General features: G+C 42.5%; 3 protein-coding genes, 2 long non-coding RNA genes, 1 other non-coding gene and 2 pseudogenes across 15 annotated transcripts; 4 read left to right on the forward strand and 4 right to left on the reverse strand.

Annotated features, from left to right (window-relative positions):
* Positions 1-3,525: 3,525 nt before the first annotated feature.
* Positions 3,526-9,633, forward strand: UBE2L5 (ubiquitin conjugating enzyme E2 L5). Of its 3 annotated transcripts, XM_073013162.1 has the most exons (4): positions 3,526-3,796; positions 5,927-6,021; positions 7,887-7,940; positions 8,479-9,633. In XM_073013162.1, the coding sequence occupies exon 4, from the start codon at positions 9,169-9,171 to the stop codon at positions 9,631-9,633; it is 465 nt and encodes a 154-aa protein (XP_072869263.1). In that variant the 5' UTR covers positions 3,526-3,796; positions 5,927-6,021; positions 7,887-7,940; positions 8,479-9,168. The 3 variants fall into 3 exon arrangements, with proteins under 3 accessions (XP_072869263.1, XP_072869255.1, XP_072869272.1); XM_073013154.1 differs by lacking the exon at positions 5,927-6,021; XM_073013171.1 differs by lacking the exons at positions 3,526-3,796; positions 5,927-6,021 and having other exon boundaries at positions 7,414-7,940.
* Positions 9,634-9,668: 35 nt separating this feature from the next.
* On the reverse strand, positions 9,669-23,427 carry LOC140710752 (uncharacterized). Its single transcript, XR_012091838.1, has 4 exons — positions 22,986-23,427; positions 16,301-16,544; positions 11,270-12,744; positions 9,669-9,802 (listed from the first exon to the last, which is right to left on the reverse strand). It is a non-coding gene; the product is annotated as an uncharacterized lncRNA (long non-coding RNA).
* Positions 23,428-24,430: 1,003 nt separating this feature from the next.
* LOC140710759 (uncharacterized) lies at positions 24,431-64,063 on the forward strand. Its single transcript, XR_012091840.1, has 3 exons — positions 24,431-25,279; positions 52,247-52,379; positions 60,222-64,063. It is a non-coding gene; the product is annotated as an uncharacterized lncRNA (long non-coding RNA).
* HMGB1 (high mobility group box 1) lies at positions 38,879-193,860 on the reverse strand. Of its 7 annotated transcripts, none has more exons than XM_073013183.1 (5): positions 193,754-193,860; positions 42,575-42,738; positions 42,252-42,397; positions 41,573-41,747; positions 38,879-40,557 (listed from the first exon to the last, which is right to left on the reverse strand). In XM_073013183.1, exons 2-5 carry the CDS (start codon positions 42,722-42,724, stop codon positions 40,381-40,383), a joined length of 648 nt encoding a protein of 215 aa, XP_072869284.1. In that variant the 5' UTR covers positions 42,725-42,738; positions 193,754-193,860; the 3' UTR covers positions 38,879-40,380. The 7 variants fall into 7 exon arrangements, with proteins under 7 accessions (XP_072869284.1, XP_072869280.1, XP_072869276.1 ...); XM_073013179.1 differs by lacking the exon at positions 193,754-193,860 and adding an exon at positions 192,615-192,937; XM_073013175.1 differs by lacking the exon at positions 193,754-193,860 and adding an exon at positions 44,850-45,015.
* On the reverse strand, positions 112,454-117,450 carry LOC103214226 (pre-mRNA-splicing factor RBM22 pseudogene; annotated as a pseudogene).
* On the forward strand, positions 129,807-131,696 carry LOC103214227 (tyrosine-protein phosphatase non-receptor type 2 pseudogene; annotated as a pseudogene).
* Positions 193,293-235,198, forward strand: USPL1 (ubiquitin specific peptidase like 1). 2 transcript variants are annotated; one of them, XM_007960058.3, is made up of 9 exons: positions 193,293-193,455; positions 196,472-196,638; positions 197,148-197,276; positions 206,354-206,993; positions 213,124-213,237; positions 217,865-217,994; positions 222,510-222,635; positions 228,730-228,887; positions 232,999-235,198. In XM_007960058.3, the coding sequence occupies exons 2-9, from the start codon at positions 196,540-196,542 to the stop codon at positions 234,882-234,884; spliced, it is 3,282 nt and encodes a 1,093-aa protein (XP_007958249.2). In that variant the 5' UTR covers positions 193,293-193,455; positions 196,472-196,539; the 3' UTR covers positions 234,885-235,198. The 2 variants fall into 2 exon arrangements, with proteins under 2 accessions (XP_007958249.2, XP_007958250.2); XM_007960059.3 differs by lacking the exon at positions 196,472-196,638 and having other exon boundaries at positions 193,294-193,455.
* A 13,733-nt stretch (positions 235,199-248,931) lies between these two features.
* On the reverse strand, positions 248,932-249,005 carry TRNAN-GUU (transfer RNA asparagine (anticodon GUU)). The gene has a single exon. It is a non-coding gene; the product is annotated as a tRNA-Asn (tRNA).
* Positions 249,006-288,358: the final 39,353 nt, after the last annotated feature.

The following is a 288,358-nucleotide window of genomic DNA, read 5'->3' on the forward strand; positions in this document are numbered from 1 at the left end:
AGAAAGTCAGCACAACCCCTGCGACGGAGCAGCTGTGTGATGGCGGCTTCCCCAGTCCCCCTCCCTGGGCCTCGGTTCTTACAGCTGCAAAATGAGGAGGTAGAATGAGATGCTCTTTAATATCCCTTTCATCTTCAACTTTCTACAATTTTTGTAAGCTGGAAAGATTTACACAGAACTTCATCTTGATTTTATTACTTGTAGTTCATCTTCTTGTGACAGAGCCAGCGGCAGCTTGTGCCTGTGAAAGTAAGTGGCGCTCTCTCTCTCTCTCAGATGATTTAAGAGGTGGTGAAAACCCAGAGTACCTCCTTCAGTGTTCTGTCATAGCCAGGCCTGAAGCTCCCCTGCCCCAGAGCCAGACTTGGGATCCAGGTATCATTTATCTACGTCAAAAGGCAAACACATACACTGTCCATTGTTTTCCCAGAACATATTAGCCTGGACTTGCCTCTGGGGTCCCTAGGAGTGATACTAGGCCTGGGATCCAGCAGAGACCAGGAAAGGTCTCTGGCACAGGGTACTGTGGCGGCAGACAGGCCTGGGCAGTAAGTAGTATGTGCAGGGTAGCCCGTGAGTGGCAAGAAGCTCCAAGGTGGGGGACAGCCCTAAGCCAACTGCATGCAGTAGGGAACTGGGCTGTCAGCTGCAGGCACTGCACTAAGCTTTGCTTCATTTTGCTCACCAGATCCTCGTGCTCCTCTTCAGAGCCCAGCAGGAAGACAGTCTCTAACTATCCTCCAGGGCCCCCTCCACAATATAAGGAAAGCCTGACATTAGGCCCCAGTAAGAGCAGGAATTCCTTAGCAGCAGCCTTGGCTCTAGCTTCTGCCTTCTAGGCTGTCATGACAAAAAGACTAGGGATAGTTGGCCATGCTGGAGAAAATGGTCATTCTGTTGTGAATGAAGCAGCTGCCTGGAACCACCGAAGCCCCTCCCCTGTGGTCCTTCCTTTGTAGGAGCTGTTGAGTAGAGCTTGCTTCCTTCTTCGCTTGGTTGGCATCCTGAGGAGCCATAGATCCACTGTCCCCATGCCCAAAGCAAGGCTTGGGTGTTGTGTGGTATAGTAAGCCTTTTGGCGGCTTCAGTTCTTACCCTTAAAAAAATGGAGAAGGGATAACACGAGGGGACCCTCCCAGAGCTCCTACGGGATATTTAATTATCAATATGGCGGCTACACTAGTTTAGAAATAAATGAACTATCAGAGAGCACCCTAAGGTATTATCCCACCACACGGAGTCTTAAACGCCGATTTCTCTGTGCTCTATGGGAACATGTGTAGACATTTGATTTGAGAACCAGGCTTCCCACTGACATCCTTAGCAGGCTGGAATGTCAAATCTTTCTCACTTTTGGGGAGGATTAGGGTGTCTTCTGGGTTCGTGTGAGTGTGTAGATGTTAAGTGGTAGTAAAAATAGCAACTGAAGCAAAAAAAAAACCATCCTTAGTGGGATCTCGAAACCGTTTAAAAAGAAACTATCGGAGGGGCCTAACAGTATCAGGTGTGTTTCATAGTTGCTGGGGAGCAGCAGCAAAGGGACATACATTCACGCTAGACTAAGAACGTCCCATCATCATTACTCCTGGACACCCACATCCTTAGGCTCCAGGTTAGGCCCCTTATAAAATATTGTGTGGGCCAGGAATCTCACGAATTCCCAGAAGAACGGGAATTTGGGAAATTGTTTTTAATCCCGTTGGAGAGTCCAGTAACTCTGCACATGGATACCAGTCTTGTTTGGGCACAGGGAATTTCCCTGAAGAGCCACAGAGAGACTTGGGTTAACCAGAGAGGACAGCTCTTCAAGTACCCACTGTGGAGGAAGTAGAGGATTTCAGAAACTCGGGCTAATTGAACCCGCCTCAGTAACGTCCTGAGGGGTAAAGATCCGCTGTGTCCATGGTGAAATGTGAGTGTGAGAGAACTGTAGGGACATACATATCCACCCGCGGCAAGCCTACCTGCCTATCCTCCAGAGGCGGTGTCCCTTCACTCTGCCCCAAAGCTGAACCCTTTTGTATTAAGCCTCCCAAATACGAAGTTGCCCCATAGCATGAGTTTTGGTGAGGTTTGAGTCCTCATCGGCTGCAAAGAGCTGTGCGGTCATGGCCAAGTCACTTAGCCCATCCAGGTCTCAGTCTCCCCGTGTGTAAAATGGGAGTAAGGAGGGCTCAATTGTTCTAAGGATTAAATGCAACCAAGCTGGCAAAGTTTTAGCTCAGTGCCCACGTTAGCTGTTAATGGTGTGCCGGCTGTACGCCAGGCCTGCCGCTGGAGACGCAAGCATTATGCTCCCTGCACATGACCCACACCCACATCTCCGCCACATGCGCCCTCGCTCAGGCGCGTGTCCCAATACGGATGCGGATAGTGATCATCCTTTCTGGCGGCAGAAGTCCCGCCCCGTTTCCTTCCCCGGGCTTCTGCTGTCCAGGCCACCTTGGCGTTATCAAGGCTACTTGATCTTTACAGCCACCTCCCTCTGCACAGGCATCCAAATAGGAAATTCCGCTCTCAAGGAACCTTCTATCCATCCACCTGCCACCAACACGAACCTGCTGTCTTGTTCTCTGGCCTCTCTTCCTCAGTCCCCTTTTGCGCCCTCATTTTTCTAAAATAAAACGGACCGCTGCCCTTTTTATCTGTACTAAGTTTCAGGAGCAGAATATTCGTTAAACTGAGCAGAGCAGAGCGCGCTGCCCCCGGGACTGGGGCGGGCGCACGGGCCCTTATGTAAGGCCGGGCCTTCCCGGGGAAGAGCGAAGGCTCCGGGAAGGGAAGCACCGGCGGCGCGGCCAGGCCTCGAGGACAGTCCCCGGGGCGGGGAGTGGTGTGAGCCGCGGCGCCGCCAGCAAACTTTCCTCCTCTGAATTCTTGACCGACAGCCTTGGAACCACATTCTGCCCAAATCTGTACACGCCGGAGCCAGGGAGCCGCCCGCCGCCCGGGGAGCGGAGTGGGGAAAGGGGGTGGAGAGGGGAGCGGGGGGCAGGTGGGGGAGGGCGGAGGAGGTGGAAAGTAGAGGAGCGGAGGGGAGGAGGAGGGAGAGGAGCAGGGAGAGGTGGGGCGGGAAGGAGGGGGAAGGGGCAGACGGGGGATGTGGGAGGGGAGAGAAAGTGGAGGTGGGGGCGGGAAGGGGGAGGGGGGAGAGGGGAAAGCGGGGGAAGGGGAAGGTGGGGCGGGCGGAGGTGGGGGCAGAAGGTGGGGAGGAACGGGGAGGGCGAGCGCCGCGGGTGGGCACGCGGCCCCGGGGAGCGGCGGGCGGGCGAAGCAAGTTCCTTAGTTTCTCCCAAGCCCGGGAACTGTTGGACGGGCGGGAGCGCCGGGCTACCTGGAAGGCGTCTCCGGGTTTCGCGAGCGCCACAGAGCTTTCCTGCAGCCGCTAAATAAATAAATAACTACGGACGCTCGCCCCGCCCCGGCCCGCCCGTCCCCGCCCATCCCCGCCCCGGCCAGCCCCGGCCAGCCCCGGCCAGCCCTGCCCAGCTCGGCTCAGCCCGGCTCAGCCCAGCTCCCTGGCCGCGGCGGCGGCGCAGCCAGGGCTGGGCGCTCGGGGAGCTCCGCGCGCGGGGCAGCTTCCCCGTGACCGGCGGCCGCGCAGCTCAGGGAACTCAGCTCCGTGAGGCTTCCGGGAGAGGGGAAAGGCTGTTCTTTGATGCTCTTTGGTTTTACAGTGGAAAACTACAATTAAAAAAACATAGCCATGAAAATAAGTGAGATTAGAACCTGCCGGCTTCACTTCCTGGAGGCTTTTTGTTGTGTCTTGAAACTAGGATCTTTGCGGGTCATCCCTGTAAGTGCCTTTTTAATCCATTCACACGGATGCTTGTGCGTCTCTGCCGCGTTTAACATCGGTCAGCGGGTGACACTGCGTTAATTTGCTCTGGTGGTGATTTCTGCTTTGCTAGGTTAGCACTGCCTCGCTTGATGACACGTAATAAATGCACACACGTTGCAAAACTTAGGACACAGGGAGAGGCACCTGTTTAACTCTGCCATAAAATAGATAAGAAAATCTCTTCTAAAGCGATGCCAATATTGGGAAAATGGTTTATTATTTAGACTGTGGAGATATTAAAAACAACAACAAAACCTAATTAATTATTCATAGCCATTCTACATAAAGTAACATGATAAAATCATTAAATAATAGCAATGACAAAACTCAATTTGTTGTTCTAAACTTACTGTTTTAGAATATTTATCGTGTCATATATAGTAAATCACATATCTAGTTTTTGTGCATGTGTGTCAGAGAGAGATAAACAGACATGGATAACTTCTGCTCTGAAACACAGCAGGTTTAAGGCTTCAGTACAGAGAAGTTCCATGTGGAAAATCTCCAAATACAATTACAATAAAGGAGATACAATACAGAGTGTTATTAAACCGGAGGTTCTTCCCCCAGAGAGTTTACTCTAGTTTCCTTTAAAATAAACTAGGGCCGGGTGTGGTGGCTCAACGCCTGTAATCCCAGCACTTTGGGAGGCTGAGGCAGGGGGATCATTTGGGTCCAGGAGTTCAAGAGCAGCCTGGGCAACATAGCGAAACTCCGTCTCTAAAAAATTACAATATTAGCCGGGCGTGGTGGTGCACACCTGTAGTCCCAGCTATTAGGGAGGCTGAGACGGGAGGATGGCTTGAGCCTGGGAAGTGGAGGTTGCAGTGAGCCAAGATAGCACCACTGCACTCCAGCCAGACCTTGTCTCAAAAAAATAAACTGAAAGGCCAGGGAATCATACATTTAAAATTGGCCAGTGCTCATTAAAGATCACTCAAAAACCAGAATTAGGCATCCTTACGGTGGGAAGGTGGGCAATAAAAAGACGCAATCCCAATTTACAAAAATTTGGCCTTCAGGCCACATCTGATACACTTGCATAAAATCAAAAGATGATGCAATGCATGTTTTCCTAAATTAAACCAGAAATAGTGGTAGGGATATACCTTCATGCCAGCAGATGCACAGACAGGTTCTGATGGAAACCGTTTTCACTAAACCATGTCCCAGTTACTTTATGTAGCTTAACGAGCTGGGATTTGTATGTTCCCAACTAGAGGGTGCATGCTGGAGCTCCATGGGCCTGAACTTGTCTTCCAGACCTGTTTGTTTGGCCTGCAGGGTGTAGTTTAAACTTTTGAATTAGTTATGGATATTGTGAAATTGTTATGTTTCACATGGAAAGCTGGACTTTGGGCTTCTCTGAAACATGAGAAGACCTGGCCACCCTGGGTGGGACTATTGGCAGGAGCCAACAGCGGTGTTAGGTGTGAGGGTGACAGTCTGCACCTCTCCAGCTGTCTTCCCCCACCTCTGCCTTCACTCTGTTAAGGCACTTGTCCACTCTGCACATGTGAATTTTCTAAAAATTAGTCCTGGTTTAGACAAACCACTGCACCCAGTGCTTGGACGTCTTACTAGGATTATTAAAGTCATAGATGACTTTGACACTCTAGGATCTAGAATTATGTAATGTTAAAACCTCAAATCTCAATTTCTGGAGATTTATTTAGGCAGATTCAACCAACCAGAGGCTGAATGTACACTTCCTGAAGGCAGGCACAACATGATGTCCTGGTTTCCTGGATTCTGCATTCCCCTAAGGTGCCGGGAGATGTAGGAGAGTGTGTGGTCTCTGAAATTAAGCTCAGGAATTTGGATCCCCAAAGTTACTTGCCATTCAGTGTAAAGCAAGTTATATACTATCCCTGAGCTTGTTTCTTCAAACACAGATAGTTATAATCAAACTACCTCTGTGGATTATTGCATATTAAATTACTATATGTATGTCTGCTCAAGAGTTTACAGCAAATTTAAAATTAAATAAATAAATAAAATTACTATGTGTGAAAGCATCTTGAACAGTACCTGGCCCACAGTGACCACCCAAAATAGTTGTTTCTCTTGCTCTTGGGATTTCAGTTTCTGGAGTGCAGTCAATCATAGCTCACTGCAGCGTCAACCTCCTGGGCTCAGTGATCTTCCCGGTCCCGCCTCCCAAGTAGCTAGGATTACAGGTATGTGCTACCATGCCCATCTAATTTTTAATTTTTTATTTGTAGATACCAGGTCTCACTATGTTGCCCAGGCTGGTCTTCAACTCCTGGCCTCAAGCAATCCTCCTACCTCAGCCTCCCAAAGGGCTAGGATTACAGGCATGAGGCACAGTGCCCAGTTCTTGGATACCTGCTTTACATTCCAGTTTCTGTTCTCTCCCTCAGGATTTTGATTCAAGAAGTCTCAATGGGGCCTGAGGGTTAACATTTTAATGTTTAATCCTGGGGGAGGAGTTCTCAGACCACACTCTGACAGTGCCCATCCTGGATTGGCCACAGTTGTTCAGTTAGATGAGTCAGAGAACAAAGAAATAGGCCCTGGCTGATTCCCTGGCTGGTCCTGGCCAGCATGCTGATCCTGCAGCTCCATTGGATGCACTGCTTGGCTCCCAATTGTCTACTTATCAGTTCATGGATATTTATTGAGCACCTACTAGAAACATAGTGAGGCAGGCACTTGAAGTGGTTCCTGTTCTCAGGGAGATTGGGAATAGAATACAAAGCCCAGGGCCTGGCATTGGGTTCCAGTCCCTCCCTTTCCTACCACTCACCATTCAATACCATCTCTAATGCCTTCTTCCCAAAGACAGTCGCTCCTCGCCGCCCAGCGCCATGCATTCTCATGCCATATTACTGAGTCTTGGATAACAGTTACTTTTGCATTACATGCAGACACTTAACATAGTACTGTTTAGGTGTTCCTCACATACTTGTGGGACTTAATTTCCTTGGACAAATCTGTATTCTGAAACTTCAGCTTATGTTTATTCACTTATCAAATATTTATGGGCCGGGCAGGGTTTTCATGCCTGTAATCCCAGCACTTTGGGAGGCCAAGGTGGGCAGATCACCTGAGGTCAGGAGTTTGAGACTAGCCTGGCCAACATGGTGAAACCCCGTCTCTGCTAAAAATAACAAAAATTAGCCAGGCGTGCCTGGAATCCCAGCTACTCCAGAGGCCGAGGCAGGAGAATCGCTTGAACCTGGGAGGCAGATGTTGCAGCGAGCCAAGATTGCGCCATTGCACTCCAGCCTGGGTGATAAGAACGAAACTCTGTCAAAAAAAAAAAAAAAAGGGAAGGAAGGAAGGAAGGAAAGAAGGAAAGAAAGAAAAGAAAAGAAAGGAAAGGAAAGAAAGGGCCAGGCACAGTGGCTCACGCCTGTAATCCCAGCACTTTGGGAAGCCAAGGCTGGTGGGTCACCTGAGGTCAGGAGTTTGAGAACAGCGTGGCCAACATGGCGAAACCCCATATCTACTGAAAATACAAAAATTAGCCAGGCGTAGTGGTGGGAGCCTATAATCCCAGCTACTCGGGAGGTTGAGGCAGGAGAATCATTTGAACCTGGGAGGCGGAGGTTGCAGTGAGCTGAGATCACGCCATTGAACTCTAGCTTGGGAGACAAGAGTGAAACTCCTTCTCAAAAAAAAAAAAAAAAAGTATGGATGCGAGTCAGGGCTTACACAAAAGTGAGGGGTCGGGAGGGGGAATGTATGGAACACCTTCTATAAGCCAGACTGGCGCAGAAGCTGGGGATACAGCAATGGACAAAATTACAATCCCTGCCCATATGGAGCTTTTAGTTGGGGAAGACAGGTCATATAAACATACTATTTTGAATTCTTACTTATTCAATCGTTTTCTGTACCCTGACATCTGCTACAATCTTACTTGCTCTCTGAATCCTAACTTATTTTCCTGCCAGATGGACTTCTTTCCTAGTCCTGGTCTACACAGCCTGTGCTTAGGTGGTGATTTTATCTACAACTAGAGAGCTCTCTACATATACTGTTACATTTTGATTCAAAATGTCTGTGTTTCTTCCAGGCTTTGATCAAAATCAACCATTCCTTTCCAAAATTCAGAAGCTTCCACAACAAGGTAACTTTAAAAAATGCAACTTGTATATTCTTTTCTTACAGAATATTGCAGAGAAGGCTTATTGAAGCCAAGTGACTGCTGTCCCATTTTTTGTTGTTCTAATACTACTTTTCTTTTTAAGCTCCTTAGCTCTTATGGCAAATATAAAAATAACTCTGACTATTTTGCATTCATATTCCGTAACTTATTTTGAGCAGTGCCATTAATAATTTATTGTAAAAGATAATCTTACCTTTAAATATGTGATTTTTAAATAAGTTTTGCTGCCTTCATACTGAGGTTTTCATGTCGTTCTGGGTATAATACTTGTTCTACAGAAATTGAAGTCCAATTTTATAATTAAAATGACAGGTTTCAATATATTAAATATTCTACAAAGTGAGTTATATCTGAAAATTCAGGTAAACAAGTATAATTTACATTCGTACTCTAAAGTGATAACTTTTTGTGAAAATGCCCCAAAATATATTATTTCTATCCCTTTGCATAAGTATATTTGTATATTTGACCTCTATTCATTATCTTCTTTGGCTCTCAGTTGATACATTTTATCATTTCCCATGTCTGAATTACTTCCTGTTGAGAACATGAACTGGATTAATAGAAATTCCTCAGGAAAAAAAATTCAAACACCAAGGATCTCACTTTGTGCTGTGAAATGCAAGATGAGCAATCTGATCTGGATATAATATCAGTCTTCAGTCAGGCAGCAGGTGAATATGCAGGTAGAATTATAATGTGTAAGGCCGGGCGCGGTAGCTCACGTCTGTAATCTGAGCACTTTGGGAGACCAACGGCAGGCGGATCACTTGAGGTCAGGAGTTCGAGACTAGCAAGGCCAACATGGTGAAACCTCGCCTCTGCTAAAAATACAAAAAAAAGTTAGCTGGGCATGGTGGCACGTGCCTGTAATCCCAGCCACTTGGGAGGCCCAGGCAAGAGAATGGCTTGAACCCAGGAGGCGGAGGTTGCAGTGAGCCGGGAGGGTGCCACTGCAATCTAGCCCGGGCAACAGAGCGAGACTCTGGATCTAGACAAAAAAAAAAAAAAAGAATTATAATGTGTAGGATTGTGAATGATCACTCTAATCAACCAGTGGGCAAGTTGCTTTGCTCAGCGTAAGTTCAAACTGCCACATCAGAACGTTATTTGAGTGTATACATATGCAACCATTAAAAGTGGCCGTTACCACGATGCATTCTGGGAAAGGAGCAGCACCAAATCCAAGATGGCGGCCAGCAGGAGGCTGATGAAGGAGCTTGAAGAAATCCGCAAATGTGGAATGGAAAACTTCCGTAACATCCAGGTTGATGAAGCTAATTTATTGACTTGGCAAGGGCTTATTGTTCCTGACAACCCTCCGTATAATAAGGGGGCCTTCAGAATCGAAATCAACTTTCCAGCAGAGTACCCATTCAAACCACCGAGGATTACGTTTAAAACAAAGATCTATCACCCGAACATCGACGAAAAGGGGCAGGTCTGTCTGCCAGTAATTAGTGCTGAAAACTGGAAGCCAGCAACCAAAACCGACCAAGTAATCCAGTCCCTCATAGCACTGGTGAATGACCCGCAGCCCGAGCACCCGCTTCGGGCTGACCTAGCTGAAGAATACTCTAAAGACCGTAAAAAATTCTGTAAGAATGCTGAAGAGTTTACAAAGAAATATGGGGAAAAGCGACCTGTGGACTAAAATCTGCCACGACTGGTTCCAGCAAGTGTGAGCAGAGACCCCCGTAGTACATTCAGACACCTCCTCGAAAAGAAGGACTCTGTGGAAATCGACGTGCCACCGCCTGGCGTTCGCTTGCAGCAGTTACTGACTTTCTACAGTTTTCTTAATTAAAAGTGGTCTAGGTAACCTGTAAAGAAAGGATTAAAAATTTAAGATGTTCTAAAAAAAAAAAAAAAGTGGCCATTAATAGACGAAACTATACATTGGACTAGTTGGTGTTTTAAAAGCATAAAATCTGGCTACCCTAACAGGATAAGAGTTCAGACAGCAGGATGTTGACACAGGGTCCTACCAGAACCCAGGGTTTACTTAGAGAACATAAAAGAAAAGAGATTGTATGCTCTATTCCTTGCTTTTTTTTTTTTTTTTTTTTGGTGGATGTAGATAGGAAATGGGATGAGAGTGGCAACAGAAATTCGTATTGGTCGTGGGAAATCCATTTTTGTTTTAATTGATGTTTCCTGTTGAACTGACATTTAGATTGAAATACCTGCGAGCCGGGTTCGGTGGTTCACACCTGTAATCCTATCACTTTGGGAAGCTGAGGTGGGTGGATCACCTGAGGTCAGGAGTTCGAGACCAGCCTGGCCAACGTGGTGAAACCCCATCTCTACTAAAAATAAAATGAATAAATAAATAAATAAAATTAGTCGGGTATGGTGGCAGGCTCCTGTAATCCCAGCTACTCAGGAGGCTGAGGCAGGAGAATCATTTGAACCCTGGAGGCAGAGGCTGCAGTGAGCCCAGATTGCGCCATTGCACTGCAGCCTGGGCAACAAGAGCAAAACTCTGTCCCCCCCCCCCATCCCAAAAAAACTGACTGAAATACCTGGAATGCACACCATAATTGGGGTGTCTTTAGGCTGAAATGGAGACAACAGAAAGTGAGGTGGCTTGGAGGGACTCAGATGGCACTGGTAAAGGAAATGAAACAAATGCAAATTTCACAGACAAAAAAGTAGCTTTGCCACCTCTCATTTTGGCTGGGCTGCTCTGAAGTGCTGCATCTTTTATCGTGTCTAGGCTCTCATCCTTAATGACATTTTCATATTCTCCGTCCCCCATGCCCCACCGCCTCTCCAGTAAGGCCTTTTTGACAAGCTGCACTTCCCTGCTTTAGTAATTGGTGATAAGATTTGTCCTGTAGAACATATACATAGAGGATTGTTCACTCTCCTCCTTTTATGAAATAATTTTTAGAAACTGAGCTGTTAAAGGTTGTGTTTGAATACAGTTTTTTGGAACAAGAACTTTAATTAAAGGATCAAAAAACCCAAGCTCTTGCTTTTGAATAACTGAAGCCAGTGTCTATAATTTCTCATATCTAAAATCTGTAGAAACTAGTTGTGTGATTCCAGGGGTGCATGGGACCCCTTGGGTGTCTGAAGAGAAGGGTGTGGGAGGGAGAGCTGCACCTCTGCAGTCTTGCTCTGCTGGTGTAGTAGGCAGCTGTCCACCCCCACCCCACCCTGCACTTCAGGCTCTAGAGTCAGCAGATTAAGCATTTTCTAAATTATATTTTAAGTATATATTTTAAACTTGTCAAAAAGATAAATCAATCTATAGAAACGATTACCAATCTAGCTTCTCTTACCTTCAACGTGTAAAGAAAGTTTGCCTTCTTGAGTTCTTTTTGTCATGTGCAGTAGGAGTAGCTCGTGTGAGTATCATCAGTGAAGGGAAACCCACACATCTTGGTGAGCAATGAGAAATCACCATGTTAAGATTCCAGGGATTTTCTTCTGTGGTCATGGTCATAGCCAGTGTCTTCATGGAAGACATATTTTCATTTCATTACCATATTTGATGCCCAAGTATTTAATAATCATTTATGACTACTGAACTTCTGAGGATCTTACAATTTAACTGGCTCTAGAAAGTGGCAGAGAAACCTACACATGATTCCATGTCCTAATCCATAAGACATGAGTGATACAAGCTGAGGAGGGAAGGTGAGTCACTCCTCCTGTTAGTCTGGGGGAATGTGTATGAGTCATTTTGTGCTTCTTTTTTTCTTTATTTTATTTTTAGCATTTTTAATAAAGTACCAAACAAAGAGTTGTCTGGTTTTTGTTTTGGAGAGTGAGGGCTACTGGTGAGGGTAAATTTCTGAACTACCCCGGAGAATGTAGTCAGGAACCTCCCAGCAGGATCAGAGAGGAGCCATCAGCTGGAGGGAGAGGGGAAAGGATCAGGAGAGGTAAGGGAACTAGGATTGCTTAACATGCAAGGGGTAAAGTAGAACCAAAGGGAATTTTTGTGCCCCAACAGGAGCAGGGAAATCTGAGAAGATGCCAACCGACTTCTAAGATTATTTTATTGATTCAGAGAAAAATGCAAATTTCAACCACAGCTAAACAATAAAAAGGGAAACTTTTCATTTAGAACCGATAGTTATCATGAGTTGATTAAAAACATGAGCTGGCCTAAAGGTGGTATCCTAAACTTCTGGAGTGTGGCAAGTGATTGTTAAATTGCCTTAACTCTCTACCTAACATTTTTCTACAATGCAAGCATCTAAGAAAAGACTGAAAAAGTGGTAACCCAGATATTTGAAGTCTGCTTTCACCCAAATATGAGAAAATTTTTAAATGTCAGGTGGGCATTGGTGTTGGTCTTGCTCCTCCAGGGCATTCGTCTTGCAGGGACACTGTTGGGGTGCAGGTGGGGTGGGCGTGAGGACACAGACCTGCTCTATGAAATCAATTTCCAAAGCTTGAGCTCACTTCCAGAAACGCTTCTCAAGCATGATGAAAACCAACTATAGATTTATCCTGAGGGAATAATCTTTCTACCAGCTTTTATGTTCACTGTGTTGGCTTGTGGTAGCTAGTGAAAACTAGGTGATTTCCTCCCCTAATCTAGAGGTTGACCATTTAGAAACACAGCAGAAGTAGTTTCCAAAATGAATAAATATCTCTTGCTGTTTGAAAAGTGAACCTTCTAACAGATGAAGAAGCTGCCCAGGCAGGTATTCTGAGTCACTGTGTGATTCTGGACATGCCATTCGACCTTTCTCCAGGCTTCAGTGAAGTTAATGTTTTTCCTCCCTCTGACTCGTGATGGTGCCTTAGGGACAGAAGAAATGAATGTTAGAAAGTCCAGAGCAAATTTGTAAAATGCCACAGGAAAAATCAGGTAAAAAACACTCTTTTGTGAAATGTAGCTGCTGTGTAAAAGACACGTGGCACACAGCCTTCCTGGCTCAGGGGCAAAAATATTCATCTTTCTATAATTCAGAACCAAAAGCGGAACAACACCATGGAAGGTTTTAGGAAGGGAAGCAGAGTGTCCTTTTTACACCAATGAGGTGAGTCATGTTCTTTTCTGATGTCTCTGGGAAAGATGTGATCAACATAAGATGTTTTATCGCCGATGCCTAGGTAAAGCAATCTCAGTATTCATGTCTCAGAAACATGTCTTCAGATTCAGTTTCACCTCTCTGAAAATGAGCTCTCCTATGGGAAGGTTTGGTTACTAGTATAATTACAGGCTTCTGAGGGTGCCCTGGCTGTGTCTTTTGTCCATTCCCAACTGTTGCTCCTTCTTTAAAATATACATATGTTACACTTCTGCCTGATCTCTTGACAGTGCTGACTACAATGCCTTTTCCTACTGGTGGGCCACATGGATCAAATAGTTTCACAACATATGGTTGTCAGAAAGGCCATCTATGAAGCAGCATATATACCAGCACTTAATGTTAGCATCTCTCACCACTTAGTGATTGAATTTAGTCACAAGTCAGGCTGGGATTCTAATTTTTTAATTATGTATTTACTTATTTTACAGACAGGGTCTCTGTTGCACAGGCTGGAGTGTAGTGCAGTGGCACAATCATAGCTCACTGTAACCTTGAGCTCCTGGGTTCAAACGATCCTTCTGCCTCAGCCTCCAGAGCAGCTGGAACTACAGGCACGTACCACCATGCCGGCTAATTTATTTTAAACATTTTTTGTAGAGACAGGGTCTCACTATATTGTCCAGGCTGGTCTCGAACTTCCGGCCTCAAGTGATCATCCTGCCTCAGCTTCCCAAAGCACTAGGATTACAGATGTGAGCCACCGCGCCCACCCCAGGCTGGGATTCTAAAGATAGGCAGGCAAGGGCTTTTGTTAGAAGGAAATTGTCTAAAATTTCAGCAAGCAAACGTGTGTTTTTTCTTGATGAGGACACCATACAACACACATCTCCACTAATGCAAGACACTTTGGAAACGGGCTTTGCCAGAGATATTCCACAAGAGGTGAGATGCTAAGACAGCTAGTTTACTGGCCTCAGCAGTAAGCAAGAGAAATAGGTCAACATTTCAGAATGACATAGAATTCTGAGGAATTCATGAGGTACAGAGACTCATGCCCACGTCACCTGCTAAAGTTCAAAGGATACACCTTTACACGTGGGAAGATGCTATGCAGTGACTATTAGAAAAGGATAGAAAAGTTTAAAAGGGTTTTTTGTTTTCTGTTTTTTTGTTTGGTTGATTTTTCGGACTCACCAAAGTAGCCACTAGACCATCAAGTTTGTGAGACACGACTTCATAAAACACAAATGTCTATAATCCCAGCACTTTGAGAAGCCAAGGTGGATGGATCACTTGAGTTCAAGACCAGCTTGGGCAACATAGTGAGACCCTCATATCTATAAAAAATACAAAAAAGTTTGCTAGCTGTGGAGGCACATGCCTGAGGTGAGAAGATCACTTGAGTCTGGGAGGTTGAGGCTGCAGTGAACCGTGATTATGCCACTATATCCTAGCCTAGATGAGAGAGCAAGACCTCATCTCAAAAGAAAAGAAAAAGGAAGAAAAAAGAAAACACAAATGCTTGCTTGTGTGTTAAGATACTCTTCTATTCCCATGAAAAGCTTGGAGAGGCCAGGCACGGTGGCTCATGCCTGTAATCCCAGCACTTTGGGAGTCTGAGGCGGGTAGATCACGAGGTCAGCAGTTCAAGACCAGCCTGGCCAAGATGGTGAAACCCCGTCTCTACTAAAACTACAATAATTAGCTGGGCGCGGTGGCAGGCACTTGTAGTCCCAGCTATTTGTGAGGCTGAGGCAGGAGAATCACTTGAACTGGGGAGGCGGAGGTTGCAGTGAGCCGAGATCATGCCACTGCCCTGTAGCCTGGGTGACAGAGCAATACTCCATCTCAAAAAAAATAAAAAGAAAAGCTCGGAGAACCGGAAATTTAATTTGTTTACTCTTTCATTAAGTTGTGCAGCAAACTTCATTGAACACCTCCAATGACCAAAACCTGTACTTGGGCCTGGAGATACAACTATAAAGGGGACCCACACCCTGCCTTTGAGGAGCCTCCAACCCTTACCCCATTTTAGGCTCTGCATATGTAGTTTCAGGCTAATTTGCACAACTGGACCACCTATTTGGAACATGAGAATCAGAGACAAGTGGTTTCTTGAACTCATCAATAACCAATTATCACTAAAAATTCTATGCCTAGATATGAGAGTATTCCGTGACCTATTTCAAAAACCTCATTTAAGAATATACTTGGTGGCCAGGTGTAGTGACTCACACCTGTAATCCCAGCACTTTGGGAGGCTGAGGTGGGAGGACCACTTGAGGCCAGGAGTTCAAGACCAGCCTGGACAACATAGCAAAACCCCATCTCTAAAAACACTGAGGAAAAAAAAAAAAAAAAGGAGTTAGTGAGGCCTAGTGGTGCATGTCTATAGTCCCAGCTACTCAGGAGGCTAAGGCAAGAGCATCACTGGAACCCAGGAATTTGAGGCTGCATTGAACTATGATGGCACCACTGCACTCCAGCCTAGGCAAAAGAGAGAGACCTTGTCTTTGGAAAAAAACAAAAACAAAAACCACCACCACCACTACCACCACCGACAACAACAACAACAACAAACTCAGAAAACAAAAGTAAAACAATGGACTTTTTTATCCTAAAGGGAGGTAATATTCCTGAACACCCACATATTTTTGGATATCCACAACAGCAGAGCAGAAAAGGTGAGGTTAAGGAGGGATGCTTTTTGGGGCCCGTTCTTTTCCATCATTTTAGAACCAACTTGTTTTCTCTCTATCTGAGAAGTATTCGAGGCCATCACCCCCAAGAGGCCAAAGAGGCCAGTCCAACTGTAATGGAGTCACACAGACTCACATGGTCAGATAGACTTGGTTTTGTTGTATTTTTGTGGGTTTTTGTTGTTGTTGTTTGTTTGTTTTCTCAGAAGTGAGTCTTACTCTGTCACCCAGGCTAGAGTGCAGTGGCACGATCTCGGCTCACTGCAACCTCCACCTCCCGAGTTCAAGCAACTCTCTTGCCTCAGCCTCCTGAGTAGCTGGGATTGCAGGCATGAGCCACCACGCCCAGCTAATTTTTCTATTTTTAGTAGAGACAGTTTCACCATGTTGGCCAGGCTGGTCTCAATCTCCTGACCTCAAGCGATCTGCCTGCCTCGGCCTCCCAAAGCGCTGAGATTACAGACGTGAGCCACCATACCTGGCCAGACTTAGTTTTCATAGAAGGGTAAAAAGCCTTACAGATAATGTGGCTGGCCAGAGCCTGGATATGGAGGCAAAATTTCAGTTTTGGAATGGCCCATCTGACATGTTCCCTTACTTGTTCGGGCCCCAGGTTACTCACCTGTGAAATGAAGGCATTATGCCGGATGATGTCTGAAGTCCCTTCTCACATTCCATTATTACATGACAGCAGTGGCATTCTTAGCATGTTTTGCGATTTTAATTCGTTGATTAGGTATTTCATCAAGGACCAAAGTTGCTTCAATGCTAAGATTAGGACAATTTTGGTGAGGCTTCAAAGTTAATAATTAATGCAAATAAATGGGCCATTTCACACCTCTACTGGTATGCTCTCCTTTCCAACTCTGCACAGGAGAAGAAATAATAGCAAACAGCAATGAATTAATTCCCAAGCAAAGATTACTTCTGGCAATTAGGAAAGACAGACTCTTTTCTGTTTATATATACCTATGCTGTATATAAATATGTGTTCACATTTATAAATATATATGTACCATTTTTCATTAATACAAATATTCCCAAATAATATTATGATGCTAACACCTATAATATTTGTTGAGCACATACTGTTGAGGACTTCATAGACATTATCAATGATTTCTTATTTTCATTTATTTCTTCTATTTCCAGTCTTAATGCCACAAATGATTTCTCGAACTATGGAGATTTACAAAGTTTACTGTAAACATTTTATCTAGCAGGCACAAATGTTATCAGAGTATAAGGAAATGACAATTCCTAAAAAATACTCTCAATTTATCTGAACTTTTGCTAATGAACTTTCTAGAAATGTATTCATTTGAGCATGTTTATCTGGGGACACAGATTTTGTCTCCACCAAAACTTTCCTCTTTTGGACAGAGAGAAAAAAATCTTGGAGATTATGGAGGACGGGAGACATTGCCATCCCTAGAGAGATCAGAAAAGTAAAAAAATCTCAGCCTCAAGGAAAATTTCCTGGCAATGAGGTTTATATTTGATAAGTTGTGATATTTGAACTACATGCTCTGGAAACAGTTATAAAATAAATTTTCACATCACTGAGACAATTTAGGTGTGGTTCTTTCAATCTGGACCATATCAGAATTCATACTGGAGCTGAAATTTCTTAGAACCAATAATTTCCATCTCCTTTGCTAATGCAGAACTCCCAGAGCAGTGATGAAACACTTAATAGCATAAGGGATGTGTTTCGTATTATGATGATTATAAGGCTACATGTTTTCCCAAAATGTACAAATACAATATGCCATGTTTTCTTTACTCATATGCCTGCATATGGAAAGCAGAAATAAAAATTGTTTACTTCGGTGACAACAAATGCCATTCTCTTGCTTATTTGGCTTTTGATATTCTTCAGCCAAACGTGCAGCCTCTCAAGATACCAGAATCTGGCCGGGCACGGTGGCACACGCCTGTAGTCCCAGCACTTTGGGAAGCCAAGGCGGGCAGATCACCTGAGGTCAGGAGTTCCAGACCAGCCTGGCCGACATGCTGAAACCCCATCTCTTCTGAGAAAACACAAAAATTAGCCAGGCATAGTGGTGGGCACTTGTAATCCCAGCTGCTTGGGAGGCTGAGGCAGGAGAATGACTTGAACCTGGGAAGTAGAGGTTGCAGTGAGCAGAGATTGCACCACTGCACTCCAACCTGGGCAACTGAGTGAGACTTCGTCTCAAAAAAAAAAAAAAACAAAAGGCCGGGCGCGGTGGCTCACGCCTGTAATCCCAGCACTTTGGGAGGCCGAGGCAGGTGGATCACAAGGTCAGGAGATTGAGACCATCCTGGCTAACATGGTGAAACCCCGTCTCGACTAAAAATACAAAAAATTAGCTGGGCATGGTGACGGGCGCCTGTAGTCCCAGCTACTTGGGAGGCTGGGGCAGGAGAATGGTGTGAACCCGGGAGGCGGAACTTGCAGTGAGCTGATATCGTGCCACTGCACTCCAGCCTGGGCAACAGAGCGAGACTCTGTCTTAAAAATTAAAAAAAAAAAAAAAAAAAAGATACCAGGTCTGTATTAAATACAATAAAGAGTTTCTCACTCCCAGCCTCCTTTTTCTCTCTTTTCCTTTTAAAACGACTCCATTGTTAAATAAGAAATGGATAATGTCAGCTTTCCCAATGGCACTAGTAGTATTTGTTGCTGTTTCATAAGTAATTTAGGAAAGCAACTGAAGCATAAAGAAGCTAATTATTTATTACTGTCTTCTCCTCTACTGGATATCACTATAATCTTTAATATTAATGTCTTTCTTACAAGTGTAAGGTTAGAAAATTGAAGTCAGTGAGTTTCATTGATAAATTAAGCAGCTATGAAATGTTATCAGGTGACTAGCTGATCCTGATTTTATCATCAAACTAAAACAGTGCTTTGCTTAATGCATGCATTATCTAAATATTTAATCTAAGTGTGTGTTGATGTATTCTTAATTGTTGTAACACCTTCTTTAGGCGAATCTCTTTTAGGGTCATAAGCAGTTTGAGCTGGTTCTCGTACATCAAGTGCAACCTTGCCAATCAACTGTTCGACAACCAGTGTGGTATGGACAAGACAGACTGAGCCAGGACAGAGCAACAGCCTGAGTGATGGAAGCTGTGCTCAGAGGCCAGCCTAGCCAGAGCTGGCAATTCAGGCAATTCACAGGATAACGCAAAAGCCACAATCTGGGAGCCTAGAATCAGAAGAGAGGTGTCTGATGTGGATATTGTCGGAAAGTATGTGCATCGTACAGCCAGAGTATGTCAGAAGAAACATGGTTCTAGTACGTTGCTCTTCAAACTCTACAGGGTACAGGCAGAGATCATTAAGCAAATATATGTCAGAAAGGACAGGAAGCTCCTTGCCTGGTTCAGCTACCACCTCTCTGTAAAGAGGAGTGCATAAAACCCACACAGATAACCCACCTCTACCCACCCATAGAGCATCCTCACTCTAGGAGCATGGAAATACCTAAAGGTTTTCAAGTCTCTCGATGGCCTTGTGAAAATTAGCCTAAAATCACATGTGCAGAGGCTAAAGATGCGAACCATTTTCTCAAATGAGCACCACATATTTTCAATTGTTCTGGAATTGGTGACACTACCATCATCCTCTTGATTCCTGTGGAATCTTCTTGGACCCTGCCCTTATGGTCCATTTTGCCTGCCCCATGCTGACCCAGCCCCAGTGAGTGTTTTACCTACAATGGCCGGGACACCACAGGACACGCTGCCTAAAGCACCATTTTTTTTTTTTTTATTGTTTGAGACAGGGTGTCACTCTGTTGCCCAGGTCGGAGTGCAGTGTCACGATCTCAGTTCACTGCAGCCTCGACCTCTCAGGCTCAAAGGATTCTCCCACCTAAGTCTCCTGAGTAGCTGGGACTATAGGCACACCACCATGTCTGGCTAATTTTTTTTTTTAATGTTTTGTAGAGATGAGGTTTTGGCATGTTTCTCAGGATGGTCTTGAACTCGTGGGCTCAAGTGATCAACCCTCCTTGGCCTCCCAAAGTTCTGGAACTATGGACATGAGCCACAGCACCCAGCTTTTTTTTTCCGAGACAGGGTCTTGCTCTGTTGCCCGTGCTAGAGTGCAGTGGTATGAACTCAGCTCACTACATCCTTGACCTCCTGGCAATCTTCCCACCTCTGCCTCCTGACTAATACAAAAAAATTAGCCATGTGCAGTGGCATGCACCTGTAGTCCCAGCTGAAGGCTGAGGCACAAGAATCTCTTGAACTTAGGAGGCGGAGCTTGCAGTGAGCCGAGATCACACCACTGCACTCCAGTCTGGGTGACAGAAAGACTCTGTTTCAAAAGTAAATAAATAAATAAATAAAAGAGGAAATTAAATTAAAATAACTTTTGTATGCTCCCTATGTTCTAATGATGTCATTTTTTTGCCCCTTATAAATACATACTTAATAAACAAATAACTTATTCTGCAGTGGAGAAAATAAACCGTACACATATAATTGCCTGATTACTGTTTTATATTTTAGAGTCTGGAGACAAGTGGTTGTTTCTGTTTTGTCCAACTATGGATACATAGCAGAAAGGTTTGCTCTGCTTAACTAGTTAAAGTAGCACCCGATGCCCCGGGTCCATGGCCAGATGCAGAACTCTGGGCAACAAGGGCCAGGGCCTTTTTCTAATCTAGCATTTTATGCCTCCAACAGAAAATGTTGACAGGAAGTTGATAGAGCCTGAGAGTGCTACCTCACTTGTGATTCATCTGATAGATCAGTGTGACCTGAAGCACTAAGTTAACCAACAGGCTCATTAATTTTTAAAAGAGGTGGTTAGTAATAAACCAACAGTGGTGTACAAATCCAATAGCAACCTACACACCTTCAAAAGTTCCCAGAATGAGATCAAAGGACAAGGCAGCAACCGTTTCATTCCAACAATAGCATTTTGATTTAACATCTACTTTGTTGGCAAATGTGCAGGAATTAAATGATGTGTATTCCTATAGTAATTTATATCCTAAATTACACTGAAAAGCCTAGTTGTTGGTGTCCAACAAATTCAATTTCCTTTAGACTGTAGTTATATTAGTTTGAAGAATCAAGTTTTTACTGGATGAACCGATCAAATAAATCGAAAAGTATCAGCATTTTAATAGAATATCCATTACCTAAGACCGGGCATGGTGGCTCACACCTATAATCTCAGCACTTTGGGAGGCCGAGGTGGGCGGAGCATGAGGTCAGGAGTTCGAGACCAGCCTGGCCAATATGGTGAAACCCCGTCTCTACTAAAAGTAGAAAAATTAGCCGGGCAAGGTGGTGCGCATCTGTAATCCCAGCTACTCAGGAAGCTGGGGCAGTGAGAATCACTTGAACCTGGGAGGCAGAGGTTGCAGTAAGTTGAGATCACGCCATTGTACTCCAGCCTAGGCAATAGAGTGAGACTCCATCTCAAAAATAAAAATAAATAAATAAATAATGCATGCCTAATGTATCATAATGGTTCAAAATACCCAAAATCATAGCTGGTTCCCAATGAATTTAATTTACTTGAGCTTGTAGCCATATGATCTTAAGGAATCAAACTTTTTGCTTAATTAGTCAAATCAGCCAAAACTTATAAATTCAGTGAAAACAATAGTTGCTTGGCTAATTTGAGTGGCTAATGCAGCAAAGTGAGTCAAATTATTAGCTCAAAATATATACTGCCTTAATTTGATCTGAACTATAAACATCTGCTTTGCCTTTTTGGTTAGGACAACACCAAAAAGCATTAGTTTCCAAACTTAGCTGAGCATTAAGAATCACCAGGAATGCTTTTAAAACTTCCAAACACAAGCCACACCCAGACCAAGTCCAGCAGAATCCCTTGGGTGAACCCAGGCATCAATCCCCTGGATGATTCCAATGTTCAGAATTCAAGAAATTCCTTGAGATCAGGAATTCAAGACCAGCCTGGGGAACATAGCGAGATCCCATCTCAAAAAAAAAAAAAAAAAAGGCAATAGCTAACAATGTATTAAGCTGTTACCAAATGCCAAGCAAAATGGCAGGCATTTTCCATTGATTATTTTGTTAAATTCTCACACATCAGTGAAACCTTATAAAGTCAGTATGATTGTGCCCATTTGACAAATGGAGAAATTGAGGCACAGGAGGTTGGGTACTTGCCCAAGGATACCCATACTAGCAAGTGGTCAAGTGAGAGTCATCACAAATGCAGTGACTCCAAAGCTTTAACTTGAATTATTTCTTAAAACCAGTGACTTAAAACTCAGTGCTTCTTTAGGTCTTTGTACTTCTTTATCTTATCTCTTGAGGGCATTGGTTTGTTTCACTTTTGTTTCTGGATGCCAACGCCTCTCCAAGTAGCACACAAAAGCAATTTCTCACGCCCCTGGGAGAGAGGTAGGCGTGGCTGTATGGATATGATAGGCAGAGGACTTAATATTCTGCATTAAGATCTCCTTCTCTCTCAAGGGAATTTCTGGCAGACTTAAAGCACTGTAGGCAACAGAAAGGAAACCTGAAACGCAACATCCTCCTGGAAGACACATACATATTTGCTGAAGCGTGTTTCAAATTTAATTGAAAAAGAAGAAGAATATAATTTGTGCTTCTCATTCACTGCAAATCTTGTTATTTCATAAAGTCTTCAGTGTTGACCTGTCAACCTGTATGGGTTGTTTAAAAAGTTGTATTTTTTTTTTTTAAGGCAGAACACTTAAGTATCATGTATTACTGAATACCAGCTGAATTATTTTGTTGTTGTTGTTTCGAGGTAGTCTTGCTCTGTTGCCCAGGCTGGAGTGCAGGGGCCTGATCATGGTTCACTGCAACCTCGACCTCCTGAACTCAAACGATCCTCCCACCTCAGCCTCCTGAGTAGCTGAGACTACAGGCGTGCACCATCATGCCCAGCTATTTTTCAAAAAAATTGTTTGTAGAGATAGAGATCTCACTTTGTTGCCCAGGTTGGTCTCAAACTCCTAGCCTCAAGCAATCCTCCCACCTCAGCCTCCCAAGGTTCTGGGATGATAAGTGTGAGCCATTGCATCTGGCCCAGCAGCTACATTATTAATATTGAAATTATAAACATTACAATTTTTTGCTGTAGAACAAAAATGAAAAGAAGAAAGATGAAAATACAGTACAACGTCACGGTCATTTGCACCAGTTTCCTGTGTACAGCTCTGCTGCTGTACACTCATTTCTTAATCAGGTTTTATCTCTCTTTTTCACATTAAAAGCTGAGAGAGGAGCTAAAACTGCCCGCCCTGAGAAGCTCCCCTAGGACCCTGGCTGACCATCAGGGGAATGGGGCCTACCTCAGCAGTCTAGTTTCTTCATTCAGCCCTCTTGCCTCAGGAGAGCAGTTTGTCTCGCTGAGAGGAAGCAGTGGCCGCTCTATCCATACCCCGTCAGACTGTTTCCATGGGAGACGACCTAGGGTGTGTGCTCAGGGTTTCAGTTTCTTTGGCGTTGAGCGGGTCCAGTACTCCTTTCCACACCAGGCTGAACCCCAAGGAACCCCAAGGAAGAAGATGTGCCTGGGATTGCACATAGACTGGGGCCCATCCCTGTGCCCCCGTGTGTGGCAGGGCAAGGAGATGCATTTTAAATACCTTTCAGGCTATGCTTCCTTTATTTTTATTTTTATTTTTTGGCATACTCTAACTCCAACGTTTCTTCTATAAGTATCACCATTTATTTTACTAAAATCTAGATTTCCCAATCCAGGTGTTAGGAAGGTACTGTGCTGCTTTGGGGCTTTCGGTCTGGCAACATCTATAAACAATGCAATGGTGATGCTAGTCAGTTTCATGGTCTCATGTCTGAATCTTTTTTTTTGTTTAAGACAAGAGTCTCACTCTTTGTCTCAGCCTCCGGAATAGCTGGGATTACAGGCGCCTGCCACCATGCCCAGCTAATTTTTGTATTTTTAGTACAGACCAGGTTTCACCATGTTGGCCAGGCTGGTCTCAAACGCCTGACCTCAGGTGATCTGCCCACCTTGGCCTCCCAAAGTGCTGGATTACAGGCGTGAGCCACTGCGCCTGGCCTTTTTTTTTTTTTTTTTTTTTGAGACATAGTCTGGCTCTGTGCTCCAGGCTGGAGTGCAGTGGGGTGATATCTCGGCTCACTGCAACCACTGCCCCCACCAGTTCATGTGATTCTCCTGCCTCAGCCTCCCGAGTAACTGGGATTACAGGTGTGCACCACCACACGCGGCTAATTTTTGTATTTTTAGTAGAGACAGGGTTTCACCACGTTGGCCAGGCCGGTCTCCAATTCCTGACCTCAGGAGATCCGCCCACCTTGGCCTCTCAAAGTGCTGGGATTACAGGCGTGAGTCACCACACCTGGCCTAGGCTTCCTTCTTTAAAGACCAATTTCCAGTGGGGGGTCTGTAAGTAATCCTCATCTTTTCGCGTTGAGGAGTGTGGCCAGAGGAGGTGAGTCTTGTGTACGTAGCAGAGAGCACAGGAGGGAAAAAATGGTCCGGAGATACCGTAAAAGGACTAAGAAAACCAGAAGGAAAAGGCCAGGCTCCAGCAGCACAGAGGCCATATGGATTCCTGCTTCCCTGTGACTCCGCTGTGTTCAGGCGGTGCAGTCACTTCCTTCACCTCAGTGTCCCTGTTTGTGCAAATGAGGTGATTAGTGGTGCCGACCTACTTCCCAGGCAGTTTTGAAGAGAAGTGGTAAACATTGAAGGGCGCACACTCTCCTTCCCCACCCGCCCTCCCTCCCCACGTGCGCACCCAGAAGGAAATAAAAGCCGTGATTTGCACCGGCAGGTCGGCCCGCCTCGTCGAGGGTTCCGCTGAGCTGCTCACAAGGGCGTGCGGAGGCCCGCGGCCGGCCCTGGCCCCTGTGGTGGCAGCAGCTGGCTGGCTTCCCGGGCGGCTACCTCCAGCTGCAGCTGTCGGTGCTATTTGCAGCTCTCCACATCCTGAGAGCCGGACGCCGAGGACCGCTCCCTGGAGGGCGTGAGTAAAATGCAGCAGCGGAGCGGTGAGGAGGAGATTACCGGAAAAACTGGGAGCGGAGTCAGGCTAGTTCTGGAGCAGGGAGAGGCCTGGGAAGTTGCGAAACGTTGACCTGCAGGGTCCTGAGGAACTGTCGGCCTGGGCTGCCCGCGTGGGTCATTGGACATTAATCAGCCACCCGTCCTCGTCCAGGCCAACCGAAATAGAGTCAGCAGGCTGAATGACGAATACAGTTTGAAAGGGAACGAACTTCGTCCTATTCTCTCCTTGGAAAGGCCTTGCCAGCCTCTGGAACTCACCCCTGTCTCATTACCCTGTTGTGTTATCTCTGTGGGCCTGCGCAGCACCTGAAATGATCTGGCTTAGGTATGTGTGTGCTTGTTCGTTGTTTTGTCTTCTCCGTGAAAATCTAAGCTCCTAGAAACTTTGTGAGGGAGGCATTGGGTCTGCTTTGTTTACCTCTGCATCTCCAGGGCCGAGTACAATGCCCAGCTCGTTTGTAAATGAGTGAAGGAGTCCCCTACTAGCAGGCTGCCTCCTCATCAATCAAGTCGCTGTCGGGTTTCTCACTTTTACCTTTGGTAAAAGATTGTCTTCGACCTACGGGGAGGAATTGGATCTATTTGAGGGTAAGGAAATTCATCCTCCCTGGGTTTATGTATTTTCCAACCCATTGCATAGAGTCTGACAAAATATTAATGGTCTTCTCTGTTTCTTTTGATGATGTCTGCCACTTGTCACTATTTAATGTAATCTCATGTCATTTAAAGAAAGTAAAATTAGGGGCTGGGCGCAGTGGCTCATGCCTGTAATCCCAGCACTTTGGGAGGCTGAGGCGGGCGGATCACCTGAGGTCAGGAGCTCGAGACCAGCCTGGCCAACATGGTGAAACCCCGTCTCTACTAAAAATACAAAAATTAGCCCGGTATGGTGGCGGGCACCTGCAGTCCCAGCTACTCAGGAGGCTGAGGCAGGGAGGCTGAGGCAGGAGAATCGCTTGAACCCGGGAGGCGGAGGTTGCAGTGAGCCGAGACTGCGCCATTGCACTCAGCCTGGGCAACAAGAGTGAAACTCCATCTCAAAAAGAAAAAAAGAAGAAGAAAAAAAAAGAAAGTAAAATTGTAGGGTAACTAGAAAGTTACAGTAGTATAACAAGCATAATCATTTAGAAGATTTTCACCTATAATGTGGTTAAGATAAGTTTGAGACTCAGTTCAATTCAACACATTTGACTTTTGGACAGATCCAATGTAGTCTGTTGTATTTATAAAGAATTCAGACCTTTATAAGGAAGGCTTCATGGCATTAATGAAATTTATGTGTTAATGGAACTGAAGGACTTCACTCTGAAAGCAAGTGTTTTCTAAACCTAAATATTTTAAGAAGAAAATTAGTTGAAAATTTAAAAGCTTATCAAAAGTGACAGTCATTTCATTTCTTTTATTTTTTTACAGATAGGGTCTCACTATGTTGCCCAGGATGGAGTACAGTGGCTATTCACAGGCACAATCATTGTGCACTACATCCTGGAACTAATGGGCTCAAGCAGTCCTCCTGCCTCAGCCTCCCAAGTAGCTAGGACTGCAGACACACACCACCACGCTCAGCAAAAGTGACAGTCATTTCTAATACAGACATCCACACCTGGAAATACTGTGAAAATTATATTCATTGGGCATATTAGTGTCCGTTCTTTCCAAGATCTGAGTTCAGAATGTTTTCTTCTGTAATTGTAATGAAATATCACCATTTCTTGCTAGCATTATACCAAATCCCTCTAGGCCACTGGGCAGTAGGGTATGCCAACCTAGGTTTTCGGAGATGACTTGTATCCCGTTCACTATTAGAACCAACATGTTAGAATTTGTGATTTGTCACAGAGTGGAAAACGAGTTCACTCAAGAAGCACTGATCTGGCCGGGCGCGGTGGCTCAAGCCTGTAATCCCAGCACTTTGGGAGGCCGAGACGGGCGGATCACGAGGTCAGGAGATCGAGACCATCCTGACTAACACGGTGAAACCCCATCTCTACTAAAAAAACACAAAAAACTAGCCGGGCGAGGTGGCGGGCGCCTGTAGTCCCAGCTACTCGGGAGGCTGAGGCAGGAGAATGGCGGGAACCTGGGAGGCGGAGCTTGCAGTGAGCCGAGAGAGCGCCACTGCACTCCAGCCTGGGGGCACAGAGCCGAGACTCCGTCTCAAAAAAAAAAAAAAAAAAAAAAAAAAAAAAAAAAAAAAAAGAAGCACTGATCTATGAGCACCTGCACAGGTGACACAACAGTCAAATGATAGGAGTTCTGGACCTTCTGGAACTGACAATCTTACTAGAAGAATAAATGTCACCACATCACTCGAACAAAGGCACAAACAACAATGCAATTTGAGTTGTGTTTTGACTCCCTCACTGCTACCTTGTTTTTATTTATTTATTTTAATTTTAATTTTCATTTTTTATGCCGGAGATGTTGCGGGGAACGGAGTTTTGCTTTTGTCACCCAGGCTGGAGTGCAATGGCACGATCTCAGCTCACTGAAACCTCTCCCTCCCGGGTTTAAGTGATTCTTCTGCTCCAGCCTCCTGAGTAGCTGGGATTACAGGCATGTGCCATCAAGCCTGGCTAATTTTTTGTATTTTTAGTAGAGATGGGGTTTCACCATGTAAGTCAGGCTGGTCTCAAACTCCTGACCTCAGGTGATCTGCCTGCCTCAGCCTCCCGAAGTGCTGGGATTACAGGTGTGAGCCACCGCACCCGGCCCCTCCTTGCTGTCTTAATAGAAAGTGGAAAATAGAAATCTTATACACAAGGCCTTTGGTTTGAAGACAACGTGCCTAGAGATAGGGAACTGGAATCCAACACCATTGCCTACAGATCTTTGGAGACTAAAAGAGAAAGAATCCAGGAGAGAAAAAAACCAAAAAAGGCTGCTATAGCTATTGGCCTCATTGGACAGGCCTGGGGGATGTGCATAGACCCTAAAGGTGACCAGAGCTGACCAGCTTCCTACCGCACTCTTCTGGGTGGCCCAGGCACCCAGTTGCATTGGCCGTGGCCACTGAGAAAGGATGGAGTCAGTCTGAGCCATGGGCAGTGACAGAGGAGAGGGGATCAGCAGAGCCTACCTGAAAGCAAAGGAGAAATGGTTTGGTTGCCTCATTGCAGAATTTACAGATGAGGGCGACAAACTTGTTACCTGAGGGGTTCCTTCATGCCTTGAGTTTCTCTGAAAGAAAAGACAGCTGAGCATTTGCCCTGGTTTTGTTTTTGTTTTACCATTTTTGCACTTTCAAAGTCATGCCATCAAGTTTTAAGCCAGTAAGAGGACACATACATATGGTAAACAGGACCATATACCGAATGGTACAATATCATAGTTCTTGTAGCAGCCACATTTTGATGAATACAATTTCTTTTAAAATCTCTTTTTTAAAAATTAAGGACCTTCTTTCTACCAGGCAGCAAATGTGTCTTTCCTATGTAAACGTAGCTTGCAAACATAATTTTGAACAGCTTTATCATGACTATATATCTTGCTAATTTATTATCTTTTTTTTTTTCTTTCTTTCTTTCAGAGTCATGGTCTTGCTATATCACCTAAGCTGGAGTGCAGTGGTACAATCATAGCTCACGGCAACCTTGAACTCCTGGGCTGGAGCAAGCCTCCCAACTTGGCCTTCCAAAATGCTGGGATTGATTACAGGTGTGAGCCACCTCACTGGGCCTCTTGCTAGTTTATTGTTTAAAACTCTTCCTTAGGGCCGGGTGCAGTGGCTCATGCCTGTAACCCCAGGCCTTTGGGAGGCTGAGATGGGAGGATCACTTGATCCCAGGAGTTCGAGACCAGCCCCGGCAACATGGAGAGAGCCTGTCTCTACAAAAAATCAGAAATTAGCTGGGTGTGGTGGTACACATCTGTAGTCCCAGCTACTCAAGAGGCTGAGGAGGGAGGATCACTTGAACTCAGAGAATTGAGGCTACAGTGAGCCATGACTGAGTCATTGCACTCCAGCCTGAGTGACAGAGTGAGACTTTGTCTCAAAAAAGAAAAATAAATAAATAAATAATAAAAGCCTTCCTTAGACTTTTTCCCTGGCACTTTCTGAAGTGATGGCAGATGGGTTTTATTCTGGTTTTTATAATAGCTAAAATTGGGTCCCAGAAAGGAATCTAGATTAGATGACAAGAAGATTATTTTTGTCTGATAATTTCCATTACTCACCTAACTGCTGTCTTTCCTGGAATTAAAGAGAGAAGAAACTATGGAGGCCAGATGCAGTGGCTCACGCCAGTAATCTCAGCACTTTGGGAGGCCGAGGTGGGTGGATCGCCTAAGGTCAGAAGTTCAAGACCAGGCTGATCAACATGGTGAAATCCCGTCTCTACTAAGAATACAAAAAAAACTAGCTGGGCGTGGTGGTAGGTGCCTGTAATTCTAGCTACTCAGGAGGCTGAGGCAGGAGAAACGCTTGAACCTGGGAGGCAGAGGTTGAAGTGAGCCGAGATCACACCATTGCACTCCAGCCTGGGCAACAAGAGTGAAACTCCATCTCAAACAAAAAGAAACGAAAACAAAACAAACAAACAAAAAACTATGGAGACCCAGGTTCCAGGGCCCTTGGGTAGAGAATACATTTTAGGAATTCCTTTAGATATCTGACAGTAGAAGCTACTCCTTGTAAGTCTGTTGCTGTGAAATTACAACATAGCTCATTTAGCAGTGGGACAGCCCATCTCTGGGAAAAAATGGTGTGAGGGTAGAATTATGCCTTGGGAGGCCAAGGAGGGAGGATTGCTTGAGGCCAGGAATTCAAGACCAGCCTGGACAACATAGCAAGACTTTGTCTCTACAAAAAATAATTAAAAGAAATTAGTCAGGCATGGTGGTGCATGCCTGTAGTCCTATCTACTTGAGAGGCTGAGGTAGGAGGATTGCTTGAACCCAGGAAGTTTAGACTGTAGTGAGCCATGATTGTGCCACTGCACTCCAGCCTGGGTGACAGAGGAAGACTCTGTCTCATAAAAAAAAAATAAATAACATACAAAAAGAGATATTCATAATAAAATAAAATGCAAGTATTTTGATGATTTCTTAGTAAGATTTTAAGAATTAATAGCCTACTAAGACCTAGAGGTAAGAACAAATTAGATTTGGCCTAAAAATGAAGATGTAGCAAAAAATAATGAAGAAAAAAATGGCATTTCTGTTTTTTTTTCCAGGTCAGTGATTCTTTTTTTTTTTTTCCCAGACAGAATCTTGTTCTTTTGCCCAGGCTGGAGTGCAGTGGCTTGATCTCAGCTCACTGCAGCCTCTGCCTCCTGGGTTCACGCAGTTCTCCTACCTCAGCCTCCCGAGTAGCTGGGATCACAGGCATGCACCACCATGCACTGCTAATTTTTAGTATTTTTATTAGAGACAGGGTTTCACCATGTTGGCCAGGCTGGTCTCAGACACCTGGCCTCAAGTGATCTGCCTGCCTCAGCCTCCCAAAGTGCTGGGATTACAGGCGTGAGCCACCATGCCCAGCCAAAATCAACATTTTGATTTTTCAGTAGAGACGAGAGAGGTGGATGAGCCACCTCACCTGGCCTGAGTCAGTTGATTATTGAGTAGAGTTATTTAAAAACCTTTAGGACCTTAACAATTTTTTTAAAAACTCCCAAGTTTTATTTATTTATTTATTTATTTATTTATTTATTTATTTATTTGTTTATTTATTTTTGAGACAGAGTTTCACCCTTTCGCCCAGGCTGGAGTGTAGTGGTGTAATCTTGGCTCACTGCAACTTCCGCCTGCTGTGTTCAAGCGATTCTCCTGCCTCAGCCTCCCAGGTAGCTGGGACTACAGGTGCCCACCACCACACCCAGCTAATTTTTATAATTTTAGTAGAGATGGGGTTTCACCATGTTGGGCAGGATGGTCTCGATCTCTTGATCTCGTGATCTGCCTGCCTCGGCCTCCCCAAGTGTTGGGATTACAGGTGTGAGCCACCGTGCCTGGCCAAAATCAATATTATTTCTAATGGTACATTGTAATTATCTATAGAAGCTTAATATATATAAATTCAGACATGAAAGTTTGCAATGCTGCCTTCTAAAAGTTAAGTTCTTAAAATAAACATGAGGCCAGGCACGGTGGCTCACACCCATAATCCCAGCACTCTGGGAGGCCGAGGTGGGCGGATCACTTGAGGTCAGGAGGTTGAGACCAGCCTGGCCAAGACGGTGAAACGCCATCTCTACTAAAAGATACAAAAATTAGCCGGGAGTGGTGGTGGGTGCCTGTAATCCCAGCTAATCAGGAGACTGAGACAGGAGAATCGCTTGAACCTAGGTGCAGTGAGTTGAGATTGTGCCAATGCTCTCCAGCCTGGGCAACAGAGCAAGACTCCATCTTAAAAAAAAAAAAAAAACAAAAGACAAAAAAACATGAAATTTACACTGCTTTTCAGTGACCTATGTAGGGTAAAATCCAATACTCATCAATGTATGAAAAAGATTCCTATGGGGTTGTCTAGAGGATAAATTATATATAATTAATTCAGTTTCATGTTGGCCTACTGGCCACTATTAAGTGAAACGTGTATGCCTTGAAAGAATGTTGAGCTACGTCTTGGTTTTAAAACAGTATGTGAAAATGTTGTTATTTAATCTTATTTAAAGAAAAAAAATCTGATACAGTTACTAATTAGTAAGTTTTGGAGATTATGTAGGTTTTTACAAGGTACAGTGACGCAATGAAGTGAAAAACAAAAAAGCTCTAATGCTCTTGCAAAATTTTCAGAGTTTTTTTACCCATTCCAATTGATCTAGGCATTCACTTTTTGCAGTTCTGCAATTACTTGAATATAAAAGCTCTTTCTGTTAATCTCCAACCTGAAAAGTAGTAAGGTAACAGAAGTATAAAGGGGAATGGACATTTCAATCCAATGGTTTTCCAGGTTTTTCAGGCTTTTTATCTGCTTGCTTTTGAAGGTTTACTCCTTTTACAATTCCCCCCACTGTTGTAGGCTCGAACCTTTATAAAATCTTAGAAACCATGACCCTATTTTGTATCCCTTATATGTAAAATTGTCTGAATAGCCTTTTAAAAAGTTGTTACCTTTGGGTGAAAACTTTCCAAAGGTAGCTTGGTAAAATTCACCAAATTTGGCTCATCTTTTGATTCAGTGATTTCACTTTGAGGAATATATTTATATCCTAATGAAATAATTATGGGCAAAGGTGTGAGCATAAAGAAAGGGTAGTCATGTTACCCTTATATGTAACATTAAAAAATTATAAACTAAATGTCTAATAATATGGAATTGATTTAATAATTTATGGTATTTTACATTCAGGCACTAAAAATAATGCCTAGCAGAATACGAATATATGATGACATAGACTTTTTAAATATTTATATTTATTTATTTATTTATTTTGAGATGGAGTTTTGCTCTTGTCGTCCAGACTGGAGTGCAATGGTGCGATCTAGGCTCACTGCAACCTCTGACTCCTGGGTTCAAGCACTTCTCCTGCCTCAGGCTACCGAGTAGCTTACAGGCGCCCACCACCATGCCCAGTTTATTTTTGTATTTTAGTAGAGACAGGGTTTCACCATGTTGGCCAGGCTGGTCTCGAACTCCTGACCTCAGGTGATCCACCCACCTTGGCCTCCCAAAGTGCTGGGATTACAGGTGTGAGCCACCGCGTCCGGCCGACTTTTTTATTTTTTTAAAGACAGAGTCTTGCTCTGTTGCCCAGGCTGAAGTGTAGCGGCACCATCTCAGTTCACTGCAACCTCCACTTCCTGGGTTCAAGCGATTCTTGTGCTTCAGTCACCCTAGTAGCTGGGACTATAGGCACATGCCACCGTACCTGGCTAATCTTTGTATTTATAGTAAAGACAAGGTTTCACCATGTTGGCCAGGCTGGTCTCAAACTCATGGCCTGAAGTGATGCACCTGCCTTGGCCTCCCAAAATACTAGGATTGCAGGTGTGTGCCACTGTGCCCAGCTGACATAGACTTTTGTTCAGGATAGACTGTGAAGTAGAAAAAGTAGCTTACAAATGCAATATTTGTAAATTATTACCATTTTTAAAAACATATATATATGTATGTATATCTGTATGCACACAACACTACAAAAAGACAACTCAATTTAAATATGGGTGAAGAACTTGAATGAGTTCTCCAAAGAATACAAATGGCCAATAAACACATGAAAAGACACTCAGTATCATCAGTCATTAGGGAGACACAAATCAAAACCACAATGAGATTCCACTTCACACCTACTAGGATGGCTATAATTTTAAAAAATAGAAAATAGGAAGTGCCGGCAAGGTTGTAGAGAAATTGAAACCCTCATACATCATTGGTGGGAATGTGAAGTGGTACAGCTATGGAGAACAGTTTGGCAGTTCTTCAAAAAGTTAGACATAAAATTACTATATGATCTGACAATTCCACTCCTAGATATATACCCAAAGAATTGAAAACAAGAACTCAAACAAATACATGTACACGCATGTTCATAGCAGCACTATTACAATAACCACAAGGTAGAAATAGCCTAAGACCTTATCACTGGATGAATGAATAAGGAATTATGGTATATACACACAATAGAATATTATTCAACCTTAAAAAGGAATGAATGGGCCGGGAGTGGTGGCTCAGGCCTAAAATCCCAGCACTTTGGGAGGCTGAGGCGGGCGGATCACCTGAGGTCAGGAGTTCAAGACCAGCCTGGCCAACATGGAGAAACCCCGTCTCTACTAAAAATACAGAAAATTAGCCGGGCATGGTGGTGGGTGCCTGTAATCCGAGCTACTCAGGAGGCTGAAACAGAATTGCTTGAACCTGGGAGGTGGAGGTTGCAGTGAGCCGAGATTGCACCACTGCACTCTAGCTTGGGTGACAAGAGTGAAACTGTCTCCAAAAAACAAAAAACAAAACAACAAAAAAGGAATGAATAGCTAGGTGTGGAGGCTCACACCTGTAATCCCAGCACTTTGGGAGGCTGAAGCAGAAGGATAGCTTGAGGGGAGGAGTTTGAGACCAGCCTCGGCAACATGGAAAGACCTCATCTTTACTAAAAGTTTAAAAATTAGTCACACATGGTGGCATGCACTTGTAGTCCGAGCTACTGGGGAGGCTGAGGTAGGAGGATCATTTGAGCCCAGGAGTTCAAGGCTGCAGTGAACTCTGATTGTGCCACTGTACTCCAACCTGGGTGACACAGTGAGAATCTGTTTACAAAAGAAAAAAAAGATTGAAGTACTGATACATGATAAATGTGAATGAACTGTGAAAATATTACATGAAGTAAAAGAAGCCAGACACAAAATGTCACATATTGTATGACTCCATTTACATGAAATATCTGGAATAGATAAATCCATAGAGACAATGTAGATTGGTGGTTGCCAAGGGCCAGTGGAGAAGAAAACAATGGGTACAGGAATGCCTTTTTAGGTGATGAAATCGTATTGGAACTAGATAGAGGTGATGGTCGCAGAACATTTTGAATGTACTAAATGCCACTGAACTGTTCACTTTAAAAGGTTAATTTTGTTATATGAATCTCACCTCAATTTTTAAAATCTATATATATCTGTATCTATATATATTACATGTTATATAGAAACTGGCCTTAGGGCACATAATATGGTAATAGTCTTGCTGACTGGTAGGATTATAGATTTTTGTTTTCTTATTTATTTTGTTTCAATAATATAAGTTTCATTCATAATAAGGGCAACCCATTTTTCAAAAGTTATAGTCGTGTGTAGCATATTGCATCTTGCTCCTACTTCCAGAAGATCAGGCTACCGTCCTAAGCAGCTTCTATTATTTCATTGATTACCAGCCCTTTAGAATCAGATGGCCTATAACTTTCTATATGACTGGGAGCATTTTTGTTTGGTTTGGTTTGACTCAGTTCAGAAATGTTCTAAGTAAATCAAAGGAGAAAGCCAGAGAAGAACCTCAGTGATGGCAGACTGTACTGGCTATCCCCGCATAGCAAAAATTGTAGCCATAGCAGGAGAACCCAGGCCTGGAAGTGAGGGGCAATGAGGAAGCTTTCCAGCCTCTTTGTTGCTGTCCTTAAGGGAAGGGGAAAGAGCTCACATCTTTTTTGCACCCACTGTGAGCCTGGCGCTGCTGGCGTGTTTTGATACTGCCATTTGTCCTTGAGCAAGCCTCCGAATCCCTGCGGGCCTCTGTCCACTACTCTGTACAAATGCACAGATTAGACTACAGTAGCCCTTAGAGCCCGTTTGCCTCTAATGTGCTAGGACCCTACACTAGTGCTATGCCTTATTCTGTCCCTCCCTGAAAAGAGGCTCTCTGGTCAGCCTCTCTGCTTCTGAGCCTAAGTGTGCCTAGCCCCATTTCCTGTGTCCAAGCCCCAGCCAGGCTGATTCCAGATGGCAGAGCGAGGCCTGGGGAAGTGGGGCTTGGGGTGTAGGGGTGGGGGAGCTGCAATATCTTTGCTCTGAGCAGCCTCCAAGTTTTTACTCTTCATCTCTTCCAGGGATTGCAAGTGGCACCTGAGGCTGTGGCAACTGAGCATCTTGTTTTTCTTTATCTTTAGGAGCACTCTCTCACACTCAACAGATCCTTATTTTATTTTAGGGCTTTGTATTCTCTTACTTGGTTATGCTCAGATCACTTTATAAAATAAGCTCTGATGGAAACCCAATAAACAAAACTAGGGTACAGTCAACACCTGTGAAGAGGAGAAAAAAAACCCAGAAAGCAAAAGCTAACAAAATATGGTAAAGCCTCTATTGAGAGATTCTATGTAATTCTAAGGAACTAAGCTTAATTTCACTTTAAGCATATAAATACAATTTCATTTATAAGCACATTTGGAGTATGTCCTTTGCCATAAAGTATCATCTCCAGCAAGGAACTGGTGAACTTTATTCCATTTAAGGCAAATCCTCAGAATTCATTCTGCCTTTCCAAATACCTGTCTCCCAGTGGCTAGTATCTGGGCCACACATTTCTCCTTTCGCTACACCTTATTGAACGACTTGCTTTTCCAAAACTGTTGGCTGCAGCTTCTGTAAGATTGATATATAATCTCTGCTAGAAAAGACCCTCCCCAGAATAAAACAAACCAAAAAACTACCACATACTTCCATTTAGGAAAGAGTGTATCAAAATGGGAAAGAACCTCCTCATTTTCACACAGTGGGTTACTTATTTGGTTACTGCAGTAACTTGAGAGAAATAGTTTAGCAGTTTAGGCCGGGCACTGTGGCTCATGCCTGTAATCTCAGCAACAGGGCTGAGGAGGGAGGGAGGATAGTTTGAGGCCGGGAGTTTGAGAAATAGTTTAGCAGTTTAAATAAAGCAGTGGCTTGTCCTAAGAGTCTTTCAGTTGACTCTGCCTGTGTTTCTTATTCTGGTCAGGTAGCTCTGGACAAATGACAGTATTTCAGTATTTTAATTTCTCATTTTTAAAAATTGAGTCATAGAGCCAAAGAAAAACCAGTAAAAATATTAATTGCAAAATCATTGTTAAAATGTTTCACAGCATAAATACAGCTTTTGTGGGCGGGGGGCAATTTATCAACATCTTCCAAAATGTTAAATGCAAATGTCTTTTGACTCAGCAGTTCTACTTTTGAGGTATCTGAAGACCCACACATGCCTGAGAGAAATGGACCGATGTTCAGTGCAGTACTGTTAAACAGTGAAAAATAGGAAACAATCTAAATGTCCATCAGTAAGGGAATGAGAAAAAGTATTACGGATCATATACAAGTGAGATCGAAAAAAGAAAAAATATATATTATGGAGCACCATACTGTGGAATGTCACGGGACTGAATTATGTGACATAATTAATCCCTTTTCCACTTTTTAAAATGGTATTTAGTATATTCACAAAATTATGTATTTTTAGTAGACAAGGTCTCACCATGTTGCCCAGGCTAGTGTCAAACTCCTGGCCTCAACTGATCCTCCCACCTTGGCCTCCCAAAGTGCTGGGATTATAAGTGTGAGCCACTGTGCCTGGCTTTCCACTGATTTTCTATTTCTGGATTCCAGCGTGTGCATACCTTTGCCCACCATTGCTCATGCTCACTTACAGGTTTATTCATATTATTGCAGATTTTATTCCTACTTCCTTTTCAGTGGATGCCCAATAAATTCAACTATTTAAACTAGGCACAGTGGTGTGTCCCTGTAATCCCAGCTACTTGAGAAGCTGACGTGGAAGGATTATTTGAGCAGATTCGGAGACCAACCTGGGCAACACAGAAATTCTATGTAATCTCTCATGTCAAAATAAGTAAGTAAAAATTCAACTAATTAGAAGGTCCAAACTAAGTGACATGCCTAAAGACATCTAACATTTCTTCCTGGTAGAGAGTATGTCTTAGACTGAAACCCCCTGGAAGACGAGCATTATATATTCTGGAGTGTGGCATATTATGTTTTTGTCATTCATGTTGTATGGCATTTCCTTCATGATGGATTGTGAAACAAGCAATTCTAGAACACAGCAACATTTTGCCTCATTCATCTGGGAGCAACGTGGCATAGACCCAGGGAATTTCCCAAGTTATGGCAAGTGTTAGCACTGCCTTGGTATTAAAAGAGGACAAGAAAACGAACCACCTTCCATCTTTTGCTGGATAGCCAATGAAATCACTTTCTGGCTTTGATCTAGTTTTAAAAGGCATTTCAAGGGCCATTTGAAAGTGACACAAAGCACAAATATGAAATTCAAATATCACACTCTCTAATAAAAGAGCCTAATCACTTTAGCAAGTTAATTCTAAGACTTAAGCTGTGTACAGTGTGTGCAAATTTGCAGATACCTTACCATCATATTCAAGTATCTTACTGGTACTGAAAGCTATCAGACCCTTTCAGGAGGTGTGTTGTACCAAGCAGACTTAAATGTGAACTTTCATCAAGAACCCTTTCAGGAGGCATACTGTACCAGGCAGAACTAAATGTGAACTTTCATCAAGGGCTATGTGATGTCAAGCAAGGTAGTGCCCATGTATTTCATTCAAAAACCACTGTTGTCTCTCCTGTGATTTTCAACAGTTAAATCCTACAATGTCTGAGCAATGGTTACATTTCCTTTAGTAAGGGAAATACCTGTTGAATGGGCTTGTGTCACATGGGCGCTTTCCCTATCTTTATCATTTAACCATTACTCCTGGGGTACACAGGACACACAAATTTCATTTTTCAGATTTCACTTTAAGAAAATTAATAAATACAGCAAACATTAACAACACTGTGATGGGACGATCATCAGAACTAATGATAACTAATCAGCAATAGCTCTCAACCTTTGCACAGCAAAGTTAGGAAATTTGACTCGTTAATCAATATGCCATATGCCTCTTTAAAATGCAAAAAAAACCCCTAAGATTTATACATCTTAGTTCATTCGTTTTAAAAAGCATCTTCATTTTAAAAGTTGGCCCAATTAATTAGAGATTGTTTAGTCTTTTCTTAATGTCAACAAAGTCTTTAAACCCCACAGCACTGTAACTATCTTGGCATTAAAATAGTTTCTATAACACTTTCTAAAAAAAATCATCTTCAGTTACAAGGTTTTACGCTTAATTATCCAAATTGCCTCCCATTTCCATTTACTTGAGTTTTAGACACCCAACTTCTAGGGGATACTGTTGGAACACCAAACCAAACTACGCTAATCTTCAGATTGAAGAGGGTTTTTGTCCATTTTCTTAAGATCTGTGGTCAAGAATAAACCCTAAAAAACTGTTCCCATTCTCAACATCTTAAAAAAATGGTAGCTGTCATGACATACCTACTAAAGTTACAGTCTCCTTGAGCCAGAATTCATTTTAAACCGATCAGAATTACTACTGTTGACAATGGTTATTTCTATATAGTAGAAACTTCCATTAACAAAAAATCTGATGTTGACACAATTGCAGCCTATCACTAACCCTGCTTTTCACTTGCATGTATCTTTTTAGAAATCTTGTTTAAATCATTCTGAAAGTAAAACTAGTTTTTCCTCATTTACATATAGCACCGAGAGTACTTGCAATGTTTGACAAAACCTTTTATCAGCCCATTAACCTATTTATAAGCATAAAGTGAGTATTTTTAAAGGGAAACTTTGCCATCCCTTATACTTATTTAAAAGGTACTAAGAGATATTATTAGAAACAAGATTTAAAAATATGTAACAAAATCTTAAATTCTTAAGTGAAAGCCATTTAACTAATATTTAAAACCTCTGCAATTATTAGTTTATTAGTATCATCCAGGACTCAGATGTTCAGTATTCCTCCTGAAATTACATAAACAAATGCAAATGGAAAGAATCCAAGTCAAAATTATATAACAAAACAGCACTCCATCACAAAAGCGTGTAAAATTACAAGAACGCTATTTTAAAATACTGGCACTTTAAGAAAACGATAATCTCGAAAACCACAAAATTGCCAAATTGTTCCCTAAACTGCTAAGCAGATAATGACTAATGAGTTTGTTTTGTAAAGAAAAATCATTCAAATAAATTGAATAATTCATACTGAGATGCAAAGTTTAAGTGTCTTCTTTCCTCCTATCTACTTCGATTTATAAAGGGGCAAACCATAATATAGGAAAATATACCCTATTTTGAATGTGGCATCTTCATTTTAAAAGCTGGCCCAATTAATTAAAAATACTTGTAATGGAAAGTCTCGTTTCCTGAGCAGTCCATATTGAGATAAATGGGAAAAGACATCTATAGCCAGCATTTTCATAGTCTTCACTGAGACTAATGTCAACAAAAAATTTAATATGGCCGTCTTGTATTTTAAGCTCACGCTTTTGGGGATACATTCTCAGGTCTTCTTTAATGTGGGAACTGCAAAATATAACTGCCATTACATGGTAATGGGAGTTAAAGAATAGAGTCCTCATGTAAAGGTTAGAACATACTTTTCTATTAGTCCTTCAAGGACAGACTTTCAAAATGTTTGATTCTAATAATCCCATGCTTTGAGTAGACTGATTACTCTTCAGTTTGTAAATGTAAGTGGGCTATGTGAAATTTCTTAACTGATCAAGATTTTCGATGTTCAGTTATGGATGAAAACTATCTCAACTTAACTTTACCCCCATTATGGTATGCAGGGTGTGTAGACAAGCTTTTTATTAGCTAACTATATGAAAGGATAAACACTGTAATAATTCATGTGATTCAAAATGGGCAAAAGCAAAAGACTAGCTTCCCCTCAAGAAGAAAAATTTCAGACCTATGAAAAGGACAACAATACTAATAAAAAAAATTGTATTTACTTAGAAGCATTCAGAATGTCAACAAAACAGCTGCAACTTTTTTTTTTTTTTTTTGCAATTACAGAGTGGTATTCAGTTAACAGAACAACAATTATTTCGTATAAGCTGCATCAGAGACAACTGAAGATGAAAAAACTACCATCCCCATATATAACTAATTTGTGCTGTGCACCAACAAGAACCTGCTTTAAATTTCCATGCCAATTTACAACCCCCATACTGTACCAGGCAAGGTTAGTGGCTATTGAAAATACCACCAGGACAGGGCTATCTAAAGACACATTCGGTAGTGTGTTAACTATACAAAAAAAGACACTGTACAGTTTAAAAACAAATCTTACACAGCCTTACATTTCAATTTTTTTCTTTAAAAGGAGTGAGTTGTGTACAGGGGGGTTAAATGCTTTATAGACAAGAAAAAAAACTGCGCTAGAACCAACTTATTCATCATCATCATCTTCTTCTTCATCTTCATCTTCTTCATCTTCCTCCTCCTCCTCATCCTCTTCATCTTCCTCATCTTCCTCCTCTTCCTTCTTTTTCTTGCTTTTTTCAGCCTTGACAACTCCCTTTTTTGCTGCGTCAGGCTTTCCTTTAGCTCGATATGCAGCAATATCCTTCCAAAGCAAAGGGAGGACAAAACAGTAGGGAAGAAAAAAACATTAAGGGAAGAAATAGAACATGGCAGAAGTTTATGAAAGAAATCAAGATTCTAGTTATACCAAAATATCACGTATCTGTAGATCCACTGCAACTCCAGAAATAAGTAGAACTTCAATAAATGAACATAAAAATATGAGATCATTATAACAATCTATAACTCATGAAATGGCATAGTCTAATATTTGCAAAGTTATGCCTCATTGAGGTGCAATTATGTACCACATCCTAACTCTATTAAAACCAGAATGTAGAGATGATTAAAGGGTAGACACTGCCACCTTCTGAATGCAAAAAAGCACTTTACAGGTTTACACTGTCAGACCCTAATCCTTAGTAGAACATGTTGTCTTAGGGAAAAAAAAAGTTAATTTGTCAATAACCATGCAATTAGGTGGTTACGAAACATCTAGAAATAAACACTTTTCAGAATGACTAAAGAAGCTGAAAATTAAGTATTTAATATTTCAATTTACTTAACTATAAGAGTTATAGATTTCCTTAATCTTATTAATTTATTGGACAGAGCAGCAGACTTGAAATTCAACTTAGTGATGCTGTGGTTTTTTGAATATCTAAAGGAAAGGAACCTAAATGTTTCAGGATATGATTAAGAAAAACATAGCCTATATTACTTTGTCTAGCTTATTTCTGTACTGTATGCCAAGCCATTTGAAAATACTCATTTTTGACCTGAAGTGACTATCAACATTTTCATCAACTTCAAGATACTGGGGAATAACAAAACCAACTTAAATGTACACAGCCTTTGTCTGAGTCTTAATTATACTTAGTCAAAAAAACCAATTTATTTGGTCCTCTGTATTCTCTGAAGGATGAGAAAAGACTTATATCAACAGCATGCTTAATGTAGCTGTTACACTAAAAACTTATTACACCTCAAACTAAGTACAATCATACAACATCTGGCGTACTCGTCATCATTTTGCCAAGCAAACCCACACTTCTTACCTTTTCGTATTTTTCCTTCAGCTTCGCAGCCTTCTTTTCATAAGGCTGCTTGTCATCTGCAGCAGTGTTATTCCACATCTCTCCCAGTTTCTTCGCAACATCACCAATGGACAGGCCAGGATGTTCTCCTTTGATTTTTGGGCGATACTCAGAGCAGAACAGGAAGAAGGCCGAACTAAAAAAAAAAAAAAAAAAAAAAAAAATTAAATTTAGGATTTTAAGTTAACAAACCACAAAAACAAATAGTATCAAGTGTACACTGCATTGCTATTTAAAGCTGCCTGTGAATTTCTGTGATGCACTGGACAGGGTGCAAATACTATAATATGCTAATATCCTTCACAACCAAAGCTTAATTTACAACTATTTAATTTATACTAACTAGAGCCCCAGATGAACATTCTACAATTACACTATTTCAGAGAGATAGTATTTTTTAAGAAATAAAAGGACCAAAGGAAATACACTGGGCAAAGGAGACCAAGTGTCTAATTCAAATGCTCTGGTAACACTCCCACCCAACAGGAATTTTATAGTATTTAAATATAACCAGTATGAACACGTATTAGCTAAGAAACTTTGTACACTTACACTCTAAACTGACAAAGTAGCTTGCTAAATTTCTCTCAGATTCTACTGTAAACCGTGTCTGGGAAGTAAAAACAGGCAAGATACTCACGGAGGCCTCTTGGGTGCATTGGGATCCTTGAACTTCTTTTTTGTCTCCCCTTTGGGAGGGATATAGGTTTTCATTTCTCTTTCGTAACGGGCCTTGTCCGCCTTTGCCATATCTTCAAATTTTCCTTTCTCTTTAGCAGACATGGTCTACAAATAATTATTTGTAAGTTTAAGTTGTAAAATTTAAGTAAATTATTCTCAAAACCAATGTCTTTTGCTATGTAATAACGTGACACTATGAGAGCCCCAACTAGGCTTTTTTTTGCATCCTCAATTGGAAATTGTCTTTTAATTACCTTGTTAGCATGTTTTAAGCCCTCTTACCTTCCACCTCTCTGAGCACTTCTTAGAAAACTCTGAGAAGTTGACTGAAGCATCTGGGTGCTTCTTCTTATGCTCCTCCCGACAAGTTTGCACAAAAAATGCATATGATGACATTTTGCCTCTCGGCTTCTTAGGATCTCCTTTGCCCATGTTTAGTTATTTTTCTAAAAAAAAAATAAATTATTTGATGTTAGCAATACAATTACGACACATAAGAGCTTAAAGTACTTAGGAAGGGAATGAAAACCACGGTACTGGTTATTTAACACAGTAGTGACATTAACCTCCGTGAAATCAGACAAGAATATGGCTGAGAAATTAAATTCCTTGAAGGGGCTATGCCAAGTAAAAACAAAACAAAAACGGTCCTTCAGGGCGATCTTAAGAAGTCTAGACACAAAGATATACCCGTACAGTATTCCCTATCTATCCGCCTGAGTCTGCTCTGAAGGAGTAACTGGTCACTCAAACGATTTTAAAATCTAGAACACCCTTTTAAACCAACCAAACCAAAGGTCAGAAAACATGCTGCCAATTCGTGGATTTGCACTACTAGGTAGGGAACAAACAAGGGCCTAAGCGAGTCGACTCTTCCTAATTATGGACCTTTAAACAAAAAATCACCGTGCACCGAAAGTTTTCAAAAACACCCTCTCTGCATAAAACTTTGCTCCGAAGAGGGAGCTGCAGCCAGCTCCGGTGCTCGGAACCCGGCTGGAGGGTGGCGGTGCCACCGCGAGGCAGCCTCGTTTCCTATCGGTTTGGCCCTGAGATGTATTTCTGTTCTGACTAAACACGTCCGGTCTGAAGTTTCTCCGAGTAAACAAGGATGAGGGACAAAAGCCACTCCTGCTCGTGGCTCGGTGGCCCCCTCCCCCAACTCGGGGAGTATTTTTTGGAGCCGTGAAAGTTGGGGTGCCTCCCGCGCGGGGCGAGCCCCCCGCCCCCAGAACTTCACCGGTGGCCGCGCGGCCGACGCGAGGGGACGCGGCCCGGCTCCCAGGCCCGAGGCCGCCACGTGCACCCGGCAGGCCCGGCAGGCCCCGCAGGCCCGCGCCGCCGCCGCCCCCATTTTGTCAGGCTCCGCGCAGGGAGAAGCCCCGCTCGAAATGGGGGCTGGCTCCGCCCGCGGCCGCCGGGGCCGGCGCGCACGGAATGGCCGCTGCGCGTCTTCCCCGCCTGCGCCGCCGCCGCCGCGAGGGCGAGCGCGAGCGAGAATATGGCTCCTTCCCTTTGTGTGTGTGTGTGTGTGTGAGTGTGTGAGTGTGAGTGCGAGGGTGCGGGCGCGGCGGCGGCGGCGGGCGGGGTGCGCGCCGCGCTCTGGCGCACACACTCGGCCATTACGGCCGGGGGAGGGGCGGGGGGCGCGCGGCCGGGCCCTCCCCTCCGCGCCGCTCCCCTCCCCCCGCCGCGGTGGGGGCCGCCCGAGGGCCCACCCGCCCGCCACTCCCCGTCTCCCTCCGCGCGGGCCGCGCGCCCCGCCGCCCCCGCACGGGGAACGCGGGGCTGTGAAAAGAGAGAGGAAAAAAAAAGTTGCCTCGGAACTGCTGCGCCCAGCTCCCCCGCCCGCCCGCCTTGTTTTCTCTCCAGCCAGCAGCGCCGGGCCCGAGTCAGCCATGTTCCAGCGAGCGCAGCGGCGCCGCTCCCCCCGCCGCCCGGCCGCCGCCGCCGCCGCCGCCGCGCCCGGGCCGAGGCCGGCCGGGCCCGCACTGCCGCCCCCGGGCCCCCGCGCCGCCCTCGCCCGCCGCGGCGCCCCGCCCGCCCCGCCGCCCGCCCGGCCGGCCGCGCTCCCCGCTGGCGCCTGGCTCGCTGCGGCGGCGGCCAATGCAGCCCGGGGAAGCGCCGCCGCTGCCCTCCCGCCGCCGAGCCGCGCTGGCCCCGCCGCCCCGGCCGCGCTCCGCGCACGCCGCCCGCCCGAACGCCCGGCCCGAGGGCCCAAAACACGTTCAAAAATTTTTTAATTAAAAAAATTTTTTTTTTTTTTTTTTTTTTTTTTTTTGCGCCAGTCAGCGCGGACGCCGCCGGGGGTGGAAACTCGCGGGGCGCGGGGCTCCCGGCGCCTCAGGCTGCCTGAGGGCCGGGGCTCCGGCGCGGGGCAGCGTTCCCGGCGCCCGGGCAGAGGCTCGCTCCGTGCGCAGTTCCCCCCACGGTCCCCCCTCATTTGCCTTTGTGTGGATCCTGACCCGCCGGCTCCCGGCCGCGGGGATCCGGCCGCCGCGCGGGCTGGGGAGCTGCCGGAGGCGCTCTCCCCGCCGCGGCGCTGCCCCAGACTCACCCTCAGCGAGGCACAGAGTCGCCCAGTGCCCGTCCGGCTCTCACTTGCCCCGGCGCTGTCTCTATGGAGCTCAATGTACTGCAATGGCTGTGAGAGCGGGAGCCAGACGCAGCCTCCTCACTCTCTCCGCTCTGTAACATTACTCTCCAGCCAGCGCGGCTCCTATTGGCTACCGCCAACTCACGGGGCTCGCTCATTGGCCCGATACCTCCCATTGTCCTGACCAGAGCCCGTTTGCTATTGGCTGTCTCCGGGGACACGTCATCAAGGATTGAAACAGCGCGCAAATCTGAATGTGTGTGTATGCCGGGCAAAGAGGCTGAGGCGGGAGAGGCAGAGGCAGAGGCAGCAGCTGCTACGGGAAAGCAGAGCTCTATGGTGTATGTGTGCATGTGTCTAACCCAAGCCAGCCCCACACCGGAGCGGCCGCCGGAGCGAAAAGGGCCTGACTTTTCCACAAGTGTCTCCAACTCCTCAGGCAAAAGAGACACCCACAGGTCTCCCCCCCCCTCTTGCCCCACATTCACGCCCAAAGCCGTTGAGATAAGAGGCCCCGGGCTTTTAATGGCCCTTAAAAAGTGAGGGGGACACTATGGGGTCATGTCCCCTGAAAACGGGGGTCTCTGCTGGTGCCGAGGGGCGGAAGCCGCCGAGCCTCTAGCCCCTCAAAGGTCTCTGAGTGCGTTACACTTTAGGTCTCTGGAAAGGCAGGGCTTCTGTAAGAAAGTGACATGATCTAACCAGCCGGGTTTAAAATGCCCCTTTTCTGGGCTCATAAGCCGTCACGTCAGGCTCGCTGAGCAGCTGAAATCTTGAGTCACTGAGCAGGCATTCAGTTTCACCCTTTTTCTTGGTTTGATCGAGTTTCACAGCATGTCTGGAACTTTTTATTTAAATACAAAGCACTGTCTTAACTTCCTGGAAATCAAATAATTATTCCATGTAATTAAAGAACAGCCACTTCGTTTTGATATGGGGTACTCTAGCAGGAAATGTTTGGGAGGCCCTGGTAGAATTAGCAAATTCATTGGAGACCACATTCTAAACTGTTTGGCTGTTTTATTTGGCTTGGTGTGGATTACTGTTATAATCAAACGAATCCTTGTGATGCTATCTTTCCCTCCCATCACACCACTTAGTGCATCCATGTAACCGCTCTAGGATTACAGGAGTTGTAGGTATATGGTTACCCGAAGGATTAGATGCAGGCAGAGAGTGCATGTGCCCAAATCCACAGGCTATGGTTTCTGTAACTCACCAAGCTGACTGGTATTAATAGACATACTTACGTCTGTAGAGAAAATGTGCGGGCTGTAGTGGCCAGTTCTGAAGACTCTACAGTTATATCAGTCCTTTATGAAACTACTATCTTTTCCTTTTAGCCTGAGCAGACCACGCCCCTATTCGGTTATAACAGACTTCCCTTTTTTTCACTCTCTAATGGTATTTTGTGCACTTCTAAATCCAACAGCCAATTCCTCCAAATGTAACAGATCAAAGTTGGAATAAATCACTTACGTCGTGTTAATTTGATTTTCTGTATTGCTTATAAGCATCCATAACCTAATTTATTTCCTCAAATGTATTAAACTACTTGAGAGTAAGCTTAGATAACCTTTCCTGTTTTAATGTTGATTTCTTTTTTAAAAGAAAATATACTATTGGTCTCAGGGATTTATAGTCTCGGTGAATGGACAATATATCACACACGCACATGAAAAAGACTATAATATTAAAGAGGATATAAATTGGTATACTGCACACGCAGTGTTTAAAGAGAATATATCTAAAGTTAACTTTTATGGTATTTTCACACATATTTACTATCCTCTGCTTCCCTCTACTAATCACTCAAATTTTATTTCATTTAAATCTAGATATGTATTTCAATACTATCTTATCTTCTCAATGTCTCATATTACAAAATATTCATGAGAATGATTAAGATACTTTCAGTGGCATCCGTGATATTAAAATTTGATGATTAGTTGAATATGGCACTATCAGTATTTTCCAGGATCAGTGTTGGCTTTGTACTGGCACGGCCAGCCACTTTACTGGTTGTCTATACCAGCTTGCTCCTGCCAGGGTATACCAGCTTGCTCCTGCCAGGGTGCATTTATGGCCACAGGACATCTTGAGAGCAATGGGCCCACACAAGGTTTCTATTTTGACAGGATGATATGGTGAGTAATAGGCACTGGAATTGAATAGACTTGGGTACAAATCCCAGCTCTGCTACTTACTAGCTGTATGATCTTGGGCAAGTTTTTAAACCTCCATGCTTCAATTCTCTCAGCTATAAAGGGGAGGGGACCACGGGGTTGTAAAGATTAAACTTTTTTTTCAGGTTTAAAATTACATAGACCCCCTCAATCCCACAATTTAGAAAACCTCAAGTGCAGTTAACCTTGAGTTTTTCTTCATATTTTGATCGTATATGAAGGCAGTGATTGCAAATCTAGTGAAATTTGTTTTTTTGTTGTTGTTATTGTTTGAGACAGAGTTTCCCTCTTGTTGCCCAGGCTGGAGTGCAGTTGCACGATCTCGGCTCACTGCAACCTCCGCCTCCCAGTTCAATTGATTCTCCTGCCTCATCGTCCCGAGTAGCTGGGAATACAGGCACGCGCTAACACGCCTAATTCTTTATTTTTAGTAGAGATGGGGTTTCACCGTGTTAGTCAGGCTGGTCTTGAACTCCTGACCTCAGGTGATCCACCCGCCTTGGCCTCCCAAAGTGCTGGGATTACAGGCGTGAGCCACCGCACCTGGCCTTGCTTTGTTTTTTTTAAATCCTAACCTCAAACAATGTTAATCTTCCCCTAGTCTGGTGATGGTACCTTTATTTATTCCCAAGTTTAACAGAGGCTGTGTCAGAGAGAAGAGTTTAAAAACCATCACTTGCAGGTACTTCATTTCTTATATTTGATTTTCTGTGATATAGGCAGGGAAGGACATAAAAAAGAAAGAAATTTTAAAATAAAACCTACATCTTCTAGCTCTAACCCCACAACCTTGATGTTCACTTATGATATTAGACCCTTTTCTTCTTCCACATGAATCCTTAGTCACAAGTTGACATATTTTACTTTACAGTTATTGGGTTTTTATTGTTATTGCTTTTGTTTTTTTGAGACAGGGTCTCGCTCTGTTGCCCAGGTTGGAGTGCAGTGGCAAGATCTGAGCTCACTGCAACCTCCACCTCCCAGGTTCAAGCAATTCTCATGCCTCAGCCTCCCGAGTAGTTGGGACTACAGCCATGCACCACCATGCCCGGGTAATTTTGTATTTTTGATAGAGACAGGGTTTCACCATGTTGGCCAGGCTGGTCTTGAACTCCTGACCTCAAGTGATCTGTCCGCCTCGGCCTCCCAAAGTGCTGGAATTACAGGTGTGAGCCACGGTATCCAGCCAAGCTATTGGGTGTTTTATTCCAAATTACAAAGTCATCCAGTTGAAAAGCCCTGAACACCCTCTCCCATGCTCAATTTAACCAACTGAATTACAGATTGTCATTAATATACTTTATGCCCTTCCTCCATCCCCTCTAGGATAGGGGTAGTACCTCTTTTCTGTAATCCTGTAATATTCTGTATATTAATTACTGCAATCACAACTGTGGTTCTCCAATGGAATCTGCTTGTCCCACTGCACTGTACACCTTAAAGGCAAGGACTCTATTTTTTTTTTCCCTGAGACAGGGTATTGCTGTATTACCCAGGCTGGAGTGCAGTGTAGTGGCACAATCACGGCTTACAGCAGCCTTGACTTTCTGGGGCTGAAGCCATCCTCCTACCTCAGCTTCCTGGGAAGCTGGGACTACAGGTGAGAGGCACCATGCCTGGCTTATTTATTTATCTATGTATTTATTTATTTATTTTTCGAGGCGGAGTCTCCCTCTCTCACCAGGCTGGAGTGCAGTGGCATGATCTTGGCTCACTGCAACCTCTGCCTCCTGGGTTCAAGTGATTCCCCTGCCTCAGCCTCCCAAACAGCTGTGACTACAGGTGTGCGCCACCACGCCCAGCTAATTTTTGTATTTTTAGTGGAGATGGGGTTTCACCATGTTGGCCAGGATGGTCTTGATCTCTTGACCTTGTGATCCGCCCACTTCGGCCTCCCAATGTGCTGGGATTACAGGCATGAGCCACCATGCCCAGCCCCGGCTAATTTATTTTTATTTTTTGTAGAGACAAGGTCTCTCCATGTTGCCCAGGCTGGTCTCAAACTCGTGGTGGGCTCAAGTGATCTTCCCACCTTGGCCTCCCAAAATGCTGGGATGACAGGCATGAACCACTGTGCCCGGTCCTGGCTATTTTTTTTTTTTGTAGACACAGGGTCTCTCCATGTTACTCAGGCTGGTCTCAAAGTCCTTGGCCTTCTGAAATGTTGGGAATACAGGTGTGAGAAACAGAGCCCAGTCCCTATCTTTGAGTCCCAAGCACCTAGCAGAGTACTTGGTATACAGCAGGCACTAAATAAAACCCATTGCATAAATGAATTAACAGCTGAAGGAGTGCATATTGCAAATTATTGTTTTAACCTTCCTCTTCTATCTTTAGATCTAAAAGCATTTAGGTCTTTCTAAATCAAAAGGCAGGAAAACAGAATAAGTGAATGTTAGGATACTAAGATTGAGGATAGGTGCCAATTACATCTCATTGATGTAACTTAAAAAGGGGGAGGCACAGCTGGAGGGTGACAGGGGATCTCAAATGTAGAGAAACACATATAGTCTAAGCATTTACCAGTTCCCAATTAGGCCAAGATCATTAGGTAGATACAGGGAACTATGGCAAGCCAAATTAGACTATCACAGAAAACTGCAAGATTGTCTGCCCAAAGATTGCTACCAATGGGCTGTTTATTGTTTTGTTTTGTTTTGCTTTATTTTTATTTTGTTTTATTTTATTTTTGAGATGGAGTCTCACTCAGTCGTCCACATTGGAGGGTAGTGGCGCGATCTCGGCTCACTGTAACCTCTGCCTCCTGGGTTCAAGCGATTCTCCTGCCTCAGCCTCCCAAGTAGCTAGGATCACAGGCGCGTGCCACCATGCCCAGCTAATTTTTGTATTTTTGGTACAGACAGGGTTTCATCATGTTGGCAGGCCGGTCTTGAACTCTTGACCTTAGGTGATCCACCCACCCTGGCCTTCCTAAGTGCTGGGATTACAGGTGTGAGCTACCGTGCCTGGACTTATATATATATATTTATTTATTTTTAATTAATTAATTAATTAATTTTTTGAGACAGAGGTTTGCTCTATCGCCCAGGCTGGAGTGCAGTGGTGTGGTCTCAGCTCACTGCAACCTCCACCTCCTGGGTTCAAGCGATTCTTCTGCCTCAGCCTCCCAAATAGCTGGGACTATAGGCATGCACTACGGTTTTTTGTATTTTTAATAGAGATGGGGTTTCACTATACTGGCCAGGCTGGTCTTGAATTCCCGACCTCGTGATCCGCCTGCCTTGGCCTCCCAAAGTGCTGGGATTAAAGGTGTGAGCCACCATGCCCGGACATATTTATTTATTTATTTATTTATTTTGAGACGGAGGCTCACTCTATCATCCAGGCTGGAGTACAGTGGTGCGTCTCAGCTCACTGCAACTTTGGCCTCCCGGGTTCAAGCAATTCTTCTGCCTCAGCCTCCCGAGTAGCTGGGACTACAGGCATGCTCCATGGCTAATTTTTTTATTTTTAGTAGAGATGGGGTTTCACTATATTGGCCAGCTGGTCTTGAACTCCTGACCTCATGATCCGCCTGCCTTGGCCTCCCAAAGTGCTGGGATTACAGGTGTGAACCAGCATGCCTGGTTTATTTGATTTTATTTTTAATTTTATGTTTGTCTCCCATGTTCAACCAAACCAATGGGTTTGTTTGTTTGTTTGTTTGTTTTTGTTTTTGAGACAGAGTTTCACTCTTGTTGCCCAGGATGGAGTGCAGTGGTGCGATCTCGGCTCACTGCAACCTCCAACTCCTGGGTTCAAGTGATTCTCCTGACTCAGCCTCCCAAGTAGCAGGGATTATAGGCATGGACCACCACGCCTGGCTAATTTTATTTTTATTTTTATTTTTATTTTTAGTAGAGACAGGGTTTCACCATGTTAGCCAGGCTGGTCTTGAACTCCTAACATCAGGTGATCCACCTGCCTTGGCCTCCCAAAATGCTTGGATTACAAGAGTGAGCCACCACGCCTGGTCTTTTTTTTTTTTTTTCTGAGATGGAGTTTTGCTCTTGTTGCCCAGGCTGGAGTGCAATGGCCCAATCTTGGCTCACTGCAACCTCTGCCTCCTGGGTTCAAGTGAGTCTCCTGCCTCAACCTCTGGAGTAGCTGGAATTACAGGCGCGCACCACCACACCTGGCTGATTTTTTGTATTTTTAGTAGCGATGGGGTTTCACCATGGCCAGGCTGGTCTTGAACTCCTGACCTCAGGGGATCTGCCCGCCTTGGCCTCCCGGAGCGCTGGGATTACAGATGTGAGCCACCGTGACTGGCCACCAATTGGCTTCTAAAACTTAAAAGGTGATCGGTTTGGTGGCTTATGCCTGTTATCTCACTACTTTGGGAGGCGGAAGCGGGTGGATCACTTGAGGCCAGGAGTTCAAGGCCAGCCTGACCAACAGGGCGAAACCCTGTCTCTACTAATAAAGGCCAAAATGAGTCTGGGTGTGGTGGCGCATACCTGTACTGTAGTCCCAGCTACCTGGGAGACTGAGGCACGAGAATCACTTGAACCCAGGAGGCAGAAGTTTCAGTGAGCAGAGACTACGCCAAAGTGCCACAGAGCGAGACTCTGTCTCAAAACAAACATACAAATAAAAAACTCTGATGTAAAAAAATGCAACATGCAAGGCCAGGCACAGTGGTTCACACTTGTTGTAATCCCAGCACTTTGGGAGGCCAAGGCAGGTGGATCACTTAAGGTCAGGGGTTAGAGACCAGCCTGGCCAACATGTCGAAACCGCGTCTCTATTAAAAATACAAAAATTAGCCAGGCATGGTGGTGCACACCTGTAGTCCCAGCTACTCCGGAGGCTGAGGCATGAGAATCACTTGAACCTGGGAGATGGAGGTTGCAGTGAGCCGAGATGGTGCCACTGCCCTCCAGCCTGGGCTACAGAGCAAGACTCCATCTCAAAACAAAATAAAACAAAACAATACAGAAAACAACAACAACAAAAATGCAGACTGGGAGCCGTAAGTTTTTCATTGGCTGAAGAATATTGACTTCTCCCAGTGCAATGAGTCCTAAAGTCAAGTTATGATTTCTCCTGTCTGCTTTGCAAAACGGGCCAGTTTCGGAAAAGGAGAGGAAACACTAACCCAAAATGTCTGATGAGGTCAACCATACTAAGGATCACATATACTGAAAACTTTTTTTTTTTTTTTTTTAGGGCGGTGAAAATAAAGGAATGAGGCATTCAGGAAAAGAAGAGAGCACAGGTCTGTGAACTCCAGACTAGAAGCAAGCATACTGATATCCAATCCCCTCAATTCACTATGCATGGACCTCTCATAGTCACCAAGGTCTGTGCTCAGTTTCCTCAACATTGCCTTAGGGCTGTCGCTACCTTCATCTAACTTGAAAGGATGTTTCATGACTAAATGGATAGGCAAGAAGAAAGACCAGAGGTGGAAGACAGGGAGGTGGTGCTATACGTATTCATGTATGGAGAAGGAGAACCTCTTCCCTCGCTGTTTAAGTACCTCCTGCCTCAGCCTGAGTTTTCTGGGGGAAATCAGCAGCTGCACTGTGGGCTGCATTGATGGCTGTGGCACAGAAAATTGTACTAAAGCTAATTTATATCAATAATTTCTCTAGAATTGGATTATTTTACTGGTTAGGAAGGGGAAAATATCAGACCTTTCCTTAAGAGGCCTATCTTCTGGTTAGTCAAAGAATGGTACACATGATGAGTGGAAAACGTAATACTAAAAGTTCTTTCAGAAAGTTGATCTAAGTTCAGAAAAGATCCCTATATTAGGTCTTGATCTCAATAATCACATCAAACACCGAATTCAGCTGCCCTATTAAAACTGCCTTATACCTTCAGAATAAATGCTTATCACACACCCACGCAGATGGCTATAATCAAGGAGACAGACAGCAGCAAGCATGGGTGAGCATGTGGAGAAAGAAACTGGAACCCTTATGCACGCTCGTGGGAATGTAAAACGTGCAGGTGTTTTGGAAAACAAGCTGACAGTTCCTCAAAAGGTTAAACATAGATAGATACCAGTTGACCCAGCAATTCCACTCCAAGGTATATACCCAAGAGAAACAAAAACATGTCCACACACACTTGTACATGAATCTTCATAGCAGCATTATTTATAACAGTCAAAAAGTGGAAACAACCCAAATGGCCATCAGCGGATGAATGGATAATCGAATGTGGTATAGCCATATACATACATATATATTTGACATTATGCTAAGTGAAAGAGCCAGACATAAGAAGGCCACATATTGTATGATTCCATTTATATAAACTATCCAGAACAGGAAACATTATAGACAGGAAAGTAGATTAGTGGCTGCCAGGGTTTGGGGAAAAAGAGAGTGCCTGCTAATGGGTATGGAGTTTCTTTTAGGGGTACAAAAATGTTGCAGATTAGATTATAGTAATGGCAGCATGACCTGGTGAATATGCCCAAAACCATTGAATTGTACACTGTAAGTGGGTAAATTGCATGGTGTGTGAATCATACTTTGATAAAGCTATTTTTTTAAAAAGCAATACATGTCTTATGAGTGGTTTTGGTTGACTAAGGAAAGACAGGAACAATGGAGCACTCCCACCTTGCCGACTTGCCTGTTTCTTTCTTGCTGTTTGTAGTGTTTAACACCTTGTGAAAAAGATGGTCCTCTTCGTTAGGTAGAATTTTAATCTATTATTGGAGTTACATATTTTGTGCTTAAAGTGTATTTTTGCTGCAAAATATTATAGTTATTTTAAACAAGCACTTTTATAGGGATACCATGGGAGGATTTTCTGGAGAGCCAGGGGTGACCATGGCTAAGTATGCCCAGCCATGAAGGGTTAGGACCGACAGCGTAAACTGGCTTCTCTCTGGCCTTATCTTCTGACCCACAGATGTGTTTTTGGTCAAAGCGGTGTTTTAAAAAGGTAGACATTGGGCAGATGCGGTGGCTCACACTTGTAATCTCAGCACTTTGGGAGGCTGAGGCAGAAGAGGAGTTCGAGGATGCAGTAAGCAGTGATTCAACCACTGCACTCAAGTCTGGGTGACAGAGCGAGACCTTCTCTCTCTCTCTTTTTTTTTTTTTTTGAGACAGGGTCTTGCCTAGGCTGGAGTGCAGTGGTGTGACCTCAGCTCACTGCAGTCTTCTCCCACCTCTCCCCTCCCCTCACCCCACCCCAAGTAGCTGGGACTACAGGCGCGCACCACCATGCCTGGTTAATTATGTTTTTGTATTTTTTATAGAGATGGGGGTCTCTCCATGTTGCCCAGGCTGGTCTTGAACTCCTGGGCTCAAGTGATCCACCTGCCTCGGCCTCCCAAAGTGCTGGGGTTACAAATGTGAGCCAATGTGCCCGGTTTGAGAACGTCTCTAAAAAAAAAAAAATTCCCCTGGTGTGGTCTTGGCGCTCACCTATAGTTCCACCTACTCACTCAAAAGGCTGAGATAGGAGGATTGTTTGAGCCCAGGAGTTTGAGGCTGCAGTGAGCTATGATCCTGCCATCACACTCCATCCAGCCCGGGCGACAGAGAGAGACCCTGTCTCTAAACAAACAAATAAAACCCAGAAAACAGTAGAAATCTTCACAATAAAAAATCCAGATATTTGGCTTCTTTTGAAAAATGAGTGATCTGATAAGGTTGGGTTCACATTTCCACATGAGGAGGATGGGTGGAATGAAAAGTGGCTGCCTCCCTCAAAGGGGTCAGGATTCCCAACCAGAGTCCCTGCCATTCCCTAAGTGGTTAGCCTGACTTTTCACCCAATCACATCACCTCCCTGGCCCCTGTAGACACTTGAGTTTGCAACTCCTGAGTTGGGGGCCTTAGCATTTCATATGATTGTAAACTGTAATTCTGAAATTTTCTTGATCAGAGATTATTTTTATAGGAAACACTTATTGTCATCATACAAACTGTAAAGTGGGGAACTGAGAAACAGAACTGTTGTGATATCGCAGATGGCATGTACTCTTTTTTTTTTTTTTTTTTTTCCGAGACGCAGGTAGCATGTACTCTCTTTTTCTCTCTCTGTTTTGAGACGCAGGTAGCATGTACTCTCTCTCAATTTTTTTTTTTTTTGAGACGGAGTCTTACTCTTTCGCCCAGGCTGGAGTGCAGCCTAATTGCAACCTCAGCCTCCCAGGCTGAAGCTCAGCCTCCCGAGTAGCTGGGATTACAGGCGTGAGTCACCACACTCAGCTAATTTTTTGTATATTTTAGTAGAGATGGGGTTTCACCATGTTGGCCAGTCTGGTCTCAAACTCCTGACCTCAAGTGTTCTGCCCACCTCAACCTCCCAAAGTGCTGGGATTACAGACCTGAGCCATCGCGCCCGGCCATCTTGTACTCTTGAGATGAGGAAGAGTGGCTGTGCTGCCAAGAGAGGATGCCTTATGACCCAAACAAAAGACTAGACAACAAGCTTTATTTAGCATGTGTCTCCCATGTGCTAAGCACTATACATAGATTATTTTGTTTATGGCTGGTGTGATGGCTCCTGCTTGTAATCTCAGCATTTTGGGAGGCGGAGGTGGGTGGATCACTTGAGTCTAGGAGTTCAAGACCCGCCTGGCCAACATGGCAAAACCCTAGCTCTACTAAAAATACAAAAATATTACCCGAGTGTGGTGGCACATGCCTGTGATCCCACATACTAGGGAGGCTGAGGCACGAGAATCACTTGAACCCAGGAGGCGAAGGTTAGAGAGAGCCAAGATCATACCACTGTGCTCCAGCCTGGGCAAAAGAGCAAGACTCTGTCTCAAAAAAAAAAAATTTTTTTTTTGTTTAATCCTAACAGTAATCCTATGAGGCCAGGATGCTTATCTGTCTTTTACAGACAACACTAAGGGAGGCTCAGAGAGATTCACTGAATTGTCCAAGGTCACACAGCTAGTTAGCAACAATATTGACCCAGTTCTGAGTCCAAAGCTTTGTGTTTTCTCCACTAAAGCCATATGATCTTGCAGTTATTAGCCTAGCTAATAAAATAAAAACGGTATCACATTTCCCCACCTAAATATGCATCATTGCCCCGTGGGAATACTGACATGTGTTTGAAATGCACAGTTCACATTCTTGGCTTTCAAGGTCTTTAAATAGGACCCTTACAGTTTGCATATATAAAATCTGAAAAAAGTTTCATGAAACAATACCTACCATTATTGTGATGGACCCGATTTTTTTTTCTTCACATCTTTAAATTTACTTCCCAACCCATCCATAGGCCCTGTGGTTTGTGAAACATGGAATTAGAGCAACGGTAAAGAAGTTCCATTTCCCATCCAGGGGAACATCAGGCCTAACTGACAAGTGCAGGTGCTGAGGCTGATTGAATAGGACAGAGAGGAGCAGCCAGGGGAGATGCCGAGCACCCAGGGCCTGCAGCCAAGCTCCCCAGCAGACCAAATGAGGCTTGTGCCAACACAGTGGGCCTGTCCCAAGCCCAGAGAAAGGCTCTGAAGACAGAAAAGGGGACTGCCTTGCTCTGCCAGGGAGGCCCAAGATAAAAAGCAGCATTCCAGGCCAGAGAATGCCAGGAAATGCAAAGATGCTTGCAAATTCCTGAAGCCTAGGAGAGAAATCCTGGCAGACCTGACAAGTATCTTCCTCACCTAAGTGAGGTTCCCCTCCTTGGATTTGCCTCTAACGAAAGTCACAGGCTGGAAATGCAGAAGTCCCTCTGCCAGTGAGGAGCTGGACCAGTTGGGACAGACAGCCTTTACCATCCAAGTTACCAGGCCTTTTTGTTTAAAAAACACTGAGTGCCCAAAGTGGCTTGTAAGGGTAAACAGAGGGTGACTGCTAACGCATACCTGAAGGTGTTAAAGAAAAAAAAAAATCAACAACAAAAAATGTATATGCTTTTTCTGAAAGGTTGCTGTTGATCCTTTTTCTAAGGTTTCCTTTTTACTTACAAGAATGGAAATGAGGAAGTAGGAAGGAGATAGCACGCTTCACTATGGTCTAGCGTTTAAGTACTACCAGCAAATTGATAGTCATGTTCAGAAATGAACTCTGCCTTCAACACACTCATGGCATTTGACCACTGATTTTGCTTCTAGGAAATATTTAGAAATAAGTAAAAAGTGACCAGGCATGGTGGCTCACTCCTGTATTCCCAGCACTTTGGGAGGCCAAGGCGGGAGGATCACTTGGGCCCCAGAGTTCAAGGCTGCAGTGAGCTATCATTGTACCTGTGAATAGACACACTCCAGCCTGGGGACAGAGTGAGACCCTGTCTCCAAAAATAATTATTTTTAATTTAAAAAATTATGAATTGGAGCATTATTTATAATGTGGAAACAACCTAGATGTCCAATGTCCAATGAGAGGTTTGGCTAAATGCATTTTAATCCACCTTTATGATGCATTATTATTATTATAATACTACCAAATTCTTAAAACTGAATGCCTTGCAAAATATACACAATATACACAATATACACATTCTAAACTGAATGCCTTGCAAAAATATACACAATATCTTATGAGGAAAACTATTTTCAGAAGGATCCCTAGTTTGAAAAAGAGTATGTATGAATCCAGAAAAGACTGCAAGAATATACTAATATTTCTGATGGAAGATAATCTTTGCTTTCTTTTTCTTTTCTTTTTTGAGACAGGGTCTTGCTCTGTCACCCAGGCTAGAGTGCATTGGCACAGTCATAGCTCACTGCAGCTTCAAACTCCTGGGCTCAAGTGATCTTCCCACCTCAGCCTCCCAAAGTGCTGGGATTACAGGCATGAGCCACATGGTGCCCAGCCCCCAAATCCCAATTTCTTTTTTCTTTTCTTTCTTTTTTTTTTTGAGACAGAGTCTCCCTCTGTCACCTAGGCTGGAGTGCAGTGGCGCGATCTCAGCTCACTGCAACCTCTGCCTCCCGGGTTCAAGCGATTCTCGTGCCACAGCCTCCCAAATAGCTGGGCTAAATCCCAATTTCTAAGAGATGAAATGTGCTACTAGAGGACTCAAAGATTCAGATAATTCTACAAATTCAGCATTACTCTAGAAACTGTTCCCTATGGGGAAATATTCCCTATAAAGATAAATATGCACATTTATCATCGCTCTAAACGTTTACCTCTTGTCACTATTGATGTGTCTTCTCTAATAACTATTCATTCTTTCCCTATAATTTGGACCTTAGTCCAAATCTTTGCTTCTCTTCTGCTCTAAGACCTCAGTGACCAACTCTCCTTAGAGGCGTTTTAAGCACTGTCATTATGTAAATGACCCTTGGTTTCCATTCCAGCCCCAGGCTGTATCCTGGACTTCAGACTCCTATTCCCACCCCTCACCAGTTTTGCAAGCTCTCCCGTTTGCCCTCTAAACCTTACCTCTTTCCGATTTCCCTACCTGCAGAATTCCCACACTGGCTCAAATTCTAGCAGTTGTTTTTGACTCCCCTTTCTTCCTCTCGTCTCACACCAACTTCAATAACATTTAAGTCACAAGACTTTTTGAATTCTTTTTTTCATTTCTTTTGTTCTGGCATTTATTGTTTTGTGGTTAAGAATGGAGGCTTTGGAACCAGACACCTCTAAGGTTAAAATCCTGGTCCTGACTAGCTGTGTCACCTTGGGCAAAGTGAATGAACATCTCTGAGCCTCAGCTGCTTCCATAAAATGGATGATTTCTCCTTTGCAAGAGGGTTGTGAGTTTCAATGAGCTCATATACCTAAAGAGCTCAGCCTACAGTGTAAATCGCTTAGAACACTGTAAATGATCAACAGATGTTGGATGTTATTATAATTTTCCTAATGCATACAACTCCACTGCTTAAAAAACTTTTTATTTAATTACAATGTTTTCTTCCAAATTAACTACAAAATCCTCTTCTGGCCCTCAGGGCCCTCCCTAATCTGGCAGTTTCTCTCTTGCTTTCCCTCCTGCTGCCCTCCTGATTTCTAATCAAACTGGACCTTGTACTTTCCCACCTTCGAGATTCTGGTCACACTGTTTCTCTGGCCTGTAATGTCCTTCCCCCTCCTCTGCTGCTAAAACCCCGTCTCTCCTTTTAAATGTTTACTGTGTGACAATAAAGATGCTTTTGGAAGTTAAAGCATGTGATTTTCTACATATAACCAGAAATCGTAGAAGCTCATAAATTCCTTCAAAATGTATTGCCTTGTGTGGAATATTTACTTTGACACCAAAATGTGTATTCGTTAAATTCAATGAATTCCGTCTGTGTTTCATTTATTTATATATTTGTTTGTTCATGTGTTTATTTTAATTTTAGAGATGTGTAGAATATTCACTTTGACAACAAAATGTGTATTCACTAAATTCAATGAATTCAGTCTAGGTTTTCTTTAAATATATATTTGTTTGTTTATTTTAATTTTAGAGATGGGGTCTCACTATGTTGCCCAGGCTCAAGGGATCCTCCTGCCTTAGGCTCCTGAATAGCTGGAACTACAGGAGAGCCACTGCACTCAGTTCTAGGTTTTACATTTGGATGAAACCTGTTTAGATTAGCCCAGTTTCACGGGAGCAGTGTGGGTGATGTAGATGCCCTGGGTGAAGCTGGTAGAACTCAGGGAAGGAGAGCCAGGCCTCAGTGAGGACCTACTCCCTTCTATGTCAGTCGCTCTCATGCAGTGCTATGGTTCCTCTGGCACCTAGTACCGCCACTTTCCCTCCTTCCCTCGCTCTTTTTTCTGTCTCCTCCCCTCCCCGCCCTTCTCTCTCATGCTTAGCAAACACAGTGCCTAAAGTACCTAGTTCCTGGGATTTATTCGTGCCAAGTGGCTTTGGGGAACAAGTTTTTCTCAAGTCCAAGCATCAAAAGGCACTTATTTCAACACTTCAGGGAAAAGTAGTAACTAAGGAAATCAATAATCTCATCCCAAGCAGAAGAATGGATTTTTGTGAGAATCTATGGTTTCCTGCTCAGCTTTTTAAGGAGGTGTAATATTAGTCTCTTGAATCTTTTTCCTCTTGTGTGTGTGTTTTTTTCTTTAACCTTACCTTAAGAAATAAATGTAAACTTGCAGGTAGAAACTATGTCCTGACCTAAGTATTATATGATAACAAGTTGTTTTCAAGAACTATATGTTTGTTAAAGACAATTAGAAGACTCAAAAAAAAAAAAAAACTTTCATGTAGCTATACATTCTTCAGTGGCTAGAACTGAACTTTGGATCTTTTTCAGAGGGATTTTTTGATGGAGAAAAAAACAAAACAAACAAAAAAAAACACGGATGAGATTAGAAGAGGATCTGCTACAACAACAGAAAAAGAGAATGCCAAGAAGGGGAAGAGTGAAGGCTGGAGAGCGGAAGCCAGTGCCAAAATGTTCCGAAGCTACATCTAAGAAAGGTGGCCTGAGGGAGACTGGAAGCACTAACCGCTAAACTAAGGCTTAGATCTTATCTATGTCCAGAAGGAGTAATAAGAAAGAATGTGTATCTCCAAAAGCTGAAAGATTTGGAGAGGACCCAAGGCGGAGGCCTGGCATTTTTCTAAATTGAGATGCCAATCCCATCATAGTTTAGGACTGTAAGATTCAAGGATGGAGACTGGCTCCCCCAGTGGGGCAAAATCAGTGGATGGGACCCAGCACATCTGCCATCGTGATGAAAACAGTAAACCGCTACTGAGGCTTCACTCTTGAAGTGTGCCTCTGTCAGACCCCAGTTATCCAAGGCTGGTGCTCGGGAAAAAGGACTCAAGTCTCAGAAGGCCAGGAAGCTGCTGTCTTACTCCGCCTGCTATGCCAGCTCCATGTAGGTATTCTTAAGTCTTTTTTTTTTTTTGACATGGAGTCTCGCTCTGTCACCAGTGCAATAGTGCCTCTTGGCTCACCACAACCTCCGCCTCCCAGGTTCAAGCGATTCTCCTGCCTCAGCCTCCTGAGTATCTGGGACTACAGGTGTGTGCCACCACACCCAGCTAATTTTTGTATTTTTAGTAGAGATGGGGTTTCACCATATTGGCCAGGCTGGTCTCGAACTCCTGATCTCAAGTGATCCACCTGCCTCAAGGTATTCTTAGTCTTAAATGTGCTACTGTAGACACATAGTATTGTCACATAGGTTAATATTTTTCTTGGAGAAAGAACTGAGGGAGGACAACTGAAGGTACTCTCTCAGGCAACATTTTCACTTAGGAAAGTTCTAAATTTAGTTTGTATCCATTGCACATCCCTCCTCCTCTGCCTTTCTCTTTTCCCTTCTCTCCATTGTCTGAAAGATTAAGTAAAACAAAAACATACACACAAAAGCAACAGGGAGATGAAGATGGTAAAGACCAAGCTCATGTTTTATTAGAGTTAGCAGACAGTGGTGCTCAGGCCGCAAGTGTCTATGGTGGGGCCAGGAGGGGGCAGAAACTAGGATTTATCGGGCATTAGCCATCTGCTAGGATCATAAATGCTCTACCTCATTATAATTCTCACATCAAGCCTTTGAAGTGGGTGTTATTTTCCTTATTTTACAGGTGAGGAGATTAAGGTTGCCTAAGCTTACCCAGCTAGTGATCCAAACCCGTCTTTCTGGCTCTGAAGCCAAGTCTGACCTGACACCTTCCATGTGTGTCTCTTTCCTATTCCCACCTTTGTCATTAAAACCAACAGTATCAGAAAGACACGCTCCAAAGGTAGCAAATGACAATGGTAGCGACTTCAAGGGTCTTTGTGGGAAATAAAAAAAATAAAATAAAAAATGAAGTCTTTACCAATTTTTGTTGTTGTTGTTTAAATAGAGACAGAGTCTTATTCTGTTGCCCAGGCTGGAGTACAGTGGTGCGATCATAGCTCACTGCAGCCTTGACCTCCCGGGCTCAAGCCATCATTATGCCTCAGCCTCCCGGGTGTCTAGGACTAGAGGTGCACACCACCAACTCCAGCTATTTTTTTTTTTTTTCATAGAGACAGGGCATAGCTATGTTGCCCAGGCTGGTCCTGAACTTCTGGCCTTAAGCAATCCTCCTGCCTCGGCCTCCCAAAGTGCTGGAATTATAGTGTGAGCCACCATGCCTGGCCCTTTACCAATTATTGAGGAGCAATCGTCTTAATGTTAAGATGACAGGTCAGAGAATATAGCCAAGGGGTAGCAGCTCAGCACTCCTCACCCACAGGTGAGCAAGCAAAGCAAACACAAGACCCCACTCCATTCTGCATCCACCAGCACTTGGAAGGCTGGCACGGCCATAAGGTTGCCATGAGAATCACCTTTGTGCTCATCATTAAAACCTTGTCTGGGGGTCCTGTCACTCAGTTGCCTGGGCCAGAAACCTGAGGATCATCATTCACTCCTCTCTTTCCCTCACTCCCCGCAATCAGCAAACCCTCCAGTCCTAGGGATCCTACCTCTTTAACGTGTGTCTCTGATCCCTGTCACTTCCCTTCATTTCTGAGGCCACCTTCTCCTGCTCACTCTACTCCGACCCTGGGCCTTAGTGTTAGGAAACTCTAAGTGACGTTTCTAAGGTAAATTATGACATTATGATCATGATATTCCTCTGCTTAAATAATTCCTGCATGACTCCCTGTTGCCCACAAGAGAACGTGCAAATTTCTTTTTTTTTTTGAGTCAGGGTCTCCCTTTGTCACCCAGGCTGGAGTACAGTGGCATCATGTGGGCTCACTTCAGCCTCTGCCTCCTGGACTCAAGTGATCCTCCCTCCTCAGCCTCCTGAGTAGCTGGGGCCACAGACACGCACCACCACACCCAGCTAATTTTTAAACTTTCTGTAGAGATGGTGTCTCACCACGTTGCTCAGGCTGGTCTCAAACTCTTGGGCTGAAGCAATCCTCTTGCCTCAACCTCTCAAAGTGCTGGGATTACAGGTGTGAGCTACTGCACCAAGCCGAATGTTCAGCTCTTCACAGAGCCTCCTAGGCCACTCATGCTCAGGCCCTGCTTCTCTGTCCTGCCCCCATCCTGAGCCACTGGGAGGTCCTGGGATGGTCTTGCTCCCTCAGGCCTTGATGTCTTTCCAGCAGGATGACCCTACACCTGTCCGACTCGTGCTTTTCTTTCAGCTCTGAGAAGCTGCCCCTGACCATCCCATTCAAAGCCTGGCTCTGGGGGAAGCAGTCCCTTGGTGCCCTCCATCCCAGTCTGAGCTGCCCCTCCTTGGCAATGTCTCCAGGGCCAGGGGCTGCACTACCCAGGCATCTGTGGCTTCTCCTCTGTAAGCCCCTCCAGGGCAGGGTGTGCTTTCTTCCCCATTTTCCCCAGCATCTAACCTCCAGGAGCCACTCAGTTCATAATTAAATGTCTAAAATGATGGCCGGGCACGGTGGCTCATGCCTGTAATCCCAGCACTTTGGGAGGCCGACGCGGGCGGATCACAAGGTCAGGAGATGGAGACCATCCTGGCTAACACAGTGAAAACCCGTCTCTACTAAAAAAAAAAAATACAAAAAATTAGCCAGGCGTGGTGGCGGGCGCCTGTAGTCCCGGCTACTTGGGAGGCTGAGGCAGGAGAATGGCGTGAACTCAGGAGGCGGAGCTTGCAGTGAGCTGAGATCGTGCCACTGTACTCCAGCCTCAGCAACAGAGCGATACTCTGTCTCAAAAAAAAAAAAAAAAAAAAAAAAAAGGTCTAAAATGATAAAGTGGGGAAAGTAATGAAGGAATGAGAGTCTATTAACGGCTTTGCTACCAACTACTCTATACATGCTACTAAAACTCTGTGAAGCAGGATGCTATTTTGCCATCCCTGAAGTAGGATCTTCACCACGTTCCTCACCCTCCATCCCCTACAACCGCTATTCTGTCTCAGGGACTGGGATGGGTATAAGAGCTTATCATATTGTTTTGGTTTTTGGTTTCACCATTGAGAAAAAATGGGCCAGGTGCAGTGGTTCACGCCTGTAATCCCAGCACTTTGGGAGGCCAAAGCAGGAGGACTGCTTGAGCCCAGGAGTTCAAAAGTAGCCTGGGCAACATTGTGAGACCCTGTCTCAAAAAAAGAAAGAGAAAGAGAGAGAGAGAGAAAAAAAGAAGATAAAGACGAAGAAGAGGAGGAGGAGGAGGAAAGAGAAGAGAGGAGAGGAGAGGGGAGGGGAGGGGAAGGGAAGGGAAGGGTGGGGAAGGGAGGGAAGATGACATGGAAGTGGAAATACACAGTGCAATCTTTTATTCTATAGATTACTCTTCTTCTAGGAGACAAAGAGCCAAGGGGATAAACAGCCAAAGGACCTCTCACAGCTGGGTACATATGCAAAAAATGGAAGATAAGTATTAATATAGCAAAGAGTGAAGTATTTCGTGGAAAACATTTTTTTTCTTTTCTTTTTTTTTTTTTTTTTGAGACAGAGTCTCACTCTGTTGCCCAGGCTGGAGTGCCATGGCGCGATCTTGGCTTACCGCAGTCTCCACTTCCTGGGTTCAAGTGGTTCTCCTGCCTCAGCCTCCCAAGTAGCTGGGACTACAGGTATGAGCCACCATGCCCAGTTAATTTTTGTATTTTTATTAGAGAAGGAGTTTCACCATGTTGGTCAGGCTGGTCTCAAACTCCTGACCTCTAGGGATCCACCCATACTGGCCTCCCAAAGTGCTGGGATTACAGGTGTGAACCACTGTGCTCAGCTGGAAAACATTTCAAATGTACTTTTAAGATGAGTAAGATGAGGGACCCTAACTCCCATTTATAACATAGGAAGGCAACTTGGGAGACACTGGGGGCAGCCCCCAAAGGGCACCAGCTCAGCGTGCCGCAGCCATCACAAAGCCACCAAACTGTGCAGTGTCACTGGGAAACACAGAAAACACCACTCTCCTGCCTTGAGTACCTACGACTTTTTTCAGAGCCAGGGGTTCTTTAGAGATGGGCAATGAAAATAATCAAGTGCATGCTGAGACTTATCAATAAACATAGATTTATAAAGAGAAGAAAAAATAGCAGATCTGCAATCACTGACGTCAAAGGAAAAGCGGGAGCATGAGGAAGATTATTCAGTCATGAAAAGCACAGGTAGGGTGAACCTGTAAGAGTAGAAATAGTGGAATTCCTTAAAGTTTGACCAAAGTAACTTAGGGACACTTATGGGGAAAATATTACAGTATCTTACAATAGTATTTTAAATACTCTTTGCTATTCATTAGACTAGTAAGTATTAGTTTAAGAAGATTTATGGAATTTTAGAACACAGTTATAATCAAATCCAGCACCCCTATGTCTTAGATGAAGGAAATTGGGTCTAGAGAAGGTCAGTGCCTTGCCCAGGGCCATACATCACCTTACAGCAGAGCTAAAGCTCGAACTCTTGATTCCTATTAATGCTTTTTCTATTAGATTATTTAATATGAAAACACTATGACTGATGATAGAGGCCCAAGGTAGAGACGTTGGAGACAAGGCCAGATAAATAAGGTATTGTTAAGGAAAACCAGGAGTGTTGCACGGCACTACCCTAAAAGTTTGAGGCTGACATGGTACAGCAACCATGTTCTCTCACAGAATGGCCCTTTGCATCACGGTCAGAGGCAGGCGTCCAGTCTGGTCTGCTGATCTGAACGCACTTCGATTTCTTACTCCCTCGAGCTCAAATCACCCATACGGTCCCACATGGGCAGTGCACTGGCTGGTTCACTTTGCTGCATTCCCTTAAAGGTTGGATGTTCAAGTCAATTCCAGTCATTCTAGGAATGCTGAGGTCAATGGAATTCGACCAACACTTGCCAGCTCTGGGGGAGAGGAGACAGCTGCCAATGGCAGTGGTATGGATGATGGGAGGGCCGTCCATCCTGGAAAATGTACTGCTGCCACAGCCCAGAATCTGGTAGTCTGAATCCTTAGTATCCAGGAAGGCTGGGAGTGGAAAATATCTTAAGTATTCCTTGCCTCTTGGCACCAGGGAAGCAAGAGAAGAATAAAGCAGGGGAACCTGTTGGACAGGACGGTCAAGGCCACTCTTGCTGGAGGCTGCCTGCTGCTAGAAGGAGCTGGATGGTTCTTCCTCCCCAGCAGAGAAGAAAGCAGGACCAGAGAGACTAGAGTGAACGGGATGCCTATTTGCCAAGACCTCCAGGGAAGTGCTGGGAAATGCTCTATCTCTGAGAAAGAGCAAACTTGAGCTTTGTTGCTCTCGGTTGGGGTGACGTTTACAAATGCCTAAACAACATGATCATGGGAAGAAAGGGAAGCTGCTCCACCAGATAGTCTGCTGCAGAGGAGTGCTGCCTGAGGGACTGGACCGCATTCCAAATGTTGGCTGCGGGAGGGGAATAAAAACCTCATTTCACCTTTTTCTTCATGCCGGTCTTATTTCCTCTGGGTCATTTTATTTTTATGAAAGAATTGTAACAGAAGAAAAAAGAATACAAGGAACATGATAGGGAGAGACCTCAGCTGGAGAGCTGAACGACAGAGATCAGCGCAGGTGAGTGTGAGAATGTAGTGAGTGTGGTCTTGTGTTTTGGGGAGAGATCCTGGTATCCTTTTCTCCAACACTCTGTGGATGGAAGTGGCTTTTCCAACTACCTACAACATCTACACAGTAACCACCTATACACTTCAGAGGCCAGTGCCCCTAGCTTGCCAGGCCTGAGCACTGCACCCAGTGAGTTCTGCTTTCAACACTTGGTGCCTTCATCTGCAAGGAGCGCCATGAAATACTTGGCCAAGAGCAGACTAGGAGAGATGGCTTTGTTGAACAGGCTTCTTTGCGTGGTGATCGAATGGGATGCTGTTTCACATATCCTTTCCTCAGGAACGTTCTGGGACTCATTTGCATCTCTGCAGAGGGTTGCAGAAAAAATAAGCACCTGAACTGAATTCTGACTTGATGATGTCTACCAACCTATATATAAACTTTGTGTAATTCAATATCCAAGACATAGAGTATTCTTTTCCTTGTAAGAGGGAAGAAAGCTAAATGACTTTTTTTTCCCCCCTTACCATTTCCTCCCCTTTTTCTTTCAAAAAGCTGCTATATCTATTTTATTTTATGGGCTAAAAAAGGTTGCACCACATTTGGTATTCCACAAAGGGGAAATGGAAAAATTATTAAATAGTGAAGGAAAACAGTATTGCTTGCTTAGAAAATAAGACAGATGAACCCTTAAGAATGGGAAAACACCAGCTACTATGGCAGGCAGAAGACATTTTGCCAAATTTAGAACCCACTTGAAAATCACGGGTTCTAAGTTTAGAACTGAACTAAAAACTTGAGCTCACATTGCATTTGGCATTGGTTTAAAAAAAATTCTAAACTACTAATTAAAGGGAAAAAATTATACTCTTAGTAGTTCTAGAGGCTGGGAATTATTTTCAAACAAATTCTTTATTGGCTCAATGGAGGGGCGTGCACTTAGTCAGAAAAGAAACAATTTTTTTTCTAATTAAAATTTCCTTACAAAACAATGATTTAAAATTGAGGGGAAAAAACATTTGCCAAAGTCTTTAAAGAGTTACAGAATTGTTGTGTAACCTTCTTTGAACCCAACCAAATACACCAGGTGGTCATACAAACTTTATATACTAAATAGTGTATAAAACAGACACCATTAATTATAGCCAAAGAGTAAACTTCAAATAATAAAAATCCAATAAAAATTGAAACTATCACTAAACAAAACAAAAACAAACTCTTACCAGCATTTTTATTTTCTAATTTGGATATTATGATAGTTATTGTAACATCACTAAATGGATCTGAATTGCTGCTATGGCAATAATTACAAAAATTTTAGACTCAAAAGATTCAAAGTAGTAAACAGACATCCACTGGCTTAATGTGATTCCAGGTAGCTGTCAACTTTTTCTTTTCTTTTCTTTCTTTTTGTTTTTTTTTTTGAGACAGGGTCTCTCTCTGTTGCCCAGGCTGGAGTGCAGTGGCCCAAACTCGGCTCACTGCAGCCTTGCCCTCCTGGGCTCAAGTGATCCTCCCATCCTGAGCCTCCTGAGTAACTAGGGCTACAAGCATGTGCAACCTTACCTGGCTAATTTTTCATTTAATTTTTTTTTTTTTCTGATAAAGGGTCTTACTATGTTGCCCAGGCTGGTTTTGAACTCCTGGGCTCAAGAGATCCTCCTGCCTCAGCCTCCCAAAGTACTGGGTTTACAGGTATGAGCCACTGTGCCCAGCCAACTTTTCAATTATGGGAAACTTACAGATATCTTATGCTGTCCTCCACACACCTAACATACATACACACATACAGACATGCATACACATACATATATACATATAATAATAATGGTCTAAGAGGAGGACCTGAAATGAAATAATTTTAGACAAAAGGTTAAACATGGACATTCAGTGCAAATATTCAGCACAGCAAGCATTTAGAAACACAAATGTTGGGAAAAATAATTTTTCCTTTCTGTTGATTGCTTTTGAGTCTAAATACATTTTTGGGTGACTTTAAGGGAGCAGGCTTAGCAACTGGTGGATTTGACAGTCTTTCTTCAGAAACACCATTAACTCAACAGTACAAAACCCTAGAACTTTAATTTCTAGACACTTCTAAAAACTCTCATTGAAGGCTGGTGCAGTAGTACGTGCCTGTAGTCCCAGCTACTCAGTAGGTTGAGGCAGGAGAGTCACTTGAGCGCAGGAATTTGAGACCAGCCTGGGCAATATAGTGAGACCCCCATCTCAAACACATGAACAAACAAAAAAACTCTTATTGAAGGATATAAAATTAATTCCTAAGTTAACTATTTTCTTAACAAGAAGATGCGGTTGTACTGGTGGGAAAAGGATAGAAATTTAAAGTTGTAAAAGCAAAAAATACAGCACGTGTAAGTGGAAAAGGATTTGTTTGGAACATATTTTTAACTTGCTGGTTTTAAACAAGCAGAGTTACACAGTAGCTGTGTATTTGACCTAATAGCATGTGTAGCTCTCACTAGGAGGAGGAACAGAGGTTAACACTGTTAAGATGTGTGCCAAAGTCAGGATACAAATAGATTCCTTGGCCCATTGTGTCACTCACTTCTGAATGCATGTTCTTCGGCACAGTCTTCTATCTTTTAAATGACCAATTCGAATGGAATTTCTTTATTTTATTTATTTTTGTCTGAGATGGAGTCTCGCTCTGTTACCCAGGCTGGAGTGCAGTGGCAAGATCTCAGGTCACCGCAATCTCTGCCTTCTGAGTTCCAGCAATTCTCCTGCCTCAGCCTACTGAGTAGCTGGGATTACAGGCAGGCAACACCATGCCCGGCTAATTTTTGTATTTTTAGTAGAGATGGGGTCTCACCATGTTGGCCAGACCAATCTTGAACTCCTGACCCCAAGGGATCTGCCCGCCCTGGCCTCCCAAAATATTGGGATTACAGGAGTGAACCACTGTGCTGATCTCAAAAAAAAAAACAAAAAAAAAAGCTGGAGAGTTTACTGATGTCCAGATCCTGACTGTCTGCCCCAAAAGCCCCCAGATTGATCCTTCAGTTGTCTTCCAGGCATTTTCAATTCTTTGACCTGTAAATTTTTTTCACAGAAATAATAAGTGTTTAGTGTTGCCAAGAATCAGGTATCCCAAATACTTTGCCATTATGCCTTCATCAAGTCTGAACCCAGGTTTTAATATTTTCCCTTGCCTTATCACTGTAGGTCTTGGCTCTAAAAAGAGTCATAGTTAAGTATTTCAATTAAGAATTTAGGAATTCGGGCTGGGTGTGGTGGCTCATGCCTGTAATCCCAGCACTTTGGAAGGCCGAGGTGGGCAGATCACTTGGGGCCAAGAGTTTGAGACCAGCCTGGCCAACACGGCAAAACCCCGTCTCTAATAGAAATACAAAAATTAGCTGGCGTGGTGGTCCTCGCCTATAATCCCAGCTACTTGGGAGGCTGAGGCACAAGAATCACTTGAGCCTGGGAGGCAGAGGTTGCAGTGAGCTGACATTTCGCCACTGCACTCCAGCCTGGGAAACAGAGTGAGACTCTGTCTGAACAACAACAACAACAAAAATTAAGAATTCCGTGAATAAAAAAAGAATTTAGGAATTTGGGAGGCTGAGGTGGGAGGATTGCTTAAGCCCAAGAATTTGAGGCTGCAATGAGCTACGATCACACCACTGCATTCCAGCTTGGGCGACAGAACAAGACCTTGTCTATTAAAAAAAAAAAAAAAAATTCAGGAAATGATATGCAAACTTGATGTTGGTAGGTAGGCTTTCCTGAAGACAGGTGCGTTTCTCTGTGTGTAGGCAAAGGTACACTGCTGGAATTCAGCAAAAACGTAGCTCTAATTCCCTCTGTCACACATTCCTCTAGATATCTCCACCTGGAACTGAATAGACACCAGAAATAGTCCCAGACATATATGTTCAATTCATTTTCAATAAAGTTGGTAAGACGTTCAGCACAAAAAGGAAAGACTTCTTCCCCCCCTTTTTTTTTTTGAGATGGAGTTTCGCTCTCGTTGCCTAAGCCAGAGCACAATGGCGTGATCTTGGCTCACTGCAACCTCCGCTTCCCAGGTTCAAGCGATTCTCCAGCCTCAACCTCCTGAGTGGCTGGGATTATAGGTGCGCAGCGCCAGGCCCGGCTAATTTTTTGTATTTTTAGTAGAAATGGGGTTTCACCATGTTAGCCAGGCTGGTCTCAAACTCCGAACATCAGGTGATCCACTCGCCTCGGCCTCCCAAAGTGCTTAGATTACAGGCATGAGCCACGGTGCCCAGCCCATAGGAAAGACTGTTTTCAACAAATTTTACTAAAACAACTGGGTAGTCATATGCAAAAAGAAACAAACCCTGAGGCTGGGCGTGGTGGCTCATGCCTCTTAATTCCAACACTTTGGGAGGCTGAGGCAGGCGGATCACTTGAGCCAGGCTGAGCAACATGGCAAAACCCCATCTCTACAAAAAATACAAAAATTAGCTGTGTGTGGTGGTGAGTGCCTGTAGCCCCAGCTATTTAGGAAGCTGAGGAGCTGAGGTGGGAGGATCACCTAAGCCTGGGAGGCAGAGGTTGCAGTGAGCCATGATGATGCCACTGAACTCTAGCTTGGGTGACAAAGCAAGACCCTATCTTCTCAAAAAAAAAAAAAAAAAAAAAAAAAAAAAAAGAAATGAACTTTGACTTTTACATCATGCTATACACAGAAATCAACTCAAAATGAATGCGAGACCTAATCTCAGGACACAAAAAGCAAACTTTCATAAAAGAGAAAATTGATAAACTAAACCTTGTTAAAACTTAAAAATTTGCTCTTAGAAAGATATTGGTGGCCAGGCGTGGTGGCTTATGCCTGTAATCCCAGCACTTTGGGAGGCCGAGGCGGGCAGATCATGAGGTCAGGAGATCAAGACCATCCTGGCTAACATGGTGAAACCCCGTTTCTACTAAACATACAAACAATTAGCTGGGCGTGGTGGTGGGTGCCTCTAGTCCCAGCTACTCGGGAGGCTGAGGCAGGAGAATCACTTGAACCCGGGAGGCAGAGGTTGCAGTGAGCTGAGATTGCGCCATTGCATTCCAGACTGGGCAACGAGCAAGACTCTTTCTGGAAAAAAAAAAAGGAAGATATTGTTAAGTAAATGAAAAGGCCAGGCACAGTGGTTCATGCCTGTAATGCCAGCACTTTGGGAGGCCGAGGTGGGAGGGCTGCTTGAGCTCAGGAGTTTGAGACCGGCCTGGGCAACAGAGTCAGACCTCACCTCAAACAAAAATTTATTAATACATTAAAAAGAAAAAAAGAAAATGAGAAAAGATAAAGCATAGAATGAAAAAATATTTGCAATACATATAATGGACTGGTATCTAGAATGTATAAAGGACTATTACAAATAAATAAGAAAGCAATGCAATTTTTTCAATGGGCAAAAGACAAACAGATGCTTTCTAAAAAGAAGTTACATGAAAAGACACTCAATATTGTTCGTTATCTAGAAAACACAAATTCAAACCACAATGAGATGCCACTACACACCAATGAGAATGGCTCAAGATAAAATGATGACAATACCAAGTGTTAGTGAAGATGTACAACTGCCGACAGGAATGTAAAATGGTACAAGCACTTTGGAAAACTGATAGCTTCTTTAAAAGTTAAACATGGCCAACCGCGCTGGCTCACGCCTGTAATTCTAGCACTTTGGGAGGCTGAGGCAGGCGGATCATCTGAGGTCAGGAGTTCGAGATCAGCCAGGCCAACATGGTGAATCCCCATCTCTACTAAAAATACAAAAATTAGCTGGGCATGATATTGTGGGCCTGTAGTCCCAACTACTCAGGAGCCTGAGGCAGGAGAATTGCTTGAACCTGGGAGGCGGAGGTTGCAGTGAGCCGAGGTCATGCCACTGCACTCCAGCCTGGCCAGGTGACAAAGTGAGACTCCGTCTCAAATTAAAAAAAAAAGAAAAAAAAAAAAGTTAAACATACACCTGCCATTCAACCTTGTCATTCCACCTCTGGGTATTCAGCCAGGAAAAATAAAAATATATGTTCACACAAAGACTTGTACAGCAACATTCATTGTAGGTTTATTTGTAATAGTTAAAAACTAGAAGCAAACCAAATGCTCAACAACTGGCCTAAACCAATTTGTTTATGGCATAAACAAGTTGTGGCATAGTCAAAAGGTGCGACATGAGTCAGTAATAAACAGGAATGAACTACTGATGCTCACAACATGGATGGCTCTCAAAATCTTTATGCTTAGTGAAATAAGTCAGACCTACTCACAAAACTACATATTTTATGTTTTCATTTATAGAAAATGCAAACTGATCTGTAAGTGGCAGAAAACTCAGTTGTTTTCCGGGGCAGGCGTGGAGAAGGATAAGGGAAAAGAGAAAATTTGGGGGATGACAGGAATGTTCTGAACCTTGGTTGTGGTGGGTTCATGGATGTGTGCATTGGACTGGCTGGGTGCAGTGGCTCACACTTGTAATCCTAGCACTTTGGAGGCCAAAGCAGGAGGATCACTTGAGGCCAGGAGTTTGAGACCAGCCTGGGCAAGATAGTAAGACCTCATCTCTACAAAAATAAAAATGAAAAAATTAGCCAGGCAAGGTGCACATGCCTGTGGTCCCAGCTACTTGTGAGGCTGAGGTGGGAGGATCTCTTGAGCCCAGGATTTCAAGGTTGCCTTGAGCTATGATCATACCACAGCGCTCCAGCCTCTGCATCAAAGCAAGACACTCATCTCCTATACAGAACAAAACAAAAACTCTTTGAATTGAGCCAGGCGTGGTTGTGTGCACCTGTAATCCCAGCTGCTTAGGAGGCTGAGGTGGGGGAGGGTTGCTGAGCCCAGGAGTTCAAGACCAGATTGTGCAACATAGTGAAATGTCATTAAAAAAAAAAAAAAAATTGGGAAAATGGCTGTAATAAGCATCTACTAAATGCTAGCCATTGTTAAAAAAAAAAAAAACAACTCAATGGCACACTTTAAATAGGTGCAATTTATTGTATACAACTCAGTAAAGTTGTTATTTTAAAAATCTCCCATTGAATGTTTGTCAGGCCACTCAAACTTCACATTTCTCCAACTGAGCTCCTAATCTTCTGTTTGTCTTCTTGGTTAATATTCTCTTTCTTGGCTAATGGCCTCATCATCTACCTAGTCAGCGAAGCTAGATAGCTTGGCAATCAACTTTACTCTACTTTCATTTGTATCTTTCAACTCGTTCTCAAATTCATCTCTAATCTTGTTTGTTTTAAATTTGGAAGTGTTTTTTATTGTGGTAAAATATACATAACATAAAATTTACTATTTTAACCACTTATGTTTTTGAGATGGAGTTTCGCTCTTGTTGCCCACGCTGGAGTGCAATGGCGTGATCTCGGCTCACTGCAACCTCTGCCTCCTAGGTTTAAGCCATTCTCCTGCCTCAGCCTCCCGTGTTCATCCATGTTGTAGCCTATGTATTTCCTTCACCTTTAAGGTGGAATCATATTCCATGGTATGCAGAGACTACATTTTGTTTCTCCATTTATCTATCGATGGACAATTGGGTCATCTCTAATTCATGATGCCCACTGCTACTACCCCAGTTTAAGGTCTCATCATCTTTTGGCTGGACTATTTCAATGGGCTATTCACTGCCATCCTTACCTCCTTTTCTCATGCACCTTCTCGTTTGCCGCCAGCAGCGTTTTTCTAAAGCAATGATCCTGTCTCTCCACTGTTCAAAGACTTTTGTGTGCAATTTCAAAGTCAAATGGGATTATACTTCTAATGCTGTTCTGCAGTTTGCTTTTTTCCATTCTCCTTTTGAACAACTCTAATTAGTGGAAATTTCTTTCTTATTTTAATCCAATATATATTTCCTGGTCACTCCCTCCCATTGGTCCTAGCTGTGTCCTCCAGAGTGACACTGAATATTTCCCTTTTCTTTCTTTCTTTTTTTTTTTGAGACAGAATCTCACTCTATCGCCCAGGCTAGAGTGCAGTGGCGTGATCTCGGCTCACTGCAAGCTTCGCCTCCTGGGTTCATGCCGTCCTCCCGCCTCAGCCTCCCGAATAGCTGGGACTACAGGCGCGTGCTGTCACACCCGGCTAATTTTTTTTTGTATTTTTAATACAGATGGGGTTTCACCGTGTTAGCCAGGATGGTCTTGATCTCCTGACCTCGTGATCCGCCCACCTTGGCCTCCCAAAGTGCGTGAGCCACCCCGCCCAGCCAATGTTTCCCTTTACTGTGTGGCAGACAACCCTTTAATATATGAAGATAACCATCAGTCTTCTTTTTCCAGGCCTCGAGTCATTCCTCAGATAATGTGGTTCCCAGACCCTAGCTGCTTTTCTCTGATTGTGGTCCAGTTGGTCAGTGTCCTTATCAAAACAGGATGCCTAAAACAGAATATAATCATCTAGACTCTACAACCATCTAGAGTGGGACCATCGTGTCCTTTGCTCTGCTGTTTTACTGCTATAGCCCAGCCTAATATGCCTTTAACTCTTTAAAGTTTTAATGTTGATATATATTAACTTGGAGTCAACTCAAACGTTTAGGGTATTTTAAGAAATACATTTTTATGACACTATTGGGCACCTGAAAATGGAGTGGCCAAAGGAAGGAAAAGGAAAAGAATTGAAGTTAGGAGAGCATTTTTTTTTCCTTAGCAATTTTGCCTATTTATTCAATGTTTCTTGCTCCTGATAGCAGACGTGGATCATCTCCACACCAGTCCTCCCTCCAGGCTTCATATCAGCAATGTACCAAACACCAAGGCCTAGTAAACAACTGCCTTTCCAACAACCTGCCTAGACTCACAGCCTGGCACATGGGCCCCACCCTGCACCAGAAGTTCTACCCCTGATAGCTATGGGACACCTGTGGCGAGTGATTAGAAGAAATGGTGGCAATTGCCATAAAACACACACAACCAGGAAATGCATTTTTGCAAAAGTACATGGCAGTTCAGACACTGCACATCAAATAAAAACCTCACCTAAAAGTGTTAGGGGAATGAACCAGGAAAGCAGTGTCCTAGCTTGCCTTTCTCTAGGCAGCTAAAAATCTAAGCCAACAAAGGGGGAGATTCTTTATTAAAAAGGTGTTGCATCTTTGTCGCTGGCTTTTCAAGAGTAAAATACAGTATCTTCAAAGGGTGAGGAAGAGGATTGCTTTTCCAGGCAAATTTTCTTGAAATGTGGAGTCATTTAAGAGGGTAAGACTCAGTTGAATGTGTTTTGGGACTTTTTTTAATGGTCAACTTCAGGCTGGTGGCTATTTACTCTTCCACACAAACATTCCTTCCATCAGATCAATGCTCACTCCCCGCAACACACACACCACACACACCCCCACCAATATTCCCATCATGCCCGGAGCCTCACAGTAGTGGCTCTTTTCTTCTCTTCTTAGAAATTCAGCGCTTATAGTCCTCTACACACGAAAGCCATCCCCTCCCCAGCCTTCAGTCTTTCTCCCCTTCAATTATAATCTGAGACCTTGATCCTCAGTCATCTCTTCATTTTCCAAAATGATCCCCTATCTCTTTCGGCTGGCTCCTTCCTCTTCACCTTTCACTATAACCAGGGCCCTTCAATGCAGAAGACGTACTTGTCAATACAACTGCACCCACCCTGCCCTCTCTTCACTCACACTGAACACCTCAAATGATTATGCCACACTCATTCCATTTTTGGATCTACCACTGATTCTCTGTCACCTGGGCTGGAGTGCAGTGGGGCGATCTCGGCTCACTGCAACCTCCGCCTCCCCAGTTCAAGTGATTCTCCTGCCTCAGCCTCCAGAGTAGCTGGGATTACAGGTGCCCGCTACTACACCCAGCTAATTTTGTTTTTTTTTTTTTGTATTTTTAGTAGAGATGGGGTTTCACCATGTTGGCCAGGCTGTTTTTTAACTTTCATTTTAGGTTTGGGGATACAGGTTTGTCATTTAGGTAAATTCTGTGTCATGGGGGCTCGGTGTACAGATTATTTTGTCACCCAGATAATAAGCATGGTGCCTGACAAGTAGTTTTTTGATCCTCACCCTCCTCTCAGCCTCCACCCTCAAGTAGGCCGCAGTGTCTATTGGTCCCCTCTTTGTGTCCATGTGTACTCACTGTTTAGCTCCCACTGATAGATGGGAACATGCTGTATCTGACTTTCTGTTTCTGCATTAGTTCCTTTAGGGTAATGACCTCCAACTCTATCCATGTTGCTGCAAAGGATATGATCTCATTCTTTTTTATGGCTGGGTAGTATTCAATGGTGTATATGTACCACATTTTCTTTATCCAGTCTACCACTGATGGGCATTTAGGTTCATTCCATGTCTTATGCTATTGGGAAGAGTGCGGCAATGAACATACACAGGTGTGTGTGTCTTTATGATAGAACGATTTCTATCCCTTTGGGTATATACCCAGTAATGGAATTGCTGGGTGGAATGGTAGTTCTGTTTTAAATTCTTTGAGGAATCGTCAAACTGCTTTCCACAGTGGCTGGACTAATTTATATTCCTACCAGCAGTGTGTAAGCATTCCCTTCTCTCCACAACCTCAACAGCATCTGTTGTTCTTTGACTTTTTAGTAATGGCCATTCTGACTAGTGTGGGATAGTATCTCATTGGGGTTTTGATTTGCATTTCTCTTCCCAGCTACTCGGGAGGCTGAAGCAGGACAATCACTTGAACTCAGAAGGTGGAGGTTGTAGTGAGCCGAGATTGCACCACTGCACTCCAGCCTGGGGAACACAGTGAGACTCCATCTCAAAATATATCTTCCCAAAGTCCACTAAGACTTTTTGTTGGACAAGCTTGATGGTCTTCTCTCGGAATTTATCTTCTCATTGACTTTTCCTTGTCCCCCTGGGATGCAGCAGGCGTGGGAGGGGCTGGAGAGGGATAAGAGCTGTGGTGGGTATCAGGAGAGATGGCTGGGCTTGCTTCCTTTGCAAGGTCTCCATCACTCACTCTATCCCTTTATGCCCCCCACCACCCCACCTCTAGCTATAGAATCAATGATTGTTGCCCCAAATACACAAATCTAGAAAAAGGAATCAGCAAATTATTATTATTATTATTATTATTATTATATTATTGAGATGGAGTCTTGCTTTGTGGCCCAGGCTGGAGTGCAGTGGCGTGATCTTGGCTCACTGCAACATCCGCCTCCTGTGTTCAATAAATTGTCCTGCCTCAGCCTCCCGAGTAGCTGGGACTACAGGCATGAGTCACCATACCTGGCTAATTTCTGTATTTTTAGTAGAGACAGGGTTTCACCATATTGGCCAGGCTGATCTCGAACTCCTGACCTCAAGTGATCCACCCACCTTGGCCTCCTAAAGTGCTGGGATTACAGGTGTGAGCCACTGCGCCCAGTCTTTTTTCTTTTTTTTTTTTTTTTGAGATGGAGTCTTGCTCTGTTGCCCAGGCTGGAGTACACTGGTGTGATCTCAGCTCACTCCAACCTCTGCCTCCTGGGTTCAAGTGATTTTCCTGCCTCAGCCTCCTGAGTAGCTGGGATTACAGGTGTGCACTACCATGACCAGCTAATTTTTGTATTTTTAATAGAGACAAGGTTTTGCCATGTTGGCTAGGCTGGTCTCAAACTCCTGGTCCACCCGCCTCGGCCTCCCAACCTGCTGGGATTACAGGTGTGAGCTAATGTGCCCAGCCTGCAATCAGCAAATTCTTCACCCTGAAGATGGGTTCAGAAATCATCCCAAACCCTTTGGGTTTTCCTACTAACTACAACTGAATGATAGGTGTGCTTAGGTCTGAAATGGGTCTGTTGCATCTCTGATCTCCAGACTGGGTGGCTCTTCACCAGAAAGTCTCTTGATCATTACTTCTCAAAAATTACAGCTCTCACCCTTCCTTCCTTTTGCCCTTCCCGTTTCTCTTTTTTCTTGTTTCAAACTGAGTTTCTCTTTGTATCAGGCAGCCTCATAGTCTGACCCAACACTGGTCTTACCATTGTCATGAACATTTCCCAAACCACATTTAAAAACCACAATACCCTTTTCTCGTTCTCATAGAAGCACAAGTATGAGAAATAAACCTTCATTAATTGTAGATTCCCTCTTCTTTAAAAACCGTATTTGGGATCATAAGACCAAAAAGGAACCTTGAAAAGTCAATCCATTAGTTACATCACATTTAAATAATTATGTGACTTTGTTTGAAGAATTAAGAAAACTGCTGAATTCAATTAAACAAAACTAAACCCTGCCCCAAGCCACTGGGATTTGGTTAAAGTGATTCTGAAGCCTGTCTGTCAATCATCCAGCCACCTGAGTTCCTCGGGCCTGGGGGAATGTGTCTCTCCAAAGTTCCTGTCTTGGAAGCTTAATTGCCAATGTAACGGTATTAAGAGATGGGGCCTTTAAGAGATGATTGGGTCATGAGGGCAGAGTCCTCAGGTATAAATTAATGCCATCAGGTGAAGTGAGTTCCCGAGGGAGTGAATTAGCTCTCACAGGAGTGAGCCCTCTGGAGATGAGGCTGTTATGAAAGCTAGGTTGGCTCACTCTTGTAGTCTCTTTTGCATGTGCTGCTGTCCTCCTGCTTTTCCACCATGTTATGAAGCAGTACGAAAGCCCGCACCAGAAGCTGCTGCCATGTCCTTGGACTACCTGGCCTCCTGAACCATGAGCCAAATAAACTTCTTTAATGTATAAATTACCCAGGCTCAGGTATTCTGTCTTAGCAACAGAAAATGAACTAAGATACCAGGTGATGCAAGTTGAGTATGACATTCTTGTGTGTTTTAAGAGACAGGGTCCCATTCTGTTGCTCAGGCTGGAGTGCAGTGGTGCCATCATGGCTCACCTCAGCCCTGAATTCCTGGGCTCAAGTGATCCTCCCCACTCAGCCTCCCAAATAGCTGGGATTACATGTGTGTGCTGCCTCACCTGGCTAACTTTTTTTTTTTTTTTTTGAGACAGAGTCTCATTCTGTTGCCCAGGCTGGAGTGCAGTGGCATGATCTCAGCTCACTTCAACCTCTGCTTCCTGGGTTCAAGCGATTCTCCTGCCTCAGCCTCCCGAATAGCTGGGATCACAGGTGTGCGGCACCACACCCAGCTAACTTCTGTTTTTTAATTAATTTATTTTTTTTTGAGATGGATTCTTGCTCTGTCGCCCAGGTTGGAGTGCAATGGCATGATCTCAGCTCACTGCAAGCTCCATCTCCTGGGTTCAAGGGATTCTCTTGCCTTAGCCTCCTGAGAAGATGGGATGGGGTTTCGCCATGTTAGCCAGGCTGGTCTAGAACTCCTGGCCTCAAGTGATCTTCCTGCCTTGGCCTCCCAAAGTGCTGGGATTACAGGTGTGAGCCAGTGCACCCCACCCACACCTGGCTAATTTAAAAAAATTTTTTGTAGACATGGGGTCTCGCAGTGTTGCCCAGACTAGTCTTGAGCTCCTCCTGAAGTGATCCTCCCACCTTGGTCTCCCAAAATGTGGGATTACAGATGTGAGCCACTGTGCCTGAGTATGATATTCTAATAGATGAACTGGATACCCTAAAGAGCCACAGGTTAAATGTGAAAGTCACCATCAATATAAAAAGCTAGGAACCTTGGTCAAATTACATACTTTTAAGCTATATATATATGTAAATTTTGATGTGGAGGTATCTATGGATAGCTCCATGCATTTGAATGATTTAGAACAAGAGTTATTAACCTGAGGTTTGGAACCATCCTCAACTGTGTACATTTAGTTTAGTTTAGTTTAGTTTAGAGACAGATTCTTGTTCTGTTGCCTGGGCTGGAGTGCAGTGGCTGGAGTTCACTGTAACCTAAATGTGTACATTTTTACAGTGCAAAGGCTCATTGCTTTTATCAGATCCTTAAGGATCTCCAAAAGGCTTAAGAACCACTGTTTTAGAAGGGAGGCAAGATTAAAATCAAGATATTATTTTATATATTTATGAATGCATTAAATAGAACTAAAAAACTTCCATTTAAGCAATAGCAAGATAAAAGGTTGATTGTTGTAAATAATCGTCACATAATTAGTAACCATATTTCAATACTAATAGACAATATTATTTCAGCATTTCAGGTATGTATCAACAAGTATTTACCTTAATATACATACAAGTACATCAGGGACGGAGGTGTTCAGATACAGATTTTAACCTGGATTGCAAATTACTGGTAAATTTACTTCCACTATTGTTTTAAAAAAAAATCCATCAGGTAATGTAAAGGCAACACCAAATAGAAATCAAGTCACTAGTGAACATAGTTACAGCTATATTCAGTTACAACACCTCATTTTCTCGTATTAGATAAGAAAAATAAATGATTGTACATGCTTTATAGCAGATTGATTAAAAGATATACTGGGGAAACTCCTTTCATAGCCAAATTTTACAGCCAAAAATCAAATTCAGTGCTTGGATTTTTTAAGCCAGGACCCATTCAGAGTATTCTAAGAATAGTTCTCAAATTGCTAAAAAGCATCGGTTCCATAAATCTATTTTGGAAATGAATTTTAAAAATTAGAAAGTTTGAGTCAGCCATACACAAACCAATCAAGTTATTATGTACTCCATTTGGGTTTTTTTACATTTAAAGTATAATTCACTTATTTTTCATTTAACAAATATTTATTGAGCCTCTGCTATGTGTAGGCACTGATCTGGGTGCTAGGATTACAGCAGTGAATAAAACAGACCAAAAATATACAAGCTAACACATATGCTCACTGGAAAACATTCAGATACAGAAGTGCACAGAATAAAAAAAATCAAACTTGTTCTCCTTAAGGCCCATCCCCCATCTCAGTTCCTTCCTTGTAACTAACAGTTATTCTAGACCTTTTTTGTTCATTTACATAGAAAACCTTACACAGGATTTTAAAACCAGTTTTATTGAGATATAATGTACATACTGTGTGGATGTATAGGCACATCATAAAATTCACTTGAATAACATGTACAGTTACTTTTTTACTGTATTTGCAGTGTTGCATTATAATCTAGGTATGCAGATTTTTATTTTATTTTATTTTATTTTATTTTATTATTTTATTTTTGAGACAGGGCCTCACTTTGTTGCCCAGGCTGGGATACAGTGGCGCAATCTTGGCTCACTGCAACCTCCGCCTCCTGGGTTCAAGTAATTCACCTGCCTCAGCCTCCTGAGTAGCCACCATACCCAACTAATTTTTGTATTTTTAATAGAGATGTGGTTTCACTACACTGGCCAGGAGGGTCTCAAACTCCTGGTGTCAAGCAATCTACCCGTCTCCCAAAGTGCTGGGATTACAGGCGTGAGCCATGGCGTTCGGCCTTAGTCTCCACACTCTTAACAGAGTTGATGAGATATAAAGGAGGTGGAGAGGGAGTACAAATAAACAGATAAAAGTTTAGGATAAATGCAAATCAGGTAATGTAGATAACGCGTTTAGCATAGAGGCTGACTCCTTAGTAAGCACACAATAAAAATATATGAATAAATAAATTATAAAATAAATCATTTTATAAAATAATAAATCGTTATTATAGTCTGTACTATATCTTTTATGGAGAAGGTTCCTCTTCCATTAGGAAAGTAACATTTCTGTTGCCAGCCTATGGGTTTGTTTAATTAGCCATCTTCATTCGCGGCTGCTATAATACAATTCTGTGGGGTCACTGATCCTACTCAGCTTTTTTTTGAGAACCTCCTAGGTGCTAAGCATAGGTACTGCACAGGTCAACAAGACTGCCTGAGCTCAAAGAACTTGTAGCTCACGCCTATAATCCCAGCATTTTGGGAGGCCAAGGCGGGCGGATCACAAGGTCGGGAGATCGAGACCATCCTGGCTAACATGGTGAAACCCCGTCTCTACTAAAAATACATAAAATTAGCCAGGCACAGCGGCGGGCACCTGTAGTCCCAGCTACTCCCGAGGCCGAGGCAGGAGAATGGCGTGAACCCGGGAGGCGGAGCTTGCAGTGAGCCGAGATCACGCCACTGCACTCCAGCCTGGGCGACAGAGCAAGACTCCGTCTCAAAAAAAAAAAAAAAAAAAAAAAAGAACTTGTAGCAGGGAAAACAATAATAAAGGTATTGTAGGTATTGTAGGGCTGGGTCATACCGTATTATCTGTAATTCCAGCTACTGGAGAGGGAGGCCATGGAGGGAGGATTGCTTGAGCGCAGGAGTTTAAGGCTGCAGTGTGCTACGATCACAGCTGTGAATAGACACTGCACTCCAGCCTGGGCAACATAGCAAGACCCTGACTCCAAAATAAATACATACATACATACACACACACATACAGAAATGTATTGTATATTTTGGTGCTTTGGGAGCACTCATGGAGAAATCACCATTTTTTTTTTTTTTCAGGGGAGTCAAGAAAGGCTTCCAAGAAGGAAACTTTGAGATACAAGATGCGAGATAGGTAGAGTCATCTTAGATGCCCTTGAAGAAATTCAGGTTTTATCTTGAAGCTAATGAGGAGCTCTGAAGAAGGTGGAATGAGTTGGGTTGGGCCTGGAGGGAAGGACAGTTAGAAGGCTGGATGTGAATCACCCCACCCCAGCCTGTCACAAAGGCTCCACCCAAAACATGTGCTGTTCTTGCTATAGCTGGTTTCTTATCTTTTGACTCATGAAGTTACTTTGTCTTCAAGTTTCTCAATCACAATGTGGTTTCAATCCAAGGTAATCTTTCGTATCTGAAATTTGTTTTTCACACTTAATATTGCTAAGCATCTTTTCAGTGCTCTGATACTTCTTTTTGTTTTGTTTTGTCTTTTCTTCCCCCCCAACAGTTCTCTGGTTGGTTATCTAGATATTTCTTTTCAAAACATCAGAGACCTCTATGATAAAGCTAGACAAAAAAAGACTATTTATCCAAGAGGGGTAATTTAAAAACAAGTATGACAACCAGCAACTCTCCATCACATCAAAGTCATAGCTGCAGTGGAAAGAAAACTTAGATCAGGGGCAGGTTTCAGTTAGGTTGAAATCGAACTTCCTTACACTAGGATTACCCTTACAGATGAAAAACAGATAAAGGCAAGCATGCTCAGACAGGAGGAATGAAGTTGAAGGGTAACTCTGATTAAAACCAAGGAAGGGTAATACCAGATAATACTGGCCAAAGACTGGAGTTGGAGGTGAGAGAGGGAAGGAGAGCTCCAAACCAGCAGAGTTCCTACAAAACAGTTCTTGCTTTCTTCCCCCTACGTTGGTAAATAATACGTTTATCACATGACTGGCAAAAATGAAGTATTAGTGTCAATTCACAGCATTTTCAAAATACCAACTATTTATTTTTCAATTTTTTTTTTTTTTCTTTCTTTTTGAGACAGAGTCTCACTCTGTCGCCCAGGCTGGAGTGCAGTGGCGTGATCTTGGCTCACTGCAACCTCTGCCTCCCGGGTTCAAGAAATTCTCTTGTCTCAGCCTCCCAAGTAGCTGGGACTATAGGTGCCACCACCACACCCAGCTAACATATACATATATATATATATTTGTTGTTGTTGTTTTGTTTTTGTTGTTGTTGTTTGTTTGTTTTTTTGAGACAGAGTCTTGCTCTTGTCACCTAGGCTGGAGTGCAGTGGTGCCATCTCGGCTCACTGCAACCTCTGCCTCCCAGGTTCAAACGATTCTCCTGCCTCAGCCTCCTGAGTAGCTGGGATTACAGGCGCGAGTCACCAGGCCTGGCTAAGTTTTTGTAGTTTTAGTAGAGACAGGGTTTCACCATGTCAGCCAGGATGGTCTTGATCTCCCGACCTCGTGATCAGCCTGCCGCGGCCTCCCAAAGTGCTGGGATTACAGGCGTGAGCCATCGCACCCAACCATTTTTATATTTTTAATAGAGATGGGTTTCACCATATTGGTCAGGCTGGTCTCGAACTCCTGACCTCAGGTGATCCACCCACCTTGGCCTCCCAAAGTGCTGGGATTAGAGGTGTGAGCCTGTTTTTCAACTTTTTATTATGGAAAACTGCAAAAGTAGAGTATAATGAAACCCCCGTATCCGTTATTCAACCTCAACAGTTCTCAACACAGGACCCATCCTGCTTCCATCGCACTCCTATCTCGTGGCTTAGTGTGAAGCAGTGATTTCATCTGCACTGACCTCAGTGCACACAGTCCCCTGAGAGCCAAGCATGCTTTTTGGATCCCCCCTTTGTCTTCATTCACTCCCATCCTCTCAGGGGGCAGTCCGAGGACATCAAGTAGACAGTTTTGTTTGTTTGTTTGTTTTTGTATTTTTAGTAGAGACAGGGTTTTGTCACATTTGCCAGGCTGGTCTTGAACCCCCGGCCTCAGGTGATCCGCCTGCCTCAGCCTCCCAAAGTGCTGAGATTACAGGTGTGAGCCACCGCACCTGGCCTGGAGACAGATTTGAGGAGAGAAGAAAACAGTCCCCACAGAAAGACTACATTGGCTGACCAAGGCAGAGAGCTAGACCCTTTGAATCAGGATCAGATCGGCGGGAGGTGCAGCCAGGCCCCAAGCCCTTTCCAGGCCCTTCCCAGGGGCAGCATCGGGGGACCTGAACAGGTATTAGTGGGGCCTTGCAGGGAGGAATGAGCCAAGTGGGCGGGGCGGTGTGGTGGATGGAAGCATTTGAGATCTGCTGACATTCTTTCTGGCTTCTGGAATGAAGGGCATATTCTCTTCAGTTGTGGAGAGGGTGACAGCCAGAGGAAGCAGGAATCTGGCTGAGGAAAGGTCAGCTGCGTTCCCAGACCCACCCAAGTGTAGCGTGGAGGCTACCCTCTTAACCGATGACCGAGCCAGCATTTATTGAACCCTTCTCTATCACTGACCCCTCTGTACCCCAGCCTGCAGTCCCATCTGCCCTCACACTTCTCCTCCCATCTCACACGAAGACGGGTCCTTCTTGTTTCTGGCCAACGTGTCCACCTCCACCTTCTGTTGGTCATTCTGCCTCTCCGCGGACACTTTCTCTGCAGCACACCCAGCTAGGTGCCACTGATCCATCCGCACTCGGGCTGCCCCTCCCGGCCTTCCCTTCTCTCCAGCTCTCTTGGCCTGGCTGGTCTGGCATTCTCAAAGCCTCACCTGCTTTAGGAAAGTGCCAGTGACACACACCTTCCTGCTGAGTGGGGTGCGCTCCTGCAGGCTCTGGGGCTACCTGGCACTTCTGTCCCCAGGCTGCACAGCTGTGTGGGTATCACCCTCTCCCAGCTGGCAGAGGCTGTCTTATTTCTCCCGCACCCTTGGCTCTTAAGGTGCTCACTCCAAAGGTGCTCAGGAAATGTGTGCCAGAAAATAATGGGGCTACAAAGACGAATAAGACCATCCCCACTCTCAAGGCAACTCAGTCTATAGGGAGGCGATCTCCCCAAAGCAAAGCGACGAGGGTGCTTGCCTCCTTGTTCATATTCAGGGCAAAATCCCAAATTCATCAGAATGGCATTCAAGGCTCTCCTGAGCGTGACTACCACTCCAGCTCAGTCTTCTGTCACTCACTCACAAAAGCGTAGTCTTCCACTACAGCTCAAATGCTTCAGCCCTCCACTAAGCTATCTCCCTGCTGCCTGGAATTCCAACTCCCAATCATATTTGCCACTTCCTGCTCATCCCCAAGACTCAGCTTCAGCGTCACAACCTGTGTGAAGGGCAACCCTGCCCTAACCCTGGGTGGGCATTGCACCTCACACATGTATTCAGAGGTGGCACCTGGACCCCAGTATTATCTTCTCCACTAGACTGGAAGATTCCTAGGAGTAAGAACTATTACTCCATCCACCCCTCTCCAGCGATCGCCACACTCTCTGGCACGAATGTTTCATGAATGACGGAATGAGGGACTAAAGGATCCGGTTTATTTAGCTTCTGTCACTGCAGACAGACAGACCGACTCTTCACAGTCATTCTGTGGTCTGAGGAAGACTAGCACAGCAGAATTACTATTTCAAGAAGCTGCCCCACCTTGTTTTCCTGAGAGCAGAGTAGGCAAATCTCCAGTTCCGGGAGACCACTCTTCTTCCTCTAGTTAACTTCTGAGATTTGGTTACCTACACAGAAGACATCCCCATGCACCCATCAATTATAAGAGCCGGAGCTGGAATCCCAGCTACTCAGGAGGCTGGGGTGGGAGGAACATTTGAGCCTAGGAGTTCAAGACCAGCCTGGACAACATAGAGAGACTCCATCTCTACATAAAATTTTTAGTGCTGGTGTGCACCTGTAGTCCCAGCTATTAAGGAAGGCTGAGTCAGGAGGATCGCTTGAGCCCCGGGATTCAAGGCTGCATTGAGCTATTGACTGCACCACAACATTCCAGCCTGGGCAACAGAGTGAGACTCCCTCTCTAAAAAACAAAAAATAATTAATGAGAGCCAGAAAATTACATGGAGTGGCTGGCCATGGCCTCGAACTGTTACTCCCATATTATACTGGACGAAACATTTAAAACTGAGTATAAATATGTTCCTTATTTTGCCAGGCAGGTTCTAATTCATGGAGTTAGAGTAACATCATTCAAAAAAATAAATTAATCTAAGAAAGTCGTTTTTATACTGTGTCTTACGGAATTGAAAATGACATGCCGGGCATAGTGGCTCACGCCTATAATCTCAGCACTTTGGGAAGCTGAGGCAGGAGGATCCGCTGAGGCCAGGAGTTCAAGACCAGCCTGGCCAAAATGGAGAAACCCCATCTCTAATAAAAATACAAAACTTAGCCGGGCGTGGGGGTGTATGCCTGTAGTCCCAGCTACTGGGGAGGCTGAGGCAGGAGAATTGCTCGAACCTGGGAGGTAGAGGTTGCAGTGAGCCAAGATCACACCACTGCACTCCAGCCTGGGTGATAGAGTAAGACTCCCTCTCAAGAAAAAAAGACAAGAAAATGACAAAAAATGTAGGCCTTTGAAAACATTCCTTGGTCACCTGGTTCATCCTTGTACTCAGTTGAAACAGCGCTCCTAAACCTAGTCTCCACCGATTTGCTTTGAAAATGTTTTCCTAAAGGTATCCTGGTTTTCTCACCGCCTTTCATTTTGACAATCAGGGAGTCTAGTCATAACCTGAATTGTTCTCTCAAATTTCTCTAAACTTCCCCTCCCCTTCATTTTTCAGGGGTCAGACTACGTGAAAATACTTACTCACATTAATCATTCATTAACTGTGCTTCTGGAACTCAACAAGAGCACCACCGTTCTGCCTTGCATAGTTATCTTTCTGTCCCACTTCCTGATCAGAGACACCTTTCATATCTAAAATAGATTGATGAATTAATCCAATATTTTTGTTTTGTTTTGAGACAGGGTCTCGCTCTGTCATCCAGGCTGGAGTGCAGTGGTGCTATCACAGCACACTGCGGCCTCGACCTCCGGGCTCAAGCCATCCTTCTGCCTCAGCCGCTGGAGCAGCTGGAACCACAGGTGCGCCACCATGCCCTGCTAATTACAAAAATGTTTTTTTTTTGTAGAGATGGCGGTCTCACCATTTTGCCCAGGCTAGTCTCTAGTTCTTGGGTTTAAGTCATCCTCCCTCCTCGGCCTCTCAAAATGCTGGAATTATACGCATGAGCCACTGCACCCAGCACCAATATTCTTTATTTTTTTTCTTGAGATGGAATGTCATTCTGTCACCCAGGCTGGAGTGTGGTGGCGCGATCTTGGCTCACTGCAACCTCTGCCTCCTGGGTTCATACGATTATCCTGTCTCAGCCTCCCGAGTAGCTGGGACTACAGGTGTGGACCACCACACCCAGCTGACTTTTGTATTTTTAGTTGAGACGGGGTTTCACAATGTTGGCCAGCTGGTCTTGAACTCCTGACCTCAAATGATTCACCTGCCTCAGCCTCCCCAAGTGCTGGGATTACAGGTGTGAACCACTATGCCTGGCCGTGCCCCAATATTCTTAATTTCCATTCCAAAGCCCAGATGTCAAGACCTATTCATGTTTAACTCTTGACCTTTGCCTGGGGATACGAAGATAATGAGATAATGCAGGAATCTGAGTGCAAAACTTGGATCTTTTTTGAGGAGTTTACTAAATTGACGGGCGAGACAAGATGCAGACACTATAGTGGTGAAATATTGGCAATAGTATTTTCAATTTATATAATGTACTGCTGTATTCAAGGTTCACGCACATTCACTGGATCTAAAATAATCCTGAGGTGTAGATACTATCTTCTTCATTTCCCATAGCAAGAAACTGAAGCTCTGAATTGTTAAGTATCTTAACCAAGATCTCTGGAGGTTACCTAATCCACTCTCAGTTTTAACTCTTACCTATAGGCTAATTAATAGTCTATTTCATATCCCAGACCTCTGTCCAGAGAAAGCTAAATCTTCCTGTAAAATTGACTACTTGTCAATTCCACCTGTGTGTCCCATGGCCCTCCCAAATCCACAGGGTAGAAACCGGAACCCCCTGAAACCTGAACAACCACCTGCATCCCATACTTTTCCTCCACCACCTCCTGCTCAGGCCAAGGCACTGTAATTGACCTCGCAGCCTTAGCCAGGAATCTGCAAGTCCAGTACCAGTGGGTAGACAGGACACATAATATATCCTCAACAAGTATTTGTTGTATGAGTGATTTTTATGAGTGAATGAGTGAGTGGGGGTGGGCATCTTTGACTCTCCCTCACCCTTAACCAGAAGATTAATTGGTCATAAAATCCTGCTGTTTCTACATCATAAATCTCTCTCAAATCCTTTCCCCGTTTTTAATCCCCACCTTGCCTCCCTTGCTGGATTGTGTCAAAGCTAAAATGAGATTAATACACATAAAAGTGTTTTGCAAAGAATAAACCTCTGGGAAAAAAAGAAAGGATAAATCCCTCTGGAATCTGTTACTAAACTTACCAGCCCCAGTTTGCCTATTCCTTTCAAGCTATGATTTTTTTTTTTCGTCCTTCTGACCTTGTTGTTTTCTCTGCCACGGCTTCCAGAGGCTCATCACTCAGTTTGTACGAAAATACCACAGGTCTCTATGCTCTGGCTTAGCGGCACGGTTCCATTTCCTTTTATGTTGCTTGCTTCTGGTTATTTCTCAGAGTAAGATCTAACTCGCGAGGAGGCTATGAAGTTCCTCATGAAAAGAAGCTGTTACATATTGGCTTTTGCAGCCTCCACAGCATCTTGCACAATCTTGGGCATATAGTAAGTGCTTAATAAACGCTTACTAATTGAGAGATCAATTCTCCTCCAGCCCTCCTCAATCAGCCCAGTATCCTGAGTTTCTCTCCAAATTCTATTCCTTATTCTTCAAAATGTATTGTGTATCAGGAACATCTCTTCCTAAGATGTTTGAGAAGAGAGTCTAGATTAGCCAACAGATAGTTTTTTACAAGTTGCTCATTCTTTTAAATGTACTAAGTGAACTAGAGTGGAGGAGCCAGACCCTATTACTCATCACACTGAAGTAATACGGTTTTACACATATACAGTGCTTATAAACACACACCTAAAACCAAGTATAATGGTAATTAAAGATTCCTGAAACGCTGCCAGTAATAATCATAGAACTAAAGAAAAACAGGGCGTCAGTGTTTTCCTTAGTTATCCACTACAGCCCATCAGTCACCAAATGATACGGTTTGGATATTGGTTCTCTCCAAATCTCATGTTGAAATGTCATCCCCAATGCTGGAGGCGGGGCCTGGTGGGAGGTGTTTGGGCCATGGGGGTGGATCCCTCATGCATGGTTTGGTGCCCTCCCTGAGGTAACGAGTGAGAGCTGGTTGTTTAAAGGAGCCTGGCACCTCCTCATCTCTCTCTTGCTCTATCCATCTTGCCATGTGACATGCCTGCTCCCCCTTCACCTTCTTCCATGGGTGGAAGCTTCCTGAGACTGAGCAGATGCTGGTGCCATGCTTTTTATACAGCCGGTGGAACTGTAAGCCAAATAAACCTCTTTTCTTTATAAATTACCCAGCCTCAGGCATTCCTTTACAGCAATGAAAACAGACTAATACACCAAGTCTTCTTGCTTCTCTCTGTGAAATGTCTATTGAACGTAGTTTTTCCTTTTGACATTTTGGCACCATCTTAGGCTGGGCCTTGCATGTCCCATCTACCTCCCTTGTCCTGGTTTCTTATCTGGGCTCTTGGCCTTTGGTTTCTCCTTACTCTAGTGCAGTTTACCTGCAGGCCCCAAACATTAATTTCATCAAGCTGTCCCACTGCCCCAAACCCACACCTCTAGAGGTTCCCTGCTATTCAGAGGACAAGGCATAATCTACTTAGCTACATCTTCAAGGACTTTTCAACCTCAGCCTACCCTCCTCCCGGTCTAACCTCTCTGACTCTTCTCTGAGGGTGACTGTGACCTACCCTTTAAGAGCTAAAGTTGTCACCTGAGATGCACTTGATTAACGCACACCATGGACATAATTGGGGCCAGGCATGGTGACTCAGGCCTGTAATCCTAGCACTTTGGGAAGCTGAAGCAGGAGGATCACCTGAGCTCAGGAGTTCGAGACCAGACTAGGCAACATAGTGAGTGCCTGTCTCTTACAAAAAAAAAAAAAAAAAAAAAAGATGTAATTCGCACGAGTAAATCAAGAGGATGCCTGCTCTGTAAATGAGTGACTGAGGAGCACGAGGTAACCCGACACTCCAATCAAAATCTGGGAGTAATGTCAGGGAAATAGGATTTGAAAGTGATTGTAATTTAGGGAGCAGAGGCAAACACTGAACATGCTTAGGGGAGCAGTGTGACTAGAAGGGTCAGAAAAAGGAGCCCAAGGAGTGAAAAGCAGGCAACACCTATCTGTTAAGTCAATGAGAATGTCTACCCACATCTCCTGAAGAATGAACGTGACAGTTCAGGCCCTGATGTGTGAACACTGAAATCACCTAACAACGCCCTTCACTAGTTTGATTCCACAGCAATCCTGAAGCAGTTTGTTGTCCATGGCATGGGCCCTGATCAGACAGACAAGCTGTCAGTTGCAGATCCCCCTGCAGACCAAATGCATTGGCCTTCAGCTGCATGCATATGTGTGGATAATCAGTTTTGATGAGCTTGGCTAAAGTAAGGGCACTGCTGAGAAATGGAGCCGCTTCCACTCAGTAATGATAATTAACAAATAAATCACATGTCTGAGCCTGAGGAACCGCTCCAGGACCACGGTAAACTGACCAAGGTAAATGTGCTGGACGGGGCTTCTGTGTGGACAGTCCATGCACCTTTTGAGCCAGTCCCCTGCATCCCTCAATACTGAGTGTACCTTTATAAAACCACATGACTAGGGCCGGGCACGGTGGCTCACGCCTGTAATCCCAGCACTTTGGGAGGCCAAGGCAAGTGAATCATTTGAGGTCAGGAATTCAAGATCAGCCTGGCCAACACAGTGAAACCCCGTCTCTAATACAAATACAAAAATTAGCCAGGCGTGGTGGTGGGCACCTGTAGTCCCAGCTACTCAGGAGGCTGAGGCAGGAGAATTGCTTGAACCTGGGAGGCAGAGGTTGTAGTCAGCTGAGATCACACCACTGCACTGCACTCCAGCCTGGGCATCAGAGTGAGACTGCATTTCAAAAACAAAAAGAAAAAACAAAAACCTAAAAAACCCCACATGAGTAAACAACACGATTTTAACCTGGATTCCGTTTTTCCTCTGGCCACCCCAGCTCTTGGCTCTTTAGTCACTTTTCACGTGGTCTGTAGAAGATGTCTTCCGTTTTTCCCTCCCGGTTTTACTCTCATCTGCCTGGAGTTCTCCGCTTCAGGAAACCACCCACATGAATGCTCTCATTGTATGCTACGCATGTGCTCACTGTTACAGCAAAACATCTGCCCAGGTGTGTGTGAGTTTACGTCTTCTCCATGGCAGGATCTGTATCTTCATATCTGTATTCCTGGGGCCTAGCATAAGGTAGTGGGAGCATGAATACAACAGCGCTGAATTTATTCCAGAGCACTGAGATTCCAAAAATCTGCCCCTCTGAGGGCAGACGTCTCTGCTGAGCCTCAGGCCTGTATGTCCAAGTTTCTACAGGTCATCTCTACTTGGATGTAATACAGATAACTCAACCTTAATTTGGCCAGTGCCGAATTTTCTTGACCCACTCTCTTGATAATCCACTCTCACGATAACCCATTAATCCATGTATGGATTAACCCATTCATTGAGGCTTCTCAGGACCCAGTCACCTCCCAAAGGCCCCACTTTTCAATAGTGTTACACTGGGGATCAAGTTTCAACATGAGTTTTGGAGGTGACAAACATTCAAACCACAGCAATACTATACATCTAACGAGTCACCAGGTTTCTTTTTTTTCTTTGTAGAAATGGGGTCTATGGGGTCTCTCTCTGTTGCCTAGGCTGGTCTCAAATTCCTGGCCTCAAGTGATCCTCTCGCTTCAGGCTCCCAAAGTGCTGGGATTATAGGTGTGAGCCACTGCATCTGGCCTTCCCAAATTTCATCCATCCACTGTCCCTTCATGTGGTCCACCTCTCACCTAAGGCCCTTGATAGCTCTCATCTGGACTGTTAAGGAAGTCATCTAACTGGTTCTTATCTAGAAAATGGGAGTAATTGTAGGATTTTTGTAGTGATTGAATGAGGATGCACATTACCTCATGATAATAATAGCAATGGCTAGCATTGATGGAGTTATAAATCCCTAGTACTGAGCTGTACTGAGCTGTACTAGGGGTTTAGAGCTCAATTAATGCTAGCCACGATTATTATCCCTCAGGGTCTAGTTCAATCGGTTTTTTTTTTTTTTTTTTTTTTTTTTTTTAAGAGATAGGGTCTCACTACGTTATCCAGGTTGGACTCAAACTCCTGGGCTCAAGTGATCCTCCCACCTCAGCCTCCCAAATAGTTAGGACCACAGGCATGTGCCACTGTACCTGGCAATTTTTCAAAACTCTATGTGACCTTTCTAATCAATCTTTTTACATTGATAATCACCTTTTTATAAATGACCGCAGCACTGATTGTAGTATTCGTTTTAAATTGTACATTCTGGTCATATTTGTATATCTATTTCTTACTTTTTATTTAGTTTTTTTGAGAGATGGTCTGGCTATGTTGCTCAGGCTAGAGTACAGTGGCTATTCACCCGTACCATCATAGCTCACTACAGCCTCAAACTCCTGGGCTCAACCCATCCTCCCGCCTCAGACTCCCACGTAGCTGGACTACAGGTGTATGTCACAATGCCTGTCATCTTTTAACTGTTAAACTTTGGAGTACTGGGATGCGTCTTACACTTTGTGGTAGGCAGAACTCTAAGATGCTCCTCAATGACCTCCCCTAAGCCCCACCTTTAGAGAATCCTTTCTCCCTTGAACACAGGCAGAATAAGTGAGTATGACGAGCGTTGACTCCCATGATTAGGGGGCGTTAGATGGCACAGCTGAAGCTAATCCTAGGGGAGATTACCCAGGTGGGCCTGACCCTCATCATATTAAATCATTAAAAGCAGAGAGCTGGAGGCAGACGGGGAATCCAAGATTCAAAGCATAAGAAGACTGGGACTCGCCCTTGCTGGCTTGAAGGTGTTGGGGCTCACAGGAAAAGGACCTGAAAGCAGCTTTTAGAACCAGACAGCAGTGCCCTACTACTGATCAGCAAGAAAGTGACACCTCAGTTATAGAGCCACAAGGAAGTGGATTCTGCCACAAGGAAGTGGATTCTGCCACAAGGAAGTGGATTCTGCCAACAGAAGCTGAATGAGCTTGGAAGTGGATGTGAGCTCAATTTGGCCAACACCTTGATTTGGGCTTGTGATCCCTTGATTAGAGAACCTGACTATGCCAAACTGAACTTCTGACCTACAGAACTGCATGCTATTTGAAGCTAATGCTACGGGAGATTACCCAGGTGAGCCTGACCCTCATCATATTAAATCATTAAACTTGGGTGCTATTTGAAGCCTCTGTGATAATTTTTGCCATGCAACAATAGAAGACTAATATGTACTTCTCTTCAGTGCCTTCACTATTGAACAAAATGTAATTTAACATTGCATTCAATAAATACTCACTGAGAAAACATTAATAATTGAAATAACTTTATCTTATCGCCAGTAAGGTCATAATGCCAGCTGGCCTTTTCTGCCTATTATCAACATTAAAAACAATTTTAACAAATATTTTAATTTGAACAATATCTGTCATGCTCATTTAATATTTATTAAATTGCTAAAAAAAACCCCACATTATTCTAGAAGGGATGTTTTTAGAAAACATGAAAGGAATTATTTAAAGCAGAGATGCACCTCGAAACATTTAATACACCCAGGGGCTACATTTTAGTTTCAGGACACCAAAAACCAGCTAGTAGAATATTTTACAAACTAAGGTAATCATCAAAAGAATTTATAGGTAAAATTTATTTGCATGAATTACCATTATAAAGAAAGATTCTATATAACAAATCTACTTCCAAGGTCCTTAGAAACAATGCTTCATTGGTTTGTTTCTAAAAAATTTTATTTAAAAAAGTCTGGCAAATGCTACGTACAACATTCCACCTTCCCCCCACACCCCCAGAGATTTACAGTCCATATTACTGTATCAAAAACTCTATGAAGTCATGAAGTGAATCTACTCATTTTTTTAATACGGCATCTCCCAAACGTACTTACGACAGAATCTTTCTTTGAGAAATAGTTTTTCACCTCTTGCAGAAATGCAATTTGGGAAATGCTGGCCTGAACAAATTCCTCCCTTCCTGACCAAGTATTAAATCAAAATAGTAGGACTACAAGGAATATTTCAGAAGTTAAACTGATTCAAGATATTCAAGAGCTGGTAAAGTGTCTTCCTTCTTTCCTTATGGACTATAGTAACTTTTCACTAATTTTTTTACTTGAGTCAATAAATTTGAAGTGATTTTTAACAACTATTAATTTTAACAAAATACCTATACAGCAAAGTAAAGGTCCCAAGGAATTTTCTAGAATAGTTTCAGCCATACCATATATCTGTGCATTACCACAGTGAATTTTTTTTCTTAAATAAGAGGTTGTTTTGTCATCCAATACTTCATAATTTAATGCAGAACACATTTAAAACTGACAAACTTTTAAAGATATTTTTGGTCGATGTTAAGGAGGAGGTAGAAAAATAGGATCAGGGCTGGGCATAGTGCCTCATGCCTGTAATCCCAACTACTTTGGGAGGCTGAGGCAGGAGGATTGCCTGAGTCTATGAGTTTGAGACCGGCCTGAGCACCATAGTCAGACTCTGTCTATACAAAAAATAAAAAATTAGCCAGGAGTGGTGGTACACTCCTGTAGTCCCAGCTACTTGGGAAGGCTAAGGTGAGAGGATTGCTTGAGACTGCGAGATCGAGGCTGCAATGAGCTGTGATCACACCACTGCCGTCCAGCTTGGGTGACAGAATGAGACCCAGTGTCAAAATAATAATAATAATAATAATAATATTAATAATAATAAGGTTCAGAATTTTAGGCTAGGATTCTTGTGCTTTTAAATACATAAATGCTAAAAAAGTTCCAAGTATACAAAACGTGAAAATAAATATTTTGAATGTGAAGAAATTGAATTTGAAATAGAGCTGTGATGAACTTCTGAAAAGAAGGAATGACCTTAGAATCCTATCCAAATTCTTGGTCTAGTTCAGTGATTCTCAAACTTTAGCAGGTTTTAGAACCTCCTAGAAGGCTTGGTAAAGCACAGGTTACTGGGCCCTGCCACCAGAGTTTCTGATCCAATAGTCTGGGATGAGACTCCCAAAATATGCATTTCTAACAAGTTCTCAGGTGATGTAAAGCTGCTGTCCAGGAAGCCTATTTTGAGAACCACTGAGAATGTAGTTCTTATACCAACCTGCTCTGAGATTCCCATTCAACAGCTGTCTGGGAAAAGCTGCATAGGTGGTTTAATGTGTGCCAATTTCTCCGAGCCTTTTTTGAGATGGAGTCTCGCTCTGTCACCCAGACTGGAGTGCAGTGGCACAATCTCAGCTCACTGCAACCTCCACCTCCCGGGTTCAAGCGATTCTCCTGCCTCAGCCTCCAGAGTAGTTGGGACTACACCATGCCTGGCTAATTGTTGTATTTTAAGTAGAGATGGAGTTTCACCATGTTGACCAGGCTGTAACTCCTGACCTCATATGATTTGCCTGCCTTGGCCTCTCAAAGTATTGGGATTACAGGTATGAGCCGCTGCGCCTGGCCTCTGAGAGCCTTTTGAGCTCTGAAGTTCTGTGATTTGGGATTTTGCTGTAGGTTAGGCTTGTTCTGGTTCTGCATCTCAAATCCTCTACAGTTCACTCCATGGGTATTTCAGCATATAAAAGCCAAAAAAACCCCGGACGGGTGGGGCAATAAATGTGAGAGACAGAAACTTTATTTTGTACCTCACCAGCAGAATTTACAGGAAAACACTGGAAACCATAACTATAGATTCTCACTCGTGTTTGCTTTGACTTCCATCGAGTAACATGGAAAACCCAGAGCTGGCCAAGTTGACCGTTAGTGTAGTTAAAGACCAGAAGTCTGCGACTCCCTTCTAACTCCTATATCTGGCTGGATGTGGTGGCTCACGCCTGCAATCCCAACACTTTGGGAGGCTGAGGTGGGAGGATCGCTTGAGCCTAGGAATTTAAGACCAGCCTGGGCAAGACAGCGAGACTTCATCTCTACTAAAAATAAAAAAAAAATAGCTGGGTGTGGTGGCGCACGTCCATAGTCCCGACTACTTGAGATGCCAAGGCGGGAAGCACAGGAATTCAAGGCGGCATTGAGCTGTGTTCACACTACTGTACTCCAGCCCGGGCAACTGAGACCTTGTCTGAAACAAGCAAAACAAAACACTTCTATATCCAACGGCCTTTTCCTATTTCCCTTTGTGTTGAATTGTCTGTGATTTTCAACACCCAATTTAGATCAGCCGTAAAGGTGTCCTGGCAGAACATCAAGGGCATGATCTTTTGGAGTCAGACAGATCCAGGTCCTAGCTCTGTCATTTAGTTGCTGAAGGACTCTGGGAAAGTTATTGAATATTCCTTAACCTCAGTTTCCTCTTCTGTAAAATAGGAGAAATTGTATTATACCTTCTACACATTATTATCGTTAGGTGCCAGTGAGAAATGCATGAAGAGCATTTAGCACAGTGCCTGACAGAGTAAGGGAGCAATAGATAGCACACAGCTTTTAACGCTCAAAGAAACATTCTTTCTTTCTTTCTTTTTTTTTAATTTAGTGTCTCGCTCTCTTGCCTAGGATGGAGGACAGTGTCCACGAGCATGGCTCACTGCAACCTCAACTTCCCAGGCTGAAGTGAGCCTCCCACCTCAGCCTCTCAAGTAGCTGGGACCACACACACAAAAAGGTACATGCCACCACATCCAGCTAGTTTCTTTTTTTTTTGTAGCGATGGCGGCTGGTCTTGAATTCCTGGGCTCAAATGATCCTCCTGCCTTGGCCTCCCAAAGGGTTGGGATTATGGGTGTCAGCCACTGCGCCCAGCCCAAATAAACGTTCTCTAGACAGTCCTGGAACAAGTGTCAACTAATTTCAATGCTTGAGAAGAGAGAATTATCCTATAATAATTTTCAGGCTGGATGTGGTGGCTTATGCCTGTAATCCCAGCACTTTGGGAGGCTGAGGCGGGTAGATCATTTGAGGCTAGCAGTTCAAGACCAGCCTGGCCAACATGGTGAAACCCCGTCTCTATTAAAAATACGAAAATTAGGCAGGCATGGTGGAGCACATCTGTAGTCCCAGCAACTCGGGAGGCTGAGGCAGGAGAATAATCGCTTGAACCCAGGAGACGGAGGTTGCAGTAAACCAAGATCACACCACTGCACTCTAGCCTGGGTGACAGAGTGAGACTCTGTCTCAAAAAAAAAAAAAAAAATTCAACATAGCAGCTAGAGATGTCACACTGAACTTAGAATAACTGTTCCTGCCACCCTCAAGAACTATCTTTCATAATAAGTACTAAATATGATCAAATGTAAGCCCATTGATACAACATTATATTATGCAGTCCTCAGAAAGGAAAAATGCTCCTTTAATTAAACTAAACTATGAGATGATGCTTCCTTATCACTTACCATTTTATACTTTTTGAAACTGCTCTTTTAGACTTAGATTTTAAAAATATTTAACACTCTTTTGCATACACAAAAAGGAAAATATAGGCAAAATAAATTGATTTAAAATATTCCTAAATTGTCTTCTTGGCCAGGCACAGTGGCTCACGCCCATAATCCCAGCACTTTGGGAAGCCAAGGCAGGAGGATCACTTGAGTCCCGGAGTTCGAGAGCAGCCTGGCCAACATGGTGAAACCCCATCTCTACTAAAAATACAAAAACTAGCTGGGCATGGTGGCACATGCCTGTAATCCCAGCTACTCTGGAGGCTGAGGCACAAGAAACACTTGGACCTGGGAGGTGGGGGTTGCAGTGAGCCGAGTTTGGGCCACTACACTCCAGCCTGGGCAACAGGGTGAGACTCTGTCTCAAAAAAAATAAAAATAGGCTGGGCGCAGTGGCTCACACCTGTAGTCCCAGCACATTGGGAGGCCGAGGCGGGCGGCTCACTTGAAGCCAGGAGTTTGGGACCAGCCTGGCCAACATGGTAAAACCCTGTTTCCACTAAAAATACAAAAATTAGCCGGGTGTGGTGGCGCATGCCTGTAATCCCAGCTACTTGGGTGGCTGAGGCACGAGAATCACTTGAAACTGGGAGGCGGAGGTGGCAGTGAGCTGAGATCAGGCCACTGCACTTCAGCCTGGGCCACAGAGTGAGACTCCGTCTTGATTAATAAATAAATAAACAAATAAAAGAAAAATAAAATATTCCTAAATTGTCTTCTCATTCAGAATCTCAGCCTTGTGAATCACTTGTTTGACTCAGAGTCTGCCTCGCTGCTTATTCACTCAATATCGTCCTCTGTGCCACCAAGGGCATTGGTGATGCAGCATTTCTTAAGAGAATCCAACAGTACTAAAAGCTCTTGGGGCTGGGCTCTTTGCTTGCCTATTTTTGATTCCTGCTTCAAGATTATTGTCAAGCACGTGATGATTTATCATTCTCCCCACCTCTTTTCCCATAAACATTTGGTTCCCAGGAAGGAAAGGAGTGCTTCCCTCTTCCTTCTGGGATTTTATTCCAAGCAACTGATACCCATTTTCTAAGTTTGGACACTAGTGCTTTTGATGTTCATGGACATACAGGCAATGACGACCGTGGCCTGGCAAGCAGACTGTGAGACACCTTCCATCATAAGATGTGTCCTGAATTTCAGACATACTGGTAATAGGTTAATCAAGCCCAGAATTGATCTTTGCTGGAGTTCAGTTCCATTTGGTCATTTGCTGAAAACCCAGTATTATTATTAATGGCCTTTGTGTTGTCCTTATTTTTTCCCATAACAGCTTTATTGAAATGAAATTCACATACCATACAATCTATCCACTTAAAGTGAAAAATTCAGTGGAGTTTAGTATGTTCAAAATATACTGATAAATCAATTTTAGTACAATTTCATTACCCCAAAAAGAAATCCTGGACCCATTAGCAGTTAGTACCCATTCCTCCCCTGACTCCAAGCCCCTGGCCACCATTAATCTACTTTTTATCTCTATAGATTTGCCTATTCTGGATATTTTGTATAAACGGAATTGCAATATGTGGTCTTTTGTGACTGGCTTCCCTTCCTTAGCATAATGTTTTCAAGGTTCATCCATGTTGTAGTGTATGAGCACTTCATACCCTTTTATTGTTGAGTAATATCAGTTGCATGGATATACCACATTTTATTTATTCACTTGTCAGTTGACGGACACATGAGTGGTTTCTGCTTTTGGCTATTATGAATAATGCTGTTATAAGCATTCATGTACAAGGTTTTGTGTAGATACATGGTTTCACGTCTCTTGGGTATATCCCTAGAAGTAGAACTGCGGGATCAAGGGGTAAGTCAATATTTGCCTGTCTGAAGAATAGCCACCTTGTGTTCCAAAGCAGAGTCACCATTTTACAATCCTACCAGCAATAGATGAGGGTTTCAATTTCTCTACATCCTTGTCCAATACTTGTTATCATCTGTCTTTGTGATTAGAACCATCTTAGTGGGTGTGAACTGATAACTCATCATGGCATTGCATTTATTTTTAAAGCATTCACCTGCATTTTCTCATTTGATCCTCACAACATCTATCAACATTTCTTGCACACAGTCAGTGGAACAAACATGAAGAGTAATTCACTGACTTGCTTAAGATAGCATAGTGGCAGAATGTGAGTTAAAACATAATCATCATACCTTTTTTTTTTTTTTTTTTTTTTTTTTGGCAAGACAGGGTCTTGCTCTGTCGCCCAGGCTGAAGTGCAGTGGTATGATCATAGCTCATTGCAGTCTTGAACTCCTGGACTCAAGTGATCCTCAGTAGCCGGGACCACAGGTACATGCCACCATGCCCAGCTAACTTCTTTATTTTTTGTAGAGACTGGGTCTTGACATGTTGGTCTCAAACTTTTCGGCTCAGCTTCTTAAAGTGTTGGGATTACAGGTGTGAGCCACTGTGCCTGGCCATAATCTCGCTTCTAGTGTCTGAGACCATTGTCCTTTTACCTCTCCGGGCTGTTCCAACCCCAGGATAGCTACCTAACTGTGATAGAGTAAGGTCAAGAGTGATGACGAATTAGAGGTAAACTGGGGAGGGGGAGGACTGGGTGCAGAAATGCTGTCAGGACATAGTATGACAACACCACTTTAGGTGATGTGGCATGGCTCCTGGCATCTGCAAGACAGCAATAGCCAGTGAAACCGAATTTTTCGTTTGCAACAGCTCAGTAAGATGGATCTGATGTTGGGAAAAGGCTCAGTCATAGCTTGGGTTATGGAGGCAAACAAGTCTAAAAGTCTTTTTTTTTTTTTGAGACAGGGTCTTGCTCTATTGCCCTGGCTTTAGTGCAGTGGTGCAACCTCCACTTCCCAGGCACAAGCATTCTTCCCACCTCTGCCTCCTGAGTAGCTGGGACTACAAGCATGCACTGCCGTGCCTGGCTCATTTTTGTATTTTTAGTAGAGACAGGGTTTTGCCATGTTGCCCAGGGTGGTCTAGTACTCCTGGGTTCAAGCGATCTGCCCGCCTCAGCCTCCCAAAGTGTTGGGATTACAGGCGTGAACCACTGTGCCTGGTCCAACTTACGACAAAGTCTATCGCCTTGCCTTCACAGCCTACAGGAAATGGCTGTGTCATCCAGGTTGGTCTACTTTTGGTACAACAGTTCTTGTAGTTACAACATTGGGGAAGGATAATTTTCTAGCTCTGCCTATCTCCCAGTAGGTACAGTAGACATCAGCCTCAGTTGGTTACAGGATTCATTACTTTCTGTGTTTATGAACTGAGAGAACTGAAAAATTTTGCTTATGCTTACATTTTCTATTCACGAACTATCTCCTTTTTGTGCATAAAAATCAATATTTTATGAAATAATCTCCTTGGAGGTTAAGTGCTACAGCACCACTCTTTCCTAGTCAAAGAAACTCTGCACATGGCTCCACCCTGGCTGAGCAAGGGAAAAGGCCTCTATACCAAGCTTTCCTACTTCGCTAGGAAAAGTCAGCTTCGAATCACTGGACCATAAAATCTTATTGGAGTTACAGAGTGAGATAGGTTAATCAGCATGCGATATATCTACTGAAGCCAAGTATTTTTTTTTTTTTCAGGATTTGTCCGAAAGATGTTACCACTCTTTGTACAACAAAATGTATTAGGATAGGACCCGCTCTCTGCATGTGCCGGTGTGGCTGAAAGAACCAGTGTCCTTTTCACACTTAAGCCATGCTCAACCTGTCCCCTCATCTTGCTTACAGGAGCTGCTACTTGTACCACCTGGTGCTGCATTTGGCATTTGTTTTTGTTGGGCCCTTTTTTTTTTTTTTTTTTTTGCTTTGAGATGGGGTCTCACTCTATTGCCCAGGCTGGAGTGCAGTGGTGCCATCTTGGCTCACTGCAGCCCCAACCTCCCGGACTCAAGCCGTCTTCCTGCTTCAGCTTCCTGTGTAGCTGGGACTACAGGAGAGTGTCACCATTCCCCTGCTATTTTTTTTTTTTTTTTTCAGATCTTTTGTAGAGAGGGTGTATATTAGTCCATTTTCACACTGCCATAAAGAACTGCTGGACACATATACACCATGGAATACTATGCAGCCATAGAAAGGGACGAGTTCATGTCCTTTGCAGGGACACGGATGAAGCTGGAAACCATCATTCTCAGCAAACTAACACAAGAACAGAAAACCAAACACCACATGCTCTCACTCGTAAGTGGGAGTTGAACGAGAACACATGGACACAGGGAGGGGAACATCATACACCAGGGCCTGTTAGGGGGTTGGGGACAAAGGGAGGGAGAGCATTAGGAGAAATACCTAATGTAGATGACGGGTTGAGGGGTGCAGCAAACCACCATGGCACGTGTATACCTATGTAACAAACCTGCACGTTCTGCACATGTATCCCAGAACTTAAAGTATATTTAAAAAAAAAAAAAAAGAAAGAAAAATAAAAAGAAAAAAAGAACTGCCCCAGACTGGGTGGACAGAGGTTTAATGGACTCACAGTTGAGCATGGCTTGGGAGACTTCAGGAAACTTACAATCATGGTGGATGGTGAAGGGGAAGCAAGGTGCCTTCTTCACAAGGTGGCAGGAGAGGGAATGAATGCAGGAGGAACTACCAAACTTATAAAACCATCAGGTCTCATGGGAACTCACTCACTACCATGAGAACAGCACGAGGAAATGGCCCCCGTGATTCAATTACCTCCACCTGGTCTCTCCCTTGACACGTGGGGATTACAATTCAAGATGAGATTTGGGTGGGGACACAAAGCCTAACCATATAATGGGGATATCGTCATGTTGCCCAGGCTGGTCTCAAGTTCCTGAGCTCAAGCGATCTGTCCACTTTGGTCTCCAAAAGTGCTGGGATTGCAGGCATGAGCCACTGAGCCCCGCCTGGCAATTTTTTTAAAAATTGGAAGGCAACATGCAACATTAAATAACCCACATCTAACAACTTTTACTTCTTTTTTTTTTGAGACAGGGTCTTGCTCTGATGCCCAGGCTGGAAGGCAGTGGCATGATCTCAGCTCACTGCAACCACCACCTTCCAGGTTCAAGCGATTCTCGTGCCTCAGTCTCCTGAGTAGCTGGGATTACAGGCATGCGCCACCATGTCTGGCTCATTTTTCTATTTTTAGTAGAGACGGGGTTTCACCATGTTGGCCAGGCTGGTCTCAAACTCCTGACCTCAAGTGATCCGCCTGCCTCGGCCTCCCAAAGTGCTGGGTTTATAGACGTGAGCCACTATGCCTGGCCGGAACACCTATTTTCTACCACAGACTTGTGAATTATTCATTATTTCTCTAACTCTATGAGATTGCATTTTTTATGCCCATTTTGCAGATGAGAGATGAAGGCTGAGAGACATTAACACAGAGAACAGTGAGACTGGTTCTAGCTGCGTATCATTTCACCTCTGAGTCTGAGGTTCTTCATCTAAACAGGGAGATCTGCAACCTCACGAGATAACCTAAAAAAATTTAAAATCAAAATAGGCATAATCACAGTGCCTACCTCACAGGGCTATAGGGACATGATGTCTACGAGGAGCCCGACAGTGCTTGGAACACAGCAAGACCTTGATATGGGGGACAGCAAGGCTGCCACCATGAGCCCTAGTTCTACCACCACTAAATGACTTGTCCCAAGACAACCAGAAAGGGGCCTCTGCCCTCTGTCACCAAAGCTCCCGCTTCCCTCCATACCACAGAGCCTTCCTGTGGGAGAGTCTGCGTGTCATCATTTCTCCTGCTGTCGTCCACAAGTGTTCTAATGATTTGGCAGCACTTGGCACTGTTTTGTCTCAGATCACAATCAGCCCGAGGTCCGTGCTCCATTAGGAATGTCTGCTGATTCCTAACCGCAGTGTTTTCCACACATCCTTCTGATGGCCTTTGGATTTGCATCCTGCAGCGACGCAGGCTCCTTGGCCAGGAGGAGCTCAAAGGGGCCGAGCCTGCCTTTTAACGAGTAGCATGGGCCATTCCCCACTGAGCCTCAAGAGTCCTCACAGAGCAGGGGCCACAGCGGCTGTGCCTCCGGTGCTGAGCCTTCTCTCTTCAGGGAGGCGGGCGAGAAAGCTGAGAAGGGGCAGTGGTCTCAGAAAAGGAACGGGACCTGCCTGGGGAGGCAGTTGCTGGGCCTAGGATTTAGGTCCGTAGTCTGTTTGCCAGAACTGAAGCTTCAGTTGGAAGAAACTTCAGGGAGAAGCTGGCTTGTCAGCGCACCAAGGAAGGAACCTCTCGGGGATGGTGGGCCCCCTGACCTTTGTCCCCACCCTGAGACTGCGGTGCAGCTCGGTGAGTAACACCCGAGGCTAGGGTGGTAGCTCCTATCTCTGAGACTCTTCCCACCTTCCTCAGATACTGGTGGTCCACAGTGGCCGGGGACTTGCTTCTATGAATGACATACGATTGCCTGTGTCTGTGCCACTACTTCCCCTGAGGAAGTGGGCTGTCACTTCCTCAGGGTCAGCATCACCACGACATCCAGCGCTGCCCTTAACTGCAGAAACGGAAGGCTCCGATACCGTGTGACATAAAAAGAGATGGAGAGGAGACGGGCAAGCTCACCTTTACTCAGCCCCAACCCCATGCCCAGCCCTGTGCTATGAAGTTATTATTAATAAATGTCCACAAGACTGGAAAGGAGTCTTATTCCTACTCCCAGAGAAGAGAATCAAAGCTTAAAAATAACCTTCCCAAGGTCATATGGCCAAATGTTTAGTGAAGTCAGGGTTCAAAGTCAAACTGAAAGACGTGTGCTCTTCCCCCAATAGTAGAATGCCTTCCATAGCCCCCCAGTCTACACCCTCCTGCTGCTCTGTTTTAAAATTGAAAATTTAAAAAGGCAAACCAGGTGTTATTTCAAAATTTTATTTAAAGTTGAGAACAACCATTTGAAGAGAGCTATCAGTGGATTTATGCACTCTGGTGACCCTAAATTGGAAGAAGCAGGCACTTTTACAGCAGCGCATCCTCGTGCGGTCTTAACAGCCTGACCCAGAGCAGGGAGCTCAGCGTGCTGCAGCGCCAGTGACCAGGCAACCCGTCTTCTGGGCTGTTTTCTATATACAGGTTTTGACTCAGGGCTCCCATCACCAGCAAAATGTGAACGTGAAATGTCTTTTTTCAGGTGGGGGATGAGGTGCATGATCTTGAGCCATTTACCTTCGTTCACGGCCAACAACCACCAACTGGGACCATCAGGGATGGGATGAAGGAGATTTGTACCACTCAGAAGGGATAACTGAAGGGGTTCCCAGCCCAGGGCCCTTCCCTTTTTAGGAACAGAAAGATCACTACTGTGGTGGGGGGAGGGTGAGATCATATTAACCCATAAAAGGACTGTGGTATTGCATTCCCTTGCTTTTGACTGAGTTTACACAAACTTGTGAGGTCATGCTTGTTACCTCTGGTTGACCAGATGCCTGCATATGCAGTTATATACATATTTGCTTGATTTTCTAAAAAGAGAATGAGTTAGTTGTGTATGTTGTGTGTTTGGAAGATAACATCTCAAGGCATGACATCCATTGAGAACAGCTGATAGGTTAAAAACGGAGAACTACTGGGACTTGGAAGCTGCGAAAGAATCGGGGAAACGTCCTCAACTGAAGTTTGCATAAGATTGAATTTTAGATGCCTTGGGTAGTCAGAAAGAATCACATCCTTTATAATTTGGTATTTCTGGATGGTGAAATGAAGAAACCAGTAAAGACATCCTAAATGACGGAAAAGGCAATGGTGTCTGTGAGTTTCTTCACCCACATCCCCATCGCAACGTGACCCTGCACAGTCTCTCTGCGTGCCCCCTTTAGTGACATTCCCTGCTCAGAGAGGTTTCACATCTGCCAAGGCCACTCATTCTGAAAGGGAGAAATAATGTGTATTGGAACAAACTTTATCACTGACATATGCGGGGTCACGGATGTCCTATGCACCAAGGACAACTAATGAGGCAAGAAGTAACTAAGCTATCACCAAAAAACTGTTTGCAAAGTTATCTGAATGTTCTTTCTACATTTAAGGCCCTGTCTACATTTTGCCACATTTTAAAGTTTCTTTATAGGTGTTTGAAACATGACCATTTCAAATTATGATTTTGAAATGAAGTTCCGTGAAATCCCTTAGGCATACGAGGCACTGCTGGGTGATGAACGCAAACTTGATTCACTTGTATTGGCTCCTCCAGATGCTGAGTCATTATGATGCCAGATTTCAGTGAGAAAAAATACACAAGAGAATACTGGACACGATTTCTATCGTTGTGAACAAAGGTGAATGGATAGATGGCCCATTTCAAACAGGCGAGGGATTCAGGAATGCTGAAACAGCAGCCGTACAGCTAACAGATTTCTATGCAAAAAAATATGCCACTATCCAACCTGTCTCCCACACACATCTTCTCTACTTTTTGTCAACATTCTGTCCAGGACCATGTTTCTAAGCATGTTATGTCCCCGCCACCATCTAACCAAACTCTAGGCCAGCCTTCCAATTGGATTTGCAGAATGTGCATAACATTTCCAAATGGATGGTGGCAATAAAGAAATGATGTCTTCAGTCATGATGAAAAAAATTCAAATTCAACAATGACACCCATTTTTTCACATACTGAATTGCCAAAGGGTTAAAAATAATAACAAATAAAAGCAGTAATAAGACAATCACATACAATACACGATACAGGTTGAGTAACCCTCATCTGAAAACCCCAAATCCAAAATTTTCTAAAATTTCTGAAACACTTGACTTCTTGTAATAGGTCACAAAAATTGCTAAGAATATTGCATAAAATTACTTTCAGCCTCCCTGTATAGTGTATATGAAGCATAAATGAATTTCATATTTAGATTTGGGTCCCACGCCCATGATATCTCATTATGTATACCCAAATATTCCAAAATCCTAAAAAATCTGAAGTCTGAAACATACCTGGTCCTAAGCATTTTGTGTAAAGAATATTCAACTTGTGCAGGTAAAAGTGTGTAGGGGAAAAGGATCTCATACATGTACTGCTGGGAATGTAAGTCAGTGCAACATGATAACAATTATCTACATGGATACCCTTTGACCAATACAAGTTCCCCTGTAGGAATTTATCTTACAGATCTGCTCACTGAAGTGTGCAAAGATATAAGTAGAAGAATATTTTTGGGGCTCTGCTAACAATAGTGAAAACTATGTCAATAAGGGAATGGTGAAATAAATTACACCTAACAAGGTAGAATATTACGCAGTTCTTAAAAAAGACGTAGTATATAAAAATCTCTGTTGTGGAAAGAAATTTTTTACATGCTTTGTGATATTTGTGCAACAAGAAAACAAGTGCAAGCTGGGTGTGGTGGCTCATGCCTGTAATCCTAGCATTTTGGGAGGTGGAGGCAGGCAGATTGCTTGAGCCCAGGAGTTCGAGACCAGCCTGGCCAACATAACAAAACCCTGTCTCTACAAAAAATATAAAATTTAGCTGGGTGTGCTGGCACATGTTTGTAATCCCAGTTACTCAGAAGGCTGAGGTGAGAGGGTCACCTGAGCCCAGAAGGTTAAGGCTGCAGTGAGCTGATATTGTGCCACTGCACTCCAGACTGGGCAAGAGTGAGACCCTGTCTCAAAAAACAAAACCCAAGTGCACACACACATTTGCATATGCAGAGAAGCTGTGAAGACCATAATGCCACTCTGGGTAGTGGGACTGAAAGGCATGGTGAAATTGGTGACTTTAAGGTTTTACTTTACTAACTGCGGATTTGTTTTTCATGTTTAGGATGAGCTTAAATTGCTACTATAATTTTCAAAATTAAAATGAATGATGGCATCCCCTGTGACAGGTGCCCCGAGCCTGCTGATTAAAGCTAATGAAGGAAAGGAGAACAAGGCCTCAACTAAAATAATGAGTCTATCAAGAATAAAAAAAGAGGGTATGTATTCGCACAGAAACCCTAGGCACAGTGGCTACTCATTGCTACAGGAATATTTAAAGATGTAGCGCACCCTTGCTGGAAGTGGAACTCTCCTAACCACCACCAACTACTCCGAACGGCTCTGCTAGGTAACACATGCATGTGTGTGTGTGTTTTCAGCGAAATTTTTTTTCCTGAATATGAAAGTCACACATGCTCATTATAAAATATTTTACAGCTGGGTGTGGTGGCTCACGCCTGTAATCTCAGCACTTTGGGAGGCCGAGATGGGCGGATCACCTGAGGTCAGAAGTTCAAGACCAGCCTGACCAAACATGGTGAAACCCTGTCTCTACTAAAAATACAAAAATTAGCTGGGCGTGGTGGTGGGCACCTGCAATCCCAACTACTCGGGAGGCTGAAGCAGGAGAATGGCTTGAACCCAGGAGGTAGAGGTTGCAGTGAGTTGAGATCGCACCATTGCACTCCAGTCTGGGCAACAGGGTGAGACTCCGTCTCAGAAACAATAAAAAATAAATAAAATAAATAATAAATAAATCAAACATCTTACAAAACAGAAATCTAAAGTCCTTCATGATTCTACTTCCCAAAGACAGCCACCTTTATGGTATTATAGTATTTCTTTAAGCATGTCCAATAATCAATATATTTTTTAAAAATCGGGCCAGGCGCAGTGGCTCACACCTGTAATCCTGGCACTTTGGGAGGCCAAGGCAAGCAGATCACAAGGTCAGGAGTTCGAGATCAGCCTAATCAACATGGTGAAACCCGTCTCTACTAAAAGTACAAAAATTAGCCGGGCATGGTGGCGGGCACCTGTAATCCCAGCTACTCAGGAGGCTGAAGCAGGAGAATTGCTTGAACCTGGGAGGCGGAGGTTGTCGTGAGCTGAGATCTCACCACTGCACTCCAGACTGGGTGACAGAGCAAGACTTTGTCTCAAAAAAAAAAAAAAAAAAAAAAAAAAAAAAAAAAAAATGGGATCAGGATTTTGCAACTTGTTTTTTTTCCACTCAGTAGTGAGGCAGATATCTTTCCATATAAGTAGACCTAGGTATACTTCATTCTTTTAAATAGCTCCACAGTATTCCATTATATTGCTATGTCATAATTAAAAATAAATCAATCCCTTATTTTTTCATATATATCTTTTGAGATGGTGTCTCACTCTGTTACCCAGGCTGGAGTGCAGCGGCGCAATCTCAGCTCACTGCAAGCTCTGCCTCCCAGGTTCAAGTGATTCTCCTGCCTCAACCTCCCGAGTAGCTGGGACTGGACTATAGGCATGCACCACCATGCCCAGCTAATTTTTATATTTTTAGTAGAGAGGGGGTTTCGCCATGTTGGCCAGGCTGGTCTCAAACTCCTGACCTCAAGTGATCCACCTGCCTCGGCCTCCCAAAGTGCTGGGATTACAGGGGTGAGCCACCATGCCCGCCCCTTATTAGATTTTTAGCCTCCTTCTAGATGTTTGGTTTTATAAGACTGCAATCAACCATCCATGTATGTGAATCTGTGCACATGAGTACTTCCACAGATGAGCTCCTAGAAGTAGAATACAGCTTGATTGGAGGTGACATATATTCTTTAAATCCTCGTGACAACCCTATGAAATAGGTATTATTTCCCCCACTTTTCCAGAAGAGGCAACAGAGTATCACAATGGCTTCATAACTTCACCTGTAAAGGGCTGAACTAAGCTTCAGACTCAGGTCCAGCTGAGCCCAAAACATCTATTTTTTCCACCGTGAGACCCACATTCACACGCAGCAGGGCAGACAGAAGGATTCAGCAGCAGTGGGCAGTGGGGCCAAGCAAAGGGCCCTCGAGCCGATGTGCAGGGAGGCATTGGCACTGGAGCCTGGGGACATCTATGCAACCACAGCCCAGAGACTTCAGTCTATTCTCCAATGTGGCTCAGTTAGGGCTTCCGGGGTTCTCATCTACAACAGAACCACAGAGCTTCCTCTGTATCTGTGTCTTTCCAACTTTGTTTTTTGTTGTTTTTGAGACAGACTCTCACTCTGTCACCCAGGCTGGAGTGCAGAGGTGTGATCTCGGGTCACTGCAACCTTCACCGTCTGGGTTCAAGCGATTCTCCTGCCTCAACCTCCCGAGTAGCTGGGATTACAGGTGTGCGCCATCAGGTCCAGCCAATTTTTGTATTTTTAGTGGAGACGGGGTTTCACCATGCTGGCCAGGCTGATCTCAAACTCCTGACCTCGAGTGATCCACCAGCCTCGGCCTAGGATGCTAGGATTACAGGTGTGAGCCACCATGCCCAACCCAAATTTTGGATTACATGACTCTCAGTAAGATGAATATTTGCCTTGTGACACAAGTATACGCATGTATAAAACTGAAACAGAAGTGTCATAAAATAATAATTCTATTTATTTTAGCTAATTGCGATGTATTATAAATTTTTCCCTTACATAATTAAAGCAAAAAATCCCCAATTTGAAAATTCTGTAGTAAATCCTGGTAAAGACTATCTTTTTTTTCCTCTAAGACGGAGTTTCATTCGTTGCCCAGGTTGGAGTGCAATGGTGCAATCTTGGCTCACCGCACCATCTGCCTCCCAGGTTCAAGCAATTCTCCTGCCTCAGCTTCCCAAGTAGCTGGGATTACAGGCATGCACCACCACACCCGGCAAATTTTGTATTTTTAGTGGAGACGGGGTTTCTCCATGTTGGTAAGGCTGGTCTCAAACTCCTGACCTCAGGTGATCCGCCCGCCTCGGCCTCCCAAAGTGCTGGGATTATAGGTGTGAGCCACTGCGCCCAGCCCTAAGACTATCTTTTATCTCCCCAGGTTGGTGAACATGTGAAAAAGATGATGGTCTAAATTCCTCATTCTGATTCAAGTTCCTTCCTGAGCTGGTCCCATTTCCCCTGCTCACTCAGCCAGTTCAGTCACACTCCATGGCCCAGGCCAAACTCAGTCTCGTCTCTCACTTTAGCCTCCCATGGCTCCCTTCTTTGGGGGAAAGCTCTGTTCTACAAAAATGGATGCTAGCACAATATAATACCCTTCATGTTGGACTCGTATAGCTTGATCATTAAAATGGTCATTTCTTTCCCCCACAAATATTTAAGGAGAAGCTTGTCAATTTTCCAAGGACTGCCCTTATAAATTTTTAAATATTCTTGTCATTCTTTTTGGAAGCACCTATTATGTTATCATCCTTATCTTACTCTTTTTTTCTATGTTGTTAATTAGTCTAACTCTAGCCTATGGTTCAAGCTGGTTTTTTTGTTTTTTGTTTTTGACACCATCTTGGCTCATTGCAACCTCCGCCTCTGGGTTCAAACGATTCTCCTGTCTCAGCCTCCTGAACAGCTGGGATTATGGGCTTGCGCCACCTCACCAGTTAACTTTTGTATTTTTAGTAGAGACGGGGTTTCACCATGTTGGCCAGGCTGGTCTTAAACTCCTGGCCTCAGGTGATCCGCCTGCCCTGGCCTCCCAAAGTCCTGGGATTACAGGTATGAGCCACCATACCTGGCCAGTTCAAGCTGTTTTCTAACATCACTTTCATAGGCTCCGTGACATTTTCCACCTTCTAGATTAGCATTTTCACTGTGCTATCCATTTGCTCTGCTTTAATGTTTACAGCACTGGAGAGACTGTTCAATGACTTACAGATGCTAAGAGGAGACAGATGCTTGAATGAGGACTAATTTCACAAGTCGGTATCAGATTATTTGTTAATCTTTTCTGCAGGGACTCTCATAATAAATCTTTGGATAAGGAGGGTCCTCTGTACAACCTTCCCCACTCAGCCTTTCTCTTTCTGCCCTATCATCGAATCGTAGCTTCTGTCTTGACAAGCCAGCCAGCAGCACTTGATGGAGTTCATCCAAAGCTGTGCTTTGCCAGCACTTTGAAAAGGAGGGAACTTCAGTGTTTGCTTAGTTCATTCTCAACTTTCTTAATTGTCAAGATTTGGAAGCAACAAAAATAGTTATCATGAGAATGAGAACTTCTGAAATTCAGTATTTTGGGGAAAAAATTGTGTGTGTGCATATGTATGTATTGATACTTTCTCTAGGCTGGAAAGATGATTGATGCTAGTAATTCACAAAAAAGGTAACATCTTTTCCTCCATGCTTCTCTTTACCATTTGAAATTCTGGAAGTTTCTAGGATGAATGGCTTCAATATGCTTATTATATCTTATCATTCCTCTTAATTGAATTAACGTGCACTTTTAAAAAACTGGCCGGGCACAGTGCCTCACACCTGTAATCCCAGCACTTTGGGAAGCTGAGGAGGGCAGATCATCCGAGGTCAGGAGTTCGAGACCAGCCTGGCCAACATGGCAAAACCTCATCTCTACTAAAAATACAAAAGTTAGCCAGGTGTGGTGCCACGTGCCTGTAATCCCAGCTACTTGGGAGGCTGAGGCAGGAGAATCACTTGAACCTGGGAGGTGGAGGTTGCAGGGAGGTGAGATTGCACCACTGCACTCCAGCCTGGGCAATGAGAGCAAAACTCTGTCTCAAGACAAAAACCGAAACAAAAATAAACCTATTTTCTGCTCACAATTAAGACGGGAATATAGGCAAAAGCTACGCAACACACTCAAATAATCTAAGTCCATTTTTGTAATTGTTACCAATAACGTAACTCATAAAATGGAAGCACGTTTTAAATTTGATTTTCTTACCCTGTACACTACAGAACTAGATAAAAAACTCAAGTGCACTTAAAGGTTTCCTTCAGAAGGGACAGAAAAATGTTTTACTTTCTCAAATTAAATAGAAGTTACTGCAACAAATAATTCTCACTGTGTTGCAGATGAAACAATTATTTTTCTCCTCAGTGTTTTTAAAATTATCAAAATAACATATATGCCTAGTACATAAAACATAATATTGACTTCCTATCATACGGTATTAGGATTCAGACCTTTTTCTAACATTTTCCTCACGATGCAATATACTTCTCCCCTCCTCCTCCTCCTCCTAATTTCCCACTATGTGTATTTTTAAAAATTAATTTTGTTTTTGAACTGGAGTTCAGTGGTGCAATCTCGGTTCACCGCAAGCTCCGTCTTCTGGGTTCAAGTGATTTTCCGGCTTCAGCCTCCAGAGTAGCTGGGACTACAGGCACACGCCAACACACCCGGCTAATGTTTGTATTTTCAGTGGAGACGGGGTTTCACCACGTTGACCAGGCTGGTCTCGAACTCCTGACCTCAGGTGATCTGCCTGCCTCAGCCTCCTAAAAGTGCTGGGATTACAGGCATGAGCTACCATGCCTGGCCTAAAAATTAAATCAACATTTATATTATTCAACACCTGTGTAAATATTTTTCACTGTAGTGGACACTCATTGCATTTCCTTTCTTGGACATCTTTTTGTTTTCTGGTAGCTAGTAATTATCTTTTCTATTTCCATTTGCTTAGCTCTCTAGGTTCCTATTACTATTTGTCACCATACTCTCCAACAGAACTTTAAAACTCCTCTCATACCACTTGGGCTACTGACTTCTTGGCAGCATCCTCGGTCCTGCTCCACGGGGCCTGGATTCATCTCCAAGCCCGCAGGTCTACAGCTGCTTCCAACCATCATTTTGGAAATTCTCTTCCCTTCTTTTCTGTTCCCTGGGTCCTCTGTCTTCCCTGTTCTTATTTTTGTGATGTCCTCTAGAAACTTCCTGAGAAAGGATGCACAGGGAGAAAATTTTTTGAAACTATGTTTTACGAAATGTCTTTATTTTACCTTCTCACTTGATTGACAGTTTGGACATAATTTCCCCTTAGCATGTTATAGGCATTTCTCCATCGTTGTTTACTTCTCAGTAATACTTTTAAGAAGTCTTAAGTTATTCTGTCTTGATCCTTTTATCTCCCCACCATCACCCAGCCCCAACCAAAGCTGTTTGAATCTCCTCTTTATCCCCATAAATTTCACTATGGTGTGTTTTGATATGGAACTTAGAAAAACGTTAAGTTTTTACTGAAGTATAACATACAGAAAAGCACAAATCATTTTACAAAATGAAAAAACATTTTGTGCAATTAATACCTAGATTAAGAAACAATGCTACCAAAAGCCACTATCTGTCCCTTGTGAGAACCACTATTGTAATTTCCAGTACTGTAGATCAGTTTGCCTGTGTTTGAATTTTTATAGAAATGAAATCATTATATGTTTTTTTTTTTTTTTTTTTTTTTTTTTTTTTTGAGACGGAGTCTTGCTCTGTTGCCCAGGCTGGAGTGCAGTGGCGCAATCTCGGCTCACTGCAAGCTCCACCTCCCAGGTTCACGCCATTCTCCTGCCTCAGCCTCTCGAGTAGCTGGGACTATAGGGACCCACCACCACGCCTGGCTAATTTTTTGTATTTTTAGTAGAGACAGGGTTTCACCATGTTAGCCAGGATGGTCTTGATCTCCTGACCTCGTGATCCACCCGCCTCGGCCTCCCAAAGTGCTGGGATTACAGGCATGAGCCACTGTGACCAGCCGTTATTTTTAAAAAATATGTACTCTTTTGCTCCTGGTCTCTTTCATTCACCATTAATTTTGTCTGATTCACCCAGGTCGCTGCATGTGGTGGCAATTCATTCACTCTTGTTCCACTATATATATATAATTGATGTATCCAGTTTTAATGAGGATGGACTTGTGACTATTTCCATTTCAGGGATACTAGAGACAGGGCTGTATAAACGTTTGTGTACATGCCTCTGCTGAACAGATGTAGTTCTGTTGGATGGCATAAAACATTTTTCATTTTCAATCTGAATTCTTTCTTCAGTATGGTGAAAATTGCTGGAATTACTTCTTTCATGATTTCTCCCTTCTCTTTTTTAAAATTTAGTTTTTAACACAACATCAAGTTTCCTTTATCATCTATAATACAGTTATACCCAAACTTTCTAAGACCACCCTGCCCAGAGCAGGAAATTCCAACGAGCCCCTGAAGACACACAAAGGTGAATGTGGAAGATCATAGTTCCAGCTGAGGTCACAAGTCTTCCACTCAAATGCTCCATGCTCTGCATTTCCATTTGTTAAAGAAAGCATCGTACAGGACGTTGTTGAAAATAATTTCATCCCAGACACCAGGTTTTTTCAGTAATACACAGCTCCATGAAATTTGTGTTTCCATCCAACTGATAGGAATACAAAGTAATTTTTATTTTTTTATTTTATTTTATTTTTTGGTGATATAGAGAAGCACAACTATCAGTCAGATTCCTTTAGTGATAGAGAAGAGGAGAGGAAAGAAAGCATTTGGGCTTTGCGGGCAGCTGGTTTCTACTTGTCTGAGGGTGTGACATCAAAAGAGTTAAATCACCCTGACACACGGCAGTGAGTAGTACTAGCATTTTTTTCTTTCTTTTTTTTTTTAAAAAAAAGATGATACAAAGAAAAATACCCCCATGGACATAAAAATGGCCCAAAGGTGTTTTGTTTTGTTTTGTTTTATTTGAGATAGAGTGTCGTTCTGTCACCCAGGCTGGAGTGCAACGGCATGATCTCAGCTCACTGCAACCTCCACCTCCTGGGTTCAAGAGATTCTCCTGCCTCAGCCTCCCCAGTAGCTGGGATTACAGGCATTTGCCACCATGCCCAGCTACTTTTTGTGTTTTTAGTAGAGATGGGGTTTCACCATGTTGGCCCAGCTGGCCTCGAATTCCTGACCTTAAGTGATCCACCCGCCTCAGCCTCCCGAAGTGCTGGGATTACAGGCGTGAGCCACGGAGCCCAGCCGGCCCAAAAGTCTTTTACTGAAGATCAATTCTCCCCTGCCTGCCCCCACCGAGAAGGTACAAAATGAACGTGTAATTCAGATGGCAGCTCCATTGGGCGTTCCAATTCACCCAGTCACTTATTCCCACAGAGGTGAGCGGAACAGGCACTAGGTTTTATTAGTCATACTGTATTTGTAACCAGATGTGTCCTCAGCAGCTTATTTGAAGGCCACTGATTCTTTGATTACGTGTAGAGAAGCATGGCTGTCGTTCACCGACTGTCCATATCTGAGCATATTCAGCTACCATGGAAACTACAAAGGAAGGAAAAATATATTTACTCCAAAACTCATTTACTGGGATTTTTAAGTGCCCTTTCTTCCACAGAGCCCCAGAGTAGTGCTAATGTGCTGGGGGCTACTGTGTTTTCCAGCACGAGCTCCCATCCTCTGAGGGTCCTGAGAAGGACTGGTCCTGGAGTCTTCATGAAAGGAATGAGGTGGTCTCATTGGGTGGAACACGTGTGGCCCCAAATCTGACGGTATGGGGAGTAGTGGGGGTGGCAGGGCAATGTTCACCACAGTGGTGGAGGATCACTTAGGGGTAGGCTGAAGTAGCTGGCTGCTGCATCCTCTGCTGCAACAGGAGGAAGAGCTCATGGCAGTCCTGGGAAAGGCTCTAGCTTGATCCCAGAGTACGTGGTTCCGTCCTTCTTTTTCTTTTCCTCTGGCTGCTTGAGATCTTCTTGATTTCATGTTGAGTCTCTGGCCATTACAATCAACTTATTAAAGGACTTCTCAGCAGCCATGTCTGCAGCCTGCCTTGTGGAAAACTGGGTGAAAGCACCCTGCTGTTTTTGCATTAGAGTGATCGTCAATCTCTCCAAACTGGTAGAAATGATTTCTCTGATCTGTTTCACCCACACCATCTACCTCTGATGTCGTGAGAGTCTCATCCTCTGGTGGGTCCAGATGAGGCATGGTTGAAGTCTGCTTTGGAAGCTTCTCTGCTACAGGGTCATTGATTCCATAATATGAATCTTCAACATTTTGATCAGCAAGGGGATCGTCCAGATCTGTAGGCTTCTTGTGTCTGTAGGGATGCTTCTCTTTTCTCTGACACTCTCCTTTCACCCAGCAGGAGCAAATGTGAGGCTGATTCCTTTGATAGCAGGGTATGGTCCAGGCCAGTTTGAGCAGCACGACACTGGGGGATGTGTCTTTCTCCAGCATGCTAATTGGATGTGTTCCATCAGAGTCTCAGATCTCTCTCCATATTCTGTGTGTAGAACCCTCGGCTGACATCTGACTTTGGCACATTACTTTCAAAAGACAATGCTGTGTCATGAACCTGGATGTGCAGGCCACACTCTAGGTCTAAGAGGCAGGTCTGACATTCTTCAATTTAATGCAGATTTGGCCCATTTTAGTTTTTTTTTTTTTTTTTTTGAGACAGAGTTTCGCTCTTGTTGCCCAAGCTGGAGTGCAATGGCATGATCTCAGCTCACCGCCACGTCTGCCTCCCGGGTTCAAGTGATTCTCCTGCCTCAGCCTCCTGAGTAGATGCAATTACAGGCATGCGCCACCACGCTCAGCTAATTTTGTATTGTTAGTAGAGATGGGGTTTCTCCATGTTGGTCAGGTTGGTCTCGAACTCCTGACCTCAGGTGATCCGCCTGCCTTGGCCTCCCAAAGTGCTGGGATTACAGGCGTGAGCCACCGCGCCCAGCCTAGTCTTCTTTAAAAAAGCATGTCTACCCCAGGGCACCAGTGAAACACTGGGAATGGCCTGGCACAGAGGTTGCATTCCTTCTTGTATGTTGTTTTCTCTTTTGGGGGTGTGTGTTTCTTTTATTTCTTGATACAACACATAAATGGATCAAAAAGTATGTCTATCTAGAAAAATGTACTTCTTCCAGAAATGAAAAACAAGTTTCAATGAGTTTAGATTTCCTGGCATTTTACTCCTAACCCTAAGAGTTAAATTTATTGTCCACTTACATGCCCATGTTTCTGACCCAAGCTAAGGGGCTGGAAAATGAAACTCAGAGCTAGGTGTGGTGGCACAAGCCTTTAATCCCAGCTACTCAGGAGGGTGAGGCAGGGGGATCACTTGAGTCCAGAAGTTCAAATCCAGCATGGGCAATGTAGCGAGACTCCATCTCTAAAATTAAAAATCAGAACAGTCTCATGTAAATATGGGAAGTCTTAGCATTGATGAAACCTAAGATTTCCTGGAAATAAGTGGGAAGCCTCTAATCCTACCTGGATAGTGCTTTTCTGGGGGATTTTTCAGCACAGGTCTAAATTTCACAAAACACCGTCAAAAACTGGGCCACGCAGTATCACAGGCATGGCAGTAGGTCTGAAGGCTGGATTCAGGGGCCATGTAAATAACAGGAAAAGCAAATCAAGGACCAGATGCTGAGACTTCCCCTTGAGTTCCACATTGGAGAGAACAAGGAGTTGACCCCTACGTGGTCTTCCGCTTCTTGGCAAACGGTTGCCCAACTACATCTTGTGCTTCAGCTGCCTTTTGTTTGAAGAACTTTGTGTTCTGGGCACTCTCTTGGCCCCATGTTGGGTAGAAGGTGGTGGTGTCTCAATCCCCACCATGGGTGTATTTGGTATAACCAGAGTGCCCGAAGTTCTTGCATGACTTTAGGAAGATGGCTTTGCTGAAATGATCCTCCAGGGTGGGGGCACTGAAAGCTCTTTTGTATATTTCTCATATTTGCCCTGAATGGCTTTGCTGGTAATGACCTTGCCATACGCCTGAAGCTCAGCTTGCTGCTCTTCCTCAGCCAGGTTTCCCAGGTGCTCAATTTCTGCTTCCTCCTTCTCAAGCTCTTCTTCCTCGTCCCTGTCCCCTTGTTCGTTTTAGCTTCTGAACTTTCCATGCCTCCTGCTCCTCTTGGTGTTAAGCGCATCCAGAGTAGTGCGGCCCCGCCTGCTCTCCGCCGGCTCTTCCTTGGTCTCCTGCAGTCTGGAGGCAGCACCATGCGTCCTCAGCGTGCCTTTTGCCTCCTGCAACGGCTCCTTCTGGTCCAATGCTTCAGCCTCAGGTTCTGAACTGTCACTTGGCCCTTCTTCCCAGTGAGGGCCTGCATCAGGCAAGACTCCGTCTCATCCTCACTGTCTGTGGACTCTCCATACTCAGAACTGCTCTGAGCTCCCCAGGACGCCACTCCTCACCCCCCGCCCCGTGCCTCCCACCTTCCTGTCTCCTCTCCTGTGCTCCCTGACACACGGTGCTGCACTGCCGCTCCATCTCCTTATCCTCGGTTTCTTCCTTTTCTTCACTGACATCTGCTCATTCCAGGCGCGAGGCACCTCCTTCTCTTCTGAAGCCACCTGCTTCTATCACTCCAGGCTCCACTGTTTTCAAATGCCAGCCAATCTCTCTTCCTCTTGTCATTCACCTGGTCCTGAAAATGCCAAAGCCTGGCTGGCTGGATGAGCCCTCCTCCTGTTCTCAGGCTCTGCCTCCTGTTCCTTGGGCTTCCCAATGAATGAAAATTCTTCATCTGCCTCATCGGAGGACTCCACAGGCGCACGGTCTGGCCTTCTGGACACACAATGTTGGACCCTGGACCTTCACTTCCTCTGTGGAAGCCTCCCGTCTCTCACTGTAATGCAGGATGGCCCCAGTGCAGATTCAATGGGTGATTGCTTCATGAGTGCCCTTGGGACTGACAAGTTGATGGGTGGCGACTCCCAAAACGGACTGATTCCAAACTGAACACCTACAAATGTCAATGGACAGAAAAATTCCTCTCCGCCAAGGTGCGCGGGGCGCTGCTATGTGGCTGATCCCTTCCCGTGCCGCTTGACTTTAATCATTCAGCTATGTGGGTTTTCTCCCAGGCACATTTGGCACAGATGGGAAGTCCACACACATCCTCTAGGCTCTGCCTGTTCCAAGCGTTTTTATTTTTTTGTTTTTGTTTGTTTTTAAGACAGAGTCTTGCTCTGTTGCTCAGGCTAGAGGGCAGTGGCGTGATCTCAGCTCACTGCAACCTCCGCCTCCCAGGTTCAAGCGATTTTCATGCCTCAGCCTCTAGAGTAGCTGGGATTACAGACATGCACCACCATGCCTGGCTACTTTTTGTATTTTTAGTAGAGATGGGGTTTCACCATGTTGGCCAGGCTGGTCGCAAACTCCCAACCTCAGGTGATCTGCCCATCTCGGCCTCCCAAAGTGCTGGGATGGACAGGCGTGAGCCACCGCACCCGGCTTGTTCCAGGTGTTAAAACCCAGAGAGGTCACCATCTTGAGAGCGTCTGAGGTGGGAAGTGGGACTCTCCGAGTCCTGGTGTATTCCCCTGTAAAGGAGGAGAACTTACATATCACCCACCTGATCAAATCAGTCCCGTCCAGGAAGTACTCCTGTTGATTAATTTAAGGACTTGAGACTTCACATCAACCAAATCCCTTCAGGGCAGCACCTGAACTAGCTTTGTTTGGATACCAGGGAGAGGGTGAGTCTGATTTCAACTAGGGCACGGATGCTAAAAGGTTCTGGGCTCTGAAGCCCCAACTGCAAAATAAGTCTTGTCAAGTCTCTACAAATGCACACCCATGATTTCTGATTTATTTCCCTAACTTATTGAGAGTTTACAGTCAAACAGCAATGTCCAAAACCCCAGCCTCTATAAAACTACCTGAAATTAGCATTTTCCTTCAATCTGGAATCAAAATAATTCAGGCATGAAGGGTCTTTCCCATGGACCACAGCAACAGCATCCTTAAAGCAGCTCTGCTTATATTGTCCTTGGTATTCGGATCAAACCTCCATTCAGAGCTTTACTGGTCTGAGATTTTCTTTCTGGGGACAGGCATCTGGAATGGTGGCACTCAACTCTCGGCTAGATGTGTCTGCACCCACACCTGCAGGTGACTGCCATGTGAGCAGATTACCTACTCTGGCAGGTCCCAGCGATGTCTCTCTGCCTGGGATTGAACACGCAAGTCAGAGGTTCTGAGCCAACCACTCCCCACCTCAGAATGTCCACTTCTGCCCCAAAAGTGAGATAGTGGGAGCCCTCCAGTGATCCACTGGCCTTCATCTCTGTTCCTAGCCACAGCTCCTCAAGCCCTAGGAACGGCCAGATCAATAAAGGTATCTTGCTTTGCTAATGAGATGACTAATCGCTGGGGATCTCTAGGTGGCTTCAGGATGGACACTGGCACCAGAAAGACCAAGGCAAGATTGGAGGGTTAGAATGTCAGCCTCACTCCCCCTACCTCCGGGGAGGGAAGAGGTGCTGAAGGTTGAGTTGATCAGCAATAGGCGATGATGTAGTCAATCATGCCTATGTAATGATGCTTCCATAAAGCCCTCAGAGGACTGGGTTTGCAGAGCTTCCAGATAGCTGCAAATGTGGAGGTTCCTGGAATGTGGTGACCCTGGAAAGGGCATGGAGGCTCTGCACCCTTCCCCCATACCTGGCCCTATGCATCTTTCCCATCTGTTCCTCTGTATCCACTATAATAAATAGGTCAACATAAGTAAAGTGTTTCCCTGAGCTCTGTAAGCTGCTCTGTCAAATCAGTTGAACCTGAGGAGAAAGTGGTGGGAACACCGATTTGTAGCCGGTGGGTCAGAAGAATAGGTAATCACTTAAAGATTTACCTCCATTTTTATTCCCAAGCTTTCTCTGCAACTGCGGGGCCCAATCCAGGGCAGGCGGAGAACTGGCGCTTACTGTGCTCTGCTGGAATTCAGGTGAGTCAGGAGGCGCCTGAATGTAGAAACGTGTTCCTCCGATCTTTTATATAGCCTCTGATCTTGTTTTAGGCTGCAATATCTTCTCTCTTTAAAAAACTATTTTTTTTTTCTTATGTTCCCTGTCATGTCTTGTTTCAGTTCTTTTTCTTCTGTTTGCATTGATTTCCATTTCAGCTGGGCAGCTTTCCCCAAATGCATGGTGATCCTTGGCTACCTAGTCACATTTGAGAGGGAGGCATTTAAAATGCTGATGGATGTGAGGCTGAGCGGGGAGGGCTGCTTGAGCCCAGGAGTTCAAGGCCAGCCTGGGCAACACAGTGAGACCCCATCTCAAAACAAAACGACCACAACAAATGCTGACTCTAGGTGAGGGTGCTGTCACTGGGTGATGAATTAGAGTGCCAACTGCTCTATTGGGAATAACTGAATATTATTATTAATAGGAGTATTATTCTGTTATTCACATAAATTTGGCAGCATAGTTTTGTCAGAAAGGAATCCTCCAACCTGGGTGCCATGTAATAGAAGAGGCTGACAGATCTCAGCAGTCACTTGAAGAATTCTACTCACTTTTCCTGTTTTTCTGCAAGAGAATCCATCCCATCCTCAGCAGTGTCCAGTATTCCTGAGTCTAGAGCTTCACTGTCCAATATGTCACCCACTAGCCATATGTGGCTATTTGAATCAAAATTAAAACTAAACTTCATTTCCTCAGTCACACTGGCCATATTTCGTGTATTTTTGTTTGCGGGTTTTTCTCGAGACAAGGTCTCACTCTGTAACCCAGGCTGGAGTGCAGTGGTGCAATCATGGATCACTGTGGTGCAATCATGGATCACTGTAGCCTCAACCTCCTGGGCTCAAGAGATCCTCCTACCTCAGCTTCAACCTCCTGCGTAGCTAGGACTGCAAGTGTGTGCCACCATGCCCAGCAAATTTTTGTGTTTTTTTTATAGAAACAGGTTTTCACCATGTTGCCTAGGCTGGTCTTAAAATCCTGGGCTCAAGTGAACCACCCACCTTGGCCTCCCAAAGTGTTGGGCAGGTGTGAGCCACCATGTGTGGTCACACTGGCTACATTTCAGGTGGCTACTGAGCCATTAGTTGGACAATGCAGATATAAAGTACTTTCATCATCACGGAAAGTTCTATGGCACACTGCTGGAGACTAAACCTCAAGTTTTGTTTGTGTTGAGACGGAGTCTTGCTCTGTTGCCAGGCTGGAGTGCAGTGGTGCGATCTCAGCTCCCTGCAATCTCTGCCTCCCAGGTTCAAGCGACTCCCCTGCCTCAGCCTCCCGAGTAGCTGGGACTACAGGTGTGCACCACCACGCCCGGCTACTTTTTTGTATTTTAGTAGAGACGGGGTTTCACCATGTTGGCCAGGATGGTGTTGGTCTCCTGACCTCGTGATCTGCCTGCCTTGGCCTCCCAAAGTGCTGGGATTACAGGTGTGAGCCACTGCGCCTGGCCAACCTCACGTTTTATACTTGGGGAGAAGTGGTTTCCTAACTACACTCTTGAGGATGGAAACTGGAAGTGTGATTTTTCTTTCTTTTTTTTTTTTTTTTTTTAGAGACTGGGTCTTCCTCTGTTGCCCAAGCTATAGTTCAATGGAACAATGAAAGCTCACTGCTGCCTTAACCTACTGGGCTCAAGTGGTGCTTCCAGTTCAGCCCTTCTGAGTAACTGGAACTACAGGTGGGTGCCACCATGCCCAGCTAATTTTTGTAGTTTCTTTAGAGATGGGGTCTTGCTATGTCGTCCAGGCTTGTCTTGAACTCCTGGCCCCAACTGATCCTCCTACCTCAGCCTTTCAAAGTGCTGGGATTACAGGCATGAGCCACCATGCCCAGCCCAGTTTAGTTATTCTTTATACAATATTTCATTAATTATTGAATTTTCAGTCCTACTCTGAATCCACCTTTAGGGGTATCTGAAGGCTCCCCTTTCTTGAAACTTGACTCTTACCCACCCCCCCCCAAACAACACACACATTTGTAGGTGTAGGTTTCGTGCTGTTAATTACCACTGGTCCATGTGTCTCCCATCTTTCAAAACATTCTTTATCCCTATCCTACTCCTTCAGCATTACTGATGGGTTTTCGGCAAGTAGCAGAGATAATGTGTGTGGGCCATGCCAAGCCTGAAGTCCTCCTGAGATGTTATTCACATAACTGATGACAAAGGCAATGGGGAAAAAGCGTTCTGCTGCTTAGCTTTGTCAGGTTTTGTCCAAGGTTTGCTTAGTTACAGTTTTAAGAAATTTTATCGTCTCTGATTTCTTTATATTCCATTGTTTTATTCTTTTCCCAAATATTATTTGAGAACATACTAAAGGTAAGGCACTGCTCCAGTTGTAAGTTTTCTCACTTTACCCTCTCGTTTCATAAAAAATATTGTTGCTAAACATTTTCAGTGAAAGTTTAACAATTATGTATATTGGCAAAACCTCATGAACCAAATACAGGGCAAACTTATTTTCAACTGACTAAGGATTGGTTTCCTTTACCCACAGCCTTAAGCAGAGTCAGGAGCTGAGCCCGTTCTATAGATGCTAAACCTCAGCCAACCTTAAGACCTGTGAGTATGAGAACACATACGTGTTAATACAAACCATTGAGTTTGGGGTGGTTTGCTACAGAGCAGTATGTTGTCTGTCTAATACTATGGGGAAAGAGTACTTACAAACAGGACTTTAGATTTTTTTTTTTTTTTAATATAAAGATATGGCTAGGCGTAGTGGCTCACTTTGGGAGGCCGAGGCTGGTGGATCACTTGAGATCAGGAGTTTGAGACCAGCCTAGCCAACATGGTGAAACCGTTTCTACTAAAAATACAAAAATTAGCCAGGCATGGTGGCACACGCCCGTAATCCCAGCTACTTGGGAGGCTGAAGCAGGAGGACTGCTTGCACCCAGAAGGCAGAGGCTGTAGTGAGCCAAGATGGTGCCACTGGACTTCAGTCTGAGCAACAGAGTGAGAGAGACTCAAAAAAAGATATGGGTTAGTCGCCTATGTTTAGGAGAAAATAAAAATTATCATTCTACAATATAAAATGCTATTTTATCGCTTGTTGCATTTTATCTAATGGTGTTTTTCTAGGAAAATTTACAATAGGAATACCACTGTGTTTCAGGTTTTAAAATGGTCATAAGCACCTGATAGAGTTTGACTGTGTCCTCACCCAAATCTCAACTTGAATTGTAGTTCCCATAATCCCCACGTGTTGTGGGAGGGACCCAGTGGGAGGTAACTGAATCATGGGGGTGGTTATTATCATGCTGTTCTTGTGATACTGAGTGAGTTCTCATGAGTTCTGATGGTTTTATAAGGGGCTTCTCCCCCTTTTGCTTAGCACTTCTCCTTCCTGCCGCCATGTAAAGAAGGACGTGTTTGGTTCCCCTTCCGCTGTGATTGTAAGTTTCCTGAGGCCTCCCCAGTCATGCTGAACTGTGAGTCAATTAAACCTCTTTCCTTTATAAATTACCCAGTCTTGGGTATATCTTTATTAGCAGCATGAGGATGGACTAATACAGCACCTGACGTAGGAAACTAATATTTTCCTTTCATTTGAAAAGGATATTTCATTAGTAAACAGCATCTATTACACAAATTACATCAAGATCTGTGTGCCTCTTTCCAAAAGATAAATTACAAGCTTTGTTACAAAATAAGAGTATGCGGTTTGCAAAATTCTTATGATGGGAGCCCTTCTTTGCCCAGAATTATGCCTGCTTGCCTCTTAATGCTTCCACTGAATTATGACGAGATGTCACTCAGAACCTATAGTTTCTGCCCTGGGAGACGTGTAAGAATGTCAGAACACCTCTCCATGGTATCAGGTGCCTACAGAGCTTTGCTGTGGATTATGGACCAATTCCTCAGTATCTGTTCTTAAGACCAAATGAACCACACTGTCTTGGAAGTGCTGGTCTTGGACAGTAAAGGGCATTGTGCAGACAGCTGGAAGCAGTCCCTATTAACATTGTCCCTGATAGTGAATAAAGGGACAGCGTGAGTTCCTTTGGGCTGTTTTCTTTCTTGATGTACTGAAACTTTAGTTTCAATGGAATCAAAAGAATCAGAGATGCTGGGTGCAATGCCTCACACCTGTAATCTCAACACTTTGGGAGGCCAAGTAGGAGGATCTCTTGTGCCCAGGAGTTCAACACCAGCCTGGGCAACAGAGTGAGACACCATCTCCACAGAAAATAAGAAAAGTAGCTGGTCATGCTGGCATACACCTGTGGTCCCAGCTACTCAGGTGCTCACTTGGGTGCAGGAGGTCAAGGCTGCAGTGAGCCGTAATTGTGCCACTGAACTCCAGCCTAGATGACAGAATGAGATACTGTCTGAAAAAATCAATCAATCAATCAGAAATGTCTGACTAGATTGGGGCAGCATCTCTGTATTTGACAGATCCTAAAACAACTTAGTAATAAACTCTATTACTCTTATAGTACTAGTGATAGTGTTTAGAGTAATAAACAGAGTCTCACACTGTTGCCCAGGCTGAGAGCAGTGCACAATCACAGCTCACTGCAGCCTTGACATCTTGGGCTCAAGTGGTCCTCCTGCATCAGCCTCCTGAGTAGCTGGGACTACAGGTGCAGGCCACCATGTCTGAGTAATTTTTGTATTATTATTATTATTATTATTATTATTATTATTATTATTATTATTTTTGTAGAGACAGGGCTTCACTATGTTGCCCGGGCTAGTCTTGAACTCCTGGTCTCAACAGACCCTCCTGCTTTGGCCTCCCAAAGTACTGGGATTATAGGCATGAGCCACTGTGCCTGGCACAAACACGAATTGTTTTTTTTTGAGATGGAGTCTTGCTCCGTCTCAGCCTGTACGCCAGGCTGGAGTGCAGTGGCGTGATCTCAACTCACTGCAACCTCCGCCTCCTGGGTTCAAGCAATTCTCCTGCCTCAGCTTCCTGAGTAGCTGGGATTACAGGCACCCACCACCATGCCTGGCTAATTTTTATATTTTTAGTAGAGATGGGGTTTTGCCATGTTGGTCAGGCTGGTCTCGAACTCCTGACCCCAGGTAATCTGCCTGCCTTGGCCTCCCAAAGTGCTGGGGTTACAGGCGTGAGCCACCATGTCTGGCCACAAACACTATTTTTTAAAGCATGTGTTGTTAGATTCTTTTACAAATTAATATTCGAACTCATTAGAAAGACTCTGGAATATGTGTATGTGTGTGTACTAGTTTTTAAAATCCTGTATTTTCCTTAACAACATTAAATTGAAACTCATTACAAAACAAAGGTTAATACTAGTGCTGTCATGACTATCAAGAGCTATGATATCCTTTTAGGAAATCATGTATGTTCATTTGTCCATTTGTTTGTTCATATATGTGAAAGTTACAGAATACTGACGTTGTGCGAGGGACCAATCTAAACACTGGGAACACAAAGGTGGGTGGCTTTCAGGGGACTATCTAAAGTCCAAAGAGGAAAGCGGATAACAAGAAGTTATTACCAGTGTGAGCACTGCTAACGACTGAATGGAGTGAGAGTACATAGCCTCCCTGACATAGTGGGGAAGGATGTCAAAGGAAGGCTCTTAGACATAGAATCAAAATCAAGTCCTGGTGTTTGTCGTATTTCCTTGATGTAGGGATTCTCTCTCTATAACTACCTATCATTCATTTGCCTCTTTGCTCAGTTCACCACCCGCCAAAGGAACTGCTCCGATGCCGAGTGACCCTCTGATGACACACTTGGGCCACCTCCTCTTTTGCCTGTGTGTTTGCAATATCTAGGTGAGCTTGGCTTTGGTACCATATCTGTTCTGTCATTCCTGCTCCAAAGCATAAGACTCACTCCCAAGAGGGAATTTCTGCATTTGAAAATTCAAGTTGTATGAAATATAAATGTTTCCTACTTTGTACGTTCTTTAAATTCATGTGTCATATATTACATTTACTAAGAAGGAGAAATACTTGTACTTTCGAAACTGAGAAAACTAGCTGGTGAAAGACAAAACTGACTCTAAACCCATCTGATAGATTCTAAAAAGTGAAGGTACTTTAAGTGGCACTACCCTGGCACATGTTCACTTTGGATTGCCAGGTAAACCAGTCCAACAGGTGTTAGGAGACAGATGTTCACCAAATGCTTAGCCCTCAGGGAGAAAACATTAACAAAACATACAACATAGTTCCCCTGAGTATCAGCAACTGAAGAAAGCATTTTACCATCTACTATCATGATTTCTAAACACAGGTTAAAAAATTTTGTTGAATACCTACTATACTGCAAGCAGTACTAGTTATGGTGATAAAAGATAAATAAACCCCTGATGTACAAACTAAACACCTTAATTCATTATTTCATGGTTAAATACATTCTAAAACTAAACTTTTTCCTCCACAAGTCTTCCTTCTCTTTGGGGTTTAAAAGACTCATCCCTGAACTGAACCGAGTCCGTCTTCTTAGGAACTCACTGAGTGTAGGGGATTGCCAAGTCCTGTTGACTCTTCTGCCCTCTGCAGTTTCAAAGCTGTCTTCACTTTATCTTTGGCACCATTTTCCTGTAGGCCTACAGAATCTGTCACCTTAACTACTGTAATAACATAAAAACTCATCTTCCTGCCACAGTGTTGGGCCTTTCTAATCCATTCTTATTAAACTGCTGCTAAAGTGACCATCTAAAACACAAAAAGATGCATGAAATTATTCAATGTCACCTAGGCCTTCAGGATGCAGCCCAACACTCTAGCATAGATCACTCCCTTCTCGTCTCATTTTTGTTTTTTCTCTATCATGAGCATTTATGTCCCACGGTGTCCCACTAACCACTGCAATTTATTTACTTTTCGTAGAGAGAGGGTCTTGCTCTGTTGCCCAGGCTGGAGTGCAGTGGTGTGATCATAGCTCGTTGCAGCCTCGAACTCCTGGGCTTAAGCAATCCTCCCACCTCAGCCTCCTGAGTAGCTGGGACCACAGTCATGTGCCGCCATGCCTGGCTATTTAATATTGTATTTTTTTGTAGAGATGGGGTCTTGCTCTGTTGCCCAGGCTGGTCTCAAATGATCCTTCTGCCTTGGCCTCCAAAGTGCTGGGATATAGGTGTAAGCCGTTGCGCCTGGCCAACTGCTGCAGTTTAAAAAATGCCCCAAGTGTCCTCAGGTGTTGCTGTCCCTCTCACAAGCCCATCCCGGACTGCTCTTCCCCAACCCCTGCCCACGGCCTTCAATTAATTAACTTTCTCCCCTCCTTTTTTTATTTCAGAAAATTTAAAAAAGTTATAAGATTAGTGCAATAAACACATACATGCCCTTTACTTATATTCACCAGTTATTAACATTTTGTGACATTTGTGTTCACCTGCTTTTCCCCATCCCCAAATATTTACTGTGCTGAATCATTTGAGAGTAAGTTGCAGACATTAGGACACTTTACTCTTAAATTTTTCAGCACGTTTCTCCTAAAAATAGGACACTCTCTTACATAACCACAATGATCATACTTAGGAAACTTAATATTGAAATACTAAAATTTAATTTGAATATAGAGCCGATGCTCATATTTCTCCCCAGTTGGCTGACTTCTATTTATCTTTCAAGACTAAGCTCTAGAAAAATGACCTCCCTTCTCCCCACACCCCCTCTCTGTCCACACACAGAATACAGTGGGTATCTCCCTTCTATACTTTTACTACCTCTTAGTATACTTCTATTGAAGCACTTAGAACACACTATCACATTGTCTATTTTCTTTTCCGTAGTATCTGAAACTCAGTTAGACTCATTTTAATTCTTCTTTCACTTCATATACTACCCAGCATTCGCTGGTGACTGAATGGATAAATGAATGAATGCATGCATGCATGATGAGACATTGAAGATTCTCATTCCACTCTCTCATTATAACTGGTCATGTGTCTCTCAACATTCTGGGCAATAGACCACGTGTTCTCAATTTCACCTCTTATTTCAAACACTGCGGTGGTGCCTAGGCCTGCGTGGTGGGCTTCTTGCATCTTGTGCGGATGCAACCTCACAGCACCTGCTTCTGGCCTCTGCCCCGGGTTTCTGGCCCCAGGGCTATGTTGGAGCTGTGACACAGGAGTCCCATGGGAACCACTTGGTACTTGGGCATGGACAATCTGGCAACGGGGGACAGTTAAGGCCTGTAAGCTTGCCCTCGACCACTGAGGGACAGGAGCGCATAGAAAAATGCTTGTCTCATTTTTAGCCCAGGGTGGCCGATTCTGAGATACACGTTAAAAGGTTCCTCAGAAGCTCCCACAGGATCAAGTAGCAGACATTCATAATGTTTGCTAATTTGAAAGGGACCCTTGGGTTGGCTTTCTCTCCTTCCGGGGGGTCATTCTTCTGTCTTATCAGTCTATTCCTTGGTGTCACATTCCCAAATAAACTCCCTACCTACCTCCAAGTTGTCTGTACAGGCTTTGCTTTCGGGAGCGCCCAGACTAAGACAATGTGGTAACGTAAAACACCAGCAGCCTGGGAGCCAGACAGACCTGACTGCTAAACCAAGTTTGCTCATTCACTAGGCCATCACCTCGGGCACATAATTTAACTTCTCTCAGCCTCACTTTCTTCACTTTATAATGAATATAATACTTTATAGGAGTATGGTAATTACTTTATAGGAGTATGATAATTAGAAATTTACCATATATACACGTGAATAGAATATGTACAAATTCCTTGAGTAATGACTGACTATAATCAACCACACTGGGTGTCTGTCCAGCTTAGGAGCCATCCTCACTCCTCCATTTCTCTTAAGATTTACGACTCGTCCCAGCCATGCCCACCATCATTGAGCGGGAGTGCGAGGAGTTGGATGCTCAGTATTGCTGGCAGCCGCCGTACTTGGAAATTCGAAATGAGTCCCATGACTATCTTCATAGAGTGGCCAAGTTTCCAGAAAACAGAAATCGAAATAGATACAGAGATGGAAGCCCATACGATCACAGTCGTGTTAAACTGCAAAATGCTGAGAATGATTATATTAATGCCAGCTTAGTTGACATAGAAGAGGCACAGAGGAGTTACATCTTAACACAGGGTCCACTTCCTAACATGTGCTGCCATTTCTGGCTCACGGTTTGGCAGCAGAAGACCAAAGCAGTTGTCATGCTGAACTGCATTGTGGAGAAAGAATCGCTTAAATGTGCACAGTACTGGCCAACAGATGACCAAGAGATGCTGTTTAAAGAAACAGGATTCAGTGTGAAGCTCTTATCAGAAGATGTGAAGTTGTATTACACAGTACATCTTCTATGATTAGAAAATATCAGTAGTGGTGAAACCAGAACAATATCTCACTTTCATTACACTACCTGGCCAGATTTTGGAGTCCCTGAATCACCAGCTTCATTTCTCAATTTCTTGGTTAAAGTGAGAGAATCTGGCTCCTTGAACCCTGACCATGAGCCTGCGGTGATCCATTGTAGTGAAGGCACTGGGTGCTCAGCACCTTCTCTCTGGTAGACACTTGTCTTGTTTTGATGGGAAAAGGAGATTATATTAACATTAAAAAAGTGTTATTGAACATGAGAAAATACCGAATGGGTCTTATTCAGACCCCAGATCAACTGAGATTCTCATACATGGCTACAATAGAAGCAGTAAAATGTGTAAAGGGAGATTCTAGTATACAGAAACGGTGGAAAGCACTTTCTAAGTAAAATTTAGCTCCTGCTTTTGATCACTCACCAAACAAAGTTAACGACTGAAAAATACAATCGGAACAGAATTGGTCTAGAAGAAGAAAAACTGACAGGTGACCGATGTACAGCAAATGCAAGATACAATGGAGGAGAACAGTGAGAATGCTCCACGGAAATGTATTGGAGAGGGCAGAAAGGCCACCACAGTTCAGAACGTGCAGCAGATGAAACAGAGGCTAAATGAGAATGAATGAAAAAGAAAAAGGCCACGATAGGCACCTGATGTTCATGACTTGAGAATATTCTGGAGCTATACATTTTGAACCATTGATGTGCAAAGCCAGACCTGAAGCCCACTCCTGACACTAAAGTGAGGCTTGCTAACCCTCTAGATTGCCTCACAGTCATTTGTTTACAAAGTAAACTTTACATACAAGGCATGAGGAGCACCCACCAGCAGAAGACTTTGCAGAGCCTTTCATTGGATGTGTTGTTAACTGTTTTTAATGCTTGTATGAAATACAGAAATATGTAAAACAAAAATTAGGAGAGATTCCTTTGTATTGTACTGCCATTCCTACTGTATTTTTATACTTTTTGGCAGCATTAAATATTTTTGTTAAATAGTAAAAAAAAAAATTTACTACTCATCCCATCAGTTTCCTGGGGATGGGTTCATATACTCACATTTTTACTAGATTTTGTGACTATTAGCAACCACAATTCTAACTACTGCATTGACTATTACACTAATATACAGAATACACAATGCCTAGAATTATTTTTAAAAATAATCATCCTAAATGTACAAAAAGACAAACCACATTTCTATAATATATTGTCTAAATTTCAGGAAGAAATTCTCAACCTTTGAATGAGACACTTAAGAAAACTAGGTATCAATATCTCATTGGAATATGTTGTTTGGTTTATACCTCAGATTTTCAAGGCTTTGGGACCTCAAAAGTAGTCCTTATTTAAAAACTTCTACTCGTAACCGTAGTCTCCATTGTCAAAAACGAATGTATAAGGATTATGATGCTTGAAATATTAATCTGTATGGATCTGACAAGATACTCCAGGTTGCTTATATGCTTAGTGGGAAATGAGAATTATTCAAAAGAAAAATTCTACTTTCCCAATAGGAGAAGTGTCCAAAAGTTTCAAAGAGCTCAGAACAATCAGTTTTTGGATGCTTGCTGCCACGGCTGTCAATAAGCAGGAAATAGCAGTAAGTCTTCAGAGAGAAAATTCATTAAAACAAGTCATTGAGGCTGGGCGTGGTGGCTCACGCCTGTAATCCCAACACTTTGGGAGACCGAGGTGGGCAGATCACCTGAGGCTGGGAGTTCGAGACCAGCCTGACCAACATAGCGAAACCTTGTCTCTACTAAAAACACAAAAATTAGCCAGGTGAGGTGGCAAGCAACTGTAATCCTGGCTACTTGAGCCCGAGAGGTGGAGGTTGCAGTGAGCCGAGATCCTGCCATTGCACTCCATCCTGGGCAATGACATTTGAAATAACTTGTTCAAAAAACAAAAAACAAAGCAAGTCACTGATAGTATGACAAAGAGACATCTGCATCCCATGTCTATTGCAGCACTATTCTCAAAAAGCAAGATATGGAGTCAACCTAGGTGTGCAACAACAGATGAATGAATGAAGAAAATGTGATATATACACACTATGGAGTATTATTCAGCCATAAAAAAGAGTGAAATCCCATCGTTCATGGAATATAGATGAAACTGGAGGACATTATTTTAAGTGAAAAAAGCCAGGAACGGAAAGTTAAACAGTGCATGTTCTCACTCGTATGTGAAAGCTAAAAAAAGTTGATCTCATAGAAGTAAAAAGTAGGACAGAGGATACTAGAGGCTGGGAAGGGAGAGTGACAGAGAGATTTGTTAAAAGATACAAAATTATAGCTAGATAGGAGAAATGAGTTCTAGTGTTCTACAGCACTGTAGAATGACTATAGTTAACAATAATGCAATGTATAGTTTCAAATAGCTAGACGGATATCGCACATTCTCAACACAAAGAAATGATAAACATTTGAGATGGTGGATGTGCTAATTACCCTGATCTGATAACTATAAGTTATATGTATGGAAATATAATTATGTGCCCTCAAGAATATGTACAATTGCTATTTGTCAATTTAAAAAATAAATTTAAAAACTATCATTGAATCCTTAAGATGCTAAAGTTAATTTACTTATATAACAAATTAAAAAATTTCTTATGCTAATGTTTTTCAAAAAGTATAGCTTTTATGACTTTATATAAATATATCTAAAATAATAATTGTATGATATGTTTTTGTAGTCTAATAAAATTTGCACTGAATTCCAATTTTTTAAGGGTATCTTTTCCATGTTTTCATCTTTATTTTTATATGGGAATTTCTAACTAAAAAAAGTTGCTCCTCAAGTTCTAGCAGTTGACCCTAAAAGTAACCAATGTGATCCTCAACACAAGTTCCAGAACTAAAAAGAATGCCTAGTCTATGTTCCTTTGCATTTTTATGTTATTTAAATGTCTGTCTACCTGGTGCCCTTGATTAGGGAGCAAGCCTCCGAGGGTCAAGACCATGTTTCATGTCTTTGTGGCCCAGTGCCTAGCACAGAGCTCTGTCCATATCTGCACTCCAATAAATGTTGACCTAAGACTCTCACACTTGTAGATTCACCTTGTAGTTAAAAGGGCTTTGGAGGTCATCCAACCCATTCCCTTAACTCTCCATCCTACTTCACCAGTAACCAGCTTTTGCAAGACACTTCCAGGGGAAGAGTCTATGCCGAGACAAATGATTTCATTAACCATCGCAAAGCTAATTGTCACCTGATTCTTACTTAAACTTGGTCCAACCTTGCCTCTTTTTAGTCTTTGACTGAATGGCTCTAGTTCTCACCTAAAGAGTTATGTGAAATCCAGTTCCAGAAAGAGAAGGGGACGTTGAGAGGAAAGAGCGAGACAGGGCACAGGATAGACTTGAGCCTCAGGTCTATCAATCCGATACGTGTTCACGTGGTTTCTGACTCTAGAACAGTCATACAGTGTCCCTGAGGTTCCTGTGCTTGGCTCCCTCCTTTTTTCACATGTCTGGCATCTCTTGTGTATGCCTGAGAAGGATCCATGCTAAAATTGTAATGACATATATACCTAAATTAGCAGCATACAACTTCCAAAAACCGAGCCTATGCAAGAGCTATTAAAAAAAAAAAAAAAAGGATAATGAAGAGAACAGGATTTGAGTTGCTGCTTCTTGTATTTCCCTTGGAGCCTTCCCAGGCAAATATGGATCAGAAAGCTTTTCTTGTCAATTCTAATTTGTGGTAGTCTAGAAATTTAACCCTTGCTACTTTGATCGCCTGATTACATCTTTCAATGGAAAGGTAAAAATGATAAAAGAAAACAATATTCTAGATACTCTGTTCTCTGTAATTTGATGCAATTCAGTTTATATTCACTTGGCAAAAGTGAACAGTGCTGAATTTTAAGAACTAGTGTCTATATCTTACATCTCATTCGTAGCCAAAAGTGTGGAGTTTAAAACCATTTGCTCACCAAGACCTCAGCAGAATTTTTTTTCAAAAAATAATTGAAATGAAAACATAAATCATGTAAAAAAGATTTTTTTTTTTTTTTTTAAGATGAAAAAATGTTCAACCTTACTGGCTTTAGAGAAATAGGCAATAAAATGTCTGGGCTTTTTAGCAATAATCCTAGTTGTTAGTGAAACACCAAGTCTGTCTCTAACAGCCATGGGCTATGAAACCTTTGTTTTTCCAAAGACATTCTGACAGATACAATCAAGTGTCCCACAGATACTGCAAATGTTGATCCTCAAAACCACAGGAGCTTTCTTTCCCTATTCCCCTAGAGCAAGTATGATCCTGAACTTGTTAGAAATGCAAATTCTTGGGCCCCACCCCAGACCTACTGAATCAGAAACTCTGGGAGTAGGGCCCAGAAATGAGCTTTTCACAAGCCTCCAAGGGATTCTGATGCATGGTAAAATTTGAGTACCACCAATACCTCAAAAGGAGATGGATTATAATCTCCTTGGGGGCAAGGACCAAGCCTGTTGAAGGTTAACCCTGGCTCGTGACTCATAGTAGGTGTTCAGAATGTGTTGAATGAATAAATGATCTGTACACTTTTCCAGAAAACTCTGAATCTATAGTTACTTTCAATTTTAAGAATATCTTTTGAGGACTTCTCTAGAAATAGGTGAGTCCGTTTCTCACATTGCCAAATGTACCTGGGGTGGAGGTTGGGGGTGGAGGAAAAATCGTCCCTGTTGAGAAGCACTGCCTTAGATCATTCCTTACCAAGGTAGGTTAGGCACTGGCCTCATTCCAAGGCCAGTTGTTTCCTGTGCTTCTAGAGTGGCTAGGGAAGCAACACTGTGGGAGAACCGTTTCCTCACCATTAACAATGGTCATTTACAAGACCATGGCCTATTTTACAGGGTGAACTCCCAATCCCAGCAAGATGGCCCGAGTTTCAATGCTGGTTTACTAGTTTTGCTTCCTTGGGCAGTGAATTTAAATAACCTGTCAAAAGAATGAGGTGATAGAGGCCAGACTCAAACCAACTGTGTACTCTGTCCACACCTCTTCAGCAATATGGCATATCACAAAGTAGTGTTCAGAGATGTGCGTGTAGTAGGCTGCCTGCTCTAACACATGAGATCTAAATTTAGATAGCCACATAGGGAAATCGGATTTTAAGAAAGCGGATGGAATTCAGCTGCAAATAGATGGACACCTGGAATTCTGGGAAGTTCTAGCTGCTGCTGCTCAACTAAGGCATAACTGAACTCAAGATTTACAAAAATGTATTTCAGCCCAAGTATCTCCATAACTACTAACAAGGGACTGAGGAGGAGACTGTATATTAAAAGGCTAAAAATATCTACACTTGGAAATAGCAGATTGTGAAAGGGTATGTGACTGACAATTATTAAATAATAAAGAGTATGACTAAGATGAATATGCATTCATTCACCAAAATCTCATATTCCCAAAAAGCAGGAAAGGTAGTACAGTGAGATGGATGATGCCTTCACATGACTCAGATGTCATGTGTTTCTCACCATTGAGACTGGATCAGACCCCGAAGGCACCCCCTCCCAGCATTTACCAGAATGTGTGTGTAACTACAGTGATTTGTATAATTATTTGATTGTTTCTCTTGTATCCTGTACCAATGAGGGTAGAGACTGTATCCCACTTATCACTGCAGCTTCAGGATCCAGTTTCATAAACATTTGTTGAATGAATGAATAAGAAAAGAGGACACCCCCAAAGAGGCTGCAAGGGAAAAAGCTAGAAAGACAGAAGCATGAGGAAAAATTAGGGTCATATAAGTCAAAGGAGGAAAAAAGTTCCATGGTGGGGTGCTCAGCAGTGTCTAATACCACGAAGGCATGAAGTAGGATAAAGGTTAGAAATTAGCCTTTGGTTTTGGCTAATATGAAGCTTATTGGTAACCTTAGAAAGAACAATTCCATCAGAGAACAGAAGCTAATTGCAGTGGGTTGAGTCATCAAGGAGGCATAAGGAAGTAGGGCTACCCAATTACAAGCTACTCTTTCAGGAAGCTCAAATCTGAAGGTTAGGAGAATTAGGCCAGTAGCTAGAAGGAAATGTGGAGTTGAGGGGCTGTTTTTCCTCCCAAGGGGTATAAAGGTGTAACATTAGATGAAACTACTTGAGACAAAGGCCAATATCAATAGAGAAGTTAAAACGCATGCCTCAAGATTCGGGGAAGGGATGGGGTTGGGCTTAAAAAGGTAGGAGCCTATTTCTTACCCTAGGAGAGAGAATAAAGAAGAAAGGATAGGTTCCCATGGAGATAAATTTCTAAGTGTTGAGGAAGAGGCTCAGAAAATTCTAGCATGATAGGCTCACTTTTTTCTTTTTCCATGAAGGAGATGGCAAAGTCAACTGACAGGAGAAAGGTGACAACACTGACGGGTTGAAGAACGATGGACATTTGAAATAACTTCTTAGACCAGTAAAGGCTGGAGTTCATAAATCAGAACTGACTTCAGGTTATATACATTTTTCTCCAGCAGCATAAGATAACAGAGCGAGGTCTGCAGAAACGAAAGAAGGGTCAGACGAGGATAGCTGGAGCTAGTGCAAGGAGGGAAGCACCACGGTGGGAGCCAGGTACTCCCTGGATTTATAATTTCCACTGAATTCCAACAATAGAAGGGCTCTAAGCAGGAGAGTGACAGATTTCAGAAGACTAGGACACATTTGGTAAGAAAGTTGGAGGAAAACTTGACTCTGGAATCAGGGCAGCCAATAGACAGCAGTATTTTCACAGAGGAAGGAATGGTCAACAGTGACTTTCTAGTCTGAAGCTCAGGAGGAGGAGGCAACTTTACCTGATGGTATGAAGATCACGGAGGTAGCTGAGATCACCTAGCCTGTGTGTGTCGAATGAGAAGAGAAGAAAGACGAGGAGTTCCTGAGGAGTACAGACTTTAAGTGGGGCTGTGGTGACAACACAAGAAGAGAGGCTTGCAGAGGAGACTGAGCAGCTGTCACGAGAGGGGTAGGATGGTGGACTTGGAGAAGACACAGAAGATGTTCTTAAACGAACGACACTGCTGCCAAGGAGTCAGCCAGTTGGTGACAAGGAAAGACCCTGTTGCAAGAAAAAAGTCAGTGTAGTAGGAACGATGACAGATGACACTAGGTTGAAGAGTGGCAACAGAGGGTAGATCACTCTTCTGAGACACTGAAGAAGTGTAGTTAGAAATAAAGGGGAGTCGCCAGAAAGGAATTTGTGGCTAAGCAAGAAGTTTTCTTTAAGATTGAAGATACGTAAGCATGATTTAAATGCTGCTGGGATGGAGTGCACAGACCTGGAAGACAGAAGAGAAAGCGGGTCATCAAGAGAGTGGAATTTACTGAAATGAGAGAGGAAAATCCCATCCACAGGAAATGCAGACATGATGGAGGGGCCAGAAGGACAGTGAAACATCAGCAACTGGTCCCCCAACTTCTGAGAGAATGTGGAGATATCATTAGGCAAAGGACTGCATCATCTCCTGGTAAATGATGGAGTCAGAGAAAAGAGTGTCTTATACAGAAGTTGTGATATATTTGGCCTGGCGCAGTGGCTCACACCTGTAATCCAAGTACTTTGGGAGGCCAAGGTGGGCGGATCGCCTGAGGTCAGGAGTTCATGACTGGCCAGGTCAACATGGCAAAATCCCGCCTCTACTAAAAATAAAAGAAAATCAGCCAGGCATGGTGGTGCATGCCTGTAATCCCAGCTACTAGGGAGGCTGAAACAGGAGAATTACTTGAATCCAGGAGTCAGAGGTTGCAGTGAGCCAAGATCACACCACTGCACTCCAGCCTGGGCAATGGAGCTAGATTTGGTCTCAAAAAAAAAACAAAAACAAAAAACAAAAAACAACGTATTTATTATCACTGCATAAATTTCTGTATAAGAAATACTCTCTAATATGAAGTGAATTTATATATAAAATTATATAGAACCACTATAAAATACTCAGAAAGGTTTATAAAATTTATATATAAACTTATGTTTACATATAAAATTCCACGTAAACGACTATAAAATACTCTTATATGAAAAGTATATGAATTAAATTATATATCAACTTACTTTTTATATTACAGTATTTTTGTTACACAGAAGTTTATATAGTGACGATAAATATTTCTCAAGAACGATTTCACATAATAGAAGTGTAAGTTATCCATTTCCAATAGTGAAAAAGAAAAGCAGTCCCACACCCGTGACAGGGCTATGAATGTGAGAGGTTCAAAGACTTCATTCTTAGAGACACTGAGGTCAGGGTATGGCCAACACATCTGAAGTTGATAGAATTGGCGCTGGGTTGGTTGGAGGAGGTACAGCATTACTATTACAATGGCAGACGCTTGGCCTTGATAACTAGCAAATCAGGGGGAAAGATTCTGGTTTCCTTTGTCAGTATCTGAACTAGTGTGTTCCCAAAGGGTGGTGGTAAAGATGGTTTATGGAAGGCACAAGATCAGTAAACCATAAAGGATTGGCTCCAAGAAGGAAGGAAGTAGACCAAGTGTTAATGGCAGTGCCACGTAAAAGCCAGGTCTGGGATGTATGTTCTACATAGTTTAGGGGGTGAAAAAAGCATCAGCCTATAGAGCACAGGGCTTTGAGCCTCAAGTACTGTTAACAGCAGTTTACTAGTCTACAGCAGGAATTATAACTAGTAATTCTAAGGGCAATTACTCAGGCAAGTTTTACTAGAACAAGGAAGCTCTGCTTCAAGGTCAAATCGATTTCTGCATTTATAGAAGTATCTAGATATTCTCTGTTCAAACAATGGGGTAAAATCCCCACAAATTTAATTTCTGATAGAGTGTTCCCCATATTGCCTGGCCAGTAGTGATAATATTGCTTGGCTATTATTAATGAAACATTTCTGTGGTTGGGCGCAGTGGCTCACAGCTGTCATCCTGGCACTTTGGGAGGCTGAGGCAGGAGGATCACTTAACTTCAGGAGTTCAAGAGCAGCCTGGACATCATAGCAAGATCCCATCTCTATAAAAAATTTCAAAATTGGCTGGGTGTGGTGGCAGACACCTGTAGTCCCAGCTACTCAGAAAGCTGAGATGGGAGGATCACTTGAGCCCAAGGAGGTTGAGGCTGCAGTGTGCCGTGACTGTGCTACTGCACTCCAGTCTGTGCAACACAATGAAAGAGACTCTGCCTCAAAAAAAGAAATAAAATAAAAATTAAAAACCTATTTTTTTCTTTTGGTACATTACAGCCATGCACTTCAAAGGCTAGTACAATTATTTTTCTGCAGTTCTATATTTAGATTCTAGCTAAAAGTAACCTAGGACCTTCATGTTGGAGGTGTCTTTGGCAAAACTGTTATGTGAGTGAAACGATTAATCCATTGAGGATGAAGACGCCTCACTGCTAATGAAGATGTGGTTTAAGGATTTTATGCACCTAGTTCATTTATTAACAACTTGTTTAAGCTTTATTAGCTGGGTCTCTACTTTATAACTGTGTTCTTTAATTTACAAGACAATAAAAATTAAAATGGTAAATGGAAAACCTATCTTGCTTTTCAATAAATAATTTAATAACTTCATGGGCATGCTGGCCAAAACATTTTAGCTGTGAAAATAATTTCAATTCACATTTTTTGGAATCAATGCTAAAACGTGACATATTCTCAAAGGAAAAGTGGACAAATGACCAGTTATAGGACGTGATTAAGAAACTAACCGCGGGCCAGGTGCAGCGGCTCATGCCTGTAATCCCAGCGCTTTGGGAGGCCAAGGTGAGTGGATTGCTTGAGCCCAGGAGTTCAAGACCAGGCTGGGCAACATGGCAAAAACCAGGCTCTACTAAAAATGCAAAAAAAAAAAAAAAAAAAAAAAAAAAAAAATTAGCTAGGTAGCTAGGTGTTGGTGGCTCACACCTGCAGTCCCAGCTACTCAGGAGGCTGAGGCATGAGAATCATTTGAACCCAGGAGGCAGAGGCTGCAGTGAGCCAAGATCGCACCACTGCATGCCAGCCTGGGCAAGAGAGAGACTCAGTCTCAAACAAACAAACAAAAAGAAACTAACCACTGCCCCGTGCTTAGAGAGATCTGTTTATCTTTACCACTAAAAACTGTTGGAAGTAAATTTTAGAAGGTTTATAATACCTAAAAGTAATCACTTCTGTCTTATGAAAGGTTCTGCTGATATTTTTCTATTGTGGCCAGTAATGGCAATATTCCAGAAGTCATATTTTAAGGAATATCTTTAGTGGATTCAGCAGTTTTTCAAATATGTACTTTTATCTCTCCAACATTCATGATTGCAATTTATCAAACTGACCTCATGATATAAACTGTACTCTATGATGCCTCATAGTACAGAAACTGGAGGCAGAAAGAGAAGTTGAATGCCTAAGAATCTGTAATTCTAAAACTCAACATAGACCATTCAGCATTAGTGGTTCTAACAATCCCACTGCAAAATGAGTTGATAATGTGGAACACTTTAGTGAACTAAAGCATAAAGAACCATGTCCACCTAATGTAGCAAATTAAAACACATGACAGCTACAATTAATGAAGCACATAGTCCTGGCTGGGCACTATGGTACGTCCTTTACATAGATTATCTCTTAGATTATTAACCCCATTTTAGAGATGAGAACATTTGGGCTCAGGAAGATAAAAATCACAAAATAAGAGACTAAGATTTGAATCCACGTGTGACTGGGTTCATATTAAGCTTCCATTTCTGAATTTATATTAGAGGTCAATAACTCACCTTTGTCCTTTTAAAATAATTTTTGGCTCTGTGACCTACATGGGCAAGCTGTTATTTACAAACAACCCACACATCTAGATGGCCACTGTCTCACCATCCACTTTGACCATCAGGGCTCCTAGTGTGCTATCAAGGGGAATGCTATAATTTTGGAGTTGTAAATCTGAGGGCTTAAGAAAGAAAGAAATTGTAAAAAGCAGGCATTACTCAGGGGCACAGATTGCCAGGCAGATCTGTCATGCTTATGGGTAACCTCCTAGGGCCAAAAATATATGTGCCCAAACTGCCTAAATACTTCCTTTCACTTCATAATACTGCCTGAAATCCTGCCAAATTAGAACTTCATTTGCACTGCTTGTCAATTTTTAACACATAAGCAAATCACCTGGAGATCTTGTTAAAATGCAAATTCTGATTAGGTTAGGTCTGGGTCTGCATGTCTGATACGCTTCCAGAGGACACTGATGCTGCTGGTCCATGGACCACACTTAGAGAAGCAAAAAAGATGTCTGATATTTACTCTCCGGTTGCCTAGCAGGGTTTCTCATTTACGTGAGATCTCTTTGTGCATCATGATGGGAGGGATGAGCTGAAAAGCAGCAAATTAAGAGTGAGTTAAGTGTCTGCCTCACTTCCCTATTATCTGTAATAACTAGGTACGGGCATTGTAGCCTAGGTTGGCCTGTGGCCAACCAGAAAATTCTTTCCAGGGCCATGACCCTTGAGATTACGTTGCAAAGATGCAAGGACAACTCAGAAATAATTTCCAGCACTGGCGGCACTGGGTGTCTGTCAGTGTGCTGGTGGCACGGTCCTATTCAGCTTGTGGCTTACCTGCCTGGCCCGTTTGGTTATGGGCCATTTTCTGAGTACCACGGAGCATCGCCCAGCTGACAAGGGCTTGCACTCCACCCCTGGCGCGCGGAAGGGAAGCGTGGCTGCTAGTAAGCTTGGTGCAAAAGTAATTGTGGTTTTGCCATTCATACTTGATACAGTGAGTCGCTACTTTCCTCAGGTGAAACTGGAACTTGAGGGGACACACTCAAGTTCTCATTATACAGTACTAAGGTTCAAAAATCAGCAATTGTATCAGACACAGGCTCTACAGCAGAGGTCAGCCAACTTTTTCTGCAAGGGGCCAGAGGGCAGATGTTTTTGAGTTTCTGGGCCCCATATGGTTTCTGTTCCAACTATAAACTCTGCCACTGTAGGGCAAAAGCAGCCCTCCACAATCCATACATGAATAGGTGTGTTCCAATAAAACTTTATTTGTGGACCCTGAAATTTGAATTTCATAAACTTTTCATGTGTCATGAAATATTCTTCTTTTGATTTTTTCCCCACCTTTTAAAGTGTGACAAGCCTTTTTAGCCTGTAGGCCATACAGAAACAGGCAGGGGGCTGGGTCTGCTGACCCTTGCTCTGAAGCAATGATATCTTGATCCAGTTTATACCCACAAATTTTTCTCCTTGAAACCATGCATTTAATTCTCATCTCTTCTTACCATGACAACGAGAAGTTATTCTATATAACAAAGAGATTGTACCCACCCAAGTCAGCATTTAGATCATGTCACTGGCTTCCTCAAAATTTTGATCTTTATAAAAATCAATTAAAGCGCCTTAAAAGGTAAGCAGTGATGAAATATATGAAATAATGGGCTAATTAAACATCACCTAAATAGAAAGTGTGAGAAGAACCATAGATGCGAAAAGGAATCATGAAGTAACCAACGTGGAGGATATCTTGGTTTAGAGATTTGATGAACACGAGTTTTGATTTCAAAAAATGTGTGCAATACTCACTGCTTTGGTGGGCAGCTTGCTATGCAAGTTGGTAGAAAAATTTATCCTGAAGTCACAGCTCTCCACCACTCTAGATTTTTCTTGAACTAACTACCATTTCAAACCATTTTAGGTAGAGTTACTAGTTCCAAGTCTCAGGCAAATTGCCCTAGTATTAGCACTGTTCTTTCTGTGGTCACAAGTCAAACTACTGTGGTGAATAAAATTAGATGATTTCTTTAATCTTTCCTTTCTCAACCCCCGTAGTCAATTTCCAGTGCTCCATTCAAAGAAAAACCAAAAATGTCCAGAATATAACCTTATTTTAAAACTCGTTAACCACTGATTTCACTTGTTAACCAAATTTCTTTCTTTTTTTTTTCTTGAGACTGAGTCTCACTCTGTCGCCAGGCTGGAGTGCAGTGGCATGATCTTGGTTCACTGCAAGCTCCGCCTCCTGGGTACTGGTTCAAGCAATTCTCCTGCCTCAGTCTCCCGAGTAGCTGGGATTAGAGGTGTGCACCCCCACACCCAGCTAATTTTTTTGTAGTTTTAGTAAAGGCTGGGTTTCACCATGTTGGCCAGGCTAGTCTTGAACTCCTGACCTCGTGATCCGCCCGCCTCGGCCTCCCAAAGTGCTGGGATTACAGGCATGAACCACTGCGCCCAGCCTGTTAACCAAATTTCTAATCACACACGCTTGAGGCCCAGTAAATGCCTGCTGAAAAGAAGGTAGTGGTGGTGAGGCAATTGAGGGACTAACATACTGATAGCTGCTGAAATCTTCTACAGCTTTCTTGTTAGAACACTCCATCACGGCTCCCAGGCCCACACTACATGAAGGTACTTTTAGCTCCCCTGCTTGCTCTTTATCCAAATATAGTTAGCAAACCCTGGGAACTAAATAGCATCGACACACTTGAAAAAGACAATCGGGCAAATCCCAACTGCTGTGTTCCTGCAGCTAAAGATGAAGACTCGCCCATTGGGCAGGTGCTTAATTGTACCTAGAAAATTAATTTCAATGGTCCCATGACAACGTACGGGCAGTGAAGCTCTAGTGTTCCCCCCGGATGGAATCTTCCAGGATGTACCGTTTCCTATACAGCTCATCCTCCCATTCTTCCAGATTCCGGTTCTTCTCTTACCTAGTGTGTAGTGGGCCAAATGGTGGCCCCCCCCCCCCCCCAAAAGATATGTCCATGTGTTAACCTGGAACCTGTGGATGTGACCTTATCTGGAAAAATGGGGCCAGGTGCAGTGGTGTGCACCTGTAGTCCCAGAACTTTGACAGGCCAAGGTGGGAGGATCGCTGGAGCCCAGGAGTTCAAGACCAGCCCAGGCAGCATATTGAGACCCCTGTCTCTATAAACAATAAAAAATTAGCTAGGTGTGGTGGCATGCACCTGAAGTTCCAGCTACTTGAGAGGCTGAGGCAGAAGGATTGCTCAAGCCCAACGAGTTCAAGGCTGCAGTGAGCTATGATCGTGTCACTGCACTCCACCTGGGTGACAGAGTGAGACTCCCTCTCTCGGGAGAAAAGAAAAAAAGGTCTTTGCAAATGTAATAAAGAATCTTAGATAAGATCATCCTGATTTAGGATGGACCCTAAATCCAATGACATTTGTCCTTACAAAAGAAAGGTACAGGGAACTGTGAGACAGACACAGAGGGGAGGGCCTTACGAAGCGGGAAGCATAGATGCAGTTACAAGTCAAGGAGTGCCAAGGACTGTCTACAACCAGAACGCAGGAGAGAGGTATGGGATGGTTTCTCCCTCAGAGCCTCCAGAACTTCTGGCCTCCAGGACTGTGAAGAATCAATTTCTGTTGTTTTAAGCCACCAAGTTTGTATGTCATTTGTTATGGCACTGGTAGTATTAGGACTCTAATACACAGTACAAAAAAATAATAATAGGGCCAGGTGCGGTGGCTCAGACCTGTAACACCAGCACTTTGGGAGGGCAAGACGGGCAGATCACTTGAGGTCAGGAGTTGGAGACCAACCAGGCCAACATGGTGAAACCCTGTCTCTATTAAAAATAAAAATTAGTTGGGCATGGTGGTGTGCACCTGTAATCCCAGCTACTCAGGAGGCTGAGGCAGAAGAATCGCTTGAACCCGGGAGGTGGGGGTTGTAGTGAATGCCACTGCACTCCAGCCTGGGCAAAAGAGCTAGACTCCTTCATCCTAGGACAGAGCCAAGTCTTAGGCAGCAAAAAGAAGTTGTTAAAGGTCTGTAGCTCTGCATTAAGCAACACAGGCATGTACCTATGAGTATATGATTATAAAAGTCCTGGGTCAGGCCCATTTCAAACATGGCCTCTTTCCACCAACTGTGTACTATTTCTTATTCCACAACTAGAGATTATGTCTTTATATTCTGTCAAAAAAGTGAATTTTTGTGGGATAAGACATTATCCTTGTGTTAAACGCACCAGTCTTAGTGTAAACAAGCCTAGTTCCTTTTTCATTTTGGCTATCTAATATGCATTTGCATATGCTAGGCAGTGTACTAGGCACCTTAAATACATTACCTTGTTTAACCTCTACAGGATTCTGGGAGGTATGCATTATCCCCATTTTATAGATGAGAACACTGAGAAAACGATGTTCATAAATGCCTCACTTTATGAGACATATAAATACGTCTGAGATGACATATTTACTCAGTGGCAGAACCAGGCCTCGAGCTACTGAGTCTGATTTCCAAAGCCCCTGCTCTTAATCACGTCAACTTCTTTCCTATATTACCTTTCCCAGAGTGCGCTCTCATGGACCAAGAGCAGAAAGTGTAAGTTACTAGGCAGCAGAAAACTGTAGAGGTGGGAAGATTAGATAAAATATGTAAATAAGAAGACTTTAAGACACCAAAACCAAATGTAAATACTTTACCACCTGAATCAGTGCTTGTGTTCATGAGGCTAAAGGTCATGCATTTTATCTCTAGGTCTGGTGATGCCAATCCTGATCTACAGCCAGCAGCAACAGTTCCCTAGTCTGCCTAGAAGTTTGTAAAGGCATGGGCTTTGGTAGGAGGTAGACGAGAGAAAGCAGAACAGATTATTACAAACCCAGTGCATTCCCCCTTGATGGGTCAACAGTGATTTCTTTGTAACTGAAGGACAGCACACTGGTTGTGATGACTCACGAAAGAGTAGGAGGGAAAAAGAAGTCTGAGGCATTGCCTGGAAGCCTCGCTCTGCTTAAACAAGTACACTAATGGCTCATCCCTGTTACTCTCAGCACTTTGGAAGGCCAAGATGGGTGGATCACTTGAGGCCAGGAGTTTAAGCCCAGCCTGGTCAACATAGCAAGACCTTTTCTCTATTAAAAAAAAAAAAAAAAAAAGAAAGAAAGAAAGTAATAATGATTCAAGTTCTCATTCTCTACAAAATTCACTTACGAATTTCCAAATGCTAGTGAAAACTTTTAGGTATTGCAAAACTGTCTTAATGCATAACTGGATTCTCATTTTACTTAGTCTAAGATGACTTTTTCACCTTGAAACTCTGCATCTTTATGATCACTTAGCTTTCTGACAAGCAATTTCAGTAAGTGTTTATCAATCTGCATCCACACGCTGACACATAGGGGTCTACTTACATATCCTTCATGTAATCATCTTTCTACATGGTGCACTTCTGATTTCGTGTGCAGCTTTCTTATTTAAGCACTGTATTAAATGCTCTGCTTCCTACACCCTTAGGAACAATGAGAATAAAAGCACAATTTTGGTTACTTCTTCATATCAAAGGAAGTTCATCTCCCGGTTATTAAAAGCTATTATTAAATGGCCATCTTTTTGTGCCCCCGTGTTAAGCACTCTACCAATACACCATTAAATAGATAAGGGCCGTACTCCACAGAGATGATGGTTCTATATTCTGTATTTTCTGGGGGAGTTCTAATTTCATGCAATTCCTTCTTCTTAAATAAAGGCAATTCTCTAAATATATTACCTAATGTGCTTTCATTTTCATATTCTTGTAAGATTTTTCACATAAATCAATTCTCAAAAAATAGTATCATAGGCCTTTTAAAAATAGTCATGTTCAAAAGTCAGGCTCATGAATAAATGTGTGCATTCATTATATATATTTTCATAAATTCAAATTTAAAAGAATAAGAGTAGCTAGAAGGTGGAAAATCTTATTCTGATTAGGAATGCACAATCACAAGGAAATGTTTGATATATCTAGTCATTTTAATCTGTATTGTTTTATTTTGATTTTGGTAAGACAAAAAACAATGTAGAAAGTTTGACAACTTAAAAAAGTAATATGAGTGTGAGAAAGCCCTCTTCCAGCATTAGTAAAAAATGGCTTTTTTTTTTTTTTGAGACGGAGTCTCGCTCTGTTGCCCGGCTGGAGTGCAATGGCGCCATCTTCACTCACTGCAACCTCCGCCTCCCGGGCTCAAGTGATTCTCCTGCCTCAGCCTCCCAAGTAGCTGGGACTACAGGCGTGCACCACCATGCCCGGCTAATTTTTTAATTTTTAGTAGAGATGAGGTTTCACCATGCTGGCCAGGCTGGTCTCAAACTCCTGACCTTGTGATCTGCCCGCCTCAGCCTCCCAAAGTGCTGGGATTACAGGCGTGAGCCACCACACCCATCCTAAATGGCCAAGTTTTATTATGGACAATGAAGCTGTAGAATAAAAATCTACTTTTAATAGCTGGCATAGTGCCCAGTGGTTTTGAAGCCACAAGCAGGTTTACAAAAAAACATTTAAATCTATTTGAGTCTACAGAAAACTAAGATTACCTAAGCAGACAATGAAAATAGTCCAGGATTAAGGAGTCTTAACAAATGAAGAGTAGAGGTATTTTAGAAGCATTACTTTATATTTTTATAGTATCCTAAGAGTTAATATTTACATTCCTACAATTTTAATGAGTTTATCTATATTAAAATAATTTAATGGATTAGTATGTTTATATTTGCTTTTAGTAAATGTAGTGTAGCATAAACTCAGCTGTCTACACCCTAAGACTACACCTGAGGCTGTTTCTGGGTTGACATATACCTGAATAGCAGATATTACTTGAGAGGAAATAAAATAGCTTCAGGCCTAATTTTGCAAGTTTATGATGGGAGAGTAAGCACGACTTCAAAGAACTGACTTTGAGTTAAAACTTGAAGAATGAACGTGACGACAGCAAGTATAAAACAATGCCAGGCAGAGGTGGGACTGTTCACGGGTATTAGGGCAAATGTGTTGATAAATGATCAAAGTAGGAAATACTTTTCTTCCCCCGTACATGTCGGAAAATAACTGCAATAGAATGCAAGGACATCTCAGAGATAAATGTTCAACGTAGCTTTTAGAGACCGTTCAATTACTTTTTGTAATGACATTGGAATTGATTGCATTTTGAAGGCAATTCTAAATGCAAAGTCTTCATTTTGTTGACAGAAGCTGGGTTATTTATTATGAAAATCCAAAAATCAAGTAAAATATCTAATTAGGATTATACCAGCAAAGGCAAAATTAGAATTCAAGACTTCATGATCATGGTAGGATTATTTTAACATAACTCTGCCAATTGACTGAAATTTCCTTTAACTCTCACATCTGCCTTTTACTTCTTAAGACATTTTTCCAGTATTTCACCAGAGCAAGATATCAGAAGGGTAAATCTCTTACCAATGAACTTTGCTAATTCTTAGTGAGTCCGTGACTCTGGTGTAAGGATCAGGAAAAAAGTGAATGAAATACATTTTAATATATTTCTGCTTTCTCTAATTCCAAAGACCACTCGAAAGAATAAGTTATTTGTGGGTATTATTTAAAACTTGAGATTAAAAGAAACCGTGATTACCCTTCATGGATTTTGGCAAAACTTAAGCCATTTCATTAGAAGAGCAAAGCAAGCCTCCCACACTCTTGGCTTATTCTCACAATTATCTAGATATCTAGCAACAAAACTCAAGTAGTCTGTTAACTACAGATGCCAAGGGCTGACAGTTTCACTTTCAGTTTTCAGAATATCTTTTGTTTCAGTGGTATAAGCACACCATCAGAATCTCTACAAAATAATTAAGTTACAATTGTAACTTCCATCAGATGTAGTACTTAAAGGAATCTAGAAGACACAATTCATTAATTATAGGAATTTGACTGAAAATTCTTCTGGGGGGGTCTGAATTTCAAAGGAGGTATCTTTGTAAGTCAGACTCAACTCATTACTCTGTGATGCAGGCTCCTCCAAATGGCAGCAGAAACGTATTACTCTCTAGAAACACTACAGTAGTGCTACAATTTTAGGGTTCTGTAGTGATAAGGACAAATTAACAGAAATACATTCTTAGAAGGACAGTATCATGTAAAATAAAAAATACTGTCATAATTGTATACCAGGATAGCTTCTCTATAGTACTTTATGATTTTCTGATTTTTCAAAATCAAAATTGAACTTTTTAATGTGAAAAAAACGAGTGAATTGTTTCAAAATAGGACATTTCTGTGTATAATTTAAAAATGTTAAAAATATTTGATTAGTAGACTGATATACTCAAACACTTTTGATAAGCTTTTCATTATGTACAAACCATATAAATTGTAAAAAAAAAGGAAATTATTCAAAACTTCACATAACTACAGTGACCAAATAAATATTGGAGGAGAAAGAAAAGGAGTCAAATGAATCTAGCATTTTCTTATTTTCTTTCTTTCTTTTTTGTTTTTTTTGGGGAAAGGGTCTTACTGTGCCACCCAGGTGGGAGTGCAAGGGCACAATCATGGCTCACTGCAGCCTCAACCTTACGGGCTCAGGTGATCCTCCCACCTCAGCTTCCCAAGTAGTAGGGACCACAGGCATGAGCCAACATGCCTGGCTAATTTTTTTTGGTATTTTTTGTAGAGACGAGGTTTCACCATGTTGCTGAGGCTGATCTGGAACTCCTGGTTTCAAGTGATCTACTCAACTCAGCCTCCCAAAGTGCTGGGATTACAGGTGTGAGCCACCACACCCGGCCTAATCTAGCATTTTCTAAAAGGAAGGACCCGGGGTGAACGGCAGTATCAGTAATCATGTTCACGAATATCAGACATGCAGGCTGGGGATGAACGGAAGGGGAAAATGATGAATAAATTATGAATACACATATGGACATAGTGGATTAGAGATGCCCAAGATGCCAGTGAGATATTCAAAGTTTAACTCAAAAGCCACTTAACATGTGAAATCTTGACAAACACTCCTACCTCCAACTGGAATTAATTTCTCTTCTGGGCTCCCACAGCACTCTGTATTTTTCTAACAGCATAACACTATCTTGTTTGTAGATATTTCCGTGATAGCATTACTATCTTTCCCCTTTATCACAGCTGTTTGAAGTTCTTTTGCCTCTTCCATCCACTGTTCCCCAATCCCACTGCTTAAAGGCTGGTCTTATTAAGTTTTATATTCCTAGTGCTAACACACTGTCTACAGACAGATGATGTTCAATAAATGGGTGCTAAATGAATTCTCTTGTGATAATAGCACTATGGTAACATAATTGATGGTGAAAATTTCTTCTTAATGTTTACTTTCAGCAGAAAGCATTCATTTAATAAACTTTCACTGAGAACATGCTAATTTCCATGACCCTGCTAGGAAATAGGAAAATAAAGATGAATGTAATAAGGTGCCTATTCTACTGAAAGTCTTCACTAGTGCAGAATTATGGATCAAACTTTTCATGAAATGCCTTCAGTGGTAAGAGTTCTAATATTTGGAATAAAAAATGTTATGGGTTGTGCCAAGATACCTACATACTTCGTAATTTTGTAGAGGGCTGTCCTTAATGCAGAAATGTATACTAACATAGTCGTATGTGGAAATTCTTTTTATGATGCTAACTGCATGCTAACCAGACTTTTTAATTTAATACTTGCATTAAATAAACCATGCTAGGAATCTAGGAATCTAGCTTGGTTTATTTTCCATAGAATGTACTCTTTGTAGTATGCATATACTACACAAAAATTCTATTAATGGCCTGGTACTAAAGATGTGTCTGTTGGGGAATCAGTTATTCTGTATAATTCTATATTAATTGATACATTAAAATATGCCAAAAATATAAACTCCGAGTAAAAGTATCCGCATGGTGTGCATATGTTTATTTTAAATATCAGCATATATACGTTTTCATGCCATAAAGTTATAAAATGAAAAAATAGTAGCCTTTTATATTGCGTTAAGTTCATGCTTATTCAGCTAGTAAAAACAAGACAGCAATTAACATATAAACCATGATGGTGGTTAAACTTGCTTTAGTTTGTTTTTTTTTAAATTTGAAAGTGATAAATATAGCTCGAAGTCAGCTCATATCTTCAGCAAGTACTGAATGTACTGGCCCCATTGACTACACTGACCCCATTAAAATATTTGTGAGTCTAAAGGTTCATATGATGTTCCTTCACTCTAGCAACAAGCCATACATGTCTCACATAGGGACTCTGTTCAATCCATTAATACCTCCTGAAGTGCTTAACATTGCGGTTCATTTATAGTAGATACTCAATATATACTCCATTAACTGAATTCTAAGATAAACTGTCTGTTACTTACAGAAATTTTCACGTAAGGGAGTCTCCGCAGCTGAAGGCAATTTTGAAATCCTATAAAAGAACCCACTCCTCTCTCCAAGTAATGAAGTTCGTCAGCTTCAAGCCTGTAATAAGGTACTGACTTAAATTTTCTAATAATATAGTACTGCTATATATCTAATGTGGGGTTAGTCAATGATAGGAAAAAAACATAAGAAGGAGTCACATTTACAAATGTGTGCTCAGGGGCATGGTGACGCCCGCCTGTAGTCCACCTATTCCAGGGGCTGAGGCAGGCGGATCCCTTGAGCTCAGGAGTTTGAGGCTGCAGTAAGCTATGATTGTGCAACTGCACTCAGCCTGAGCAAGAGAGTGAGACCCTGTCTCTAAAAAGAAATTCGTTTTAAGTGTGCTCAGGGCACAACAGGAGCCACTGGTAACATGCCATTTCCACTGTGAATATGGTAAGGACAGAATCCCTGTCTCTAGGCCCTCTTCCACTAGTCAACCTCATCATCACCATTCAAGGTCAACACTGGTATTCTCTCCTCTTAGACAAAGTCTTTGGCATTTTCTATACTGTACTATGTCCTCCTCTCCCCAAATGCATATACAAATAAGACTTGAATGCTTCTTTCTCCATTTAGTGTAATTTTTTTTTATAACATAGACCCAATTTTCAAACTCCACAATGGTGGATTTTATTTGATACATTGTAAAAAGCACTGGATTGAAGTCAAATGGCTTAGGAGACCTAAATTCTAGTCCTGTTTCTACCATGAAAGAGACAAATCACAAGGCTTTGCAGGGCTTCAGCTTCCTTGTGTGTAGAATAAGGAATCATAGAATCATCTCTTTGGTCCTATTGGGCAATAAAAAGCTATGATTCTAAGCCTGTTCCCTTTTCTCACCTAAGAATACAATCTGATACAAAGAGGCCGCAGAATGCGTCAACCACTCCCTATTGCTTCGAATTCTCTCTTCCTTTAGGTTCAGGGATAAAGGGATGTTATTTCTTAAGTCTCCCTTTGCTTTCTTCTGCTTGCCTCGTAAATATTTTTCCACCTTGGCAGTCCTACATGTCTTTTCACTCTACATGTCTTCCCTAGGTGATGTGACCCAGCCTGTGGCCTCCACTGCCATCCACACACATCGCTGCCTCTCTTCACATCCGCATCGCAACTATCTCCTGGAAGCTTTCCAAGTGCTGAGCCACAGTAACCTCAACCGAACTGCTGTTCATTCTCCCCCCAGGCCAGCCCCTCCTCTGCGTCTTGGTGAGAAGCCTAAGAGACATCCTAAACTCCTCCTTCCACCTCACTCCCCACATCAAATCGATTACCAACTTATGCAGATTTTATCTCCAAATATTCTCCAGAATTGTCGCTGTCATGGACTGAATATTTGTGTCCCGCCAAATTCGTATGTCCTAATCCCTGATGTGACTAGATTTAGAGATGTGACCTCTAAGGAGTAATTAAGGTTCAGTGAGGTCAAAGGTGGAGCCCTGATCTGATAGGATCACTGTCCTTACAAGAAGAGACTAGAGCTGGGCACAGGGGCTCACACCTGTAATCCCAGTATTCTGGGAGGCCGAGTCGGGAGGATCACTTGAGGCCAGGAGTCTGAGACCAGCCTGGGCAATACAGTGAGACCCCAGCTCTACAAGAAAATAAAATAGTCAGACATGATGGTACACACCTGTGGTCCCAGCTCCTCAGGAGGCTGAGGCAGGAAGATGGCTTGAGCCCAGGAATTTGAGGCTGCAGCAAGCTGTGATCACGTCACTGTGCCCCAGCCTGGGTGACAGAGACCCAGTCTCTTAAAAAAAAAAAAAAAAAAAAAAAAGCCATACATAGCCCAGAAAAGCGTCCTCACCAGAACCCAATCCTGATAGGACCTGGAGGATTTCCAGCCTCCGCAGCTGTGAGAAAATTTCTGTTGCTTGCGCCGCCCAGTCTGTGGTATTTTGCTGTGGCAGCCCAAACTGACTCATCAGTGACCTCCTCTCTGTTACCGCAAGGTAGCTCATGATCCTCTTTTCCTTAGAGTCCAGCCACTCTCTCACATCTACCTACCCAGAAGTATCACTGTGGGTTACAGTCAGATCACTGGGGATTAAGTCCTCATTCTGGCGCTGCCTGTGTAAATTTGAGCAAGTTACTTAATCTCTCTGTGTGTCAGTAACCTTCCTGTGAAATAAGGCTAATAATTGCAGGATTGTTTCAACAAGGCGATACATGCATAATGCTTCCAACACAGCTTGGCACATTATAAGCATTCAACGAAAGTGAGCTACTATTATCTCATCCGTTACCAGAATAAGCCACCTAAGCCACAAGGCTGCCCACATCATCCTCATGTTTTAAAACACTTTAGTGGGCTCTCCACCATCAACAGGATAAAGTCCAAGCTTCCTTAGCATTTCTTAGAGGTTCCATATGAATCCACAAGTTCCAATACGGGAACACAGGTGAACTTTCCACTCCAACTTCAGGCTCCTTCATGTCACTCCTCATCCACATGGAGGTCAACACCATGAGACTCCGTGCAGTTCCTGGTAGTTCCCTGACCCTCAGGCAGACTCTCCCCAGCCCTCCGTCTGCCACATCCTTGCCCTTTGCTTCCCTTGGCCAGCTCCCATTCATTCTCCTCAATTCTGCTTGGACGTTTCTCTCCCAGGAAGCCTTTATGAACCTTAGTGTGGGTTATGAACCCATCTTTGCTCCTTTCATACCTTTTGCAAGCCTTTATTCCTGACACTTAACCATTATCATACTGAAGTGACCTGTTGGTGTGTCTTTGTTCCCCACTAGACAGAAAACTCAAGATCAGAGATCAGTTCTTGTTTTTTTTTTTTTTTTTTTTTTTTTTTTTTTTTGTATCACAGTGTTTAGCAGCCTGCTATATGGTAAATGTCAGTAAACGTTTCACAAACTGAATGGAACTGAACTCTGGAATCTAGACCATCTTTTCCATATCCATCACTCCTGTCTTAGTTGAAGTCCTTATTTCCCATTTGAAGCAATGCAAAGGATTTCCTAACTCTAATCTCTCTTTTCTCCACAACATCCTTTAAATAGCCGATAGAATGGTCATCCTAAAGCACAAATATCCTATCTTACATATCCCAGATTCAGAACCTCTCTAGGTTTCTCACCATATAAGAAGAAACTCTAACCTCCTTAGCAAGGTGCCTAGGTCTTCAATGGGCTCCACCTCACTTCTCTATATACACCTATATGCTTGCTATGCTAAACTTCTTTCTTACTGTTGCTGGAACAAGTTCAACGCTTTCAAACCTCCCTCACTCTGCATATGCAGTTCGCTCTGTAAGGTATGCCCTTCTCTCTTATGCCTGGGATAGTCTCATTCATTCCATATGACCTATTTCAGAAGTCACTCCTTTACGAAGCCTTTCTTAGACATCCACTAGGAGAATCACCTGCTTGCTCCTCTGTGTTCCCACAGCACATACAGATAGCACAGTACTTACCACAACTTATTACAGTTTTGTCTGTCTTGCCCATTTGAATCCAAGGGCAAGGATGGAATCATTCTCGTCTTTGTATGTCCTGGGAACTAAACTGTACCTGAGACATAATAAACACTCAGGGGGGAGGGGGGAGGGATTGCACTGGGAGTTATACCTGATGTAAATGACGAGTTGATGGGTGCTGACGAGTTGATGGCTGCAGCACAGCAACATGGCACAAGTATACATATGTAACAAACCTGCACGTTATGCACATGTACCCTAGAACTCAAAGTATAATAAAAAAAAAAAAATTAAAAAAAAAACAACACTCAATATGTTTGTAGTTTTTAAATAAGTTAATGAATAGAATGGCTAGAAAAAGTGAGAAAAAAACTGGCTTATTGTGTAATATACTGTCACACTAAGAATATATACTGAGGACAGAATCACATTATATCATCACTTTTCACGCTATAGGTCACGATCCATTATGAAAAAGAGAATAGTAAAAAATCACAGGGCACAATTTTTGTCTCTGTAACACACACATGTACAGGTGTATTGGGCTGAAATGTAAAATGCATGTTCCATTGTACAGCGTGGTTTTAAAAGAGGCTTGGAAAACACTACATATCGTCATTTCTTAGTTTAGTACAATTTATTATTTTCATAATAACCTCAACTATAATATAAGTCTACCATGAAGCATTTTGGGAAGGTTAAATGATGTGAAAAATAAATTTGTTAGATACCCTGAGTTCATACCATAGCTTGCTCTGATACTTTACAAAACATTTAACCTTACCCACAAGTTTTAGTTTCGTCACTGAAGTCACCCTAAGGACAGTAATAGCATCTTCCTCACAGAGTATTGTGAGGAATATATAAGAGAATGAATGTAAATGCCTGGCACTCAGTATTTATTCAATAAATCTTAGCAATGATAATGGTAACATGGTACCTGGCATGTAAGAGAGTTAAAAAATGTTAGTTTCTTCAGTCAAACGTGCTTACATTGATAGTTGATACTAACGGGTTAAGAGGTCATTGCTGGCATAAGACAGATTACAGTGAAATAAAAAATGACTACTGTTTAAAATGAATGAAGACTTACTTACAAAGTCATGTTCATCTGGTACAACAGTGAAGTGGCTCAATTGGGAGAAAATGAAAAATAATACAAGTGAATATATCATCTTACTTATGACAAAAGAAATAGGACACCGGACTATCAGTCTCCTAAACCACAACTTTATTTCTGATACAAAGAGACAGTGAGAAAACCAGGGCTTCCCTCAAATAAATTACTTAATCTCTGATTCAGTTTTGCATCTGTAAATATAAATAACTACAATTTCACAGTATTTCCATTTAAAAAGTTCTAGTGCAACATCAGAAACAAGAACTTAGTAGGTGATCAAAAAGAAATATAAGTTCTGCTTTGTTAGTCGCCAAACAGTTGCCTGTTTCTAACCCTCATATTAGCCCTTACTTCTTTTCTCCTAAATCCCTATATTGTATTTATTTAATTTAAAGTGCTGGATGTGGCACTATGAGAAAGGAAAAGATACTTAGTAATCTTGTTAAAATCATTAGACATCCCAGGCTATTTGGAATCACCTTAGGCTCACGGTTGGATAGCAGCTATGGCTTGTTTTATTTATAAACTCATCCACTGATGCATGATAATGGAATTCACAAGACAGCAATTTACCAAAAAAAAAAAAAAAAAGGAATTTATTGATTCATAATGTGAGATATTAATTTAGCCACAAATATTTATTGAGCATCTCCTACATGCCAGGGAATGGACCATATATGGCAGGAAAACAGACACCAATCATTTATATCAGGCATTTTTTTTCTAATAGAAGGATATTCTCAGGAGACAATGCATAGCACCATGCCTTGCACATAATAGACATTTAATAACTATTAGTTGAATAAAATTAGAGACTAGAACGACACACAATGAGGCAAGAAAGAGCAAAGATAAGCCTTTTTGAGAATTTCTATCGTGTCTTGCTCAATAGCTTGTCTTTATCCACTGCCTGTATTTTTCCGTGTGGCTAATCCCCATTGGTCATTAGAATTGAGACACCCTTTCCTTGAAATCAGCAGCTATAGGAGGCCATTCTTCCTATTGGGCATTTTCTTTTTGGGACAGCGTCTCACTCTGTCACCTAGGCTGGAGTGCATCATAGTTCACTATAACCTTGAAGTCCTGCGCTCAAGCAAACCTCTTGCCAAAGAGGTGGGATTATACGCATGAGCCACCATGCCAACCTATTTGGCATTTCTACTATAGACAAAGTAGACTTATAGCAGTAGGTCTACCTGCCTAATACAAAAAGAAAAGAAAAAAAAATTAACGCAAAAGAGGGAATCAGATCCAGAAAGTGATTCTTATAACTTAGATTACTTAGAGGAGTAGATCCATAATCTGCTCTAGATCCATTGCATACAGTGGGCCCTTCTTACCATATTCCATAAGTAGCACTTTTCTCAGCCCAGCTTTTGATGATAGCTGAACAGACTAACAGTTTGTCTAACAAAGGCTAGAGAAGGGGATAGCAAACAATGGCCCACGGGCTGAATCCTGCCTGCTGCTCATTTTTGTAAAGTTTTATTAGAATACAGTCATTTCCATTCATTTTCACACTGTCAATGGCTGCTTCTGCACTACAGCAGCAGAGCTGGGTGGTTGGGACAGGGGTCATATGGCTAACAAAGACTAAAATACTTATCATCTGACCTTTTACAGAAAGTTTGCTGATCCTTGGAGTGTACAAGTATTCTATATTGCTGATTAAGAATAGAACCACAAGTATTAGAAGTTAGACCAGCAGGTGGTAAAGCTGTTCATCTATTAATATAATAGAAATGGGGGTTCCCAATCAGGACTCTTGCTTTGATAGAAGGCCATCTTAACGAGGAGGGAGACACCTGCAGGCAAAGTCAGAATTTTCTGCAGGAAAAGTTTTGAGTCCATTTCCCCTTGTGAACAAGTGCTCAGCTCTGTATTTCATCTTTAGTAACCATGCTTTGATACCTGGTTCTCCTTGGTAAAGACTGCGTTCTTCAGTAAGTCTCAAGACTTTCTGGGAAGGTAGGGAGATATGGAAGTAAAAGTGTCCCAGGACTTTCTGAAGGAAGTGGTTTATGATTATCTGACAGAATCACTGTATCATGGTAGAGAAGGCAAACAGAATATAATCGGAAAATAGAGCTAAGGGTGAACAAATGGACACTAAAACTGAACTCAGCATCAGGAAGGTAGCAAAACAAGACACAGTCAAAGAAATGGGGTGATTCAGACCTCAGGAAGCTCTAATGTGGGATGTTTCCATGTGCCAGGAGCTGGACATTTAAGCAAGAGGAGATCCAGGAATGGTGCTAAAACCATGGCCTCCATATTTCATTGGAATTAGTACAACTTATCTTTGTTTCTTTCATTTTGCAATCAAAATCTTTCAAAATTATTTTAAAACACATTATTTTAAAAGCTAGAATGAAAATTAGGATACCATTTAGGTGGTTTAAAAAACATCCACCTGGCTCATGCGTGTAATCCCAACACTTTTGGGAGGCCAAAGTGGGCGGATCACGAGGTTAGGAGATCCAGACTATCTTGGCTGACATGGTGAAACCCCGTCTCTACTAAAAATACAAAAAATTAGCCGGGCATGGTGGCGGGTGCCTGTAGTCCCAGCTACTTGGGAGTCTGAGGCAGGAGAATGGCTTGAACCCAGGAGTTGGAGGTTGCAGTGAGCCGAGATGGCGCCACTGCATTCCAGCCTGGTTAACAGAGCGAGACTCCGTCTTAAAAAAAAAAAAAAACCATCCACCAAAATGGGAAGACGTGATGAAAAATTACAGTCCAAGAAGAAGGGGCATAGCTGTTTTAAATCAATTGGTATATTTGTTATCTAATATTATCGTACATAAGGACAGGTATTTAACAAATGTTTCTGCTGAATTTGATGATTCTATTTCCCCTACACCCCATATGCAATCCATCAGCACCCCACATCCAACCCACCAGTACATCCTCTCAGCATTGACTCCCAAATATAACCTGAATCTAACACATATCCTACCATCTCTGCGGCTACAACTTTCGTCTGAATTCTCATAATCTCTCACCTGTACTACTGTAGATGACTTTGAATGAGTCTTCTCACTTCCATTCCACACAGCGTCCATACGGATCTATTTTTTTTTTTAATTTTTTTGTAGAGACAGGGTCTTGCCATGTTGCCTTGGCTGGTCTTGAACTCCTGGCTTCAAAGGATCCTCCCACCTCAACCTCCCAAAGTGATAGGATTACCGGTGTGAGCCACCCTGCCTAACCCTGACTGATCTGTCTAAGCATAAATCTAATCATGCCCCTTCCTTGATTCAACCCTTCAATGAATTCACATTAAGAGAAAAACCTGGCCAGGTGTGATGGTTCATGCCGGTAATCTCAGCACTTTGGGAGGCCAAGATGGGAGGCTCCCTTGAGGCCAGGAGCTCGACACCAGCTTAGACAACATGGTGAAACTCCATCTATACAAAAAATACAATAATTAGCTGGGCATGGTGGCGCACCTGTAGTCCCAACTACTCAGGAGGCTGAGTTGGGAGGATCACTTGAGCCCTGGAGGTCAAGGCAGCAGTGAGCTGTGATTATGCCACTACACTTTAGCCTGGATGAAGTGAGACCCGGTCTGAAAAAAAAAAAAAAGAGGCGGGGCAAGGTGGCTCACGCCTGTAATCCCATCACTTTGGGAGGCCAAGGCAGGCAGATCACGAAGTCAAGAGATCGAGACCATCCTGGCCAGCATGGTGAAACCCTCGTCTCTACTAAAAATACAAAAATTAGCTGGGCGTGGTGGCACGCACCTGTAGTCCCAGGTACTCGGGAGGCTAAGGCAGGTGAATTGCTTAAATCCGGGAGGTGAAGGTTGCAGTGAGCCAAGATCGCACCACTGCACTCCAGCCTGGCGACAGAGAGGGCGAGACTGTCTCAAAAAAAAAAAAAGAAAGAAAGAAAAAAAGAAGAAATCCTCAGTCCAGTCTTAACTACTTGAGAAGCTGAGGGAGGAGGATCACTTGTACCTAGGAATTTGAGGCTCCAGTGAGCTATGACAGCACCACTGTGCTCCGGTCTGGAGAGAGTGAGACCTTGTCTCTAAAGAAGAAAAAAAAAAAAGAACGAACGAATGAATGAATGAACAAAAAGAAAGAAGGAAAGGAAAAGGAGAGAGAGAAAGTAGAAAGGAAAAGAAATAAAATAAAATAATAAACTCAAATCCAACTTCTTTACCCTAATCAACAAGAATCAAATAATCTCATGCCAACTAACTCTATGAATAGCTCCTTCCATTCTATTCCCAGATTACTCCATCTTTCAGCCACAAGACCTTTTTATCTTCCTTTTACCAGCCAACACAATCCTGCCTCAGAACACGCGCACTTTTTCTTTTCTCTGACTTGAATCTCCTCCACCCATTACATAATCTGAGCTCAAAGAAGCTTTTCTTGACTACTTAGCAAAAGTATTTATCCCAGTCATTCTCTGCTACATCATTCCATTTTATTTTCTTCATAGTACATTTCAGTACATAAACATTTCCTTAGTATGTGCTTGTTGTCCTTCCCCAACCTCCTAAAATATCAGCATTCCTTGAGGGCAGAGACTGTTTCATTCCTGTGTCATCAGCACCTAAGATAGTTTCTGGAACATACCAAGTACTTAATAAAAATTTGTTTATTGACTAGCTATGACACATTTTACTTATATAATTTCATTTTCTCAGCAAAATGAACACTTTGAAATGTAATTATTACTGATTTTTGTAGGTATTTTCTAATTATTTACATTAAATATTTACTGTTTTGGTCAGCCAGAATTCTTACATTATTTTAGCACCCAGGTAGCTTCTAAAAATGCTTACAATTAACACAATTTTGTCAAGCAATATGTATTAATCACTAGACAGAATACACTGAACTCTTTTTCACTAATAAAAAGCAATCCAGGCTGGGTGCAGTGGTTCCCGCCTGTAATCCTAGCATAGTGGAAGTCCGAGGAGGGAGGATCACTTGACACCAGGAATTTGAGACCAGCCTGGCCAGCATGGCAAAACCCCATCTCTATAAAAAATACAAAAATTAGCTGGGTATAATAGCAGACATCTATAGTCCCAGATACTCAGGAGGCTGAGAGGTGGGAGGACTGCTTGACTCCGGGAGACTGAGGCTGCAATGAGCCGTGATTGCATCACTGCACTCTATCCTGGGCTATAGAATGATGCCTTGTCTCAAAAAAAAAAAAAAAAAAAAAAAAAGCCAGGCATGGTGGCATGCACCTGTAGTCCCAGCTACTCAGGAAGCTAAGGTGGGAGGGTCACCTGAGCCTGGCAGGTAGAGACTGCAGTGAGCCCTGGATAGTCCGCGCCACTGCACTCCAGCCCTGAGTGACAGAGACCCAGTTTCAAAAAAAAAACACAAAAGACAGAAAACAAAACAAACAAACAAAAAAACCCAATGCATTGTTGAAATGTTAAATCCAGTATAAAGAAAAGTACAGGGGCTGGGCGTGGTGGTTCATGCCTGTAACCCCAGCACTTTAGGAGGCCAAGGTAGGCAGATCACTTAAGGTCAGGAGTTCGAGAACAGCCTGGCTAACATGGTGAAAAATGCAAAATACAAAATAAGCCAGGAGTGGTGGTGCATGCCCGCAATCCCAGCTACTCGGGAGGCTAAGTGGGGAGAATCGCTTGAACCCGGGAGGTGGAGGCTGCAGTCAGCCAAGATTGAACTCCAACCTGGGTAACGGAGACTGCAACTCAAAAGAAAAAAAAAAAAGGAAAGAAAAAAGAAAAAGTACACAGTTGATTCTGCAGGGACTTAAAAAAGTATAAATAGCTTTTCTAACATCACAAAGCTCTGATGTCTGCAGCTTTATGACTAACTGCTAGCTCACTCCCATGAACACACGTATGTAAACAGGCTCTATACGATCTACAAGCCCAGACTAAGGGGAAAAACTGTCCTGTCACTGCGGTTTCCAACCCCTGGCCCATTTCTTTCCTCTTGACCACAAAACTTCTCAGGAGTTGTCTGTTTCCTCTTGATCCACTTATCTTTAGCCCACTCCAATCTGGCATCGGTTCTCAGTACTCTCCACTAAAACTGCTTTTATGAAGGCCATCAATGACGTTCATGTTGCCAAATCCAGCAGACACTTCCTGTTTTCTAATTTTTTTTATTTTTTATTTTTCAAGAGACTGGGTCTTGCTCTGTCACTCAGGCTGGAATGCAGTGGTGTGATCATAGCTCACTGCAGCCTTAACCTCCCTGAGTTCAAGAGATCCTTCCACCTCAGCTGGGACTACAGGCATGCCCAGCTATGCCTGGCTAATTACTCAGTCTTTAACACAGCTGATGATAGCCTCCTTGAAACACTCTCAACTTTTAAGAAACCCTATTATTTTCCTCCTACATTTTTAGCCAGTTCTTCTATCGGCTTCTCTTTATCTGACCTCTAAATGTTAAGAACATTAACAAAGACTGAACCTAGATTTTCTTCCCCCTTACTGTACTGCTCCTGGGCGATGTCAGTCCCATTACTTTAGATACTATCTATTGAAACACTGAAATCACTATTTTTTTTTTTTTTTTGAGATGGAGTCTCACTCTGTCGCCCAGGTTGGAGTGCAGTGGTGCGATCTCGGCTCACTACAAGCTCCATCTCCTAGGCTCAAGCAATTTTCCTGCCTCAGTTTCCTGAGTAGCTGGGATTACAGGTGTGCGTCACCATGGCCAGATAATTTTTCCATTTTAGTAGAGACGGGGTTTTACCATGTGGCCAGGCTGGTCTCGAACTCCTGACCTCAGGTGATCTGCCCACCTCAGCCTCTCAAAGTGCTGGGATTACAGGCATAAGCCCACTGCACCTGGCTGAAATAACTATTATAACCCAATCTTTTCCCTGTGATTTCTTAATTGATCTACTTGACTCATCCATTTGGACTTTTAATAGACATCTCAAACTTAATGTGTTCAAAATATACCTTGTGACTTTCCCTCCCAAACCTATCCCTACCTCCCTCAGTAACTAATACTATCATTCTTGTATATTGAATACATGTTTGTTCCCCAAATATTTGTTGCTGTAAATTTATGAAGAATTCTTTTCTCCCTAGTTATTATAATTAAAATGTAATATTTATTTTCTTTAAAAACTTTACTTTGTAGGATTGTTATTTTTTAAACAGAGACCAACAATAAATAATATAACTTCTCTACTTGATTAAAACTAGGGCTTCCTCTTGTGCTCCCTCAGGACTATTTCTTTGTAAAAACAACCGCTAAATCAGTACTGGTGTCAAAGAAATCATAATCTCATAACTTTACAAATACAGTATGTGGCAAGGGATTTTCCCATCTTACATAGTAATAAAATTTTCAGCTGTGCCATGGCTAAAAGTTTACCATCCAAGTTGGAATTTTAAATCAGAAGTAGTCATCTTTCTTTTTTAAGAAATGAAGTCTCACTATGTTACCCAGGCTGGAGTGCAGTGGCTATTTGCAGACCTGACCACCGCATGCTACAGCATCCTGGCCTCAAGCAATTCTCCTGCCTCAGCCTGCCAAGTAGCTGGGACTACAGGTCCCTGCCACCACACCCAGCAGAAATATTTAGCTTTCTGAATTTCTCAAGTGTGTGTATGAATAAGATTAGTGGGGTCTTTAACCAAGATTCACAGTATTTTTAGTGATTTATTAAATAACTTGGATTTACATCTACGAGAACGTTCTTTGAGGTACAGGTATATCTTTTATATTTCCTAATATAGTCATTACAATGCTAAATACTAAGGTGTGATGCTCACACACTACAGAATAGCCAAGCAAATGAACTACTTATTCTCATAGGGCTATTATAATTAACAAATTCTTATATCACCCCATCATTAGCAACAACATCATCATAGGATTTCCTTTTATCTTGAAGAGTCTGGAAAAAGAATAACAGAGAGGTATTTCTGAGGAACAAACTGGTAATGAGGGAGCTACTGTGTCTATTACAACACTCCTTCTAGAAGCTCAATACATAATGACTAATCTCTTGAAAAGAAGCAAATGTGAGAATGGAAGGCTCTTCTCCAAACTATGCAAAATGAATCAATCAGCAGTGAACAAATTTATGAGCAAAACAAATTCCTGTAAAAATTACCATCATATGCTGTCATGCATGTCTGCCAGTCTATTTATCATATTATTTAAGAAACAAACATTTATTGAAGATTTATCATGTGCTCAGCCCTGCCAAAGAGTAAATAAAAAGCATAATATCTATTCCATCTATTCTTACAAAATAACATTAACACAAATAATAGAAAACAACAAACCAAAATGTTAAAAATATTACATAGCAACACAGAAAGATAATGTATAATTACACATACGCACTCAAGCAAAGATAACATAATTTGTAAATTATGAGGCACAGAATAGTTAGATTCTGAAAATTAAAATAATCAGGAAAAACTTCATGAAAGAGATGAGATCTGGGTTGGATCCCGAAGGATAGGCAGGTGGATCATGTAGAACAGGGGAAACGAGTTCCTGATCGGGGATACAACATATGTAAAAACTAGGAGACAGGGCCGAGCGTGAGATGTTAATGGAACAGTAAAGAAATCTTCCTCTGTGCGGGGCAGGAGGGGGAACAGAATAATGGGAAGCTGCATGGTTAAAAGGTTTGACGTTAAGATAGTGCTTGGATACAAAAGGTCTTAAAGTTGAGTCAAAAGAGTAAAATGAAAGCATTAGAAATAGAAGATTAAACACAATTAGGCCAGGCACGGTGGCTCATGCCTGTAATCCCAGCACTCTGGGAGGCCAAGGCGGGTAGATCACTTGAGGTCAAGAGTTTGAGACGAGCCTGGCCAACATGGTGAAACCCTGTCTCTACTAAAAATGCAGAAATTAGGTGGGTATGATGGCTCATGCCTGTAGTCCCAGCTACTTAGGAGGCTGAGGCAGGAGAATCGCTTGAACCCAGGAGGCAGAGGTGGCAGTGAGCCGACATCATGCCACTGCACTCCAGCCTGGGTGACAGAGCAAGACTCCATTTAAAAAAAAATGATAAAAATAAATAACATTTACTATTGTATTCTGATGATATACATGGCCGGCCTCTAATTGTAAAGCTGAATGCCTAGTTTTGCCTAGTATACCTTTTTTTTTTTTTTTTTTTTGAGACCGAGTCTTGCTCTTATTGCCCAGGCTGGAGTGCAATGGCACGATCTTGGCTCACCGTGGCCTCTGCCTCCCAGGTTTAAGTGATTCTCCAGCCTCAGCCTCCCGAGCAGCAGGGATTACAGGCAAGTGCCACCATGCCCAGCTAATTTTGTATTTTTAGTAGAGATGGGGCTTCTCCACGTTGGTCAGGTTGGTCTTGAACTCCCAACCTCAGGTGATCCACCCGCCTCAGCCTCCCAAAGTGCTGGGATTACAGATGTGAGCCACCGCACCCAGCCTACCATTCTTATTTTATGCATTAGGAAACTAAGGTTCAACAAGATTAAAGCTGTCTAAGGTCACAAATATTGTAAGTGGAGGGGCTAGAATTCAAAATGAATCCTGCTTAACTCCTAAGCCTGTACCACTATATTTAGAGTGAAGTAGATGGACTAAAGAAATACTTAGGACGTGAAATTTCAAAAGTGTACGGTCAGAAGAGAAGACATATATGTAAACCTAAATTTTCACACAGTGAAGTGTCAATAATAAACGCACAATGCCAAAATGACAGAGGCCGTGCATGGTGGCTCATGCCTGTAATCCCAGCACTTTGGGAGGCTGAGGCAGGAAGATCACTTGAGCCCAGGAGTTTGAAACCAACCTGGGCAACACAGGGAAACCCCATCTCTACTAAAAATGCAAAAAATTAGCTGGTAATGGTGGTACACACCTGTAATCCCAGCTACTCAGGAGGCTGAGGCACGAGAGTCACTTGAACCTGGGAGGCAGAGGTTGCCGTGAGCCAAGATTGTGCCACTGCACTCTAGGCTGGGCAACAGAGTGAGACTCTGTCTCAAAAAAAAAAAAAAAAAAAAAAAAAAAAAGACAGACTCGAGGACTAGAACCCTGAAATTGGGAATGAGCAGGACTGGCTGAAAATGCTTCTTGCACCTGATATAAATGTTGAAGAAGAATGCTTTAAATAGATACGAAAGGAGAGAGGTGGGCAATGAGAGGAGACCACCCTAAGTAATCAGAGAGTACTTAGGTTGGTTACTCAGGCTGGTCTCTGAATCTGATTATAAATGAAATAGAGATTACTTGGAACAAAGGGCTGTAAGGTAGCACTGTCCAACAGCACTTTCTATGATGGAAGTGTTCGATATCTGCACTGTCCAATAAGGTGTAGCTGCTAGCACATATGGCCACTGAGTATTTGGAATGTAGCTAGCACAACTGAGAGGCTGAATTTTAAATTTAAGCCCAAGCTAGTCTAAACTCCTGGGCTCAAGTGATCCACCTGTCTTGGCCTCCCCGCAAAGTGCTGGGATTACAGGTGTGAGTCACCACGCCCGGCTTAAATTTAAATAGTCACACGCAGGTAGTGGCTACCATACTGCACATGCAGCTGTAAGATGTGAAAGTCAGACGTGAGCAAAGAAATGACAAGCCGTTCAATGCTGTTCAAGGATGAAATTCAAGGTTGAAATGATCTGAACTTCTGTGTCTCCTCAAATTCGTATGTTGAAATCTTAATCCCCAATGCAACAGTATTAAGAATCTGGGGCTTTAGGAGGTAATCTGGGTTTGAGGGTGGAGCCCTCATGAATGGGATGAGCACCTGAGGTGGCCTCTTTGGCCTTTCCACCATGTGAGGACACACCACGAAGGCACCATGTTGGAAGCAGAGAGTGAGCACTCACCAGACACTGAATCTGCCACATCCTGATCTTGCGCTTCCCAGCCTACAGAACTGTGAGCAATAAATGTCTGCTGTGTATAAATCACCCAGTATAAAGTATTTTGTTGGAGCAGCCTGAACAGACTACGACAAAGGTGGACTAAGGCAGGAAGCAGGTTAGAAAAGGAGGAAGAGCCTTTTTTTTTTTTTTTTTGAGACAAAGACAAAGCCTCACTCTGCTGTCCAGGCTGGAGTACAATGGCAAGATCTTGGCTCACTACAACCTCCGCCTCCCGGGTTCAAGCAATTCTCCTGTCTCAGCCTCCCAATAGCTGGGATTACAGGCATGCACCATTACACCCAGCTAATTTTTTGTATTTTTAGTAGAGACGGGGTTTCACCATGTTGGCCACGCTAGTCTTGAACTCTTGACCTTAAATGAACCACCTGCCTCAGCCTCCCAAAGTGCTGGGATTACAGGTGTGAACCACCGTACCCGGCCGAGGCAGAATCTTTTTACAGATAAGCCTGTTCAAGGTTGAATCATATAAAATGTATGATATCCAGTAAGTCTTGATATAAAAAAGAAATACCTGGCAATTTTATATACTATATTGTGCTAAGGAATTTTAAGCACTCTGCATTCTGCTCTCTAAGCTCTGTAAAGAGCACCAGGGATTTTTTTTTTTTTTTCTTTTTGAACAGGGTCTTGCTCTGTCAGCCAGCCTGGAGTGCAGCGGCGCAATCTTGGCTCACTGCAACCTCTGCCTCTCGGGCTGAGCGATTCTCCCACCTCAGCCTCCCGAGTGGTTGGGACCACAGGCGCGTGCCACTACATCCAGCTAATTTTTTGTAGAGATGGTGTTTTGCCATGTTGCCCAGGCTGGTCTTGAACTCCTGCGCTCAATCAATCCTCTTACCTTGGCCTACCACACATGCCCAGTCACAACAGGGGTTTTAAAATGTAAGACAACCTAGTCAACTCTTACTCTATATTAACAATATAGACAACAAAAACCTCTAAGTAATCTCTATTTCATTTATAATCAGATTCAGAGCTTCCCTTGTGCTTTATAATACTGTCCTATTGTGGGTAGCGCAATAACTAAGGTAATCTGAAAGACCAGCTATATTATATGCTATAATTTACTGCATTTCAATTGCATGGGAGAAAGCAACTGTGTTATTTCCTCTCAATTTTAACAGAAGGAAAATTGTCAAAATTAGCTTATTTAGAATGTCCTATCAGAATTATTTTGATTAAAATATATTTTTAGTCAATAAAATACTTCTCTTTGGTCAATACTTGCCAATATAGAAGTAAATAATATCGTCACAAAATTAACAACAAAAAAAATTTTCCCCATATTACATTCATGGGTCTTCTTGAATTCCTTTGTTATCTAGGTGCTTTCAAAAGTCGTATTTCTGACAATATGAAATCACAGCTCCTTTTCTTTGGCATATTTAGTTACTGTATTAAGAAAATGTATAACACAGAATTTAGAATGGATAACTATTATATTTTCTTTATTCTTATATTGAGAATGACATGAAAATTACCAGTCTTCCCAGGTAATACAATTTAAGTTGAAGAACATCTACATAGTACAACCAATACCCATTCCCCTACGTTATGTTTGGAAAAAAATAGAAGTACCTTTAGTAGTACTCTTAGAAATTATCCCAGGTTCAGCATATTGGTATTTTATTTCCAGGTTTAAGTTACGGAATTTTGGGCACCCCAAGTTTAATGAACTATTGCCTGCAGAAACCAGACAAATGAAGTTGTGGCTTAGAATATGGTAGTCTTCAGATCAAATGACCTGGTTAAGACTTTGCTAAAGGTCGTAAAGCATCTTTCTTAAATCTAAAGAAAGTAGGAACAAAGCCACAACTAGGATCATAGCATCAGAAGATGCAAAGTTGCTTTGTCTTCAAACTAAAAAAGCATTTTCCATTTTGAAATAATTTTACTATTTACCTGTAATACTGTTGGAAATGATGAAAAAAAATTTAAAATTTAGTGCTTTAAAAAAAAAAAAAAAGCGAACCCTTAGGACATTTCATATAGTGCAAAACAACAGTTCAAGAATTCCAGCATCGAAAGAAATAACCTCTTATCTGCCAGTCTCTGAAAAGGATTGCCTGTACTAAACTATTCAGTATGGCTTAGTCATTTTTAATGCACCAGAATAGGTAAACATGCCAAGCACCAGCCAGAGTTTTTTTGCAGACAGATGTGACTCTTACAGGAACAACAGGGATTTCCCACTTTGGGCAGAAAGTAGCATTTAGGTATTCCCCTCCAGCGCAGTTACAGACCATTCCCCTGCCCCCCAACCCCCACAGAAGCTGCTCCTGTCCTCTGTGGCATGTCAGCCTCTGATTATCTTTTAATAAACAGTGTGGCATATTAAGTCTCTGTTATGCCCTTCTTTGTATTCCCAGGTTCCACCTCAATGTCAGGATAATAAGAATTTAGTAATGTTTGTGGAATAAATGTAGCAGAAGTCGAAAGAAAAATCCTGTTTCTACAGAAAGATATCACTGGCTTTTTGGGGAGCCAGAGCTCATGATGAAGCTAAAGAAAGCCACCTAAGTTCACCTCAATGCCGAGACATTTCTTGATTTTGGAAAATCCAGTTGTTGAACCACCATCTACAGAAACATGAAAGACTGAAAACTACTGTACTCTAAACATTTTCTAGGAAGTTGATTCTATAACACATTTTGGTTTTTCGATTTGGCTTCTAATAATTCTTTCAAAGTTTGTGTGACCTAAATTTTGTTTTACATTGATCCTTTGAATGGAATACTGTTTCCACATTTTAGAACATTTAAAAAGATATCTACAACCTGAGTCTAATCATAAAATAAAATCAGACAGATCCAAAATGTGGAACATTCTACTAAAAAAGGAGTGGGGAGAGGTCTTTATTCTTCCAAAAATATCAATGCCATAAAAGACAAAGAACGGCTATGGAAATGTTACAGATTGAAAGAGACTAAAGTTAAAGGCAAGAAGGGAAAAAATGGCATATAGGACAGTATTGAATTGACTGACAAAATTGGATTACAATAGTAAAGTATCAATGTTAAACTTGCTGAAGTTGCTAACTGTATTTCTTAGGAATTATTCACCTAAGAAATTAGGCACACAGATATGATGTAAGTTATCCTTAAATGGTTCAGAAAAAAATGTGTGTATATCCATTAACATATGTATCTACACACACGTGTATTAGCAGAAGAGAGCAAGGCACACATGTGCATAAGTGATAAAGCAAATGAGATGAAATCTTTATTTTTAAATTTAATTTTTTAAGTTTCAGCTTTTTAAAATTTTAGATTCAGGGGATACATGTGCAGGTTATTATATGGGTATATAGTATGAAGCTGAGGTATTGGACCGCTAATGTTCTTGTTGCCTGAACAGTGAACACAGTACCCAGCAGGTAGCTTTTCAGCCCTTGCCCCCTCCCTCCTGCCCTCCCTCCTCGCTTTTGGAGTCCCCAGCATCTACTGTTCCCATCTTTATGTCCATGTGTACCCAAGGCTTATCTCCCACTTACAAGTGAGAACATGCAATATTTAGTTTTCTGGTTCTGCATTAGTTCAGTTAGGATAATTGCCTCCAGTTACATTCATGTTACTGCAAAGGATTTGAATTCATTCTTTTTAATGGCTGTGTAGTATTCCATGTTATATATGTAACACATTTTCTTTATCCACTCATCAGCTAATGGGCACTTACATTGCTTTCATGTGTTTGCTATTGTGAATGGTGCTGTGATGCACATCTGAGTGCAGGTGTCTTTCTGGTAGAATGATTTATTTTCCTGCGGGTATATACCCACTAATGGGATTGCTGGCTCAAATAAGTATTTCTATTTTTAGTTGCTCTCCACAGGGGTGGAACTAATTTACATTCCCACCAATGGCGTAAAAGTGTTCCCTTTTCTCCACAGCCTCGCCAACATACGTTCTTTTCTGACTTTTTAATAGTAGCCATTTTGAACTGGTGAGAGATGGTGTCTCATTGTGGTTTTGATTTGTATCCAAATGAGACAAAATCTTAATGACAGGTGAATCTAGGTAAAAGGCATACAGACGTTCTTTGTGTTGTTTTTTTCAACGTTGAAATTATTTTCAAATGAATAAAAGCAAGCAAAAAAACGTCATTCTTTATTTAGTAAACTCTTCAAAGATTACCACCCCCTTCAACAGTTTTTCCTGGTTCTAGTGAGTTTGCCCCCATTTGTTTAGATCTTTGTTGAAATGTAGCCTCAGATAAAAAATTGTATTTTTATTTCCTTTACATATTTCAAACGCTCCAAATACTGCATTTGTTTCTAAATAAAATGGTAGAGGTAATTTGCACCTTTCCAAACAGAAGCAATAGGAGCAACCCAGATGTTCCAGCCATGATCCAAGTCAACCACATTCAATTTAAGAAGTATCTGAAGGCTGTAATGACTTCTGTAAGGCCTACAAAAATGATTTCAACACAAGCTCTGCTCGGTAAAAATCTAGTGGCAGACGATATAAACAATGATCTGAGAAAAAGGCAGAATCAACAAAGGTTGTATTTTTATCTATTGTTGTGTAGCATATTTCCCTAACTTTTAGTAGCTTAAAACAAAAAACATTTATTATTTCATAAAGTTTCTGTGGTCAGAAATCCAGGAGCCCGGGTGGATCCGGCTCAGCTGCAGACAAGATGTCGGCTGGGACGGTCGTCCTTGGAGGGCTTTGAGGGCTGCAGGATCCACTTGCAAGGTGGCTCACTCACATGCTGGGCAACTAGATGCTGGGAGGAGACCTTAGTTTCTTATCACACCAACCTCTCCAGGGCTTCTGGAATGTCCTCATGACCTTCCCTACAGTCAGTATTCCAAGACAGGAAACTGAAAGCCACAACGTCTTTTATGACCTAGCCTCAGACGTGACATACTGTCATTTACACAGTATTCTACTGGTTGTACAAGTTAATCCTATTTAGTCTGGGAGGGGACTTCAAAAGGGCATGAATAACAAGAGGCAAGAATCCTTCGGGGCCATCTTGGAAGCTGGCTACGCAGAAGAGAAAACAGCAGGGAAGTGCAAAGAAGGTGCAATTAAACTCAATTCCTTGGTATATGCCAATGGTAAGAACTATTACATGATCTCCGGGGTGTAATCTTTTTAACTTAGTTCTTCATTGAATAATCTGGCCAGTAATTGTAATACAAAATATGACACTCTGACAATATTCTCTCCCTCTTATAATCAATTACACACCAGAATAAATATAAAGACTTACAAAGTCACAAGTAATTGTTTGGTATTATTTTTATAATCAGATACTAGGGCCCTACAATTAGCATTCACAAACATCACTCCATGTTGGCCAGATAAGTCTGTCTTTAGAGTGGTTTACCATACACGCCTTAGCCTGAAGTTACATGTACTTTCCTTAGCCATCAGACGCTCCAAATGCAAAACTGTCTCACCACAGTCACAGAATCATAGAATCCTAAAGTTACCTGGGGTTTCTGAAAATCCCATGGGAACAACTCATGAGAATTAAGGCTTAAGAAAGTGATTTATCAACGGACAAAACGAGCAAGACTTGAGTTTAGAACTTGTAGCGGAGCTGTGACTAGAACCTGTTGAAATAGGCAATGTAGAAATCCAGACCAAAGTGCATTCTCTACAACTTTACTATGCAAGTATGCTTAGATACTTCTTAGCAAACAGCAGGCCTTGAGTAAATTCTTTCAGAACTGAATACGAAAAGGATACAGAATGGAATACACTAACAATGGTGCAAGATTTGCTCATTTCTGTATTGGAAATGAATTAATTCCGATCCATCTGTAATTTATTATTGCTCCATGATTAATGGAAGGCATAGGAAAGATGACTGGAATCGTGTAACTGGTACAAACAAGTATTACACTTGATTGAACCTCATTACACTGCAATTGAATATTATAAAGTATGTGGGTGAACAAATACTGGGTCGGTCAGTGGACCTACATTATAATACTGGTTCTGCTCCCAGATAGCTATACGATTTGAATGACTTCTTTATACTTTCATAGTTTCTCTGTTCTTGTCTGTAAAACAAAGGCCTAGAAGATATTATGGGTTGGATTATGTCCCTGCCAAAAGATGCTGAAGTCATAAACTGCAATACTTGTGAATGTGACTTTATTTGGAAATAGAGTCTTTGCAAGTGATAAAGATAAGGTCATGGAGTGACCTAATCCAGTATGACCAGTGTCCTTATTTAAAAAAGGAAATCTGGATACACACAAACAAGGGGAATATCATATGAACATGAAGGCAGAGATCGGGGTGATACACCTACAAGCCAAGGGACACCAAAGGTTTTCAGCAAATCACCAGAAGTTAGGAAAAGACATGGGACAGATTCTCACAGTCCTCAGAAGAAACCCACCATGTCAATACATCATTTTGGACCTCTAGTCTTCAGAACCATGAGACAATAAATTTTTGTTGTTCAAATAAATTTTCGTGGTACTTTGTTACAGCAATCGTAGCAAACTAATACAAATGAGCTCTTAACACTGGGCTAAAAGAGGATGATTCTATGAAACGTTACCAATGTTTGGGAAGATTTCTCATATTCAACTGTTTACAGTATACCACGAGCCTATCAGTTGAAAATACAAACAGACTCTCATAATCCTCTATACTTATATGCAAGGAATAGCACACTTTTTCTGCAAAAGGTCAGATAGTAAACATTTTAGGCTTTGGGAGACAAACAAGGTCTCTGGTACATTTTTTTTTTTTTTTACAACTGTTTAAAAATGTAAAAATCACTTTCATCCCAAAGTACTGCAAGAACAGACCTCAGGCCACATTTGACCCATAGTCTGACCCCTGGTGTGTAGGGTTAACAAGCCTCTTTTCCCTTGGGCTCCTTTTTTTCAGCGTTCCAAGCCAAAGGAAACTATCCTTTTCAAATCCTTTTCTCTCCTAAGTGGGACACCTTACACCAGCCCAGGCATGCTTCCGATAGCCTTAGAGTAGCTGTCCCTTCCTCAGATTACTGTCTAATTGTCCAGAAGTTAGTAACTTTTTCCATTTTTCCTTCAATTCCTTTCCATTAAGAAGGCATGCACCAGCAAATTACTTGTGACTATCAATGACATACTCTCAGAAGCACCAGCGTCCCTGCGTTGTTTCTAAACCCGTTCTAATAGACACATACCCCAAGGTTATCTTGCTTTCTCCTCTCACAAAATGAGTTACATCTAGAGATTTAAATAATTAAGGTATTTTTCATAACTACCAGGTACAGTAGATCTGATAATGGCAGAGCTAAGCACATATACAGAAAGTAGGGCAATGGCCAGACACTCATTTTAAAGCAATGTTACAAGACCGTCACTGTTGCTTTTCATTTTTCTAAATGTGGCCACTGCTGTTTTCTCACTAAAGGAAATGTTTTATGTAAAGTGAATAACAGTACCTGGCATAAAATAAGTGCTCAATAAATGTTAAGGCCTTCTCTCCTTCTTTAACTGGCCCCCTCATTTTTTACAGAGTGAAATAGAAAAACAACATGGAAGATTATCCTGTTGCTTAGGAAAAATAACTAAAGCTTTCTAGAGAGAATACACCTGAAAATACAGGAAGTGAGGGTAAAAGGGCCAGCTCTAGCTGGCCTACATGCATGTATGTTGGAACAGGACAGAATAGTGTAGGGTAGGGGAAAGAGGACAGAGAAATGGAGGAAAGGGGCTATAGCCTTGGTGGCAAAATAAAGGATACGAAGACTCTTTTAAAATGGTCTGTTTCAAATGCTGGGTTGTGTAACTTAATTTGATTACTTTATGAGAAACAGCATCTATAATCCATCCCTGATTTTTCTACAACAAAAATTTATTATTTATTTTATATATTTGTATGTAGATTTTTTATATATAACATGTACACATGTATATTTATATATGTATATATGTATATACATATATTATATATGTGTATATACATATACAATACATTGTACGTGTCTGTATGTGTATATATAATTTTTTTTAAAGAATGGGGTCTCACTATGTTGTCCAGGCTGGACTTGAACTCCTGGGCTCAAGCAATTCTCCACCTCAGCCTCCCAAGTAGCAACAAACAGTTTTGGTTTTGAAAAAATAACAAATGTTAAACACCCATATGGAAGGGTCGGTACTGGGCCCTGTGTTAGTTTGCTTGGGCTGCCATAACATAACAGTATAGGCCAGGCACAATAGCTCATGCCTGTAATCCCTGCACTTTATGAGGTCGAGGTGGGTGGATTACCTGAGGTCAGGAGTTTGAGACCAGCCTGACCAACATGGAGAAACCCCGTCTCTACTAAAAATACAAAATTAGCCATGTGTGGTAGCACATGCCTGTAATCCCAGCTACTTGGGAGGCTGAGGCAGGAGAATTACTTGAACCTGGGAGGCGAAGGTTGCGGCGAGTTGAGATTAGGCCATTGTACTCCAGCCTGGGCAACAAGAACGAAAGTCTGTCTCAAAAACAAAAAAACAAAAAAAGCCCCAACAACACTACAGACTGGGTAGCTGGACCAACAGAAATGTATTTTCTCACAGTTCTGGAGGCTGGAAGTCTAGGATAAAGTTGTTGGCTGGTTTGGTTTCTCTGAGGCCTCTCTCCTTAACTTGCAGATGGCTGCTTTCTTGAAATGTCCTCACATGGCTGTCCCTCTGTCTGTTTCTGGTGTCTCCCCATGTATCCACATTTCCTCTTCTTATCAAGATACTAGTCATATTGGATTAGGGTCCACCACAAAGACCTCATTTAAACTTAATCACCTTTTTATGGCCCTGTGTCCAAACACAGTCACATTCCGAGGCCCAGGGGATTAGGGCTTCAACATATGAATTGGGGGTGGGGCACAACTCAGCCCGTAACAGGCCTAGACCTTAATTTGTCAACACTCCAGTTGGATTTATAGTCTAGTAACTGCATCTGTGCTCATCTAAATGTCATACCCAAATGAAATAACATAGCATGATGATCTGAATTTATTAAAAGGCATTTTTTTCCTATAGGAACCCAAATCTATAAATTATATACAAACTGTGGTGAGTTACTTGATACCTTGCCAGGATTCATCTATGGTGGTAGACAGACCACAAAGATCACCACTGAAAGATCCCTTTCCTAATCATAGTTTCCTCACTGGCTTGCCACAAAACCTAAAATCCTTCTACTCTATTCTTTCATTGGCATTTTATTTCCCCTGAAAATGTAAATAATCTCTGGGAGAGCAATCTATTAAGTGATCATCAGCCACTAACACCTTAGGGTAGAACAGCTCAGATCACAGTCTTAAAATAAATTCCATCAGTATGAAATTTTCTTTATTACTGCTCTACTATTGGAATGTTAAATCACTGTCTCCTTTAATAATTCTGGTGTAGGTCATTCAAATTTTGTTTAAGATAATGAGACAAATAGCAGGTATAAAAACATTTCCTCATCTAATAAAGCAACCCGAGAACAGTAAGAAGAACGTGATGAAATTAACATTTTTGAGTACCTGCTAGGAATCAAGTATTCGCTAGATATTTTAGAAATCATCTCAATTCAATCCTAAAAATTATTCTGTATAATAGTATAGGTTGAGTATCCCTAATCCAAAAATCTGAAACTTTTTTTTTTTTTTCTGAGATGGAGTTTCGCTCTTGTTGCTCAAGCTGGAGTGCAATGGCGCAATCTTGACTCACTGCAACCTCCGCCTCCCGGGTTCAAGTGATTAGGGATACTCAACTGGCTAAATATAATGCAAATATTTCAAAATCTGAAAAAACCCAAATCTGAAACACTTCTGGTCCCAAACATTTCAGGCAAGGGACACTCAAGTTGTATTAATCCCATTTTACAGAAGAAGAAACAGGCTCAGATAAATGAACATCTCAGAGCTTGTTGATGGCAAAGGAGACTGAAACCCCACCTGGTTCTGTGGCTTACCTGTTGGGGGCCTGTGGTCAAACTACTAGTACTGAGTTTTGGTGTCCTCACTTTAAAAATGGGGGTAATAAGGTACCTACCTACTTGTTACAGCGTTGTAGTGAGGCTGAAATGAATTAATCCACATACATTATAGTGTGATAGAATGCAGCAGAAATGATGACGTGTGACTAAGACTAGTCCTTAAGAGACCTGCAGTTTTCGCTTTTGCCCTCTTGGAACACTCCTGTTGCCATGTTAAAAAACCTCTGGGGAGACTATGCTATGGATGGAGAGAGCATACTCGGAGCAGGGGGGTGAACAGGACGTGCATATGTACGAGCATACAAGCCAGGTGACACCAGCACCACGGCCTCAGACATGTCACCGGTGACACCCGCACCACGGCCTCAGACATGTCACCGGGGACACCAGCACCACAGCCTCAGACATGTCACCGAGGACACCAGCACCACGGCCTCAGACATGTCACCGGGGACATCAGCACCAGCACCACAGCCTCAGACATGTTGTCAGGGACACCAGCCCCACGGCCTCAGACATGTCCCCAAGGCCCACTTAGACCCTTCAGCCTCAGCCCAGCTGCTGACTGACTACAGCCACATGAACAGAACTAGGTGAGACCAGAGGAATCTTCCAGTCACCTACTAGATCATGACAAATAATAAATGTTTTTTAAACCACAAAGATTTGGAGTGGCGTTTGTTACACAAAATTAGACAACCATTACAGTTTGACTAAAAACATGTCCATTTACAATACTAAATTAAAAGTGTAAGAATGAGAGAAAAAGAACACTCCATACTTTAAAAGTTATTTTTTTACTCCAAAAACTTCCAACTTTGAAAAACTGATTTTTATAATGCATAAAAATTAAAATAACCTTAGAATTTACATGAGTAGCACAGCTAGCTGGCTTTATTATCTGTTGTACTCAACACTTCAATAATCACTGAGGTTTTAGAGAACTCTTTCCCTGGCTTTAGTCTGGTTTAAGCTAAATAATTGTTCTTCCTCAAGAACAAACCACCTTATCTTGTTTTGTTTTCCTGGTCTGAGAGAAACACATTAGGAGTCTCCCATCTTGTTTTACCTTTTTCTGTCGCCCAGGCCAGAGGGCAGTGGTGTGATCACAGCTCACTGTAGCCACGACTTCCCCAGGTTCAGATGATCCTCCCACCTCAGCCTCCCAAGGAGCTGGGACCACAGGCACCTGCTACCACGTCCAGCTAATTTTTGTAATTTTTTTTTTTTGGTAGAGATTGGGTTTTGCCTTATTGCCCCAAGCTGATCTTGAATTCCTGGGCTGAAGCAATCCGCCTGCCCTGGCCTCTCCAAGTGCCAGAATTACAGGTATGAGCCACCGTGCAGCCTCCTATCATGTTTTAAATTTTCTGCTGTATTTTTCTCTCTGCCAAATTGTTTAGGGAGTTTCTTTAGTTATCAGACTAAATCTCAAGGCTTTCCTTCCAATTTTGACATGTAAACAGTCCCTCACTTCTGCTTATCTAGTGATTATTCCCAAATCTGTGTTTATAGTCTAGATGTCTCTCCTAAGATCAAGACTTGTCTCTCTAACTACCTGATGGCAGAATCTCCTCTTGGAAGTATCTCTCCTCTTGCAAGTATCAAGGAGGCAGTTCAAAACTGAACTGGGCATTGGCTCCACTTCTTCTCCTCTTTACTACTAATACCCTTTCTCTCCTTCTACACGACCACACTAAGTCTTATTTAGGCATTGTTTCTTCTGTGAGACCTTTGTAGAATCTCTGAGGTTATGTTAGGTGCTAAGGTTTTCTTGACATTCTCAGATTGGGTTAGGTGAACTATTAGCAACTTACCTTTTACTAAAAACAGTCATCCCTCAGTATCTGTGGGGAATTGGTCCTAGGACTCCCTAAGGATACCAAAATCTGCATGAGCAGCCCAGGTGAGACCAGCAGAAGCACTTTACAGTTACCTACAGGATCATGACAAATAATAAATCACGTTTAAGCCACAAAGTCCTTTATATAAAATGGTATAGGACTTGCATATAACCTACATGTCTTCCTGTATACTTCAAATCATCTCAATCATTGTATACCTGTAAGACTCAATCATTGTATACCTGTAAATCATCTCTAGTTTATATCAGGTTTATAATACCTAATACGATACCTAATACGATGAAAATACTACGTAAATAGTTGTTACACTGTATTGTTTAGGGAATGACAAGAAAAAAAGTCCACACGCGTTCAGAATACACGCCTTTTTCTCCCCTCTAATATTATGGATCCCCAGTTGATTGAATCCACAGATGTGGAACCCATGGATACCAAGGGCCGACTGTACACATTTTGACAATTATACTTCCCATCTTACCATGCATTCAACAAATTGAACATGTAAAGTGGTGATAATACTGTGATGAAAAATAAAGCAGGGGAAGAGGCTGCATCCACCCAGTGGAAATGACGCCCTTTTCAATCTGCACAAAGAGAAAAAGTTGCTCTCCAAGTTGGGGGGGTGGGTGGTCAGGTATGTATGTTGGTCAGGAAGGGATCTGTAGGCACTTACAGATTTGACACTAATGAGATGGGAAGCCACAGGAAGGTTTTGAAGAAAATAAATGACATGATCTGATTCATGTTTTGATCTGATACATTGGTTGCTAGATGGAGAATAAGTTGTATGGGGGCAAGAGAGGAAGCAGAGACAATAGGAGGATATTGCTATAATCCAGTGGTCCATAATCCAATGTCCCCCCAAGGAACAGTTTGGCAATGTCTGGTGACATTTCTAGCTGTCACAACTGTTGGGACGGGCTGCTACTTGCATCTAGCAGGTAGAAGCTAGGGATGCTGCTAAACATCCTATGATGCACAAGACAGCCCTTCACCCCAACATTGCTGGCCCAAAACATTGATAGTACCAAGACTGAGAAACTCTGTTATACTGTCCTAGAATGTACCCTGGATTGAGATGGTAGTGATAAGAGCTGGAGAAGTGCCTAGCTTCTGATTTTTTTTTTTTTTTTTTTTTTTGAGATGGAGTCTCGCAATATCGCCCCAGGTTGGTGTGCAGTGGCGCGATCTCGGCTCACTGCAAGTTCCGCCTCCCGGGTTCCTGCCATTTTCCTGCCTCAACCTCCAGAGTAGCTAGGACTACAGGCGTCCGCCACCACGCCCGGCTCATTTTTTGTATTTTCAGTAGAGACAGGGTTTCACCGTGTAGGCCAGGATGGTCTCCATCTCCTGACCCTGTGATCTGCCCGCCTCGGCCTCCCAAAGTGCTGGGATTACAGGCGTGAGCCACCGCGCCCGGCCTGAATATGTTTTTAAAGTGTGGCTGACCATATTCGCTGAGGGATTAAATGTAAGGTATGAGGGAAAAATATGAATCAGACACCAGGGTTTACTGCCTGAGCAATTAGAAGAATGAAGTTCCTCACATGGAGATGAGGAAGAATGTGGAACAGCAGGTAAATAGCATGTGCTTGCTTTGTTGGGGCGTGTGCAGAAGAGACTGATAGGACCAACATGCTCAGTTCTGGATATATTAAACTTGAAATGCCTATTTGGCACCAAGGGAATGTATCAGGTAACCGGCAGATGGATAAATGAGTCTGAAGTTCAAGGGAGAGGCTGGAGTGGCAATATGAATTTGGGAGTCTCCACATCTAAATAGTATTTAAAGCTATAGAACAGGATAAGGTGATATAGGAACTAAACACAAATTGAGATGAGATCTGAGCCCGGAGGCACTCCGACGTTTAAAAAAGAGGAACCTCTTTTGGTGGAGAAGCCAAGAAGCAGCAGAACTGAGAGTCTGAGAGAATCATTATACTCATTTGATCGACTGCAACAAATGCTGCTTAGAGGTCAGGCAATATGAGGACTAAGCAAGGACCACCAGGTCTGGCAACATGGAGGCCAATGCTGATGTGGAAATGAGAGTTTTGGTGGGAAGACAGGAATAAAAGTCTCACAGGTCTGAATTCAAGAGAGAGAGAACAGCAGAGGAAGGGTAGAGGTGGTAGCCATAAACAATGATACATTCTCCTGAGGTCTTTTCTTGCAAAGCTGAATGAAGAAACAGGGTTCCAGAGAGGGATTTTGTTTCTCTCATTTTACATATGCAAACATATAAAAAAGCTGAAAGAACTGTTTGACAACCACATTTATTTTTACCACGGATTCAACATTTAATGCCGTATTTGTTTTCCCTGTACGTACTGTGTATTGTTTGAAGATAACTTTCCCTGTAAATATACCTCAGATATACCTCCTAAAATAAGTCCATTCTCCTACATAGCCATAGTAACCAGGCGCACACCTAGGAAAAATAAAAATTTATTCCCAAATATATTCTATAGCTGGGTATATTACCATTTCCCCAATATGTGATTTGCAAACCAGGATCAAGTCAAAGTCCATGCACAGTATTTGGTTGTGTCTTTGGTCTCTATTAATAATGACTTTTTGAAAAAACCTGTCTTATAGAATAAATCTGACGGATTATGTCACGTCATTTAACTTGTTTTTCTATTCTAGAAGGATAGTTTTTTCGGGTAGTGAATACATTTATTACTATTGGCACAATAGTCTAAAATTAACATTTCCCGATTTCCTTATCTCTCTCTGCCCTTTCACTTTCAGAAAATCAATTATTCCAAGATTTGTTTTTCATTTATCATCACTTATTAGCTCTGAAGACTCAACTGAGCAACTTTCAGGGTTTATATACTCTATATTCAGAAAAAAACTACCACCATCTCTCATTTACCCTAAGAATTCATAGGAGAGCATGTCTTAAAGCTCATCAATAACCAAACCAAATATTTTATTGATCATGACAAATTACCTTTGGAAAGCAAAATGAATTTCCTAAAATTTCTTCCCTGATTAGCAAAATAGTGCCTCCTAACACTTGGGGGGTTAAAGTTGCTGTCAAATATGCCTACATGACTGGAAATTATGATATCCAAATGAGTTCACTGGGTCTGGTAATAATATGCTCTACACGCTGATGTTTATGTAATAAACAGCTTACATCTGGATGAGAAAATTGATTATACAAATATTTGGGCTTCTACAACTGGTCACTCATCTGTAAGGACTCAAAGCAACTTACAGTGCAAACTGATCTAACAATGCTTATGGTTAGAATTCCAAAGAATGTTCAGGCATTGTCAGGTTGTGTTAAAACATCTTCTGTCATAATCTTCGTTATCTTTTCTATTGTGTTGAGTAGCTATAGAGAACAAATGAATTGTGCACTCCTGAATTTAATGAACACTTCAAGTTTCCCCACTTACACTGTAGTATTTTTTGCTATCTTACAAAACCTAAGATTACTTAGCATATTTTAAGAAATAAATTATATTTGTAATCATTTCGTTTCACTTATTGAACTTCTTTTAAGCTTTCGCAACAGAATTTTAATCAAAGTGCTGCCACTTGCTTATAGTGATGGTTTTCGGCTCCTTTGGGCCTGTGGACTGTATTTCAATGATTTTCACTAGCCATCTAGTCTACCTTATTCTAATTATTATCACTGCAAAAGAAACCTTCAGTTGAATAAATCAGTAGATGGGTATCGGACTTCATGAGGAACCTCCCAGGAGACCAGAAGTAAATATTAACTCATACTAAAATCAAAATTGTAGCTATTATCACTCATGGTTTGGCTCTGTGTCCCCATCTAAATCTCATCTTGAACTATAATTCCCATGTATTACAGGAGAAGCCTGGTGTGAAGGGACTGGATCATGGGGGTGGCCTTCCCCCTTGCTGTTCTTGTGATAGAATTCTCACAAGGGCTGATGGTTTAAATGCGTGGGACTTCCTCCTCCTCGCTCTCTCTCTCCTGCCACCATGTAAGATATGCCTTCCTTCCCCTTCGCCTTCTGTCATGATTGTAAGTTTCCTGAGGCCTCCCCAGCCACGCAGAAGTGAGTCAATTAAACCTCTTTTCTTTGTAAATTACCCAGTCTCAGGTAGTTCTTTACAGCAGTGTGAAAATAGACTAATACAATCACCTATGGTAAGTCTGTCTATAAATCACCTGAACTTTCACAGACTATCTAGAAGAACATGCAACCAGAGTAGTTCTTGATCATGCTATATAAATTACTGATTCAGAAATAGAACTAGACAGGAAGGGGCTGGTAGTACAGAATCATCCTCTGGACATATTCTCACAGCCTGATCTCTAGGTAGGAAATTTTATTATATAAAAATACAATTATTTCACAAAATTACCATTAAACAATTTTATTGGGATATTAGACATTATTGAATTACTTGTTCTGTGAGATATAAAGTGAAACTAACATGTTATAAAAGTGTGGTAGTTGGCCCTCAAGATGGCCTCCAATGAATCCTACACCTCTTGGTATTCATACTGTTGTGTAGGTAGGTCTGTGCAACCCATAGAATACAGCACAGTGAGAGGTCACTTCTAAGGTCAGGTTGTAAAAGACACTGTGGTTTCCGCCTCTCTCTCAGATCACGTGCTCTGGTGCCATGTTGTGAAGACACTCAAGCAGCCTTTAGATGACTGCAACCACGTAAGAGGCTCCGCACTGGAGCCACTCAGCTAAACCACTCCCAGATTCCTGACCATGTATCATTTCATACACCATGTATGCAATGACAAATGCTGTTTTAAGCTGTTTGGGGAATAATTTGTTACATAACAAAATATAACTAATACAATAATATATACTGATTTAACTTAAGTTGTAACTTCAATAACTTATTTAGGTACTAAAAATCACAGCAACCCAATGCAAAGTATTAAAAAAAAATCCATTAATACCTATTGAGTACTGTTGAGGGCATGAGGAAAGCTCTTTCATACTCCAGATAAAACTTCCTGAGAAAAAATTCTGAGGCTCAGCCAACTTGCTCTCTCCTTTCCATTTGGGATTTGGCTGACTGAAGAGGGTCATTTGTTTTGGCCTGCTCTGTTACACAGTAAATGTAGTGGGACAAGCTCTATTCTTGTTGATAGAAAAACTCTCATTTTAAATCTGCCTAGTTCTTTGAAGTTCGTTGTTGCTGCAAATCTCAGCTACCTTTTCCAAACAACTTTTTTCAGTAAACTTACATTTCAATCTTCATCTATCTGATTTAAGTGGATCCAAACATAGTCAGATAAAAAAGGTGTGGCCATTACTTATCAACCTCTAAACTAAGTTTAATTTTGTGTCCTCATGGAGTTTATAGTATATTTGAGGTTTAAACTAAAACACCTGAATGGTTTTAAACTATAAAAAACACATGATTAACAAATAGGTGAAAAACCGTGATCATTGGTAAGCGTAAGAAAATTTGAGGGAGAAAAAAATATAGATGCCCAGGACCCATGCCAAGTTCATGGAATCATGCATGGGACCCAAGCAGCTGCAGTTTTAACAAGTTCCCAATATATAGTTGACCCTTGAACAATGCAGGTTTGAACAGCCTGGGTCCACTTATAAATGGATGTGATTTTTTTCAATAAAAGTTACACCAAGTATGCATGCCTCTCCTCCCTCCCTCCCTCCCAACATGCTCCTGCTCTTAAGCCTCTGCCATGAGGCTTAAGACAGCAAGAACAACCCGTCCTCTTTATTTCAGTAGTTTTGGGGGATGCAGATGGGTTTTGGTTACATGGATAAGTTCATTAATGGTGATTTCTGAGATTTTAGTGCAACTGTCACCTGAGCAGTGTATACTGTAACCAATATGTAGTCTTTTAACCCCCTTCCACCCTTCCTTCACAACCCGAATCCCCAAAGTCCATTGAATGATTCTTATACCTCTGTGTTTTCATAGCTTAGCTCTCACTTTTAAGTGAGAACATACCATTTTTGGTTTCCAATTCCTGAGTTACTTCACTTACAATACTGGCCTCTAGCTCTGTCCAAGTTGCTGCAAAAGATATTATTTCATTCCTTTGTATGACTGAATAGTATTCCATGGTGTACATAAACATTTTCTTTATCCACTCGGCTCCTCTTCTTCAGTCTACTCAATGTGAAGGTGACAAGGACAAAGATCTTTAAGATGATCTACTTCCACTTAATGATGAGTAAATATATTTACTTTTCCTTATGATTTTCTTAGTAACTTTTTTCTCTTACTTTATTGTAAGAATACAGTATATAACACATATGAAACATAAAATATGTGTTAGTTAACAATATATGCTATTAGTAAGCTTCCAGTCATCAGTGAGCTATTAGCAGCTACATTTTTTTGGCAGTCAAAAGTTATATGCAGATTTTCAACAGCATGGGGAAGGAGGGAGTGGTCCCTAATCCCTATATTGCTCAAGGGTCAATTGTAGTAATACCCACTTAAGAATCCATGGTATATATGGTAAGTGCAACAACTCTAGAAGAGAGTGCTAGGAGCTGGCAAAGGAAAGAGAAAACAGAATTTAAAGCAATCTGTAAAGGACATGCAGGGTTTAGATGAAGTGGAAGGGTGAGGGAAAACCAACATTTGCTGTGAGGGCATATTAACTGCCAGACATTGTCCTATGTCTTACCTCATTTAAGAGAATTTCATTTCATACATGGAAAAACTGAAGCTCAGACAGGTTAAATGATTTGCCTGAGGCTACAAAATTAGTTAAATGACAGAAGTGGGATTAGTAGATGTTTTCATTTTATCAGTGAAACTGAGCCTCAGGGAGGTTACATATTTTGTATGAAGTAACAAAACTGGGATTAATATATGGCCAAGTTTAAATGAGATCTGTAAATCTAATGCCTACACTAAAAAAAAAAAAAAAAAAAAAAAAAAAAAAAAAAAAAAAAAGAGTGGGAAGGTCTGTATTGCTTAGCAAAACAGACATAGGGAAACAAAAATAAACTTAAAAAATCAGATTAGAACACCAAAAACCAGTCCCCATTTTAACTTATGTGGCAGAGAACCATATATTAAAGACCACCAAGTGGCTTAAAAATCTCTTTTTAAAAAATGAATCTGTTTTCATTATTCAATAGTTTTTGTCTTAATTGATACATTTACTAAACAATTACTAGCTCCAATTAGCACTCAGTTACAATTCAATCATTAAATTGAACCTCAACTTAGCTGTCAACCTAGTCAAAACAGTTAAAGTGATTTTACAGTCATCCTCAGTTGCAGAAGTATAATATTTATGGCTGGAGTCATTTTATTTTTAACTAATTTTTTAAAAAAGATTGCTTTATAACAATGCGTTATAAGAGTCCTTTGTGGCCAATACTGCTTTTTTTTTTGAGACAGAGTCTCGCTCTGTTGCCCAGACTGGAGTGCAGTGGTGCAATCTTGGATCTGAGGCTCCTGCCTCAGATTCCCGAGTAGTTGGGACTACAGGTACGTGCCACCATGCCCAGCTAATTCTTTGTATTTTTAGTAAAGATGGAGTTTCGCCATGCTGGCCAGGCTGGTCTCCAACTCCTGACCTTGTGATCCACCCACCTCAGCCTTCCAAAGTGCTGGGATTACAGCTATTTTAAGGACTTTTTAAAAAGTGAAGCTAAACATTTATTCATCCCTATTCTTCATCTATAATGACTTGTGCTCTATTTTTCTTTGAGGACCAAAGTAAAAATTCACCTTTGTGAGGGCCTTCCTATAATTAAAATTAATCATTTTTTCCTCCATAGCTTCTACAAAACATTGCTTGTACAACTCTATTTAGCACTTATTTCATTCCACCTTGTATGAAAGCTATTTGTTTACAAACATTTCTACTTCTCTTTAGGAATAAGGACTATGCATTATTCACCGTTGTATTCTCCCTGCATTTATGGCAGTCCTTTGCACATTCAATACAAGCTTTTTGGCCCTGTGCATCTCTTTATCTGGCTGTTCATCTGTACCCTTTAAAACATCCTTTATAAAAAACCAGTAAGTGTAAAAAAAAAAAAAAAGCCATTGATGAATAATAGGTTTCTCAATAAGAAAAGCATACCAATTATGCATACATCTGAACAAACAAACATGAAGGAAATAGGCTATTTAATACATTTTGTTTTAAAAGTAGGTTTGATCAGCCATGTAAATTGAAAATTGGGAGCCACCAAGATAATTCATCAACAAATATGCACTATGTATACTAGACACTATATAGGTGATGGTGAACCAAAGAGATGTCGTCCTAGCTCTCACAACCTACTATGGGGCCAAAAATATATGTATATGTGTGTGTTATACATATATACACACACATACACATACATATACACATACACACACATACACATATATACACACACACACATGCTGTAAGGAAAACAAATAGGTGGTAACAATTAGAGTGGGGGTAGAGGGCTCCTCAAATAGGGTGGACAGCTTGACACAAGACACTCAAGCTAAGACTCCAAAGATGGGAAGAGTCAGTTACGTAGAGAGAAGGGGACTAGCATTGTCAGCAGGTAGCTGAGGCCCTAAAGGGGAGGGACATGTGCTGCAATGCCAGCTTCAAGCAAATACAGTTACTAAAGCATATCTAACCTTCTATGTGAATGTAGTTACTAAAGCATATCCTCCAACTTTCTATTTTTCTTTTGCTATTGTTTCTACTACCACTTCTCCTTTTCTGGTGATAATTATTTTAAATTTTCTGGCTAAATTAAATGATGGCATGAATTCTGGGGAAACTAAGACTACCTATTTCCAAATAATCCTAAATTCCTTCCAGTCCTTATGACTGATGAATTCATTTTGAAGTGACAACTACGTCCCAATTAGGAAAGAGTGTTTTTTATATACACTTAATTTTTTGATTTGGAGGCTTCCTGATTGCTAATCAGCATGTTGTGTGATTACCTCAACAAGTACTTATAGAACGTTATTCTGTCACTGGAAAAACGCTCCGCTACTTTCTGAAGTTTAGGTTGCTCCAGAGTCTAGGAAGAGTGAATGTACCTAAAGCTGTTCCTAATTACTGGACATTCTCAAATCTGCTAGAGCTACACATCCAATGATGAGAACACACTGGAAAAAGCCCTGGATTAGAAATGAGAGAATGTAGGTTTTAGTACCAGGTCAGCCACCTTGCTAATGCAAATCTGAGTAAATGGTTTACTTCTTTTAGGCCTTTTGTTTTGTTTTGTTTTTTGACAGAGCCTTATCTCTGTGATCCACGCTGGAGTGCAGAGGCACGCTATCGGGTCACTGCAGTCTCTAGCTCCCAGGTTCAAGCCATTTTCGTGCCTCAGCCTCCTCAGTAGCTAGGATTACAGGCAGGTGCCACCACACCCTCGAACTCCTGACCTCAAGTGATCCACTTGCCTCAGCCTCCCAAAGTGCTGGGATTACAGGTGTGAGCCACTGTGCCTAGCCTTACACCTTGTTTTCTTACTGGTAAAGTAGAAATATCTAGAAGTTGCATGCTACACAAATTCAACCATATATGCTTGGCAAAAATTTTTAAAGAAAAATATCAGCTTAAGAGTACTAATTGAGTACATGCCTTGGAATAAGCATGAGCTGGAAAGAACAAACCTGTTGTTACATCACTCATTTTTGTTCTCACATGCCACTCATTGTAAATCTTGCTCAGTGGCATGATTTTAGTGTTTAAAGATTTGTTTGTTTGTTTAGGACAAAGTCCCTACACATAATCTACTTGCTTCATACACATACATATGTATATTATGCATGTACATATATGCTATCAGGGCTCACATGAAAAAACAGCCATTCAGGTGATGTGATTTATCTCATACGCTTACTTTAGAGTCAATAGGGTGTTGGCTCCACTATACAATACTGGCATAGAGAACACATAAGTCAAAGTAGACAGGACCCAGCCATACCACTGGCTAGGGCACAAATACAGTCACATATGTGGAGAATGATGTACGTAGAAAGGTCTTCATTGCACAATGCTCTTTAATAAAGATCTGGAAAAAAAAAACACCTAAATGTTCAAAAGGATAGGGTTGATGAAATAATGGTACATTATAAAATGGAAGATTATGCAGCCATAAAAATAAGGAAATACCTTAAATAATAACAGAACAACTTTTAAGGTTAAGTGAACAAATAAGGTACATAATCACCATGCATGGTATGTACCATTTACATAGAAAAAGGGAATAAAAATAAAATATATATAGTAATTTATTTGCTCTCACATGTGTACAATTTTTCTGAAAAATGTACCAGAAACTGGTAGCACTCGTTGCTTCCTAGGCAGAAAATGACTTCACTGAGTATCCTTTTGTACCTTTTGAATTTTGAACCATGTGAATAAATGTGTTTTCTATGAACAAAATGACAAGTTTAGATCAGCAAGACAGCAATTTGAGATGAAATGGGATCACACCCTTAGTAGCAAAAACTTTTTGAAGTAGGTGGTACTTCTAAGAGTAAATACCCACATATGGAATGTTGAAACTGTAAGGAACTTTCCTTAAGACAACCATCTATTCCAAACTTCTCCTTTTATAGATCTGTAAACTGAGACCTTAAAAATTCAGTGACTTGCGTAAGGTCACACAGCAGAAGACATGGGATTAGATGTCAGATATTCCAGTATCAACTCTACACTATTATCATGCCATCTTCTCATTTTCTATGGGCAAAACAGAACCAAGTAAGTTTGGGCTACATTACGAGCTGTCATTGTTTTTTTTTTTTTGAGACAGAGTCTCGCTGTGTCGCCCAGGCTTGAGTGCAGTGGTGTGATCTCAGCTCAATGCAATCTCTAACCTCCGGGGTTCAAGCAATTCTCCCTGCCTTAGCCTCCCGAGTAGCTGGGATTACAAGCGCCTCCCACCGTGCCCACTTAATTTTTGTATTTTTTTTTTTTTTTTTTTTTTTTTTAGCAGAGACAGGGTTTCACCACCTTGGCCAGGCTGGTCTTGAACTCCTGACCTCATGATCCACCCCCCTCAGCCTCCCAAGGTACTAGGATTACAGGTGTGAGCCACCACACCTGGCTGAGTTGTCATGTTTTATCTAAATTTTAGGGCCTAAAGTATAAACTAACCTTAAGCCCTTAAACTACTAATTTCTTATTTGGATCACTATACGGCTACACTTACGAATATGCTGTGCATACCTCTATCATTGCATGTATACAATACGATAGATGCACGATATGACAGACACACAATATGACACACGTACTTTTGCTATCCTAACATATATGAATTTACTGAAAGAACTAAAATGTCTTCATTTTTTAAATATACACACGCATAGCACAAGTGTGTTGCCAAAAATATGAATACAGGTTTACAATTCCTTAACTAAAACCCTAGGGTTGGATGTTTTAGAAATAAGAATTTCATACAATTTTTAAGTGTTACAAGGTATATAAACCAATATATAACATCCCACATACCAGCGGCCAAGGACAGCATCCCATAATCAAACATATTAATATAGTTTCAGCAAAACACATGGGATAAAGACTATATACAGCTTCTCAATAGTTCAGGTCATATTTTGCTACCAAGTGAATTTTGTTGCCAAGCTAAGAAGTTTTTGGTTTTCAGCGCTTTCTGAATGTTAGTCTGAGACGTGGGATTACAGACTGTACTCATAGAGTGCTTCTAGAAAGCAGAGCCAGTCACTTCGACTCTCATCTTTTTGATGAGACTAGAAAAATAAATCATAGCAAGTAGCTTTTATATTCCAGGTTTGGGCCAAAGACTTGTACTGTGGTTAAGTGGTTAAGGAATCTAACTTAGCAGAAGGCGCAAGAGCTGACATCGTGAGTGGCTAAAATGAGGGGGAGAAAAAAAAGAAAATCCTAATCATACAGCACTGAACTACTGCAGCTGTTCGTTAGTTATTAATTTAATAAAAGCTTCCTCCCTTTAAACCATGAGTTTATAACTGGAAATAGGTCAATAAAATTTCTGTCCCACACTGCTCACAAGCGGATGGAGGCAATGAGCTTTAATCCCACTGGAAGGTACTGCACTCTGTCTAGGACCAGGATATGTAAAAAAAGCATTTCAAATATATAGGAATAAGCAGATACGTATACATTATTCTCAACTTGGACCGTTACTCTATAATATAAACGAAAGGGGTTTGTTTTCTAGTCAATCTCTGCTGATCTCCTGTATCAAAGTTCTTCTCTTTATCTTGTGAGTCTTGTACTACCTTTTACAAGGGGAAAAAGCTCTACAGCGAAAACACAGAACACACTAAAATCCTTTCCTTTCTCTTTACAACTCAAGCCCCACCTCCATTTTGTTTCTGTTACTAATTATTTTTCTGAAAAAATATCAAATTTACACTAAAAGACTAAAATTCAACTTTGCAGACAACAATGTTTTAAAAAATATAATTCAGTTTGGCGATGTTATTTTGCAGTCTTACAATTGTAGCTATATTTTAACTGAACCAATTGTTTTGTTCAATTTATGAGTTAATACTCAGCAAGTTTGTTTTTTACAAATAGTGTATTCCATTCTAAAAATGGAAGTAGCAGTGGAGAGCAAGAAAACAACCCTCTGAGTTTTGGCTATTTCAGGAGGAAGTACTACTTTGTCCAATTTTAATCACAATTCATAAAAAAGAAAAACCTAACTAGCTAGATCTTAGATATACAAATACATTAATAATCTAGTAAAGCAACAGAAAAAGGTAAACTAACCAGCCTATTTTTGTCTGGAGAAACCCCAACAAACTCTGCTGGATTCCTTGGCCATTTGCATTCAGAAGTACCAAAAACTAAAATCCTTTTTACTAAATAATTTATTCTACACGAGAGTTGTTTCCTCCACACCACCCTACCCAAATTATCAGCATTATTCCAGAATATAACCATTTAGTTTGAGACGACTAAAAAATCCCACACTCCAAAATACCAATTGTGGTTAGTCTGTAAAGAAATGGTCTGAAACTACAAAATGTTATCCTAGGACACATAACCAATCGACCAAAAGGACTTCTGGAATATGCTGCCCCCAAGATTTAGAATGCACAGGCAGAAATAGCATACGCGGTCACGATGTCCCTTAAGCCACATGACCTTCCTACGAAAGCAGAGGCTTAAACTTATCAAATGAGAACTCCCCCTTTCTCTGAAGTTAAAACAAGGCAGGGCAGCTGGAATTAGTGCAGCAGGGACAGAACGGCTGCTGACTAGTCAGAACGGGTCGTGGAATGCAAAGTCCCTGTGCTTTCGCTGCTCCCCTTACCGTGAGAAGATCTGGGAGGGAGGAAAGGAGGAGAAACACCCCAGAATCCTGGTAGAAAAGCCCCTGGCCTCGAAGATGGGCTCTAGGGAGACAGGGAGGGGCAGCTCCGTGTGTGATGACCCTTTGTGAACATGCACTCTGTGGCAGCTTCGGCTCCACTGAGGCTTTGGGAGAGCGGACTACGGATGCCCAGCGCGACCCTGCTGTGAAGGCCGCGCCGGCGGAGAGGCTCCATGGCACCTCCGCCGGCTTCGGGAGCCCTTCCCTCTCCCACCTCCGCGGGTCACCCCAGGGCCCAGCGGCTCCCGATCACGCTCGCGCGGACCACGGAACAGCGACGCAGAAGCCGGTCTCTTTCCTCAGCGTAATCCCTCCGCAGCAGGCCGCGCACTAGTTTTAATCACGCCCCACCCCCTGGCCGCTGGCGCCACCTCCGCCACTCGGGCGCTTTCCAGCAGCTTCCAGAAACGTCGCCTCCCCAAACCCAGCCACTCACACATGGCGGGCTCAGCAACCACCGGCCCCGCCCCTCCTCGTCGCCGCAGTCGCAACTGCGTCTGCGGCCACAGGGCGGACAGCCACGCCTCTGCGGAGCGCGACCGGAAGTGCTCACGTCTTCACCTTCCCCGCCACGCCTCCGTTCTTTCAGGCCCTGCGTGCAGCAGGAAGGAGGACTCTTTTGCCGCGGACTGAAGCCGGAAGCCGCCTTCCTAGTGAAAACGCGAGTGGGGGAGGAGCAGTCCGAGGGGAACGTGGGTTGAACGTTGCAACTAGGGTGGAAATCAAGCTGGAACGGGAGTTCCGATCGACCCGGTACCAAGAAGGAGAGTGCCCGCGGCAGGTAACGGAGAAGAGGGAGGGGTTTCTTTCCGCTCTCGAAATTGGGAAAAGAAACAGAGCTGGGATGACCTATGGGGTAGTCGGCGCGCTGAAAGGATGGGCTAGGCTGGGACGGGGTTCAAGTGGGAAAGACTGATGATTAAGGTATAGAGTTGGACTTACAGATCCGTTTGGGCTCAGAGAGGTGAACGCTGAAGAGAAACCAGAGTTTGTTTTCGTTTTCCAAGGAGCGTGGAGTTGGGCAGGGTTAACGGACCCTGTGCCTCTTGGGGCTTCTTAGGTTGGGTGTTGAAACTTACCTCCTTTGGTCCTGTTCGTCTCTGATTCAAAATAGTTGGGTTTGGTACCAGACAGGGCCAGGTGCAGAAAGCCGACCCTGTTCTTCGGCTTCCAGGTGGGTTGTGGCCTCGCTCTTGACAGTTCACGTGCCGAGCCTACTCGCTCTCGGAAGGCAAGCTCAAATGGGTGGGTATAAGGCCCCCTCTTCGAACAGCTGTTTCCCTGGGTTTCTCCATTTTGCACACAGGAGTGTGAATTAAGTTTAATTGCATACTTGTTGCGATTCCCAGGGCCAGCTTGACACGTTCATTGTGCTATATAACTGGGTTCATGCTTGGCTAATAATTCACATTAAGGCTTCTGGAGTATAAGTGGCCCACAGAAGTATGAAAAGGGGATATTAGAAGAAAGATGCTGGGGGTGAAGTAGAGCTGAGGAAGATAGAACGGGAAAGCTGGGTTGTTTTCACAGTACAGTGAGCTTTAGGTCGTAGTACTACCGTTAGGTTATATTGGGCTGTTTTGACGGACTTTGCTGTAATCAGGCTGGAGTGAATAGAGAATTTTAAGCTAAGCATTGGCAGGCTTAGACTTATAGGGGCGTCATTTTGACAGTGATATGGAAGGGAAAGAGGTAGAGATTTGAGACCTTTCCACAGAACTGTCCACAGAATTTGGTGACTTACTGTGCAAAGAGGGAAATAAGGAATAGGGAACAACTCAGACTTTCTAGCCTGTGTGTTTCGAAGGATGGAGATGCCCACATTTAAGTGAGATATGGGAAGGAGGAGCAGATTGTTTTTGAAGGGAGGAAGAGCAGCTACTTAGGGTCAAATTAAGTTGTAAAATCCACCCCAGGATTTTGTATTTAAGTCGAAGTGAATTGTATTTGGAAGAAGACCTGGGGAGCCCATCTCTGGTATTTTTTTATGGCCTCCATATGGACAAATAAACCTCTGGTAGTAAATGAATTTTCTTTTGGGGGATTCTATATATTCAGGATTTCAACCACCAACCTATCTTTTTCCCGCTGAAATGTTGGGTGACGGCATCAGGAGAGCAGATTTGGAGGCTTTTTATGTTTTATAATTGAGAGAGACAGAGAAAACTGTTTGATTTGAAAAAGTTTTCTAGGTTCCCTCAGGTAGTTGGAAATTTTCATCAAAAACAGTTTATTCAAGGTACATAGCCTACTAGTTTCCTGTTTGAGAGTACCGGAGAATGATACGACGTGTACTGCTTCTCTACGCAGAATGAAGTATAAAATTAGCACCAAATAGTAGCTTTAATTTGTCAGGTGCTAAACTTTTTACATCCTTTATCTCATTTAATTCTTAGAAGAAACTAATTTTACAAGTAAGTTTCGGGACCAAGATCCGCAGGTACAAAGCCTGCAAAGCAGGAACCATGGAAGTTTGACTCCTACATAGTTCCCTTTTGTAAGTAGATTGTAAATAGAACCAGCCAAAGGGTAATAAGTTGTCTGTGCCTAAAAAGAAAGAAAACAAAGTTAGCATCAGTACTTCTCACTAGAAGGGGTGATTTTGCCTACCGGGGGACATTTGGCAAGTGAGGAAACTTTTGACTGTTGGATCTAGAGGGTGAAGGTCAGTGACGCTGCCAAACATCATCAGTGCATAGGACAGCCTTCACAAACAATTGTTTGGTCAGAGTTATCTGTAGTGCTGCAGTTGAGAAACGCTGTCTTATGGTTATTTCTTCAGGAATAGAAAATTAAGATTCACTGATACTTTCTTTAAAAAGCAGTTTTATTTTTGAAGTTATTCCTTGGCTTGAAAGGTTTGTGAAGTTTATATAGCTGAACCAGAATAGCATAATTAGCTTTTAAAGTGAATTATGAGCCATCGATTCCCAGGAGATGGGTGTCATAGAATCATGGCTTCCGATTTGGGAAAGACTTATGCCTAGAATTATTTTACAACATTTCTGCTAAGTGGTAATTCTCCTCTGCCCTAAAGGTCTCCTGCATTTGATTTTCCTATAATTGTAAACCCACAATTAAAATGCTCTTAATTATTTTTTGCTTACACTGAGCTCCGGTCTCTCGTAATTTTTACTCTATTAAATGTAGTTCTATGCCATGGGACTAAGCTCAAAACAAGCTTGCCACATATGTAATTTGTATTAGGACGGTGTTTATATTTTTGTTCTGATAACAAAAGAGGTTAAATGTGGTGTAAATTAGATCATTTACAAATAATAATTTGTTAGCAGCTTTTAATAAGTAGTATTGTAGTATTTTTCCCAACTGATGAAGTATTAATGTTCTTGGTAGTTGAAAACAATAGGAATATATGGAATAGATGGTTCATTGTTTCTTTTGTTCCTGTCAGATAGCGGCACAACGGATCTGGGGTTTTTCTCTGTGTAATGCTGGCATACTTGTTTCAAATTGTACATAGACTCTAAGAAGTTAGGTTTTCAAATTCTGGTCAATATAGTTTGCCTTAAATAGTAGCTACTTCTACTACAAGTTTTATTTAATTTGTTCACAAATGAGTCTGCTGTGAAAACTGGTCACTGCCCTCTGTTCACAAATTTGCTAGGTTTGTAAATGTAGGTATCATTTTCACTTCAAGATTATAATTGTAGAATATGTTTATTCCAGGACATATAGCCCTCAAAATCTGCTTAATATATACGTCTTGTAAAATAGCATGGTTCTTTTTATAGTAAATAGAATTTTTATTTAATTGTCTATTGACTTTTTTTTTCCAGGGTTCATTGAAAAAATCGTTAGTGATATTGACATGTCTCAAGTGACATAAATTAGCCAATGACTCGGAATGATGGATTCTCCGAAGATTGGAAATGGTTTGCCAGTGATTGGACCAGGGACTGATATAGGGATATCTTCACTCCACATGGTGGGGTATTTGGGAAAAGTTAGTGAACTTATTTTTTGCCTGAGTGCAAAGTTGTTTTTTTTTTCTGTATTTTTCAGACTTAAATTCAATTTCGATGTAAAAATTGTGTCTTCCACGGAAATCTTACAGTAATGGCGAAAGATTGTTTTAATGTGTTTACCTCTCTGTGTTTTATTGATACATGAAAGTGTAAATAAAACATAGACCTTATGATTTACTGTTCTTTGAAAATATGGTACATAAATTCTCCCTGGTAGTTGATGTTACTTTTTTTCTTACAAATAAAATTGATGCTATTCTTAACACTTAACATTTAATATTTAAAACCATAACATAATTCTTTTTGGAATAATAGCTGTATTTAAAGGCTTATATGCATTTCTTTTATTTGCCATGTTTAAAATATCTTGCCAGGATATTTGTAATAGAAAATTATAATTTTTTCTGGTTACCTTTCCATCTAACTTTTAATATTTTGATATATTGTAGGAATGTCTATATTTTAATTTGCTTTATTTCTCTTTTAGAATTATGATTCAGCTAAAGTTCCATCAGATGGGTATTGCCCTGCGTGTAGAGAGAAGGGAAAGTTAAAAGCCTTGAAGACTTACCGAATTAGTTTTCAAGAATCTATCTTTTTGTGTGAGGATCTGCAGGTAAAGTATTAATCTTGTATATATAAGATTTTTCTTTTTTCTTTTGCTTTTTTCTTGTTTTAAAAGTTTACTCATTTTTTGCTTTTTAGGCTGGATTTTTAATATGTAATCTCAGTTTCTAAGTCTGTCTGGTATACAATGTTATTTTTCCACCTACCTTTCCCTGATTGCATAAAGATCTTTGTTTTTATTGCCATTTGACTTGAGAGAGGAGAAAATACATTTCAAGTTCTTTTTTTTAACCTTTTGGAGGTCATTGTTAGCTATTAGCGTATAGTAGTTACTCTCTCATCTCTTTGGTTTATCTTTGCAACTGATGGGAAAAGTTGCGAATCTCTAATGTACCTGGAAGATTGTTTTGGAAATTGCTTAGTCTAAAACCAGTATATATACTCTGAACCAGATAGAGCATAGAATCTTGTAAAGTCTAAAAGACCCTTTTAGAAGCTCTAAATAGCTTTTAAAATTGTAGTAATTTGTACCCACTGGTATAGCTTTTATATAGCAGCTCATTAAATTCTATAATACTCCACATTTTATTGTATTTGACAGTTTATGAGACTGTCTCATACACATTTAATTCTGAAAACTTTGCAGGATTTGTATTCCTATTTCATGAATAAGAAAATAGATGGATTTCAGAGGGTTTAGGAACATAAGATCCTGATACAGTGGCAGAGCTGTGGTTGGAATACAGACTTCTAATTTTGGATCTGTTTATTCCAGCAAAAAATTAACAGTTCATCAGAATTACCTAGAGTGCTTTTAATAAATTTCTGAGTATCAACCCCAGATGCTGATTCAGTAGAATTGGCCCAGAATTCTGTGGTTTTGTAACATTTGAGGATGAGTCTGATCATCAGCCAGCCAGGTTTGGAAAATACTAGACTTAATCACGTGGTTGTTAATAGATACTTATGCTGGGTATAATTTGAAGTAAAGTAATCCCAGGCATGTCTACAAATATAAATTTCTTTATGCATATATTCAATGGTTTTTTTATGAGTGTCACTGTTTGGCATTGTTCCAGATACAATGTTAGGATACAATAATAGAACAAAAATTTCTTGCCCTTAAGGAGGTTATGTCGTAGAGTGGGAAAGACAATAAACAAGTATGTGTTTCTGTGTCATGTGATAAAAAGTGCTGTGGAGGAAAATAAGGCAGTAGAGACTGGAATGCCAAAGTAGGGGGAGTTTGCAATTTTAATTAGGTTGGTGAGGGCAATGCTTCAATAAGAAAGTGAAATTCGAGCAAAAGCCTGAAAGAGGTGAAGAGCAGCGAGCTTGGTAGGCAGGGGAAGCAAGTTCCAGGGAGGCCCTGGGAGAATGGAGGCTGCCTGTGATATTTGTGCTACTGCAATGAAACCAGCAGGGCGATAGAAGGTGGATCAGAAAAATAATGGGGGAGCTGGACCAAGTAGGGTTTTATAGGCCATTGTAAGCTTTCTGGCTTTTACTATGGGTGGAACCAGGAACCATAGCAGAGATGTTGGCAGAGGAGTGACATAAGTTGACTTGAGTATTAAAAGCATTACTGTGGCTGCACCGTTGAAAATATATGTAATGGGCAAGACCTAAAGCAGGGAGATTAGTTATAGTATAATATGAATTATATTTGGTCCTTTCTTCTGGTTTCTGTCACAGAGCTAAAACTCTTGGAATTTCCTGAGTGACAAGAGTGTCCTGTTATTCATAATGAGCCTGTTTGCTAACACTGGGGTTCATACTAATGTGGTGACTTAGGGTGGAGCTGTGGATAGCCTCAGATGGGGCAAGTAGCTGGAAAGCGCACATGATTAGAGAGTTAATGAGTGAGAACTTTTAGCCCCACCCACAGGCCTCCAGGAAAGGAGTGGAGGGGCTGGAGATGAAGCTGTATAAAAATATGAAGATTTGGGTTTAACGAGTGTCTGGGTTGCTGGAGGGGCTGGTGCCATGTGGAGGCGGCATGCCCAGAGGAAGTGGAAGCTTCATACCTCTTCTGCCCCATACCTTGCTCTACTCATTTCTTCATCTGTATCCTTTAGAACATCCTTTAGGATAAACCAATAAACGTTAAGTGTCTGTTTGAGTTCTGTGAGCCATCCTTGCAAGCTAGTTATGCCCAAGAAGCGGGAGTGGGAACCTTTGTAGCCAGTCAGTCAGATATACTGGGGTTCTGGATGTGGGATTGGCATCTGAAGTGGAGGGAGTCGTGGAACTGAGCCCTCAACCTGTAGGATCTGACATGGTCTCTAGGTAGATAACATCAAAATGGAATTGGATTATAGGATACCCATTTGGTGTCCTCTGGAGAATTGCTGGGTGTGGGGAAAAAGCCCCCACACCTCTGGTCACAAAAGTGTGCTGGAAGGACAGAATATATGAAAATTGTCAGAATCAAAATGGAGTCATTTGTGTTCAAAAAAAAAAAAAAAAAAAAATTCCTGCCTGGTCAGGCAAGCGGCTGACAACTGTAATCCCAACACTTTGGGAGACTGAGGCAGGCAGGAGGATTGCTTGATCCTAGGAAATGGAGACCAGCCTATGCAACATAGTGTGGCCTTGTCTCTAAAAAAAATTTTTTTAAATTAGCTGGGCATGGTGGTGTGTGTCTGTAGTCCCAGCTACCTGGGAGGGGGACTACAGGTGCACAGCACCATGCCCAGGAGGTCCAGGCTGCAGTGAGCTGTGATTGTACCACTGCATTCCAGCCAGGATGACAGAGTGTGAGACCCTGTCTCTATTAAAAAAAAAAAAAAAAAAGACAAATAGAGCCAGGAAAGGCTATGAAGAGAGAGCTTTCATGCATAAATACCAGAATATCCCAAAAGACTGCAAAAACCACAGCCTTGCACAAAGACAGTCATCACTTACACAGAAGATACTTCTGCAAGAACATCTGCCCAACAACTGCCTGGTCCAGCCGTGGACTGGTGTCATCCTTGTTATTGATCCTTGTAGCCAAGGGTAATTATCTCAAAACAAGTATGTGATCCTCCTCAGTTTCCTTTAAAAACCTTTTGTCTTCCCTTACCTCCCTGAACACAGTTTACTGTGGCATGTGTATTCCCATTGGAATACTTTATTCCTGAATAAATGTCACTTTCTTTTTAAAAGCTTCTCTCTCTCTCTTTTTATTTAGATTGATAAGTAGAAAGGAAAAAAAGCTTTTTTCCCTTTGGACTAGTCAAAGGCAGTTGCAGTATTCTGGGGTAGAGGGTGGTGGCAGAGGTGTTGAGGCATGGTTGGAGTTTATACTTTGAAGGTAAAGCCAACAGGATTTGCTGAAAGATTGGAATATGGGGTTGGAAAGAGGAATCAAGGATGGTTCCAAGATTTTTGGCTTGAAAAATTAGAAGAATGGAATCGCTAATTACTGAACTGGGAAGACTTGGAAGAGCAAGGTTTTGGGGGGAAGATCAGGACCATAAGAATAGAGAAGTCCTAGTCCTCAGGAGATAGGTTTTTGGCTATTAAAGTTAGATGCACTACATGGATTTTTAGTTTTGCTTGTTTTTTTGTTTTGTTTTGTTTTGTTTGAGAGACACAGTCTTGCTCTGTCACCAGGCTGGAGTGCAGTGGCACGATCTCGGCTCACCACAACCTCCGACTCCATGGTTCAAGGGATTCTTCTGCCTCAGCCTCCTGAGTAGCTGAGATTACAGGCATGCGCGACCATGCCCAGCTAATTTTTGTATTTTTAGTAGAGATGGGGTTTCACTATGGCCAGGGTGATCTTGATCTCCTGACCTCAGGTGATCCACCCGCCTTGGCCTCCCAAAATGCTGGGGTTACAGGCGTGAACCACCACGCCTGGCCCGGACTTTTGGTTTTTGAAGCATTCTTTTTTAAGTGACAAGGCAAAAAACATATAATCAAGAATTTTAAGTATATACTTTGGAAATGTTAAAAGGAATGTGAGTAATTTATTATTGTTTTTTAAATTTCTAGTCAGCAATAAGAGCCCAATGTACTTTATGAAGTAGATTGGTTTACACCAGGGGTGAGCAAACATTTTGTATGATGCACAAGCAAGGAATGATTTTTATGTTTTTTAAATGGTTAGGAAAGTATCATAAGAAAAAATGCCAGAAAAAATCAAAAGAAAGGCCAGGTGCGGTGGCTCACACCTGTAATCCCAGCACTTTGGGAGGCTGAGGCGGGTGGATTCTCTTGAGGTCGGGAGTTTGAGACCAGCCTGGCCAACATGGTGAAACCCGTCTCTACTAAAAATACAAAGTAGCCGGGTGTGGTGGCATGTGCCTGTGATCCCTGCTACTTGGGAGGCTGAGGCAGGAGAATCACTTGAAGCCGGGGCAGAGGTTGCAGTGAGTCAAGGTTTGAGCCACTGCACTCCAGCCTGGGTGACAGAGGAGACTCTGTCTCAAACAACAACAACAACAAAACAAAAAAAAACAAAGAAGAATACCCTTTCATAATAAGTGAAAATTAAATGAAATTCAGATTTCAGTGTTCATAAATAAAGTTTTACCGGAACATAGCCATGCTCCATCATTTATGTATTGTTCATGGCTTCTTTTGCATACAACAACAGAGTTGGGTCGTTGTCACAGACTACGTGGCTCATAAAATCTAAATATTTATCATCTAGCCGTTTATCCGTAAACTTTGCTGATCCCTGTGTAAGTCCTCTGAATCAAATTATTTCAAAAGAGTTCTGTTATAAAATTTGGAGTTTACTGTGCTATAAATTGCAAAGAACCATTTGGAAAACCCCTTTTAATCAGGTATTTACATTAAAATGTTCCTTGATTTGTACACTGATATTCAAGACTGGTCCAAAATTATACCAAATTGAAACTCTCAAGTGTTTTTAAACAGTAGGAAGTTTTAACATTTTTTTTTTTTTGTGGAGTAGTCTATCATTCAGCGTTTACTTTGGAACATTTAATTAGTCTTTTTAAAAAACCGATGAAATTTATAATAAAGTTTTTAAATCATTAAGGTTAAGTAATCAAAGAAAAGATTTTTTTGTTTTCTCCATTTGTAAAATGAATACATTATTATTATAATTTTCTTTGGCCATACCTTGTTGATAATTACTTATATAAGTATAAGAAGACATGATATGTTTTCCTTTTTCCTATTTCACAAGAATGAGTACAGAGTTTACTTAAGCTGCTCCAAAACTCAGTGAAAGAGACAGGATTAGGTTTTTTTCAGCATTGGATTTTAAATGATACTAGATGGTGGTGCTGGGCTAAAATACTAATGCTTTGTGTATATTTTTATGACTTTATTGAAGACAGCTTAAAAGCTTTATTCTGGTTATAAAAATGATACATGTTCACTGTAAATAGAAACAAGTCAGGCATAAAGAAATACAAATCTTTAGAACATGTGAAAAGAGGCAACAAACTTTTATAAAAGAAAAAATAAAGATAAAAATCTGAAATTGTTAATTTATAAGGGAAACATCGGGGCAAGGACAAATTATATTCCAGATTGGCCTATGGTGGGAGCACAGATTATGTAAAGAAAAGTCAGTGAAGACACTGTGGATGAAAATCACTAAGTTTTGCAGTTCTGGGGCCTCTTATGGTTTATTACTGTTCTTTTCTTTCTTTTTTTTGTTTTGAATAAAGTAGAGGTGTAAGTAGGATGCATATACCATGATCTTGACTGCTTGAGATTCACAAAGGGTTTTCATCTCAGGAATTTTTTTTCTGTTAAAAAAATTTGTTTTGATTTTTAAATTGTAAAAAAATTTATCATCTGAACCATTTTTAAGTATAGAGTTCAGGAGTATTAGGTGTATCACTTGTGCAGCAGATCTCGAACTTTTTTTCATCTTGCAAAACTGAAACTCTGTACCCTTTAAATAACTACTTCCCGTTTTCCTCTCCCCCAGCTTCTGGCAACCATTCTAGTTTCTGTTTCTTTTTTTTCTTTTGAGACGGAGTCTCGAATCTTGCTGTGTTGCCCAGGCTGGAGTGCAGTGGCGTGATCTCCGCTCACTGCAACGTCTGCCTGCGGGTTCAAGCAGTTCTCCTCCCTCAGCCTCCCGAGTAGCTGGGACTACAGGGGCATGCCACCTTGCCTAGCTAATTTTTTTTTTTTTTTTTGTATTTTTAGTAGAGACAGGGTTTCACCATGTTGGCCAGCTGGTCTTGAACTCCTGACCTCAGGTGTTCTTGCCTCAGTCTCCCAAAGTGCTGAGATTACAGGCTTGAGCCATTGCACCCAGCTTCTAGTTTCTGTTTCTATGAATCTGACTTAGTACTTCATATAAACAGAATCATACAATATTTGCCTTTTTTTTGTGACTGTCTTATTTTGCTTGGCATAATGTCCTCAAGATTCATCCATGTTGTAGCATGTGATAGGAGTTCCTTACTTTTTTTTTTAAGTCTTAATCTCCAGTGTATTTCTGTTTATTTATTATACTTTACGTTCTGGGATACATGTGCAGAACATGCAGGCTTGTTACATAGGTGTACATGTGCCATGGTGGTTTGCTGCACCCCTCAACCTGTCATCTACATTAGGTATTTCTCCTAATGCTATCCCTCCCCTACCCCCCTACCTCCCTACCCCAAGACAGGCCCGGTGTGTGATGTTCCCCTCTCTGTATCCACGTGTTCTCATTGTTCAGCTCCCACTTATGAGTGAGAACATGCAGTGTTTGGTTTTCTGTTCCTGTGTTAGTTTGCTGAGAATGATGGTTTCCACCTTCATCCATGTCCCTGCAAAGGACATGAGGAATTCCTTACTTTTAAGGTTGAATAATATTCCACCGTATGTGTACGCCACATTTTCTTTATCCATTCACTTATCTGTAGATGATTGAGTTGTTTTCACTTTTTGGGTATTGGGAGTAATGCTGCAATGAATGTGGGTGTGCAGGTATCTCTTCGAGATTCTGCTTTAGAGGTTTTTTTGTATATGTAACTTTTTATGATGTTTTGAATACACATATGCTATTTTTAAAGGATTCTCAGTTTTCTGACATATGGTAGGACTTAGGAAGTAATCTCAAAGCATAATGTTGACAGGTTGTTATTGATGGTGACTGCAGCTAGTTGGAAGGTCAGAAGAATCTAGAACTTGTCCATTTATACTAAAGAATTTCATAGTAAGTGCAGTATTATGAGGGTAATGTTCAATTGGTAGAAGAGGCTATCTGAGGGGATTTAGTGCATTTCAGTTACCTGTTGGTGTGAAACGAATCACCCTGCAACTTAGTCGCTCAAACATTTTAATGGTGGCTGGGCGTGGTAGCTCATATCTGGAACTCCAGCACTTTGGGAAGCCGAGGCAGGCAGATTGCTAGAACCTAGGAGTTTGAGAGCAGCCTGGGCCATGTGGTGAAACCTTGTCTCTACAGGAAATACCTTGGCAGGCGCCTGTAGTACCAGCTACTTGGGAGGCTGAGGTTGTAGGTTCTCTTGAGCCCAGGAGCCAGAGGTTGCAGTGAGCTGGGATCATGCCACTATACTCCAGCCTGGATGACAGAGCCAGACCCTGTCTCAAAGAAAATTTTAGTGGCTTCATTTATTATTTCACATGATTATGTGCGTTGACTAAGGAATTCTTACCCATCATACCATGTCAGCTGGGACAGCTGAAATGTCCACATGGCTGGCAGTTGGCACTAGCTGATGGCTGGCAGTTGAGCTCAAGTAGTCAGCCAGGGGTCTCAGTTATTTTCCATGAGGTTCTCTCCATGAGGCCAACTGGGCTCCTCACAGTGTGATAACTGGGGCTAAGAAGGAGTGTTCCAGAAGAAGGGCTTGTCCTCTTGAGCCAGTGCTTATCAGGCCTCTGTGTATCATGTGTGCTAATGTTCCATCACAGCTAGTCACATGGCCAAGCCAAGTCTGTACAGTGCAGGGACTGGCTGCAGGAGGGCATGAATTACCAGGAGGTGTAGTTCTCTAGCTCTTAGGAGGGCCATCAAGATAGTAGTCTACCATACTTGTGTAAAATAAGGCATTAATTTATTATTATTATTATTACTATTTTAGAGACAGGGTCTTGCTGTATTGCCCAGGCTGGAACAATAGAGTGGGGCAATCATAGCTCATTGCAGCCTCCAACTCCTGGGCTTAAGCAATCCTCCCACCTCAGCCTCCCAAGTAGCTGGGAATACAGGAGTGTACTGCCATGCCCACCTGAAAAATAAGACATATTTTAAAAGCAGATCTTTTATTGAAAATATTCTGGTAGTTTTTAAACTTAGGAAAGATCCATTGATTCTTTTAGTGATATGTTTACATTGTTGTTATTTGACTGAAATTGTATTAATGCAGTAAGATTGGATGAAGTCATTAACATTCAGCCAGTGGAACTCTAAACCCAATAAAGATGTAAAACAGCAGTGCTCTGAGATGCATATTCAGTTTCAAAATATAGGAAACATAGAAATTACTCCATGCTCTTTTAATTTGAAAATAAAACGTGTAGTGTAATATAGTGTCTGTCCCAAAAGAGTAGCATTCATTGTAGAGTGTTTCTTTACATTGTTGAAAATTTTAGCGGGGCGCAGTGGCTCAAGCCTGTAATCCCAGCACTTTGGGAGGACGAGACAGGCGGATCACGAGGTCAGGAGATCGAGACCATCCTGGCTAACACGATGAAACCCCGTCTCTACTAAAAAATACAAAAAACTAGCTGGGCGAGGTGGCAGGCGCCTGTAGTCCCAGCTACTCGGGAGGCTGAGGCAGGAGAATGGCATGAACCCGGGAGGCAGAGCTTTGCAGTGAGTCAAGATCCGGCTACTGTACTCCAATCTGGGTGACAGAGCGAGACTCTGTCTCAAAAAAAAAAAGAAAAATTTTAAATTAACATTAGATTTTTATTAAAGGAAAAATATATTTTTCTTATTAGCTTACTCTTGCATAACTCAGATTAAACCCTTGATTGTTTGAATTAACCTGAAAAAAATTATTCTTTTGGAGGCCAAATTTTTGATTAAGTAGTTTATCTCTAATTTTTTCAAATTTATGTGTATAAATATATCCTGTCATCAAATTAATGCTAAAATTCTATACATGTTTTTCATATGAAAACTATAAAACATGAAGTTATTTGAATTTTTGTAGTTTTTATCATTTTATTTTTATTTTCCAGTGCATCTATCCTTTGGGCTCTAAATCACTTAATAACCTAATATCTCCTGATTCGGAAGAATGTCACACTCAACATAAGCCTCAGAAAAGGAAGAGCTTGGAAAGCAGCTATAAAGATTCATTTCTTTTAGCAAATTCCAAAAAGACTAGAAATCATATTGTTATTGATGGTGAACAAATTTTGAACAGCAAACATAATGGAGAAGTATATGATGAAAGCTCATCAAACTTACCTGATAGTAGTAGTCAACAGAATCCAATTAGGACAGCTGATTCCTTGGAGCGGAATGAGATTTTGGAAGCTGATACTGTTGACATGGCTACTACAAAAGATCCTGCTACAGTTGATGTCTCTGGAACTGGCGGACCTTCCCCTCAAAATGAAGGATGTACATCTAAACCGGAAATGCCATTGGAGAGCAAATGTACATCATTTCCCCAGACTTTATGTGTCCAGTGGAAAAATGCTTATGCTCTCTGTTGGTTAGACTGCATCCTGTCAGCTTTGGTGCACTCGGAAGAGTTAAAGAACACCGTGACTGGACTGTGCTCAAAGGAGGAATCTATATTCTGGCGGTTGTTTACAAAATATAATCAAGCAAATACACTTCTGTATACCAATCAGTTGAGTGGCGTTAAAGGTTGGTACTAATATTTTTATTTATTTATTTATTTGGAGGCAGGGTCTTACTCTGGCACCCAGGCTGGGAGTGCGTGGCGTGATCACGTCTCCTTGCAGCCTTGACTTCCCATGCTCAAATGAGCCTCTCACCTCAGCCTCCCAAGCAGCTGGAACTACATTTGTGCACCACCATACCCAGCTAAGATAGTGAGATGGGGGCCTCACTATCTTGCCCAGGCTGGACTCGATTTCCTGGGCTCAAGCACCCTTCCTACCTTGGCCTCCCAAAGTACTGGGATTACAGGCATGAGCCACCATTCCAGCCTATTTGTCTTTAATTCTTAAAAACATTAATGTTGAGTTTTGTCACCTAGCATGTGGGAAAGATGTCATCCATTGCTTCTGTTTTCTGGAGGCCTGGGAGCAAGGAGCCCAGGAACAGTATCACGAAGCTTGAGATAATACCAGTGACATTATCCTGACAGCCCCAAAGTCAGTCCTTTTTTTTTTTTTTAAGTTCTGGGGTACATGTGCAGAACGTGCAGTTTTGTCACATAGGTATGCATGTGCCATGGTGGTTTGTTGCACCCATCAACCCGTCACCTACATTAGGTGTTTCTCCTAATGCTATCTTTCCCCAACCCCTCCACTCCCCAGCAGGCCCCAGTGTGTGATGTTCCCCTCCCTGTGTCCATGTGTTCTCATTGTTTAGCTCCCAATTATGAGTAAGAATATGTGGTGTTTGGTTTTCTGTTCTTGTGTTAGTTTGGGTTGGTTCCAAGTGTTTGCTGTTGTGATTTTTTTTTTTTTTTTTTTTTTTTTTTTGAGATGGAGTCTCACTGTTGCTTAGGCTGGAGTGCAATGGCATAATCTCAGCTCACTGCAACCTCCGCCTCCCAGGTTCAAGTGATTCTCCTGCCTCAACCTCCCGAGTAGCTGGGACTGTAGGCGCCCGCCACCAGGCCTGGCTAATTTTTGTATTTTTAGTAGAGACAGGGTTTCACCATGTTGGTCAGGCTGGTCTTGAACTCCTGACCTCATGATCTGCCTGCCTTGGCCTCCCAAAGTGCTAAGATTACAGGCGTGAGCCACCACGCCCGGCCTAGGCAGTCTTTTTCAAAACTGTGAGACTGTGCTTGTATCTTACTTAGCCTGTCAGGATAATAGTGGTTAGTTTTAAGTGTACTGAAAAGCAGAATGAAGAAGTGAATAAAAATCATCCATAATCACACAACCTCCTAAGATCTCTTGTCACCTAAGGGATATGTTTTTCATTTTATTCTCTGTCAAATAGGATACTTATGAACCCACCTCCCAACGAATGAAGAATTAAGACATTCCAAATAATTTACATTTACCTGTGTGTTCCTCTCATCCCATTCTCTACCTCCCCCGATAAGTAATCATTATCTGAGTGTGTTTTATCATTCCATTTTTTCTCAGTTTTTCTTACATGTATATATCTAAACAGTATACAGTAGTCCCCTTATCACAGTTGTACTTTTCTTGGTTTCATTTAACCCAAGATCTGAAAGTAGATGAGTATAGTACAGTAATATATTTTGAGAGAGAGAGACACCACATTCATGTAACTTTCATTACAGCGTATTGTTATAATTGTTCTATTTTATTATTAGTTGTTGTTAATCTTACTATGCCTAATTATAAAACTTGATCATAGGTATGTAGTTATAGGAAAAAGCATAATGTGTAAAGGATTTAGTTACTATCTAAGGTTTTAGGCATCCAGTGGGGTCTTGGAAGGTATCCCTCTCAGATAATGGGGGACGGATAGTACTGAACCCTGTATATATAGTGTTTTTCCCTATACCTACATAATTATGATCAAGTTTAATTAAGAATAAATTAAATGTGGGCCAGGTGCAATGGCTCACACCTGTAATCCCAGCACTTTAGGAAGCTGAAGCGGGCAGATCTCCTGAGGTCGAGAGTTCAAGACCAGCCTGGCCAACATGGTGAAATGCCATCTCTACTAAAAAATACAAAAATTGACTGGGCGTGGTGGCACACACCCGTAGTCCCAGCTACTCTGGGAGGCTGAGGCGGGAGGATTGCTTGAACCCGGGAGGCAGAGGTTGAACAATCACTTGAACCTGGGATCACACCACTGCACTCCAGCCTGCCTGGGTGATAGAGTGAGACTCTGTCTCAATAAAAAAAAAAAAAAAAAAGTAAAGTAAATGTAGCTCAACATGTTGCTGTCAATTGGAACACTTGTTTCTTATTGTGTCTTCCACCCACAAACTGAATGCTTTTTCCATCTTAACACTTATCAGGCACTGCGGCCATAAGTTTAGCAGTTGAGATGCAACAGCAAAATTAGCACCAATTTCTTTTTCCTTCTTCACAGTTTCAAGGATAAGAGATTTGTTCTTAGATCTCAGCAACCTCAGCATATGATTTTTTTCTTTAAGTTGAGAACTTTGACCTTTTCACTTAAAGAGGCATTTTACAGCTTCTCTTTGGCGTATCTGAATTGCCAGCGTCACTATGCTTGTGCTTTGGGGCCATTATTAAGTCAAATAAGGGTTCCTTGAACACGAGCACTGCAACACCATGGCAATAGATCACGTCACCAAGATGGCTACTAAGTGAACCGCAGGCAGGGAGTGTAGACAGCTTGGATACACTGGACGAAGGGAAGATTCACGTTGCCAATGGAAGACAGCAGGACAGCAAGAGAGTTCATGATGCTACTCAGAATGCCATGAAATTTAAAGCTTATAAATTGTTTCTGGAATTTTCCATTTAATATTTTCAGACCATGGTTGACTTCAGGTAACTGAAATCGTAGGAAGCAAAACCACGGACGAGGAGGGGCCACTTTGTATTGCCTAGTTTAGTTTGTTTTGAACTTTAAACAAGGGGGTTGTACAGTAGGTCTTCTGGGACCTTTTTTTCTTGTAAAAATTTATAGGGCTGCTTGTAGTTGTGGCTCATTGAGTTTTCATTGCTATATAATACTTCCATTTTGTAAATATAACAGTATATTCATCTCCCTGTCAGTGGACAGTTGGGTTTTTTTTTGCCATTGTAAATGCTGCTGCTGTGACCATTTGGGGGCAAGTCTTCTGAGGCACAGTGTAAGAGTTTCCCTTCTGTATACCAGAGGAATGGAAAATTACAGACTCTCGTGTCCAAATTTACAAGATAATGACAGTAGTTTTCCAAAGTGGTTGTACCAATCAGTTCTCCCATTAGCAGTGTGTATAAGGGCTCTTCCTGATCTGTATATTCTCCTTGGTTTATTTTCACACTTCAGATTTTTGCTCTTTGAGTGATATAAAATGGTCTGTGATCTTGATTTGCCATTTCCACATTTTTGAAAAGGTTGTTGGCTCTATGTGTATATATTGCTCATATTTGTTCCCTCTTGTGTGAAATGCCTTTTGTATCTTATCCCTATTTGTTCTATGGATTGTCACGTTTTAATCGATTTGTATGAGTTTGTTCTTGTGTCATTGTTGCTAGAGTTAGGTCAGATAGTTTTGCTGAATCTGCTCCCAATTTGCAGCTTGTGTTTTTACTTTTTCAAAGCTATTTTGATTTATAGGGAAGTCTTTATCTTTCCATTTGGAGCTAGTAATGTTTGTGGCTTTTTAAAGAAATTATTGCTCTTCCCAAGGTCAGAAAATCATTCACCTATATTTTCACTGAAAAGTTATAAAGTTTTGCTTTTGACATTGAAATTCCTCTTTCAGTTGGAATTCATATTGATGTGTGGTATGAGGTAAGGATCCTTTTTTTTCCATTTGCATAGCCAGTTTTTGTAGCTCTACTTTATTTTCTCACTTGGTCTGCCGTGCCACCTCTAGCATGTATCAACATTTCATGTATCTGTGCAGCTGTTCCTTAACTCTCAATTTTATCCTCTTGGTTACTTTGTCTAACCCAGCACTCATACTTTATTGTTATGACTACCTTGTAGGGCAAGAATCCTTACTTTTATTCAGCTTCTTTTGAAGTGTCTTGATACATATTTTTTCTGATCTTACTTGGCCATATATATTTTGGGGACAGATGTGACATCATACCAAGCTTTCTTTGCTTGACATTGTAGGTATTTTCTTATTCATTAATGTGCTAAAAATTTTGAGTTGGTCTTACAGTCTTTTATGTGGATCTTATACGTTTCCCTGTTATTAACCATTCAGGCTGTTACTAGTTTTTGCTGTTATGAATTAACAACAGGACGAATATCCATATATCTTTTGAATTCATTACTGACTAGTATCCTAGGAGAGATATTAAAATATGAATATTAAAGGTCTTGCTGAATACAGTTTTCCAGAATGGTTGTACTGATATATAATTCCATTTTCATTATGTAGAAAAAAATACCTCAGTGCTTTCTAACCACCTTTGGTTAGAACATTCAACAGGTTATGGTTTTGTTAGGTAAGAAATACTTTGTTTCAATGTAGGTTTTCTTTGAACCTTTTTGTATGTGTCAGTCATTTACAGTTTTTTGCAATTTTTAAAATTCAGTTTCTCACAAGCATTTTTGCCTTGACTTTTCTTCCATTTCTGCTTTCTCTACAGGAACCCCAGTGTTAAGTAGGTGACAGTTCCATTGTTTGTTGCAGAAGAGCAACAGTTCAGTATTGGAATTAACTTTCATTTAATGTTTTTATCTGTTACTAATTTTTTACAGAATAATTTTAGTTTTTATAATCTGGTTGTTAATTATATGTTTGAGCTGCATTACTTTGCAATGTAAGTGTTTTTTGGTGTGGTCAAATAACAAAAATTCTGGTTAATGCTTTTTCATATTACAGGCGAATCCAGATATTTTCATTAGGGAAGTATATAAGCAGAGTGCGATCAGGCTGTATGAATTATTTATAAGAGATGTGAGTGAAAAGATCTATTTGTAGCTTAAGAGTAAGTAGAGTCAGATGCATGTGGAGTCTTTTATTCAAAATAATTTTCTTACTAATCTTGGATAGTTTCTTGTCACAGTGATTCCATTTTGAAGATAATAAATATTACCATAAAGAAGTGATCCAAAACATAGATATGTGCCCAAAGGTATTTATCACAATAGTATTTATAATAGTGAAAAAAGAAACAACGAAAATGTTTGGCAATAGGAGAATGATTAATAAAGCAATGTTTCGGCTGAGTGTAGTGGCATGTGCCTGTAAGCCCAGCTACTCCGGAGGTTGAGGCTGCAAGATTGCTTGAGCCCAGGAGTTCATGACCAGCCCAGGCAACATAGCAAGACCCTGTCTACAAACACACATACACACACACACACAAAAGTGCTATGTTTCAGTCACTGTATAATAACTAGCCAGTTTTGTTGTTGTTGTTGTTGTTGTTCTGTTTTTGTTTTTGTTTCTGTTTTGAGAGAGTGTCTCACTTGCCCAGGCTGGACCGCAGTAGTAAGATCACGGCTCACTGCACCCTGTAGAACCCTAACCCTCCTGGGCTCAAGCGATCCTCCTACCTCAGCCTCCTGAGTAGCTGGGACTACAGGTGTGTACCACCATACCCAGCTTTGTTTTTAAGAGATGGGGTGTCACTCTGTTGCCCAGGCTGGTCAGAGTTTTTAATGAAGCAAATTTGTGTAGACAAAGCAGGATGTGGAACCAAATAAACACTATGTTGCCACTGAAGACCCCTTCAGACCCCTCAAAAATGACATAGAAGGGAAATATACGAGGTATTAGTTTGGGAAATAATTGTAACTTTATTAAGACTCCTTATAAATTTATCTGTTCCTATGACCTGGCTAAGTTCAATAAAAGTTACGCAGAGTGGAATAAATGAATAAATCATTTGCAGTATAAGTAATTGCACATAAGGAGGTAACTTCTTTAGCTGTTTTAGATATAGACATAGTATCTGAAAGGTTATTTTGCTAGACCTGTGATTATATGGGTGAGAAAGGCTTTCCCCGAGATTTTACCCATTCAGTAAGTACTAATGATATTGTACTGATAACATACATTAAGGGAATATATGGTATACCACAGAGAAAGAATTAAGGAAATTTTGTGTTTTGCTTTTTGTCTCTGTTTGCAGAACTTACTGACTCAGCTTTCATTCTTGGGAACATCTCAGTTTTCTGTGGCAAGATATACATCGATGAGGAATTGATAATGTTCTTTGTATTTTCTTAGATGGAGATTGTAAAAAACTTACCTCAGAAATATTTGCAGAGATAGAGACCTGTCTGAATGAAGTTAGAGATGAAATTTTTATTAGCCTTCAACCGCAGCTTAGATGCACATTAGGTAAGTAATTGGTATAACTTGCTTGTATTATACTCATCTACCATGTAGAAATACGTACATCATAAGGAAGTATAACACTGTTTGATTACCTTGGATGGTCATCTTCTTGGGAGAGAGAATCTGATGGTCTGACTTAGGAATCTACCACGGGTACGTTACTGTAGGGCAGAGCTGTTCTATATAAATATACAGGCTGGTGTTCCACCTCTTGAGAGTGGGTGCTGTTCTCAGAACCAGGAGAATTTTAGGGGGCATATCATTAGTTGCTTCTCTAGTACGTTTCCTAGCAGACAGATCTAGCATTTTTAACCTCAGTTGTGCATTAAAAAGCACCAAGGGAATTTAAAAGTAAATGCCAATGCTAGGGGCATTTGAATTAGAATCTCAGGGATAGGGCTCAGGAAATCAGTAATTTTTAGAAACCCCACATGATTGTTACATGTACACAGGGTTTAGAATCTCATCTAAACCAACCATAGTAATTCTATTTCCCTACCAGTGATTGCTTTAGGAATGGACATGTGGTACGGTTTTGGCCAGTGGATATTAAGAGAAATATGCTGATGGCATTTTGAGAAAGCTTCCTCGCCTTTAGAAAGGGCACAAGGATGGGACCTCTTTGTTCTCTGTGACTTGGTTTTTGGCCTGTGGGAGTGGTGTGCAGCAAGTGAGTTAGAGTGTCTGACCAAACCTTTCTAAATTTTTTTAGTATTACAAAAAGGAGCTGTGGGTTTTTTTGTTTGTTTTTGTTTTGAAAGGGCTTTTTGTTTTATTTTCCTTTTATCCTTGTATTAATTCTTCTATTAATGTTAGAGTAGCAGAGTACGATACTCCCTCTTAGTAATTACCCATATTATGTAAAATATCAGTGCCTTCTAGTTTTTCTCTCAATGAGTGACATTTAACTTATATTAAAAAATGATTTTTATATTTTATAATAAAATCAGTTGTTGCAACTGATTTGTCTAGCATGTACAAAAGACACCATGCTTCCAGATCATTATAAAATATGATATTTTATAACATATTGACAATATATTTATAACATATTTATATACTTATACAGCCGGGTACGGTGGCTCATGCCTGTAATCCCAGCACTTTGGGAGGCCGAGGCAGGTGGATCACAAGGTCAAGAGATCGAGACCATCCTGGCCAACATGGTGAAATCCGGTCTCTACTAAAAATACAAAAATTAGCTGGGTGTGGTGGCACATGCCTGTAGTCCCAGCTACTCAGGAGGCTGAGGCAGGAGAATCACTTGAACCTGGGAGACAGGTTTCAGTGAGCCGAGATCGCGTCACTGCACTCCAGCCTGGAGTCAGAGTGAGACTCTGTCTCAAAAAAAAAAAAAATAGATATAGATATAGATATTTTATAATATATCTGGAAGCATGGCGTCTTTTGTACATGCTGGACAGCTTTTGACGTATTTCTTTGACTCATGCTTCTGTCCCCTAATTTTCACTTTTTTCCTACATTTTATTAAAATTGATATGTAATTGTTGTATATCTGCTTTGTTTTTATGGATTTATACATATATATTTATTCTGGTCTTATAAAAATCTGATTTTTCATATGCCAGATTTCTGACATTTCCTTCTCTAGGCCTAAAGAACTGTTCTAATTTATGCATCAGATAGACTCTGAGATGGAATGAATATTCTTTTTTCTTTATATCAAAGTATAATTTACATATAGTGAGACCCTTTTTAAGCGTGTACAGCTCTGTAACTCTCACTACAGTCAAGATGTAGGACTCTGTCACTCTAAAACTTTTCACCAGGCTCCTTGTGGTTAACCAGGTTCATCACCCCCAGCCACTGATCTGTTGAGCGAATACTCATTTCGAAGAAGCCTTTTCCATAAGATCCTAGAGTTTAGATGGAGGGGCTTTTGTGGTGCATTTAGCAGGTACCATTTCCCTTCTAGAGTCCCTACTTCAGTTCCCAGTTGAATTAAAGAATGGTTTCTCCCCCAGCCTGAATCACTACCCTTCTTATCCCAGATAATTATTTTTGGAACGAAGTTACATCTTTTGCTCCACCTCCGCCGTGGGCCTGGTTTTCTATGTAACAGAAGGAATTTTTAAATTATTATTTTGTGTAATCATAATAATTGGGCAAGCATACAGCTCTTTCAATGCAGGAGGATTCCTCTCTTGTTTTACTGCCCATTCAAGGATAGGTGCTATATTTTAGCTGAAGATCTTACTAATTAAATATAACTTATTTAACCATGTGTTTTGAGCTCTTTCATGATATTTTAATTCACGGAGAACTTTATGTATTTTAGACCTGAAGATTTTATATTGTGATTATGAAATGTAAATTGTTTGCTTTTTCAATTAATATTTACTTACAACAGAATGCGGATTTAAAGGCTGGTAATGAATTACAAAATTGTGCTATATGACGTACTGTTTATGCATATGGTGTTGCATATTTTCATTTCTGGGAGGATTTATTTGTATTTCTACTTAAAAAAAAACTTTTTAAAACTTATTTTATGGCTGGGCCCGGTGGCTCACCACCTGTATTCCCAGCACTTTGGGAGGCGGAGGCAGGTGGATCACCTGAGGTCAGGAGTTCAAGATCAGCGTGACCAACATGGTGAAACCCTGTCTCTACTAAAAATACAAAAAATTAGCTAGGCGTGGTGTAGGAGCCTGTAATCCCAGCTACTTGGGGAGGCTGAGGCAGGAGAATTGCTTGAACCCAGGAGGCAGTGGTTGCGGTGAGCCGAGATTGCGCCACTGCACTCCAGCCTGGGCAACAAGTGCGAAACTCTGTCTCAAAAAATAATAAGTAAATAAAAAATACAAACTTTTTTTATGTGTTTGTTCAAAAGTAGCAGTGAGACTGTCCCACAAAGGTGACTAAAATAGCCTTTGTAACTACCGATATTTATAGAATATGCTTAGGGTTAGGGTATAACTTGCTTGTATTGTACTCATCTACCATGTAGAAATACGTACATCATAAGGAAGTATAACACTGTTTGATTACCTTGGATGGTCATCTTCTTGGGAGAGAGAATCTGATGGTCTGATTTAGGAATCTACCACTGGGTACGTTACTGTAGGGCAGAGCCATTCCCTAGAAATATGCAGGCTGGTGTCCCACCTCTTGAGAGTGGGTGCAGTTCTCAGAACCAGGAGAATATTTAGGGGGCAAGTTGTTAATTGCTTCTTTAGTACTTTTCCCAGTAGACACATCTACCATTTTTAACCTCAACTGTGCATTGAAAAGCACCAAGGGAATTTAAAAGTAAATACCAATCATAGGGACATTTGAATTAGAATCTCAGGGATGGGGCTCAGGAAACCAGTAATTTTTAGAAACCCCACATGGTTGTTATTATTTAGGTAATAACACCTACTGTCTGCCCTGTGGTCCTGCCAAGGTGACTGTTCCAGGCAACTGTAGTTCCAGGCTAGGGGGAGAACTGGACCGTGGAAGTGAGGCTCTGTCCAGGTTAGGGAAGGCATAGAAGGACTCAGTCTCTTGGGCCAAATCAGTAAGGGAGCATCTGAGCTCCTCTGAGAATAGAAAGGAGAGAAACCAATTGGAAAAGAATGTAAGAGAAGCATGTAGATTCTGCTACTTAGCTTACTTTCCAGTCTCAAAGCTGAAAGCCAGCATTCACTGTTCAGTTATTTTCAGTGACAAGATTCAAATCTTCAATCGTAAAGTTGTTAAAGGAAAGGATTAGACTGAAAAGTTAGGAAAGCGGTAGATGAAGGGTCCAAAGAGTTGAGGCTGGTCATTTAACCATTGTGTGGCCACGCCCTTTCCACAGGTGAAACAAGATAATCAGATTAGAAATGGCCAATTCTGATGTGTTTCTACAGTGTTTCACTGGTTACATTTTTTTAACATCTGTGGCAAACCATTTCCATAATTTTTTTTCTTTTTTTTTTTTAGAGATGGGTGTCACTGTCACTCAGGCTGGTATGCAGCGGCATGATCATAGCTCACTGCTGCCTCAAATTCCTGGGTTCAAATGAGCCTCCTACCTTAGCCTCCTGAGTAGCTTGGACTACAGGTGTGTGGCACCACTCTCAGCTAATTTATTTCATTTTATTTTTGGTAGAGACAGTGGCTCGCTATATTGGCCAAGCTGGTCTCGAACGTCATAGAAACTGGTTTTAGGTTCCAGAGGCTGGCAGCAATTCTCGGAGGTTACGTAAGCAGTCCTCCTGCCTTGGCCTCCCAGTGTGCTGGGATTACAAGGTGTGAGCCACCACACCTCATCAATTTTTGTTTTAATATACTCTAAGGCTATTATAGTTCCGAGATCTTTTTTTTTTTCCTGAGAAATCTAGAAAGATGGAAGACAGTATGGGTCTTTTTTGTGTTTTTTTTTGGTCTTAAGACATTTTCATAAATGTCTGCCAAGGAAAAGGAAAGAGATCAAAGTGTTAATTAAATATTTATGATGGACATTTTTAGAGAAATGCTTTATAAACTTCCCCTCTCCCAGCTCTGGGTGACTTATTCTGTCATACTGTATTAACACATATTCATGCTGTAAATATAGTAAGAAAAGACAGTAGTTCACAATTTTGGTTTAATTTTTGCCATTATTGATTATGAGCAGTAATTTTTCCTTTTCTTTTTGAAGGTGATATGGAAAGCCCTGTGTTTGCATTTCCCCTGCTCTTAAAACTAGAACCCCACATTGAGAAGCTCTTCCTATATTCTTTTTCTTGGGACTTTGAATGTTCGCAGTGTGGACACCAATATCAAAACAGGTTAGTTTCTTTTGTTTTTTAAAATGAGTCCTTCTAGTTTCTCCACCACTGAGGTTAAGAAAACAATTTGAGCACCAGACACTGCAGTTTGCTTGCTTCTTTAAACTGGAAGGGTCAAAACCTCATGGTTTGATAGACTGGTAGTAGGAGATTTCTTAAGGAGTTCTTCAGTGGGAAATAGGGACGATGAGAGGAATAGTACACCTCCCTTCTCCAGAGTCCTTGCTGAGTAAGAATACCTCTCAGAATGCCTTGAAACTATAGGCATTTTTGTTTATTCCTCTATTAGAGATGAGGGGTTTTGCTTGTTTACTTTAGGTTTCTAACATTATAGACACTGGTTTTAGACTCTTGGAGGCTAGCAGCAATTCTCAGAGGTAATGCAAGCTTCCTCATTTCTTCCCATAGTCCTGTGAAAGACCAACCACCTCCAGAAGCCTTACACATGAACTGTCTCAGCCATACTTTCTACTTTTCCTAATGCCTCTCAGCGGCGTATTAGAAAGGCCATGATTGATGCACCTGTTACCTTCAGGCTTTGCATAAGGTGTATATGAAACATAATGAATTTCATGTTTAGGCCCAGGTACCATCTCCAGGTTATCTCTTTATCTTGGAGACACTTCTGGTCCCATACATTTCAGATAAGAGATATTCAACCTGTACCTACCACGTAAGGAGAGGAATAGGTTTTAGAAGAGGAGTCAGGGAGGCAAGGTATTGAAGATGACCAAACTGGCTCAATTGGTTATATATTCAAATTATTACAATAGAAATAACTCTTTTCCACTGTTTTTTTTTTTTTTGAGATGGAGTCTCACTCCCGTTGTGCAGGCTGGAGTGCAGCAGTGCAATCTTGGCTCACTGCAGCCTCCACCTCCTGGGTTCAAGCAATTCTCCTTCCTCAGCTTCCTGAGTAGCTGGGATTACAGGTGTGTGCCACCACGCCTGGCTAATTTTTGTATTTTTAGTAGAGACAGGGTTTCACCATGTTGCCCAGGCTGGTCTTAAACTCCTGACCTCAAGTGATCCAGCTGCCTCGGCCTCCCAAATTACTAGGATTACAGGTGTGAGCCACCATGCCCAGCCACACTTTTCTTTAATTTAACTGCTTAAGTTAAAAAACTTGAAGTCTCTTTAAGTTACTAAAGTAAAATGTGATATAAAAATATTACTTTTGAAGGCTGGGCATGGTGGCTCACGTCTGTAATCCTGGCACTTTGAGAGGCCGAGGCAGTTGGATCATGAGGTCAGGAATTTGAGACCAACCTGGCCAACATGGTGAAACCCCGTCTCTACTAAAAATACAAAAATTAGCCGGGCATGGTGGCGGACGCCTGTAGCGCCAGCTACTTGGGAGGCTGAGGCAGGAGAATAACTTGAAACCCAAAGGTGGAGGTTGCAGTGAGCTGAGATCACGCCACTGTACTCCAGCCTGGGCAGCAAGAGCTTCACTCTGTCTGAAAAAAAAAAGAAAAAAAAAATTACTTAGATATTCGTTATCTAAATATGAAATATTTTTTAGGTATTTAAGGAGTAGTCAAGGAGAGTTCAGTCTGGGAGGATGCTCCAGGGAATGCAGGCAACAAAGTGTGTGTTTGTTTTTAACTGGTTAGATCTACTAGAACAGGGTAAGGGAGGCCACGGGGTAGACACCATGAGCAAAGCTAACCCCCCTGAGTTGGAAAAAATTATAGACAAGAAGTGATCTTGAAAATAACTGTTGGCCGACATATCCAAGGAATATCACAAGGATTTGGTCCCTTTATGCATCCTGAGATAGATGAATGTGTGGAGATGGCAGCTGGTAGGCAACAGAGTGATACTGGCATGGTGGTGATACAGGGAAATCGTTTGATCGTGTTAGAAGCCATGGAACAAAGATATATCATGGCTGCTCTGCAGAAAAATCCGTGTCCCCTCTCCAAAGGGCCTGTTTTACTCTGATGTAAAAATTGCGTCAGATACATTTTCATAGTAAGCTTTTTGTTAAGTAAGCTTTTGTAATAGTCCCCCAAACCCCCACTAGAACAGGGTATTAACGTTTTATTCATACCTAGGACATAAATAATTTAGTGTAAGCAAGTGAGTATGAGAACACATCTGTTTCCAGTCTTCTATCATTGATTTATATAAATTACCTGGTTTTCTCCTCACAGTAACTCAGTGAGGAAGATCCTAGTGTCCTCATTTGGCAGTTATGGATATGACAGCTTGAAAGGGGTTAGATTGATTCCCAAGATGACACACTGTAAGTGGCAGAGTCAGGAGACACACTTAGGCTTTTCTGGCCTCTAAGACTTTCTTGCTCACTGTGCTATACTCCTTAATCACTACCTGGGTTTTAAATAAAATAAGTAAGCTTGCTGATTAAAATCAGCTTAATTGTAGCTCTTCTGGAATCCATATCTTAGTTGTTTGACAGTTTTTGGTTGAGTATGTTCTGTGTGCTAGGAACTCAGGCACTGAAAATAGTGTATCTTTGCCAAATTTACTAATTAGGTAGTGAGATAATTCATGAACACATAATAGAGGTCCAGAGAATTCATAATTCATCTGATCTTTGGGCTGCTTAATGTTAACTTTGAATGCAAGATGTTAAATGCAGTTTAGGGATAGATAGCACAAACTGTGAGAGCTCAAGGGAGGGAAGCCACTAGTCGCTTTGGTTTGCTTTTTTTTTTTTTTTTTGAGACGGAGTCTGGCTCTGTCGTCCAGGCGGGAGTGCAGTGGCCAGATCTCAGCTCACTGCAAGCTCCGCCTCCTGGGTTTACGCCATTCTCCTGCCTCAGCCTCCCGAGTAGCTGGGATTACAGGCGCCCGCCACCTCACCTGGCTAGTTTTTTGTATTTTTTAGTAGAGACGGGGTTTCACCATGTTAGCCAGGATGGTCTCGATCTCCTGACCCAGTGATTCGCCCGTCTCATCCTCCCAAAGTGCTGGGATTACAGGCTTGAGCCACCACGCCCGGCCGCTTTTTTGTTTTTTAAAAATAATCTTACTTTGTTCTAAAAATGAAAGTAGTTATAGGGGGAAAGCTAAAATGAAGTGACATTTTCTTAAATATGTTTTAATATGTCATCACTTAAAACTTACTTCCACTTAATCTGAAGGAGAACTATCCAGCAAATTCCTCTGTTTTTGTGAAGATGTTTTTAGTGCCAGCGTAAGGGCTTTTTATTCAACTTGTAAAGTGTAACCCAAAGGCAGTTAAAAACGGTCTTCAGAGGCAGAGCTCAGGTCTGTTATTTATCAGTGCACTCTATGTGTCGCCTTCCCCATCTGTAAAATGGGGATGAGAATGGCACCTGCCTCTGAGAGTTGTTTGGAGGATGAGTGTCCAGTGCCATGCCTTCCTTGCATAGGAAGTGTTCGGAAACGTCAGATGTCTTACGGAGAATTAACACTTATTGCTGAGACAATCTCCTTTTTATAAAAACATAGGAGCCTTTACATAACAATTGTCTTTGAAAATTTAAGAATTTAGCAGAAATATAGTCAGTGCATTTGTTAATATCTTTATGTTGCTTTGCTTTTAAAATGTTAACTTCCCTGAGTACTGATCTGTTTTTAACAGACTGCTTTCTCTCAGGATTTTTCAGTATTTGCTGTTGTTTAGAAAGGAAGCTTGTATCTCTTAAGTAATATGTAACTGCTCTTTAAATTACAAGTATTTGTATTAAAGGGGATGCAGCTGAGGTTTAGTGTACATCTTTAAAGGTCATCTTTTTTTTTTTTTATACTTTAAGTTCTAGGGTACATGTGCACAACGTGCAGATTTGTTACATATGTATACATGTGCCATGTTGGTGTGCTGCACCCATCAACTCATCAGCATCTTTTTAGATGGCATTGCTTTCACGTATTCAGACTAAAGTGCAAATTTAGAACTTGTATAACCTATGAAAACAAAATTTGTTCACAGTGCCTTTTTTTTTTTTTTTTTAAAGGATTAAAAAAAGTTAAGTTGTACGTATTCCTGATTTTATGTTTGAAAACACCCCTTTTCATTTTTGGTTGTCTGTAATGACTAGCCAGTTTGAGTTACTTGAGTAAGGGGTGAGCTCTAATAAATTTGACAACCTTAGAACAGTGGTTCTTAACTAAGGGCTATTTTGTCCCCCTCAGCACATTTGGCAACGTCTGGAGACAACTGGATGCTGTTACTGGCATCTGGTGAGTAGAGGCCAGGGATGATGCTTAACCTCCTGCAGTGCACAGGACAGTGCTTCACAGCAAAGACACTCTGGTGAAAAATGTCAGTGGTGGTGTTGAGGAACCCTGTCTTTTTTTCTTGCTTCATCTCATAGTTGAAAGCTATGGGAAATTAACATGGAGCATCTTCACAGAGCTTCTTTACTAGGGGTAGTAGGGAGGAACATTGCCATATTAACATGATTTGGGGAATTAAGAAAGTATGAATCACGAAAAACGGGTGGAATACTTTTAGACATTGGTTTAAATTAATGTAAATGCATTTAACATTAATGAATTTATTATGTCATTTTTTTATAGGCATATGAAGAGTCTGGTCACCTTTACAAATGTCATCCCTGAGTGGCACCCACTTAATGCTGCCCATTTTGGTCCATGTAACAATTGCAACAGTAAATCACAAATAAGAAAAATGGTATTGGAAAAGTGAGTTAAAATTGTCTTATAATTTTTAGTACAAAATGAAGGTGGATTTACATTTTTCTTTTTGTAGGATTGAAAATGGTGACAACAGTCTACCTTTGTGAAATCTGAGTTAACATATGCTTCTGGGCTGCCAACTGCCTCGCCCTGTCTGGCCAGTGAGCCCACTGTCACAGGTGAAGCCACCGAAGAGCCACCGTAGGCTGACTCTCTGGCCCCACTCTCCTAGTGTCTTTCCTTCTTTTTGCCTTTTTTCTCCCTTTAAGGATATCAAGCTTCAGTTTTTCTCTCCTCTGCCAAGTGTATGGAGTTTCTAGAATTCTGGGTTTTCTTTAATCAGATTTCAAGAACTAAGATGATTCAAAGATGAGCCACAGGCTCATCTTTCTGAATTTCCATCTTCTCCTAGATCTCAGCACGCTAATTCCTCATCATCTTGTAAGCTATCTGGTGGCCTTGGGCAGATATGTTTTCATTATATTTTGCCAGCTTTGCTGTTTGTCCTCAGTTGGGGAGGTTGGTCAGCATTACCTTTTCCAGTGTTACCAGAGCACCATCTCTCTTTAAACTCACAGGTCAGTTCCATCTCAGGCAGTTTGCTTCTCTCTCATTAATGCACTCACACATGTACACAACCTCTTTACTCTTCATTTTCAGTCTAATTGTACATTAAGGAAATGTTTTGAGCTCTAATTTGATGTAATAAAGAACCAGGAACATTAACCTTTATGCCCTTGAATGTGCCAGAAACCCCTCAGAATCTTTCCTAAAGGTTTATTCTCATTGAAGTAATAAATTCTCAGTTCATTAGTGCTCACAGGCTCAGAAGGTAAAAAGGGCGGTAGTCCCCTGTCCCCTCCCCCAGGTATCTACTTTAAACCTTCAAATTAAGGTAGTAGTTACTTTGACATTTCAAATTGATGTGCCTATTCTACCATAATGCAGTCTGTTCTCCTTTTATAGTAGTTGAGACTAGGGTTCTCACACCAATACCTGGGCCCCATCTCTGTTTAGCCTTTTGCTGTCCTTCCAATGCAACTGTGTATGTGGCTAAGTCAGTACTCGGTGTTTGCATTGTTATTAATATACGTATGTTATTCCCTCTTCAGCCAAGCAGTAGACATAGTTAGGTTTCACTTTTACAATTCTTTGTTTTTCTGGGAATTATTTGCCTTATTTTCGTTTGTTTTATTATGTACTGAGTTTTTGCCAAGTACTTTAAAGACTTATTAATAAATTTCCAATACTCAGATGCTTCACAGTTTTTTACCCCTGTTCCCCTCCCCTTTTTTTCCTGGAAATTCTTTCCTGTCACCTTTCACTCTTTGCTGCAGTCTGTGCTGGTTCCTCTCTGGGCCTGGGGATAGGGTGCTCTTTATTATGTACATACTTCCAGTCACTATCCTAGTTTTTAGCGCAAGGCCTCATCCCCACATTCTACCACATCTGTTGCCCATAAATATCCAGCCTTTTAGGGGTTCTCTGGGAAAAATAAGCTCTTCTTTGTCATCAGCATACGCACTCCGCAGTACTCGTGTCTTCACTTTGTGCATTCCGCTGGGTAAGGTGCCACTTCTCTGTTTGCTTTCTGTCCTCTAAATATTTATTGACTTCTTATTTGCTTATTTTCCTTTCTTTGCCCTTTTCGACTTATGTCTTTTTTGCCCCTCACTATTATTTGATAGCATTTGTGTAGGAGGGCAAAGTGGGAAGGAAGAGGAGGTGTCTGTATGTGTCTGAAGATTACAGAAGTCTGTAATCTGCCTTGGCTGCCAGGTGTCAGTTTTGAGATGTAAATATTGATGATGAGGTGAGGGGAAGAGCAGCAGAGCATGGGGTCTGCCATCCTGCCCTGGACCATGGGCCTGCTTTAGGCTGCTTGGTGTATATGATTTCATCTAGCTGTTCATACCTGCTTTTTCCCATGCCCCAGCACTGAACATAGACTCGTACCATTGTTTTGTTTAATCTGTTAATTGGTTGCCTTGCAGCATATGTATTTTTTAACTATCCAAAAAGTTGCTTTCCTTAAAGATTCACATTCTGATCTGGAAATGGATTCATTAGGTGAAACAGTTTTTTAATCGAAAATGTGTTTTGAGTTCCAGTGGGCCAATTTATGGGTAGAATTTATAATGTGGACATTTTCTGTTTTCTTCAAAAGTAAATTGAACTAGTATATGAAGTTTAACTTAAATTTTAAATAACAAGGTCTTTATATAAGTCCTTTGTGTTTTTTTTTATTTTGAAATTTGTATAACTTGATTTGTTTGTATCTAATCGAATTTAGAAACAAATTTAATACAGTTTTTAGGGATAACCTAAAAGTGATTGGGTTTGTCATGGTATCATATGTAATTAAAACATACAGGATTCTAAAAACTAATTAAGTTCCTTGGACACTTTATCTCAGATAAGCCACTTCTCTAATGTCTCCCCACTGGGAAAAGAGTCCATTGATAGATAAATCAGGTGAATTATGCCTAGTGTGCCCAAATCTGCTACTTTTCTTTAAGTAAGTTGTTTAGGAGTTACATTCAGACCATGGTGACATGGAGCACCGAGAACGTAGAATCAGATTTCAGTTTACTTGACAAAGTCTTCAAAGATTACTGCCACAATCTCTCTGAGTGCAAGGCCATGGCTGCGCTTTGTGGGGCAGGGTGCAGTGTTTCTCTGCTCTCTTTGGGTAGCAGAGGTTAACACAGCTCTCTTGTGCTTGCTTTCTCTCTTTTCTATTTTCTTTTCTTTTCCTGAGGGTAGATCTTTAAATAGGAGGAGTTTAACCACATGTTGTTAGGTAAATGCAAATTGATCTTAGCCTGAAGTCTCTGGTTCACTCTTGGTTCCAGTTTGGTTAATTCCTTTCATTCAATTCTCCAGTGGTTGAGGGAGAACCTAACTTGCTCTCCTCAACTCTGAGCATCATTCTTCATTGACACTTCAGGCATTATGGATAGGAAGAAGTCTGAGAACAAAACCTAGGGATAAAGTTTAGTAGAGATGGGGTTTCACCATGTTGGCCAAGTTGGTCTCGAACTCCTGACCTTAGGTAATCCACCCGCCGTGGCTTCCCACAGTGAGGCTGGAAATAAGACATGCTGGAATTGTAGGTAGGACACTAGAGTCTAGGGGAATCAAAGAGGAATATGAACAGAAAAAGGAAGGGGAAGGATATCATTTGATTGACTCCAAGATACTACTGTTTGTAAGTTGCACCTTTTAAAAAATATGCCATTAAGAAAGGCTGGCTGGACACGGTGCCTCACGCCTGTAGTCCCAGCACTTTGGGAGGCCGAGGCAGGCGGATCACCTGAGACTAGGAATTTGAGACCATCCTGGCCAACGTAGTGAAACCCCATCTCTACTAAAAATACAAAAATCAGCTGAGTATGGTGGCACATGCCTATAGTCCCAGCTATTCAGGAGGCTGAGACATGAGTATTGCTTGAACTGGGAGGCAGAGGTTGCAGTGAACAGAGATTACGCTACTTACTGCACTCCAGCCTGGGCAACAGAGTGAGACTGTCTCAAAAAAAAAAAAAAAGACAGAAATGCTGCCTATTTAATTGTGTTCCATCAATGATAAGGTGTATCCCAACTTCAGAGATGTTAACATACAGGAAAAAATTTGGAATTCATCCGGCATTTGGAACTTGCAAAGTTTTGGCCGGGCATGGTGGCTTACGCCTGTAATCACTTTGGGAGGCTGAGGCAGGTGGATTACCTGAGGTCAGGAGTTAGAGACCAACCTGGCCAACATGGTGAAACCCCATCTCTACTAAAAATACAAACATTAGCCAGACGTGGTGGCATGCGCCTATAGTCCCAGCTACTCAGGAGGCTGAGGCAGGAGAATCGTTTGAACCCAGGGAGCGGAGGTTGCAGTGAGCTGAGATTGTGCCACTGCACTCAAACTTGGGCAACAGAGTGAGACTCCATGTCAAAAACAAACAAACAAACAAACAGAAAAACAAAGTTTCATAGTTACGTAAAGTAGTATGGAGGCCACGCCAAGATTTTCGACACGGTAGTAAAACTCTACATTATGGCTCTATTCTGCATCATCTCTGTTCTGCAGCATGTCACCCCACGTCAGGCCCTGGATAGCTTTGGTGTACTGGGCCATCTTGTGGCAGTAAGGCTAGTGTAATTAAGAGGATATTTTAAAACCTAACATATAATTGCTCCAGTTGTTGTCTCTTTTTGCTGGTTAAGAAAATCAAATTTCTATCCTATCTGAACCTCATAGAAGACTTTGGAGGTTTCTGACAAGTCATTTCTTACTACCTAGGGGAATGTACTTGTACTCAGCTAGAGTCTGAGTATCTTCAACATCCAGGGAATTGGGCTGAGTATGGATTTTGGTCTTGGCAGTTTTTTCTTTTATTAATTTGCAAAAGAATAAAAGACTTGGAATGTACAAGAAGCATAAAAATGTGTCATGTTTTTACATGCATTAGTTATCATGTCAATATGTCTTAAAATATTTTCCACATGTAAACTTATTTAAAGGCAGGAAACTAGTGAGATGTCGTAGTCTAGGGATCAAGAGATTGTTTTAGTAACTAGCCTCAGAAAGTATCTTGAAAGGTATTATATAAGGTCAGGGAACTAAATATTAGTTAAGAGTCAGGCCAGCCATGGTGGCTTATGCCTGTAATCCCAGCATTTTGGGAGGCCAAGGCAGGCAGATCACTTGAAGTCAGGAGTTCGAGACCAGCCTGGCCAACATGGTGAAACCCTGTCTCTACTAAAAATAGTAGTGTGTGGTGTGGTGGCACATGCCTGTAATCCAGCTACTCAGGAGGCTGTGGTGGGAGAATCACCTGAGCCCAGAAGGCGGAGATTACAGTGAGCTGAGATCACGCCACTGCACTCCAACCTGGGTGAGAGAGCTAGTGTCCATCTCAAATAATAATCATCATCATTAGATAGGTGCCTAAAGCCTGCATATCCCGCTATGAGAATACATCTCAAGTTTTACTGTGGTTCATTGATTCCAACATGCAGTTCACATTTTAACCTGTCTGAAAAGGTAATACGTGAAATTGATACCATGATATAGTTTAAGTGGCAGCATGTTTTCATAGTGGTATATTTGATAATTAGTGAAATCTTAGATTTGATGAAATATGATTTTTTAAAGTGGGAAAGTTTAGTGTTATAGACAATTTGCAGGACTTTTTATTTTATAGGTACTTAAATTTTGAGGACTTGATTACTCTCTAACAAAATGATTGACAAGGATTAATTTATAAATTATCCCTTGTCAGTCTGAATAATCTGCAGTTTGGACATTGATTCAAGTTTATTTGGGCTGAATAAATTTTGATAAACTAAGTAAGTTTTGACAGCTGTTTAACTATTGGGAATAGGGCTATTCAACATTTTTCTTACATCCTAAGAGCTTTGTTAAATTGAGTTATTTGAGACCCACTGGGTTCTATTTTCTGGTTCAGCATGTTGCTGTAATGGTAAAATATAATTTTGAAATTACAGTTGTCTTGAAGTTAATAATAAATTGACCAATATGTTGTATTTTTTTCTCTACTTAGTTACAAATTGAACTTTTCCTAAGTAGAACTTTTAATTTGACAGACCCCCTTTGCTTCCTGAGATAACTGAAATAGGCCAAATTAATGCTTATTTGAGTATGTTAGGTTTGTTGCTTTCTTTCACTTATTACCTACACCGCTTAACAAAAGCAATTAATCTGAGCACTTGATGCCAAAGAAAATTCTAAAAGGTCTGGATTTTTTCCTTGGATTTTACAAAGTAGCTACCATGAGATCTTTAAGCCAAAGCCGCATTGCTGCTTACAGAGCAATTTTTGTTTAATGGTCTTTATTAGAGTCGTACTGCATGATGACTTCCAACTGTCTGGGATACCATTCTGAAAAGGGTTTAGTGTTACATACTTCTTAGAGAGAGTTCTCCATTTCTAATTAAGGCACACATCTGGAGGTCCTCAAGAAAAATTAGTGCAGTTCGCCTTGGAAGTGTTATGTGTGACTAGTTCACTTCAGACATCTTTTGTATAACCAGACACATGGCATTAAATTTGTTTAACTTCTCTTGCTTTTCTCTCCCACAGAGTATCTCCCATATTCATGTTGCACTTTGTAGAAGGCTTACCACAGAATGACTTGCAGCGCTACACATTTCATTTTGAAGGCTGTCCTTATCAAATAACTTCTGTAATTCAGTATCGAGCAAATAATCATTTTATAACATGGATTTTAGATGCTGATGGTAAGTGTTTAGAGGTTTTCTTTTAAGATAATTGGCATGGAAACTAAATTCTAGCATGTGGGGACTTTTTGGTTTTTGTTTTTTAAAAAAAGACAAACTTTGCTGTGACTCTTTCTCTCTCCATTCTAGCCTTTGCCTTCTGCCCCTCCTCACACCTATTAAAAGTGGTGGTTTTAGTATCCTTTCTCATTTTTTCCTTTCCTTACATCATGTGTTAAACGGTAAACACATGTGCATGTGCATATTTCTTTTTTAGACAAAGGATGAGATTACTAATGTTTGCTTAGTTTGTTTTCCTACTTAACATCTTTGCTTTTATTTTTTAGACATATATTTCTAAGACTATTAAACATGAGACTTATGTAGCCCTTCTGTCATTGTGGAATACAGTTTACTAACAGCTACCTTCAAGATAAAGCCTTTATTTAAGTAATTAAACCTCTTAGTAGAAAGCTAAGTAAGCACAGTTCATGGATTTTGGGAATTTTCGCCTTGCATTTGTCCGATGTGGTAAAATATTGAGTTTGTTTTCTCATAACGTTCACTTTATCTTAGACAAGATAATTCAGTCCCCTTAAAGGGTTGTATCAAGCCATTGATAAGGGCTCACTTTGATATGACCATTTTCTGTTATTTGGACACTCTTTCATACTTGCTCTTTTCCTCCTGGGGATGGTTTGAATGGATGACACAATACTGTATTATAAAAGCACTTTACAAACTGTGACTTATATTTTAAATGTAATTATTACCTTAAGGTTTTACCCTGTTTCAGATTGGAGTGGAAGTAGTTCTTCACAATACAAACCAACTTATTTTAACTTTTTTTGCATTTCAAAGAATGATCAATCCACTTCAGGTACAGCATGGTTTCCAACCCTGACGGCATGGAAGAATCATTTAGTTAGCTTCTAAAAATGTCCAGGCTGTACCCTGGAGACCAGCCTTGGGGATTAGGCCCAAATATCAATATTGGGTGTTTTTGGCATTTGTTTTTGGCCGACCGGTCCTTCCTTCCTTCCTCCCTTCCTCCCTTCCTCCCTCCCTCCCTCCCTCCCTCCCTCCCTCTGTCTCATTCTCTCTCTCTCCTTCTTTGCTCCTTTCCTTCTCTCCTAATTTTCTTTTTATTTTATTTGTTATGTTATGTTATGTTATGTTATGTTATGTTATGTTATGTTATGTTATGTTATGTTATGTTATTTGAGACAAGGTCTCACTATATTTCCTAGGCTGTTCTCAAACTCCTGGGCTCAAGTGATCCTCCTACCTCAGCCTCCTGAGTAGCTAGGACTACAGGCACATGCTATGGCAATACTGTTTTAAACATTGTTTTCAAGGCTCCCCAGGTAATTCCAGTGTGGGTCATGTGGTAGAGAACCACTGACACAGGCAAATAAAAGATACATAAAGTTTTCTATTTAATGAGTAGGTGCAGGTAGTAGATAAGAGTGTAGCCACATAAACCATGTGCTTAATGAACAGTTTTGTTTTGTGTATATGTGAGAGATTAGCAGATCTCTGAGTATATTTTGTTTTCCCTTTTGAAACTTATCACAGAATTCATTTGTCTGTTACGCGACTAATGCTCTTGGTTTACTTTTTTTTTAATGTTATGGTTTTTTTTGAGATGGAGTTTTGCTCTTGTTGCCCAGGCTGGAGTGCATTGGCGCAATCTTGACTCACCGTCACCTCTGCATCCTGGGTTCAAGTGGTTCTCCTGCCTCAGCCTCCTGAGTAGCTGGAATACAGGCATGCACCACCATGGCCGGTTAATTTTGTATTTTTAGTAGAGATGGGGCTTCTCCATGTTGGTCAGGTTGGTCTCGAACTCCTGACCTCAGGTGACCCACCTGCCTCGGCCTCCCAAAGTGCTGGGATTAGAGGCATGAGCCAGCGCACCCAACCATATCTTATATTTTAATAAATATTTTAATTTGGTCTGTAAATTTGTCTCTTTGGTGAATGTGTTTTAAGTCTGTGTTGAGTCCTAGACCTTTGTTGTTCTCAGATAGTCACTAGTGATACCTTAACATTAACCAGCCTGTTGGCAACTAAATTGGCCTGAATTGACAACTAAGGAAAGGTCTCTTTCTCCTTTCTTAATCTTCGCATTCCTTAAGATTAGTTCTTTGTAGGAAGCCTTGAAGCCTGGTGGCAAGTACGCTTTTTCCCTCACAATCTTAAGTTCTTTCTCAGCATTAAAAAATGACTATGGGAGATATGTCAAACGAGTTTTCTATGTGTGCTCTGAGAAATCTTTTTCCAGAAAAAGGATAGACGCACATGTGTAAGGAAAAGAGAAACTGAGTGTACTTTCAGTATTTAAGATTAAGTGTTTCTAAACATGTTTTGCAACATAAAATGATGACCACTGTGTTGGTCATTACTTTTCTACTGCTAAAATAATGTTTTCTAAAAGAATATAGTCCTTAGAAAAAATACAGTACTTTGGGTGCACACTATTGTAATCCAAGGAATAGGAAATGTTTTGTAGTAAGTACGATGGTGTTTGATATCATAATTTATTAATTTATCACATTTGGTTTCATAGAAATAGAGTAAGCTGCGTATTTGCTGCGCCACGATTGCCATGACATCACACTTCTTCTATCTATTTCTGTTTCATAGAAGTGTAGATATTGATATATACAGTGGAAGTGTGGATTGTTTTGATAAGTTTCTAATGAAAGTACAGATATTTGTTGATTATTTATTAAAAGTTGTTACTCATGCAAGCCTGTGGTTAGCTTTTCCCAAATTATCATGTGGTAGTAAGTAAACTGTAAAGAAATATACCCTCCCTTAACCCCACACCACCTGTTAGCACCTAGTCACCTTCCTTTACTTCTCAGCGGTACTTTTTGTATTTTTTTGTTGTAGTGGTAAAATATATGTAACATAAAATTTACCATTTTAATATTTGTAAGTGTACAATTCATTGGCGTTGAATACATTGTGTGCGACCACAATGCTGTGCGACCACCATCACCATCAGGACTTTTTCATCAACCCAAACAGAAACTACTCATTAAACAATAACTCTGCATCCTCCCACCCCAAAACCCTGGTAACCACTATTCTACTTTCTGTCTCTGTGAATGTGTCTGTTCTAGGTACCTCATACAAGTGGAATCATACATTATTTGTCCTTTTGTGCCTGGCTTATTTTACTCAGCATATTTTCAAGATTCATTTGTATTGTGGCATGGAACAGAATGTCATTCCTTTCTAAGGCTGAATAGTATTTTATGGATCATCCATTTATCTGTTATGGACATTTGACTATTGTGAATAATGCTCTGAACATTGCTGGACAAGGAACTGAAAGTCCCTGCTTTTCGTTCTTTTTGGTATCTACCTACAAGAGGAATTGCAGGGTCTTAATGGTAATTCTGTGTTTAACTTTTGCCAGACTGTTTCCACAGCAGTTGTACCATTTTACATCCCCACCAGCATTACACAAGGATTCCAATTTCTTCACATCCTTGGCAACATTTGCTATTTTCTGTTTTTTTGTTTGTTTTTGTTTTTAAAGGAATGGTTTAAGCAGGTTCCCTTCTTACTCCTCATTCATGCTTTAGTTGACTACATAAGGACCCCTGTCCCTACTGCACCACTGAAATTGTGCAGGCAAAATAACTGCCAGCAACCACACTGCTATAAGTAATGGACTTTTCCCAAGTGTTGTATTAATATTTCAGTATTTAGCAGTGCATCCTACTCCTAGTTTTTAAACTCTTCCCTTGTCATCCATCATCTCATTCTCTCTTGACAAATGTGAAAATGGAAGCTCCAAAATAAGAATTAAAACGAATATTGATCCTTCAGGTAACAAGCTTCATTAATCATGAAAATTTATATGTATGAAACATTGTTTTCTGATGTTATTGGATAAATTAGGTGATAACCAAATTCTAAGTTCCAGAAGTTAAATATACTCCATCTAAGGACTTTTAACATGGCAGACGATGGTGACAAGGTCAAGACCATGTTTTAGAGTCTTCTCCTTTGGTGGGTATTCAATGATACAGCAGCTGAAAAGGCCAGAAGAAAGTTAACCTAGGATGGTGGTTTTTGGATATCTAACTTACACTTTTTTCCCATCCTCCAGGAAGTTGGCTGGAATGTGATGACTTAAAAGGCCCATGTTCTGAAAGGCACAAGAAATTTGAAGTTCCTGCTTCAGAGATACATATTGTTATCTGGGAAAGAAAAACATCCCAAGTGACAGATAAAGAAGCTGCCTGCCTTCCACTTAAAAAGACTAATGACCAACACGCTCTCGGTAATGAGAAACCGGTATCTTCAACATCGTGTTCTGTGGGTGATGCTGCCTCAGCTGAAACAGCCTCAGTAACTCACCCTAAAGATACATCAGTTGCCCCTCATACTTTTTCACAGGACACAGCTGTAATTCATGGAGATCATTTACTTTCAGGTCCAAAAGGTTTGGTTGACAATAATATTTTACCTGTGACACTTGAAGAAACTATCCAGAAAACAACCTCAGTTTCACAGTTAAATTCTGAAGCTTTCCTGTTAGAAAGTAAACCTGTAGCAGAAAATACAGGAATTCTCGAAACAAATACTTTGCAATCACAAGAATCACTAATGGCTTCTTCAGTATCAGCTCCATGTCGTGAAAAGCTTATCCCAGACCAATTTGTGGACATAAGTTTTCCATCCCAAGTTGTAAATACAAACATGCAGTCAGTACAGCTGAATACAAAAGATACTGTAAATACTAAATCTGTGAATAATACTGATGCTACTGGTCTTTTACAGGGAGTGAAGTCAGTAGAAATTGAGAAGGACGCTCAGTTACAACAGTTCCTTACACCAAAAACTGAACAATTAAAACCAGAACATGTCACATCTCAGGTATCTAATTGGAAGAAAAAAGAAACTACAGCAGATTCTCAAACCACAACATCTAAGTCATTACAGAATCAGTCTCTGAAAGAAAATCAGAAGAAGCCATTTGTGGGAAGTTGGGTTAAAGGCTTAATAAGCAGGGGTGCTTCTTTTATGCCACTCTGTGTTTCAGCTCAGAATAGAAACACTATAACTGATTTACAACCTTCAGTTAAAGGGGTAAATAATTTTGGTGGCTTTAAAACTAAAGGGATAAACCAGAAGGCCCGCCACGTATCCAAGAAAGCGCGTGGGAGTGCAAGTAAGCCTCCTCCCATCAGTAAGCCACTACCAGGCCCTCCATTGTCTAATGGCACAACTGCCCACCCACATGCTCATGCTGCTTCAGAAGTTTTGGAAAAGTCTGGAAGCACCTCATGTGGAGCTCAACTCAACCACAGTTCTCATGGAAATGATCTTTCTCCAGCAAACCATGAAGACTTGGTGGAAGGTCAGATTCATAAACTCCGTCTAAAACTTCGTAAAAAGCTAAAGGCAGAAAAGAAGAAATTAGCTGCTCTTATGTCTTCCCCGCAAAGCAAAACAGTTCCAAGTGAAAATCTAGAACAGGTGCCCCAGGGTGGGTCTCCAAATGATTGTGAATCAATAGAGGACTTGTTAAATGAGCTACCATATCCAGTTGATACTGCCAGTGAGTCTGCATGCACCACTGTTGCTGGTGTTTCCCTGTATGGTAGTCAAACTCATGAAGAAATTTTAGCGGAATTATTGTCTCCTACAACTGTTTCAACAGAGCTGTCAGAAAATGGGGAAGGTGACTTTAGGTATTTGGGAATGGGAGATGGTCATATCCCACCACCAGTACCAAGTGAATTAAATGATGTTTCCCAGAACGCACATCTGAGACAGGACCATAATTATTGTAGCCCCACCAAGAAAAATCCATGTGAAGTTCAGCCAGACTCTCTGACAAATAATGCCTGCGTTAGAACATTAAACTTGGAGAGTCCCATGAAGACTGATATTTTCGATGAGTTTTTTTCCTCCTCAGCATTAAGTGCTTTAGCAAATGACACATTAGACCTACCTCATTTTGATGAATATCTGTTTGAGAATTATTGAATTCATGCTTGTTAACTTTTTTTCATATAATATTTATTCTTAGAAGAACTTACTATGTGTTCAGGTAGTGTTTATACACTGGACTTGTGTAATTACTTGTGTAATAATGATGAACAAAATGCAAGGTTTGACCTTTGGTTCTGCCCATGAAGCATGTAATCTGTCTTACAAATTAAAATCATTTAATGTGTTCTCCTTTTTGGTTTTATTTTGTTCTTGTTGAGAGTATGAGAATTTCAAAATGTTAAAGGTGAAAAGTGGCATCAGTTTCTGACAGTTTGTACAGTTGGATGCATTAAAGTTTTAGATTTGAAGTCTTGGTTATGTTAATGTTATGAGTGATCTTTGGGGTGGTTTTTCTTCCTCTGGAAACCTGTTGCTTTGCCCGTGGTGCCCGAGTTCTTGTCCTGTGTCCACGTATGCAGACGAAGGGTGAAGTAGATGAAGAGGAGCTTTATCTAGCGTTAGAACAGCTCAGAAGGAGACCCACAGTGGGTAGCTCCCCTCTGTAGGCGGGCAAGTCATCCCTCAAGTGTTCAGCTCTTACCAGAGAAAAGGCCTGGAGAGAGTAACTCTTCTCAGCTCTCAGCAGAGAAAAAGCCCTGGAGAAGGTAGCTTATGTTCACAGGCAGGTTGTCCAGAGGTCTGCTGCTCTCAGGAGAGAGGAGGCCCTGGAAAGGATAGCTTCTCTCCATAGGCAGGTTGTTCTGCTGTCTCTGCAAGTCTCTGAAGCGCTTAGCAGAGAGGGTGTCTGCTCCCTGTTGCTGGGCATCCCACCCTCTGCTCAGCTGTGGCTGAGCCCAGGGCTTTTTATGGGCCTCTGTGGGGAGGAAGTACATACTGACTGGCCCATGGGTGGCCACAGGTGAGTCTAGAAAAGGCACCAGTTCCCACTCCTATAGGTGGGACTGGCAGCCTGGCCCCCAGCCCTCAGACCCTCCCTGTTCGTGGCTTCTAGGTTTCCCCCACTGCTTTGATCCAAGAGCCGCTGCCAACAGCAGGGAGAAGCCAAGCAGCGGGGACAACGCGCTTCCTAACCTGCAAAAGCAGGCCCCCAAAAGTGCAGGGATGCCTGAGTGCAGCCGCACCCAGGAGGGCAGGGATCCTGCCTGCTCCAGGGAACAGGCGGCCCCAGCCATGCCTGGCTGCTGCAGCTGGAATGATAGCAGGCTGGCTGGAGCACCTGCGACCATTATTAGTTCAAGAGTTCATGCAAATTTAAGTTGTATACGGTATACGAATGTATGACAGTTTTTCTTATGGTTGTGTGGCCTTCTATAAGAGTCTACACCTGTTTGTTACACCAGTAGAGTGCTGTGGAATGTAAACTTTCCCTATATCACTTATCTCCTTTATCTCTTCATACAGAGGAGGGCAGGAAACCTTATTACTTGAACTTTAGTAATGTTAAGTGATCAATCTATAAATAAATCGATAACAGAAAAAAGTTACCTATTTTTGTGATGATGTACAAAAAGTTTACATGTTATCACAAATACCATCTTTCTTCCCAAGACATTTACTTCTGTAACCAAAGTGGGACACCATCTAACAGTTCTATTTTGGGAGAGAATAACCACCAGTGCTCATAAGGCTTGTTATATGTTGGTTGTTAGATAGATGTTATTTCGTTTAGACCTCAACATTCCTGTGAGTGACATACTTTTATCACATCTTACAGATAAGGAGACCGTACTTACTCAGTTGTGGAGCTGAGATTGAGTAGAGTGGCTACCATAGCATTTGAGTGCTGAGCTTACCAATATATTTTCCACTCCTCAGCCTTCATTTAAAGTAGGATGCCCAAACAGCATCACTGCCCTAGAGATTGGAGTTAACAGCAGTACTTACTGAGGTTTAAGGCTGGCAGCCAGTGTCCTTGTGGTAAAATTATTTGCTAGGGACTCAGTACTTCATAATTTATTTGTCAAATTTACTTCTAAGCTTCCGTGTTGTTTTATTTATTTATTTATTTTTTCTGACGAAAGTAGTGCATATTGTCAAGGAAAAACTAGGAAAATACAAAAAAAAAAAAAAAAAAAAAAAAAAAAGATTTTTGACCATGCATTTCAATACTTGTGAGAGCGACTACAAACATTTTCCTATTTTATGCATATAGACTTTAAATAAAAGTGAGATCCTATTGTATCTGTTTTTATGGATAATCATTGTTTCACTAATGTTTTAAAATTCTGAGGTGATTTCTACTGTCTTGCCATTGTTAACTGCAGCAGGTATCCTTGTTGATAAATTTTTGCATGGATCCAAGTTTTGTTTTCCAGGAGTGGAGTTGCTTGGTCAAGGGAAATGCACATTTAAGGTTTTTTGATGATTGCATGACTGACTTCCCTGGGCCCTCGCCAACACTAGGTAGTAGTATTGAGAGGAGGGGGGAACCAACCCTGGCTGCTCCATGATTACCAGTGAGCCTGAACATTTTCTATAACTATTGCCCATTTGAATTTTTTTTTGGGGGGGGGTGGTGGTAGGGGAGGGTTTAAGAATTGCCCATCCTTTGCTGGTACTAATTATCTTTTCAACAAATATTTCTAGATTACTGCTAAGGACCAAGCACTGTTATAAACCTGAGATAAGGCAGTACACTAGAAGGAAATCCTTGCTCCTTTAGAGTTTGCCTTCCAAAGATGGAGATCAATATATAACGTTAGATGGTAATAGGAGATACATACAGTTGACTTGCGTAGTTTTTAGTAGTTACGGTCAATAAAGTCGCCTTGAACACTGAATTAGCATAAACTGAAATACTGTTCCTGGGAGAAACAGGTTCCTGCTACCCTGTGGTCATGACATTTTTGTCAGTCACTATATAAGCTTTTTTGTTTCTGTTTAAAGACATGTTATTTGATCTATATGGTTGATTCTTTACATTAACATGGCCAACAGCACTGTAACTCAGCCTGAACAAAGCTTATCTAACACATGATGTTCTCCATAAGGCACATCATAGCCTCCTGTGCGTAGTAACACTAAATGGCACTTCAGCACTGCACTTGAGGATGTTTTAAAAACAGTGAAATCAAAAAGCACACACAAAAAAAGCAACAATAACAAAAAGACACTAAATAGCTGCCCCCCCGCCCCCAAATACACTTGTTTACAGTGTGAACTGAAAGAGGAAGGTGGAGTATTGACTTGTTTGACCTCAGCTGCAAATGTGCACGTCATGTGACTCAAATTTTTCTCTGTTCTGTGCATGTGTGTCCACAAATGACCACAAGAAGCACTGAAAGCATTGATTTTTAGGGTTACAAATTAATTTTAGCAAGTAAATGAATTCACAGATACAGAATCTGTGAGTAACGAGGACTGATTCTTATGTCAGATGGCACTAAATACTACAGAGGAGTGGATGAGAGGGAGAAGTATTTTAGACTAGGTAGACTTGGAAGGTTTCTTGGAGGTGGATGACGTTTGAGAAGAGGCTTCAATCAAGTTACGGAGTTCACCATGTGATTGCAGGAAGAGCGTTCCAGGAGAGCAAAAGTCATGAAGAGTGAGTGTTAGGCATGTATCTGGTCTGGTTGGGCTGCTATAACAAAATACCTTAGACTGGGTAAAAATGTATAAATAATAGAAGTGTATTGCTTACAGTTCTGGAAGCTGGCAAGTCCAAGATCAAGGTATCAGCACATTCTGGTGAAAGCTGCTCTGCTTCCTGGCTGGTTCCTCTCACTGTGTCCTCACATGGCGTAAGAGGGGCACAGAGCTCTTAATGTCACCGTCTCTCCAGTGGCCCCATCTCTTAGCACTGTTGGATCGGGGATTTAGACTTCACTAATTTTGGGGGAACACAAACATTGAGACCACAGCAGCATGACTGAGGACAAGGAAGAGGCCAGTGTGGTTGAGCAGAGTGATCAGGGAAGGAGAGTTAGGACATGAGTAAAGAGGCTGGCAGACACCAGATCTTATATGGCTTTGTAGGCCATAGTGAGGACTTTGTCTAAGCTGAGAATAATAACCTCAGGAAAGTTTCAGGCAAGAGGGTAACATGGTCTGGTCTGGGTTTTAAAAGGATCACTGAAATGGGGAGACTGCAGATGGTCTGAATAGGAGTCCTAGTCTATTACGATGTCCTGGGAGTTTAGGGCAGTAACTGGAGGTGTTCAAGAGTAGTTGGATCATTGTTGCCTTTCAAAAGTAGAGCCAACACGATGTGTGCATTGGCTGTGAGGTAGAAGAGGAGTCAAAATGAATTCCAGGTTTTATTGACTGAGCAAATGTGCTATTTCCTGAGATGGGTCAGATTTGGGAAGGAGAATTTAAAGGGAATAAGATAATCCCATTTGGAGTGTGTGAAGTGTGAGATTCCTATTTGACTTCCAAGTGGAGATGATTTAATAGGAAGATAGATCTGCAACACTAGAGATCAGCGGAGAGGGACACACTGGAGACAGCCATTTGGGAATTAGGAGTGTGTGGATCATGGTATAGGATGAGGTCATTAGGGACTTAAAACAGCTCTGGAGAACAAAAATAGGGCCTTGATCTTGGACTTCCTGGTTTATAGAACTGTGAGCAACATATATATGTGTGTGTGTGTGTGTGTGTGTGTGTATATATATATAGATATAGTTTTTTTTTTTTATTTTTTATTTTTTTATTTTTTTTGAGACAGAGTCTTGCTCTGTCATCCAGGCTGGAGTGCAATGGCATCATCTGGGCTCACTGCAACCTCCACTTCGTGATTCAAGCAATTCTGGTGCCTAAGCCTCCCAAGTGGTTGGGACTACAGGCGGACGACACCACGCCCGACTAATTTCTGTATTTTTTGTAGAGACGGGGTTTTGCCATGTTTGCCAGGCTGGTCTCAAACTCCTGACCTCAAGTGATCTGCCCACCTTGGCCTCCCAAAGTTCTCGGATTATAGGCGTGAGCCACCATGCCCAGCCTGAATTTCTAATATGTGTAAATTATCCAGTCTGAGACATTTTGTGATAGCAGCCCAAGCAGACCGAGGCAAAGGCCAAGCACACTGGCTCCTCCTGGCTTCTGCTCTTGCGGAATGGTTCTCCTTTAGTCACGTGGTTGCCTGCCTAGCTTCATTCAACAGGAGTGTGGTGCCCTGAAAATACAAGGAAGAATGCTTTGCTTTTCTTTTTTTCAGTGGAAGGGATGATTATCTGTCAGATGCTGCTGAAGAAGAGTAATAGGAGGACTGAGAATTGGCCACTGGCTCTGGCAATGGGGAAGTCCCCGCTAACTCCACATGAACGGTTTCACATGAACAAGTGTGCGTGGGCTCAAGAGAAGGGATGGTGAGAAAGTGGAGCTCTGGACTCACTGTTGAAACATTTTCTGGTGCCTCGTGGGGCCATGTGAGGTCAAGGTTTTTGTTACTGTTCTGAAGATGGGAGAGGCTGATGCATGGATGTTGTAGGTGAGAGAAGGGGCACTTGCGGGAGGAAACTTCTCCAGGGATGGGATCCAGTGTCTAAGAGGAGGTGGTGTGACCCTAAGAGCTAGAAAAACTATTTTATTAATAGGAAAGACAAAGTACTTAGGCTCAGATGCTAGGAGATTTGCAGATAAAAGAATGAGAAAGGTCTCTTCTGGTTATTAGGGAAATAAATGGATCATCAGCTGAGGGTGTGAGGGGAGGAGGAGTGGAACATGGAGGAAGACAGGTGTGAAACACTGGTCTCAGAATGGAGAGCGAATTGAATAGGGACATGCAGTGGGCTTGCTAAGCTGTGCGGAGAGCCCATGGGAAGTTTATGGTCACCAATTTAATGGACACCAGCTAAGATGGTGGTTTGTTTTCCTCCAGTCGTATTTAACTGCTCAGGTGCAGGACAGAGAGAGTAAGTGTGAAGTTAGTTTCAGCCAGCGTAGAGGAATTGTCAGGCAAATGGGACAAGGAGATAGAGGAGAAAAGGAATTAAAGCTTCCTGCAAGAGTAATGATTGTAGGGATGGATAAGTAAGGAACACGGGAAGTGGCTGGCTGCTGAGTGGTGGCAGAGCTCAGTGGATTGGAGCAAGGTTCAAAGAATGGCAGAGAGGCACTTGTGGAGGAAGTAAGCTGGCTAGAAAGTATTGTGCTTGAAATTAAGCTTCCAGGTGATGACAAAGTCGGAAGTACGACAAGGAAACTGCAGGGCCAGAGTTGGCAAGAATTTGTGGAAAATGAGGAGAAAGAGGCACCAAGAGGTCGGGATGGCACATGGGTTGTCTCTGTGCAAGTCAAAGTCATCTAAATGGCAGCAGTGGCCCTAGCAGAAAGAAATATACAGTGAACCAGAGCAAAAATCCTCAAGGACAGGCAGAATGCCATGAAAACAGCAGATGACAGCCAAAGGAGCAGGGGCAGGGGTTCAGTCCAAAGTGCTTCTGGAGGGTTGAGTCACCGGAGGGTTGAGTGGGCAGGGGAGGGAGTAGCTGAAATGGCAACAGGGAAGAACCTCTCTCATCTCCAGGCCCAATAGTATGTGGAATGTGGGAGATAAGACAGCCACCACTGGCCAGGGCTGTAGAGGGACATTCAATGAATATTCAGGTTCCACTTAGCACGAGGGCAGGGAAGGAACTGTTGGCAGAAAAAATCTGGGACAGTGGGATTAAGGACAGACCGCACATTCCAAAAGGCACCGTGGGAGGGTCAGGGGGCGAGGTTAGGTCTAGGCTTCAATTTCTGGGAGGTTCAGTCTTCACAGGGTGACAGAGATCAACAAAAGTGCAGCTTAGGCCGGGTGCAGTGGCTCATGCCTGTAGTCTCAGCACTTTGGGAGGCCAAGGCAGGCGGATTGCTTGAAGCCAGGAGTTGGAGACCAGTTTGACCAACACGGCGAAACCCCATCGCTACGAAAAATACAAAAATCAACCGGGTGTGGTGGCATGCGCCTGTAGTCCCAGCTACTCGGGAGGCTGAGGCAAGAGAATCATTTGAACCTGGAAGGCAGAGGTTGCAGTGAGCTGAGATCGTGCCACTGCACTCCAGCCTGGGCGACAGAGTAAGACCCTGTCTCAAAAACAACAACAACAACAACAAAGAAAAGAGTGCAGCTTATGACGGGTCTCCTGGGCAGAGGGTTTGTGGGATTCACCTGCCTCTCAAACTGCTGGGACTATGGGCGTGAGCCACCACACCCAGGCGGGGGAGGCTGAGTTCTAATTGTTGTATCTCTCTTGGGATTGGCCTCCCGGGCAGTTTAAAAGGCAAGGCAAGGAATCTTTTGAAGAAAGAGACTGGGGGTAGGGTGTGTCTGAACAAGAAGTGTGAGAAGCTCTGTGGGGCCTACCTTCAGACTTGGGGTCCTTGAAATGGGATCTCATTTATACCAGCTCTAGGTGTAACGATATTAAATCTTCTCTGTCATTTGGCAATTTTGGTTTATGCTTGATCATCATTTTTAATGTTTCAACGTGTAGAAGTTTAATCTTATTTCACATTCTTTTCCTTCTGGCATCATGGTTTTTTAGCAAGATTGTTTCCACCAAAAAAAAAATATGTATCTTCTAATGAAACTACGTTTCTTTTTTTTCCTTTGCTTTCTCTTTTGGTGTATGAATCTTTAATTATTTGTAATGTATTTTGATGTGTAACATTGAAGTTTCTATTTTGTACTATTTTTTCCCCAAGTAGTAAACTTATTGTTCAAATACTTATTGAACAACCTTCACTATTCTTTAACCATTTAGAATACACCATTCACATATCTTTCATACTACATTAATAACTTTTTAAAATTTAAAAACATTTATTCTACTGATGTATTTATTTTGAGACCAGGTTACGAAACTGGCTAATTTTTGTGTTTTTGGTAAATACTGAAATTCATTATGTTGCCAAGGCTGGTCTCGAATTCCTGGGCTCAAGCAATCTGCCCGCCGTGGCCTCTCAAAGTGCTGGGATTACAGGTGTGACCCACCACACCCAGCCAACAAATGTTATTTGTTATTACATTTAATTCCCATAGTACGTTGAAATTATCAGGGAAAATTTTTCAGTGATCTATTATTGAATGCCAAATTAAAAATGTAAATACAATGATTCAATAACATTTTTTCAGAAGAAAAAAGGCCAGGAGGAAGGTCTATTAAGTTTTAGCCAAACTTTCATCCACCTAACATATCACGGTCATGCACTGTGTAAGTCAGGAAAAGAGTAAGAAAAGTAAAAGATACAATTGATCAGAGAGTTTTGCTGGATACTATAGAAGAAATCAACACAAAATGGAACAGCCTCTTCAAGCTTAGAGTCAGAGGCTGTAATCCAAAAGACTATAGTCAGAGGCCATAGGGCCAAAAGACATGCGTTATGGCATTGGAGGAAGAGGATGCTTTGGGAGTTCATGGTAGAAGAGGCGGAACCAATCTGGTGGATTAAAGAAAGTATCCCAAAGTTACATTAAACTAATGCCTAAATTCTGAGCTGTTTTCAGAGGCAATACCTGTTTGGGCACCCCTGCCACATATAAAAAGTCACCCATGGTTCGTGGACTCTGAACAGGCCTGCGCAGTGAACATATCTGGCACTGTTTCTCTGTCTGTTTTAGCTGTATTGAGTAAAATTTAAAGAGACCATTATTTTACTCCTGCCCTAGGCCCAAAGAACAGACCAAACCTGAATGGCTTCACTTGTCCTAGGTGCTATGTACTCAAATTGAACTTTGAAACAGGTCGGTTTTTCAAAAAAAGCATAAGATTCACAGCAACCAATTAGAAGAGGCCCGGTCAACCTGAGCCAGCATGATGAGGCTCTTCTGCTTTAATCCTACAAGGAAAGAAACTCTGAAATGACCAATCTACTTTTATTCTTGATTTCTGCTTTCTTTGGTCTATTTCTGCCTATGAAACCTATCTCCTCTGCTCAGCTCACTGAAGTACCCTTCTATTTATAGATGGGATGCTGCCCAACTCATGTATCGCTAGTAAAAGCCAATTAAATTATTACACTCGATTTGTTGGAATTTTGCTGTTTTCACAGCTTTTCAAAAACACCAAGAGGTTCACATCCCTACTTCCCCAGCCAGTGTTCCCTCAGGGAACCATGGAAGAAGCAAGGGCAGCTGAAAACCTGTTAGGATGCTTCTAAGTACCGCACATCCATGAAAAGGCACTTACTAACATTTGCAGGATAGCAAAGCACTGCAGTGACGGTAAATCTGGTATTGGAGAAGTTCAAAATACTCAGTAGATTAACACAGAAGCCAGAGCTCCTAGGGAGAAAAGGAACCCTATGGAATACTGCAAATCTGAAAGCGAACACGCATTTCCTGTTTAGGTAGTGCAAGCATGTAAAAGCTTGGTAAAGTATCCTTCTTGCCAGCTTTCTCTTTCTTACAAGCCCTTTTACTGGGCTGGGAGGCTGATATTATCTAAATATGCTGAGGAGGTTCAAGTGTCTCCACAACTCACCTGAGAGTGAATGCTCCCCTCGGCCCTAAGGCAATATAAACCAGCCCTGTTCGGCAGGATAGCGAAATGTTTGCAGTTGTAAACTGGTGTCCCATTGGTTGTGGCGCTTGTGGTGTAAAGAATCCCTGTGCTTGGTAATTAATAGAGAAATTCTATATTTTAAACTTCAGTTCTATATTGGCTCTTATCCATGGCAGATTTTCACCTATGGGATTATTTATTTATTTATTTTGAGCCAGAGTCTCCCTTTGTCACCCAGGCTGGAGTGCAGTGGCGCGATCTTGGCTCACTGCAGCCTCTGCCTCTTGGGCTCAAGCAATTCTTCTGCCTCAGCCTCCCGAGTAGCTGGGACTACAGGTGCACACCGCCATGCCTGGCTAATTTTTTGTATTTTAGTAGAGACAGGGTTTCACCCTGTTGCCCAGGCTGGTCTTGAATTTCTGAGCTTAGGCAATCTGCCCGCCTTGGCCTCCCAAAGTGCTGGTATTACAGGTGTGAGCCACCGTGCCTGGCCCTATGTGATATTTATTACAGTGAATTCCAATGATTAGACCTATACTCAAGTATAAGTGAATATATCATTCAATTAAGTATAAACCATCATTATGCTCATATTCACACATACGATAATATGCTCAGTTTATTGCTAAGGTAATTGAGAATCTCCTTATTTTGAAGTGTTTGTTTGATATACCTGTTTGGGAATAACTAGTTTGTCATCTTTGACAGACAGTAATTTTTGTTGTTTTGCTTTTACTAAAAAAGCATGGTGAAAAATGGGTCCATTTCTGTGAGAAGTAACTAAAATATGGCAATTTGCTGGGTGTCATTAAAGTAACTCACAAAGAAAAAATGCAAATTGGTATCTGCTGATGGAGTAAATCTCTGTGGAAGTGACTCTGAAAGGATCAATATATGAAAGCCCTTCCCAGCTGGTCATTCCAGATTGTAACAATAAAGCATTAAGTGTTAAAACCTCAAGGCAGCTTTTTTTTTGTCCCGTTTATTATTAATTTTATAGACCTACTTAATTACTAAGCCAAAAAAAAGAAAAAAATCAAACTTGTTTCTCTTTGTGACTTGTCACTAGTATTAAACTATTCTGGTTTTTAATTTTTGTGTTACCTTAAAGTCTCCGGTTTAGTAATTTTTCTGTACCTAAACACTTCGGATTTGACGTGGTTTGTGGCCTTTGTCAGTAGTTAGAATGTAAATCCAATAAATAAAGTAAAAGCCAGGTCTTCAAAACCTGGGGGCCAAGAACTCTGCTTTAGAGGGCCTGTGACTCTCTTGGACACTGTGAACAAAATCTCATCTCTGAATATGGATATTTTAGGGAGAGGGTCTTTAGGTTGTCATTTGGATTTTCACAGGGCTCCATGTACCCATAAGGTAGTCTCTTGGGCAATTTGACTTCAATAAATGAAGTTTCACTTAAACCTAAAATGAAATCTCACTGAAAAACAAAAACCAATGAAAGATGCTTTTTTAATGCATTAAAAACAGAACGAAACAAAAAACACCTCAAAGCCAAAGATTCTTTCTGAAATCAGGTTCTAGGTTCCAGAGCAACTCCATGGTAGGGAATCAGTCGCATGTAACGTAAGCTAAGAGTTTGGACAATTTGTAATATTTATTCCTAGGTTTCTTTAAGACCCTTTCAGATTTTGAATTCCTATTAGCAGCGTCAGCCAGGCTCTAAATGTAAGCATCACCATAGACACCTCCCTCCTGCTGCCGTCCCCAAGACTTGCCCAATTTTCCCTTGAATTTCACCCACACTGCATTCTCCAGGCCCATTTGAGCCCAGAGCCTCGTTGCACCTCCTTGGAAATATAATTTCTTCCTAACTAGTCTCTGATCTACTATTTCCCCTACACTGTTGCCACACCAATCACCTAAAATAATATATTTCATTCTACCCTGAAACAGAAACCTCTAATAAGTTACTCCCTTCCTTTATGGGGTAAAGTAAGCCACATCCTAGGTATTCAAGCACCTTCTAGGAGCTAAGAACATTTCCCCTGCACCTTCTTGAAGTACACTTGTCCTATGTACTGGTTATGTTCATTTCTTACCCCCTACTCTCATTTTGTCGTGAATTTTTCTTGGCCTTAAATGGCTCTCGCCTGCCTATCCACATCTCTCAGGGTTGTTTCAAATTTTCCGTGAAGACTCACAGCCCCGGTCCATGTTGGCCGCTGACTTCGCGGCCTGTGAACATTATTCTGTGGCTGACTTGCTGACACTCCATCAGATGCATTTTTATCTGGTTGTCCATCTGTGAACCATACCCTGAGAAGGCAGAGTGCCTCTGCACTGAGGATGTGCTAGGGGACAGGTCTGTGCTAGAGGGGCAAGCACTGTGAATGGAGAACGGGTCCCTACTCTCAAGGAGTTCGTATCTCAGCGGAAGTGACAAGCAGCTCACTATTTCCGGGGGTCGTGGTGACTGCTGGGAGAAGGGGTGTCTACGTCAGATCGAAGCAGCATCAGGGGAGGTTCCCTGAGAAGGTGATGTCTCAGTGGATGTCTCCCAGGTAAGTGGGGCAGAGGTGGAGAAGGGCAGAGCAAGGAGAGGCATCTAAGTGGGGCGTGTAGGCCTGCATGGGTCATTCAGGGAACCCCTGGTAACTGCATGTAACTGTGTGAAGCTTTCATGAAGGAACATGGTAGGAGACTAGCGTGTGGACCATACAAGTCCTTTTGCTAAGCTCAAGAATTTGAAATGTATCCTGAAGGAAATCCCTTGGAGCCTAAAAATGATCATTTATAACAGAAGATGATCTCTGCCCCCAAGGAGCTTGTCACGTAGGGTAAATATATTCAGCTTCAAAGTGGAAGGGCATGTTTTCTAAGTCCCTGTAATTGTAGTGATAGCAAATATTAGGCCCTGCATCTGGAAATGTGAAACTAGGTTTGAACAGTACATACATTATCTTAGGACCTAATTTCTCCTCATTGTGTTGTTTCCACTATAAGCTACCCAGAAGTGTAGATAGGACGTTTGGAATTTGATGGGCATCAGAAAGATTCCTACCTAGAAACTTTTTTTTTTTTTCCTCTGAGACAGAGCCTTGCAGTGTCATCCAGGCTGGAGTGCAGTGGCACGATCTCAGCTCACTGCAACCTCCACCTCCCAGGTTCAAGCGATTCTCCTGCCTCAGCCTCCCGCTGGGACTACAGGTGTGCGTTACCATGCCCGGTTAAATTTTTTTTTTTTTTTAGATGGCGTCTCACTCTGTCGCCCAAGCTGGAGTGCAGTGGTGCGATCTCAGCTCACTGCAAGCTCCGCCTCCTGGGTTCACGCCATTCTCCTGCCTTGGCCTCCCGAGTAGCTGGGACTACAGGCACCCACCACCACGACCGGCCAACTTCCTGTATTTTCTAGTAGAGACGGGGTTTCACCATGTTAGCCAGCATGGTCTCGATCTTCTGACCTCGTGATCTGCCCGCCTCGGCTTCCCAAAGTGCTGGGATTACAGGTGTGAGTCACCGCACCCGGCCTGCCTGTTTAATTTTTATATTTTTAATAGAGGCAGGGTTTCACTATGTTAGCCAGGCTGGTCTTGAACTCCTGACCTGGTGATCCGCCCACCTCGGCCTCCCAAGGTACTGGGATTACAAGTGTGAGCCACCACGTCTGGCCTCCAAGAAAATTTTTGAGAGCCACTTTTTCTGTTGCCTGGAATTCCACCGTAAGCACAATGTTGTGTCTCCTTCTCCAGGGCTACTAACTAAACAACAGAGGGTATTGTGTTATAAACAATTATTTGATTGATAACTATCAGCAAACGTTTGCCAAGGCATTCCCGTAACGACAGCCTAGTGACTCTGTTAACTACTTTCTTCCAGGCCTCTAAGTTCTGTTGGAGGTAAGTAGATCCCAGAGACAAAGCACTGACCATAGGACCTGAATCTTGGTAGAAATAAATTAAATCACCATGTGATCATATTATGTGTGTTTCTATCTTTACTTAAAGTCTTATGTGAATATTCTGCTTGAAAAATATGTGTCCTCTGTTAGACCAGAGTTGAAAATATGTCATTGAAGAGCTTGTAACAGGAATCCGTACAATTTCTGCTGGAGTTTAATTTGAGGGTTAATTCTGTCAGCAATCTAAGGTAAACATTAACATTTTTCCCTAGATTTAAATCCGTTGTCCAAAAGCTGTAACAGATCTTAACTGAATAAATAGTTTCTTAAGATGGTAAGCTTCCATATGCTTTAAAATGACTCCTCTACACGTTTTCATCTGGAAGGCTGCTCATGCTTTTGGAAGGCATGTCTTAAATAACTACACTTGCTTTTCGGTGGTGCCAGATTTTTCTGAGAGTCACCAATGGAATTTATAAATTCACAGGTCAATGAGCAATTGAGTTGATGTTTTGCTATTTCAAAGACTGCGGTTTGTGAGCGTTTTTGGGAAGGCCTCCTGAAGCACACGTGCAAGTTTCCCTTGGATAAGTGGTAGGAAGACAATCGCCAAACGATGGCTTGCAGTGCAGACACACCCTTTCCCTTGGGCCCAGCCACTAGGCACCACACATTAAGAGGATATTTGTCTGTCCTTGTCCTAGACACGTTGTAGCGTCATGCTCCTATTCGATTAAAAATCTCATTGTTGCAGTTTTAAAATGAACCATCTCGGAAAAGAAGCACTGGCCGTCCCTGGGTGGGCTCGAACCACCAACCTTTCGGTTAACAGCCGAACGCGCTAACCGATTGCGCCACAGAGACCCAGTTACTCAGCTCTCGCCGCGGTGTGTACAGATTTCCGCGGAGCCGGCAGCGGCTTTCGCCACCCTCGGCGTTGCCACCCCAAGCACTGTCAGAGCAGCGGCGGGGCGCGCCGAGGAGGCGGCGGAAGCGGCCGGGGTGCCCGGCGGCCGTCGCGAGGGGAGAGGCCGAGCCCCGGCGCGAGGGAGGGGGCGGGCGAGGCCGCGTGACCCCGGGCTTCTCTGGGGACGAAGCGCGCCCCTGGTGGCTGCAGCGGCCAGCGGTCTGCAGGCGGCCCGGACTCGGCAATGGCTGCGCGCTGTGCCTGCTCTGCGGCGGGCACCCGGCCGGGCGCGCCACCAGTAACCGGGGAGAACCTGCCAAAGGGAGCAGGTCACACGGACAGAATACGACACGCTTGGAGGGAAGAACCACGTGCTGTACAGGTTGAAAGGATGGAGCGTCACGTCCGCTGAGGCCCCAGACTTCGGGGGCCTAACCCATTTTCTGGGTTGCTGCTATTGGCCCTTCTCCTTAGACAGTTTTTCATCTCATCACCTCTCACCCCATAAAATGCAACGAACATAGATAGGCTGTGTATTGGTGTATACTGTATGTATATCTGTGCTTCGTACATAAAAAGAATAAAGATTTTTGCCTCCTCCTAAGAACCAATTCGCACCCCATTTTGGGGGATATGACCTCCGTTGAGAATGCATGGTTTAGGGGACATCAAAAAAGCCTTATAGAGGGAGTGGCAATCAAGATAGCCTTTCAGTTTGAAATGGCCATTGAAGGCTTCTCCCTTTCCCTGACTTCTGAATTTTTTTTTTTTTTTTTTTTGAATCAGAGTCTTGCCCCGTTGCTGGAGTGCAACGCCGCGATCTTGTCTCACTGCAACCTCCGCCTCCCGGGTTCGAGCGATTCTCCTGCCTCAGCCTCCCTAGTAGTTGGGATTACAGGCGCCTGCCAGCCACCACACCCAGCTAATTTTTGTGTTTTTAGTAGAGACGGGATTTTGCCATGCTGGCCAGGCTGGTCTCAAACTCCTGGCCTCGTGATCCGCCCGCCTCGGCCTCCCAAAGTGCTGGGATTACATTACAGGCGTGAGCCACCGTGCCCCGCCAATATTTTTAGGCGCACAGTTCAGTGGCACTAAGTACATTCACATGGTTATGCAACTGTCACCGTCATCCATTTCCAGAACCTTTTCATCTTCTGAAACAGAAACTCCCTACCCATTACACAGTAACTCACGATTCCCCTCCTCTAGCCGGAACAATCACTGTTCTGCTTTCTGTCCCTATGAATTTGTCTACTCTTAGAGACCTCATGTAAATTGAGTCATACGGTGTTTTCCTGTGGCTGGTCTATTTCACTTACCATATGTCTTCAAGGTCCATCCATGTTGTAGCCTGTGTCAGGATTTCCTTCCTGGATAAGGCTGAACAAACTGCATTGTATGCAGGTATCGCATTTTCCTTTTCCATTCATCCCTCCATGAACATTTGGTTTCTTTCACCTGCAGCTGTGAACGTGGGTGTACAAATAACTGAGCTCCCCGCTCTCGGTTCTTTTGGGAATATACCCAGAGATGGAATAGCTGGATCACATGATTTTCCATTGGCTGTACCATTTTACATTCGCACCAACAGTGTACAAGGGTCCCTATTCCTATTCCTCCTCATCCTTTTTTTTTTTTTTTTTTGTAAATAATAGGCATCCTAATGGGTATGAAGTATCATCTCATTGTGGTTTTGCTCTGCATTTCTCTAACGATTAGTGGTGTTGGGCATCTTTTCCAGACACCGCTAATCTGAATTCTGTGGCCCTTCGTTCACTCACTTCCTCCCAGCAAGAGCCACCTCTGCTTCAGCCAGGAGGAAGCTGAGACTGATGGAGGGAAAGGGCCCAGGGGGCTTGCAGAGTGGGGCCTGCGCCATGCAAGGAGAGGAGAAGAAGGCGGGATCTATGAGTAGGACTATCTGGAGATCCTGGCTTCACAAGGTCCTTGCTTGTGTGCTGGGCAACTTTTGGAGCTAGTTATCTTTATCTTAGCTCTTGAGGCATGCGGTGCTTGTGAGCAGCCACTCTGTGAAGAAGGAATTGATGGTCTCCACCTTGGAAATATTGGAACAGATAATGCCGTCCGTATTGCAGTTTTAGAAGTTAACTTAAAATTGTGCTATTTTAATGGAATTTTGGATGCACTTTCAGTTTCTTCTTAAGAATTGCTGGAATTTCTTATGTTAAGTGTTTAGGTGATGATCTCTTTTTTTCTGATTCCTTTTTTTAAAAAACAACAAAATCTTTCAAATGTATAAGAAACAGACCTTTATTTTTCTGTAACTCCACAAAATTTCTGTTTTGATTCCCATTCTTTTGCTACTGTAAACACAATCTCAGTCAATTCAACATCCTGTTTGTGCCTTTCCCTGGAGTCATTTCCAAGTGCTAAGGCTTTGGTCCATGAGTCGCATGGGCACACTCATGGCTGGAGAGGGAGTTTTGCTCCCGGTGAAGGTCCTGGTGGCTCCTCTATGCCTTGATTGATGGAAAGGAATCTTATGTGAAGTTAGCTTTGTTGTATCAGATATTCCGTAAAGCCATTTCTGGAACAGTCCCCTCTGTTTATCAGACCCCAAGCTTCTCTGTCCTCATCAAGCCCACCTTTATGCTTTCACTTCACCAGACTTCATGTCCAGACTGTGGAATGAACAAGTGGTTATAAGGTTTTAGAGGCGCCTGTTGGACTAAATGGAAGGGAGAAAAAGGAAATAACCTTTAAGCATGCTCTTGATTCCTTAAATCCTATCTGAAAGTCTTAAGGATGTCTTTTCAGTCATATTTATTTGACAATATTATCTAATTTTCTCTATTAGCCCAAGCTCAGAGGTCTTTCTTCTTCCATATTCACATGGGTGCAATGGTTTTCTGAAAGGAAGATGGCATTACTAGGGCAGCCACATGTAAGTAATCACAGGTACTTATCAAACTACAAAACAGGGATTCCAGGAACTGAGTGTTTCTGTTCGTAAAATTACACTCTTGCGTACACGCTCCCACTAAAACGTCAGTTCGCTGAGGATGGAGGTTTTGGTCCCTTTCCTCCCTGCTGTAACCCCAACACTGTAGCAGGGCCCGGCACACAGCAGGCATGCAGGGACTATGCACTGAATCAATGAGCAAATGAAAACCAGGACCATGAAGTAAACTGGACAAAATAAAATGTGATAGAAAAGCTGAATTCCTAATGCATAAGGAGGACTTATCAATTGATATTTACAAAGTCTTTTTACAATTCAATTAAAGACAACATAAATAAAAATGGGGACAGGAACAGAAAATTCCCCCAAAGAAAAAAAATACATACATGGTACAGCCATGTGGAAAGCAGTATGGAGTTCTCAGAAATATTAAAATAGAACTATCATAAAATCCAGCAATCCCACCCCTGGGTCCATTTCTAAAGGAAATGAAATCAGTACGCCAAAGAAATGTCTGCACTCGCATGTTGATTGCAGTGTTAGTCACAACAGCCAAGATATGGAATGAACCCATCAGTAGATGAAAGGATAAAGGACATGTGATACATATATGCAACGGAGTAGTATTCAGCCTTAAAAAAGAAGAAAATCCTGTCATTTGCAACAACATGGATGAGCCTAGAGAACATACTAAATGAAATAAGCCAGGCATAGAAAGACAAATGCTGCATAATCTCACTTATGTGAGGAAACGAAAAAAGTCAAGTTAAAAAAAAAATGTCAAGCAGAGAATAGAATGGTGGTTGCCAGGGACTCTGGGAAGTAGCAGGGGTCAGGGTGGAGGGGAGGGAATGGGGAGAAGTTGGTCAAAAGGTACAAAGTTTCAGGTAGACAGGTGTAAGTTCTGGGGATCTATTGTACAGCATGGTGACTGTAGTTAATACTGTATTGCATGCTTAAAAATTGCTCACCAAAAATGTTCTCACCAAAAAATGATGTTTGGATATGTTAAACAGTTTGATTTAATCATTTTGATGTGTGTGTGTGTGTATACATTAAAACATCACATTATATACCATATACAATTAATATATATAATTTTTGTCAAAGAAAAAAGGCACCTGACCAATATAATCATAAAAGTTTAGTCTAACTAGTAATAAAAATCAAAATTAAATGAAATAAAAAATGTCTTTCCCCAAATTGCAAAAGAGAAAGAAAGGTAATACTAAAATACAGTGAGGGTGTATTGAGAAGACTGCTCTCACACAGGACCAATGAGAATAAATTGGAGAACAATGTGGTAATATACATATTAAACAATGTGTATGCCCTCTTGTTTTAGAAATTCTATGTTACAAATCCATCCTAAGAAAATAACCAGGGATGTGATCAAAATTGTAAATAGAGCATCACAGTATTATTTATAATAGTTACAAATAGGAAACAACCTGAATGTCCAGCAACAGGCAAAAATGATCAATAAATTGTGGCATATTTAAGCTGGGCATGGTGGCTCATGCCTGTAATCCCAGCACTTTGGGAGGCTGAGGCAGGAGGATCTCTTGAGGCCAGGAGTTTGAAACCAGTCTGGGCAACATAGTGAGACCCAGTCTCTACAAAATATTTTTAAAAATTAGGTGGGGCATGGTGGCTCATGCCTATAATCCCAGCACTTTGGGAGGCTGAGGTGAGCAGATCACCAGAGGTGAGGAGTTCAAAACTAGCCTGGCCAACATGGCATAAACCCATCTCTACAAATAATACGAAAATTAGCCAGGGTAGGTGGTGCATGCCTGTAGTCCCAGCTACTCAGGAGACTGAAGCAGGAGAATCGCTTGAACCTGGGAGACGGAGGTTGCAGTCAGCCAATATCATGCCGCTGCACTCCAACCTGGGCAAGACCCTGTCTCAAAAAAAAAAAAAAAAAAAAAAAAGACAGACAGAAAGAAAAAATTAGCTGGGCATGGTGCTGTACGCCTGTAGTCCCAGCTATTCCAGAGGTTGAAGATGGGGATCGCTTGAGCCCAAGAATTTAAGGCTGCAGCGAGCTATGATTGCGCCACTCCACTCCAGCCTGAGTGAGAGAGCAAGACCCTGTCTCTTAAAAAAAAAAAAAAAGTGATACGTTTTAAAAATAGAATATATTACTTATGTAGACATCAAAACCAAGGGATATTTAAAAACATAGGATGATGATAAAATGTAAAGTTCAAAGGTAAGATGGAGAGCGGAGAACTGTGTGGCACTGTATAATCTGACAGTTCGTAGTTGCATACTCCTTTCTGTGTGCTGGTGCTGCTAGAACACTTTGTACGCATCACCTCATTGAAGCTCAGCATCCCTAGGTGGCAGATATTATTATTATATTCCAATTTTGTCTCACGTTGTATAGGCGATGTGAGCCCCAATATGGGATGTGTGTGTGCACATGTGCAGTATTTGGAAAGTTCCGTGAAATATTATTAGTAGTTATCTCTGGGTGGTGATTTTTATTCCTTTTCCAGTATGTTCTCAAGAGTTTGCTGCAAGCAGTCTTTTGCAGGGCCAGGGTTGAGAGGCAGCAGCAGTTTCCCTAAATTACAGATAGAGGGAGGTAGGTGGTTATGCTTGGCCAGATCTTTGTCTAGGGGTGGAGGAGTGTCTGTGTGTGGGTAGGGACACCGGGGGGCTTTGTCAAACACAGTGGAACTGTCACGCTGGTCTCTCTTCTCAACTCGTTCACTCACCTGAGAAAAGGGTGTTTATGGGCCACGCACACTTCTGTGGGGGAATTTTACAAGGTGTGAATCGTCAGTGATGAAGTTGCTTTCATTTAAAAAGAACTGGAGTACCTGAGATTAGAGATAACTTCTGCCCTTTTAAAACATTTTTAAAAAATCTATTTGCACTGATTTTTTTTCCTTTTAATGAGTTGTTTTCATTTGGGTGAGATAACTCAATCTACAGGAGAATATTAAGACTTTTTTAATTTTAAAAAGTATACTTTCAGATACTTAATACATTTTGTGTTAAATGACAGCCAGCAGATATTGACTGAATTGAGCTGATGCTTCAGGGATCTCCCTTCCATTTAAGACTCTCCGAGAGACCATTCCTGACTGTAGGTCACTGTATTATTTTTAAATTTTTAATTTTTACTTATTTTATATATATTTTTTGAGACAGAGTCTCGCTCTGTTGCCCAGGCTGGAGTGCAGTGGCATAATCTCAGCTCACTGCAACCTCCACCTCCCGGGCTCAAGCGATTCTCCTGCCTCAGCCTCCTGAGTAGCTGGGATTACAGGGGCAGACCACCACACCCAGTTAATTTTTGTATATTTAGTGGAGTCAGGGGTTCGCCATGTTGGCCAGGCTGGTCTCAAACTCCTGACCTCAAGCGATCCTTCTGCCTCGGCCTCCCAAAATGCTGGGATTATAGGCTTGAGGCATGAAGGGGTGGCCTGCCCCTCCACACCTGTGGGTGTTTCTCGTTAGGTGGAACGAGAGACTTGAGAAAAGAAATAAGACACAGAGACAAAGTATAGAGAAAGAAAAGCGGGGGCCCAGGGGACCGGCGCTCAGCTTACAGAGGACCCACGCCGGCACCGGTCTCTGAGTTCCCTTAGTATTTATAGATAATTATCTTTACCATCTTAAAGATAAGGGAGTGGCAGGACAATAGGATCGTTTTTAGGGAGGAAATCAGCAGTAAGACATAAGAACAAGGATCTCTGTGACATGAATAAGTTTAAAGGAGAATCCTGTGCCTTGAGATAAACCTTTTAGCGGCATTGTTTCCTCCTATCACATGGGGATCAACCTTGGACAATACCTAGCTTTTTCTAGGAACAAAGACACACCCTGCACGCCCAAAATCCATTAAACCTTGAGTTACCACAGCGCATGTCTCTTGCAAGGACAAGGTTGGGGGCAGGGTCACAGATTAACAGCATCTCAAATACAGAACAAAATGGAGTCTCTTATGTCTACTTCTTTCCATATAGACACAGTAACAGGCTGATCTCTTTCTTTTCCCCACAAGCCACCCTACTCAGTCTACTTTATTAACCCACTTGCGGAAACAGGATATACACAAAAACGTTTCAAGGCAGTAAGTGCCACCGCATGGCACCGATGGTAAATGTTTCACAAATTTGAGTCGGGAACAATCATTAGTCTCACTAGTAATAAAAATCAAAATTAAATGAAATAAAAAATTGATTTCCCCAAATGGCAGAGAAAGAAAGGTAATACGAACACGCAGTCAGGCTGTAGTGAGAGGGCCGCTCTCACACAGGACCAATGAGTACAGAGCCATTGGAGAGGATCCTTTTTTTTTTTTTTCCTTCTTTTTTTAGAGTCAGGGTCTTGCTCTTTTACCCGGGCTGGGTACAGTGGTGCCATCATAGCTCACTGAAGCCTCAAACTCCTGGCCTCAAGAGATCCTCCTGCCTCAGCCTCCTGAGTAGCGGGGACGACAAGTGAGAGGATCCTTTAGTGATGTCGAGGAGAAGGAACAGAGGCGTGGATGGGTGGACACAGGCGCAGGAGCACAGCTGAAGCAGAGGATTACAAAGGGTGGAGCCTGATGTAAAGAAACCTAATTGGTGACACAGCATGGAGGCTCTTGAATACCAGGCTGGAAACTGCATTAGGAACAGTGCTCATAATTGCAGAAAATTTTACACGGCCTAGATAGTCATCAAAGGATGATGTATAAACAACTATGGCATATTTATACACTGTGCTGACAGGATGCACTGAACATTTTGAACAACAGAGAGACTTGATAATGGCAAGGTTCTGAGGAGGTTAATCAGGATGCAAAAAAAAGCAAACAACTAGTAAAGTTGACTTGATGACAAACACTATCAAAAGGAGAAAAGCTACTGGTTACCTCCAGGGAGCTGGTGAGGGAGGCTGGGTGGGAGGATCTACCCTTCTGAATTCTGAGTGCACCTCCAGTGTGGTCCTCAGAAAGCAGGGGCTTCCAGGCTACAGTCAGATCCCCACATCCCTGTTAATTCCACCGATTCCACACCAAGTCAGATTTATGACTTACTGTGGGGTTTTAAAAACCAAATTACAGGGATACTAGCCGATCACAGCTTGTCTTAGACATTGTCCGCTAAGGTTGACAGAGTGCTGCCTGTTCCCTTGGTATCCTAATCAGGGAGCCCCATCAGATCTGCTCCTTCCTGTGGGGCAGGGAGTAACATGAAGGCTTACCATCTCACACTGATAGCTGGTCATCGGTCCAGCAGAAGTTTACAACAGAAAATGAGGAAAGCCATGTGATTAACCACTGCCAGACTGTTTGGGTTACAAACAGCAGTTTCTTAGGCATTGCCTGGGCCATGCAATAATTTCTGTTACACAGTCTGTGGTAGTTAAAATGCTGCACAATGAAAGCTGTCTGATTTGGATTCATTATTAGGTGAGCCATTTCATCTGCAATTTGGTTCTATCATTTTCATTTAACAAATGTAAAAAGGTTTATTAAGCTCTTACAAAGTTATGCTGGGCAAATATGTAAAAGTCCAGATCACCTACTGCAGGAACTAATCTAGCTTCCTTTTTGGGCACCCTGTTGTTTTGGGCTGGGCAGTTCTTTCCTGTGTAGAACCATCTAGGGCTGTATAGGTCATTCTGACACCTGGGCACCTCTCCCTGCTCATAAATGGGACAATCAGAAACGGCCCTTCTGTTTCCAAACTCTCTTTAAAGTAGCTGTTCTGAAAACATGGTCCAGGGACCCCTGATTGTCCCTGAGACCTTTGAGGGGATCGTCAGGGTTAAAACTAATGTCCTAATAATGCTAAGATGTTATCTGTCTTTTTTCACTCTCACTTTCTCACACGTGAACAGTGGCGTTTTCCAGGTGACAGAGTGTGCGATAATGAACCTAACTGAATGCAGAAGCACACAGGAGAACCTAGTTTTTTCAATCAAACTAGACATGAAAGAGATTTGCAAAAATGAAAAAACAATGCTATCTTCCTCATGGTATTTTTGTTTTAGAAAATAGAGTTATTTTTCATAGAAATGTTTTTGAGTTTATCAGTAATAGGTTTATTATTATAATTAAAAAATTAAATATACATACATATTTTTTTAAAGTTCTCAGTTTTAATTTCTAATACAGTAAGTATTGATAGGTGTGCCCCACATTAATAAAAGCTCTTGGGGTCCTCAGTACTTTTTTTTAGAGTTGTCAAGGGGTCCTGTGACCAAAAATAGGACAGCCACTGCCCTAGAAGAACAGCTCCAGCCTGGGTCAGGAGCAACTGGGACAGAACCTACCTGCTCCTAGTGGATTGCAATATGGTAGGATTTAACCCTCAAGGTTTCAACTCTTAGCAAGAGTCCATGAGGGGCCATAGTTTGCCCTGAGCATTGCTTTCTGGTAACAGGAACAAGTTCCTTAGGCTGGTGAGCCAAGCCAGCCTGACACTGGCCATGGACATCTTAGTGGGCTGCTTGTTCTAGTGTGAGTTTGCATTTTATGGAAAATGTAATCTGCTGTAAGGCTCTTCTTATTTGAGGAAACCACAAGTTCTCAGAATGTTTGTTTCCCTTGGTTGGGGCCTCTATAATTAAATTATGAAACAGAGACAATGGTTAAATAATGCAAGATTTGACAGAAACCACAGAGGATTCAGGGTTTAATTTGAGTGAGGCGAAGGGGGGATCAAGATGAGTAGTCCTGGAGACAAGAAAAAGATTGGAAGAAGCTGGGTACAGTGGCTCACGCCTGTAATCCCAGTACTTTGGGAGGCCAAGGTGGGAGGGTCACTTGAGGCCAGGAGTTCGAGACCAGCCTGGCTAACATAGTGAAACCCCGTCTCTACTAAAAATACAAAAATTAGCTGGGCGTGTTGGTGTGTGCCTGTAGTCATAGCTACTCAGGAGGCTGAGGCACGAGAATCGCTTGAACCCGGGAGGTAGAGGTTGCAGTGAGCAGAGATCATGCCACTGTACTCCAGCCTAGGCAACAGGGTGAGACTCTGTCTTCTTCTTTTTGGGATGGAGTCTGTCGGCCAGGCTGGAGTGCAGTGACACGATCTCCGCTCACTGCAACCTCTGCCTCCTAGCTTCAAGTGAGTCTCCTGCCTCAGCCTCTGGAGTAGCTGGGATTACAGGCATATGCCACCATGCCTGGCTAGTTTTTATATTTTTAGTAGAGATAGGGTTTCCCCATGTTGGTCAGGCTGGCCTCGAACTCCTGACCTCGAGATCTGCCTGCCTCAGTCTCCCAAAGTGCTGGAATTACAGGCGTGAGCCACGATGCGTGGCTGAAACTCTGTCTTTAGAAAAAAAAAAAAGCGAGAGAGAGAGAGAGAAAAAGATTGGATGAAACAACAGAGTGGGGAGGACCTGTGAGCTTGGTAGCTTGGTGAAGGTAGGGCTTTACTGGGGGCCTTAGAGGGGATCCAATAAAGGTTCCCAATCGTGGTAGTGACCTAAAGAAAATAGCATTTTGACATCTTTCGTTTCATAACAGACAGTCACAGTTTACAAGGCCCTTTCCACAAATTCCTTATGTCAGCCGTACTACAGCCCAGAGACAAGTTGTGCATTCTCTCCTCTCACAAATACAAAAACTCAGCCTCTAGAGGCCGGTGACCTGCTCAGGGTGATGTGCAACTCAGGGATGAGAGAGCCAAGGCTCCCAGCTCAATGCTTATCCCTCACAGGCATGTTGCCTCTCAGTGCGCAGTATAAAACTTCGTACAAGAAATCAAGTTGCATAAGTCAGTGGAATTCCCTAAATGACCACATCGTAGATGGTGTATGCTGTGGGCAGAGCAAGGGCTGCTGTTTCTTGGGCAAAACAATCAGTCCCCTCCCCCGCCAAAATAAATGAATGCCAATGATGTGACTTTATTTTAGTTTTATTATTATTATTATTGTTTTTGAGACGGAGTCTCACTCTGTCACCCAGGCTGGAGTGCAATGGCATGGTCTCAGCTCAATGCAACCTCTGCCTCCTGGGTTCAAGTGATTCTCCCACCTCACCCTCCCGAGTAGCTGGGACTACAAGTGTACACCACTGTACCTGGCTAATTTTTGTGTTTTTTTTTTTTTTTTTTTTTAAAGTAGACACAGGGTTTCATTATGTTGGCCAGGCTGATCTCGAACTCCTGACCTCATGATCCACCTGCCTTAGCCTCCCAAAATGCTGGGATTACAGACATGAGCCACCGCGCCCGGCAATGTGACTTTAACTGTAATTACAGAATGTAGGACTCACCTCCCACTATTGTTATGGCCCAGTATTCTCTTAGATAATGTTTGGGGCACTAGCTTACATGCAATGCTGCCCAGCGGTTAAGGTTATAGCTCTGCAGGCAGACTGACCATTTTAAAATTTGATCACAGCCCTTGCTAAGCCTGTGGACTTGGCCACGCTTCTTTATTTCTCTGCTTTAGTTTCCTCCTCTGTAAAACACAGATGATGCTATAAACACACCCAAGTCCTAGAGCTGTTATATGAATTAGAGAAGATAGGCAAATACGTCTCTCACAAGAGAGCCTTGTATCCAGTAAGCGCCACTGTTTGCTGTTATTGTATAGTGGCTCCAAGTGCTTCTGTCTTGGATTGTTTCTGACCAGGTGGCTATGTCTCCTAGTAACTTACCAATCCTGTTGAGTCTTAATAAGCACGTCTTTGATGCCTACGGTGCGACTGAATTTCCAGGATCCATTACTGGAGACACAATCATCCTATTTGCTTTTTTCCATTTGTTTTTAATAAAGTAGTACACGTGTGTAGCACCAGATCAAACAGTACAGAGCAAGTTACAATGGAAGAGAATGGCCTCCCAGCTCTCCTGAAATTCCCAACTCAGAGACAACTTTTTTGTTTTTCTTCGAACAGTTGCTTTATACAGCCCTTTTTGTGGTTACCTTCCTAACTCTAGAATAAATATACTTACCTCTGTTTGTTCACTTAGAAACATTGGACGTTACCTTTCAACTCCTCAGTATGAAGCTTTCGTTTTCAGCACCCCAGGCCACCACCCTCTTTCCAGGACTTACTACTTACACTGGTGGTAGGTGGAATTTTGAAATTCATCAGCATTCTTTTGTGATTGTGTGTTCCAGTTTTACAGCGACCCCTACTTGTTGCATGAGTACAATAGAACTGGGAGGCTCATAACTTAGCCTGCAGGACTTTCACTTAAAGCCTGGCCCTCAGGGTGATGTCACCCACCTCATTGTGCCTGGCTCAGGAGTTTAGTCCCTCAGTTGCCTGGTTGTATAGTTTGGATGTTCAGCACCTCCAAATCTTACATTGAAATGTGATCTCCAAAGTTGGACGTGGGGCCTGGTGGGAGGTGTCTGGGTCATCGAGTGGGGGTCCCTCTTGAATGGCTTGAAGCCATCCCCATCGTAATGAGTGAGTTCTTGCTCTGGCAGTTCACACAAGAGCTGGTTTTTTTAAAGGAGCCTGGCACCTTCCGCTCTTTCTCTTGCTCCTCTTCTTCCCTTTCTTTGTCATTAAAAGCTTCCTGAGGCCTCACCAGAAGCCATGCAGATGCTGGTGCCATGCTTGGACCTCCTGTAGAACTGTGAACCAAATAAACTCTTTCCTATACATCACCCAGTTTCAGGTATTCCTTTATGGCAATGCAAAACAGACTCACACATCTGGTAAGCCTCAATTGTCTGCTTCTAGATAAGACAGGAAGAGTGGGGAGCTGGTGAGGGTTTCCACTGCATTGTCTATTTTCAGTCACGGTGTCTCCACTGGGTAGGCTTCACATTCAGAGCTCTGGGTAAGGTAGGCAGGAAGAAGGTTGCAGGCTGCCCACAGATGGGACTGAAGAAGGCTGAATCTTTCAGTGCCAACCTGTGAACCAGAGTCTTAGCTCTCTTTGAATATTTTGTTCAGTATCTTTGGGTTTTGTTTTATTTTGCCTAGGGGTAAATACTGACTGCCTGTTCTCTGGACAGGAATGGAGAAGATGGTGCCAGCAGGGTTGCTGTTCGTATGCAGACATTCATGCAATCACTCTCTTTTCAGCACACTTCTGACTTCTGCCCTGGGTTCAGTTGCTGACACTTAGCCCAGAAACCTTCTAGGGCTCTGTTAGGTAGATTGGCTTCTACCATCTTTGCAACAACCACAGAACATTCTAGACTGTTTTCTCTTTGGGCTTTATTAGTCAGCGTGCTTCAGTCTGTCTCGCATGTTCTAAATATTTATAGATCTCTCTCTTTTGTTGGAGTGGCAGAAAATGCTAGTTGACCACCCAATATTCAAATTATCCTGCCTCCTTAGTAACAGAATACTACTGGATGTGGTGGGTAAAGAGAGAGGGGTGGCCAATGAGATGGAAATGAAAGTCATTGGGAAAGACTCCCAATAAGTCTCTTTAAACAAGACAGACTGAAGCAAGTTGACCAATGAAACCCAAAGCTAGCAGTTGTTTTTGTTTATCTTTGCCTCGTTCTTCTTCTTCCTGTGGGACAAAGGGCAGTGATGTCTGGAGCTGCAGCAGCCATTTTGGCACAATGTTGGAGAAGCCAAGAGACTCTCAGAGACCTCAGCTCCAGCATTTTTGTATTTTTTTCAAAATATTTGCCCCTGCAGGAGGATGAGATATTCCTGCTTGTTGCCTTGTGACTGTAGGAGGACTATACTTCCCTGCCTTATTGTCAAATTTCCCCATGTGCTCTGCTTTGGCCAGTAAAACATGAGTGGGAGAAGCTTGGTGAACCATTGCATGTCTACCAGCTTTTTTGTTTTCTTCCCTTTGGCATTAGAAATGCATGTCTAGCATGGAGCTGTTCCTTCAGCCTAGATTGGGTTATGAGAAACCACCTGGGGGAGTCCAGTAACATGTAAAATGAGTTAGAAATAAAACTTTGTCATGTAAGCTACAGATATATATATATAACATATTATATTTTAAGTTCTAGGGTACATGTGCACAATGTTACATAGGTATACATGTGCCATGTTGGTTTGCTCTACCCATCAACTGCTCATTTACATTAGGTATTTCTCCTAATGCTATCTCCCTTATGCTATCCCTCCCCCAGCCCCCCAACCCCCAACAAGCCCTGGTGTGTGATGTTCCCCGCCCTGTGTCCAAGTGTTCTCATTGTTCAATTCCCACCTATGAGTGAGAACATGCAGTGTTTGGTTTTCTGTCCTTGTGATAGTTTGCTGAGAATGATGGTTTCCAGCTTCATTCATGTCCCTGCAAAGGACATGAACTCATCCTATTTTATGGCTGCATAGTACTCCATGGTGTATATGTGCCACATTTTCTTAATCTAGTCTATGGACATTTTGTTTGGTTCCAAGTCTTTGCTATTATGAATATTTATATTTATAGATCTACAAATATTATATTTATAGATCTCTCTCTTTTGTTGGAGTGGCAGAATGAAGCTGGAAATTTCTCCTAATGCTATCTCCCTTCTGGCTCCCCACCCGGCTGGGAGATACTTTCACTCAATAAAACCTTGCACTCATTCTCCACGCCCGTGTGTGATCCAATTCTTCCTGTACACCAAGGCAAGAACTGGGGATACAGAAAGCCCTCTGTCCTTGTGATAAGGTAGAGGGTCTAACGGAGCTGATTAACACAAGCTGCCTATAGACAGCCAAACTAAAAGAGCACACAGTAGCACACACGCACTGGGGTTTCAGGAGCTGTAAACATCCACCCCTAGACGTTGCCATGGGGCGAGAGCCCCACAGCCTGCCCGTCTATGCTCCCCTAGAGGTTTGAGCAGCGGGACACTGAAGAAGACAGCCACACCCTTATCGCGTGTCCTGAGAGGGGGACAAGGGAACTTTTCCGGTTTCACTTCCACTTGGCTTGAGCTGGCACAAGGAAGCACCCTTTTCCCTTCTCACTGAGGGAGGAGAGGGGAAAAGCGGTAGAACTAACGGGCTAACAATGCTCCTCTGAAAATATATTCTATTTTTGGATCCCTAGAGATAGCTGATCGTGGCAGCTGAGGAGTGCATTCGGGTCTCCTTTCAAGAAAGAACTTGCTGCTCAGTGTTGAAGAATGCAGTTGGCCAACAGCCTCCAGCTGCTCTGCCTTCAGCGTCTGCCATGGCATCTGAGCTGAGGTCATGTTCTGCCTGGGAGGTCCCCAGCAGAAGGATCACGTGGAAGCTCCACAAGCTCCACAGATGTTCCAGGAGAGAAATAGGCAGCATTTGGAAGACATATCCTGCCATAACAGAGGGCACTTGCTAATAGAGACAACAAACAGCAACAGCCAAGCGAACAAACACACAGGCACAAAGCACTTTCTCCCATTTCCTCTCATTGATCTTGTCCGGGTAGAAGGTGGGGAGGAAGTAGAATAGGGTGAAGCAGGGTGGGGCTGGGGGGCATACACCTTCTTCCTTCCCCTGCAGGTCCTGTCCCTGGGCCAGGCTTGAACTGGGGGAATGAGAAAAGTTGTGAAGTGAATGAGAATTAGGAGTTTGTATTTAGACTGGACTTGAATTTTTTATTGTATTTCATTTTTTATTGAGACAGAGTCTCGCTCTGTCACCCAGGCTGGAGTCCCGTGGCGCCACCTTGGCTCACTGCAGCCTCCGCCTCTCAGGTTCAAGCGATCCTCCAAGCTCAGTCTCCCAAGTAGCCAGGGTTACAGGCACCTGCCACCATGCCCAGCTATTTTTTTATTTTGTATTTTTAGTAGAGATGGGGCATCACTATGTTGGCCAGGCTGGTCTCGAGCTCCTGGCCTCAAGTGATCTGCCCGCTTTGGCCTCCCAAAGTGCTAGGATTACAGGAGTGAGCCACCACGCGTGGCTTGGACTTGAATTTTTAATTCCTATAAAAGAACTATAAGTTAATATTTAAAAATGACCACAAAGCTGTGGGATATGCTGATGTTTTGCTTTGGGGATAAGGAAAAGATATCTGGTTGAGTGGAGTTGAAAACAGGGTAGGGAGAGAAAAATTCATTCCTGGCTCACCCTTTTGAGTCCCACTATCTGAATAATCTGGTGCTATATGTCACACACACATACACACACGCACACACACACACACACATTTTCTTTATCCACTCATCCACTGATGGGCACTTAGGTTGGTTCTATAACTTTACAATTGTGATAGTGCTCCAATAAACATACATGTGCAAGTGTCTTTTTTTCTCCCTTTTCTCCTTCTTTTCTTCCCTGTGCTTCCATAGGCACTGAGGAAGAGTCTTTTTTATATAATTATTTATTTTCCTTTGGGAAGATACCCAGTAGTGGGATGGCTGGATCCAATGTTAGATCTGTTTTTAGTTATTTGAGAAATCTCCATATTATCTCCACAGAGTTTTCCATAGAGATTGTACTAATTTACATTCCCACCAACAACGTATGTGTTCCCTTTTCACTGCATCGGCACCAGCAACGGTTGTTTTTTGACTTTTTAATAATGGCCATTCTGGTTGGGGTAAGGTAGTATCTCATTGTGGTTTTAACTTGTATTTCTCTGATAATTAGTGATGTTGAGCATTTAAAAAATATATTTGTTGGCCATTTGTATATCTTCTTTTAAGAAATATCTGCTCAAGTTGTTTGCCCACTTTTTAATGGGATTATTTGTGTTTTTTTCTTGCGGATATGTTTGAGTTTCTTGTACATTCTGAATATTAGTCGTTTGTCAGAGGTATAGTTTGCAAATACTTTCTCCCATTCTGTAGGTTGTCTCTTTACTCTGTTGGTTATTTCTTTTGCTATGCAGAAGCTTTTTAGATTAATTAGGTCCCATTTGCTTATTTCTGTTATTTTGTTGCATTTGTTTTTGGGGTGTTAGTCACAAATTCTTTGCCTAGGCCAATGTCCAGAAGAGTTTTCCCTAGGTTTTCTTCTAGAATTTTTATGGTTTCAGGTCTTAGATTTATGTCTTTAATCCATCTTGAATTAATTTTTGTATATGGTGAGAGATAGGAACCCAGTTTCATTCCTTTACACTACATGTGACTATCCATTTTTCCCAGCACTGTTTATTGAATAGGGTCTCTTTCCCCAGTGTATGTTTTTGTTTGCTTGGCTGAAGATCAGTTGGTTGTAGGTACTTGGTTTTATTTCTGGGTTCTCTATTCTATTCTACTTTTGTACCTGTTCCATGCTGTTTTGATTACAATAGCCTCGTAGTATAATTTGAAGTCGGGTAATGTGATGCCTCCAGATTTGCTCTTTTTTTTGCTTAAAATTGCTTTGGCTATTTGGACTCTTTTTTGGTCTCATATAAATTTTAGGATTGGCTTTTCTAATTCTGTGAAAAATGACGTTGCTATTTTGATAAGAGTTGCATTGAATCTGTAGATTGCTTTGGGTAGTATAGTCATTTTTACAATATTGATTCTTCTAATCCATGAGCATGATATGTTTCTCCATTTGCTTGTGTCATCTATGATTTCTTTCAATAGTGTTTTGTAATTCTCCTTGTAGAGATCTTTCACCTCCTTGGTTAAATATTCCTACGTATTTTATTTTTATTTTTTGCAGCTGTTGTAAATGGGATTGAGTTCTTGACTTGATTTTTGCTTGGCCATCGTTGGTGTATAGCAGTGCTAGTGATTTGTGTACATTGATTTTGTAACCTAACACTACTAAATTCACTTACCAGATCTGGGAGATTTTTGAGGGTTCCTTAGGAGTTTCTAGGTATAAGATCATGTCATTGCTAGAGGTAGTTTGAGTTTCTCTTTTCCAGTTTGGATGCCCTTTATTTCTTTCTCTTGCCTGATTACTCTCACTAGGGCTTCCAGTACTATGTTGAATAGTACTGGAATGGTGAAAAGTGGGCATCCTTGTCTTGTTCTAACTCTTAGGGGGAATTGCTTTCAACTTTTCTTCATTCATTTTGATGTTGGCTGTGAGTTTGTCATAGATGCTTCTTACTATTTTGAGATATGTTCATTTGATGCCTAGTTTGTTGAGGGATTTTATCATAAAGGGATGCTGGATTTTATTGAATGCTTTTTCTGCATCTATTAAAATGTTTATGTTTTTTCATTTTTAATTCTGTTTATGTCATGAATCACATTTATTGACCTTATGTTTCTTTGTTGCTTACATCTACTTTCTAATTTTACTATAATAAACATGTATAATTTTCTTATCAGAAAAGTAAATGTAAAAGTGACTTTTAATTTAAAAACTTGGGCCTAAGTCTTCCTGCCTCCCAAGCCCATTCCCTTCCTGATATCTGGGGCTTCCCTACTGAAGCCTGCTCTGCAGGATAAGGGGATACAGTTCACATGCCCGCTGCTGGTTTGGCCCATGAGACTCTCCATGGGCAATGTCTGAGCCTCTGCTCTTGAGTTTTGCTTTGCACACTCCTGGCAAGGAAAGGATGGCCAATGTGGCTTGGACATGGGTTGCTGATAATTGGTGATGTCTCATGACTGGTTCTGCCTGGAAGGTTTGCTGTAAGTCCCTGATAAGGGGAACATGGGCCTGCACAAGAGCTGAACTTATGTGACATTGAAGAGGATACTTCAAGAACAGATGATCAAAGTCTAGATCAGGGAGAAATATACTTTAGAGTAGAATAAGGAATGGCGATGCAGCTGAGCTTAGACACAAGCAGAAGGAAATCCACAGTGAGGGCACAGGCAAGGAAAGGGGCTAGGAGAGCATTAGTGGGGGCAGTCGGGGCAGTGGTCAGGATGCTCGGATGCCAGGGTGAACAATTGCATCAGGATTAAACGCCGTGAGAATCGTTAAACTTCCTGTCATATGTCTCCAGGTGATGCTCCAAATATCCTAAACCAGATGACAGCACCCCTCCACCCTCTGCTCTGTAAGCACATCTGCTCTCCTATAATCATTCCCACATAGCAATTTATAATTTTATTGATTTTTCTTCATTTAATACATGTAAAAGTGTGTCTTTTATTTTTAAAAATTTGCATTTCTTTAATTGCTTTGGAGGTTGTGCATTTTTCTCTCTGTTGATTTACTCTGTCAATAAACATGTAATCCTACCATAAGCATGTTTTACTTGTGTAATCAACCAAAATAAAAAAATTTCAAAAGGAATCACTGACTATGAATTAGACATGTAGATAGGCACCAGGGTTGCAGACACAGCCCGCATTCTTACATTAACTTGCACTGTGGTTGGGGGCATTGGGTGGGTACATTCAAAGGACTAAAGTAATATAAGGCAGCATTTATTAAGTGTTGAGTGAGCGCTACAGAACCCAAGTGCTGAGGGAGTTTCATGCAGGAAGAGATCAAGAGTAACACAGAGGAGAAGAATAGATCAATTTACCACATTCATTTAAAAATTCACCCTTTGCATAAGGGAATGTGTCTTTTGTGTGGGGAGCGAGGAGTTCTGATTGGCAGATTCTCGGGGAGCTTGAAGAAGAGATCTTGGAGAGGAGGCGCAGAGAGAACAAATGAAGAAAATGTCAAAATGGAAGGGGTTGGCCCGGCTGTGCATACCTTAGCCTAGGTAGAGTCTACACTGTTACAAGTGGTTTCAATAGGTGTGTTTGGTCTGGGTTCTTTAGGAGGTATTATAGGAGAATGAAGGCAAGGAGGATGCCTCCAGCACCTACATCCAAAGGGAAATGTATTTTACATGCATAGCATTGTTTTACTCTCTTTCCATTTGGAGCATATCTTAAAAAAAAACCATTTCTCTGGTTCTAAAAGGGGGAAACATCCTTTGCAACAGAATCATTCATTCTCTCATTCATCAACCACTGTTTGTGTACTAAGTGTCAGACCTGATCTCCATCCTGCCTCGTATGGCACTTGCTTCTCTCTTGAGACAAGCATGGTGATAAACCATGACCGAAAAAAGGGCAGTTCTATAAACACAAGTCTGCCAGGCTTTCAGTGATTCTAAATTTCCTTTCGCAAGTCAGGCTGGAGTTAATGGCTCTTTCCTGCAGCAGCGGAGATGCCCACAGTGCTGAGCAGGCAGTTTGAAAGCCCCACTTCCTGTCTCTGCATGGACGCGTGTCCACTGGAAGCCACTGAGAGGAAGGAGGGAAACCTCAGAAACTGGCCCCTGCCTGGCTGTTTCACCCTAGAAAGCCCAGGCAGAGGAGGGAAAGGTGACGTGTTGAAAAAGAATAAAAAAAAGGGGAACATGAAAAGAGCAAGAGCAGGAGGCAGGGATGGATAAGGAGGGGAAGCACGGGAAGGAGCCAGTGTCAAGGAGGAGAAAAGATGGCTGGTGGAAAGGAGGTTCCCTGTCTTGTTGCAAAGGATGGAAACCCTGAAGGAGAACAGGAAGGAAAAAGAAAACAAGTCCATCTGTGCTGGCATGGCCCACTTTCTCCTTCTACAGATGAGGAAACGGAGGCACAGAGAGGAAGCGGCTTGCCCGAGGGGGCAGATTCTTGAAAGGATCATCTGCACTCTCTCTCCCCTAATACATTCTTACCTCCTCTTTCCTCGTGAGTCAGTCCTGAAGGACAAGTTGCCTGAAGTCCCACACAGATGGGTCTGGGACAAGCACCAAACATCCTGGGGGCCCTGGGTGTGGTTTGCTTTAAATTCCAGGTCAGGGAAAGGAAAGTCTAAGTTGTCTGCTCTAAGCTCAGTAATAATCCCCCTCAGAGCTATGGGCGCGGTGTCTGGGGTAGCCGCTACATCTCTAGGCAAATACCCTGGAGAATGCAATGCTGGTTGTCTGAGCTGGGGACAGAGTGATAGCATAGTTGCATGCAGAGCTGGAGGCTTCTGCAGCTGTACAGGTAAGGTGCTGAAATTCTCCACCAACCCTTCCTCTTTGCCCCCAGCACCATGAAGATAGCCCTCTTTGAAGATATGGAAGTCTGTTCTCCAAACTTTCCATCTAACATTCTCATGTGAGCCTTAATAGATTCAGCTCAGTTACTGCCTCCTCCAGGAAGTCCTCCTTGTCTGCAAACCGGCGCGCACCATGCCTGCTCACCCATGGTTTTAACTCTGTATCTTTCTAATATGCCTTAGCCCACTCTGTCAGGATTCCAGTCAGCTTCCTTCTCCTAGACTAGGAGTTGCCTGAGGCCAGGAGGACCAGTCTCATTCATATCTGTACCCTGCAAACCTGTCAATGCCCAAACCTGCTCAATGCTTTGGAGTGTGGAACCAGTTGTCAATTCAGGAATGTTACACTCTAAGAGTCCCAAAGGTAGAGAGATGAGGGATTGGTGCTGGAAGTGGAAGGTTATTCTAAGGATGGGTGTGGCAGGAAACACAATTATAGCTCAGGGAGTGGAGTGTCCAGGAGTGGGAGGAGAGGAATTGGGAGAAAGAGCAGAGGGTGAGAGTGAGAAGGAGCACAAAGAAAGCGAAAAAGAGTCAGGGATCAACCAAAGTGCCTGGTCCCTTTTCAGCCCTGCCAGGGTGTGCAGGGCGGCTGCTGTGGACGCGTCAAGGCTCAGCCTCAAACATGTCTCCTTCCTTGACTTTTGTCTATCATTCGAAAGCTAGGTCATTTAAAAAGTTCTTTTGCTTTCTTTCCACCGATACTCTGATTTCTGACATTTGCCAAAAAGAGGTCAAGACCCTGGCATACCGCCCTACTAAGATTAAAATAAATATTATCCATTGAAACTGTTATTTTTTCCATAACCGTTATTTGTAAAGTTAAAGATTCCCATGATGGAGCTGGCTCTAACATCATTTTTGGCTCTTTCAAGATAAAATTTGCAATTTGATGCAAAAATAGCTGTGACGCATATGTGTCTGTATGTGTGTGGTAAGGAGATTTTTTATCATTACATCTTCTTTTGCCCTGCCTTTCTGCCTTTCTGTCCTTTTAATTTGCAGGCTTTTGGCAACCACAGCACGGGTCTGGTTTCCTAGGAGTTTCTTTTGTAGGATCAAACCGCTAGTTGGCTCTTGGCCCTGTGATAGGGCCCTGGGCTAACTTATTGGGAAAATGTTGCTGTAACCCCTGCCCAGAGGTGCCTGTGACACGAGCTGCCATCTTCTCCTCTTCCCTTGGCTTCAGCCCCACCTAGAAACCTGAACAAACATTTTCCTTGACATTTCATAAAGTGTCAGTGACTCCTCATTTTAGCAAAATGTATCCCAAGGAAGTTTAAAAGTTAAAAAATGCTGTAACTTCTTCTTCTCAGGGACCTATCGAAAATATGTGGTACCTCGGCAGCCTGGCCTGCAGCTCTTCCCTCCCCATCAGAGAGTCCTGCTACAGCGGGTCCAGGTGTCTGGATGCCCTGCAAGCATGGCTCTCTGCAGACCTCTGGACACTACCATGGGAGCCGCACAGTCCCTGCCTGTTCTGTCTGGCAGTTCTTGTTTCCCAGCACCTGCTCTCAGGTGAGAGGTTCCCTCCTCTGCTGGGCTTCTCCTCCCTGCTGTGAACCCCAAATATCTGAGGCAGGTCAATTTAGGAACTTCATTATGCCAAAGTTGAGGATGTGCCCATGACACAGCCTCAGAAGGTCCTGACGACATGTACCCAAGGCAATCGGTGCACAGCTTGGTTTTATACATTTATACAGACATCAGTCAATATATGTAAGATAAACATTGGTTCAGTACCAAAAGGCTGGACAATCCCAAGTGGAGAGGGGGCTCCCAGGTCACAGGTAGATAAGAGACAAAAGTTGCATTCTTTGGAGTTTCTGATTAGCTTTTCCAAAGGAGGCAATCAGATATGCATTTATCTCAGTGAGCAGAGGGGTGACTTTGAATGGAATAGAAAGCAGTTCTCAGCTCAACTTTTCCCTTTAGCTTAGTGATTTTGGGGTCCCAAGATTTATTTTCCATTCACTCTGCAGACAGTCAGGGGCTTCTGTGCATCCAAGGAGCTCCTCCTCACAGAAGGACGCAGGCCATTACTGAGACCCAGTCCAGCTCCAACCTCCTGGTAACAATTAGGACATCACTTCGCTGAGCAACAGCTTCCTGCCTGTCCACGAGTTATCAAGACATTCCAATTGTTCCTCCACATCATTGGCATGAAGACTCGAGGGGGTCAGATTTTCCAGGGGGCTTGATGGCAAGTTCTCTTCACTGTTCCCTGCTCTGTTCCCTCACCCAAGTGACCCTGGGCAGGGAAGAGGCCCCGAGTTGCAGAATCTCTGTTCTCACAAGCCATTGCCACCCTGAAGAGCAGCTTTGCCACTATCCCTAGGATGCTGTTGGCTATTTCAGGAAAAGAAGCGTTTGACTTTTCCCTTTGCAGTGATTTCTGCAAGGAGAGGAATTGAGAGACTCAAGTCCCTGAGATAAATATTCATCAACTATTACTGAAAGGGAGCATGTCAAAGAAAAAACCTGGAGAAACTTCAGCTGGAACACATAGTTTAAATCCAGCTTGGTATAGTCCGGTGGGCATGGAGGGATTATTGTTTTGCAGTGCGTTCTTCTATGATCAATACACAAAAGCAAACGGGCCATGCTGGCAAACAGGACTTTTCATTTACCAGGGTAAATATGGAAGTCCTCTTGTTCTCATATCATGGTGAAGAAAGCAAGGACCATCCTTTGCCAAGGGATAGTGGCTGTGAGGGAACTGAGGAGATGGAAGGACAAGGCAGTCAAAAACTTTTGGAACACCTTTTTTTTTTTTTTTTTGAGACGGAGTTTTGCTCTTGTTGTCCAGGCTGGAATGCTAGGCTGGAATGCAATGGCGTGATCTCGGCTCACCACAACCTCTGCCTCCCAGGTTCAAGTGATTCTCCTGCCTCAGCCTCCCGAGTAGCTGGGATTACAGGCATGCGCCACCATGCCTGGCTAATTTTGTATTTTTAATAGAGATGGGATTTCTCCATGTTGGTCAGCTGGTCTCAAACTCCTGACCTTGGGTGATCCACCCGCCTTGGCCTCCCAAAGTGCTGGGATTATAGGCGTGAGCCACCGTGCCTGGCCCTTTTTTGGAATAACTTTTATAGGTTTTCAAACTATTACACTTGCCTTTTCATAGGAGACAGGACATAGTCACTGAACAATTGCTGCAGATTTGAAGTAAGTCCAGGATGGGATGACAATGAAACAACCATGAAATGAAAGGAAGAATGTGTCACTGATATGTCCACACGTCTCCAAATCTCTCACCTCAGTCAGCTGCAAACAGAGCCTGAAATAAATGTTTCCTCTGTGCACAGCCTCCGCAACTTCCTCCCTCCACGTTTCTCACTCACTCCTCTCCAGCACTTCTCTCCTGGTTCTGCTTGCAAACTTGAAACCAGCTTTGCAAAAATTTTAACTGTGGAAATTATGACAGTGAAAGAGATCAGACCTCACTGACTCCATCTTGCTTCTAACCTTTAAGCTGTCCTTGTTCATTTTTGGACTGAACTAACTTTGGGAAGGCATTCAGTTCATGGTATAACTCTGAAACAAAATTGATAATAGCCCTTTCCTGAAAAGACCCCCTTCTTTCCTGGGGACCAGTTTGCCTTTGCAGGACTAACAAATTAACTGCAAGATTAGAAATTAAGGTTTAGGGGTCATGCAGCCTCTGGCTGCAAGAGTCTGAACCTCCCCAAATTGCTCCTGGGGATAACATCACTATTGCAAAACCCAAGATCAGAGCTTGAGATATTTCGTAGACCCTGCTCTGGATAGATCGGCTGACATCATCCAGACCAGTAATTTGGCCCAGCCAGCTCTGCCATCCCATCCAGGAACAGAAGAAAAACTCACTTCAACCTGCTATAAGTGCATCTCCAACCTGACCAATAAGCACTCCCTATTTCCCGGGCCCCTACTTGCCAAATCTGCCTTTGGAGGCAGGCAACAACTTATCTTTAAAAACTCCGATCCCTGAGTGCTCAGGACACTGATTGAAGTAATAATAAAACTCCGGTCTTCTGCACAGCCGGCTCTGCGTGAATTACTCCTTTTCCATTGCAATTCTCTTGTCTTGATAAATCGGTTCTGTCTAGGCAGCAGGCAAGAGGAACCCATCGGGCGGTTACAAACTCATCCTCTGTGGAAGAGTAGGAGTTCACGGAGAAATTGGTTTCAAATTACAAAATTTTATTGTGAGGTCAACTTGTCCCAGTGTCTATCTGTGCAGTGAAGGGCCTCTGCGTGGTGTAGTGATTGCAAGTTGGGTCTCTAGGGTCAGGTTGTCTAGGTTTCCATCCCAGCTCATTCACTTATTATCTGTGTTCTCGAGAAAGCTCCTTAATCAATTGAGGCCTTGTCCTTCTGTTTGTATAATGATGAGAATAATAACCTTCACAATAACCTCATCATAAGGTTGTTGTGAAGATGGATCAGATAATATATACAGAGAGAGTGCTTATAACAGTGCCTGGCACATTAAAAATGCTCAAAAATATTAAGTGTTATTAATAATAAACTGACATATATTTCTTGAGCAGAGTGGTGGGTGAATGGGTGTTCTTTTTATTAGGCTTTAAAGTGTGCATAGATCATATAAATTCTTTTTATGCATATGATATATTGCACATGCATGAAAATACATGCATTAAAAATAAATGAGCATTTATGAGATTTAGTTGAGCAGTCACATGTCCCAGGATCACAAGCCAGCGATAATGGGTTGGAAAACATTCCAAAACATTCCAACCCATTATTGGACCCACGTGCCAAACAATGGAACTGCCCACAGGTTCTGATTCTTGGTTAAAAAAATATGATGATTATTGGAATAATACTGATTCCCTAAGAATTAATATCTGAGCGTGTTTCTTTTTTTCCTGTCTTCTTGGAAGATCAGCAGGTTCTAGATTCAATGGAGTCACTAGGATTGAGCCACCAGTATATGCCAGTCCTCTCCAGAACGGCCACCTGGTGGTGGACACTAAGGCGGTCTCAGATGAGGACTGATTGACATTTGAGTGAACTCAAACTGCCAAAGTCCCTCCCTCACCTTGCAAACTTCAAAGCATAGCTTTCAAAGCACCACTTTCTTTCTTGGCTCTCAACTCTCTGCCTAGAAAGAGGGAGGTGTTGGCAAAGATGTTTGTTTAGTTCTGGGCATCAGTCAGCGGTACCCAGATCTTGCTGAACAGAAAAGACACAGCTTTGTTTCTCTGATGCGGTTGGTAGTGCTTATTGCTTATTGCTGTCAGGGGCTTCTGCAGCAGTAGAAGGGCCCCTTTCCCCTGCTCTGCAGCACTGAGAGGAGCATCCTCGGAGTCATGGTTGGAATCTGTTGTTGTCATGCTCGTCCTCTTCCTCGTGCTAGCTGTTGCATTGCAGGGACATGTATACCTGTTTGTCTTCTCCACTAGGCTCTAAGAAGCCAGGTTTCTTAAAGGAAGGAACCTGATCTTGTTTATCTTGGAGTCCCCACAGTGACATTGCCCAGTCAGTGTTGAGTGTATGAATGAATAAACGGGAACCATCACAAAAAAGCCGAAAAGAAAGTGGAAAGATTGGATCATAAAATCTTCTAAGTAAATTTTTTTTTTCCTCTTATGCTCCGTTTCAAAATAGGTAAAATATTTTTAAAAATCCTATCAGGATATCCTAACACACTGAGTTGACAGAAGAGAGATTTTTAAACGCAGTGTCATTTGGCCAGCCATTTGTGAGAATTTATAAATGTTTCAGCAGGTTGAAAACACTATAAAAGCAAGGACTATGTTCATACTCAACAGCTGGCACTTAGTATGAATGCTAAATGAGACATTCTCTTCTCTTTCAAGAGTCAGTCCAACCAGCGACCCTGACAAGAAGGAAGGCACATTTAGCTCAATTTAATGAACTCTTATAGAGCATCTCCTTCTTCAAGTGCTTTGCCAAGGATGGGGTAAAAACATGAATAAGTCTTGGATTCTATCCTTCAGGAGTTTTCAATCTTTGGAGGCAGATGCGTTTGCACCCAACTATTATCCTAGGCAGAGTGTGATAAGTACAATAATAGCAGTAAAAGCTCTAAGTGAGGCAGGAGAGGAGGAGCTCATTAAAGCTTATGGGGCCTGGGAGGCCTTCGGCAGAGTAAACTCCAGGGGGACAGCTAAGCGTCTGGCTGCTGGAATTGGGAGGAGGATCACTTTAAGCGGCTACAGCTCTGGCTGTGCAGGGCGAGAGGGTGAGGGCCAAGATGGGAAATTGTGGCAGCCATCCTCCACACTGGTGCCCACCGACCCTTGCCTCCTGGTATTCACATTATTACATAGTGTCCCCCAACATTATATCAGGGTTGGCTTGTGTGACCAGTTGCATATGGTGGGAATGATGGTGTGTGGCTTCTAAGACCAGTTCATAGAAGATGCAGTCACTTCCCTTACTGTTTTTTTTTTTTTTGCTGGGGGGAGTCGAGTTTTACCCTTGTTGCCCAGGCTGGAGTGCAATGGCATGATCTCTGCTCACTGTAACCTCTGCCTCCCAGGTTCCAGTGATTCTCCTGCCTCAACCTCCCAAGTAGCTGGGATTACAGGCATGCACCACCACGCCCGGCTAATTTTGTATTTTTAGTAGAGACAGGGTTTCACCATGTTGGCCAGTCTGGTTTTGAACTCCTGACCTCAGGTGATCCACCCGCCTCGGCCTCCCAAAGTACCAGGATTACAGGCGTGAGCCAACTGCGCCTGGCCCTTACTGTCCTTTGGATCAGCTGCTCTAGGGGCTACGTCAATCCTTCATGTGACTGCAGCCCCAGCCAACATCTGGACTGAAACCCATGAGATACCCTGGGCCAAAAAAACCCCAGCTAAGACCTTCCTGCATTTCTGACCCACAGAAACTGAAAAAAGAAATGTTTTGTTGTTGCTTTAAGACACTAACTTCTGGGGTCATTTGTTTTGCAGAAATGGATAACTGATACAGAAAAGCAGGCTGGTGGAACGGTGTGGGAAACGCCTTTTCAGGGAGTTGCACTTTGTTTATGTGCAATGGGGCACTGTTTTTAGAAAGACACAAAGATGATAATACTGGTGATGGGCATAATACGGGTTGTCAAGAGGAGTGATTGAGGGGGGGTATAATTTAAGAGGCCACTGTAGTAGTGTGGCAAGAGGTAATGAGGGAATTGAACTTGGTGGGAATGGGTGAGATCAATGAGGCAGTCAATACAGGCAGCGAGTGTGAAGGAGCTGTAAAGGATGACTCTTTGGTTTTGAGCTTAGGAACATGAGAGAACCAAGATCTTTCTTATCCAAAGAGGAAACACAGAAGTGAGCCCCTGCTTGGGGGCAGGACTGGGTAGGAGGAAAAGAGTGGACACATCCGTCTCCCCAGGGAGAGAGCCCCCTGCTTCCAGATGCCAGCGGACAGCAGGGCACTCGGCTCATTCACAGACTGGGCTGGTTGAGAAACCTTTCCCTGGAGGGCAGGGCTGCTCCGTTTCACAGCCCATCTCCCTCACTGCCAAGTGTTCCTCGAGTGACAGGCTCTGCTATCAATATTTTTAGCATGTGGCCTTTCAGAGACTAAAGAGCGGCATCCATCTCCTGAAACTCCTTCCCCAGCTGACAGCTGGTGACCCGTGGAGGAGGGAGCTTCAGGGAGCCTGATGGGCGAGAGTCTGTTCCAATGCCAATTCATTGGAAGAGATGAAGTCAGACCCGAGTTTGATAGAAAGTCACACCCGAGTTTGATGGAAAGCCTACTTCCTCCCTTGCACCCAGCTGTGTGACTACCAACGTCAGTGCAAACCAGAAGCTAACACCCAGTTCATATATCTCAAGTGGAAGGAAACCCAGTTCATATATCTCAAGTGGAAGGAAGGAATCGCCTTACATGACAGCAACATAAAGCCTGAAGGTAATACCTGGCCAGGTAATATTAGAAAAGCACCTGAACATAGGCATCGCTTTTATAGATCCTAGGATAGGCCTGAGCAAAAACTCTCTGGGATTCATAACACACTTTGTTGCAGTCTGATAGAAGGATTGAGATCCACTCCAAATGGAGTCTGATTTGGGGCAAAGCAAAAGAGTATGCGAGGAACCTTAAGAGGGACAGCTTCTTGAATGGAGTCTGCAGTCCCTGGCCACGGCTGGGGTTGGAGAAGAGACATGACTGCGCTTGCAGAGTGGTGAGAGTTTGCTGCCAGAATTTTTAAGTCATGTGTTTTCATTTTTATGATAATGTAAACTGAGATAAGCATATTCTCTGCTATCCCAATAAGTCCCTCCTCTAGGAGGACTATCTTGCCACCTTATCCATAAATGTGTTTATAAATTATTTTGATGACAGCTGGTATTTTTTAAAAAGTGGTTTTGGACTCACAAAAAAAGCCAAGATGGATTTATACATAACAAAGCATTTGTGTCAAGTGAAAGCCAAGTGACATCTTAGCACCCTGTGTGAGCAAAAGTGTTGTAGCAATTCAAATGTGAATGCCGATGAAGCTGCCCAGGACGGCCAAGGCCACTTTGGTGTGTTTGAGGGAATTAGGGTTTAGCAAAAAAAAAAAAAAAAAAAAAAAAAAAAAAAAAAAAAAAAAAAGGCACCTGACACTCTGAACTACTGTGGTTACCTGGAATTTTGGGGTTTTGAAGCTTTGCATTTAATTTGCAGTTTATGACCTGGCGGAAAAGGCAGGTGAAATGCATATCCTGGGATGAGTCAGCTGGAGGAGAGGGCTGGGAAGGGACTGAGCTGCACACACGCAGTTCTTCTCCCAGGCTTATCGACCCAGTGAGTCAAGTCTTCTTCCAACGGGACAGAGTGTGAGAGAGAGCAGGGAACAGAAGCCAGAGTCCCTGTTACATTTCTCAGTACATTTCTGTCGGAGAATGGAACTTTCTCTATTGTAGGAGACCTTGAGAGCCTAGGATAGAAATTACCCCTTCATCATGTATTTTCCTCCCAGAAATAGCATAGCCACTGTTGCTACTAAGCTGGAGGATCATGAGCACAATTTCTCTCACTTTCTAAACCCATGCCTTTGTAGGAGATCGCTCCACCAAAAAGGAGTTAAAAAGAAGCAGTACTATTTTGTGGAGTACAATCATTACCATTAGCACCATCAGCACCACCGACCTCCACCACCATTATCAAAAACATTCACTGGGTGTCTGCGTTACTAACTGCAAACTGCAGTAGATATTTGTAGCAGAAGGTTTGTTTCCTTTCCCCCTTGGGATGTGAAGAAAAGCTGGAGAATGTTTTGGTAGCAACACACTAGGTTGCATTGCTGATAAAGTGATGGCCCCATGAGAGTCTCTGTTGGCTGGTGTAGTTCAGGTGGACAACTGCAGGATTTTGTTCTTGGAGCCTCAGTTCTGGCTGGGCTTGGGGTGTAAAAGTTTGGGAGCCAGATGACAAGAGTATCTGAAGAGTAGAATAATGAGTTCATCCAAAAGATCACCAGGATGGTTATTAAAGAGTACAGAGGAGGAATTTACTGGTAATACCAGTTTGCAAACAGAGAAGGGAGTCTCCAATGTGGACCGAAAGTGTTCTGTCTTTGAGCAGGGGAAGGGCAGGTTAGGTTTTGGCCTCACAGGGCTGCTACCATACATATTCAGCAGGTTTTGGGGAAAATCTATACATATTTATGAGGTGAGCTGATGCCTGCATAATAGATAAACGTATATGTAACATACTTTTCATATTCGTTTTGGGGCTGGGTTTCGGCACTAAAATTGGTGGAATTTGGCTCTTTATGTTAAAAGGTGAAATACAGGACACAAAGATGGTTCATGTGCAGCCTCTGTAAACTGGCTGAAACCGGTTTAAGGTCTGCAACTGCTTATCCAAAAAGAATGTGTGTAAGGCCAGGTCTCTGTCCAATCAGAGTTGTAGTGGTCCAGGTTGTAAATAAAAGTTTATAGCTCCTTTTGTTAGAGAGTTCAGTTGTAGGAATTTAGACATTTGCCATGCCTGCCAGGCCCTGAACCTTTGACCCATAGGTAACTTTATTTCCTTAACCTTAGGGTAGTCTTAGTTGATATGAGGCATCTATCTATTTCGGTATCTTAGATCCTACGGTCAAGAGAGAAGATCTTCCACCAGAGGGTCCTATGTGGCTGCAAAAACTGCTCTGAGCTAAATCCACTCAAAATCACTGCAGGACGTCACTACTAGAAAATACGGCAGGGATAGGGATCACCTTCCCATGCTGACTGAAAATGCCTGATAGCTTACCTCCCCTGGCCCTCGAGGCCCCCTTGGAATAGGCACATGCAATTCCATCACTACCCAACAGGGTGTGTCCTAAAGCTCAGTTTTTTCTGTAGTTTTTCTACACACTTGAACCAGAAAATCTAATAAAATCATGTGATTAATACAATTCATTTTACCATGAGGGGTCACATTGTATTTCACACTACCGACCTTTTGACAATTCTTCATTTCACCTTTATCTTTTTTTTTTTTTTTTTGAGACAGGGTCTCACTCTGTCACCCAGGCTGGAGTGCAATGGGGCAATCATGGCTCACTGTAACCTCTGCCTTCTGTGCTCAAGCAATCCTATCACCTCAGCCTCCCAAGTAGCTGGGATCATAGGTGCACATCACCAAGCCTGGCTAATTTTTTGTATTTTTGGTAGAGACGGGGTTTCACCATGTTGCCCAGGCTGGTCTTGAACTTCTGAGCTCAAGTGATCTGCCCGCCATAGCCTGGGTGGTGTAAATCCAGCACTTTGGGTGCTAGGATTACACACGTGAGCCACCTCGCCTGGTCCCTTTCACCTTTATTATCTTTGCCTTTAACTAGTGCTTCCTTCCTGAATCAGTTAAGGATTGCATTTGTCTGCATTAACAGAAACCTCACTGCAGAAGCTTAACCAAATAGGGTAGTTTTTTTTAAGAGATATTGTTTACATCATGCAAATTGCACAAATTTTAAGTACATAGTTCAATGAGTTTTGACAAACGTAGAATAGCATAGCTATATAAAACCATTCCATCAAAAAAATATTATCACCATAGCAAATTATGTCCTGTCCCTTTCTTGTCAATCCCAACTCCTCTCCCCAGGCAACCTTCATTCTGATTTCTCTCACTATAGTTTAGTTTTACCTATTTCTATAATAGAACATCATATAAATGGAGTAATATAGAACACAATCTTTTGTATGAAGCTTCCTTTGGCTCAATGTAATGTTTATGAGATTCATCCACGTTATTGAATGTATCAGTAGTGTTTTCCTTTATATTTCCTAGTGTTCTATTGAATAAATGTACTACAATTTGCTTATCCATTTATTTGTTGATGAACATTTGGACTGGTGGAAATTTTTGCCTGTTATGCGTAAAGCTGCTAAAAAACATTCTTGTACGAGTCTTTCATTTCGTATGTTTTTCTTTTTCTGGCGTAAAAAACTACAAGTAGAATTGTTGGGTAATAAATAGGCACTCATCTAATATTATAAGCAACTGCACAACAGTTTTTCAACGTGGCTGTACTATTTCACTCTCCCAATGGCAACGTATGTGTTTTCTAGCTACTCCACATGCTCACTGGCATTTCCTGTTGCCAGTTTAAACATTTCATCCATTCCAGTGGATGTGAAATCTCTCTGGTTGTAATAATTGTATTTCTCTGATGACTAATTATGTCAAGCCCCTTTTCAAATGCTTATCAGTCACTTCTATACTGTCCTCTGTGACATGTCCATTCAACTCTTTTTGCTCATTCTTTAAAAACATTGGGTTGTCTTTTTCTTTGTTTGCCTTCTGCTTTTCATTTATAGGAGTGCATATCTTCGGAATACAAGCCCTTTGTCAGATAAATGTATTGTGAATAATTTTCTCCTAGTTTGTGGTTTGCCTTTTCATGTTCTTAATATCTTTTGATGAGTGGAAACTTTAACTGTCAAATTAAGTTCAGTAGATCAACTTGTTTTTTGGTTTTTGGTTTTTGGTTTTTTTTTTGATACTGGATCTCACTTGTTGCCCAGGCTGGAGTGTAGTGGCACCATCATGGGTCACTGCAACCTGTGCCTCCTGGGCTCAAGGGATCCTCCTGACTCAGCCTCCCAAGTAGCTGGCACCACAAGCATGCACCACTATGCTTGGCTAATTTTTTGTATTTTTGGTAGACATGGGATTTCGCCATATTGCTCAGGCTGGTCTAGAGCTCCTGATTCACCCACCTCAGCCTACAAAGTGCTGGGATTACAGGTGTGAGCCACCACACCCAGCCGAGTAGATCAAGTTTTAATTTTACGGCCAGTAGAGATCTATTTCAAGGCTCTCTATTTTGTTCTGTTGCTCTATTTATCTACCTTTATGCCAATTTTCTTCTCTTTTGATTCAGATAGGGTTACAATAATAATTATTTTTTTCCAGGGATAGATGGACCAGGGCTGGTGAAGGTGTTCAGGGAGTCATTAAGACCCTGGCTCCTTTCATCCTTCTGTTCCATCTCCTTTGGCTCGTGGATTTTGTTTTCCAGGTGGCAACATGGCACCTCCACCTTTGGTATCCTATTTTAGCTCCTGGCAGAAAGAAAGGAACAGGCTAATGGCCCTGATTAGTCTACCCCCTTTTAACAGGAGAAAATTTAAGAAACAAAAACCATGAAACCCTTTCGCAGAGGCAACAACCAGAATTCCATTTATCTTTCATTGACCAGAACAGACCACATGGTCACTGGTGGTGGCAATGGACACTGGGGAGATAAATATATTTAAGGTGGCACATCCCAGAAGAACAGTGTGCACCGATTGCATTAATGAACCCATTAATGTGCCAAGGGGAGGTTTACCTATTAGCATGGTCAAATTAGAACCCACTGTTGGAGCTGCAGGTGAGCCAATCCCACCTAAACAGTGTGGATGCTACAAGATGGAGAAGTAAATTGATTCTATTCCATACCCTAACCTCTCTCCAAGATGTAGTCTTAAAATAGAAGAGGGAAGACAGAAGGAAGTATCCAGAATATATTTTTATTGTCTTTTACTTCTTCAGCTCACTTTAGATCAGTGCTTCTCAATCTGTCAAGGGGCATGCAGGAAGATGTGAGTTTTATCAGGGAAAGCTACACAACCCCCCATCCACAATGCTACCCCCACTCCTGTGGACCTTCTTTAAGAGAGACTTACTATTATAGATGGAGTTGATATGATTTTAAGAGAGGCCATATATTATTTGCTTTCTGTCTTGAAAAACTTGTGATTTTTCTGTATTGTGCTACTGCCAAAGAGAATAGAACCCTGACTGAGGTGTCAATGTTTATGTAACTGATTTCATGTACTTTCTGTAGTTCTACCATTTCTGAAAGTTATAAATTTCTTGTGTGTGTGCAGTTGGGGAGTGTGTCCTCCTCCTTCCACTCTTATAACACACATTAGCACATCAAAATGCTCTAGTCTTTGTCTGATTATGTGGCATGTGGTGATGCAGCCTCACCGTGGAAGGCCTTTTCTTGAGCCGTTACGAATGTAACATTACTTTCAATCAGATAGTGCCATTAAGGATTTCATTACGGCCGTCACATCCCGTGACGTCTCTAAATGTGCAGCATTAGGGCCTAAGTGCAGTCCTGCAGGTAGGGTTGCCAGGTTTAACAAATAAAAATTACATGCTGGCCAGGCGGGGTGGCTCATGCCTGTAATCCCAGCACTTTGGGAGGCTGAGGCAGGTGGATCATTTGAGGTCAGGAGTTTGAAACCAGCCTGGCCAACATGGTGAAACCTCGTCTCTACTAAAAATACAAAAATTAGCCAGGCATGCTGGCAAGTGCCTGCAATCCCAGTTGCTTGAGAGACTGAGGCAGGAGAATCACTTGAGCCCTGGAGGGGGAGGCTGCAGTGAGCCGAGATTGCACCATTGCACTCCAGCCTGGGTGGCAGAGCAAGATGCTGTCTAAAACACAACACCATATTTGGGGCATGCTGATACTAAGAAATCATTCATTATTTGTCTGAAATTAAAATTTAAATTGGGGGCCCTGTATTTTACTGGGCAACCCATTTGCAATATCAGTAACAATTTCTTATTCAGACCACTGATTAAATGTGCCAAATTTGAATCTCTGAACAGTACCTAAGTCCTTGATACCTTAAATTAATCAATGTCTTAGACACTCAAAGCAGTAGGAAGCATTATGGCGATGTTTGGGCCCCAGAGATGTCCGTGAGCACAACATAGAGCTCAGAGCCTTCTCTGTTATTTGCTTCACGACAGAGCAAAGGACTGCAGCAGGTTGACTGATATAAAAGTCTTACCATGTCTCACAGCAGGCCTTTGCTCAAGTTTCCAGTAAAGCTATCGTATCATTTCTTGCCTGCAGTACTTGTAAATCCATTTACACTGCCTGCTGTTGAGTCGTTTGTTTCGTCATGAGTAGCATGTCATCCTGGTTCCGAGAAGAGAGTGAGTTTAGTGACAGTAGCCAAGCAACAGCAGAGCAGCCTCAACCAAAACGGTTTTCCATTTTGGTGGGATGAAGTGAAACACAAGCATCTTCTATCCAGGGGAGATTTGGGGATCATAAAGAATCAATCTGGGTTGGTACCACCATATTGGCTGCTGCATTAGTTTTCTAGAGTTGCCGTAACTCGTCTCACAAGCTGGGAGTCTTTACACAACAGACACGTTTTGTTTCACAGTTCTGGATGCTGGAAATCTGGAATCAGGGTGTCAGCAGGGCTGTGCTCCTGCGGAAGTCTCCAGGGGAGAAACTCCTCCATGGTTTTCTCTTAGCTTCCGGTGTTGCCAGCAATCCCTGGCGTTCCTTGGCCTGCAGGTGGATCACCCGCATCTCTGCCTTTGTTGTCACATGGCATTTTCCCAGTGTGCCTGACTCTGTGTTTCTTCTCAAAAGAACATCAGTCATGTTGGATTACAGGCCCATGCTACTCCATTATGACTGCATCTTAACTTAACCAATTACATCTGCAGTGACCCTGTTTGCAAATAAGGTCGCATTCTGAGGTTCCAGGAGTTAGAACATAGACGTATCTTTTAGGAACAAAATTCAAGTGATAACAGTTTCGAAGACAGACTAGTCCTGGAGTTTGTAAGGTGAACCAGGACCAAGGAGCCAGGATTGTCATTTTGTAAGGTCCAGGAACAAAGTGATGTTAACAGAAAGAACATGTTTTTGTTGTTGTTTGTTTGTTTGTTTTTGAGACAGTCTCACTCCATCACCCAGGCTGGAATGCAGTGGTACAATCTCGGGTCACCGCCACCGCCACCTCCCAGGTTTAAGGGATTCTCCTGCCTCAGCCTCTTAAGTAGACGGGATGACAGGCGTGTGCCACCATGCCCGGCTAATTTGTGTGTGTGTGTGTGTGTGTGTGTGTATATATATATATATATATATTTTTTTTTTTTTTTTTTCTTTTAGTAGAGACTGGGTTTCGCCATGTTGCCCAGGCTGGTCTCGAACTCCTGCCCTCAAGTGATCCACCTGTCTCGGCCTCCCTAAGTGCTGGGACTACAGGCACAAACCACCACACCCAGCCAGAAGGAATATGTTTCCTTCAAGTCTCACTTGACTGGCTAGTTCCCTAGATAACAACAGAGGATGTCTGCTGCAGTTCTCATTGCTGGGGAGTCTGAACTGGAATAAAACACCCACTATCTCCATCAGGCTTGCACTAGAGCCCAGCTCTAGCTGGAGAGAAAGAAGCTAACCTGCACAGACACAGGACTGTAGGCAGGGAGCGTCCGGGGGCATTTGGGTCCTGACTCTGATGTACCTAAGGCCAACTTCTCTCTTGCCATGCTGGCGTGCATGAGCTCACTAATCTTCCTTTTTGCCTTCCATTTTCTCCAATCCTGACTTAGCAAAGGCTGGGCAAAAGAGGCTCTGTGTGAGTTCGAACAAAGCCTGAGATGCTGGATTTTCCAAGATACAAGAAGGGGCTGGGGGCTGGGTGAACTGGTGGTGGAGGAGGGAAGAATTAGTTTCCCACGGAGGGGAAGGGGCCAGGACATCAGGCCCTGAGGACTTGAAAGAGGGGGTTGTGGGTAGGAGGTAGATCAAGTGGAGTGACACAAAGGTCAGGAAAGAGGAAGTGTCCACACTGTCCTTGGACAGACTTGAGTCTATAGGACTTCCTCCCTGCCTAGTACAAGGAAATGAGTAAGTGAGATAATGTAACTTCTGGCCCTCTGACATTGCACTGCCCCGATGTCACAGTTGGCAACTGTACCTGCCCCCATCCTTGTCTGGGGTGTGTTTGGTCTGGGGAGGGCTGGTGAAGCAAGAGGTACTCAGAAAAGGGACAGAAATTGCTTCCTATTATCTGGGCATTTGGAGATGAAGGGGTCAAATCTCTGGCAAAGATGGTGTTGAAAGGGCCTGGGCTCCAGCGAGGGGCGGCTCTGTGTGATCTGGTTCCTGCATCCCACCTTTGCCCCCAGCACCTCCTCTCATCTCCCGTTTCTGCAGACGAGGACCCTGCCACATCTGGACAATTCTGCAAGAACTCTGTAGAACTGACTTCACTGTGAACCAGGCATTGTACATCTCCAGAAGTCAACAGAAACAAAAATGCTCACATTTAATCACAATGCTCCCTGGCATACACAGAAGACTCTGAAAATTTCTGAATTTGGGAAATCCTTTGGCACCTTGGGGCACATTGGGAACATAAGCCATCAGTGCTGGGGTGTGGGTGTATGTGTGTGTGTGTGTGTGTGTGTGTGTATCTTTTACCGTGCCTCCTACAAATTTGACCTGGGCCCAGGGCCATGTTCAGTGGTTTTTAAGAACCCAGGCTCCCAGAAGCGGTATTGGGTAGCTAGAGTAGCCCCAGAATCTACATCAAACTCTACCTGTTTCTCAACCAAATTTCTTCCGGAATTTTATTCCATAAATCTGAATTATGGTGTCAGACTCCTAGCGAACACTAAAGGAACTCTCTGCCTTGCATTAAATAAATGTGGTCTCCCTGAAAGAGTCCCCCTGGAGGTAACTCCCTGACTCTTTAGAGAACAGATGTTGAATAGGCATTAGGCGATGTGATGGATGTGCTAACCTTCAAAAAAAAAAAAAAAAAAAAAAAAAAGAAGGCTTGAGCTGAGTGCTCAGAGATTCACAAAAAGCTGACAGCATCTCTCTTTCCATTGGAAGCTGGGTGATCCTTTCTACTCTTTCCTAAGAAAGGCATTTGGGCAGGAAAAAGCTGTATCTCTGTCCTCACTGAGAGGATTTCTAAGTCCAAGGGTGAAGGACCAGGAGAGGGGAGACATGACAGGTCAATGTGGGGTTCATCCACTTGACTGAGAACCAGAGGGATCCCATCATTGCCCAGGGCAGATGCTCCATTTTTGGGGGCATCATTCATTCTTTCCTGTTCTCCCTGCATTCCTCTGGCTCCTGCTTAAGAGAGCTGGCCGCTGGCAAGAGAGCTTGGTGGAGGTGGGAGGTAGGGGGTGGGGGGTTCATGAACCAGGACCTAGCATATAGTCTCCAGCCTGCTGATGGCTCTCTTGGATGCTTCAAAGGGGAGGAGAAGATCCTAGACTTGGGAAACATTGGTGGGCGTTCTGCTGGGGCATCTGTAGCCTCTGAGAAGGCTCCCAGTCTCTCCTAAGCTTGCACCGTCACACCCTGGGCACTTGTTGAATGTCTTTACTTAGCTTACAACCTCTGGTTCCTGTTAGGACACTCAGGGCTTGCCACAGTGTTCATTTTCCTTTGTGGGCAACTCCGTTCCTGGCATTTATCCTATTACGCATCGTACTGCCCGCTTTGAGCTATGTCAAGGTTCTGAGAATCTATCCCTTGGCTTGGGAGGGGTCACCTCTGTGGCCAGATCACTTCCTGATGGGTCCTGGGTCACCACAACACAGAGGAGGCTTGTCCTCTCTCTGGGGTTCACTGCCTTGCTCCTTCTCCAGGTCAATATGTGACCTTGGATGGGTTGCGTGAGTCCTCTGGGCATTCAGAAACAGCTGGGTTTCCCTGGCTTTGAGAACCGGGCTTTAACTTGCCACGTGACTATGGTCAAGTTCCTAGGGCTCTCCAAGCTTCACCTCGTCTGTAAAAAGGGCAATAATATAATACCTGTCTTACTGGGTTTTGTCCATGTTAGATGAGACATTGGGTGCAAAGCACTTGGTCCCATGCCTGACACATTTACTGCACTTAATGTATGATAGTTTCCTTATTATTCTAACAAACAGTATAGTTTTGGGAGTATAGTTCTGCCACATTGCAGTGGCCTGAGTGAAGGTGGTGAGTGCCTTCTGGGGCCCTGGGAGTCAGGGTTATCCGCATGCCCATTCTTGCTTGCTTCTCACCCTGGCTGCCTCTATGTCCACACCATGCAGACGCAACAGGTAGTTTGAACCTCTGAGGCCCACAGTGGGATGGGGAGGCAGGGACATCACTTATGGGGTGGGAAGTGGCCCATTCCCCAGGAAATGTCCCCAGCTGCCTTTTCCATGGCTCCTCTTGAAACCCTGTGGAGGCCACATTCGTGTTGGGGAGGTGTTTCCCAGGAGGATGTGCTCAGATGCCTAGGCATTTTGAAAAGCCCTCCATAGAGTTTCCTTTCATAACACACGAGCATCCCCTTGGGCTTCAGTAATTTTTTTTTTCAGGACCTTATTTTTAGGCAAGTGGCCCTTTGACCTCTAAGGTTGTCCTTTCCTAGCTACCG

The sequence above is a fragment of the Chlorocebus sabaeus genome, chromosome 3 (genome assembly GCF_047675955.1).
Source record: "Chlorocebus sabaeus isolate Y175 chromosome 3, mChlSab1.0.hap1, whole genome shotgun sequence".
Lineage (NCBI taxonomy): Eukaryota > Metazoa > Chordata > Mammalia > Primates > Cercopithecidae > Chlorocebus > Chlorocebus sabaeus.

What these genes read in the sequence shown, in the direction of transcription:
- UBE2L5 (XM_073013162.1), top strand. Translation starts at nt 9,169, where the DNA reads ATGGCGGCCAGCAGGAGGCTGATGAAGGAGCTTGAAGAAATCCGCAAA.
- HMGB1 (XM_073013183.1), bottom strand. Translation starts at nt 42,724, where the DNA reads ATGGGCAAAGGAGATCCTAAGAAGCCGAGAGGCAAAATGTCATCATAT. An exon ending in AGTGCTCAGAGAGGTGGAAG is followed by an intron (nt 42,398 to 42,574) that starts GTAAGAGGGCTT and finishes AATTATTTGTAG; the next exon opens with ACCATGTCTGCTAAAGAGAA. An exon ending in TGAAGGAAAAATACGAAAAG is followed by an intron (nt 40,558 to 41,572) that starts GTAAGAAGTGTG and finishes TTGCTTTGGAAG; the next exon opens with GATATTGCTGCATATCGAGC.
- USPL1 (XM_007960058.3), top strand. Translation starts at nt 196,540, where the DNA reads ATGATGGATTCTCCGAAGATTGGAAATGGTTTGCCAGTGATTGGACCA. An exon ending in TCAGTTGAGTGGCGTTAAAG is followed by an intron (nt 206,994 to 213,123) that starts GTTGGTACTAAT and finishes GTATTTTCTTAG; the next exon opens with ATGGAGATTGTAAAAAACTT. An exon ending in ATGGATTTTAGATGCTGATG is followed by an intron (nt 228,888 to 232,998) that starts GTAAGTGTTTAG and finishes CCCATCCTCCAG; the next exon opens with GAAGTTGGCTGGAATGTGAT.